This window comes from Somniosus microcephalus, chromosome 24 (assembly GCF_052327205.1).
Source record: "Somniosus microcephalus isolate GS21.2 chromosome 24, FLI_Smic_1.0, whole genome shotgun sequence".
In the NCBI taxonomy this organism is placed as follows: Eukaryota; Metazoa; Chordata; class Chondrichthyes; order Squaliformes; family Somniosidae; genus Somniosus; species Somniosus microcephalus.
The window spans coordinates 10,540,016-10,823,351 of NC_141010.1; the positions used below are offsets into that span (position 1 = coordinate 10,540,016).

Below are 283,336 nucleotides of genomic sequence, written 5' to 3' on the forward strand. Positions count from 1 at the left end.
ACATGTACATGAGCACACCCACACATATACACGCATACATACACACGAGTGCGTTTTGTAATATAACTTCACCTAAATGTATCATTGCCTATACCCATAACAAAAGGGTTCATTACCCGTCTCCATGTGTAAATATATGCTATATCCATAAGTGTGTAGTAATCTTTGAGGGGCTCGTCTTCGTACATAACGTCAATCTGGAATCAAAACAGACAGATTTCAGTAAAGACAAGAAATGGAAAATAGATTTCGATTTGATTTGATTTTTTGGTTTAATTACAAACTTACTCGAAAATTGCTGGGAATATCCATTTTATTCCGTAGAAATTTTCCCAAATGCATCACCGTCATTGCGGCAGGACATCGCAGGTACCGGACACTGTTAGCCTGGGGAGGGAGAAGCAGACACAAGTGGTGGGTGAATCCCTGGATGAGATTGTGTAATCAGGTGACAGGTGCCCTCAGCCACTGAGGTGCGACATCTGGTCTGATGGTTGTCAAAGCAAACAAAAAAGTATATTATTTTTGCCATGTCGCTTTCGAGTTCACAAGGAAATGATGTTTGGGGACTTCAGATTACATAAACACCGAGTAAGAGAGAACATTATTGAAACACTGTGGCCAGGTTGCTAGATTTCTAACTAAAGCAGAAGCAGCTCTACTTTTTGATTACAAGGCATTTATGAATAAAGATCTCCATTATTGTGCAGCGCACCGTTCAACTAACCCGAGCTCCACTGCAACAGCTGTCAAAGGTCAATAGTATCACACCTTCACTAGAGACACCAGCGACAATACTGTGAGTTACTCAACGCTAATTAAAGCATGTTCTTTCCGAGACTGGAGATGGGAAACCAGATGAACACGAGGGGAAAATGTGCACAGACTATTTTCAAAAAGAAAACATTGTACAAGATCTCCAGAACAAATGAGAACCAATTTGAATGATAGCCTGGTCCACAAATGAGCAAGAATCACATTTTAAAAATCTCTCTCTAAATCTCTTGCCCGCTCGCACATACACCATATATCTGTTGCTGAAATCGTTACACTCACTCAAAACAGCATTTTGCAATTACCAACCGTGCGCTTCGTTTAGATTCAGATGGCTATAGTGAATTGAGATTGTGACTTTCTTACAACACAATAGACTGCTGCGGTTAATGTGTGGCTTTGGGATATGGCTGAAGTTATAGGGGGTTACACGTTATCTAGAGCCCTGTACGGGTGTAGGCAGAGAATGGATTTGTATGGATTAATAATTCTATGCAATGACTAGACAACTGTACTTCCGTACAGGGGTAAAGTAACCCGGAAGGCATTGCTCTTTAAATAAACAAGTGACGTCTATATATAGAGGCACTATCCGGAATGTCACTGCATACTTATGACAAAGAAGCCTACAATGTCAACATGGCCTTTTTTGTTAAAGGGGGCACAGGAATAATGGACTGAAGGTTAACCATCGACTTAGCATTTAGCAACATTGAACACTAAAACAAAAGTACTGGAGAAACAGTTGCGGAGCTGGCCACAAGCATTTATTGACCCCTCCCAAATCCATAATACAACCCTCAAAAGACTCAATTCTTGCAAAATGCCTCTAGCATCGTAGCCGCGGCATAATCTAAGTCTAACCATTCACTGTATGTTTCGTTAGTGAAGTTTGAGGCTCTCCACGGAGGAGCCTCTTTGTCTCACGTCAAGACGAGTATTCATTATATCTGTTCAAAATTATACACCATCGATCGAAACTGGACAATGAAACTCCCATCAAGATCTAACCTGAAACTTCCTAATGCATTTTCCTCACCTTTTATTGGTTAACTGTACACGGTGAGATTCTTTGCAATCACATTCTTAAGCACAATTACAAATAATTGGTATGAAATATTTGGATAAATACTTGGAAGGGAGAAAATTCCAGGGCTTTGGGGAAAGAGCAGGGGGAATGGGACTAATTGGAGAGCTCTTTCAAAGAGCATGCACATGCACGATGGCCCAAATGGCCTCACTCTCTGCTGTAAGATTCTATGATGTCGATGCCAATAATCAAATTTGCAGCCCTGACTTTCTAATCTAATAATTAAAACCCCTACCATTGAATTGTTTGTGTGGTCTTCGGTTAGCAGGTAAGACACAGCCAACCGGAATTGAGTTAATGAATATTTTACATGTGTCACAAGTACTTTCTATTGGACGGACAGGGACTATGAACAAACTGAAACTGTGAAAGAGAGATTTTGCCAAATGTAATTTTAAAGATGAACCCAAGCAAGAATTTCAAATAAAGAAAAATATAAATTAAATGTTTACGATCCTTGCTTGACTCTTCATTGTTATGTATAGTTGCACATGTAACATGCCAGGCAGCACTCTATTAGCAATTTAATTTTAGGAATTGATTACATAGTGCAGACAAAACAACAGCAAGCCTCTGCTAAGGACACTTACCTTGTCTGTGTCTTCAGTCTGTGGGACCTCTTTCTTTTCTGACCTGGAACAAACCAAATTGGGAAAGTTTAGATGAACCAATTTTTCAACACGGCAGTCTTTATACTTCAGAAATACTTCATTGTCTGTAAAGCGCTTGGGGACGTCCTGAGCTCATGAAAGGCGCGATATAAATACAAGTGCTTTCTTTAATTACAAGGCCAGGTAGTCATTATCTGTTAATCCGATGTACAATTCCTGACTGACAACAGAGAGCTCGATAACTTTCTCATGGTTTGTGGAGTCACATTATCATAGTTACTGTCATTTTGTCTCATTGTAAAATAGTAACTGGAATATGTTGCCACTTAATGGAAGTTCGGCTCTTTATAAAACACAGTGCAAAAATAAATGGACATTTGTATTAATTTGGGTAGAACCCCAATTGCAGTTCAATTATTCAACATATTTAATCTCCGATATCCTGCTTTCAATAGGCTGCCTGATGATTTAAGATGAAAATCATAACATGAAAAACTGCAGCGGAAATCTAAGTTTCCTTGGGCTGGTTTAGTAACGGAACGGTAAATAAATAGATTTGTAATGTTAATTAAATATGCATTTTGAAAAGGAAAGCAGGGACCGGAATAAAAGAAAGTAAAATCGATCAATGTGCAAATCCGATAGTTTCACCAAACTCCATGTAACTCACGCTCAATAATTCCCTGCACCTAAAAGTAGGAGAATAATATGGCAGTACATGTAGGAGTTGTTTTGCATTGATATTATGACAATTTTATAAGTATTAAAGATTTTATAATATATCTGGAATAGCAAATGGAGGACCATTAATTAACAGATTAGTATTTGAAGATGTATTGATGATGGGGCCGAATTTCACCAAACTCAGGTGGACTTAAGAGATCCCAGGGCACTAATCGAAGAAGAGCAGGGGAGTTCTCTCCAGTGTCCAATATTCATCCCTCAACCAACATCACTAACACGGGTGATCTGGTCATTATCTGACTGCTGTTTGTGGGAGCTTGCTGTGCGCAAATTCCCGCGATTCCCTGCATTCCAACAGTACTTCCCCTTCAAAGGTACTTCATTGGCTGTGAAACGCTTGGGGAGGTCCCGAGGCCCTGAAATGCAAGTTATTTCTTTCTAATGGATTACAGCAAAGGGGGCTCTTGTACAAACCTTACACCTAATGTGAAGTGGAGTGGACAGGTACCAATACAGCAGTCGCAGTTACATAGCAATAGAAAAACTTTGGAAGTGCGCGGCAGGTCGATTAGCATCTGATTGTGTTCCCGCCAACACAACTTAATGCAAGACAGGCGCTCACAGACTTCTGCCCTTCCTTCCATTCTAAACAAGGAAAATGGCAAAATAACGGAGCTTATTGAGACTAATGGATTACAGCGTATCTGGTGACCAAAGCAGAGAACAGAAATGTTTGAGTGGGTATCTTTCATCAGATGTCTCACAACGTTAGCCTGTTTTGTTTTTAGTCCAACTTTGGTATTTGACTCCCCCCTCCCCTTGTCATATATAGTAGTGCGATTAAACCCAGCGTTCTGTCAGTCCCTGGTTACTTTATAGAACAGTGTCACTGTTATAGGAACGCGAAGAGATAAATGTGTTTTTATTTCCGTAAATTTCAGTGTAAATCTATGAAAATCCATGCTGCTGTTAGTCCTGAAGACAATATATGAAGACGGTTCTAATTAAGGGGAGTATTTTCTTCAGATCCGACTTACTTGTTGCCCTCGTAAAACTCTAAAGACAAACTAATGATTTCATCATCTGTAATAATTCTTTTTTCTTCTTCTGTGACTTCGCCGCGATCTTCGTTTGAACCATTTGTGACTGTTTGGGGAGGAGGGAGAAAGGCATGTGCTGAATCATATCCTTGACTTTACAATTACTCGACAGACATAACCCCCCCCCCCCCATAAAACATTTCCATGAGTTGACCCCAAGTTTAATATTTGAGTTTAGAGAAACTCAAGTGTACGGATACACGAAATCAAACAAGGAGAACTATACATCCTCTGTTACCCTGACATTGCAATTCCTCCTTAACACAACAGCCTGTTTAGATTTGCAGCCAAGACCATTTATTTAACCCTTTAAGGCCCCCGTGACCTCTGTTTCTGGGAAGCAGTTTTTTTTTAGTTAGACAAATGTTTTTTGTAAACAATATGTAACATTAAATATTTCAAATCACAGGCACAGCTAATATGTAGAACGTATGTCTGCACACTCTGGGGAGCAAATACAATGCATTGTTTGGGAGCAGATTGAATAGCAGAATTACTGTTTGCAACCGCATAAACCAATATCGGAGCTACCACATCCATACTGCAATGATATAGGACAATCCTCTGACGTTTATGAATTATAGGTACATGTTTTCTGATTAATGATTCCGTCATTAGCTTGCAGTTGACCGTGTAGGGGGGATAGAGAAAATAGGTTTCGTTCCCAAGGCAGTATCACATTTGCTGGAAACCTTAATCCCCCTATTTCCAAATAAACATTTACCATCTGCTGAGGGATGGGCCGCATAGAAGTCTCTCCGCCTCTTCATCTCATCTGCAAAAGAAACAGAACAAGTACAACACGCTCAGATCCAAAATGCGTACAACTGGTCTGCTTAAAAAAAAAGGCAAAATGTGAGGAAATCGGACCCACCTTTGAAGAGCCCCGGAACTAATTTATACACTATGTCTTGTAATGTTTTATCGGCCCTGGAACAAAGGGAAAGGACAAGTGGTTGAAATAACATGGGCGGTAGTTCCAAGGCACCTCAAATATTTGACAAATCCTCTAATAAATGTGAAAATATGGCATGTCAGAAGGGGACAGTGCAGCCCAGTTAATCCCAAGATTTGAGAGGAAATTAAATAAATACCGGAAGAAGAAGAATATGAACGGTTATGAGAAAGAACGTGGAAAGGACATTAGAGCGAATATCTTCCATGGTTAGATAGCACCTCCACATGGGCAGAATGGTTTCCGTTTGTGCCGAGATTTTTTTATGAATCTGCTTTAAAATATGACCTCCTACATGTTGATGCCAATTCTTAAAAGTGGAAGTCGCACTCCATTAAAAGGAGGGTGGTTTATAACTCGTCCTTATTTAAAATTCATCAGTAATTTCCTAGACGATTAAAATGACCTGAAAAGTTACACCTATGTTATGAAATTGGTTTGATGAATAGAACCCATTGGGGGATAGTCACCCAATTTATAACCCGGTACTCATTTTTAAAAAGCAACCGAGGGTTGATATTCCCAACCACGGATCCCACAAGAACAGAACATGTGATAACAGGACTCACCTAATGCTAAGGAGGGGTCTAGTTTTGTGAACCTGTACGTCACATATGGGACAATACTTGTTGGTCTCCAAGTAGCGAACGATACATGTTTTACAAACTGCAAGGGTTTAAGCAAGAAAAAGACAATGTAAAGATAATTGTTAGGTAGACAGTTTCATAAACTCGACAATAGCCAGTATACAGTATAAATGTCAATGTCTCTGATCACTTGCTGCTCATGCTTAAGAGCTTGGCTTACAACATTTTACCGTTCTGTATTCTTTTTGCATAGGTTCAATATGAAGGCCTGTTGTTGAGTTTACAGGTATTATTCTATGCTTTTCATCTGAGCGATACAGGTACATTTGAATTCTATTTATATAGTCACATCTAGCTAGGACTTTCTGTCAGGAGGATATGTCGTTTTGAGTGATATAATACAGTGCTCTGGTAGACTCGGAGTGTCCATTAACAGTATGTCGAGTTCACATTGGAGACATTATACACTCTTAAAAATATATTCCTTAGGAACAGAAGTAGGACATTCAGCTCCTCGAACCTGTTCCGCAATTCAATGAGATCACGGCTGATCTGTATCTTAACTCCATCTACCCGCCTTGGCTCCTTAACCCTTAATACCTATGCCTAACAAAAATCTATCAATCTCAGTTTTGAAATTTTCAGTTGACCCCCACCAGCCTCAAATGCTTTTTGGGGAGAGAGATTTCCAGATTTCCACTCCCCTTAAGACTTTGAGCTCATCAAAATGAAAGTGCTTTCGAGAGGGGGAGTTATTGAATCCAGTGGCCCTGAGTTTAACTTCTGTTCTTTCACACAGAAGAACGTGTTTTCAGGGACACCAGTGTCCTATTGTCTTGTGTAAGCTTGTCGGGTCCATTGTCTGAACCTATTCCTGATACAATCGCAGGAACAGATGTACAGTTTGTTAGCTGCATCCAGTATGAAACATAGCACATGAAAACCACGATACTCCCTCATGCCAGCCAGTAAAATCAATCCCGGTATCAGTTCGAGTAAAAATCACATGATTGCGTGGCGAACGGCTGCCGTCATGACAGCCCCAGGTAGAGTAATAAACCCTGGCGTCTCCACAGAAGCAGTAACACATCCTAGCAGCCAGATAAAGTTAATGAACTCTTCCAGCTTTGCTCTCACGGTTTACAACGTCACCTCAACCCCTCGATGAGATATTGCTTCGCAACACACTGCAGATTATGTTATCTTGTATGTAACGATGGCATAATGTACTGACCTTTCAGAATCTAAACACTGATTTATTTATTGATGAATGCTATCATTTTTTGAAAATATTGTGGGGTTGTTACACAAGTCTAGGCCAAACTCGGTTAGAAATATGTGGACGTGAAAGAAACTGTGATTTAGAAACCTATGTAACAGGATTCAAACTACAAGTGGTGAGTAAGGTAGTTTTAGGAGTTTTGTAATACACATCAAGCAATTTATAATCTTTTAGGGGCAAACTTTGAAAAGCTTGATTTTTTTAATCTCTCTCATTCTTTGCCTGTGCTTTAGAAAAAGCTTTTTAATTTTTTTTAAACTGTCAATTTTCTGAACACGCTGCAAGAGAAAAAAGAGTTCAGTCAAGGGACATCTTTATATGTTTTCTTCCTGGTAAAATATAATTTTCATCCAATGTTAAATGAACACCTTTTTGGATTTGATACAGGAAAATAAAATATTTCATTTGGAGAAATATATATTGTGGCGAATGATGGCTAACTGAAAACGTGTCTTGGTTGGAGAGTGTCAGAAGGAAATAACATAATGAAGGATTGTAGAAAGAAAATATATCAATTTGGATGTATATAGCACCTTATTAAGTCCTCATGACGTCCCAAAAGAGCTTCATAACCAATTAATTACTTTCTAAAGCCTAGTCACTTTTGTTATGTGGGCAAATATAGGGAATAATAAATAAACCGGGCTTGATTACAGATAGGACAATGCACAGATAGTATCAGGGGCCATTCATCTGATGGAGCAATTCTGATGGTTTATATAGAGGATGATGCACAGCTGGGAGTGTTTGCAGGGCTGCAATCTAATCGTTAGGTTCAAGTTTTTTTAATGTATAATTCTGGACATTTGTTATTACAAACGTTATTCCAAATTTAATTTTGGCTTGAGTTTTGTTTACACAGAGATAAGTTTGAATACCTGGCTCGGGTTGTGAAGTTGTAACCTAATACTATGGGTTCAGATGATTTTTACAGAGGTAATAATAGATAGTTGGGAGCAGATTCAAAATCAGTAATTTCAACAAAAGTGTTCAGCTGTTTCATGTAGAAAATATTGCAAAGTTGCCATTGATTACAAGACTAGAATGTAATCCAAGGCACTGGGTGGTTTGTTAATGAATATCTAGAATTTATTATGCACCAGTAATATAATTGAAATCAGATTAATTATATGGAGAATAGTAGATGCTTGGGAGTGATTATAAAATATGTCTATTGTCTGGGATGAATTTGAAGCGTTAATGTAATCACAGGTGCTTATATGGTGAGTAATGGATTTATGAATGGATACAAAACAATAATCCAATCAAAAGTCTCCAACTGACATCACAAACTAGAAGCCAGAAGATCACATGCTTTTCAATGGCCATCTAAATTTTGAGATTTCTTGTTTTCAATGATACAACTTGATAGAATCATTTTTAGTTCGCAATCTCTTTTTTTTAACTGTACCGGAAGTGGAGGTCAGTGATGATTGGACAGTCTTTGAAGTCCTCATTCTGAAGTCTGATTACTTCAAATGTGTCAATAAATCGTTTCCCATCGATTACTGGGATGTTTATTTCTAATAATCAGCATGCTCTTGACTGATTACAGACAGTAATATTTTTAAAATCTAGCAAATAAGGAATAAGCAATCAAGCAACAGAATGGACTGAAGTTACGACTGTAAAACCTTACACTCAGAAAACAAGTTCATAATTATTACATATTTAACATGTCACTTCCCATCAATAATTAATGGGATAATTTCTGTTTTAAAAATAGTAATTGTCTGGAGTATATATTTAAAATATGCAAGCAAATCCGATTCCCAATGGTATTGTCACTGTAAGACTGAAACCACTTTTTTAATGAAGTTATGTGATTAAAAAGGTATAATGAAATAGCAAATTACTCATGATTGGAAACAACTGTATAGTAATTACTTCATGCTTTGTCTGTAACTCATACATTTAGCTAGATAGGAACCGACAGATAGAGAGAAGCTGCGAGTTACCTTGTTGCGGGGGGTGGGGGCAGTTACAAGGGCTTAATGAAGGGATTACTATGACCTCAGCAACAAGCTGAACAAAGCTCCAGCTGTTCAGAGACGTCACATGAACCGTCAGATTGTGTTACAGCCTTTTCCTCCTGCCTTGGGCGCACGTTATATTTTAATCAAAGGTATCCGCGCCATTCATGAACACTGGAGCAGGTTTTGAGTGATGGCCGAAGGTCAGAGGTAACGGCGTGTTACGGGGACCGTGGCGAAGTGAAACACCTGATTCCATGTGTGACACTCTCAGAGTGGGCTTTAACTTCTGATATGGTGACTGGGACCAGGCCAAAGCTCCCTGGGTTCCATCTGGCTCACGATTCGCAGGGTTGCGGGTTATGCTTCGGAACCAACAAAGACACCTACTGATAATCACGAGGAAAGCAGGTGAAGCGATACCTCCTCACGTGACAGGAACTGGCATGTTACAACATTATTACTCGTGGTAATAAAAACAGAAAATGCTGGGGATACCTGCTGAGTATCTCCAGCATTTTGTTTTTATTTCAGATTTCCAGCATCTGCAGTATTTTCTTTTTGTATTATTACTCGTGGTATTGAGTTATTCAGGGTTCGGTACCTTTTACCAGTTGGAAACCTAAAGTCACCTGTCCGTTTGGGTCTAATATTGCCAAAGGTAAATAAAAACATCCTTGCAACCAAGCCACACTGTGTCCTGGGGCCAATATTTATCCCTTAACCAACATCATTAAAACAGACGATCTGGTCATTATCACATTGCTGTTTGTGGGACCTTGCTGTGCGCAAATTGGCTGCCGCGTTTCCTACATTACAACAGTGACTCCACTTCAAATAGTACTCCATTGGCTGTAAGGCGCTTCGGGACGTCCGGTGGTTGTGAAAGGCGCTATAGAAATGCAAGTCTATCTCTCTATCTATTACACTCGGTTCATTAACCACTTCTTCTGTGAAGGAGAAATGCAAAGAACCGTAGAAAAAGCACCAGCTATATGATATCCTACACGGTGGTTGCAAAAGTAAACATTACCATTATGATTAATAACTAAAAAAAATGACAGTAAGATTACTGCAAACATGTTCCAGAAACGCTTCACTTAACCTTCAAAATGCAGGTAACCTTTAGCCAGCTGAAAGGCCGTCTGAATACACGGAACGACGTCGCTATGCCTTAGGCCTGAGGGTTAAGAGTTTACATAAAGTAGCACGATTCAAATGAACTCACATGAGTGTAGACATTCAATGATGGTGGTGGCGTCTATGAAATAGCCCCCGCACAGGGCGCACATCAGGTGAGGGTTGAGTTCTGTGATTTTGATCCGGGTTGTTCTGTGCATTTTAGCTGCGAGGGACTCTGGAATGGTAAGAAAATGAGGTTAATCGTTGTCTAGGGTCAGGGATGGTGCAGTTCATGTACAAGATTGGTAACAAATACCAAAGAATTCAATTTTATTTTTAAATGAAAATATTACCTTCTGCCTTGGTCAATTTCGCGTTGACTTTATTAGTAATTTCTACATAATAGCTGAATTCCTAACATGTTTGAATAGAGTACGTGGGTTGATTTAGGAAGCAAGACTGATAAGTACTCCAAATGATCGAACGCAATGATTTCATAAAGAAACCAGGGACTATGTGTGGGAGGCGAAGCCACAGGATAGGCCCAAGATAAGGTGAGGTAACGGAACACTGGGAATGTTAACTTTGAGTGCATATAAATGTGTATCCTGTGTTCCATGGCACAATATCTCGTCTAGATTTTATAAAACGGACTGGACACTAAACTGCCATGACAGCAATCTCAACAGAGGCGTTGGAACCCGAGGAGACTATAATACTACTACTCCATGGATCATTTAGTAATGAGCTGGATGCCATGCGTTATTACAAATGCTAATAGCTTGGAAGCTTGGATAATAAGACGCGTGGCACCCCACTGTTAATGTAATCAGAAGACACGAAAGTAAGAAATGACAAAAAAAAATCGCGCGAAGACACTGTAATGGAGGAAGGGCGTTATTGTGCTGGCCGACTGGGAAAGTTGCCTTGCAGAAGTTAAAGCTTTCTCTGTTGCAGCACAAACACAGGGGTCGATCTTTCTCTGGGAGGGTTTACAGAAACACAGGGTCTGGCTGACTACCCTTTGAAGAACAGTACCACATTCTAAAATAGTAAAGCACGAGAATGTTCTGATCGATACAATTGTGTTGAAACCAGAAAGGGAGTGAAATAACTGCTCCAGTGATTCTGTTTAGTGAAATAGTGAACATGCCCATTTGGAAAGTACTTACAATATCCCCACATCTAATGAAAAGAGTTATTCTCGCCCCAAGATGTTTTGGTGTGGTGCTTTTCATTCTGTTTTGCGGTAAGACATTTTGTAGAGTCATTTCAGAAAACAAAATTATATCTGGAGCATCATTTATAAAAATATTTCAGGTTTCATATGGTTCTGAACAATACTGTTGGATAACGAGTGTTTCACAAACATATGTTGAGATTTGTTGAATTGCATTTGTCTGTCTTAAGCACTCGGGAAAGACAAAGTTCAATTGGATTCTCTACTTGTGATAGTCTCATTTTTGCGACGCTCCCTCTCTCACTAATTGAACAATTGGAAGTAGGGGGATATGAGCTTTGGAAATCTGACTTCACATGAGGTAGCTGAGCTCCCATTCTTAAATCATACACCGAATGAGCGATACCTGTTTTCTGGGTTACTGTTTTACCATACAGTGTACGCCAGCTTTACCTCACATGCCTCTCCTTTAGATATAGACGCGGTTACCAAGCAACCGTCTTAAAAGGTGGATATAAATAGCAGTGTGTGTATTCACTCCTGTACTTACGCATGTTTCGCAAACACTTCAGTGCATAAAGAGGGGACTTGTCTACTTTGAAAAGTTATGCATGCTGTAAAAAAAAAATGTTAGTCCAAAGCTTGCCTTTCTCTGTAATCAACTGCGCACACGACAGTTAGTGCATTGTACCCTCTAATCAACTCTCAGAAAAGAGAGGGAGTGATTACATGACACATGAATGGTGCAGTAGGGATCAGCACATTTGATGCCTACCCTTAAAACATGAACAGAGGATATGTTTTACCGGGGGTGAGGGGGAGGGTTGCTTCTTGTAAAAAAAAGCTATGGAAGTAACGAGGGCATTTATTCTAATATTTAGCATGCGAATTCCTGGTCCAAAAAATAAGTACTGTACAGCCATCACTGATTGATGTTCAGCCTTAATTACTTCAACATATAGCACTGGCTGCTTCAGACAGAAGCTTTAGCAATGGTCACCGTAGTAAGGTGCAACGATCCAGGTGACATACAATATGATGCAATCTCCACTGGCAAACAAGAGACTCCCCTCGCTTCTAAATGTTCTACATGGCGCTGTTTCAAGACCGGGGCGAAAGCTGCAGATGAAACTCGCAGGCCAAGAGGTACGCTTGAAATTGAAGGGGGTGGGGGTGGGGAGGGAACACCCTTCTGTGGCCTTCTGTACAACGATTGACATCGATTATCGGAAGGGACTGTTGCAATAAGGAATTATCGAGCGCTCACTGCAACTGAGGTCGTGAGATCGCCACTGAATTGCTGGGAAGAGGAGGCGATGCTACCTTTTAGCCGTCATATAATAGTTTTAGAATATAATTGTCTTTATTCGACTATTTTAAGTGAGCTATTCTAAGACGTCAAAGGGGGGGGGGGGGTGGTGAGGGGGTGGGGGGAGAATCTGAAAATTACCGGCGGGCCGGAACAGATTATAAATATTCATTAATCTAGCATACAGTTGAGTTAGAGTGTTCGCCATCTATCACACACAGAGCCAGTATATGAGTGTGAAACCGTTTCGGCTGGAAAAGAGCGAGGCTCGGAGAGTTATGGCTTTCTGAGAACAAGTGAAAGGTATGCCACATTCTATCCCCACTTGATTCAAGGAAAGCTCTTTGTCTCGAACCGGTACGGGGAGCAGTGCCAGTGAATCGTTTTTTTTAAGGAATCTGGTACATGTTGCAAGGAATACGTCAATGAAACACACACACACACACATATATATATATAAAATATATATATTTACACCAATGGAGACCCTGTAAGACCGCGCCTCTGCCAACCTATTCTATATGGCATTTGCACACCAGCAAGATCAGTTTATTCGGTAGCAAAAATTGAGCGGCCTTTAACGTGAGCCACAGACACAACACGGGGAGTTACCAATATCGCACGTTTGATAGACTAGATTACAGGACACGGGAGGTCGGTAAAACGATCCCGACGATGTACATGCACATTTCGATCGCAGGGGAAGGGAAACCTGTAATGGAAATATGGGGGGGTTAGACGCGGCTTGCTGTATTCGATCCCTCTATCTCGTTATCATTCTTTACCTGTCCGTCTGTCGCTGATTCCCAAGCCACCGGAGCGCGGGGTAAACATATGGTAAACAGTAAACGCGATACTCGTGTGCGTACTGTCAGGAATATTCCTAATCCCGTCGCACGTCTGACCTGTGCCTGCTCCGCAATACATGATCAGGTCCTTTCAGCAGACTGCTGACACGCAATATTTACCAAAAGCTAGTCTCTCGCTCCCTCTCGTCTTTCACACACACATACACACACTCTGTACTGTAGTGTTGTACTTGGAAAGCATTCTCTGTCGCTCCTTCTCCTACCTCTCCACCTCCCCCCCCGTTCTCCAACACACACACACTTTTACAGAGCCATTGATCCGTACACAATCAGATGAATGATCCGATGCACATTGAACATGCAATTCATTATGCAGAGTATTGCTTTGCATGGGGCACATAGATGCTCGCTTAATCGATGCCGGAGAAAGTTAATACCGACATGCACCATCACACCCCCGCGGCCGGCGGGTGAAACTGCCACGCAAAAAATAATGTATATGGAAAAAAAATGGAGAAAAAGAATACGCTAAGCCAGTAGTCCTTCTAAAATATAATTTTTAGAAAGGAAAATAATCAAGGATAAAACATCGGCCTGTATGGGTAATGACGTGGGTGGCGGCTACAGTCCCCACTTTTAGCCACCGTGGTTACACTTCGTAAGATTTCCCCACCCCACAAAGAATAAATCTGTAAATAGAACAGGCGAGCGAGTGAAGAATCCCACCCAACTGTACCTGAAATTCAAAACCAGCTCTGTGCAATCCATTCTGGAAAGCGACACATGGTGGGCTCCAGATGCAAATTAGTTCAGAGGATCACCAGCCTCCACTGTGTGTGTTTATGTGAGTGTGTGAGAGAGTTTTTGTGTGAGAGAGAATGTGTGTGTGTGAGAGTGATTATGTGTGTGCTTGAGTGTGTGTGTGCTTGAGTGTGTTTGTGCTTGAGTGTGTGTGAGAGACAGTGAATATGTGTGTGTGTGTAAGTGTGTTTGAATGTGTTTCAGTATGTGTGATTGAGGTGTGTTTGAGTGTGTGTGTGTTTGAGGTGTGTTTGAATGTTTTTGTGTGTGTGTGTTTGAGTGAGTGTGTGTTTGAGTGAGTGTGTGGTTGAAGTGTATTTGAGTGTGTGTGTGTTTGAGTGTATGTGTTTAAGGTGTGTTTGAGTGAGTGTGTGTGTGTGTTTGAGTGCGTGAGTGTGTGTTTGAATGAGGGAGTGTGTGTGTGTGTTTGAGTGAGTGTGTGTATGTTTGAGTGAGTGAGTGTGTGTGTGTTTGAGTGAGTGAGTGTGTGTGTTTGAATGAGTGTGTGTGTGTGTTTGAGGTATATGTGTTTGAGTGAGTGAGTGTGTGTTTGAGGTGTGTGTTTAAGGTGTGTTTGTGTGTGTGTTTGTGTGAGTGTGTGGTTGAGGTGTGTGTGTTTGAGTGAGCGAGTGTGTGTGTGTTTGAGGTGTGTGTTTGAGTGAGTGAGTGTGTGTGTGTGTTTGAGGCATGTGTGTTTGAGTGAGTGTGAGTGTATGTTTGAGGCATGTGTGTTTGAGTGAGCGAGTGTGTGTGTGTTTGAGGTGTGTGTTTGAGTGAGTGTGTGTGTGTTTGAGGCATGTGTGTTTGAGTGAGTGAGTGTGTGTGTGTTTGAGGTGTGTGTGTTTGAGTGAGTGAGTGAGTGTGTGTGTGTGTTTGAGGTGTGTGTATTTGAGTGAGTGAGTGTGTGTGTGTTTGAGGTGCGTGTGTTTGAGTGAGTGAGTGTGTGTTTGAGGTGTGTGTGTTTGAGTGAGTGTGTGTGTGTTTGAGGTGTGTGTGTTTGAGTGTGTCTGTGTGTTTGAGGTGTGTGTGTTTGAGTGAGTGTGTGTGTGTTTGAGGTGTGTGTGTTTGAGGTGTGTGTGTGTGTTTGAGGTGTGTGTGTTTGAGTGAGTGTGTGTGTGTTTGAGGTGTGTGTGTTTGAGTGAGTGTGTGTGTGTGTTTGAGGTGTGTGTTTGAGGTGTGTGTATTTGAGTGAGTGAGTGTGTGTTTGAGTGAGTGAGTGTGTGTTTGAGTGAGTGTGTGTGTGTTTGAGATGTGTGTATTTGAGTGAGTGAGTGTGTGTTTGAGTGAGTGTGTGTGTCTGCATGTATATGATCTGCAGATGACGTTCTTGATCGTCCACGTGACTGGTTTACGTTGAAATGCCTTTCATTTGCAGCTGGAAGCAAATAAACAAACCGCTCGACCGACCGACTGTCCTGCTACATTTAGCGGTACCTGGACAGGAGGGGGAGTGCATTCCGCTATTTACCTGTATTGTGGGCTCTGATTGAATTAAGCTTGTGTATGGGCAAAGGAAAAACATGATTGTATCAGGTCTGTTAAGGAATGAAACCACACTCAAGACTTAAATATCAGTGATAAATTTCGCCGGGAGTTCATCGGAAAACCAAACTGATTGTATATGGGATTGGGGGGAAAATCGCTCTGGAATCATAGAAATTTACGGAAATCATTTTTTTATGTGTTAATTGCAATACAGCAGGATCCAGAGGTTGGAACAGACAGCTGTCGACAGGGACCTGAAATAAACCAAACAGCCGGTGTCTGCCTTGTTTTTAGTTATTGAGTCCTGCAGATTAATAGTCACTGACCAGCATTGCAAGTTTGTTTTAAAAGCCGTGATTATTCGATGAAGTTACCAAACCAAGAAACTCTCCCGGGATTTACAAATGCAGAGTTTTGGCGGATGCAGATTACAGGACACGTGAAATGACACTCCCCTCACCCTGCAGCCACCCCACCCCCACCTCCCAACCCCACCACTTCCAAAAAATGATCTCAGTTATCGCTGGCTATTAGATCTCGGCCAGCGGTAGGAGACTCAAAGGTTGGAGGTCACAGCGCTTCTCCCGTGTGTTGCTGTCAAGAGTCAACACATTTCTTTGCTGAACTTTCGCGGTGGATTGGGTTTCTTGCCCACGCAATGCTGCTGCACAACACTACAAACAGCAAGGAATCGGCCAACCTTCCCTGATCGTCAATGCGATCAGACTAAACGCGAATTTATTGCAGTGACAAAATAAACCAAACATTGTTAAAAGAATTTTGCACTCCAGCCCAGCTTGAGATGCAAGCTGAAAGAATAAGATTTGCTCTTTTAAAATGGATTGACATTCTTTCCATTGAATTACAGTGAGCACAACTTTTGCAAAAGTCCATAATCTCTCTCTAACACACAAGTTGCATTCTCAGTAAACCGGTGAGAATGCAGTCTATCTCAGAGTACTGGCTGCTTGGTCTTCTCTTCCCAATAACGCCACTTAAATCTATGCACGAACATGCAACAAAAGCACGCCAGCGATATAACATCCACAGCAACATTGGTGGATTCTATCTGACATTTTCTGTACAAAAGCTTTACTCACTAAATTAATATAACTTGATTGTCTGAGCCTCTAGTTGTTTTTTTAATATAGAATGCACTGGTGGTTGTTGTAGCAACGGGCTCCTGTGTGTGAATGTACAATGTGTGTGTATCCCTTATCGATAAGGCTGCACAGAAACAGACACAGTCAGACCTTGAATCAGAGCATCTCGATTCTCCCAAGTAAACAACATGGGCCTTATGATGGAGATGATACAGGTCAGGGACTGATTGCACTAGATTGGAGAATCTTAAACAGCTTGCCTTGCTAGAAGGATTTATTACATGAATTGTCTTAAAGAAACTCAGCGTGGGTCAATATTACAGATGCCTGCTGAAAGTCTTAACTATGGGGTTCTAAAAGCTGTGACTTCTAATGGGTCCCACAGGATCTGAAGCAGACCAGGCCTAGTCTAGTGTTTGCAACGGGGATGGGGATGAGATCTCCCCACGTTCCATTCCTGCTCCCCTATGACCCGTGAACTTGCTTTTCAGTGCAAGGGCAACTCAGAGTTTGGAACCTCGGCGCACTCGGTAGTGCGCAGCCTGGTGGGATGGAGGTAGTCGCAACAAACTAAAGCTATACAATTCCTCAACTCGATTGTCACTGTCAATCTTCACAAACTCCAACTGAACTGTTACTAACCATGCCAGGGTGTTGATAATATAGTTCTCGGTACAAAATTGATTATAGGTTTTTTTTAAAAGACGAACAACAAATTATTGAAATAAAACCAACTTATATATGATGTTAGGGTAGATAGGGTAGATAGAGAGAAACTATTTCCGCTGGTTGGGGAGTCTAGGACTAGGGGGCAAAGTCTAAAAATTAGAGCCAGACCTTTCAGGAGTGAAGTTAGGAAACACTTCTACACACAAAGGGTGGTAGAAGTTTGGAACTCTCTTCCGCAAATGGCAATGGATGCTGGGTCAATTGTTAATTTTAAATCGGAGATTGATAGCTTTCTGTTAACCAAAGGTATTAAGGGATATGGGCCAAAGGCGGGTATTTGGAGTTAGGTCACAGATCTAATTGATCCCATTGAATGGCGGAACAAGCTCGAGGGGCTGAATGGCTGATTCCTGTTCCTATGTTCCTATGTTTGATGTACTTGGTTAAGAGATCAAATACATATAATTATATGATTGTTTAAATATTAAATGCTATATTAAATGCGAGGCCCAATTTAATCCTATGACCAACCCGCAAAATGATTTGTGTTGCCAACTGTACGGGCTGCCAAATGTGTCAGAAGCTAGTTAGTTTCCTTTTGACTGGCCGAAGTGTGATTTCATTTCGACAGTAAAAACCAAACTAACTTCATTCATTTTCACACGAGCGCCAGCCCTGTCATTGCAGTGAACTCACAACAATGAAAAGGAGACTGGTGGAGGGAAAAACAAAGGCAGAGAGAGAGACCCTTTAAAAAGTAAACTTTGTTGAATACTCGGGTTGAACAGCCACAGAAACAAGTCCACAGTTAATATGGCGAGCGGGATTACTTTATTTAGTACATTAGCAGTGTGTGTCGTTTACATTGATTGAGGCCATGTAATCAAAGTGTTGCAGTGTTATTCTGGCGTGGGTTGGGGATTGGGAAATTCTAATTGTCGGCAACCATTCACTTACACGTAAGACATTGAATGTATTTATATATATTTAACAGATAAAGATGTATGGCCGCGTTTAATCCCGGCTGTTAACAGCTGTATAACCGTACCGCTAAGTCGGTTTTCATTGTCCTATTCTGTTTGTTTGGTATTATTGTGATTTACTTATTGCCGGGCAAAAACCCCTGACAGAGGGAGCGCCTCAGTCGCCGGTGCCGTCCCCCATCCTCGGTGACAGGCAAATGATTGGAGGCATCAGCGCTCAACATTCCGGTAACTCGCGCGAGTCACTGCAACAACAAAGACAGACAGACAGGCAGACAGACAGACAGGTCGGTAGGACTCAAGGGGTGAACGACACTCGCCGAATGTTACAGCGGGGCAGCGACTGTCGCAGCAATGGCTGAAACCCGGATACACCACACAAGCGCACACGTGATTGAGAAAGAAGACTTTTGTCAAGAGAAAAAAAAAATCGCTGTATTTCATTTTAATGTAAGGAGAGCTAAATCACATGGCTTTCGGCAATGGGTTGAAGGAGACTCCGGGAGCTGTCATGTAGTAAACATACAGATCAAACTGTTACTTCCGCCAACTTAAAAAAAACCCTGTGCACATCATTAACTCGTTCCTCAACACCTAATATCAGCCCTCATGATCAGCTGGTGGGGGAGGGGGTGCAGGGGGTGGGGGGGAGAACAACATCAGCAACTTTCACCTTACAGCAGACAACATAGCAACGCTAGCCAGCGTTTCCATACAATGTACAGCCGCGCCGGGCGCGCTAGTATTTCTCGTCCCTTGTTCCTAGGGTTAACATACAATTCTCGTTCCTGGGAGCTGACAAGCGCTCCTCTCTCTCGGCTCTCTCTAGTTTTTCAATCGCCGAACGAGCTGTTCTCGTATTTCTGCCCTCATTTGATTTACATGCTTGGCGGGGGGAGGGGGGGTGGTGTGATGGGTGAGGGGTCCATGTGTAATATACAGAGAAGCGCTCACCTTTCTAGTAACGAGACATACACATGTAAACACACACACTCACTCAAGCCTCCATCTCGAGCCGAAACTTCACGCACCCTCTCTCTCTCTCTTTATTATATATATAATTTTCTGTATGTCAATACCGAACTCGCAGCCGCAGCAAATCTCCAGCCAGCCCCACCTCCCCCCTCAAACACAAATATTCCCCGTTTCGAAAAGCGAAAACTATTCTGGTCGCCACTTCACGCCCAGCTTTCAATCTTAATTATAGCTAGCCGCTGTTGTTAGAAACTGAGCAGGAGAAGAGTCGCTGCAGAAAGCGGGCGCGTTCTTTAAAATATCTTTTTTTTTAAATCACGGAAACTCCAAAATGACAAGAGCTTCATAAAACATGACATTAACTCCACAAGGTGCAAACTACAAGCAGATTGAAATTCAATGTCATGCCGTCTCCCAGGTTACACTCACTGGGTTGCACACAATAATCTATCAATCCTATCCATACATTTTCACAGATATATTTTAACTTATTTCTTCTTTATAAGCTAGAGGCAACCGCGGCAGGTTTGAAATGGCTCATACCTCGGAAGGGCTTATAGTGTCTAAACTATATACATCAGGAAAAAAAATCTATCTATACAGTCCAAAACACACAACACGTGCATTAAAAAACGCGATTCATTACAGTTTCGTTATAATCAGTCAGAACTGCAGCCATGCATTTGGGTAGAAGCCTCCTGGTTTTGTGCCGACTCGGGCTCGATATAAATCTGTTCTGAGCCCTTCACAAACATAAATAAAAAATATTAATAAACGTGGCCAGAGTCTCTGTACTTCCCTTCCCCCCTTGACCCGGCTATCTGTAAAGATTTAGCTCATTCGAGCAGGCTTTGCAGAGGGGGCAGCGAGCCACGCCGACTTGCAAGTATTTCAAGAAAGGACACGGGCAAAATAAGTTCGTAAAAGCGCCGGGCTCGGCCGGATCGCCGCTGGACTCTCGCAGTGACAATCTGCACAGTCTGCAGATCGCGATTCTATAAAATCGTGGCGGTGGGCACCCGGGACAAAGTTTAAATCGTGCGCAATATTGGGATGGCCAGATCTCACTCAGCGCACGAGGCTCGCCGAGCAGGACGCACCGTCTTTTCGAAAGCTCTCCCCGGTAATCCGAAAGCCAAGCCGAACTCAAAGTGAGCCAGGGTCAGAAGCCAAGAGTGTGACCTTCTCAGCCGTGCTGGCCGAGGCTGGCTAGGGTTGGAGAAAGCAGCGATTTGGAACTTGAGAGAGAGAGAGAGAGAGAGAGAGAAAGTGTCTCGGCGTCTGGAAACTCGGCAGCGTTTAAAAGGGGGAGAGAGAGTGAGAGAGAGAGAGAGAGAGACAGACAGATCGGGCTGCCAGGAGCCAAGCACTGTGCACAGGGACCCAACTGCAATTCTGCAACAAATGCACCCAGGGCTGGCTGATGGGCTGGGCTGGGAGGCGAAGGGGAGCGCCTGGGTTCAGTCTCAGCGGCCGGGGCCAGAACGGGCAGCGGAGCAACGGGGACAATTGGCAGAAAAACAATGAAAAGTAGCAGGTCGGTGGAAATGAATTCAAGGCAAGCGGCCATCTTGAAATGGAAACAGCAATAGGATGTCAAGCGAGCTCGCACCACTAATTTTCGTTCAACTGAAGACATCTGGCGGGCGGCTGGCCCCGTCTCCCGGGCCGGTGGGAAAGCAGAATATTTGTTAAAGCGGCCCTTACCTGATCGCCCGGCGCCCGCCGTCTCTGGTGCCAGTAATCGAGCAAAGAAACAGTGTTTGGTCAGAGCTCTTACTACAGGCTCCGCGCACAAAATGGCTTTTTTTTCAGCTCCTGATCGACCGCCCCGTTTGATCACGTGGGTTCATTCCTTCAGGGTGTCCAGAGGCAGAAATACTGACTGAGAAAGGAAAGACTGAGAGAGAGAGAGAGACTAGACAGACAGACAGACAGACACAGAGGGAGACACAGAGGCAGAGAGACAGAGACTGGGAAGAGAAAGGCTGAGAGACAGGCAGACAGAGAGGGAAACAGAGACAGGCAGAGACCCACAGACAAACACACACACACACACATACACACACACAGGCACATAAACTGTGACTGAGAAAAAAGATTGAGACACACACACAGACACACAGACACACACAGACAAATAGAGACTGAGAGATTCAAACAGACAGAGACAGAGAGAGAGAGACAAAGACAGGAAGAGTGACTGAGAAGAGACTGAGCGAGAGACAGACACAGAGAGAGAGAGAGAGAGACAGGCACACAACGGAGGAGGGGGCAGGTTGCGGAGCACCAGTATTAAAAGACAAAGGTTAAAATGTAACATTTTATAAAATATAAACCCTTGGATATTATGCAGATCAATACTTACAAAATAAGGAAAAGGCGAGTTTTACTTGCCCCTTGTATTGTGTGTGTGCGTGTGTGTGTGTGTGTTATTCACCCCCAACATCATAAGTGGTTTGGGGCGTGTAGATTAATAATTAGATGTTTGAAATTGGGGTGGGTGCCCGCTTTGGTGGTGGGGGGGGGGGGGGGTAGACGCTGCTCTTAACACAGTGCAAAGGTACAGATCAGAATTCACCCTGAATCGCCGCTTGACGTTTCTGTAACACTGTAGATACACACGGCAGCACCTGAACATATGGAATTATTAATCACTCTACACTCCTGAATCCCATATAATCGGCGTTGAGTTCATTTATTCCACCCACACTACAAGCACTGGACACTTTCACCTTAAAGCCTGCCTGTGAATATTGGTATTATTATTTTTTGCGTGCTACCATTTCAAACAAAATACAACCGCGGGCGGTGCCTTAGCAGTATATATATATATATATAATATATATTAGGATGCCATAAAAATCCAATAAAGGCCGCTGCCCAACTAATGCTGAGTGTGTCGATTAATGAACCATTTTTCTGATTTTTAATTTTTGGCCGAGATCGATCCAGACCAATTTCTAATCGGAAATATTTATAATCGGTTTAACGGTTTAGTCCAAGACAAGACGGGCGTTTTGCCATGCGGAAGTTGTGAGTTTCAGGGCGCCAGCAAGTCAACTTCCAGTTATATCAGTGACATATTATATATTTATATTACATATAATATTGTGCGTGGAGAGAGCGCGCGCCAGACTCATCCGGTTTCACGCGAGTTTCCTACTTGACACGAAAGTAAATGAGGAAGAAGAAACCTTTTTAATGGACGAAATTTGTTAGCGAGCTCGGGATCCCAAACAAACATGGACTGAAACATGTGAAACCTGCACCGCAGTGACCCATGCTGAGGCCTTAGACTCTTTGCGTTTTCCATCGATTCCCTCGAAGCCATAGGATTTCCCCTTCTGTTCCACCGCAACCTCAACCTGACAGGTTCAGAATCCCCCCACCCACCCACCCAGCCCCTCACTGAGCAAATACATGATCTCGCTTTACTGTGCTGATTTGGGGGTGGGGCGGGGGTGGGAGGGAGAAGGTGGGGTGGTGGAGAGGAGGGGGGCGGTGACACTCAGTATGATTTTAAAAATGGACCAGCAATTGAAATCCTCAACCAAACAAGAAGAGATCCACGTACATTAACTGATAGGCGACATGAAACGACAAGAGGAGCAACTGCGACTCTAAGAATGACACATTGCCGATTAACAAATACATCCCAGATTCAGTGCCTTCCAGGTACGGGACGTCTTTTAAAAAAAAAAATATTTCTTCTACTGCACAGTTTCGGTTCTAAACTGTGACTATTTGAATAGACCACACTTCAGATGGACACTGACCCCATTGTACATTCTTCAAGAATGTCTACTCCTCAAAACTATGTTCCTCTGGCCCCGGGAATAAATATGGTGGTTGGGTTCATCCGTACAGTTCTATCTGACTGAGGTTAGTTTAGATTCTTACAGCGTGCATCTTATTTTATGCAGCTAAATTCAAAGTGAATGTTGGGTGAAGTACAATTTTTGATAAGCTTTAAAATCTGGGCCGCTAAAAGTTCTCGGGAAGGGGTTTGCTCAAGAGCAGACCAAACAGGGCCAAGGCAAATTTAACAAATCTTTACCGCTAGCACTTGATGCCTGGTTCGTCGGGGTCTTACTTCATTTGGCACGTTGCTCAGATATCAGATTGATCCTCGTTATAGCCAAACTCATCACTGCTTCATTGAGACAATCTGATGCATGAATGGGGCGCAACTTAAAACCGCGAATGTTGGATACCGAATTTAAAAGAAAAACAATGATGGAAATGGACAGCAGACCAATTGGCACCTGGAAGCGAAAGATCGGTGAATGTTTGGGAGACCCTTCATTTGAAAAGTAGCACCTCCCCATTCGGAACGTCAACCTATCTTTTCCTTTCACATGCTGGCCGACCCGCTGTACAATTCCACCGGGTTCTGCTGACCAGTGACCGGGTTCACTTTCTCCCAATTAACAAGCCAGGGACCAAAGCACGTACTATGTGACATAACCTTTGAGTCTTTTAGACCTGCGTTCAGTTTAATAACTACAGAATAGTTCAAACAGTACCCGCCCCTTTTTGTGTCGAAATAGCAACGATGAAAGCGATTAGCCTCCCATTTCCCCTAATTACTCCACAATTATCAAACAGTTTGAAATATAATTCCACATTTTAATTACAGAATTCGGCTCGTTAATGATCCCGGGTCTAAGTCACTGCTAGTGTACAGCAGACGCTGATCGGTTGATTTTGAATTTATGATTTTGACAGCCTGGTGGGGGCGAGACGTCGAGGGATTAAAGAATCGGTGGTCCGGGCAAAGTGGGCATTCCCGACTACATGACCGTGTACACGGCGCGAAACCAAATGGTGCTTCCAACTTCGCTGTTCTTTCATTCCTTTGTCTCTCACACGAAATATTTATGTTGTTCCTTTAGGTCCCCCCCCCCCCCCCCGCATCTACACCCTTACTGGCAGACCGAGCTAGTGATGTAATCGTGGGTGAGGTCATGGGAGTAAATACATCACAAAGTTGTCAACCAAGTAACAATTAACCCAACATCCTCCAGTTAGCAGTTAAACCAATTGTCCAATCGCGACACTAGTTCAACCAGCAAATGCCGTTCAACCTTCAGCAACTTCTGACGACAGCCACCTCAGAGCAAGTCCAGGTCAATATTTATCCCTCAACTAACATCACTAAAAAAAAGCTTTTACATCTTAAAATCTGTTACATCTCTAACTTTTCCCCCCCAGTTCTGACGAAGGGTCATCGACCTGAAACGTTAACTCTGTTTCTCTCTCCACGGATGCTGCCTGACCTGCTGAGAGTTTCCAGCATTTTCTGTTTTTATTTCAAATTTAAAAAAACAGATGACCTGGTCATTCTCTCGTTGCTGTTTCTGGGAGCTTGCTGTGGGCAAATTGGCTGCCGCGCTTCCTACATTACAACAGTGACTGCACTTCATGGTTGGTTGGGACATCCTGTGGTCGTGAAAGGGGCTATAGCAATGCAAGTTTATCGTTCAAGAAAAAGATTCTGCCCTTGAAAGTTGCCTGTTTATGTCTTCTGGTGTGCGAGCATGATTAATGGGCAATTATAGTTAGGGTGTGCGCCACATATTTTGAGAGTTTGACGAGCGACGGATTACGTCGTTCTATTGGTCCAGGCCAACTCTATTTGAACCTGCTATGACACTCGCAGTGACAATTCTGGCGCCTTGGGCAATATTCATTCGCTCACGGAAACCCCGCCAGCCTCCAGTGGAATTCATGAACAAATAAAATATACAACTGAATATGTATCACACAATGCCGTCACTCCCCTTTAGCTTCCAATCCTTCTAATTTGCCCAACCAAATGTGGTTAGTGCTCTCTGAAATGCTCTCACGTTTTCTAAGGTCCAAATGTTGTTACCTAAAATTACGGATTGTTTCCTACTCTAACTCATTCTTTCCAACGACCCCAGAACTCCTTCCCTCCTCCTTCAGTGTTTCATTCCCCCTACAACCTTCATCATTGTAACAAAACCAAGCTTGGCGTCACCTATGATAAATTCCTGATTTAACTCTTCATGAATTTTCCAGAGTATTTTTTTCCCTTTATTGGCCCTGGGTTTTTTTCTCAGGTTTTTTTTTGTCTCTGCCTGGAGATTGCCGGGGGTTGGTTGGGGGGGGGGGGGTTGGAGGGAAGGAGAGGAGGAGGAGGGATGAAGTGTTTAGTCGCGATGCTCCGGCCCTCATGGTGTGGGGCAGGCTGGATGGACCAGCTGGTCTATTACTGCCCGTCAATCTCGGATGTCTGTCTGGTGCCAGGACGCTACAACTCGGTTTCTCGATAAAAAAAAAATCACGCACGTATTTTACTTGCTATGCCCTAGTTAAATATATCCCAACATTACAACATTTCCGACATTACAACAGTGACTACACTTCATGAAGTACTTCATTGGTTGTAAAGCGTTTTGGGACGTCCCGAGGTTGGGAAAGGCGCTATAGAAATGCAAGTCTTTCTTTCAATAAAATAAAATGATATAGCTACATAACTCAAATTGAAGAAAATGTTTTCTTCTAGTTAAATTGCCACCAATCGGCGTTTATAACTTTAGCTTCAACCAAACGGTCCAACATTTTATTATGGGAATAAAGTAGCTGGATTGAAATATGATGGAATCACGTCAATTACGAAGAAGGAACTTTTTGAATTAATGGTTGTCAATCTTTATGCTTGCAACGCCATTTCACTGAAATCTTGAAATGAAGGTGTTGCTTGTTCTACTGTACATTGCTTGTCCTGTGTTTAACACTGTCTCACGTGTTCCCATTCAGCCTGCAATCCGATCAGTGTTGTTGCCTTGATGTATGGAACCGGCACCACTCAACTTGCACGTGGATCTCAGTTCCGCACGGACCGTGGGTGCTCCGGTACATTGCACGAGTGGCCTGTCTCCTTTGGAGAGAAGGAGTCCAGAGACAGTAAATGTCACAAATGACAAGTTCCAGCGTGCATGTTTCAAAATACCGTCTGCAGTTAGGACCTTATAGGGGCTGCTATATGGTAATTGTGTTATAAATTGACAACCATCCTGCACTCACTCGGCACTGTCAGGAAATAACGAGTTGTTCTATTTTTCCAATGCACATTATTTTAATCAGGTGAAACAGTTCTGAAAATTCCCAGAAAAGATGGGAAGCGAACGTTCCGGCGTGTCAAGCTACTGTTATTGTGGGACGATTTTAAAAATGAATTTTATTTCTGTAAGTGTTCTGTGATAATTGGGGGACATTATGAAGAGTTTAAAAGTAGCCGGTAGGATGGAGTTTTAATAGCACCTTTGCCTCGCCCTTCTCGCACAGTCCTGTACAGTACAACTGAACGCTGGAAACATATTGTATTTCAGAAGGATAAGGCAGGAATGCCGGTGAATTTCAACAGAGCTTCCGCCATTTTCTATTGATTTTCAATGTCGTGCAAAGCCATGATATGGCTGAGAGGAGTAATGTTAATAATCCAATGTAGTGTGAGCACACCTTTAGTGCTTCTTCGCCAGGCTTGGTCCGCTGGTTGCTTGGATTGAGACTTGGAATTAAAATATCAATTAATGATTTTCTATTTTAAAGAAATCTACTATATTTTATTTTTTAAACATTGAACGCGTCCTTGTCGGTTTTTTTTATTACAAGTAATGTAAAACACAAACCTACCCTACTAGCATACATACATTAATACAGCGTCTATTTTAAGCTGCTATAAGCTGTGGCGTTCCAAGTCAATGGGAATTTCCAGCTCTGCATTACAAGGTTTCATAGACGCCGCATTCCGACGGCCTTTTCTCCAAATGCCAACAAGGAATTCAAAACAACACTCTTATGTTTCATGGGCGCTGGATTCGAAGGATTGATAGGTCGGGCGCCTCGAACATTTTCACCCCATATGAAACACATTAAAAAAAATAAACGCCTTTAATTGGCTCTAGTTAATATTCCAGTAACTCTCTTGATTCTGTGATGTTTCTTAAGCTTCCCGCAAGTATGTGCTTTAGATTATATCCCTCCCATCACACAGTCTGCCCCAGTTTTATTTGGTACTTTGCTAATAGGAATGTTGATTCAAAAGACTCTCATCCCCCCGACCCCTCTCCCAGACAGGGACCCGTTCTCCCCAACATATTCTGCAGTAGTTGCTGATCAGGGACAAAGGGGGAATCATTTTATTTGGCACCATTTTTGCAAAGGGCCATTCTTCTCTTTAAGAAGCTGCGCTGCTAGATCTCGGTGTTAATAAATGGACGGCTGTTGGAGGTTGGGATGATAAAGAAAGGGGCCGGGTGTCACTACTGGCGCATGCCTCTCACAGGGGGACTGTTTTCATGACCCCAAGTGCCCCACAAGCAGGCAAATTCCTCCATTGTTGACAGCAGGCATTTAAAGCTTCATTCACTGTTTTCTTCTTGTCTTCAACCCGTCCAATGCATTTACATTTCTCGCGCGTTACTTCCAGTTGATTTGCTATCTGTCACTGTTTCTCCCCCCCCCCCCCCCCCCAATGCATGGTGTGATACAATGGCTTTCTCTCTTTCTCTCTCTCTCTCTCCCTCCCCTCTCTCTTTCAGCAGTGACTGGGCTTCAGACGGCTTTGGAGGGACTGAGCAAGTTCCGCCTCTCTCAGCCTGATTTGTCCGCGTTTAAGAAGAGCGAAAGCTCTGTATGGCTGATCACGGAGTCACTCTCAGCTTTTGTGCCTCTCTCCAGAATACTCCAGCCTTTACCCAAAAATAATTAGAATGGCGCTGCACCCATATAAAGTGATAGATTGGAAGATTTTTTTGGTCCTAATTTCCTTGAACTGTGTCGAGTTACGGAGATATCCAGCAATAAGCTGGAGTTTGCCCGAATCAGAGAATGGTTACAGCGCAGTAGGAGGCCTTTCGGCCCGTCGAGCCCGTGCCGGCTCTCTGAAAGAGCACTTCAGCTAGTCCCGCTCCCCCGCCCTTTCCCCGGAGCCCTGCAAACTTACTGTAAACACATAAATATTGGAACAATGACATAATATCTATTCCAGTCCCACACTCCGCGGTGGGAATTAAACACTGGGTTGGTTTCCAGGAAGTGGGCAATATAAAATATTGAAGAATGATCATGGAGCGCGACACCTTGCCTCGTAGGCACTTTTTCATCTCTGTTTTTGGTAAAGGTACCAAATGCCATTGTAATCGAGGTTTCAAGGATTTCAACCGCCCTCAGCGAGTCCAGTTCTCCATGTGGCAGCCTGTCCCCACCCGTGACCCTCCCTCAATCCGCCCAGAATACCTCCCCCCGCCCACCCCCCGTAGCTTGTTATCTCCATGAGGTTGCACAGAGCCCTGTTTCTCTCCCGATACCGGGGCTCTTTCCACGCACTGTGGTTCTAGCACGGCTACCCTTCCACCCACCCCCCGAAGCCAGGGTTTCTCTCCCCGATTGTTGCTTCCCAATCGCTCCCCCTCCTCTCCACCCCCCCCCCCATCACGACCCACAAGTCGCTTTTTGAGGTCGCTTTACTCCCCAGGAAAGCTGCTTCTCTCCCGGAAGCCAGTTCCACGATCGCTTGCTTCCCTGTCGGAGGCCCCCGCTCTTCAACAGACCCTCGCTTAGCTCGGTAAAGCTACTGGCCAGAATCGCCGTTCGTCATTATTATTAACCGCCGTGTGGTTTTGACCCTATCCCAGTAATCCAATCAGCCGCATTTGTGGAAACACAACCCCAGTTTCCAGGTTGCTGACGATCCATATCATATCCTTCACTTTCAATATGAATTAATTATTACAGTCACGAAGCGAAACTGAAAATAACATTGGTCCATCTACAACTATTAAAAGCGTCGTGGCTGGGCGTGGAGTTTAGTACCAGGCAACACGAAGCATTAATTTCATTTCTAAATTTATAAAATGCAGCTCGTTGAGGTGCAGAATGTGTCACACAGTACACACGCTGGATTAACAGTCTACTGCTCTATGTACTCCACTCTGACTGCCGCACAACCGCTGCTACAACATCGGTGAGAATAGAACCAGGTTTACTACTGCAGCTGGCGAGCAAAGCAATCCGCGAGTTAGCAGAACTCATACCACAAAGAGAGAGGAAAAAATATAACTAACATTCAAGTACTTTACGGAGTTTCTGTTCATGTCTAGAATGAAATATACAGTGCAACATATAGGGCTCTGACTAAGATTCTGCTTCATGTTAGACCTTATTCATGAATAACATTGGCTGTAAAGCGCTTTGGGGCGTCCTGAGGTCGTGAAAGGCGCTATAGAAATGTAAGTACAAGAGCAAAATACTGCGAATGCTGGAAATCTGAAATAAAAACAGAGAATGCTGGAAATACTCAGCAGGTCAGGCAGCATCTGTGGAGAGAGACGAAAGGTCATCGACCTGAAACGTTAACTCTGTTTCTCTCTCCACAGGTGCTGCCTGACCTGCTGAGCGTTTCCAGCATTTTCTGTTCTTATTTTATTTAAATGCAAGTCTATCATTCTTTTTTTTCTTTGGAAATGAAAGTTAAAAGTTTATCCGCAGATTGTGTATTAGGCGAATACTCCCTCTTGTATTTTCAAACAGCTCCTAATTGTTGTATGTTTATTTACAGCCGAATTTGTCAAACGTTTGCTGCCCAGCTATCCACGGGCTAAAAGTTGAACGATTTCTAGGGGCCGAGTTAAGCATGACATCATAAACCAAGAGACGGCGGATTCGTGCAGCCGGCGCTATTTTTGAAATAAAAGGTTTAACTTATGGAGGATCCCGATGAGGTCGGGCTTGTAAGCAGAACCTTATGTGAAGACAGCTCTTCAAACTTTACAATTTGAAAACAAAACAGATTAACCCTTCAAGGATGGCCGTGCTGTTTCAAAAGTCATAAAGTGTACAGTACAGACAGACCTCCCTGGTTCTCCATATCATGGTCGCTGTTGTGTGCCCCTGTTACTTGTAACAAAGCAGCTCAATAGGACATTCGTGCCTTCTCCATTCAGAGAATCCTTGATATAATTGACCCTGGTCCAGGTAAGTTTGCAGATAAATGCCAAGAGATAATCCGAATCAATTAAGAGGTCCTAAAATATGCCCTGTTACTCGGCACTTCGTGGCTATTATTGAAGATAAGACACAATGTGTGCCTATTATTAATACACCACGCAGCCATTACACATATTTCAGACATTCCTGGCAGAAGGTTTGAAGTATTGAAGCGTATTGTTACGAACATACGAGATTGACGGGCAGTAATAGACCAGCTGGTCCATCAAGTCTGCCCCACACCATGAGGGCTGGATCATCGCGACTAAACACTTCATCCCTGCACACCCCCACCTCCCTTGTATTCCTAGTATTCCCAGGCGGTCTCCCAGGAAGGAGTTAAAACATGGCAGATAGCTGAAAAGAAATCAACCGCCCTTTAGGTTGGTAGGTTCATAAGATATTTAATAATATATATATAATGTTCATTATGTAGAGCTGTTTTTGCTCCAGACAACATCCAAACTATAGTACGTCGTCGAATCAGTTATTGCAATGAAAAAATATTGTAAATAGTTAACAGGGTTTCCGCTAAAATTAATAAGCGGTTGGAAGTATGTGATGGGCCAACGATTAATGATAAAGGCGGAAGCCTGGTGAATTCCATTATTTAAAGAATCACAACTATTTCCACTAGCACATTCTACATGCCCTGCAACAAGTATTTTGCAGTTAAACTCTTCATTAGGTCTCTCCAAGGAACCTTCAGCTACTGAGAGTTCACTAGGATGCCCTGGTAATATTTTGCTTCGAGCAATGAAATATTTTCTTTATTTACTCAGGGAAACTAAAACATTATTAGTGTGATCTACGCGAATGGGGAGTCCACTTACAAAGAAAGAAAGACTTACATTTCTATAGCGCCTTTCACGACCACCGGACGTCTCAAAGCGCTTTATAGCCAATTAAGTACTTTTTTGAAGTGTAGTCACTGTTGCAATGTGGGAAACGCGGCAGCCAATTTGCGCACAGCAAGCTCCCACAAACAGCAAGGTAATAGTGACCGGATAATCTGTTTTTTGTGATGTTGATTGAGGGATAAATATTGGCCAGGACACGGGGACAACTCCCCTGCTCTTCTTCAAAATAGTGCCATGGGATCTTTTACGTCCACCTGAGAGAGCCTAATAACTCAGTAATGTAAGGAAACTCTACTTTGTTTCAAACCTCTGGGTCGTTCTTTATGCTTTGACCCATTTAATTCAATTATAACATTTTCTTGTTATTAATGAACGCTCTATTATCCTATTAGTTTTTGGGGGGGAGGGGTTGTAACCCCTCTAATACTTAATTTGGTAAGTATTTCTCAATTTCTCTTTTATAAATGAACCAAATGTAAATGCACTTTCCAATTTTCTATAAACTTCTTGAGAAAAGGATAGCCGCTCATATTCTTGGGTAAACTGCATCTCTCGCATACTGTGGCCGTGCTATTTTGTTTTCGCAATGGCTGCACACAGTAATAACTTTTTTTGTCAGTTTATGTATTGTCATGTCTCCTTCCCCTGGCAGATGAATTGCCTGGTTAGAAAATAATTTTAGACTTGAAACCCCCGCAAAGAAGCCGCAGAGAACAATCTGAGAATTTTTTTTTATGTTCATACAATTTTAAATAGATCTGGTTTTGATTGCTGGATGCCCAAGAGAAAACGAACGACTACATCTTGAACTCAATAGAAGTTCGCGGGAGTTCCAAAGTCTACAGTTCTCAGTTGGATTGCTAAGCAGTGTCCCATCCACTTCCCACGTTTTCCCGAGGGTTAACAGAAACAGATGGCTGCGGATTACTGCCGACACTCACATCACTTTCAATCTATTGATGGGAAACCTCAGTTTCATTTTGTAATGTTGTAATGGTGGTGGTGGGGTGGGGGGGGGACAGGTCATAGAAACATAGACATAAAAACATAGAAGATAGGAGCAGGAGTAGGCCATTCGGCCCCTCGAGCCTGTTCCGCCATTTAATGAGATCATGGCTGATCATCCAAACTCAGTACCCTGTCCCTGCCTTCGCCCCATATCCCTTGATCCCTTTAACCTTAAGAAATATATCTAACTCCTTCTTGAATATATTTAATGAATTGGTCTTCACTGCCTTCTGTGGCAGAGAATTCCACAGGTTCACCACTCTCTGGGTGAAGAAATTCCTCCTCATCTCTGTCCTAAATGGCTTACCCCTTATCCTTAGACTGTGACCACTGGTTCTGGACTCCCCGACCATCGGGAACATCCTTCCTGCATCTAGTCTGTCTAGTACGATAGCAAAATACTGCAGATGTTGGAAATCCGAAATAACAACAGAAAATGCTGGAAAAACTCAGCAGGTCAGGCAACATCCGTGGAGAGAAATTTGAGTTGACGTTTCGGGTTGGACCCTTCTTCAAAACTGGAAAGAAAAGAAACTAGATCGGAGGCAGGGCTGCGATCGGACAAAAGAATAAAAGAAACAAAAGAAGTCTAGCTTCTAATCTCTTTTACTTCTTTTGTTTCTTTTATTCTTTTGTCCGATCGCAGCCCTGCCTCCGATCTAGTTTCTTTTCTTTCCAGTTTTGAAGAAGGGTCCAACCCGAAACGTCAACTCAAATTTCTCTCCACGGATGTTGCCTGACCTGCTGAGTTTTTCCAGCATTTTCTGTTGTTATTTCTAGTCTGTCTAGTCCTGTTAGAATTTTATAAGTTTCAATGTCCTTGTGTATATGTGTCTGTCTGAGTGGTGGGGACGGGGTGGGGGGGGGGGGGGGAGTGGGGATGTCCATTTCAAAACTCAAAACTTCCAGAGAAACTTCACTTTAACTTCTGTCCGGTACATACACCAAAACCGTTTCTCATTAGCATTGCATTAAACACAAAGAAAAACTCCGATGAGTAGCGGTCGACAATAATATCGGATTCAATTATGTTGGAATAGTGCAAGCGCGTTAATTGTGGCTGTTGGTCTGTGCCATACTTTCAACATACAACTTATGTTACTAGGCAGTTGCAGAATTGGTACTTCCATACTGCCACGCAGATGATGCCGTAAATGGCCAATCGGCGTTGTTGAACAAGTTATGACATAAAGCCCCAATCTTTAAATGTGTGTTTTGACTGCTGCATTAATGACGTCACAATTAATCAAAAATACCCAAAGTCAGAAAGGCTACAACAACAAAAAAATCTCTTCCCGATTTCAGAGTTAACTGATAAATTGAGTTTGATTGATGTAGGTGAGATCCCAAGCCTGCCTTTTGACACAATAACAGACACAGCGATGCAGAGACAGACGGGCCATAGCGAATATACAGCTGTTCCATCCCCTCCCCCATGCGCATATAGACAGAACTAATGCAGCCCGGAATCTCAACCCACGTTTTCTGCAAGTTTGCACCGGTCCATTTGGAACAAGAAAACTCTTATTTTGGAAATGCTGATAAAGTACGAAGATTACACGTCAGCATTTTGCAACAGAAACACACGTTAGTGGGGTTTTTTTTGTCTGCCTTTACTGATCCCCATGGGTATAAATGCCCTCGAGTACAGAATCAGCATTATTCCCTCCAGACAAAATGAAGTTATATGGAGAATATAATTTTTTGAAGTCGAAGGCTGATAAAAATAACACGGACAAAGCAATTACTATTAATACTATATGCAATAGGATTGAAAGAAATAAAACAATTTTCATTTATATAGCGCATTTATCTCAGAACGTCCCAAAGCGCTTTGAAGCCAATTAAGTACTTTTGAAGTGTAGTCACTGTTGAAATGTAGGAAACACGGCAGCCAAATTGAGCACAGCAAGCTCCCATAAACAGCAATGAGACAGTGACCAGATAACCTGTTTTGAGTGATGTTAAATAAGGGATAACTATCGACCGGGATACCGGGCGAACCACCCTGTTCTTCTTCGAGGTGCCATAGGATCTTGCAGGTTCACCCGAGAGGGCAGAGGAGGGCTCGGATTAACCTCTCACCCAAAAGGCGGCATCTCTGACAGTGTGGCACTCTGTCAGTACTGCCTTGAAGTGTCAGCCTGGATGATGTGCTCTGGAGTGGGACTTGAACCCACATCCTTCTAACTCAAATACCCGCGTGAACACGCGAACGTTGCTTTTAGGAAGGCTAGTTTCAGTTGAGAATTTCTATTGGGAAATCTAGGCGAAACATCAAAATTCATAGAGAAAACCAACACCGAGGTTGAAAAGAGTAGGCAAGAAGGAGGGGTAAGGTAAGAAATAGTGCTTAAGTGACACCAAATTTGGGTATTAAAAGCTTGTAGATTGTATAAGGAAGCGTAGAATGGAGGAGCGGGAGACTCCACGGTTGTAGGACATTGGGAAAGAATGATTAGCAGTGCATTGGGCTATTTTTGATTAAGCTGAAATAGGCTCCATCAGACTGCACTAATCGTGTCATAATAATAGGTTGACTTCATAAAAAGGGATTTGGATAAATACTTGAAGGAGAAAAAATTGCAGGGATATGGGGAAAGAGTCGGGGAGTGGGACTGACTGGATTACTCTTCGAAAGAGTCGGCGCAGGCTCGATGGGCTGAATGGCCGCCTTCTGCGCTGTACTATTCTATGATTCTATACTTCCCATTGTAGTCGAAGCTACAACGCTCCACTGTACACCTTGATTATATGATGATTCTATACAATGTCCGATAAATAGCTTACAGATACCAACAATAACCAAACACATTAAATTGCTTTTAGTGATGTTCAGTAAGTGTTGGTTGGAATATCTGAATAGATGACGTAGAGCAAGAGAACCTCGATGTCAATTAATCATATCTAGCCGCTTATTGCGTAGTCCATTTGAAGGGAAATGTGGCAGGCAAAGCGAGCACAGAGAATCACGATAGAAACGGGGTATGCTAAATGATCGCTCTTTAACTGTAGCATATATAGACTGCACTGGACAGTATGATCCAGTGTGCAGCAATACAAGTGAGGAAAACGCAATCCTGCCCTTTATTAAGAGGCTCAGGGTTGTGTAAATCGATTTGAGTATGTGGCAGTTCACCAGAAAATAGTCCATCCTCCGGTTACTGGTTTGAATGAGGATAAAGTGCCAACGTCTTCTGGAGCGTTTGTGCTGCAGTTGCGTCAAAGAGTTTTACTTGGCATTGTTCCATCCCTGTATTTGCGTTCTGGAGATAAGAGACTTTGCATTAAGTTAGCACAGGAGGCGGCGGGGGAAGGGCGAAACACATGTTGATTTATGTGCAAGGCATTTTCCCTTTAAAAAAAAATCAGGAGCTGCTAACTTTACTTTATGGGCGAGGAAAGCCCTATACATTCGAATCCATTTTGAAAATTCTTAGTGCTTTAATAACGTGCCGGATTTAGTGTATCACTAAACCCTGGGTCGCACAACCCTGTGCAGCAAGGTACTGCAATTGCGGGGATGCAATTTCCACGCTTATGTAGCATTGCCTTTTTGATTGAGGGTGATTTTCCAGGGTTGCCTCAGTTCATTGATTAGTATTTTTCACAAGAGTTAATCTCTCAAGGGGGTCAAAGTTCTTGGGCGTCTACGAGCTTAGACACTCCCACACGGATGCCCTTAAAGGTACTAACCTTGGACGCAGTTTAACCCGAATAATGAAGCTTCATGTAACTTACTGAACCATCTTTCCTAATGATGGTAACCATGTTCTCTCCTCTATGCTTACACGCGTTTTGAAGATGTTAAATTGTTAATATTGAAGCAGGGTTGAATGTTTGCACATTCTAATATAGAGGGGTCTCGCGGAAGGATTTAAACAGGTAACTTAGACTAGCAACACTTTTCTCTGCATCATATACAATATGCGCCATCTGGGTTTCCACTCTACCGGACTGAAAGTTCCGAATAGCGCGGAGACCAGAACCTGCACATTACAAAATGACATGAGTTTATATTCTGACATGCGCGGAATTTGTCTTATTCACGGTCTACACTGAAGGCACCAGGTAACCGCGGGGCAGGCTGAATCATCGGCTATTTGATGTAACTCTATTGCTTCTCCAATGCTATGCTGCTGATAAGCTTCGCGTGTAAATGAATGCTAGCCAGGGCACAGTTGACAGCGATCCTTTGAACACACTTCTTCAGGAACTTGGCGTCTGCAATTCGAGAATGTAAAAGCAGGCACCATAATAATATCATGGTTTTATAAAATGACTCGGGTCAAAGAATTTAAAATTGCATCTCGTTAACTTGAGCCCAATTAGTTTTGATGGAGTAAACATTTCTCTTGGCAAAGGTTATTTCTGTAATGAAGGGCTTTGCCGATATAAAATACCTTTCCAATAATATGATATTTGATAGACGTTCCTAACCGGACAGTGGCTTGAGACTGAATAAGCACTGCATCTCAATTGCCATGTCTACTTTAATCCTGCACTCTGTTTTAAGTAACGCCGTTAAGTTCAGAATGGCACCGGCGTTTGATCATGAGTTCTTCAGACTGACAAAGACGAATTTCTGGTTTGAATTTTTGCAGCTCAGCGCAGTCAAACTGATGCTTTAACTGGTGCTTTCCATTTAAAGCGCCCAGATTACTGGTTGAGGAGTGAATGGTTTTTTTTTGGGGGGGGGGCTAAATTATCACACAATTGTGGGGAAATAAAAGCTACCAAGCGAAACCCTGCCAACCAACACCTACAGGTAACAGCATGGAAAATGGGGCCTTTCCCCTTTACGGCCTTTGTCCTTATCTATTCCAATAGATGGTCATGCACCGAATATTAAACCGGGTTTCCAGTAATCTGGAGTCAACTACTCGCCTGACAAGCAGTTTTCGCAGAAAAAACCGGGCTCAAATAGAATTAAATATGACCAGAATGGAGGGTTACATATTTAACTATAGTCACTCTCATTTTTACAGTGCATCTGATGCACATAACGTGTTTGTCCGATAAATTCATCAGCACAAGTATACAAATGTTGGTTTCCTAATACATTGTCGCAGTTTTAAGGCTCTGCAGCCTCACAAATTGTTTTGCATTGTTTTTATTTAAAGGAAGTGTTTAAATAATAAACCGGAAGTACACCTGAATGCTCAGGATCAGAAACGTGTTAAATATTAAGCATCAGTTCTCACAATTTTCAATGGAACTGCTAGACTTTTTATTTCTTCTGATATTCAAGGTGTCTTACCACCTTATTTGCAGTTTCAAACGAGCCTTACACCGTGTACTTCATCAAAACCAAATATTGATGAAACTATTTGGATGGGAACCCAATGGATTCCGACCTTCATAAGCAGTCAATTGGATTCAAGCTGATACCAACTTCAATACCCTACAAGTTGGTATCTCGAGTAAGACTGTGTTCTACTTAGTAAGTAAACCACCGCAGCACTCGCTAAGCAGGATAAATAAACAATGAACTCCAAAAAAGAAAAAAAAGACTCGCATTTCTATAGCGCCTTTCACGATCACCAGACGTCCCAAAGCGCCTTACAGCCAATGAAGTACTTCTTGAAGTGTAGTCACTGTTGTCATGTAGGAAATTGCACTTTATTCCTAATACAAATTTCATTAAGTTAAAAAATATAATCAATTGTACATACAATCAAAAAAATGTTAAGAATACAGAAAAAGACCATTCGGCCGATCAAGTCGGCGCCGTATTTTTCTCCACAGGAATCTCCTGATCTAATGCCATTCTCCTGCTCTCCGCATGTTCTCTTTATATTCCTCTTTTTTGAAGCAACTACCCCATATAGGCTTCACCAATAGTATGTGGCGGTGAATCCTACATTCTAACCACTCTCTCTGTAATTAATTGGTTTCTAACCTGTCTGATTATTTGTTTATTTATATCTTAAATTTGTGCTTCTTGTTGACTTGTTCCAGTTACATGAAAACATGTCGTGGAACCTTTTTGAGAAAGAGCTGAATCATTAATGGGAAAATATTTAATTCTGTCGGAAACGAGACACAGGGGGTGGTCTTCTTACCACATCTGACAAAACATGAACAACAGTAACCACAATGTGAACACAAAGCTCTGTCAGTCACAGAATCCATATGGAGAAAGACAATACGCGGTATTCATGTATGATACCGCTATGTAGAAAGAAAGCACACATTGCCTGTACTGTATGTACAAGATCCTTAGATTATGTACATGATGTGTGTATCAGACCCGTAGAGCCTGCATATACTATATTTAAACAACACAAAACCATCAGCTTATGCTCTTAGTCTCTTCATAAAACCTGCACGCAGTTCCTTTATGAGATATCTACCAGACCATCAGACTAGGTGTAAGATAGAAGATCATACCAGGTGATTTCTGTACAGGACCGGCAGGTATTTATCGTGCGTATACTTGCATAAGATTAAATGAATACATTTTCGTTCTTCAATATCGTGTCCAGCGTTTTAAACCCATTGAATCCCAACTCACCACCTCCCATCAAACTAGGTAGACTGAACCAGCCAGGTCATTCTGCAAACTCGTGTCCTTTGTGACTATGCATTTCTCCAATTCTACCTCATAATAACCGGCGGGTAGATATTAAACACTAGATCTGTAGATGCTCACTATGATTTACTATCGAAAAGCTGCCCGGGAATTCTGTGTTCGGTGGGTTCATCGTGGTAGATGTTACATGTCCTTCTTCAAATTCCTATATATTCGCACCATAAGCACGTACACACTCGCTTAATAGACCAAAATCTTGTGTTTTCCAAAGGATGTTGTTATGAATTCTTGCTGTGACCAAGCATATTATATGCTGTAATTTAAAAGAAAGATTTTGAAATAATGCGCCACGTCAGTACAAAAAATATTACAGCACCTTCAATAAATCATAATCACGGCACCATTTCTAATTAAAACGGAGCCGCACACACACAAAGGGAAATATTTCAATTTGCAGTACTCAGGCTGTTATACCAGTCATAACATTGCATAGGCCAAAAAGACCATCCCTTTTTGTGAACAACACTGTATTTTCCGAATCAAGTGCTAACTAGAACTAAAGGATGTTATAGAAAGAAAATAAAGACTTGCATTGATATAGCGCTTTCCACGACCTCAGGATGTCCCAACGCGCGTTACCACCAATAAAGTATCTTGTGAAGTGTAGTCACTGCTGTAGTGTAAGGAAAAGCGGCAGCCAATTCGCACACAGCAAGCTCCCACAAACAGCAATGAAATAAATGGCCAGAGCATCTGATTTAGGTGTTGGTTGAGGGATAAATGTGGGCCTGAACACCGGGGAGAACTCTCCCCGCTCTTCTGCGAGTAGGCTTGTTTACGCCTACCTGAGAAGGCTTAACGTCTCATTCGAAAGGCGAGTTATGATAGAAATAGATTTGTGATGATATGGGCTAGTAAAACTTCTGCCTTGAATCGCCAAACTATGACTCGAAAGAAGGCCAAATCCCTATTGCAGCGATATTGAGAGTTTTGGCAAATATTAAAAGACCTGGGCATTCAACGTATCTGAAGCCAACTGGTTTGATGGAGCGCATAGGTAATTTGTTTTTTATATTTACAAAACTTTATTAGTCAACATTTTCAGAAATTATATTGAGTTTTGCTCAAACTGCTGTAAAAATCGAAAAGTCCATATAGACTTGGCAGAAGACTCAATGCCATGAAGTCTGGACAGCCACGGCGCCTTAATTTTATTCAAGGCCCTTTCAGTAAATGTTATAGTACATCACAGCAATATTTCTCAGTTGCTGCAGCAATATGTTATTATTTTTATTTTGGGTATAAAATGTACAACATTCTGCGGTTTCCCGCAGTACTGCTGAAAATAGGCTACATTGTTGTATCTCCTGTTGCTGCATGTTTGAGGAACGCCCAAAGTTAACACTAAGTTGACAGATGGAATAATGTGAGTCAAACCAGGTATCTCTCAGACGGAATCACATTTACTCCCTATTCCATTGGGAAGAAAAATTGATCGAACAACATATTTTGGTCTGTTCCAACAATATGTAATCATTGACAGGCGACCTTGGGTGAGATTGTTCAAGTGAACTCCGCCATGATCATACCTTCGCCAAGAAAAGGAGCAGAGGAACACTCTTTGTCAAAGTCTGAACGAGCGTTCGAGTAGTTTTAGACTTTAGATCCCGAAGGAGGAAATTCATTACAGGGATTCGAGCGTGGGTTATTCACCCAAGCTCACGGGTTTCTTGTACAAATCCAATTTATGCATGAGTTCCAAACACCCAGATAGGATTATCTGGAGTATGTCATGGAGTTGGCAGCTCAAATCCATTACATAACATTTCATCAAGGACAACATTTGTCAAGATATAAGGACAGTCTGTTCTGGGCAGCTCATTCCGTGGCTCAGTTGGTAGCACCCTCGCCTAGTGAGTCAGAAGGTTGTGGGTTCAAGTCCATACTCCAGCGACTTTAAGCGCAAAAAATCTAGGCTGGCGCTCCAGGGGAATGCTGCACTGTCGGAGGTACCGCCTTTCGGATGAGTTGTTTAACCGAGTCCCCGTCTGCTCTCTCAGTTGGACGTAAAAGATCCCACGGCACTATTTTGAAGAAGAGCAGGGGAAGTTATCCTGGCCAATATTCATCCCTCAATCAAAAAAACAGATTATCCGGTCATTATCACATTGTTCTTTGTGGGAACTTGCTGTGTGCAGATTGACTGCCGCGTTTCCTACATTACAACACTTCAAAAGTACTTCATTGGCTGTAAAGCGCTTTGGGACGTCTGGTGGTCGTGAAACGCGCTGTAGAAATGCAAGTCTTTCTTTCTTTTTAGATCCCTAACTCTGCCATTACAACATGATGTCATACAGTTAGTATTTTCTGATTATGCTTCCTTACATGGTTATCCATAGAATTAATCACTTCATGCCTCCTGAACATATTACAATGGGGGATGAAAGGTTCCACATCTTTCTCTTTCAGACCTGCGGTGCAGTCCCAGCATGTTCTATACTTAATTGAGTTATAATAATTCTGTGTTCGAACCTTCCTGTTCTGTTGCACTGATTCTTGATATCAGAAGTTATTGGTACTGATCCAATTCCATTGGTGTTAAGAATTGAGGTTGCGTAGTGTTACACAGCAGACGGGCAAGCCAGCATCAAAAGACTGTTTAAACTCTCAGGAATCCATTCAATTTCTAAATATATTCTGAATATTTCAGTGAGAGCACTCTGCATTGTGGGCACTTGTCACTTTCGAGTTTCACATTTCTTATATATTGATTCGATTGCATACGTTTAGGGGTTCCAGATCTATCGATGTACAAACTCAACTGCAAATCATGTGAGGGGAATCTCTCTTCTCGCGGGAACTGAGCAGTCTAACTACTGGGCACAATCACAGAGTTGCGGTGCCTGTAACGAACAAGAGTTGACACGCTGCAATAAATAGATCACAAGCTGCAAGGCAAGATGGTAGCCTAGGGATTCGCTTCTAGCTCGTTCTCCTTCTCTGATGTGCAGATGCAGCCCTCTTGACACACCATGTATGTTGCAAGAATTTACAATTCAACTTCGAAAAAAAAGACACGTATAATTATATCAAATCTGCTATTACGGAGGCGAGACTAAACTCAGTTGTCAATTTGACAAGAGATCTCCACCCACGCAATATAACAGATTCCAGCAATAGTAAGCAGTCAGTGAAAGGTACACAAATTAACAGATTAATAAAACTCCATATAAAAAATACCTCTTCCTTTCCAAATGTTGAACGGTGAAACCTGTTTAGAAGGAAGCTCCTTTTATAGGGAACAGTATCAATGTCCCAATGCTTTGTAAAGGCCCGAAACTGTTATAGATACAGTAAACTCCTGATATAATGAATTATTGTTGCCAAATACAATTACTGCATAGCACCAGATACTGATCTATCGTTGAGTTTCTAAAGTTTAAAGTCTATCATGGACCTAGGTCTCCCTCTCACTCTATTCCACATTTTAAATCATTTTTGAAAGAATAGTCATAGCAATTCGATTCGGGCGAGGAAACACCTTATTTTGCTGTAGATATATAGATACAGATGCTGAGGGACATCTTAATAGCCCCGAACGTCACGATGTAATATTGGACAATTGGGATGTTTTGCTTCCGATTGAGAGCAGTCTTGAGCACATTTAGGACTTACAGAGCTAGAGTTTTCAATTTCAAACTCATTTCGGCTGTTGGGCTAAAAACGAGCAATCGGCAAATCATTGAAGTAGGACATATGGGCACCGACTTGTTTTGTATTGTGGAAGATAATCACTGGTTTGAATTGCCCGCATTTCAGTGCGAAACAGCCAGCTGCATTCTGATTTACGTCGTTTTCTCGCCTTGGCTCTGCCCTCCACTATGGGACTCGGTATTTCATCTCAGTTTCTCAAATAAGTCAGGTAGTTTCTGTCAGATAGAAAGAAGGGAAGGGAATGGTGTTGCATTTCTGGGGGGCGGGCGGGGGGGGGGGGGTAATGCGTTAAGGAGTGGTGGTGGCGAAACTCTCTCCACATTGTGTTTCTTTATTCTCGCTATCTTCATTTTATGACATGAGACCAATTTCGGAAAAGGGTAACGAATGTTAGTTCGTGTTAGCCTAATGGGATAGCAGTGGAACTGTGTCCTGCGGGAGTTACCAGAGAGTGCAGTGGGAGCAACTGTTGACTGAACAACACGCCCTTCCAAAGAGGAGTAACTCCAATTTCCAAATATTCCAATAATCAAACTGAGTCCATTCCACCAACTCTGGATGCATGACCCTTCAACACGCAGAAATAGATTAGGTAGTGTACTTGCTTAAATCCACCATCCGGGAGTGATTGACAACTTGTCCACATAAAACTTCTCAAAATGTCCTTTCTTCTGTGGGGAGTCAAATATCTAAGGTTTATGGCTCTCAATAGCCCATATTTTGTGAGACTCCGTGATTCTGTTCATATTAGAGGAGAGTTCATCTTAATGGGAAGAAAAAATCTAGATGAATTATTTAAATAATTGACAACACAAGGCGCGTCCTTACTGGAAGTGACAAGAGCGATGTTTCTTCCGATTTGTCTCCCAGGTTGGCTGCTGCATACGCGGAGAGATGTCTCTTCATTTTCTCCAGGCTTGCGTCGCATTCTTTTGGGGGATTTTTAAAAAATAAAACCTGCCTTGGGTGGTGCAGACCGTTTATCTCCAAAGAGGGACAGATCAAAGGATTCAGTTAGAAAGAAAACGTGCGGAATACCAAGTCGAATAAGTCCTGAGCTCTCGCTTCGGGGCTTCCTCGCAGATTAAGGTGAGAAGTGAAGGTAGATAATTGGACCGGCGAGCATTAGCAACTCTGCTTTCTCAGTTCTCACTTTGTCCCCAAGGAAGTCTACCAGGCAAACGCTTAGCTTATATTATCTCACACTACAAAGATGTTTAATTTAGAAATATCTCTAATTATAAATCCACCGCAAAAAGCATTGGATCTTCGAGAGTTGAATCTATTGACGTGATTTGTTCTTCAGCCAATAAAGGCGAAGAATTATAAAGAATATTTATCCAGTGAGATCTTAAATAGCTGTTTCATTATTATAATTGTATGCATGAAGGTTTAAAAAATCCAATAAGTAAGTCAGGATAATCTTCTTTACTCAGAGAGTGGCAAGAATGTGGAACTTGCTACCACAGGGATGGGTTGAGGTGAATTAGCATAGATGCATTTAAGCGGAAACTAGATAAGCACGTGATGGAGAAGGGAATAGAAGGTTATGCTGATGGGGTGAGATGAAGTAAGGTGGGAGGAGGCTCGTGAGGAGCATAAACACCAGTATAGACCTGTTGGGCCGAATGGCCTGATTCTGTGCCGTAAATGCTATGTCATGTAATAATGGCTTGGAGTATTGTCGGACTGGTGAAAAACAAAATCCAATCCAACCATGCTACGAGCTCATATAAGCTCTCAACCAATCAGGCTTTGACCCCTCCCCCAAACCGGACCCAACCAAGCTATTGCTGCGATAACACGATCCCAATCAGGATATTCTCCCTGCTCCAACCCAACCCAACCAGACTCTCCTGGTTGGTAAACCACCATCTCAACTCAATCGGGTTGTAGCGCGGACAGACTCTCATTCCAACCCAACCAGGATGTCCCTGCAATTAACTCCAGCCTAACTAGTTTATGATGACGGGTTGTCCCCAGGTCCAGCAACCAAACTATCCTTGCCGCTGCCTCTACCCATACAGATAACCAGGTTTATCTTCACGGCTAATTCCCAAACCAATGCAAAGGTACCGTTTCTACAACAGATGATCTGGTCATTATTACGTTGCTGTTTTTTGGGGAGCTTGTTGCGCGCAATTTGGCTGCCTCGTTTCCTACATTACAACAGTGACTACACTTCAAAAGTACTTCACTGGTTGTAAAGCGCGTTGGGGCGACCTGATGAAGTGAAAGGCGCTATATAAATGCAAGTTCTTTCTAACCAAAATCTTGCACATTGCCCGATTCCTGATGGAATCCCCCGTTCACGCACTATCCAAGACAACTCTCGCTTGGCTTTTTAGGTAAAGTCGTAAAAAGCAACAACAGTAAATCGGCCTTTATTAACGCGGGAAAGGGACTCCAAATACCTCCCCGAAAGCGCACAGTGTCCACCATGTAACTGGAAATTTGGTGGGTTATATGGAAATTGGTTGAGTATAGATAGACCACACACACAGCACAATGAGACGCCATGGTCTTCGGATTGTTGTGGTCAAAATGCTCCATCAACAAAATGAAGTTATTTTGAAAACGTATTCACAACACAATAAATTAGCATTGCGAACATTTCCTGAAGATGTTGTTTTCGAATCCTTGCAAAAAAAATCACTTTAAGCATTCCGGAAAAAATATTCCAATGTTTTAAGGCGATTTCCTGCTTCAATGCACGAGACGGATAATCTTTCCTTGAACTCGAAGAGCGATTAGTTGCAATGGTTTTCAGTTTAATCCACATTTCAAACAGGGTTGAAGGAAAGGATCGCATTTGATAAACCCCATAAAATGGTATTAACCCCGAGATGTCGATTTTCCTTTAACTGTGACATGTTTACTCTATATTACAGAAGCTGTTTCCACTGGCAGGAGGGTCGGTAACCAGAGGACACAGATTTAAGATAATTGACAAAAAAGCCGGGAGAAGATGATGATGAGATTTTTTTTACACAGCGAGTTGTTGTGATCTGGATTGCAGTGCCTGAAAGGGTGGTGGAAACAGATTCAATAGTAATTTTCAAAAAGGAAATGGATATATACTTAAAAAGGAAAATAAATTGCAGGGTTGTGGGGAAAGAACAGGGGAGTGGGACTAATTGGATAGTTCTTTCAGGCATGAAGGACCGAATGGCGTCCTTCTGTGCTATATGAGTCTCACAGAAATCACAGGAAGTAAAAAAAACAGACAGCAAGTTCCACTACTGATCAATATCAGCGTGTTTTGATTTTCTCTCTTTAAAACATGCAGAGTTTTCCCTTATGTAGGTTTGTAATGAAGAAATGCAGACCATTCGAGTGTAGCACTTCCCTTAACTGAATACTGTTAAATTGCAATAAATTGGTCAGATATTAACCTTATGCAACCCGCCAACAATGCCCTGCACATTCACATAAAGTGATATAGTACCAGCTCCCCCCGTCATTGGATTCTGAAGCCCTTGTGCACACATAAACCCAGCTCACGTAGACAGAGCACTTGATGGGGCCACCGCATGGGTTCCACCATGTGATCCACCTCTTGGGGCCTTCTGCACCAGTTTGTTTCCTCTTCTGTGCCCAACGATAACTAAAATACAAGCTCCTGTCTATGTAACTCATGCGTGCTGTAGGTTTGGCTATTAAAAAAAACATGTTACAACACCTTTTCTGCGATAGAAGCCGGAATTGGGGGCGCGGCTGCATTTTAGTGGGGTTGCAAATGTATTGGGTTTGGAGAGGAGGGGAGGGGAGCGATATAAAACAGGGGGGTTAAATGTTTCACTCTCTCCATTCCACATTAGGTCGATTTTCAATGTAGTATTTGAAGTGTAGAAAAGGCGATCTCTCGGAGCTTGTCCCGGACTATACACAAGACAACATTTAAGAATAAACTACGGGGAAAATCACACAAGATGGAGTAAAATCCCTTCTCCATAAAGTTTTTTTTCCTTCTAATTAATAATAAAAATTAAACTGTTCAATGGGGAACCGTAAACCATCAAGAGTGTACCAGCACCCCGCTGAATTCTTATCTATTTAGATTCTATTAAACTCTTTTTTAAAAGATACATTTTGTACAGATGTGCACAACACTTTTTTGTTGTTGGTTGCTGCATTAGGAGACACGCGTTTGGCGAGCTTTCATCACAGGTAGCAAGAAATCACGCGGACAGCCTACCCTACCGCTGTTTGTGTTCAGCATTCAACGCGGATGGCGTGTGTGGCTTGCAATGAAAAGATCTACACATTTTATTTACAAAAACCACAGGTGTTTTGGAGGTTTGGTGCAAAGCCCAGTAATACTCACCGGGGCAGCCATGATGACGACTCGTGATGCAGCAGGTAAGTGACAAAATGCCCAATGCCTGATCAGAAACTGAGGGGTGAGGGATATTCAAAGCGCGTGTAATGTGCCTGCCCCTGTTCGACAGTGGCTCCGTTGGTAGCACCCTCAACCTTATGAGATTATGAAGGATTGTGGATTCAAGCCCCTCTCCACAGACTCGAGCACAAGAATCTAGGGTGACACTCCAGTGCAGTGCTGAGGGAGTGCTACACTGTCGGAGGTGCCATATTACGGATGTAGATGTTAAACCGAGGCCCCGTCTGGTCTCTCAGGTGGATGTAAAGATCCCATGGCACTATTTCGAAGAAGAGCAGGGGCGTTCTCCCTAGTGTCCTGGCCAATATTTATCCTTCAATCAACATCACTAAAAACATTATCTGATCATTTTCATATTGCTATCTGTGGGATCTTGCTGTGCGCAAATTGGCGATCCCTACATTACAACAGTGACTACGCTTCAAAATTACTTCGTTTACTGTAAAGCACTTTGGGACGTCCGGTGGTCCTGAAAGGCGCTATAGAAATGCAAGTGTTTCTTTAATGCAATATATTTAAACGTATTAGGCTAGGTTATGTACATTTCCAGAGCTGTAGAACACATTTTACACGAGTCAAATCAGAATACCAGTAAAGTCTACAGTACAAAATATGCACAAAAAGATTTAAGACTATTTTGCACGAACATGGAAAGTAAATCAGAAATTCGGCTACCAATATATATATATACGATATTGCAATTGAGATTCCGATTAAACTGACGAGAGACCAATCTATGGCGAGTATTAAAGCGTACAATTCAGGTGGGGGAGGGGGGAAACCCTAGAAATTATTCCGTGTTTTTTATTTTCATTTCTGTTCAAGTGCACGAATCTGGTGCACTATTACAATAATCACTCAGGGCATTATTTTATAGCTTTGCTCTGCACCCATTATCAGTGATCAACTTGCAAGGTTATTAAAACAATATATATATAATATATATATATAAAATCAGAATATGCAGTGCTTTCAGTCCACGATCTCTGTTCAGGACGGAATGAGTAATTACAATGAGAAACTGATTGCAGATGCTTTTTTTTTGCAGGCTGCAGCCAGTGGAATCTATTACATTTACCAATTATCTCCCCTCCCCCTCCAACAGGCAGCTTCATTTACATCAGAGGAGCAACCTGATCCGTCTGCAGCCGCCGGCTGATTGACAGCTGCAACCGGGCGCGCTGGTTTCCTGTTAACCATTTGATGCCTCGGGAAAATAATACACACACACAAAAAAAATATCACTGCAACTTCCCCGCCCCCCACCCCCACTCTGAGAATTGCAAGCACATTCTGTTCTTCCTAAAAACATTTGTGCCTTTTTTAATGTTGCCATTTCCAAAATATAAATTTTTGCAACACACAAAAAAAAACACGTGTTCCAGGACAATGTGCTCCATTCACTTAATTCTGAATAAACTGCAGTTTGGCTTTACGATTTAAAAGAAAATAAACCTTGCAATGCACACGAAAGAATCGCAAATGCCTTTATAGACATAAATAATTGTCTCTCTGTCGCTGAATTCAATGTGTCCCTTTGCGTTAAATTTTGGTAATGGTAACCGTGTTTAAAAATCGTATTAACGGAGTGTAATGTTCACGAGGGTGTTATGTGCTACATTACCCCCTCCACATAGACTTTATGTAACATTAATGTCTCTTAACAAAGCACACAGAGCTATTCAAGCACTGCAAAAACAATGCAATATATGATTGCTTTTGTTTTTGCAAGTTGCATGCAACCTTTTTACGTCTGTTTATTCCTTCAAACAACCCCATAAATATGCATAATTTTACAAAAGCAAAATATATATTATAGAATATATGTCAATCCTATCTGCACCTCGCTGCAGAAAATCTGGGATCTGGCACACAAAAAAAAATCTCACACCAGTCCCCAAGGGGTTAATGTGGACATGCAGCGTTTAAAGCATGCAGCCCGCTGAATGGCATCTCCTTGCACGCAGAGAGAAAGAGGAAGACTTAATTCTACTCAGGCAGTACGATTGACTTCAAGCTGCCAGCCAGTCTCTGTGGCGCAATCGGTTAGCGCGTTCGGCTGTTAACCGAAAGGTTGGTGGTTCGAGCCCACCCAGGGACGGTGAAATTTTTTCTCTCCACTGATTTAGGGAACTTCTAATCTGGCTCCTTTAATATTACAATTTATTTCACTTTAAATGATTCCAAAAAAAAAATAATCCAGGCAAGGACTGCATTATCTTTCTTGCAGTGAATTGCATTGCCCTTATTGCTGAATCTCGTTGGGAGGCTGGATAACTTGAAAACGCTTATCAGGGGTTTATTTATATATACACAGTCTGCTAGTTAATATCCTTTAACATTTTTCCAACAGCAAATATCCTTACTGTGTGCATTCATTATGATATGTAAAACATATTAAAACATTTCCTTAGAAATTATTTTATTTTCTCATGAATAATATTCCTTTCTAAGCGGCTGTGTGTGGGTTTTTTTCTGGCCCTTTCTCTCTCCTCGTGCATTAGTATAATTTCAACGCACATTACAATCTGCTGTTCGAATTATTCCATCGGAGGTCTCTGGCCTTTAGCCACACTGCACAACACGGCATCCGTCAGCCCAGGGACTGTGAAAAATAATGTTTTAAAAAAAAAAATCCTAGTTTTACAATTGCAAAAATCGTAAAATGTGAGCATTTTAAGAGGCCAGAGTTTGATTTTTTTTTAAAGGTATATGCTTGGTACAGTTTTAAACTATCTCCCCCCCCCCCCCCCCAATTCAGTCTGGGTCTGCACATCAATGCTGCAGTCGAGACTTTTGCATAAAAGCGTTTATATTTATTTAAACGCTGATTAGTTGTAGCCCTATATATAATACACAGCCATTTTGAAACTGCCTGGTGAAAACAACCTCACGAAGAGTGCCTGGCACCAAATTTTGTGCCACAGATATAGGTCCTCTTTGTTTCACAGGCAGCGGTGTAGACGTTGGGGTTTTGCAAATAAATCTAACTTCATCGTGATTGGATTACAACCCTTGTTTGAATATCCAAATGTCTGCATGTATCTTATTAATTAAATATCTATTACTCGCCATTACCATATTATCTGTCGCTGTATCCAAACCGAATACCTATTTCCCTGTTTTGCTGCAGTATCTATTACTGCATTGCAATGTAGCGCCTTTTGCTGAAATGTGATGGTTTGCCTGTTACTGCGTTTTAGTCAGACAGCTGTGGCTCGATCTTAATGCAGTTATTTGTCTCCAATGCTCATTGCACCGTTCAGTACATTTATTGCACTACTTCAATGCAATACGTATTTCTCTACTTTAACGCAGCATGTATTTAACTAGAGCTTCTATTACTCTGTTTCAATACCGTGCCTATTACTCTGTACGACAGGGTGTATATTTCTGTACTCTGGTGTGTGCCTGTTTCTGTGCTCCGAGTGCATTTAAAAACATGGATTATTACAGTTCCTGTTGAATGTGCCCTATTCCAGCACAAGGTTCACCGAAACGTCCCTTTTAAGAGGAGTAAATATCTGTCGTTTCCAGGAATGGAGACTTTATATTACTCATTAATGCTCGCTATTTCGACCAATCGGATCGCTCAATTTATTTCCACACGCCATTTAATATTGTATATCAATGTATTTTCTAACACTGCATGTTATCGCACTCTCCAATACTGTCATATTAGTATTGCTGACTGCTATGTTTCAATGCAGTGTGACTGATTGTGTTACCTTTTCCATGCAGTTAGTTCCAAACATATTTGTCAACGATTATGCTTAAATGTGGCACATATTGCTGCACTTTAGTCAGTGTGTATCATTATACTTAATGCAGTATTTATACAGCAAACTGCAGTTTAGTATCTTTCAGAATTAAGCGCTATCTGATTTAGCGTAGCGTCAGTGTATGGAGCACGAATCTCTTATAATGCAGTATCCGTCACTTTGTTTTAATTTGAAACCTATTCGTAGCTACTGTTTGCCATGATATTGATAGAGTATCTCTCACTATCATAACCTGTAAAATCACTTTGTCCTGCATTTGGTTTAAGCACTACCTGTAACAGATTGTTATATAATGTTGGCAAAGGCAGCTAAAAAATGTGTTTGTATAAATATATGTTAGATATTAAACCGCGGAATATCTATTAGTGCATTTCAGTGTAGTAAGACTAATATGTGTAAAGCATATTATAATACAATCCATCACAGTATTTGTAATGACTATATTGTATTCTCAGCATGTTGAACAATTTTTTGTATTGTTGTAACTCCACTTTCACTATTGATAAATTCACTCCCCTCTTAAGATTAACTTTTTTCTTCAACCTGACTGAGCTAGCTCTGTCAGTCTGCATCTTTGTCAGAGTCCAATTCCATTAGTTTGACTGCGAGCCGAGCGAATGTTTTTAAAAGCTAACTATATTTTTTTCCAAGTGAAAGTTAAAGATTACAAAACTGTTTCTCAGGACCTTTTTGTTATCTCATCCTCACGAACTATAAAATAATTAAAGGGAACACTTTCTACTATATTTGTGATTAAGGCGTTTCAGCCATGGGTCGAGTCTTAGACAGTTGCTATACTAATATACTAAAATATTATGGATATATTAGGCTCCTAAATATTTTGGGCCTGTGCAGAAATATAAGTACTCACAGCAAATAACAATTAATCCAGTGCATTTTATATTAAAAAAATAAAGCATGACTCTTTTGTACATTGTGTGGAAAACCGAATCAGAAAGTTGTTGTTGCATTTCAAAGTAATTCATTGTGTGAAGCGCTTTGAGATGTTGGTCAGACGTGATAAAACACTGCACCAGTGCACGTACTTTTTATACAAGAGTTACAACAAATTAAAAGAAATATTTGACTGTTCTCAGTGACTGTGATTTTTTTTCGTAGATGAATCCCCCTTATTGTCCATGTTTGATAAACTTGTTTCAGTTTCCAATAACAAAATAATGTCTGTGTAGCTTTACAATTAGAGACCCCAGTCCAGTTCAAGGAAGTTTAACAGTGCGAAATCACTGTTACATCAGACCATTGGCTCATTCATTAATATGGATAGGAAAGGGGAGAGAATGACATAAAGGAAAGGACTGGGAGACGGAATGGTAGAAAAAGTAAAAGGAAGATATATAGAGAAAATACATGTTCATATTAAACTACATTCTTTACCAGCTTAGATGCGAATCATTTATAATAAAGATACTGGGGTATGGGGGTGGGGGAGAGCTCCTTTGTCTCGCTGTCCTTAAACGCGCATGATTTGTGTTGATAACATAGGTTCTTAAAATGGTATTTCAGATTAATTTGGTTTGTAATTTCTGTTTCGTTCATTGGACAATAGAACAACAAATAGTTGTATAATCTTCTGGAAAATGTGACGTGGCACCAACCCAGTTATACAAATAATGTGTTTTTAATTCAGCCAGTAAGGGCTGCACATTATAGTTTGTTTTTATTCTATTATTATGTCTCCTTAACAATCATTTGAACTTAGAGTATTGTACGATGAACTGTTAAATCCTTAATTTATCCAATGGTATAATAGATTATTCCCACCCCTTTTCGGTAAAAGAAAAGTTAGCGTTCAACGTTTTATCCCGAGGTGCTGAAACTACAGCAGTTTATATGTAAGCAATTTGCAATGGTTGGATACTGGGGATTTTTGAAAGATATTTTGCATAGTTCCGATGTACACGACAAATATTTCAACTTATAACAGGATATAATATTTACAATGGAATACGGCTATTTTCACCAAAATAATGACATTTCACGAACGCAGGAAACCTGTTAACGTCACCCTCCGCTCAAAAAAGAACCGTTGGAATTGTCAATTATCAGTTAACTAGGTTGGTGCAGGTGAACTGCCTTAACACATTGATCAAAAGTTTACTGTCTCATTTGTGGATGGGGACTGGTAGTTTGTGAGTGCCTCTGTGTGTGTGTGTGTGTGTGTGTGAGTGAGCGATAGATAGATAGATAGAGAGAGAGATAGATAGATAGATAGATAGATAGATAGATAGATAGATAGATAGATAGATAGATAGAGAAAGAAAAACGAGCTGGGCAGAGACAGAGTAACAGACCGATAGAGAAAGACAGACAGATAAACAGAGAAGGGTAGAGACAGAAACAAATACAGACCGAGACAGAGACAACTGGAGAGACAAAGGGAGAGAAAGAGAAACAGAGGCGGTCAGACGTAGAGGGAATGACAGACAGAGAGGCAGCGAGAAAGAGAGGCAAATGCAGAGCAACAAAGACAAATCGAGAAAGACAAATAGAGTGAGAGAGAGAGGGCCAACAGACAGGCAGGCAGAGAAACAGAGAGAAAGTGAGAGACAGATAGATAGGGTGAGAGGCAGGGAGAGACAAAGACAGAGATAGGTTTTCCTCTTTGCTTTGGTTAATACCGCAATTTAATTTTTACGGAGGATTCGGTGATTTCGTTTCATCCTGGGCTATGATGTCCATCGATCTGTTTCTCTGGTTAGGGATAATGAGATTTAACCCCATTTGACATCTCCTGCCTTCAGCCTGCTTGCCATACTCTTTCTGTCCCTTTCTCTGTGTCTTCTGATCAACGCGTTAAAGGCACTAATGCAATTAATGCCCGCAGATAAGAAGGGTTAGTGCAGCAATATTACCACGGATATATTCACAAAAATTGGACAAGGGCTATGCAATCAAATATAAATATCAAGCATGTATCCGTAACTATATACGGTGTCTTTATATTTTATACATACATTACATGTTATGACTAAATTCACAGACAATACCAATAGCTGCATGCTTATTAAACACAAAGGTTTATATTTTTATCTTTGAATATATGTTTGTGAATGTGTGTGTGTGTGTGTGTGTGTGTGCTGGTTGTGGGGGCGGTACAGCGCTTTTGTGACACAACCTCTTGTCCTTCCTCTCTCTCGTTTCTTTGTTTCATTCAGCTATTATCTCCACGCCATCTATCTCTGTCTCGCATGTTTTCCACTCTCTCCATCTCTATCAGTGCACCCCCCCCCCCACACACACACACCCTCCCTCCTCCTCACCCCTTTGGTGAGGTGCCTGGTGAAATGGGAGGGGGTGGTTGGAGGCGGGAGGGGGGCGGGTTGCAAGGGAGGAAAACCTCAAGGAAAAATTGACTATAAGGACGAGATTCCTTCTCCAGAATTGACAGCACACGTTCTGGGGAATCGATCTATTGATTAGCTTTCTCATCGCAGCTTTCATTGGAAATATAAAGAAATTGCAATTTAAGAAAAATACACATTGGTGCATAAATTGCTTCAATTATTCGATTAGGAAATGATGCCCGTATTACTTTGCTACAAGCAGATTTTTTCAGTTATTAATTTTAAGATTATTGTCAATCATAAATTATAATTGTCAATTTAAATCATGCAGATTGCAAGAGATTGTGTGATCGTATCAGCATGGTAAGCGTAGACAATGTCTCTTATTCACACAAGGTTATCGTGAAATGAACTGGAGCTCTAATGACACGTGCTGCTTATTTTGATTCTGTACGGATCCATATTCTCTCCATTCCCCCTTTGCAGCCGAACAGTCAGGACAGCGCCGATCGATAGATCCTCTGCCCCTTAAATAGGCGGCAGAATGGAGCATATGTCACCGTGGGAAACGCTGGCAGGCTGCTAACAAAAGAACACTATTCCATGCAGGAAAGACGCGGTTACCTAGCAACAGACCGGTCGCCCAATTTTCTCCAGAGTTGGAGTGCTCTCTGCTGGTCGGGAAAAGAATCAAAGCGGCCACGATTTCACCTCGCCCCACGCCAGTGAATATCCATCTACTGCACCGAGCAAATCCGCCGGGAGTGCAGTGCTGACGGGGCGGGGGGGAGGTTGAGGAGTCCAGCTCATCACCCAGAGATTTTACACTACTCCAAGAACTACTAACAGAAAACAGATCCTCAATGGAAAGAAATTATGGGTCAGGGAACGTGGATTTTAAACATAGAAAGAAAAGACTTGCATTTCTATAGCGCCTTTCACGACCACCAGACGTCCCAAAGCGCTTTACAGCCAATGAAGTACTTTTGAAGTGTTGTAATGTAGGAAGTGCGGCAGCCAGTTTGCGCACAGCAAGATCCCACAAACAGAAATGTCTTAATAACCAGATAATCAGTTTTAGTGATGTTGATTGAGGGATAAATATTGGCCAGGACACCGGGGAGAACTCCCCCTGCTCTTCTTCAAAATAGCGCCATGGGATCTTTTACGTCCACCTGAGAGAACAGACGGGGCCTCGGTTTAACTTCTCATCGGAAAGACGGCACCTCTGACAGAGTAGCACTCCCTCAGTACTGGCACTGGGAGTGTCAGCCTAGATTATGTGCTCAAGTCCCTGGAGTGGGGCTATGAACCCACAACCTTCTGACTCAGAGACGAAAGAGCCACCCACTGAACCAGGGCTGACATAACTATTATCTTTTGTTGCTAAGATTTAAGCTTCTGTAGTGTGTTTTCTCATTGCATCCCTCCTGCATATTCATAAAACGGCGTGAATGACACTTCATTAAAGTCTCTTTATTTCCCCTCCCTTTATTAGTCCCACCCTCTCAGCTTCCCTTTCCTATTTTCTGTTGGCTTCGTGTCATCATCATGTTCCATAATGCTTCCCTTGTCGATGCTGATTGGCTCCAAATCGCACTCACCGGCAGAGTGAAAATAGCTTTGCATTTTCACGAGAAATGCCGACAATTCACAGCTCCCTGAACGTTTATTTATCAGTATCCGCCTGTTGAATGTTCTATTAACCCATTGAGTTTACATATTCGTGCACGTGTCTCCTTGCTACAGTGTGAACTATAAGGCAATGTTCTGTTGACAAGTTACTTATGAAGGAGAGGATTTGACTGAAGTGGCTTCCTAAAGCGTTTACGTCAATGCTGTTGACACTAAACTCTGTTTTCCCCACCCTTTCTGTTGAAAAGATTGGAACGGGTCAGTTAGCGGCAGATCACTCCGTGGGGTCTGAATTATATTTGATAAACACACTGTTGTGCATTGAGAGTTCTTCAGCAATCGAACGGAGATGAAGAGTGTGTAAAGAAACATAAAAGATGCAAAGAAGGTAGTAGGGAAAAGCTGGAAAAAGGAAAGGCTTGAGAGTAAAAGGAACGAAAGAACAGATTTGTTGGTGTTCGCAGATCTCAATCTGTGCTGTGCTGGAACATAGTATCGTTTTGCCTTTTAAGCGGCAGCTTTTCCTCTACATTGGACTAAGCATAAAACTCTCAAAAATAAATACACAAATCACTAAAAGTAGCGACACAGGTTAGCAAGGCCATTAAAAAACTCAAACCAAGCACTAGGAATAGAATTGAAAAGTAGAAAAGTTATGCTAAACCCGTATCGAACCTTGGTTAGACCACACTTGGAGTACTGTGTACAATTCTGGTCACCATATTATAAAAAGGATATAGAGGCACTGGAAAGGGTGCAGACTGGATTTACAAGGATGGTGCCAGAAATGCGAGGGTATCGATATCAGGAAAGGATGAACAGGCTGGGTCTCTTTTCTCTTGAAAAGAGGAGGCTGAGGGGTGACCTAATAGAGGTCTTTAAAATTATGAAAGGTTTTGATAGAGTGGATACAGAATGTTTCCACTTGTGGGGACGAGTATAACTAGAGGCCATCAATAGAAGATAGTCACCAAGAAATCCAATAGGGAATTCAGAAGAAACTTCTTTACCCAGAGAGCAGTGAGAATGTGGAACTCGCTACCACAGGGAGTGGTTGAAGCGAATAGTAGCATTTAAGGGGAGGCTGGACAAACACATGAGGGAGAAGGGAATAGAGGGTTATGCTGATAGAGTTAGATGAGGAAAGACGGGAGGAGGCTCGAGTGGAGCATAAACGCCGGCAATGACTGGTTGGGCCGAATGGCCTGTTTCTGTGGTGTATATCATAGGTAATCCTGTGTAAATCATTATTCTTTCAGCGAAACGTTCCTTGCATCAACTACAGGCGAAGTATGCATTAAAATTATTTTATTTCACAAAATTGACAGGAAATATTTCAAATAGCTTGTCAACTGAACATGAATCACCAAAAATAAAATAATGGGCTGACTTGATCAATGTTTGCATTGAAAGGTTGTCGAGAATAAGCTCTTTAAATATGTTCCAGTAAAACACCATCATATCTATCCTTGTTGTGAATGTATGGAGACTACACAATCTACCTGTTTTGGCATATTAACGTGTAAATGGGGCTATAAACCCCCATATCTCCCATGTATATATGAGCATTAATGACATTCTTTTGATATCAATGTAAGCCATGCTGTTGGGCCTCGGCTGACACACGGAGCTGTAGCGACTGGGCAACCCTTTGTGGAAATGTCCCGATTACAGAACGCGGTTTTATGCTATGAGGGCGCTTTTTGAGGATTAAAGACAAGTAGGTCTGTTTGTAACCGTATTTTATCGTGGAACATCTACACGGAGGACGCACAACGGGGGGAAGAGTGGGCTATGGAGTTTATTCCACGGGCAGGAACCCATAGATCGCAGCGTCTCAGTCGAGAGGTTTGCTGCTCACAGGTGAGATGAATGGCGCGTTCGACAAATTGGAAGGTAGCGACATTTAAAGAACGTTAATACAGCCAGTTGCTTTATGATATCAGTAGGAAACTATCGTAACCGTGACATCACAATGAATGAGCATGTAAATTACAGAGCGTCTGTCTGTCTCACTCTCTCTCTACTATCACAGCCGCATACATTGACATGCTCAGTGCTTGTGGTCAGAGAGTACGTGACATGGAACTGCTCAGGGAAATGCGTCTCGCCTGCCTGGCTACAGGTGGCTCAAGTGGGTAGCGTCCCTTCCCTCTGAGTCAGAAGGGTTGTGGGTTCACAGTTCCACTCCGAGACTTGAGCACAAAAATCTAGGCTGGCAATCCCAGTGCAGTGATGAGGGAGTGCTGCACTGTCGGAGGAGTGCTGCACTGTCGGAGGTGCCGTCTTTCGGATGAGACCTTAAACCGAGGCCCCATCTGCTCTTTCAGGTGGATGTAAAAGATCCCATGGCACTATTTCAAAGAAGAGCAGGGGATTTCTCCCTGGTGTCCTGGCCAAGATCTATCCTGCAATCAACATCACTAAAAACAGATTATCTGGTCAGTATCACATTGGAGCTTGCTGTGCGCATATTGCCTGCTGCGTTTCCTACATTATAACACTTCAAAAAGTACTTCATTGGCTATAAAGCTCTTTGTGGCATCCTGAGGTCGCGAAAGGCGCTATATAAATGAAAGTCTTTTTTTATGACAGGGTACTGATACTCTATCCCAGGGCCTGCAAATGGTCGTAGCGGTAACACACACAAACACTTTCTATTCTGTATGGTTCACGCGCACACTTTCCAGATGAACTTTAATGAAAACCAGAACATTCCAGCCTTCCAAAGAGCTTGGGGACACAGAGGTCGTAATGATCGGAGAGCACTGCACAAATTTGCGGCGTAAACTTCAACCTAAGGCCCTGGATACATATCAGTGTTTTAACGTGCAATTCAAGCCGTAACACGTACAGCTTGGTGTACACAATAACACGTATTTCTCATACAGTACAGACTGTATATCCTATACATCTTTAGGAAAGTGAGTTATTCCTCTGAAAAGTTACGTCGGGATTATACTTTGAAAAATAAGTTTAAAATCCATTCATATATAAAGAAAATATTTAATGATTATATAGAACCGCACCTATATGTTAACATTTTTATTTTATATTGAAGAGTAATCACGTCATTGTGTAATTCTAAGTAAACTCCTAATGTGGAAGAGACAAAGGTTTGGAAACCAATCAAGATTTTCTTTTAAATCTGCAAGGCTTCCTAAATTGGTCAGGGAATTCAAATTATTCATAGATTAGAAGTCCCCCGGGGCAGCGAATAAGCCTTTAATAATTTGGTCTTAAAACACTAATATTTTATACACAGTGTTTTATTTGCGAGATGTGCTGGAATTTACTGCTAGAATTGTTTGAGCGCTTTAGGTAGGATGTTCAGTGCTGTTTCCTACCAATCCAATGAAAAGCAATAACTGGTCTAAACGCCGTCTGGTCCTGATCATTAAGGGGACCTAATACAATCCCATCCAATCAAGAGACCAGGGTGACCCCACACTTTAGCACAAGGCGCTTCAATAATTCGCCAACCAACGCCATGTCTGGATTGGAGTTTCTCGACATAATTATGAATCAGTTGGCATTATTCCAACAGTTTTATATCGAGCTGTTAATCTAATACTTCGGGCGTCACCTGCGTTTCATTTTTGTTCATATAAATACCGCAGGCTATATCCTTCCAGGTGTTCAATACAGAGAAGGAATGATCTGGTTGCGGACTCCAAGCTGTAACATCTCCTTCGCTCGCCTGTTCCTTTTTATCTCTTCCCCCCCCCCCCCACTGGGTATTTGGCAAGCCTGCTTTTTTCAATGGCAACTTTCACCAGTGAGTGGAGGTTGGTTTTAGCAGCAAGTCTTGAGCTAGGGTTGGAAGGAACAGCCTTGTGTAAGGACCGGAATTAACAGTTTTACGGTGGGACCGGTTTAGCAGTCAGGGCAATTTTCTAATGGGAGTGGTGTTAGCATGAAAGGGTCCTGCTTTTTGGGGGGTTAGGATTAGCAGAAACTGAATCTTTGCTTTGGGGTTAGAATTGAGCGAAACAACAGCCTTAACTGGCAACACGTGGGACTGAAAACATTGTCAGCAGTCCCTGTCTTTCCTTATTGATGTATTAAAATACTCTCCGAACCTGCAGCCTCTAGGTGCCCCAGCAGTTGTTGACGTTTCTGCGCGGCTGATATACAAAAATCACTTGACAAATACTATGATTCTCAGCACCCATTTTGATTTGTGCAGTTTGAGCACATCGGCGCACAGACAGTAAATGCAATGCCGCTTACTGTATTGTACTCCACACATACACACACACACAAAACTTAGCAGCACGCGTAAATCATACACACTGGGGACTTTCCAAATGTGATTTATGTCGCTTGGCAGACAGAGCGGGGTGGGGGAGAGAGAAAAAAACATCTGTACAGGAAGCGCAGTCAAAAGCAACATTTGGACTCAAAATACGTGGTCAAGAAATTCCGGTTATTTTATGGTCAGATTATGTCTCTGCGGTTCAGTTTTCAGCAAAAAAAAAGTGGAGTTCTTGGAATTTGTGCAATGTGGAATTCACCGACCTTGTAAATCGATCCATCGATCCCTTAATACAAATTAATAGTAAGGATCCCACAAGCCCCATATTGGAACAACAAATATTGCGTGTCTGTACCTGCCTCTAGTCGTCTGACTCTCGCAGGGATCAGGAATTTTCAATCTTCTCATGTGGTCTAACGACCTACTATGAAAATCAGGTTAAAACATTGCGCACATTTCCCATAGAATAAGAAAGTATCTTAATTATCTGCGCTCACTATTGTCCTTTTGAAATGTGGTCGGCTCAAATTTTGTTGGTATTTTAACAAGTCTGCGGCGTCCAACGTGACATCCATCTATCTACTATCCACATTCTCTCACGATCAAAGTGAATTCTTATTGGAGTAGCGGCCAATAAAAACTAAATGCCACATTTGAAGATGGCAATACATGTCTGCTCCATCAGATATCTGAGCACACAGCACATCTTGTATGCACTACTCATTACCTTTAGGGTTATGTTCAAAAATATAAAGGAGGTTATAGAACCATTCTAACAATTGACTTTTACTTCCATTTTTACAACAGCTGCATACTTAGACTTTTCATAACAGCAAATATATTTTGTTTAGCGTTTAGGTGGCAAGTCAGAATATTTAACGTTTGATTTTTTTAAATCTACCTACAGCAGATTTTTGATGGACGTGAATTCTGCCTCTGGTAAAATTATATATGCTGTGTCTTCGAGCAACACAACAAACACTTGAGTCACAATCCGTCTTTAACTGAACGTCCTTTTTAACAAGATTGGATGTGGGGTGGGGGGGGGGGACATCAGATATACATTTTAATCAATTCAACACTATGTTGGTGAAGCCACACATGTTACTAAAATATCATGGACCACACAAACTACATTGAATCGCAGTTTCCTCTAGATTCCATTGGATAATGATTCTCAGTGCGGTAGGGAACAATCGAGAGTGCAGGCAAAACTCGCGTTCCGACACTATGGCAGAATGTGTTAACGGGTGAGCTTCCACCTTCTACACATTCTGCTCCCAACGCAAACTATTTGCTTCGACCAATCTTAACCCAACAAAATAAGACTCTAGGTTTGGCTAACCCTGTCCCTTAAGGCAAATTACACTCCCAGCTAACCTGAATAACGAAACTGCAGCCATGACAATACCTTCCAAAATATTTTGCAGTGTGTAGGCCCAGGGATTGAAATCAATTTGATCTCCTTTGCTCACTTCTAGTTCTCTGGGGGAGGGGGAGGGACATCATTCCCATCTCTTACCCCACTCACCAGGAACATGCTGTTCCCGAGATTGAATCGCGCGTGTTTTTGTCCTTTAGTATTAGACCCCACTAACACACGCCTTTGGAGGCTGTTTGCAGGAATTTAGGATCAGTATGTGTCCTGCCAGGTAAATTCCGCCCAGTTCTCTTCACTTTCCCGTATCTTCTCGAATGAAAGTCATTCTATCTCAAGTCAAAACATCACTTGACATTCATAGAATCACAGCCTCTTAGGCAAGCCTGTTTCCAAAGTAGCAAGAGGTTATTTCATTTCAGCATAAACTTATCAAATGAAAGGGAACCGCTTTCTTTATGGACTGTTCTCGCCCATATGGTTTTTGAATTATACCGATTAATTCAGCCTGTACACACATGTACAATTTATATTGGGGTAGACTAGATAAGCACGTACCTGGTCAGAGGGCAGATTCCAGCGTGCAATTCAACCCGCTTACATCATTTAGGATGTACGAGTTTCCAGTTAAACTGAAAGTCTAGTTACCAAGAGTCAACTAGAATTTATTTCAATGATTGATTAAATTTCATCAGGCGTGATTTATGGTAAATATGCTGTTAATTATAATATTATAGTTATTGTACATTGCCAATAAGACAATTTGATTTTTTTAAACTGATACAAGATGAGTTTAAAGTTATACTGAATATCAATAGAGCAAGATATTACGGACTACGCTTCATGTAATCCGGCTATAATTTTACCCTGTGTTGTTGGAACAAAATGATTTCAAAATTGCTACGGTTTATACCTACATTTGTTCACATTCCTCTAGTATATTTAACTCTCATTACTAATCACAAACCTTGCTGGTGGAGAGCGGATCAGCATATATATTGGGAGCATGCAGTTGTCCTTATCTGATGTCGTGTTTCGCCGAAATTAAGAGATGTGTGACTAATCGACCTACCGCAAACAATTCATTTTTGTACAAGATGTATATCTCCCAGTCTTAAAGAAACGTATAAGTTCTTTAAAAATAACTAAGATTGTTACAGTCGGTGGGAGGGGTGCCTCTCTGATAGGCACTGAGCCTTTTGTTGGCGTTTAAAATGCTCTGGAGCAATCACAGAGAGGAGCCAATTGTAAATACAGCTGATGTCCCAGTACCTACAGCAGCATCAGTGTACCATAAACACACCATTTCTGAAGTATTACAACAACCAAAGGTCCTTTTGAATCAAAGATATGAAATACTATATTAAAAGACTGATTCCATCCACCTGATCTGCTAATGATTTTGATGGAGTCATTATTTCTACATAGATCACAGATAGCTATACTTCCTTCCGTCCGCATGCCCGATACGAGACTCCCAAAACAAGCGCTCTACTTGGAGCTCTGGCATGGCAAGAGAGCCCCAGGTGGGTAGAGGAAACACTTCAAGGACACCCTCAAAGCCTCCTTGAAAAAGTGCAACATCCCCACGGACACCTGGGAATCCCTGGCCCAAGACCGCACAAAGTGGAGGAGAAGCGTCCGGAAAGGCGCCAAACACCTGGAGTCTCTTCGCCAGGAGCAAGCGGAAGCCAAGCGCAGGCAGCGCAAGGAGCGCCCGTCAACCCAAGCACCCCACCCAGCCACCCCTTCAACCACCGTCTGCCCCACCTGTGACAGAGACTGTAGGTCCCGCATTGGACTCATCAGTCACCTGCGAACTCATTTTTAATGTGGAAGCAAGTCATCCTCGGTTCCGAGGGGCTGCCTAAGAAGAGGAGGAAAGAGAGGTAGTGAGGCAGAGAGGTTTAGGAAGGGAATTCCAGAAATTAGGGCCCAAGCATCGCTGCCAATGGTGAAGCGATTAAAATCAGGGATGCTCAAGAGGCCAGAATTAGAGGAGCGCAGATATCTCGGGGGGTTGTGGGGCTGGAGGAGATTACAGAGATAGGGAGGGGCTTTATAGAAAATGTGCTTTATAGAAAAAATGTGAGCCTCAAAAATCTGCATTTTATTTCTGCCAAATGTGATTTTGTGGAATTTTTGAATATATATATATAAAACCTCTGTGCATCTTTAAGTGCCAAATTATATATTTTTTTCTTCCCTCCTGAGTCACAATATCAGCAATGCTTTACCCTCACTCTTTGCTCCCTTTGTCCTGCTGGCTCTGCCAGCTCCGGTCCTCCAGTATCCCGGCATGCCCCGCCCCGCCCCGCCGCTTGCCGGGCCCGACCGCACGCAGTGACTGTTCACTTTTCTCTCCAACTTGAGCACATCAACCTAACCTCGCCCCACCCACCGGCCTTGACAGACGTCGCGGCGGACCAATGGGAAAGCTGGAGCGGCGGCGGCCGTGCGTCAGCGAGCCAATGGCAGGGGGTGGGGAGGCGGGACCGCAGACGGGGTGCGCGGTCAGGCAGGCAGAGGCTGGAAGTGGTGAATCTTTTTTATTTTTTTATCCTGTAAAATTCACCGTGTCTGGGCCTGACTGATAACCGAGCAGAATGGTGAGTAACTGAAGGGGAAAAAATACAACTTTATTTTTTACTGATTTACAGTTGGTTTGTTTAATTTGCAGCACATTGCAGTCAGCCAGGCCCAACCTGGCCAGTGTGGCCTATGCTTTCCCTTTCAAGCCAAGGCTCAGTTTTTAATTCCTTTTAAACTGTTACTTGCCTTTCTTTATCGTGTCACGGCAATTTTAGGCTCCTTTTCCAGGGAATCAATCCACCAGAGCCTGCTCCTGCCTGCTTACAGTTTTAGGGTCTTGTCTCAGTTACATTTAATACTTGATTTGCTTTTCTTTCTCAATGCTTTTAAGTTTGCTTTAGCTTCCCAGTCATTATTGATTTTTAGCTTAAGATGCATTCCTGCAGGGTTTGATGGCCTTGATGTCTCTGTTCAGTTACTTCCTCCACAATATTTGCAGTTAGTTGACTTTGATTCTTGCTGCACTTTAAAATCTGCTAAATCTCCCTGTGAAAAATCTCCTTGTGTCTTTCTCGCCATCTTATTTTTGTTCCAGATTTGTGCAAATATGCACGGCTACTTCATCATAAAGATGTACCTTAACGTGTCACTTCATAAATATGTGCAGGGTGTAATATTACTGGAACATAGTGAAATACATGAAACCCACTACCTTTGCTGGTGAAATTAGATGATGTGATCATTACATTCCCCATAAAAAAAACTTTATAAGCTCCACTTATATTACAGTATTGAAGAATAACTCTAGTCGGTGTGTTTAAAGGCAGTAATTAATTAATTGAGCTTAATTCTTGTCAGTCCCTTGAAGTCTTTGTAATCCACTATTGGTCTCCAACTCAACAATCACAATTTTATTGCAGAAAAAGTCCTGTCCAGTAAATTACTTAGCTTGTAATGTTTAACTTTTCTATGAACTTCCTTGATACCAATCTCACTGAAATTAAATTTCTGAAAATTTGGCACATCTGTAAAGGACTATCGGAACTAGTTTTGCAATATTTAAATTGGTCTGTTCCTGGATAATTGTGATTAGTCGTTTCTGCATTCAACTGCATTGTGAAAGATGCAGAATTGCGTGTATAGAAGTTAGGAGCAGGAGTAGGCCATTCGGCCCCTCGAGCCCGCTCTGCCATTTAATGAGATCATGGCTGATCATCCAAATTCAGTAACCTGTCCCTGCTTTCTCCCCATATCCCTTGATCCCTTTAGCCTTAAGAAATATATCTTAACTCCTTCTTGAATATATTTAATGAATTGGCCTCAACTGCCTTCTGTGGTAGAGAATTCCACAGGTTCACCACTCTCTGGGTGAAGAAATTCCTCCTCATCTCAGTCCTAAATGGCTTACCCCTTATCCTTAGACTGTGACCCCTGGTTCTGGACTCCCCCGCCATCGGGAACATCCTTCCTGCATCTAGTCTGTCTAGTCCTGTTAGAATTTTATATGTTTCAATGAGATCCCCTCTCATTCTTCTAAACTCTAGCGAATATAAGCTCGATCGACCCAATCTCTCCTCGTATGTCATTCCTGCCATCCCAGGTATCAGTCTGGTGAATCTTCGCTGCACGCCCTCCATGGCAAGAACATCCTTCCTCAGATAAGGCGACCAAAACTGCACACAATACTCAAGGTGTGGAGGTGTGGTCTCACCAAGGCCCTGTACAACTGCAGCAAGACATCCTTGTTCCTGTACTCGAATCCTCTCGCTATGAAGCCCAATGTTTTTTCACTGGAGTTGGTGGAATAAGCTGCTGCTTTGTGAAAGGAATATCTCGAGTGCAATTTTTCCTGTGTTCTGATTAAGTCAAAATGCTTTAACGTCGTGCCAATAAGGGTCTTATTTGAGACTCCAATGCACAAGTTTAAATTATTACCACCACAAACACTGCCAGGGACTGACCTATCACCACTGACATTAATTCTAGGTTTTTTTTATTATTCGTTTGTGGGATATGGGTGTCGCTACCAAGGCCAGCATTTATTGCCAATCCCTAATTGCCCTTCAGGTGGTGCTGAGCCCCCTTCTTAAACCGCTGCAGTCCATGCTTCTTTGTAGCAGTTTGGTATGGACATATGAGGAGAGGTTGAGTAGATTGGGACTCTACTCATTGGAGTTCAGAAGAATGAGAGGCGATCTTATTGAAACATATAAGATTGTGAAGGGGCTGGATCGGGTGGATGCAGGGAGGATGTTCCCGATGATGGGTGAAACTAGAACTAGGGGGCATAGTCTTAGAATAAGGGGCTGCTCTTTCAAAACTGAGATGAGGAACTACTTCACTCAGAGGGTGGTAGGTCCATGGAATATGCTGCCCCAAAAAGCTGTAGAAGCTACATTACATAAATTTAAAACAGAAATAGACAGTTTCCTAGAAGTAAAGGGAATTAAGGGTTACGGGGAGCGGGCAGGAATTTGGACATGAGTCTAGGTTCGGATCGGTCATGGCCCTGTGGGTAGCGGAGCGGGCCCAGGGGCCGTATAGCCTGACCCTGCTCCTATTTCGTGTGTCTAATTCTGTTAGATTCAGGAGATGGTTCTGTGATAGTAGATTGGCGGTTAGGATCAGATCAGCCATGATCTTATTGAATGGCGGAGCAGGCTCGAGGGGCCGATTGGCCTACTCCTGCTCCTATTTCTTATGTTCTTATTAACTGAGTGTCTCGCTGGGCCATTCCAGAGGGCAGGTAAGAGTCAGCCACATTGCTGTGGGTCTGGAGTCACATACAGGCTGGACCGGGTAAGGACTGCAGATTTCCTTCCCTGATCCAGATGGGTTTTCCCGACAATCAGTTTCATGCTCACCATTACAGATACTAGCTTTTTATTCTAAATTTATTGAATTTAAATTTCCCAGCTGCTGTGGTGGGATTTGAACTCACGTCTCCGGATCATTAGTCCAATCCTCTGGATTACTAGTCCGGTAACATAACCACTGCGCTACAGTGCCCCGCGATAACCCTGATACACAGATCAAAATTCTCTCTCCGGACACAGGTTTTGACAGGCAAAATCTGTAATTGTTTTGCTGGGTGATTTTCACAGTTCAGTTGGACATAGTGTGAAAATTTCACACACCAATCATGACATTGAGAGTCTAATGGCAGCACTGGTCACAATAACAGAACGGTTAAAAAGAATCTCCTCCACACTGGGTGATCCGAGGCATGTTTCATTTTCCTTAGTAAAATGTTATAAAATATTTTGTCTGCGAGTGTAATGCATAAAACTGTCTCTGCTGTATTTTACAAACTTTATACTTAATGCCTCAAAAGTTATCATAATGTTCAGAAAAATGCTTTTTGAATGATAAAAATTGAGTTGTGTTTTTTTCTTAATCATTTTTCAGAATTGTATTGAGATGCATTAAGTCATAAAATCCTGCAGGAGTTCCTAACTTGCGCTTTTCTTGCTCTTCCCCCCCCCCAGTCGCACATGTCATATAATGGCGGGGCAGTCATGGCCATGAGGGGTAAGGATTGTGTGGCAATAGCAGCCGACAGGCGGTTTGGAATTCAGGCACAGATGGTGACGACCGACTTCCAGAAGATCTTTCCAATGGGCGAGAGGTTATATATCGGACTGGCTGGTCTCGGCACAGATGTACAGACTGTGTAAGTATAGCGATCAAGGTTGGGTTCCTATGATCTCCGTTAAGAGATAAGAGTTCCTCAATTAGACAACGAGGTGGGATTTAGAGTGTCCCGTTCAGGCCCACCCTGGGTTGCTCACTTAATAGAGACAGCATGTAAATGAGCCACCTAGATTGGAAAGTCCCACGCTTTGTTCCCAGTGTTGATTTTAGCTGAGGCAGCAACACTGCAATTGGCCTGAATTGTGTCGGCAGTAGCTCAGTGGGCAGCACCCTCGCCTCCGAGTCAGAAGGTTGTGGGTTCAAGTCCCACTCCAGAGCCTTCAGCACAAAAATCTAGGCTGACACTCCAGGGAGTGCTGCACTGTCGGAGGTGCCGTCTTTCGGATGAGACGTTAAACCGAGGCCCCGTCTGCTCTCTCAGGTGGATGTAAAAGATCCCACGGCACTATTTCGAAGAAGAGCAGGGGAGTTCTCCCTGGTGTCCTGGCCAATATTTATCCCTCAACCAACATCACTAAAACAGATTATCTGGCCATTATCACATTGCTGTTTGTGGGAGCTTGCTGTGCGCACGTTGGCTGCCGCGTTTCCCACGTTACAACAGTACTTAAGTACTTCATTGGCTGTAAAGTGCAGTGGTCATGAAAGGCATTATATAAATGCAAGTCTTTCCTTTGAGTGGCCCTGGCTAGCAAGGGATAAACCTGCTGTCAATTGTTATCCAGTGAATCGTCCTGGAAAGTGCATGTCTGGGTGGATGTCTGGTGGAATGGTGCCCTATATGTACGAAGAACCTGGTTACACTCACCACAAAGGATGGCCTCGTGGCCAAGGTATGAAGGGCTGCCCAAGAAACCCCCCAGCAAAAGATAGCAGCTTTTAAGCAGTAGAGGTGAAAATTGGGAGGAGGATGGAGAGAACTTTAAGAGTTCTGTAGTTTAGGAGACAGTATTTCCTGAGTGATGTAAGGGTTAAAGATCCCAGCTCAGTCTGTTGGCACTTGCCTATATGCTGTGCTGAACAGTTCTCTACCCACAAGAGGGTTATCGTATGAGGAGACATTGAATATACATGGGCCTATACTCTCTGGAATTTCAAAGAATGAGAGGTGATCTCATTGAAATGTATAAAATTCTTAGAGGGATTGACAGGGTAGATGCTGAGAGGCTGTTTCCCCACTGGCTGGAGAGCCTAGAACTGTGACTCATAGTCTCAGGATAAGGGGTCGGCCATTTAGGACTGAGATGAGAAATTTCTTCACTCAGAGGGTTGTGAATCTTTGAAATTCTGTACCCCAGAGGGCTGTGGATGCTGAGTCATTGAGTGTATTCAAGACTGAGATCACTAGATTTTTGGACTCTAGGGGAATCAAGGGATATGGAGATCGGGTGGGAAAGTGGAGTTGAGGTCGAAGATCAGCCATGATCTTATTGACTGGTGGAGTAGGCTCGAGAGGCTGCATGGCCGACTCCTGCTCCTGTTTTGTATGTTCTCATGTTCACACAGCTGTGTACCTCAAGAGGAAAAGGCTCTTTGCCACAGCAGTCCCACTTCTGGTTATCTGAACATAGTGTGCTGCAGTAATCTTTTTTTCAAAACAGTGTAAGCACAGCTCCCCGATGTCTCAGTCGGTTTCTCCAGTGACTAGCTGAGTCATGTGGGCTAGGAGATCGGCGGTTTGATGCTCAGTCTGTGCTGAGTTTGCTGATCACAGCCGAGGCGGCAGTCGGAGTGCTGCAGTTGATCTCGGAGGCCGTGCGTTAAGGAGCGGAAAATCAACCCTTGTTCCTGCTCCTAATCGCAGTCTGCCATTCCCATTTTAGAAGTGCACACTTTTTAAAGTGGACATTAGCTGAGGACATGGTCAGGTTCGATTGTGGGTACCCCACTCTCCCCAGCGGTGGTGGAGTAGCGAGCAGTCACTCGCTTTCAACGCTTGCGTACGAATAATGCACTCTTGGGTAAGGCACCACAGGGTGACTGGCACCTTGTAGGACCATGCTCCATCTTTATTCATAAGATGTGAGCGTCGCCGGCACGGCTGGTATTTAGTGCCCACCCCGAGTTGCAGTGGTACAACAGAGGGGCTTGCTTGGACACTTCGGAGGGCAGTTCAGAGTTCAACCACGTTGGTGTGAAATTAGGCACATAGGAACAGGAGCAGGCCATTCAGCCCCTCGAGCCTGTTCTGCCGCCATTCAGTGAGATCATGAGATCTGTATCCTAACTCCAGCCATCCAATAAATTGTTTTTTTATTTGGGTTTATTTTCTACTTAATTTCAGTTACTATACCAAAATGTTTTTGCACGTGAATTAAACCGTCGCTTAGTGAAGTTTCTCTTTCTCAAAATTCTTCTCGAGGTATTTTGTTCTTAAAAATCCCAGGACTGTCTGCTGCATCAGTCCTGCATGTAGATTTATTTTAACTCCATCAATCTGCATTTATATACAGGAAACTCTCGATTAACCGGCACCCAAACAACCGGAAATCTCGGTTAACCGGCAAAATTCAGGAGTAGGTTCAGTTAAGTTTTTCTTCATATTAGTGGCCGTTCCTGGATCCGTGGCTGTGTAACTGGAGTTCCTGCACTTGTTGCTAAGCAACAGGGACGCTTGGTCTGTGGCCAGGGTTCCTGCAGCTGTTGCTAAGCAACAGGGAAGCCTGGATTTGTTGCTGTGTACGGAGCTCTCGTACCTTTTAACTATAACTCTCTGTAATCCGGACTTTTTGATAAACCGGCACCACGCCGGTCCCGTCGGTGCCGGATAAAAAAGAGTTTCTTGTAACCGGAAATGTCGGTTAACCGGCAAAATTCAGGAGTAGGTTCAGGTAGCTTTTATTACTTTTTTTACTCCATTTGTTGCTGTGCAAGGGTGTGGCTGCAGCTGTTGCTAAGCTACAGAGACGCTTGCAACTTGTGCCCATTGTTCTGAAGCAACAGGGTTTGTTGCTTTATACGGAGCTCTCAGCTCCGTATCTTTTATTATAGCGTTCGGTTATCCAGAATTTTTGATGAACCGGCACCGCGTCGGTCCCGTCCGTGCCGGATAAAAGAAAGTTTCCTGTAGTGCCTTTAATGAAGGAAAACGTCCCAAGATTCTACACAGGAGTCTTATCAAACAAAAATTGACACTGAGCCAAAGAAAGAGTATTAGCAGGGGTGACTAAAAGCTTGGTCAAAGGGTTAGGTTTTAAGAAGGGGCTTAAAGGAGGAGAGGCTGAAGATGTTTAAGGAGGGAATTCCGGAGCTTACTGCCTAGACCGGTGAAAGGCACAGCCGGCAATGGTGGGGCGAAGGGACTGGGGAATCTGCCAAGAGACCAAAGTTGGAGGAACGCAGAGTTCTCGGAGCTTAAAAAGTATGAGGGAGCATCCTTCTGGTTACAACTCTGCACCTTTGTGGAAATATATCAACTGGGGTGTGCTATTTGGGGTCTCCTTCCATCCAGAGAAGCTCTGGCAGTGTTGGTGATGGGACCAGCAGGAGTACCCGAGCAGCTCCATTTCTCTCGGTGGGAGCTGCGATTTTGCACCAGGGCTGGGAGCTGATCGGAAGTCTCCCACCAGTGTACCAGCTAGGCATACTGTGTAGAATTGAGTCTGCCCAAGACCTGGCTAGCTCCATTTCCATCACTATAGTCTTTTGCATTTCAGATTCACCCACCAGATGCCACAGCAGCTAATGAATGTTTTTCTAGCTTCCTGGTAATGTGAATCAAGCACTGTCGTCCTTTTGTGAGTTGAAGTTGTCCGCTACTCTTAACGCTTCTCCCATTTTATCTTCTAGTTCACAGCGTCTCAAATTCAGGTTGAACCTGTATGAATTAAAAGAAGGCAGACAGATCAAACCAAAAACATTCATGAGCATGGTTTCAAATCTCCTCTACGAGCGACGGTAGGTTATATACTCCAACCTATTGTGGAATGTTTGGAGTTATGCGGCGTGGTAGCCTGATTCTCAGATGTGAAGCTGCACGGCTAAATTACACACACGCAAACACATTTTGCGGTTAGAATTTATCATTCCGTTAATGGCCTAGTGGTGCCAAAACGTTCAGCTCCTGGCATAAAATGTAGTTTCCTCAGCAACTTTATTGGGAGTGAGATTCTTGAGGCCTCCTGCCTGGCGGAAAAGGTACTATAGTGCCCTGAAAATGGTGGGGTGTGATTTACCGCCCTGGTCCCGCTGGGGGTGTAACCGAGCTATATTTCCACGGGCCTATCACTAGGCGGCCACAAGCACCCGCCTGAGTTGGGAAGTAGCCCCTTTAAATATGCAAATCGGACCTTGGATGTTCCTGTGTGCAACCAAGTTTGTAAACTGATTTAAAAAGGGATTCTAGCCATCAGCCTATTGGAACTCCATTTAGTTTGGTTACAGAATAGTATCTGAATGACCAATCCATGCACTGGAGAAGGTGCAGGAAAGTGAGACTGATCTCAAGTGTAATAGGGAGGAGCAGCGAGAAAAGATGAGAGAAGCTCTAATCTAGAAATCGAGACTAGGAGCAGGGGCGGGATCCTCATTGAGGTAGATAAAATATTAAACGGTATAGATAGAGAAGGCAAACACAGAATATTACTTCAAATTAGGTCAGTGAAGTGGCTCCCAAAGATATCAATTTTAATTTGGAAAAATGTAAATTTAAAATCGAAATATTAGTATTTTCTCAGAGTGATGAATGTTTGCAGGTATCTGCCAGGCAGCATATTAGAGACAAAAGTATTAATGAAGCTGACTGCTAATATGGGTGAGTTGGGGTACTGGAGGGACGACTGACTTTCTTTATGCTAACGAAAGGAATATTGTTTTTATATAAACCTTGAAATTACAGTTGTGTATGTTACTGGACAAAGGTTTGTGTTTGTATGAGATTCCTCTCTCTGTTATTTCAATGCAGGCATTCGTTAACCTGTTTAGTTTAGCGCCACAACTAAAATAGAGGAAGATCACCATTTCTGGGCTACAGCACCTCAGCGGGTTCTCACAGTCTCTCTCGCAATGAATGACTTTTTGAGATGTAGGTTTATGTTCTCCTAATTACTTTTAACATTTGCAGATTTGGCCCGTACTACGTTGAGCCAGTGATCGCAGGACTTGATCCAAAAACACACCAACCCTTTATTTGTTCACTTGACTTAATTGGCTGCCCAATGGAGACCGAAGACTTTGTGGTCAGCGGAACATGCTCAGAACAAATGTACGGCATGTGTGAGTCCCTGTGGGAGCCAAACATGGTGAGTGCCTCCTGCCACCCTGCCCTATGGCTTTGGCACATTGACCTGTTAATTACCTTGGGTAAATATGAAATATGCTGGTTTCATTCACTCCTAAAAAACAAATGTTCTCTTTTCTTTGGTCTTTACATGACCTGCACCTGGTGACATATCTTTTTAAGTGACCAATATGGATCTGATTGTGAAAGAAACAGCAGCGTTGAATTATAAAGAAAGACTTGCATTTGTATAGCGCCTTTCATGACCACCGGATTATATTTTTAATTTGTTCATGGTGATGTGGTCGTCGCTGCAAGGCCAACATTTATTGGCCACCCCTAATTGCCCTTGAGGTGGTGGTGAGCCACCTTCTTGAACCGCAGAGGGCAGTTAAGAGTCAACCACATTGCTGTGGGTCTGGAGTCACATATAGGCCAGACCGGGTAAGGACAGCAGATTTCCTTCCCTAAAGGACGTTAGTGAACCAGGTGGGTTCTTACAACAGTCCAATAGTTTCATGGTCACCATTACTGATACTAGCTTTTTATTCCAGATTTATTTAATTAACTGAATTTAAATTCCCCAGCTGTTGTGGTGGGATTTAAACTCTCATCTCCTGATCATTAGTCCAGGCCTCTGGATTACTAGTCCAGTAAACTAACCACAATGCCACTGTACCCATATGTACCAAAGCACTTTACAGCCAATGAAGTACTTTTTGAAGTGTGGTCACTGTTGTAATATTGGAAATGCAGCAACGAATTTGCGCACAGCAAGCTCCCACAAACAGCAATGTGATAATGACCAGATAATCTGTTTTTTAGTGATGTTGATTGAGGGATAAATATTGTCCAGGACACCAGGGATGGCTCCCCTGCTCCTCTTCTTCGCATGGGATCTTTTACGTCCACCTGAGAGAGCAGACGAGACCTCGGTTTAACGTCTCACCCAAAAGACAGCACCTCCGACAGTGCGGCACTCCCTCAGCACTGCACTGGGAGTGTCAGCCTAGATTTTTGAGCTCCAGTCTCTGGAGTGGGACTCAAACCCACAACCTCCTGACTCCGAGGCGAGAGAGTGCTACCAACGGAGCCATTCGAACTGTATGATTGCCTATGCTGTGTTGTCATTATTCTGCCTTTTTGAGAAGTATTCATTGAAAACAAGCTTCTGGGATTAAATGGGGCATCCTATAATAACCGGTGTCCTGAATTTTGCACAAAAATTCCAGATAAAGTGCTAAGCTGGCACTGCACGTCCCTTGTAGTAAGATTCTTTACAACTGGTGAGAGTGTGCGCTGGAATCTTTTTCTGTATATGCTGTTCCCTATTCCCCAACCCATGTTCACTGCTGTGTTAAATGAAATGATTTACACTGAGGTACAGTTCCACAGATACTGGTCATTCAGCTGGCCTGAGCTTGAACCAGTCCACCTCTAATGTCTACACACCTGTAAGATCACTGGATAGAAATCAGCATTGAAACCTTAGTGATTTTGCCCTCACTCCCTCAACCCCACACACACCCACCCACCCAGGAGCCCTGAGGCAATAGTGGCAACCCTAATGGTTGCAATTCAGCTAACTCCACACAGACCAGGGATCAACTCTGGGACTTTCCTGAACTGTGTGACTCAGTGCCACACCAGATGGGGTCTATAACCAACTGGGATTTTTTAACGTACTAATTCCGTGTTTTGTTATACAAGACTGCAATGCTACAGGCATGAAAATCACACACACACACAGAGCTTCACTCTCCAGCTGGGAAATCTTGAATGTTTTCAGAGTATGGCCGGGACCATCTGCTTAACTTCATAAAGTACTCGTGAGGTCTAACAGATCCCCAAGTACTTTTTCAGTACACGACTTGCCGCAGCCCCAGAGTTCGATTCCAGGCAGCGTCAAGCGAGAGGTGTGAGGTGGCCTTCCTGGGGAGGGGAATCGCACGCCACTGCATTCTCGGGTCGGACTGGGAGCTGACTTGGTATTTATACTGTCCCTTTGCAGCACATCAAAAGTGGCAGTATAACTGCACCGTTGAAGAAAGAAGGAGCCTGCATTTGTCCAACACCTCCTATGCTCAAATACTAAATGAATGTTTCAATTTCAGGAACCAGCAGATCTGTTTGAAACCATTTCTCAGGCCATGCTGAATGCAGTGGACAGAGATGCTGTATCGGGTATGGGTGTCATCGTTCACGTCGTGTAAGTTTGGAACGCTTTTTTCTACACATGGCAGAGTTTCAATCTTACTGCTAGTGCACTCATTGTATTAAAATAGCACATAATCATAAAATAAGCAGGTTAATGTCTGTTAAAGTAGCAGAGAAAGTATGTCAGCGTGTGTTAAGCAGTGTGCTACCAGAGGCGGTTTCTTTTTATTCAGTAATGGGATGTGGGCGTCGCTGGCAAGGCCAGCATTTATTGCCCGTCCCTAATTGCCCTTGAGAAGGTGGTGGCGAGCCGCCTTTTTGAACCACTGCAGTCCGTGAGGTGAAGGTGCTCCCACAGTGCTGTTAGGGAGGGAGTTCCAGGATTTTGACCCAGTGATACTGTACTCCTGGGTTGCTAGAACGTGACCCTGGGTCCAAAATCAATACATTTAATGCTACAGGTGATACATGAGCAGGGGGCGTGATTTGTATCCCATGAGTGGACTGGCCTGATAACATGCTCATGACTTTGCCAATCACAAGTTTGGTTACTGCCACAAACGTGATAGATTTGTGTCCTACAGCTCTGGCGTTGCACTTTTTTTTAATTGCAGATGAGAAAAATAATTTAAATTTGAAACCGGGAGTAAATTGCGTAGATTGCAGACTGGGTCACGTCACTGTAAATCGTTTTTTTCCACAATGCCATCTCTTAATTATGGTATCTCTTTTCAAACATGAAAGAAATAATTCAGGGAGGTGTTATCACACGTGGCCCTTGTTCAATTCATAGTACGTTAGCTCAGGACTTTCCATTGACCTGCCAGCAGTCTCGGAAGTTCAACTTGCTGTAATCTGGCCGACTGCTTAAACAACAAGTTGTGTAACTGCTGCAGACAGGACTGTGTGTTACTGGCAAAGCATTTACTTAAGAGGATCGCGCGTGGGTTCATGTGGAAAATGGTTCGAGTTTCTTAGAATCATAGAATGATACGGCCCATTGTGCCTGTGCCGGCTCTTTGAAAGAGCTCTCCAATTTGTCCCGCTTTCCCCCGCCCATTCCCTATAGCCCTGCAAACTTTTCCCCGTCAAGAATTTATCCAGTTCCCTTTTGAAAGTTGTTATTGAATCTGTTTCCACCGCCCTTTCAGGCAGTGCATTCCAGATTATACCAACTCGCGGTGTTTTTAAAAAAACAATTCTCCTAATCTCGACTCTGGTTCTTTTGCCAATCACCTTCTATCTGTGTCCTCTGGTCACTGACCCTATTGTCAGTGGAGGCAACTGCAGCACAGAGTGTTTGTGTATCTATATGGTTAGATTCCATTTGCTAATTGTTTTTTTCTTCCTTGCAGTGAAAAGGACAAGATTACCACCAGAACATTAAAGGCTCGCATGGATTAAAAAACAAAACCTCTTCAGCAAACTTTGAAAAACAATGTTTTTTTTGTGTAGTTTTCTTTTCTGTTCTAGCACACCTAAAATATCGGGAGAGTGTCTGTCGAAACCAGATAGTTTGAATTGAATAACTTTCGTATTATATTTGGTGGCCACTGAATATTTTGTTTATAAGACATGTATAATTAAAAAGGCAATAAACTAGCTATATAACAAGGAACATCTTAAGCACAGAATACTTTGATATTCCTCTTGCCTACTGTGAGTGTGGTCTGACATATAATTTAAATAGCAAATATGATTTTGTTTGGGGGGGGGGGGGGAAGAGAGGAAAAATTCAAAGCAGACCCACACCAGTCTGCTGCCAGCCAGGCAGAGTCGAACGATTCAAATATGGATCCATAATATCCCAACACGGCTGCATCAATCTAGAAAAGAAAGACTTGCATTTCTACAGCGCCTTTCACGACCTCAGGACGTCCCAAAGTGCTTTACAGCCAATGAAGTACTTTATGAAGTGTAGTCACTGTTGTAATGTAGGAAACATGGCAGCCACTTTGTGCACAGCAAGATCCCACAAACCACATTGTGATAATGACCAGATCATTTGTTTTAGCGATGTTGATTGGGGGAAAACTCCCCTGCTCTTCTTCAAAATAGTGCCATATGATCTTTTACGTCCATCTGAGAGAGCAGACGGGGCCTCGGTTTAACGTCTCATCTGAAAGACAGTGCAGCACTCCATCAGTACATTCAAGGAGTGTTAGCCTAGATTCTTCTGACCTTCTGACTTGAACCCACGATCTCCTGACTCAGGTGAGAGCGCTACTCACTGAGCCATGGCGGAGACTAGCTCCATGCTACAGACACTTTCAGAGTCAGTGTAGAGTGGCAGCAAAACACAGGGTTCTGGAGTGCAATAGGAGCAGGAGCAGGTCATACGGCCCCTCAAGCCTGCTCCACCATTCAATAAGATCATGGCTGATCATCGACCTCAACTCCACTTTCCTGCCGGATCCCCATAGCCCTTGATTCCCCATGAGTCCAAAAATATATCCATCTCGGTCTTGAATATACTCGGAGGCTGAGCATCCACAGCCCTCGTGTAGAGAATTCTAAAGATTCACCACCCTCTGAGTGAAGAAATTTCTCTTCATCGCAATCCTAAATGGCCGACCCCTTATCGTGGGACTATGACCCATTGTTCTCGGCTCTCTATCCAGAGGAAGCAGCCTCTCAGTAGAGAGCATATAGGCCCAGTCTACTCAATCTTTCCTCCATAGGACAACCATATCATCCTCGGAATCAATCTAGTGAACCTTTGTTGAAATCTAAGGCAGGTACACTCTTCCTTAGGTAAGGAGACTAAATATATGAATAGAGGTGAGATGTCCCTTCACCACTAGGGTTTGATACTACCTGCCCTATCACTGCAGTGTATTGGCAGTCTGTTACTGCAGACCCTTTAACATTTTGGGAAAAAGTACACTCTGACTAGGACCATTGAATAATTTTTTATGGGGAGCTCTCTTCTGACAGCCAGGCAGTGTAACTTTTTTTTAAAGAAAAAGACTTCACATTTATATAGCACTGTTCACGACCTCCGGACGTCCCAAAGCGCTTTACAGCCAAAGACATACTTTTTGAAGTGTAGTCACTGTTGTAACGACCGGGCTTCAGATCAGACCAGCAGCACGGGGGAATCTCAGCTTAAGGTTTTACGCCATTGACATAGTACCAGTGGCCAATCGCTGACATTCACGTAAAAGGCTCCATTTGTATCTTTGAACTTGGAAGAAACCTCGCCACAAACAGGTGTGTGACTGTGTTGGCATTTTCACTCTCGCGTAAACAAATGAATATTCAGATAGTTGTAGAGCTTGATTTTATTTCGATAAGACAAAGTTCTGGGCTGGAGTGTATAATCCTTTTCGCACATGGGGCCACCTGCAGCAATATCCACTCTCCATGATACAAGATAGTGCAATGCACTGAGAGTTGGCAGTGAACATATTGCTAACAAGTACGTTAGTTCAAGTAGAAGACATCAAAAACATGTAAAATACAAATACAGGGCAACATCAATACAGAATATATGAAGTTACTGTGCAGAAAATTGGTAAAAGGTATGTTATGGTTTCATTGTTAAAAAAGTGCTAGTACTACCATTTAGGAAACAGCAATGCCAAATATTAAGCACATATATATAATTGTTCATTTATGTTACAGTTCTGTTAATACTATTAGAGTAACACAAAAGTGAAGTTAAGTACATTATTGTACCCTCAGTCACAACTTTATAACTTGGCCATTGCCAACATGGTTCATTTGATCCAATGTCCACACACACCAGCTCCCTTTCCCAGACTCTGCATACAAAAGCAAGTCATTCATAAATTTGTATAGACTACACATCTAAAAATAGTGTGGATAAATAATCTAGTTGACATAATTGGTGAATTATTCTCTGTGACTAAGAAAATAATCATACTGTGTATTTTCATTACAGTACATCCCAAAGTGTTTCTTGTTTTTCCAAGTGGGAGCTGTACAGGCCTTTTCTGGTGTACAGAATTTATTTCACAGATACCCCATGCTGATAACCTGTAGGTTGTAAGGTGTGTTTGCTAATTGCATTAGATTTCCAATTTGTGTTAAATTGGAGACTAGTTTTGGGTCACAGTCTGGGGTCCGTTGGGAATTTGCATAAGAAATAGGAGCAGGAGTAGGCCATACGATGCCTCGAGCCTGCTCCGCCATTCAATGAGATCATGGCTGATCTTCGACCCCAACTCCACTTTCTCGCCCTATCCCCATATCCCTCGATTCCCTTAAGTGTCCAAAAATCTATCAGTTTCAACCTTGAATATTATCAACGATTCAGCAGTGGGGTAGAGAATTCCAAAAATACACAAGTCTCAGTGAAGAAATTTTCTCCTCTCAGTCCTAAGTTCTATAAAGGGAACTGGATAAGCATCTGAAGGAAATAAAATTTACAGGGCTACAGGGGAGTGGGACTAGCTGAAGTGCTCTTGCAGAGAGCCAGCATAGGCTCGATGGGGCGAATGGCCTCCTGTGCTGTAACCATTCTATGATTCTAAATGGCTGACCCCTTATCCTGAGACTGTGCCCCCTAGTTCTAGACTCTCCAACATTTCTTAAATTTGTTTTGCTACTGCCCTTGTAAATCATTGTTGGGCTGCATCAGAATGTTGGGCCAATGGCTGGGAAGTTTGCATCTAGAGTTTCCAGGTAATAGCTAAGCTCCCGTTCCTTGGCCATCGTAGACTAGGCAGCAGTAACCAGCGGTTCTGAGACAGCAGAAAATGCTGAAAACACTCAGCAGGCCAGGCAGCATTTGAGGAGAGAGGGTTGAACCGAAGATGTTACGGACGAACAGTTTATAAGGAACAGAAAAGGCAGTGAGAAGATGAAAAAATATCACGTGACTTTAAAACAGGGACCGCATTGGCGCACTGGTCCAATAAATCCCCGTCCTTTAATCCCACTTCATGTGAAGACAACACTTGGTCTTGACTCATAGTACGTAACTCCACAGGCAATTGGCTAATGCATGAACGAATTTGACAAAGTAAGATTGTCAATGACTTTCATGCCCCAATCACTTCGCTCTTTTTATTCATTCACGGGATGTGGGCGTCACAGGCAAGGCCAGCATTTATTGCCCATCCCTAATTTCCCTTGAGTAGGTGGTGGTGAGCTGCCTTCTTGAACCGCTGCAGTCCGTGTGGTGAAGGTGCTCCCACAGTGAGTTTGTCGTAGCGGTTTGGTGGAACTGAGTGGCTTGTTGGGCCATTTCAGAGGGCAGTTAAGAGTCAAACACATTGCTGTGGGTCTGCAGTCACATATAGGCCAGACTGGCTGAGGACGGCAGATTTCCTTCCCTAAAGGACATTAGTGAACCAGATGGGTTTTTATGACAACCCGGTAGTTACATGGCCACCATTACTGATGCTAGCTTTTTATTCTAGTTTTATTTAATTAACTGAATTTAAATTCCCAGCTGCCGTGGTGGGATTTGAACTCATGTCGCCGGGTCATTAGTCCAGGCCTCTGGATTACTAGTCCAGGCCTCTGGATTACTAGTCCAGTAACATAACATGCTACTGCTCCCTCTGACAGGCAGATGTTTGAAAGGAGCATGTGGGAGATCATGTGCTCAAACACTGGCCCAAATATCTCAACTAAACCAGAAGCGGAAAAAACAGACTAAAACCCAGAGCCAATTAAGGAAAGAAAATCTGTAAAATTCCACTCCGACCCTCTTTAGGTGATGGAAACTAGTCCAGGAGATCACATTGATCCAGATATATTACAGGGTAATACAACATGTACAACGTGGTCTCTGCACCAGCCAGAAACCGGTCCAGCTTTCACTTGAAGGAATAAAGCGAATCAGTGTTCACCACAAGCGTCCGCAACCTGTTTTACAGATCCGCGATTCTCTGGCAAAGGAAGAACTGCCAAACATCCAACCCAGTTCTGCGCTTACATAACTTGTAAGCATGATGCAAGGGCCAAACTAGGTTGGACTGAGGTCAGCTTCCCAAAGATTACACTTGCAGCTGCTCACATTGTGTTCACATTCTAGGAGGTGAACTCGTAGCCAACCCGGTGCTGAGCCCACTTAACAGGCTGCACGAAAGTCATAACCTCCTATGAAAACAAGCTACGCACAAATCGCCTCCTCTGCGGCCAGATTCAATCAAGATATCAAGATGTAGAGTGTTTCTTCTACGAACTCCGTGGCTGTTCAGTTTACATCAGTTGGAAAACTGCCAGTTGTCAGCTGGAGGGTTAATGTGGTTAAAAAGTTCTGCAAAATGATCACCGTTAATGAATTGAGACAACACCCTGACTTAAATCAGCTAACTAGATACAGACCAAGGACTGAATTGCGAATTTTCCTGTTCTTTATAGCTCTGTTCCAGACTGGACAGTGACTTTACCTACTGAGAAGGAGGGAAGAACTCCTCCAGGACATTTTCATGGGAGGCGCTCAGAGAGCACATCTGTCCTTTGTGCTGCACAAACACTCCTCGCATGTAGCACATTAATGGGAGCCATGAAGCAGTATGGGGCACACAGGCTCTATTACTGCATGAGGGAGGCAGCAGAGAGGCTGTGTGCTCCAACAGTAGGGCGATTGAATTAAAAATAGCCCTTTTTGAAAAATGTCAATGAGTAGAATGAGCCTATTTTCTCTTTTTAATGAGAGGTGATCTCATTAAAATGTATAAAATTCTTAAGAAGGCTTGACAGGGTAAATGCTGAGAGACTGTTTCCCCTGGCTGAAGAGTCTAGAACTAGGGGGGCACAGTCTCAGGATAAGGAGTCGGCCATTTCGGACAGAGATGAGGAGAAATTTCTTCACTCAAAGGGCGGTGAATCTTTTGCATTCTTTGCCCCAGAGGGCTGTGGATGCTCAGTCGGTGAGTATATTCAAGACTGAGATCGATAGATTTTTGGACTCTAGGGGAATCAAGGGATATGGGGATTGGGCGGGAAAGTGGAGTTGAGGTCGAAGATCAGCCATGATCTTATTGAATGGCGGAGCAGGCTCGAGGGGCCAATACTGCTCCTAATTCTTATGTAAGGAAGTATGGTGGTGCAGAGGTTATGTTACAGGACTGGAAATCTAGAGGCCTGGATTAATAATCCCACCATGGGAGAATTTGAATTCAGTTTTTAAAAAATCTGGAAATAAAAAGCTGGTATCAGTAAAAGTGACCCTGAAGCTATCGGATTGTTGTAAAAACCCAACTAGTTCATGAATGTCCTTTAGGGAAGGAAACCTGCCACCCTTACGCTATACGTGACTGCAGTACTGACCACAAGATTGGTTCAGTTAAAGGCGGCACTTTGTCATATTAAGACACTCGTCCTTCCCAAATACCTGTCTTCCCAGCACTGCAATCAGATGTTTCTTAAACGAGTTCAATATCCTGGCCTCAGCCACCCTCCCTGGAAACATGTTCCAGCTGTGGATCACCTGGCATCTATCTTAAACCTGCCCTTCACAACCCTGACTCAGTGCCCTCTTGGCCTGCGATCCTTATGTTGTGCCAGCTAGAGCACTGTCCAGCATCAACCTGACCTGTGGCAGACGGACCCCAACTCATTTGCCGATATAACCCAGCATCTCTCCCAGATTGGATCTCTCCAGGTCATGCACCCACCTCTGATGAGGGTTTTCCACAGACGATAGAAACCCTTTCTAATAGTTGTCCTTGGTACAAGAATGCAGAAGGGCCTCCCTGAATCTAATCACTTTCAAGTACAGGTAGAATGTTAGAAAGTTGTGGGGTTTGTCAATCCATTTATTTAAACGAGTAATTATTCACAATCACCCACATTTTTGTTTGAAAGCGAGGAGCTTCCCTCTCACTCAAGAAAAGTAAAATTACTTGTAATGTTGTAGGCAGAGCTTTGCTTTGTATAAAAGTAATGACCTCCTACCTCTCCTGAGAATGCGGACTCACATTTGGTTTGTACAGTTCCAGGACTATATATCACCCTTCCAGTACCTTGCCCGACTGGCTATTATTCACCTGTGAACCTAGACAATGAGTTTCAGTGGTCTGTTTGATCATGGAGAGCATCACAGCCAAGCCTATTCCTGCCTTCGTCCGATGTCCACACAGATACACTTTCCATTAGGAGTCAGTGCATAGTAATCAGGAGGAGGAACCCTGGAGGAAGGGGATTATGAGCAGCGATGGAACTTCAAAAAAAACACCAAGAACTTTTGAACTTAATCATTTTGATTAGAAATGATCCTAACTCGCACCAAGTCCCGTTCACCCATCAGCCCTGTGCTCGCTGACCTACACTGGCTCCTGCTCCGGCAAAGCCTCCTTGTTTTCAAATCCCTCCATGGCCCCTCACCCCCTCCCTATCTCTGCAATCTCCTCCAGCCCCACAACCCTCTGCGATCTCTGCACTCCTCCAATTCTGGCCTCTTGAGCATCCCCAATTTTCATCGCTCTACCATTGGCGGCCGTGCCTTCAACTGCCTGGGCCTTAAGCTCTGGAATTCCCTCCCTAAACCTCTTCACCTCTCTCTCCTCCTTTAAGACGTTCCTTAAAATCTACCGCTTTGACCAAGCTTTGGTCAACTGTCCTAATATCGCCTTATGTGGCTCGGTGTCAAATTTTGTTTGATAATTGCTCCTGGGAAGCACCTTGGGACATTTCACTACATTAAAGGCGCTGTATAAATGCAAATTGAAAACATGCTGGATTAATAGGATGGGTAAAGAATGAAAGGAACAGGAGCTTTCATTTACCACAGGAAGGGCTTGCAAAAAGGAGGTTTCCAGAAAATCCTCAGCTACATGACCATCACTGTAGGAAGAGATGCACAAGGAAGAGATACAATGGAAGCAGCCAAGGTTTCAGGTGGGTCGATCAACTGGGTAAGCAGGCAGAAGGTCAGAGTCAAGTCCAAAAGCTGGCTGGTCACTCACCTCGGCTGTATGATTTAGGTCTGGCCGTCAAGACACAGCAACCTATCGTCAAGGCGTGGGGGTTGCAGCGAAGAGGAACGCTGACCTCTCCTGATGGCTAGCAATAGATCCCCAATTGACAGAGGTCACAAAGTAATCTTTGGCTCAATTTATCGAGTTGGTGAAGGAGGAGCCTGGTTGAACTATATGTAGCTTCTAGTACAGAATGTATGGGTTCAATTCTCATAAATATAAGATAGTCACTAATAAATCCAATAAGGAATTCAGGAGAAACTTCTTTACTCAGTGAGTGGTTAGAATGTGGAACTCGCTACCACAGGGAGTAGTTGAGGCGAATAGTTGAGGGGAAGCTAGGTAAACACATGAGGGAGAAAGGAATAGAAGGAGATGTCCATAGGGTTAAATGAAGGAGGCTCGTGTGGAGCATAAACACCGGCACAGACTTGTTGGACTGAATGGCCTGTTTCTGTGCTGTAAACTCTAAGTAATTCTGTTCTCTCTCTACAGTACACAAGGGAGAAACAATGGACAACATCTGTTCTTAATCTTACTGCAAGTGCCATTGTAGCCTTCCAAACATTGGTATAGACAGGCCTATGAAAATAAGATACTTCAGCTTTAAAGGACCAGCACATTCCCAAGAGAAGCTCACCCACGCAGCTCAGTAGCAGGAGGTGCCCCTTGGTCAAGACATGAAACAAGGACCAAAAAGGAACAGTTCAGTAATACACACTAGGCTCTTGTATTGCCACTATTGGATTTAGTTGTGGTTACCAGTTTCTCAGGTTTCTCAGGTTATCACTACAATTGTGCAGAAGTTGTGTGGAGGATTTGAAATGATCATGGATTTCTTCGGCAGCGCCTTCCAAACCCGCGACGTCCACCACCTAGAAGGACAAGGGCAGCAAGAGCATGGTAACACCACCACCACCTCCAAGTCACACACCATCCTGACTTGGAAATATAGCGGCCGTTCCTTCATCGTCGCTGGGTCAAAATCCAGGAACTCCCTCCCTAACAGCACTGTGGGAGCACCTTCACCACACGGACTGCAGCGGTTCAAGAAGGCGGCTCACCACCACCTTCTCAAGGGCAACTAGGGATGGGCAATAACTGCTGGCCTTGCCAGCGACGCCCACATCCCATAAATGAATTTTGATAAAACATTTCACATTTTCGTGAAATGAGCTAGCAAATCACTCAGGACCCCTCCAGTAGTAAAATAGTTCAAGCACTTGCCGTCTAGTGCAAGAGCCTGTCTTCATTGTGTGCTTGGCTGATGGCAGCCTATGCCTTCAGCCGTCTCGGCCCCAAGCTCTGGAATTCCTTCCCCAAACCTCCCCACCTCTCTCTCTCGCTCTCCTTCAAAAGCGCTGCTTAAAACCTACCTCTTTGACCAAGTGTTTGGTTACCTCTCCTAATGTCTCCTGCTTTGGCTCGGTGTCAATGTTTGTCTGATGACGCTCCTGTGAAGCACTTTGGGACATCTTACTGCGTTAAAAGCACTATATAAATGCAAGTTGTTGTTCTAACAGCACCACCAACTGTGTGTGGAAACTGCTTTGTGGACACGGCTATGCTACTTTAAGCCAGGTTTACGTCCCCGCATATCCTTTTTCTCCCCTCTCTGCGACTGAAGGCACGGACTCATACTGGGTATGATTCCATAGATGTTGGGTGTGTTCTGGTATCCTGCCCCAGTAGTCATCATTGTGCCTTAACAGTAAGGTCAGGGTTCTCCTCTTTGGGGTGCAATTTAAGCCTCTATGCTACGTTTCTGACCCCAACCCATTTCCTCGGGTGGTGGGTTATTTCCGAAAGGCGGTGGGCTCCTGGTGACACTGCTGCAGCACCAGAAGAGGTGGTGAGGGACCTTAAAAGAAAGATAGACTTGCTTTTATATAGCGGCTTTCACGACCTCAGGACGTCCCAATGCGCTTTATGGCTTTGAAGTGTAGTCACTGTTGTAATATAGGAAACTAGGCAGCCAATTTGTGCACAGCAAGCTCCCACAAACAGCAATATGATAATGACCAGATAATCTGTTTTAGCGATGTTGGTTGAGGGATAAATACTGGCCAGGACACCCTTGCTCAAAATTGTGCCATGGAATCTTTTACATCCATCTGAAAGGGCAGACAGGGCCTCTGTTTAACGTCTTATCTGCAAGACGGCACCTCCGACAGTGCAGCACTGGAGTGTTGGCCTAGATTATGTGCTCAAGTCCCTGGAGTAGGAATTGAACCCACAGCCTTCTGACTCAGAGGCGAAGATGCTGCCCATTGAGCCACAGCCGACACCTTAAAGGGGCACAAGTGCCTCAAAGAAGGCATCAAGACTTCGACTGAAAGATTCAGCGGAGATCAAGACCTTCAGCAGGTATGTGACGGGCTCAAACTGGAGAGTGGGCTCCGAAAGGCCCTTTCCCTCCACTGGGGGACCCCGGGGCTGTTACCACCACTTCCTGGGGTTTATTGCCACCCGCCGCTTGCTGGCCCCAGTAAGTGATGGTAAATGTGGTGGACAAGGGGGAAATCCACCGGAGATCACGGTTCCGTCCTCTGCCACCGGTTGCATGTAGCAGGTAGGGAAGGAGTGGCTGGTGACTGCCCCGACGATGAAGGGAAATCCCGCTCATCACCTCCATGCTGATCCCGTCCTAATCTGAATTTCACACACATGTACTTCCCTGTAGGAACTCTAGCCAGTTTTTATTTCCCCTTTCCAAGTGTGGCGGTGCGGAGGTCAGCCGTCCCGCCCCCCAGTCTGGACGGCTTAGCGCTACACCAGACAATGTACCTACCAGCGGTGCCACCGTCACCTACCGATCCCTCAGTCCAAAAACGGAACCAGCAGTTCCTCACAGGAATTCCAGAAGGCATTACATTTTACGTTTCTGGAACACTAAGGAATTGGCTGGATGTCAGGCCGACTTCTAGTGAGACACTGCAACCATTGCCTACATGTAAGGAGACTTCTGGGCTGTTTGGTGATCTGTCTCAACAACGGGGTGTCGAGGTGCTAAAGAAACGACACTTTGGTTTCCTCTTTCTCCCCTGGGGATACCCCTTAAGCACTCCCCCCACCCCCACTGCTGTCTCAATCTGTAGCATGACCATCAAAAGACTTGCATTTATATAGCGCCTTTCACGACCTCAGGACATCTTAAAGCACTTTACAGCCAATGAAGTACTATTTAAGTGTGGTCACTGTTGTAATGTAGGAAACGCGACAGCCAATTTGCACACAGCAAGATCCCACAATAAGTAATGTGATAATGACCAGATAATCTGTTTATTCAGGTGATGTTGAGGGATAAATATTCACCAGGACGCCCGGGACAACTCCCCTGCTCTTCTTTGAAATAGTTCCGTGGAATGTTATTACGTCCAGCTGAGAGAGCAGACGTGGCCTTGGTTTAATGTCTCATCTGAAAGGAGGCCGAGATCCACTTCCTCCATCATAAAAGTCCACAACCTCCGAAACTGGAGGCTGGAAAGAGGGAAATATCGGAGGGGGGGGGGAAATCCAGGGGAATGTTATAGGGTAATGGGACCTACCGAAAAACTGAACACACCACAGAATCTCACACTAATTGGATCTGATCCAGTAGCACTTGGCTGAGTGATGACTGATGTCGGGAGAATTAACCATCATCCAATTGGACCAGCGAGTTTTTACAAAAAAAAAAGTTTTTTTATTTGTAAGCTTTGGTATTACTGCAGCGAGTTTAAAATACTGCGTCACCATGACTCCCAAACACACCATTACAAATTAATACAGTCTGGACTCTGATAAATGCATAACTGGTCGAGCCGAAAATCTTGCACATTGCCGATAATTTCCAATGGACCGATGTATAAGCTTGATTGCATGCGTTGCATCTGAACCCAAAGGGAAACTCTACCTGGGTCGGGGATCATTTGATGGCATTCGTTGAGACTTACCACCAGCAGAAATTGGCCAGTCTCTAACCATGATCGCATTGAATGGCGGAGCAGGCTCGAGGGGCCGAATGGCCTACTCCTGCTCCTATCTTCTATGTTTCTATGTTAACCACCCGCCCCCACCCCCCGCCATCACTTTCAGGTCCCAATCACAAGATCTTTGATTTCCTTGCTGATGGTATGCAGGTAACATCTGAAATAAGGACTACTACCCAGGGACAAGTACAAAATGAGACATCCAGTAGGGGCGAGACTGGGTCAGATCTATTACAGAAAACTAACGCGGAACGTGGGGAATTAATACGCTGGAGGTCCTGACTTGCCACGGTCAGGACTCTGGCCCTGTAAAAGTAAGGTAAAAACTTGGATTGTTCGTGTTTAGATATTTTGCCCAATGTGGCGTGGGGCCATACAAGGCAGGAAGGTCCAATCCCTACCCTGTGCTGGGTTAGTTGACCTCAACATTAGCAGCAGTGAAGATACTAAAACTGGCCTCAAACTGCTGACAAGTAGCCATTCCCAGAAAGTACCCACGGATGGACATTGTGCTGATACCATCCATGGCCAAACTGCCTGCCTACAATCACTGTCTGGGCTTGCACGTGACGAGTGACCTGTTTGGGAGAACAGCTAGTATTTGTGGGAATGTTTTCCAGCGAGCATCTGCACTGACAGGAGCGAGATCATTTTTTTTTTTTAAGGTTTAATAAAATACACAGTTAACGGCATTATGGGTGTGTTTTTAAAAAAAAAATTCTGCTCTTATCGCCAATTTTCAGAAGTTAACAGCAGTGGTCCCCCCCATCAGCAGTGAGGTGCTGTACGAGCACCCACACCAGAAGAGACCGTGAAAACAGCCTCCCTCCAAATCGCGTCAAATACAACTTCGGAGGAGAAATTAAAAGTGTGACCGACAGCCAGCAACGGGCTGGGCTGAGGAATAATCGGGCTGCTATGCAACTAAACCATTTTATGCATGGGGTCAAGATTATACGCTGAGGAGTTACGCCTGCATCAGGAACTCGATATAATAGAAGCAAAAGAAGAAATCATTTGGTACACTGAAATTCAAAGCTTGGGTCAGGTGTGCACTTATCGTGATGCAACTGAATTCAGACAGGTAATTTTAATGTTCCATTTTTTCATCCTTTACAATTGTGAGCTAGCTACAACTGCACTAGAATCTCTATTGTAACATACACAGTGCAATGAATTGTACATTTTTCCCAGCAATACAGATAGGGCGTCAGAAGGTGCATTTCTATTTATCTCCTGTAATCTTTACACCTCCAACATCCTACGTCTACTGTTTCTCAATTACAATCTCGCCTGATCACTTAGTAAAATGGCCACCGTCCTTTTAGTAAAGAAGGTTTACGTATTAAAAACAATCCGTAGAAAATAATAGGTTAGCGAGGGTTCAAACATTAAGGTGTAGTCTCTTCATTGGCTTTAGACATATACATATCTATCAGTGATCACTTAGTCACCACCATGTGCAGACCAAGCTCACCTTCAGCATCCCTCCCGTAATATCTGTTATGCTACACATAATTAACAGCATACATGAAATTCTGTCATTTAAAGGATTAAAGTGCCAATCAATTCCTTCTATGCTTTCTGCAAGCGACATGTAAATGGTTCAAATTTGAGCTTGTATTTTGTTTTCATATATCCAGGACGTTCTTTTTTTTTTTACTAAAACAGCACAATATTGCCACAGTATTTTTTGCAATATTTCAGACTTCTTAAGGATTCCAAAATCGACCACAGGTAGTTTTACAAAAACTCTACCAAGCAACATTATTGTCACCGCCTCCCCCCCCCCCCCCCTCTTTGTAACATCAGGTTCAACAGCAAACAGCAATACTTTGTCAAAAGAATTCGAGTTTTTTTTTAAGTCCCTTACGAAGGAGTTAGCTCTTTTTAAAAAAAAAATCACCTTTTTACTCATGTCTATTGACCTAGCAGACAGAATGACACATCGTCCCCCAAAAAAACATTAGCTTAAAAGCACAATTACAGACTCTACTCTCTTGAAAAGCCAAGGAGCCCACATCAAGGTAAACGTGAGCCCTCCCGCCAAGTAACAAAAAGAAAAGGTAAACTTTTAGAATACATTAGGAATGCCGCAAATCAAATCGATTTACCCAAACCACATCGGATGGACTGGGCTACTCCACAGGCTGCATAGCCAGATGCAGGCTCGGAAAATCTGGATATGTGGCATCCTATTGTAAATCTTATGTTGCTTTTGAGTAAACATCTCCCTCTTCCTCCCTCCCACACCACCCCGCCAACCCAACCCAACAAACAATAGCTTATATATAGTTGCGTTGGTTTATTTATAAAGTTGCTAAAAGTCTTTTTGTTTTGCGATTAGACAATATGGCAACTTAAAGACATTTTGAGAAACAGCATGGCAAAGGCCCGGCAATGGCAGAACCAGGGTTGGGATGAGTGCAGCGTCACAAAGATACACGCAAACAAGTACCGTGCCTCTGCTCCGTTTGGACAATATCTGAACCGTTTAAAAAAAAAAGTGATTCTTGCCATGGTCAAAGTGCCCGCCGTCCTTCACTGCGTGCGAGTGCCCACCTTCCGGTTTTAAGATCATGCAGTACGTCTCATCGTGACTAACGGAGAGCCACTGAAGCTAATGCCAGTAAAGACACACTCAGAATGCATGGCAGGGAAAACTTCAAGAGTAATGCAAAAATTTGAGGCAAAGCAGGTCTGCCGCTAAGTGCGTCTCATTTTTTTTTCCTGTTGTGTTTTTGTTCCGTTTTGTTTCCAAAGGATGCAATTTTGAGATTAGTCTCTGCACGTTTCAATACTGCACGCACCACTACAGCGTCCTCAGTTTTTAGTTCCCACGTTGCTGCATTCGCTACTCATCGGTAGTCTCTCGTCCTGCGTGTCGTGTGTGTGTCTGCGTGGGCACTATGTTATGATGTTAGACAGAAATTCTAAGAAGCGCTTTGAGTACTGTTCGGGATTAACTGTCGAGATCTCGGCACCAGCCTGCAATGCACAAACAAACGACGTGTTATTCGAAAAGAGAATTGCGCTTAGCAACCACGAACCCGTCACCAAGCAAAGAAAAGAAATGGAACAGTAAAATGGTTGCCATTTTCCCCCCCCAAGAAACCGTAACCAGTGTTCCCTCTAATTTTTTTTGGGGGGCCGCATGGTCCCTTTCACGGGCTGCGCGACTACATTCAAAAATCGGCGCATGCGCGGTTTTCGCATTTAAGAGCTGGTAAGCTGGCTGCGCAGGAGCTCCAGAGCGCTGCACGGCCGCCCAGCTTAAAGGGAACATTGTGGAAACAAACAAATTAATCAGATTTGATCATTTATTGGCCCTGCCCCCACAGGAACATTTCTCCCCCCCACCAGCCCCCACACCCTCCAATTTTCTCCTCGAAAGGCACTGACTCGTGCTGGGGGGTGCAGTTCCCCCGGGACCAGCAGCCTTCGGTATCTCATCTAAGCAGCTATTCTTCATGTGCGAGCCTAGGACAGTGGGCCTCAAGCTGGCTAATCAACTGTGTGGGGAATCACAGCTCAGCCTGATCTGATTCGCACCTGACACGCATCCGCACACACGCATCCACACACACGCATACGCACGGACGCATCCACACGCACGGACGCACGCATACACACACACACATCCACGCACACACATATCCACACACACGCACGCAACCACCCACACACATCCACATTTCCCCACTAACTTCTCAAGGTTAGGATAAGGCAGCAAAACTTTCTGTAAGTTACTCACTCAAAAACAGGATAAAAGCACAAACCTAGTGGCTGACTCGGTTGTGCCATTAGATTCAGTTCATTTTATCTATCTAGATAATCTTCGGCGTGTATAATTAGATCAGACTCCCTCACAACATTGTTTATACTGTAATGCCCTAAATTAAATATAAATGGTTATCTGACCTAACGTTGGCCGATAAAATTTGCAATTGTGTATTTCTGCTCCTTTTGTAGATCCTTTTATCTAATCAAATCACAAAGTAATGTGTCTGCAACTTCCCATCCTAATCTTAAATGCGTGCTAATAATATTAAATGGATCTAAAAATATGCTAGAACAAAACTATCAATTAAAGACTGCCACTAATGAATTACAAACTCATGCTGGAACAACCAAAGACAGGGCAGTTCTAATAGGCAGTAACAGCACTACATATAGTAAAATAAATCATATCATTTCTTGTTGTCTCCCCTCCTCTCCTGATAGTGCTGACTCTCAGTTTCCCCAGACATGGTCCACATTTTGGCTATTCTTGATGGATAAGCCTGGACCACCTTAAACATTCACTCCCTCCACCACCGGCGCACTGTGGCTGCAGTGTGTACCATCTACAAGATGCAGCAAGTCTTCGACAGCACCTCCCAAACCTGCCACCGAGAATGACAAGGGCAGCAGGTTCATTGGAGCGCCATCACCTCCAGGATCCCCTACAAGTCACGCACCATCCCCACTTGGACATATATCTCCGTTCCTTCACCGTCCCTACCTAACGGCACTGTGGGAGCACCTTCAACTAACGGACTGCAACTGTTCAAGAAGAAGTCTCACCACCACCTTCTCAAGCACAACTAGGGATGGGCAATAAATGCTGGCCTTACTAGCGACGCCCACATCCTGTGAATGAAGAAAGAAAAGGGCAGCGAGTATAGGCAGGTTGTTTGAACACAGCGGATTTCAGAACCCACTGTGATCAACTGACTCCACTGTCATCAATAAACCCAATAAAGATTTCAGGAGAAGCTTCTTCACCCAGACAGTGGTTGGAATGTGGAACTTGCTGCCACGAGGAGTAGTTGAGGAGAATAGCGTGGACGCATTTAAGGGGAAGCTAGATAACTACATGAGGGAGAAAGGAATAGAAGGATATGCTGATAGGGTGAGATGTACGGTGGGAGGAGGATCCTGTGGAGCATAAACGCAGATTGGGTGACCGCTTTGCGGAACACCTCCGTTCAGTCCGCAAGCGCGACCCCGAGCTTCTGGTCGCCTGTCACTTTAATTCTCCCCTCCACTCCCACTCTGATTTCTCCGCCCTCGGCCTCTTGCACTGTTCCAATGAAGCTCAATGTAAGCTCGAGGAACAGCACCTCATCTTTCAATTAGGCACTTTACAGCCTTCTGGACTCAACATCGAGTTCAACAATTTCAGACTATAAATTGGCCCCTGTATTTCTTTCTTTTGTTTCCTCACATGGTAGCTGTTAATGTTGCTGCCATCATCACCCACACATCATCTAGAGCCATCTTTTGTTTCTTAACTTGTCCCATTACCATCTCCTTTTGCCTCGCACCATCATCCCTTTTGTCAGTCAATCTCTCCTGCCTTCCATCCTATCACAGACCTTCCCTTTGTTCTTTCCTCCCTGCCCCTGCTTAAAAATCTCTCCTTCCTAACCTTTTCCAGCTCTGACGACGGGTTCGACCTAAAACCTTGACTCTGTTTCTCCTCTCCTCGATGCTGCCTGACCTGCTGAGTGTTTCCAGCACTTTCTGTTGTTATTCCAGCATAGGCCAGTTGGGCCAAATGGCCTGTTTCTGTGCTATAAATTCCATGAAATTCTATGTAGCCAAGTCTGACCTGTCCTCGCTCACGCACACAGTGATGAGGAATGGGAACACTGACGAATTATTTTCCTTCATAGTCAAGGGGCAAACATTTTTTTAAAAATTTGTTTTCAGGAGATGGATGATGCTAGTAGGGCCACATTTATTCAATTATTGTCCATACCTAGTGGGCCTTCTTTCATAATGACAACTCAAAATGTGGGACTGGAGTCACGTATAGGCCAGGAGTGGCAGGTTCCCTTATCTGAAGGGATGCTAATTGCACTTGTTGAAATTAAATAAAGACATGTAGAAAACCAGTTGTTAACTGAGAGGAAACAATTTTTAAGAACTTAAGAACATAAGAAATAGGAGCAGGACATTCGCCCCTCGAGCCTGCTCCGCCATTCAATAAGATCATGGCTGATCTTCGACATCAACGCCACTTTCCCGCCCGATCCCCATATCCTTTGATTCCCTTCGTACCCAAAAATCTATCGATCTCTGTCTTGAATATACTCAATGACTGAGCCTCCACAGCCCTCTGGGGTAGAGAATTCCAAAGATTCACCACCCTCTGAGTGAAGAAATTCCTCCTCATCTCTGTCCTAAATGACCGACCCCTTATTCTGAGACTGTGACCCCCTAGTTCTAGACTCCCCAGCCAGGGGAAACGTCCCCCCAGCATTTGATACTCCCGCCACCTCAAACGCACTGTTTAAGGCAGGTAGCTCCTGATTTTTTCACTGACCATAGAACATCAACTGTACTGAGTATTTGAGACAATTTTAAAAAAATGCTGGAAACACGCAGCAGATCTCTCAGCATCTGACAGAGAAAAGACGGGCTGATGTTTCGGAGGTAGGGTTCTGATGAAGGGTCCACACTGAACCGTTAATTGGTGTTTTCTTTTTTCCAGAGGCCGATGAATCTGCTGAGCACTTCCAGCATTTTCTGTTTTATTTCAGATTTCCAGTTTTTTTGTTGTTGGCTGGTCTGTGTGAAGGCAAGCAATGAGAAAGGACACATTCTCCCAGTTTGGGCCCAATGTCAGAATCAAACACACCCAGATCCTGTAGAGGTGAACGTCACTGCAGAACTTTACATACACTACTTGCGTCCGAGTGCCTGAACGCCAGGCTAAGAGGCAGCACTGGATCAACATAACAAGTTCGCTCACTCCCCTACAATCACAGGCCAATGGTTTCTCCCTGACTGCCACTGCAAAATTACTACCAGGCACATTTATCCTGTGGATCAGGGTCCACTGGGAACCTAAGCAAAGCTCACTTTCCATATGACCTATAATGAGAGAAAATGAGAGGGAGTGACAGAGAGCTTGTGCAATGAGAGGCAGCAAAACAAAGAGTGTGAGAGAAAGAGTGATCGAGACAGCGAGAGAGAGGAACGAGAGAAAGAGCGATCGAGAAAGAGTGATCGAGACAGCGAGAGAAAGAGTGATCGAGACAGCGAGAGAGAGGAACGAGAGAAAGAGTGATCGAGACAGCGAGAGAGAGGAACGAGAGAAAGAGCGATCGAGACAGTGAGAGAAAGAGTGATCGAGACAGCGAGAGAAAGAGTGATCGAGACAGCAAGAGAGAGGAACGAGAGAAAGAGTGATCGAGACAGAGAGAAAGAGTGATCGAGACAGCGAGAGAGAGGAACGAGAGAAAGAGCGATCGAGACAGTGAGAGAGTGAACGAGACAACGAGAGAGAGGAACGAGAGAAAGAGCGATCGAGACAGAGAGAGAGAGGAGCGAGAGAAAGAGTGATCGAGACAACGAGAGGGGAACGAGAGAAAGAGCGATTGAGACAGTGAGAGCAAGAGTGATCGAGACAGTGAGGGAAAGAGTGATCGAGACAGAGAGAGAGAGGAGCGAGAGAAAGTGTGATCGAGACAGTGAGAGAAAGAGTGATCGAGACAGCGAGAGAGAGGAACGAGAGAAAGAGCGATCAAGACAGTGAGAGAAAGAGTGATCGAGACAGCAAGAGAGAGGAACAAGAGAAAGAGCGATCGAGACAGTGAGAGAGTGATCGAGACAGCGAGAGAGAGGAGCGAGAGAAAGCGCGATCGAGACAGTGAGAGAAAGAGTGAACGAGACAACGAGAGAGAGGAACGAGAGAAAGAGCGATCAAGCCAGAGAGAGGGGCGAGAGAAAGAGTGATCGAGACGAGAGAGAGGAACGAGAGAAAGAGCGATTGAGACAGTGAGAGCAAGAGTGATCGAGACAGTGAGAGAAAGAGTGATCGAGACAGTGAGAGCAAGAGTGATCGAGACAGCGAGAGAGAGTGATCGAGACAGCAAGAGAGAGGAGCGAGAGAAAGAGCGATCGAGACAGTGAGAGAAAGTGCGAGAGAAAGAGCGATCGAAACAGCAAGAGAGGAGTGAGAGAAAGAGTGATCGAGACAAGTGAGAGAAAGAGTGCGAGAGAAAGAGTGATCGAGACAGCAAGAGAGAGGAGCGAGAGAACGAGCGATCGAGACAGTGAGAGAGTGATCGAGACAGTGAGAGAGGAGTGAGAGAAAGAGCGATCGAGACAGAAAGAGAGAGGAGCGAGAGAAAGAGCGATCGAGACAGTGAGAGAGAGGAGCGAGAGAAAGAGCGATCGAGACAGTGAGAGAAAGAGCGATCGAGACAGTGAGAGAGGAGCGATCGAGACAGTGAGAGCAAGAGTGATCGAGACAGTGAGAGAGAGTGCGAGAGAGAGTGCGAGAGAAAGAGTGCGAGAGAAAGAGCGATCGAGGCAGCGAGAGAAAGTCTATATAAATGCAAGTTTTTTTCTTTCTACATCAACACAGCAAGCACTGGGCCTTGGATTAACGCCTCAGCCGAAAGACGGCACCTCCAACAGTGCAGCACTCCTTCAAGTATTGCACTAACGTGTCAGCCTCGATAATGAGCTCAAGTCTCTGGAGTGGGACTTGAACCCACAACCTGCTGACTCAGAGGCGAGAATGCTGCCCACTGAGCCACAGCTGACACTCGCAGACAAGAGGGTTTCTTAATTTTACACTCACATTGTTAACATCTGTGAACGGAAGAAAATACAACCCGGTTTTTAAAGTGCTCCTACCCAATGTTCCCGTTAAGGTGTGCGGCTGCGCAGTAATCTCAAAGGTCCCGCGCAGGCTGCTCACCAGCTTTTGCACTGGAAATACCGCACAGGCATTTAAAGGGACCGCGCATTAAGAGCAACAGGCTGCGCAGAACAAACTGCAGCTGACAGGGAACATTGCTCCTACCCCCTCTAAATGCACCCTCTTCCCCAAAGCTTTCAGTTTTAATTGTCCGAGGTGATGCACTTACCCCATGTTTGACTGTTTTGGCAGCGTGGGCAGCCTTCTTCTTTGCATCATAGTGAGTTAAAATGTCAATTATGGCCATGAAGAAAACTTCCTTCCTTGGAGCATCTGGAAAATTAGCCAGTATTACTGACATTAGAGAATAAGACCATTACAAGGCAGTTACGATACCAGCACTCAAACAAACACACATGTTTCTTCTAGCAGTTTCGTGCCCCGTAGCTTTGCTCACTTATGTCTGCAGACTTTCCCCAACATTCACGCAGTTCTCATGGTGGGTGGCACTGGGAGACGGAACAGAGCAGCTAGTATGCTGCATTGTGTTTGAAGCACACCGTCTAATTGGCTAACCACAATTTCCGTGGCGACGGTCAATCCCAGTAGAGTTTCCGGTCATCTCCATGGCAATCGTGGCTACCTAATTAGGCACTGCATCGGTGAACCATGGAATCGATGGCAATGTGAGCCAAGTCAACAACCCCCCGCCCACCCCCCCCCACCCCCCCGCCGGTTTGTGAGATTTAAAGTTTAAAAAAAAACACTTATACTGTACCTCACTTCAAGAACCACAGTTGTAACAACCTCACCCTCATTATAGAGCTCTTTGTCATGGCAAATTAAATTGCAGGCAGCCCAACTCCAGCTAGTTGCCTGACCTGAATATTAGAGCTACATGGATGGTAAATTCTACCAGGTGCTGGACATCAAAATACAACTACTTGTTCTGCTGCAGCCAAGAATCCAGAGTGTGGGGGAAAAAATTATTAAAATGCTCAGTTGTATTTTGCTGGTTTATGCAAAACTAGGGCCCAACTCCGATGAAATATCTTGTGGACAATTAAGAGTGCAGGTGACAGGAGAGTGGGTAACGGGTTCCACTGTACGAAATAAAGGGTTGGTCCACATTCAGACTGTAATACTGTTTTCTCTAGGTTAGATTCAACAACTAAAAAAAAAGACTTGCATTTATATAGCGCTTTTCACGATCTCAGGGCATCCCAAAGCACTTCACAGCCAATTAACTACTTTTGAAGTGGAGTCACTGTTGTATTGTAGGAAACGCAGCAGCCAATTTGCGCACAGCAAGCTCCCACAAACAGTAATGTGATAATGGCTAGATAATGTTTTTTTAGTGATGATGATTGAGGGATAAATATTGGCCAGGACACCGGGGATAACTCCCCTGCTCTTCTTCAAAATAGTAGCCCTGGGATCTTTTACTTGCACCCGAGAGAGCAGACGGGGCCTCGGTTTAATGTCTCATCTGAAAGACGGCACCTCCGACAGTGCAGCACTCCCGACAGTGCAGCACTCCCTCAGCACTGCACTGGAGCGTCAGCCTAGATTTTTGTGCTCAAGTCTCTGGAGTGGGACTTGAACCCACAACCTTCTGACTCAGAGGCGAGGGTGCTGCCCACTGAGTCACGGCTGACAGCTAAACACAACATCTACATGAACTACAGTCCTCTACAGACTCGTGCTATTCTTAAAACTTGAGGGCTGGGAAAGAAACGAGAAAGAAAGTCGTGAATCTACACAAGTGCTTTTCACCACATTGTGGAAATATCTCCAAACATTTCACATACAATAAATTACATTCGTTGTGATGCAGTCAACTGCGACAGCTGTTCTGCACCAACAATGTCCCATCAACAGCAATGACATGAATGACCAGCCAATGTGTTTTTCTGGGTGGGATTGGTTGAGGGAGGAATGTTGGCCAAGACACTCTTCTTCAAATACTGTAATGGGATATTTAACATTCATCTGAAGGAAGGTATCGTCGACAATGCAGCACTCCCTCTGTACCGCACTGGGGTGTCAACCTGGATCATGTGCTCGAGTCCTGGTGTGGGGTTCAAACCCCATACTTTCTGGCCCAGAGGCGAATGTGCTGCCAACTGAGTCAAAATGACATAAATTAAGCACCATCAAACAATGCCTGTACTTTTAAAATCATTTACTCATTTTCCATAAGAAAAACGAATGGGCTTTAACACCGGCACAGACGCGATGGGCCGAATGGCCTCCTTCTGTGCCGTAAATTTCTATAATTCAATGAACACTTAAGCAGGGAGGCACTGGTTTTGTATATAGATTTTTTTTAAACCACACATTTCAATATATCCTAGGGAAAAGATTCCTATACAACTTAAGACCACCAAGATGTAGTGATGACCAAACATCATGTGAATATTTCAGCCATAAAACCTGTATTAAAGACCACCCGTCGTTACATCAACAACAACTCCTTACAGGCAGGTTTCGCCAAGTGCTTCTCTGAGCTTAGCATTTTCTAACTAGCTTTAGTCAATTTAAACCCAATCTTTTGAAACAAGAACAATGAACCGAGCATCTGGCTTGCAGATGTTCAAAGCAAAAAATTACCCATTCTACTTAATTTTAACCAATCACGTTATTTGTCCAGTTGTTAATGACTCCCAATCGAGCTCATTTCCAACAAGCTCAGCATCTCCGTTAGTGGCTGCAGAATAGTCAGCTCCACCTGCTCCCCTTAATAGTTTTCTAATTACTGCGCCACACATGCGCTCAGATTTTTGCAGAGTGGGAGTTTATCTCCTCCCCCACGAAGTCTGGTTCGCTTGGTTTTTTTGAAAACATTTTTGTTCTCGAGATGTGGGCCTTTTTCTTCAAGCAATTGATTTTAAAACGGAGTGCTTCGTTAGGCTACTTCAGCGAGCATTAAGAATCAACTGTGTAACGTGGGGCTGGACTCACATTGAGGACAGACTGGGGGAGGGGGTGGCAGGTTCCCTACCTGTGTCAGCCGTGGCTCAGTGGGCAGCACACTCGCCTCGGAGTCAGAAGGTTGTGGGTTCAAGTCCCCACTTCAGGCTGACACTCCCAGTGCAGTGCTGAGGGAGTGCTGTCTTTCGGATGAGATGTTAAACGTCTGTCCTCTCGGGCGGACGTAAAAAGATCCCACGGCCCTATTTCGAAGAGGAGCAGGGGCAGTTCTCCCCGGTGTCCTGGGGCCAATATTTATCCCTCAACCAACATAACAAAAAACAGATGATCTGGTCATTATCATATTGCTGTTTGTGGGAGCTTGCTGTGCGCAAATTGGCTGCCGTGTTTCCCACATTACAACAGTGACTACACTTCAAAAAGTACTTAATTGATTGTAAAGCGCTTTGAGACGTCCGGTGGTTGTGAAAGGTGCAAGTTTTTCTTTTCTTTCACTGTCTGAAACATCAAGGGGCACTCTGCTCTGTTCCCCCCCACCCCCGGCCCCTCCATCAGAGGCAGCAATAGACTCTGAAACAGGAGATCTATTAGACAGCAGCAATTCTCAGGCCTCCAGTGCCAAGCATCAAACAGATCTTCTTGCCACTGTCTTTGACCCAATGTCCTACAGTGACTGCTGATGTTACAGTGTAGAAAAAAAGACCAAGACAAACATGATTTTCCATTAAGTTCTGACGGTGCACCTCATTTTGCTTGCCAAATGTAACAAACCCATGCAAAAGTTAAACAAAACAAATGTACAGCTGGAAGCAATAAGCCTCAATTAACACTTACACCACACACTGATAAGCTGCAATACCACAAAAGTTTAAAGCTAGGATGAGGTGCACTATTCAGAGACACTTCGTTCTTAATCAGATCTCATGTCTTATAAATTAACAACAACCTGTATTTATATATTTGAGGGGGACACCCTCAAAGCCTCCTTGAAAAAGTGCAACATCCCCACCGACACCTGGGAATCCCTGGCCCAAGACCGCTCAAAGTGGAGGAGAAGCATCTGGGAAGGCGCCGAACACCTCGAGTCTCTTCGCCAGGAGCAAGCGGAAGCCAAGCGCAGGCAGCGCAAGGAGCGCACGTCAACCCAAGCACCCCACCCACCCGCCCCTTCCACCACCGTCTGCCCCACCTGTGACAGAGACTGTAGGACTCATCAGTCACCTGAGAACTCATTTTTAATGTGGAAGCAAGTCATCCTCGGTTCTCGAGGGACTGCCCAAGAGAAGAGTATTTATATAGCACCTTTAACGTAGTAAAACGTGCCAAGGCGCGTCGCAGGAGCGATTACCAAACAAAATCTGCTGTCCTTACCCAGTCTGGGCCTATATGTGACTCCAAATCCACAGCAATGTTAACTACTCTGTGAAATGGCCCAGCAAATCACTCAGTTGTATTCAAGAAGGCGGCCCACCACCACTTTCTCCAGGGTGATTAGGGATGGGCAATAAATGCTGGCCTTGCCAGCGACGCCCACATCCCAGGAACAAATTTTTTAAAAAGGAGCCACGTAAGGAGTTATTAGGACAAACAGGTAGGTTTTAAGGAGCGTCTTAAAGGAGAAGAAGTAGAGAGGCGGAGAAGTTTAAGGAGGGAATTCCAAAGCTTAGGGCCTATTTAGGGGGAAAAATTCAGTTGATTTGAGCCTCGAGTTAGCTCCACTCCCACTGTGATTTCTCCATCCGCGGCCTCTTACACTGTTCCAATGAAGCTCAACGTAAGCTCGAGGAACAGCACCTCATCTTTCGATTAGGCACTTTACAGCCTTCTGGACTCAACATCGAGTTCTACAATTTCAGACTATAACCTCGGCCCCTATTTTTTCTTTTTTTCTCTCGCATGGCAGCTGGCGATCATTCTGCCAGTGCCATTTTCACCTCATTTAGAGTCATCTTTTGTTTCTTTACTTGTCCCATTACCATCTCCTTTTGCCTTACACCATCATCCCTTTTGTCTTTTAATCTCTCCTGCCTTCCAGCCTATCACAGACCTTCCCCTTTGTTCTTTCCTCCCCTTCTCCCTTTCCCTTACACTTGCTTAAAAATCTGCTACATCTCTACCTTTTTCCAGTTGTGACAAAGGGTCATTGACCTGAAGCGTTAACTCTGTTTCTCTCTCTAGCGACAGTCATAGTCATAGAGGCACAGAAGGAGGCCATTCGGCCCATCGAGTCCATGCCAGCTCTCTGTAGAGCAATCCAGTCAGTCCCATTCCCCCGCTCTATCCCCGTAGCCCTGCAAGTTTATTTCCCTCAAGTGCCTATCCAGTCTCCCCTTGAAAACATTGAGTGTCTCCGCCTCCACCACTTCCGTCGGCAGCGAGTTCCAGGTCCTCACCACTCGCTGCGTAAAAAAGTTTTTCCTCACGTCCCCCTGTATCTCTCGCCCAAAACCTTAAATCTGTGTCCCCTAGTCCTTGTACCATCAACTAGTGGGAACAGCCTTTCCCCGTCTAGCCTATCCAAACCCGTCATAATCTTGTACACCTCGATCAAATCACCTCTCACCCTCTTTTGCTCTAATGGAAACAAATGCAGCTTCTCCAACCTGTCCTTGTAGCCAAGATCCACCATCCCCTGGAACCATTCTGGTAAATCTCCTCTGCACCCTCTCAAGGGCCTTCACATCCTCCCTAAAGTGTGGTGACCAGAACTGGACGCAATACTCCAGTTGTGGCCTAACCAGCGCTTTATAAAGGTTCAGCATAACTTCTCTACTTTTGTACTTAATACCTCTATTTATGAAGCTCAAGAGCCCATATGCTTTGCTAACCACTCTCTCAATATGTCCTGCCACCTTCAGGGACCTATGCACATTAACTCCCAGGTCCCTCTGTCCCTGCACACTCTTTAAAACTGTGCCATTAAGTGTATATTGCCTCTCCCTGTTCCTTCTGCCAAAATGCATCACCTCACACTTCACACAGATGCTGCCTGACCTGCTGAGTATTTCCAGCATTTTCTGTTTTTATTTCAGATTTCCAGCAGCCGCAGTCTTTTGCTTTTGTAGGGATTAAATGTGTCGCACTCAGTAACACTGGCCGCAGGAAGGCGCAGTAAGAGACAGGTCTTCCCGCTTGCTAGCCTAAGTGAATTTGGCAATTTTATTTCGGGGCTGCGCAGAACCTGAGCGTCGCAAGTCAGCACTAACATCGCATTTAATCCAACATAAAATCTGCATCGGCGGCCAATCAATTTAAAGCAGATTAATATTTACCACCCAACAACTGATCACAAACAATTAACTCCATTTTATCTTTTCCTCGGAGTTTAAATTCTTGTTGCAAATTGCTCAGTTACAAGTGCAATATACCTTATGAAAACTTCCAGTTTCAGACTTTTAATATCATGCAAGTAGTTAGGAGCATCTTTTCCCATTTAGTTTTTGACTAATAAATATAAGATAGTCACTAATAAATCCAATAAGGAACTCAGGTGAAACTTCTTTACTCAGAGAGTGGTTAGAATGTGGAACTTGCTACTACAAGGAGTGGTTGAGGCGATTAGCACAGATGCATTTCAGGGGAAGCTAGATAAACACATGAGTCAGGAACAGAAGGGTATGCTGATGGGGTGAGATGAAGTAGAGTGGGAGGAGGCTCGTGTGGATCATAAACGCCGACATAGACTAGTTGGGCCGAAGGGCCTGTGCTGTAAATTCTATGTAATTCTAGATGCCAGGAAGAGCTTCCTAAACAATAAACAAACTTATATTGATGTAGTTTCTGTAATATTAAAATAAAACAACTTTGCAGAGGACCAAAATATCACATGAGCACAAGTCTGAGAGATTCCAGAGGTGCCCAATGCACGGACGAATAGATGGGGTTTGAAAGGTGAGGAGAGAGGAAATGAAGTGGACGACATTAGGGACTTAGTACCTGAGCCAAGGTTTCTAGGGTTAGGGTTAAGGCATATTGTTGGAACAACATAGAGGGAGCTCTACTTTGCATCTAGCCTGTTTTATACCTGATCTGCAAGTGCTTAATGGTAACAAGGATTGCCAAAGGTAACTGTTCCAGTCCCAGCAATGACATTACTTTATGAATTCTTCTAAACATTTCACAACCTTACAAAAAAGTGTAAAATACTGGACTATGAATTGAGAATAAATAATGCTTTGTGTACATTGCCCCAATAATAATGTCCCTTTTCATAATACACAGCAACACTATTCAAAGAAGAGTGGGGGAATTTTCCTCGGTGTCCTGGCCAATATTTACCCCTCAACTAACATCCCTACAGCAGATTATCTGGCCATTTATCTCATTGCTGTTTGTGGAGCCTTGCTGTGCGCAAATTGGCTGTCACGTTTCCTACATTACAGGAGTGGCTACACTTTAAAAAGTACTTAATTGGCTGCAAACCAATGAACTCACAACCTTCTGAATCGGAGGCGAAAGTGCTACCCACTGAGCCACGGCTGACAGAGAGAGAAAAGAGAGAGAGAGATTCGCCTTTGAGTCTCTATTGCACAGTTCTCTACCACTGACAGCAGACAAGCGGAGGTCTGGGAGTAAGTTACACGTGCATAAGCCATCTTAGCTGCGATGATTTATGTACAAAGGGTCTACAGTATGGGTTCCAGCCCCACGCCGGGTCACAAGTAATCAAGGTTGATGGAGGTGTTGCCCTTCATAAAAGACTTTAAACCAAAGTCCTGTCTACCTGTTCAGCGGGTGTTAAAGATCCCGTTGCATCATTCAAGGAATTCCTCAGCATTGTTTCCCTCAACCAATATCACCAAAAAAAAACAGATTGACTGGTTAATCATCTCATTGCTGTTGGTGGGTTGTCGCTGGGGCAGAATGGCTACATAACAGTAGTCACTGTACAGGAAACTTTGGTTTATCTGGAGGTTGTATGTCCGGAACCCTCGATCTACCGGCAGAAATCAGGAGCCGTTTTGTTAGTTTTTTTTTCTTCTCGTGGCTTTGTTTTCAACAGTCGGGCTCTGGAAAGTCTCTCTGAAGCTGTTGCTAAGCTACAGAGACGCTTCCAAGGTACGGGCTGTTTACAAGCTGTTGCTAAGCAACAGTGTTTGTTGTCAGATACGGAGATGAAAACCTCCGTATGCTTCAACATTAACTTTGTATGTCCGGCAGTTTTGATAGATCGGCAACAGCTCGGTCCCATCGGTGCCGGATATAACAAAGTTTCCTGTATCTCAAAAGTGATTCACCATGTGAAGCGTTTTGAGGCTTTTCAATGAAGTGATAAGGAACCGTATGAAAACAAGTATTTCTTTCTCTTTCATAAACAAGAGATTTTTTTTAGTACATTATTGGGATGTGGGTGACACTGGCAAGGCCTCCTTTCTTGCCTTGAGATGGTGGTCAGGGGCCTTTCCCTACCACCACTTCAGTCCCTGAGGTGATGCTGCTCCCACAATGGTGCTAGGTAGGGCTAGTTTACCTTTTATCAGAAACTTTAAACTAAAAGTAAACTTTTTTTGAACTAGTAACTTCAGAGCTATATGCTTACGGTCATGGCTCTTTATAGCATATACATCAACTGTTGGATCAAACTCTCCTGGTCCAAAGATTCGTGGGAAATTCAACATGTTTCCAGGACTGTCTGGTGGAGTTCCATACGAGCCAACCGGATGGCCCATTCCATCATTTTCACAATCCTCTTCATCGCCTTTCTCCTCCACTTCCATTTCTTCTTGCTCAGCACGATCCACATCATGGACACCAACTAACAGGCTGTAGTCCATGATCTTCAGCTGTGCTAAAAAACTGTTAAAAAAAATAAATGAGGCAAAGTTAGGAGGTTTAAGTATCTAGTCAAAGCCATCATCAGGGCAATAGGATGTAACTGCTGGAGAGTTTCGGTTATCTCTGGGAGTTTAACTTTGTTAATTTATCAAATGACATAAAAGTCACTTCAACAACTCTACTGTATATTCTGAAAAACTCCCATATAGTACCTCATTTTAGCTACATTGAGAAGTGAAACAGACTCACTTTAGTGCACCAGGCATTGCACGGAACACTTATTAGCTGCCTTTATTTTATACGAGGCAGTGCCAGCGGTGCCAAGTCCAGACAGCGGGGGGGGGGGGGGGGGTGGGGGGGGGAGGGGGTCAGTGCAGCTGGCTTCAACTTGAAAGTAAACTTTGTGGGACCCTCCGAGGCTCGTGTCTGGAAGACCTAAAGAGGCTGAATCCCTGGCAAGTCTTCTTTCGGGTTGCAGCCAGCTGTGCGAGACCCATGCGTCAGGAGCTGGCATCACCGACATGAATCATAGCACAGCATAACAGCAAGTATTGGTGCATGTTCAGTACCGGCCCCATTAATGCCGATTGCAGAGCCTGGCAACACTGTGGCGAACTTAGAGCCTTCAGATCAAGGCTGCAGTAGTTTTGCAGTGAGATGGTCTGTGGCTCGTGTGTAGATAGTAAAGCTGGTGCATCGCAAAATATGCACTAGTATTGGACCAAAATGACTGCCAGTCAGAGCTTCTAGTCAGGAACAAAGGAACGTAGGAACAGGAGTAGGCCATTCAGCCCTTGAAGCCTGTTCCGCCATTCAATTAGGTCATGGCTGATCTGTATGTTAACTCTATCCCTTAACACCCTTGCCTAACAAAAATCTAGCAACAACAGAAAATGCTGGGAACACTCAGCAGGTTAGGCAGCATCGTGAGAACTGGAAAAAGTTGGAGAAGTAACAGACTTTTAAGCAAGTGTTGGGGCAGGGAAAGGGAGAAGGGGAGGAAAGAACAAAGGGAAGGCCTGTGATAGGCTGGAAGGCAGGAGAGATTAAAAGACAAAAGGGATGACGGTGCAAGGCAAAAGGAGCCGATAATGGGAGATGTTAAGAAACAAAAGATGACTCGAGATGAGGTGTTAAGCGGCAATGGTAGAATCATCAACAGCTGCCCTGTGAGAGAGAAAGAAAACATGGGGGCCGAGGTTATAGTCTGAAATTGTTGAACTCAATGTTGAAACATCGCTTCCCATCCCTTCTTCCAATCTCACCCCCTGCCGTGTTTTCACTATCCCCTCTGACCTTCCCCTCTCTGACTCCGAACAATCAGTCCTCAGCAAAGACCTGAGCTTCATCCCCTTACGCCCCCCATCTCAATGAATTTCAAGCTCGGCACGAGGCCGAGCTCTTTCTCCGTTGCCGCCACCGCATCCAAAAATGTAGCAACCTCAGTTTTGACTTTTTCCAATTGACCCCCAGCCTCAACAGCTTTTTGGGGGTGAACGTTCCAGCTTTCCAATACCTTTTGTGTGAAGAGGTTCTTCCTGGCATCACCCCTGAAAGATCAGCAGAGCTTTTGGTCAGGAGGCTAGGATGTCTTGGGGCTCCTGGTCAGGACACCAATAGGCACCAGGGCACCTGGTTAGGACACCAATAGGTACCAGGGCTCCAGGTCAGGACACCAATAGGCACCAGGGCTTCTGGTCAGGACACCAATAGGCACCAGGGCTCCTGGTTAGGACACCAATGGGCACCAGGGCTTCTGGTCAGGACACCAATAGGCACCAGGGCTCCTGGTCAGGACACCAATGGGCACCAGGGCTCCAGGTCAGGACACCAATAGGCACCAGGGCTCCAGGTCAGGACACCAATGGGCACCAGGGCTTCTGGTCAGGACACCAATAGGCACCAGGGCTCCTGGTCAGGACACCAATAGGCACCAGGGCACCTGGTCAGGACACCAATAGGCACCAGGGCTCCTGGTCAGGACACCAATAGGCACCAGGGCTCCTGGTCAGGACACCAATAGGCACCAGGGCTCCAGGTCAGGACACCAATAGGCACCAGGGCTCCAGGTCAGGACACCAATAGGCACCAGGGCTCCTGGTCAGGACACCAATAGGCACCAGGGCTTCTGGTCAGGACACCAATAGGTACCAGGGCTCCAGGTCAGGACACCAATAGGCACCAGGGCTCCAGGTCAGGACACCAATAGGCACCAGGGCTCCAGGTCAGGACACCAATAGGCACCAGGGCTCCAGGTCAGGACACCAATAGGTACCAGGGCTCCAGGTCAGGACACCAATAGGCACCAGGGCTCCAGGTCAGGACACCAATAGGTACCAGGGCTCCAGGTCAGGACACCAATAGGCACCAGGGCTCCAGGTCAGGACACCAATAGGTACCAGGGCTCCAGGTCAGGACACCAATAGGCACCAGGGCTCCAGGTCAGGACACCAATAGGCACCAGGGCTTCTGGTCAGGAGACCAGCAGCAGTTAGGTTACCAACATTTAAAATGTATTTTTTTTTTTAAAAACACGGGTCTTAACTTCAAATGCTAGGAACTTGAATGGATAACTTAAATAGGCCAATCAAAAGCTACATAAGAACATAAGAAATAGGAGCAGGAGTAGGCCAATCGGCCCCTCGAGCCTGCTCCGCCATTCAATAAGATCATGGCTGATCTGATCCTAACCGCCAATCCACTATCATAGAACCATCTCCTGAATCTAACAGAATTAGACACACGAAATAGGAGCAGGATCAGGCTACACGGCCCCTGGGCCCGCTCCGCTACCCACAGGGCCATGACCGATCCGAACCTAGACTCATGTCCAAATTCCTGCCCGCTCCCCGTAACCCTTAATTCCCTTTACTTCTAGGAAACTGTCTATTTCTGTTTTAAATTTATGTAATGATGTAGCTTCTACAGCTTTTTGGGGCAGCATATTCCATGGACCTACCACCCTCTGAGTGAAGTAGTTCCTCCTCATCTCAGTTTTGAAAGAGCAGCCCCTTATTCTAAGACTATGCCCCCTAGTTCTAGTTTCACCCATCATCGGGAACATCCTCCCCGCATCCACCCGATCCAACCCCTTCACAATCTTATATGTTTCAATAAGATCGCCTCTCATTCTTCTGAACTCCAATGAATAGAGTCCCAATCTACTCAACCTCTCCTCATATGTCCATCCCCTCATCCCCGGGATTAACCGAGTGAACCTTCTTTGTACTGACTCGAGAGCAAGTATGTCCTTTCTTAAGTATGGACACCAAAACTGTACGCAGTATTCCAGGTGCGGTCTCACCAATACCTTGTACAACTGAAGCAATACCTCCCTATTTTTATATTCTATCTCCCTAGCAATGAAAGCCAACATTCCATTGGCCTTCTTAATCACTTGCTGCATCTGCATACTAACCTTTTGAGTTTCGTGCACCAGGACCCCCAGATCCCTTTGTACTTCAGTACTTTCCAGTTTCTTGCCATTAAGATACAAACTCTGTCAGATCAACACTGGGGTGGGGGGAACGGGACTCTCAATTATCAACCAAATTTCATTAACTTCAAGGGTCTGGGCCCACTTCCATTACAGCAGGAAAATGAGGTGCACTGTACCTAGCATAGGCCTGGTATTAATACCACTATATGCAAGACCTCTGCCAGCAGGGAATAGTATTTAGGCTACCGTATTAACACGAAATGATACTTTTACTTGAACAGGGAGTCACCCTGCAGTGGCTCCTTTTCAGGTGCAAAAAATGAATATTTTCATGTAAACTGCAACCACCGACAATAGCTGGATTCTATACTGGATAGGCACTTGAGGGAAATAAACTTGCAGGGCTATGGGGATAGAGCGGGGGAATGGGACTGACTGGATTGCTCTACAGAGCCGGCACGGACTCGATGGGCCGAATGGCCTCCTTCTGTGCCGTATGACACTATGGGGGAAAAATTCAGTATCGCCCCGTTTGGGGCGCCATTATCGGCCGTGCGCAAAGTTTAGCGCCTGGCACTAATTATCGCCTCCGATGACAAACTTGGCTTTTGTCGCCGCTGGAGGTGATTGGAGCGCTAAATCAGGTGCTTCACACCTGTCTTAAGGCGCAAAGTCAGAGGAGCGAGGCGCTACCTCAGAGCGCTGGCGAAGCAAGGAAGTGCATATCAAAATGAACCTGCGAAGTGCTGCTCAGTACTCAAAACTCCTTCACACAGCGTTGAATCTCTCCAGAAGTCTCTCTCAGAATGCGTGGTGCACAAATGTCACCAACAAAAAAAGGCAGGAAGCGGTCGCCTTTAAATAGCGCTCCCCCAGTCCCTTCCTGACTGCAAAACGCTCCCCTCAACCTGTCTTTGCTAGCGGCAGGCGGTAAGGCAGGGGGCGCCACTCAATATCCGGTCCGGGGCACTACCGGGGCGTTGCGCACTCGACTGACATCACGATCTGCCGGCGCAAGAGATCGTGGCGGCAGTGTTTAGCGCCGCCGCAAAATATCTAGTTAATTTCGCGAGCGGTGCAAACATCGTCACGCCCGGGCGCTAGTTGCTTTGCGCCCCATTAGCGCCCTCTTAAGGCGCTAACGGGAGGCGCAAACCAACTGAATTTTTCCCCCTATGATCCTCTGCATAACTGGTTTGAGGAAGTACCGTGCCAGTCAGTGTGAAGAAGCTAACATTGTGTAGATAAACTTTATAATTCAGGGTGGTTCAGCTATTAGCAGCTACATTTCTTGCTTTTTAGGAACAGGGGTATTAATCACAACATTTTCTGCTGGAAGAAATTCTTTACTCGTTTTACCATTAACAGACAGAAATCTGGACAATCCAGAGGCAGTGGTGATAATGCTGGCTTCACGATGTTTTCACAAGCACTGTAACTGCCACTTAACTGGAAAAAAAAGTTACTGAAAAGGCCATTAATCTCTCTGTTCAAAGATGGAAACAAAGTTAGCGCTACAGCTGCTTGAAGGATTGCATGCCTAATTCAACAGGGGTTTGAATGCCCTGTGGGACTCTTAGTACTTAAAAGACAGATGAGCTTTCGGGGCCGAGGGACGCCCCACAAATTCCCCCCCGCCCCACCATCAAGAGTTGCAGATTTCAGGGAGGTCTGGGATACGCCTTTGCTGGCATTGCTAGCCCATCAAAAAATTCAACCTAACTTGTAAAGAATTTGAAAAGCATCTCATAATGCATTCAATAGCTAGGCTGACACTCCAGTGCAGTGCTGAGGGAGTGCTGCACTGTTGGAGGTGCCGTCTTTCGGATGAGACGTTAAACCGAGGCCCCGTCTGCTCTCTCAGGTGGACGTAAAAGATCCCATGGCACTATTTCGAAGAAGAGCAGGGGCGTTCTCCCTGGTGTCCTGGGCCAATATTTATCCCTCAATCAACATCACTAAAACAGATTATCTGGTCATTTATCACATTGCTGTTTGTGGGAGCTTGCTGTGCGCAAATTGCCTGCCATGTTTCCCACATTGCAGCAACGACTACACTCCAAAAAAGTACTTCATTGGCTGTAAAGCGCTTTGAGACGTCCGGTGGTCATGAAAGGCGCTATATAAATGAAATCTTTCTTTTTCAATGATCAGAGACTACCAAGGTTCCAAGGGTTAAAATATGAGAAGAGATTACATAAACTAGGCTTGTATTCCCTAGAATACAGAAGGTTAAGGGATGATTTGATTGAGGTTTATAAGGATTTTGAAAGGAATTGATAGGGTAGATAGAAACTTTTTCCGTTGGTGAGGGAGTCTAGGACAAGGGGACAGTTGCATAACCTTAAAATCAGAGCCAGGCCAATCAGGAAAGAAGTGAGGAAACACTTCTTCACACAAAGGATGGTAGAAATCTGGAATTCTTTCCCACAAAAAGCAGTAGATGCTAGTTCAATTAATAATTTTAAATCTGAGATTAATAAGATTTTTACTGTACTAGCCAAGGGTATTAAGGGATTTGGAGCCAAGGCGAGTAAATGGAGTTAGGATACAGATCAGCCATTATCTCAATGAATGGCGGAACAGGCTCGAGGGGCTGAATGGACTTCCCCTGTTCCTATAACAATTTAAAAGTTACTGCTGTAAGCAAACACACTACAATCAAGGGTTCTATTAAACATGGCCCTCTAAGCAGCTTCTGAAATTCGCTTTTAAAAAGCCATAAAAAACAACTAAATAGCGTAACAATTATAATATCAATGCATGGATAATTACAGGGATGAGCAACAATAGTTACGAGGAGAGACTTGAGATACTGGGAGTATTTCCACTGGAGCAAAGAAGTCCAAGAAGAGATTCAATATCGTTTTTAAAATTATGAAAAGTTTTGAATCGGGTGAATCGAGGAAAACTATTTCCTCTGGTTGAGGAGCAAGCGATAAGAGATTATCCACTAAAACCATCACTAAGAGAATCACAAGAGGGGTTAGGAGAAATCTCATTATGCAGAGGGTTGTTGGAGCATTGGATACTTCGCCATAGGGAGTAGTTGAGGCAGAGACCACTGTATCTTTTAAAAGGAAGAGTAGGTAATATTTGAAGCAGCAAAAAAATGCAGGGTTATGGGGGACAGAACGGTGCAGTGGGATTAGTTTTGGACTGCTCTAGCAAGAGAGCCAACACAGACGCAATGGGCCGAATGGCCTCCTGCTGCACTGAAATTCTACATTTCTATGGAGCTGTATTTTCTCTTTTATTCAGCTCATGGTTGCTGTTTCCTGAATTAACAGTTTAAAAAAAAAATCATTTTCACGATGTGGGCGTTGCTGGCAAGGCCGGCATTTATTGCCCATCCCCTAGTTGCCCTCGAGAAAGTGGTGGTGGGTCTTCTTCTTGAACCCCTGCAGTCTGTGCGGTGAAGGTGCTCCCACAATGCAGTTAGGTAGCGAGTTCCAGGATTTTGACAATGCTTTGTTGTCAATTCATTCATAACTTTGTTACTTCAGTCCAGCCATTCCTAATGTGATGAGCATAGGTGATTAACTTGTTAGTTTCAACTTCTTGCAGTTGGAAGTTGATTGGGGACCTAATCAGGCTTGGCTGTGATGCCCCCCACCTCCCCCACCCCACCCCACCCTCCGACAATACCAGCTAGCACTCCCTGTTGTACATGAATATTAGCAACATGTGGGAAGATGACAGGGTGGCTGCCCAGCCTCAGGGAACTATATCCCAGCACGAGTAGGTTTCAAAAAGAGGGAATATTGTTTGCGGGGAGCATGGAGAGATCAGACTAGTCCACTCACAACCTAAGCTTAACAATCTTATGATTCATTTACAGGAAACTCTTTTTTATCCGGCACCGACGGGACCGGCGTGGTGCCGGTTTATCAAAAAGTCCAGATTACAGAGAGGTATAGTAAAAGGTACGAGAGCTCCGTACACAGCAACAAATCCAGGCGTCCCTGTTGCATGGCAACAGGTGCAGGAACCCCGGCCACAGATCCAGGTGTCCCTGTTGCATGGCAACAGACGCAGGAACCCCGGCCACAGATCCAGGTGTCCCTGTTGCATGGCAACAGATGCAGGAACCCCGGCCACAGATCCAGGCGTCCCTGTTGCATGGCAACAGATGCAGGAACCCCGGTTACACGGCCACAGATCCAGGAACGGCCACTAATATGAAGTAAAACTTACCTGAACCTACTCCTGAATTTTGCCGGTTAACAGAGCTTTCCGGTTATTTAGGTGCCAGTAAATCGAGAGTTTCCTGTATTCTGCTCCTTTGGGAGTTGGAGAGAGACTGAAGGTTCAGTCAACCTTTGGGGGCATGGAGAGAGAGATTGAAGGCAGAGGTCAACCTTTGGGGGGGATGGAGAAAGACTGAAGGCACAGACAAATCGGGCGGATGGAGAAACTGTTGAAGGTAGCAAAAGCTAAGTGACATAATTTCTGTGATTTAAACTCAAAACCCCCAACTAGGAGTCAAGTGCTCAACATGCACCTTTGAACAGGAGGCAAACACGTTGTCCAGTGTCAGATCACCATCTGACCAACCATACTTGCTGTACGAAGCCGTTTTCATGCACCACATTCTCTCAGTGATTTCAGTTTCTGTGAAGTAAATTGTAATGATGATTACTGACCTCAACATCACGCTTGAGTTTGTCCAGAAACATCTTTTTATTTTCATCGCCAATGTGAATTCTCTGCCTTTCATTTAGAAAGTCATTGTCCTTCAGTGTTGGTAATTCTTTGGCCTGTAACAAAAAAAATATAGACCACGCTCAAATATAAAGCCTGTTACAAGCTGGATTGTACATTGAGATCAATCCTATTTTTAAAAAATTGTTCGTGACATGTGGGCAACACGGCAAGGCTGCCTTTATTGCCCCTTCCTAGTTGCCTTGAGCGATGGCACATCTCCTGCAGTGATTGTTTTTCCAAGTGCGTGGCTTGCTACATCGCGTCAGACGGCATTAAGAGTCAACCACCTAGTCGGGCTTAGGCCAACCCAAACCCAGCTGGCTCTTTAATGCTCTTCAGTAAAGGCAAGCTAGCACCCTACCCATGTGTAGGCCAGACTGGGTTGGTGTGGCAGCTTTCCCCCTGTTCCGAAAGGCATCAGAGAACCAGTTAGGTTTTTAGGACAGTCTGGCAGTTTACTTTACTGCTTTAAGTCCTTTACCTACACATTCTAAAGCCTGTGACATCTGAAGTGTGACAGATGTTGCAATAATCTCGTGTCTAGTCCAAAGATGTGCGGGTTAGGTTGATTGGCTATGATAAATTGACCCTTAGTGTTAGGGGGATTAAATACGTGGGGTTACGGGGATAGGGTGGGATATGTGTTGGTGTAGGGGTTACGGGGATCGGGTGGGATATGTGTCGGTGCAGGGGTTACGGGGATCGGGTGGGATATGTGTCGGTGTAGGGGTTACGGGGATCGGGTGGGATATGTGTCGGTGTAGGGGTTACGGGGATCGGGTGGGATATGTGTCGGTGTAGGGGTTACGGGGATCGGGTGGGATATGTGTCGGTGTAGGGGTTACGGGGATCGGGTGGGATATGTGTCGGTGTAGGGGTTACGGGGATAGGGTGGGATATGTGTCGGTGTAGGGGTTACGGGGATCGGGTGGGATATGTGTCGGTGTAGGGGTTACGGGGATCGGGTGGGATATGTGTCGGTGTAGGGGTTACGGGGATAGGGTGGGATATGTGTTGGTGTAGGGGTTACGGGGATCGGGTGGGCTATGTGTCGGTGCAGGCTCGATGGGCCGAAATGGCCTCTATCTGCACCGTGGGGTTTCTGTGATTTCTGTGACAACAACAACTTGCATTTTTACACAGCGCCTTTAACATCGTAAAAGGTCCCAGGGCGCTTCACAGGAGCGATTATCAAACAATATTTAACACTGAGCCACGTAAGGAGATATTAGGACAGGTGACCAAAAGCTTGGTCAAAGAGGTAGATTTTAAGCAGCGTCTTAAAGGAGACGAGCGAGGTAGAGAGGCGGAGAGATTTAGGGAGGGAATTCCACAGCTTAGGCCCAGGCAGCTAAAAGCACGGCCACCAATCATGGAGCAATATCTGGAATGTGCACGTTATGTGACATATTATTGGGTATCTTCATATGAGAAAAATATTGGCTATCACGTGGACTAGAAATGGTGGAAAAGTTTCCCAAATTTCCAGTGACTGTGGGCCCATCATTCCTGTCTTCACTGATTTCAGCAACACAATGTAGGCATTCTTGACTGTAAGTGTTCTCCAGGCAGCCATGGTGCATCTTGGAGTTAGAATCCCAAAGCTTCAATATCAGCAGACATGCTCCCACTGTGCCTTGGCAATGGAAGTCACCACTACAGAGGTCATTAGTATTGCCACTTGCTCAACAGCAGACTGCAATGCATACAGCCATTGTTTCCGTATCACATCAATCACGTGGGAGATGCCAGTACAAGCCTGGGTCACTCGTGTCCGGGTACAGTTACACAGGCGCCATTTCAAGTACCCTGACCAATTGGCCATGCTTTATGTGCAGATTTAGATCGTGAGCATCAGTGGGCCACCTGTCCATGAGACACGTCGTAGCCAAGCTCGATCCTGTCCACACATGCACACTTCCAGCAAGATCACTGGATCAGGCTGAATTCCTCCCACTTCCTAGTCCAGGGGCACTACAGCCAACTGTGGCTTCCCTGCAGCCAGATCAACAAAGTCAGCACAGGACAGGGATCGCACCCACAATGGGTGGTAACTTATAAACTGAGCCGTCTGTGAGGTTTCTCAAAGACTAGTCTACCTACAGTTATAGTCAAAAGGTTCCACACGAGCACCAATACACAATATGGGGATTTTAATTAAGTTTGTGTCTTTAGTTTGGCTTGTAGAAACAGCCAGTTTTTATTTCTTTTACCAGATTTTGCTCTTCATCATTAGCTTGGTTTAAAAGCAAGTAGCAGGCGTGTCCTAACTCGCACCAAGTCCTGCTCATCCATCTCCCCTGTGCTCACTGGCCTACATAGGCTCTCAGTTAAGAAACGCCTCAATTTTAAAATTCTCATCCTTGTTTTCAAATCCCTCCATGGCCTCACCTCTCCCTATCTCTGTAATCTCCTCCAGTCCTATAATCCCTCTAGATCTCTGCGCTCTGCCTATTCTGGCCTTTTAAATGTTCCAGATTTTCATTGCTCCACCATTGATGGTCATGCTGCATAGGTCCTAACCTCTGGAATTCCCTTCCTAGACTGCTCCACTTCTCTTTCCTCCTTTAAGATGCTCCTTAAAACCTACCTCTTTGACCAAGCTTTTGGTCATCTGGTCTAACATCTCCTTATATGGCTCGGTGTCATTTAAAAAAATATAATGCTCCTGTGCAGCGCCTTGGGACGTTTTATTACTTTAAAGGAGCTATATAAATATAAGCTGTTGTTGTTTAGGGTATGTGAACCCTGGGGGCAATCATGTGACACACCACTGGATTTCTCTATTTGGAAAGGAGGAAATTTCACACTTGTCCTTATAACATCGTCAACACCATTTCTCTTCCCCAATTAAATGACATTTTGTGCCCAAGTCCCTGAAACATGGCTTTCCAGCCTGACATCCTTGACTGCCAAAAAGAGTACCCACTTTAAATATCTGCGGATCCACCAACCCTCCCCCCGCAGAACCTACAAATCTTTACTCTTGTGCCAATTCATAAGATGATCATGGTTGAGGAGGCCCATTCATGCCATCCTAGCTCACCCATGAAAGATCTACAGTCCCCAAGAGTGCCTAACCACTGCCCCTTGACATTCAACGGCATTACCATCGCTGAATGCCCCAACATCAACATCCTGGAGGGTCACCATTGGCCAGAAACTTAACTGGAACAGCCACATAAATACTGTGGTTACAAGAGCAGGTCAGAGGCTGGGTATTCTGCGGTGAGTGTCTCACCTCCCGTCTCCCCAAATCCTTTCATAAGTTTGTTTGTTCAAGTTCCTCTGTGTTGGTGAGAGAATGTCAACCCGTTGTGTCTGCCATTGAATGTATGTGAGCTGCGGGCAATCAGAATGATTTCTAGAACCACAGTCCAAAGATGTGCGGGTTAGGTTGATTGGCTATGATAAATTGACCCTTAGTGTTAGGGGGATTAAAATACGTGGGGTTACGGGGATAGGGTGGGATATGTGTTGGTGTAGGGGTTACGGGGATCAGGTGGGATATGTGTCGGTGCAGGCTCGATGGGCCGAAATGGCCTCTATCTGCACTGTGGGGTTTCTGTGATTCTGTGAATAGTGCAGCACAGAAGGAGGCCATTCGGCCCATTGAGTCTGCGCCGGCTCTTTCAAAGAGTTAGTCCCACTCCCCGGCTCTTTCCCTATATTCCTGCAATTTTTTTCTCCTTCAAGTATTTATCCAATTCTCTTGTTCAACTCTGACACTAGATTTTCCTTGCTGACACTTAAATGCACTTAAAATGGTTTTTAAATTCCTGCTTTTGGAAAGGCTTTCAAAAAGTTGAATTTATACGAAGTTTATTTGTTCAAGTTCCCCTGTGTTTGTACAATGCTTTTACTACCAATTCACCGGCTAACATTACAAGATTGGTGTTACTCAAACTTGTAAACTAACTTTTTATAGACGTATCTTTTTCTGCCTTTTGGTTCTTTATCAAAAGAAACTTAACTGGACCAGCCTCATAAATACCGTGACTACAGGAGCAGGTCAGGGGCTGGGTATTCTGCGGCGAGTGTCTCACTTCCTGACTCCCCAAAGCCTTTCCACCATTTACAAGACACAAGTCAGGAGTGTGATGGAATACTCTCCACTTGCCTGGATGAGCGCAGCTCCAACAACACTCAAGAAACTCGACACCATCCAAGACAAAGCGAGCCTCTTGATTGACTGCAGTGGTTCCAAGAATTGCCCTCGAGAAGCCGACTCACCACCACCTTCTCAAGGGCAATTAAGGATGGGCAATAAATGCTGGCTGTGGCAGCGACGCCCATATCCCAGGAACGAATTTTAAAAAATCACAGCATCAAGCTATTTCTTCCATGATTTCAGTGTTTTTGTCTCCAATACTCTACTTGATAATTCTTGCCGTGAAGGACTCCTGACAACAGTCCCAGATGTGCTTTTTGCCACTTCCAACCCGCTGCCCCTTTCTAATGCAATTGAGTAGTACTCCATATTTACTATTTCTATACCATTTAGCCACTTTAGCAGTAGTGTTGATTTTCTGTGACACCAGCTGGGAAACCATGTTCACAAGTAGCTCAGGGTCCAGAGACGACATAGCCCCAGTTCTCTGATCCACTCTCTGTGATCGCAGGAGAGTGGGACTGAAGAATGATTCCTTCTGAAGTCCTTTCTTAGTCACCTCCTTTCACGACCGGAAAGCCCAAGTTTTTACATTCTTTCCTCAAACTCCCTTCTTTGTTCGTTTGGTTAAAAGTAAATCTGAATTGACTAACAAAAATGTGATAAAAAATGTATTTAAAAAAAATAGCAGCTACAAATAATGCCACATACCAATAGATTCCCCAAAGAGGAAACAGAATATAGATATTTGGAACAGTAATTTTTGTGTGTAACTTCAAAATCATGTTGTAAATGTGGATCCGAGGTTGGTACTCAAACGTCCAAGAGTAAAGTGTGTCTCTCAGACTGTTCAGGAAAGTTCGGCATTTGGAAACGGGCACTTAAAGAAAGAAAGACTTGCATTTATATAGCGCCTTTCACGACCACCGGACATCCCAAATTTACAGACAATTAAGTACTTTTTTTTTTAATGAAGTGTAGTACTTTTTGCAATGTAGGAAACGTGGCAACAAATTTGTGCACAGCAAGCTCCCACAAACAGCAATGTGATAATGACCAGATAATGTTTTTGTGATGTTGGTTTAGGGATAAATATTGGCCCCAGGACCCCTGAGTTATCCCCTGCTCTCTTCAAAATAGTGCCATGGGATCTTTTATGTCCTCCTGAGAGAGCAGGCGGGGCCTCGGTTTACTGTCTCAACTGAAAGACGGCACCTCCGACAGTGCAGCACTCCCTCAGCACCGCACTGGGAGTGTCAGCCTAGAATTTTGTGCTCAAGTCCCTGGAGTGGGACTTGAACCCACAACCTTCTGACTCCGAGGCGAGGATGCTGCCTCCTCCCTGGTTTCTGACCCTCCGTCTCAATCTGCCCACTGAGCCACGGCTGACACTTAAAGCACATACCTTTTGCACACAGTGATTCCTCTCCTCCTACTGATCCAGGACATGTCATTTTCCGAAAGGTAAAACGTGGGACACGCCACAACGTTTCTGGCATATTTGGTCAGGGAGTGTCATGACCGTGGCTATCATTAGCATCATTTCGATGTTACAGAAAAATAACCGCACCCTCTGCACTGAATGATCCCTTGTATTGTGTTTTATTTCTTACAAAAATCTCAAAATAGAAGCTTTGTCCCACGTTATAAAAAGATTTTCAACGGGAAGCTTATTCAGTTGTTTGTGATTTAGATATCGTCTGTACTTACAGCACAGAGGGAACAATGTTTCATTGACCGTGCCCTTGCCTATCAGTTTACACATTTTATCCTGTTGAAGCTGCTGACTTATAATTGCATATAGTGTCACGGGCACGGACAGCCCTGTAGTACCCTGCACAAGTGACGACTTTTCATCTGCAAGCCTTTACAGCCAGTGTCAGCAGGGTGTGCATCCATTAGGGCAGTGTCGTCCACTAGAAATTGCTGACTAGCCAGAGGTGTGCATAGGGCGACACGATCTTAGCGACATGCGCTAGTTTTAGTAGAAAACGCGGTACACACAATATAGGTCAACTTACTTCGCGTGTGTATTTACTTAACAAACATCTACCACCAATTACTTGCACACTCTGCTTTTCGTCTTACCAGATTACCAACTAACGCACAAAAAGGTTAAAGTTCACATGTATACGCCATTGAGATCACATGCCTAACGACCATGTTAGCACACACAAGGCATCGAATCTGGGAGCTTCTAATCTAAAGGGAATCTAGATAAGAACATGAGGGAGAAAGGAATAGAAGGATTTGATGAGAGGGTTAGATGCAGAGGGATGGGTGGAGGCTTGTGTGGGGCATAAACACTGGCATGGACCAGTCGGGCCAAAGCTGGGGTTGTTCTCTTTAGAGCAGAGAAGACAAAGAGGAGATTTGACAGAGGTGTTTAAAATCATGAAGGGTTTAGATAGAGTAAATAAATAAAGAGAAACTGTTTCCAGTGACTGAAGGGTCGATAACCAGAGGGCACAGATTTAAGGTGATTGGCAAAAGAACCAGAGGCGACATGAGGAAAAAATTTTTTACACAACGAGTGGTTAGGATTTGGAATGCGCTGCCTGGTAGGGTGGTGGATACAGATTCAATAGTAGCCTTCAAAAGGGAATTTCATAAATACTTGAAGGAGGAAAAATTGCAGGGATATGGGGAAAGAGCGGAGGAGTGGGACTTTTTTTTATTCGGTTATGGGATTAGGGCATCGCTGGCAATGCCAGCATTTATTGCCCATCCCTAGTTGCCCTCGAGAAGGTGGTGGTGAGCCGCCTTCTTGAACTGCTGCAGTCCGTGTGGTGATGGTACTCCCACAGTGCCGTTAGGGAGGGAGTTCCAGGATTTTGACCCAGCGACGATGAAGGATCAGCGATATAATTCTAAGTCAGGATGGTGTGTGACTTGGAGGAGAACTTGGAGGTGGTGGTGTTCCCGTGCACCTGCTGCCCTTGTCCTTCTAGGTGGAAGAGGTCGCGGGTTTGGGAGGTGCTGTCGAAGAAGGCCTTGGCGAGTTGCTGCAGTGCATCTTGTAGATGGTACACACTGCAGCCACGGTACGCCGGTGGTGGAGGGAGTGAATGTTTAAGGTGGTGGATGGAGTGCCGATCAAGCGGGCTGCTTTGTCCTGAAAGGTGTCGAGCTTCTTGAGTGTTGTTGGAGCTGCACTCATCCAGGCAAGTGGAGCGTATTCCATCACACTCCTGACTTGTGCCGTGTAGATGGTGGATTGCTCTTCAAAAGAGCCGGCGCAGACTCGATGGGCCGAATGGCCTCCTTCTGTGCTGCACAGTTCTATTATATGGCTTAGTGCTACACTGGGTGAGGCCTAACTTTACAGCTTCATTGTAATTTCATCTTTCACTTTTTGAGTCAGATTCAGTTGCCACATAATAGCGTTGGTCCGTTGTTTTTAAGATAGCAATTACATAGAAACAGGCCATTCGGCCCGACAGGTCCATGCCGGTGTTTATGCTCCACACGAGCCTCCTCCCACCCTACTTTATCTCACCCCATCAGCATACCCTTTTATTCCTTTCTCCAACGTGTACTTATCCAGCTTCCTCTTAAAAGCATCTATGCTATTCACCTCAACCACTCCATGTACTGTAAGTTCCACATTCCAACTACTCTCTTCCAGCACAGAGGCCTGGAAACCAGCATTAACTGTAAGAATGTAGCTGCAATTGCCTGTTAATATCTTCTGAAAGATCGAATGCCTTGTTCTCTAATACCTACTACACTGTATAACACATAGTGTATTACTCCAATCATCAGTACAGTGTTTGCATTCTGGGTCTACCCTATCGCTGCAGTGAGCTTGCCTGCAGTGTACAGCAGATGATTGATGGATAAAACACGTCCAACCAATACCAGCTAAAAATCAGACTTAACAACCATTCATCTCACGACTGAGACGTTACTGACACAGAATGGCTGCACAACAATGTTCACTGCACGTCAAATAAAAAGCAATTCAATGTGCAAGATGTTTGAATGTGGAGTATTATTTTAGAAATGACAGATTACAAGAATAAGACGAGAAAGAAAGGTACATTACAGAGTCTTCCACCAGCAGAGTCCCAGCGGCTTTGAAACAAAACAAAAAGCTGGAGAAATATCTGGTTAGAAATGGGATCAAAGGTTATACGGTCAGATTGAAGTGATCAAATGCTCTATGGGACATGATGGATCCCGAGCTGCTGGGACCACAGGAATGCCATGCCAAGGGAGTAGCCAATCAAGCGTGGATAATGCAGGAGGCAAGGCAAGAAAGATCTTTCAGGATTTTGCTCAATTTTCCCGTCAGAGGTGCAAAGAGATTTGTTGCAACATGTTTCCCTCATGAGATTTAATTTAATGTGCAGTACACACTTCTGCTGCATATATGACAAATAAAATTGAATTGAATTGAATTGAATTGAATAATGGGCGGGTTGTAGTTAATGGTCACTGTAAGTTGCGCTTTGTTCTGCGCGGCCCGTTTCTTTTAATGTGCGGTCCATCTTTGCGCACGCGCGGTATTCACGATGGAAAGGCCGGTGAGCGGCCTGTGCAGGTTGCTGCGTGGCCGGGAACATTGGTTGTAGTCCATGACAAGGAAGTTTGTACATGCAAGGTACATGGAAGGAGGGGGGCTTAATGGATCAGACTTTTTCCTCTTCTTTAAGCGCTTTTGTACATTATCAGCAATTAATGGTTTACAGTTAGAACAAGTGCTCTAACGCAGCAATGTCTTTGAAGGAACAGCATAGATAAATTATATAATTACACACACAGCTGCTAACATTACCTTCAGAGATTAAACCTTCTGGAAAACCATGCACTCATGATCTTTCGATGTATTGCCCAATCCACTCTGGGGACAGGTATTGTGAAGGGAATATTTCAGGTAGGTTTACATTTAGCCAGATGAGGTCTAGTAACAACTTGAGCTATTGCATTAATTATCTGAAGAGGTTTTATTGTACATCTATTCCCTTTTATTAATTTTAAATAAGATTTTTCTTTCACCACATCTGGTTTCTCCTGGCCGCACACTACTGGCGGGCAGGATACTGCTGCCAGGCTTCTACGCCTAGTCTCTAGGAGGTGCACACAAGCAGCACCAGTGTGTGTTCTTCCCTGTGGGCACCTTCTCAGGAGAGCGATACCAGTAAGTCATCAGAGAACCAAGTTCGAGGAACAGCGCCTCATCTTCCGATTAGGCACTTTACAGCCTTCCGGACTCAATATCGAGTTCAACAATTTCAGATCATAACCTCGGCCCCTATTACATTTTTATATATTTTTTATCCACACCTTTGTTTTGGCCCTTCCCCCTTTTTTTTTCTCTCCCACATGGCAGCTGTCTCTCATTCTGCCAGTGCATTTCACACCTAATCTAGAGCCGTCTTTTGTCTCTCCACTAGTCCTCTTAATGTCTCTTCACTTCTCTTTTGTTCTTTCACCCCCATTTCCCAGCCCCCAAACTGGCCTTTTAATCTGTTTCATTTTCTGTGCTTTTTCAGTCCTGACGAAGGGTTTCGACCCGAAACGTTAACTCTGTTTCTCTCTCCACGGATGTTGCCTGGCCTGCTGAGTTTTTCCAGCATTTTCTATTGTTATTTCAGAGAACCAACTGGTACAGCTCTGAGCCCACTGCTGTGAGGCTCAGTGCATTGGAGCTTTGCTGCAGCAACCTTGCAGCCAATTCTGTTGTTTTCACAGTCGGCATTAGTAATATCTTACAGGGATTGAAGTAGCCTTCTGTTCCGCCACAGGCTATGCCGCTATCACAACAAACAAACAAAGGCCAATGGCAGTAAACATCCTCAAGCCTCATCACTGAGAGGCCCATTGTTCCTGTCAATTCCATAAATACAGAATGATTTAATAAACCGTCATGCTTTTTTTTATTACAAAAAATAAAGAAGTTTTCTTTCGACGGTAACAATCAAAAAAAAAATCATTTATGGATGTGGGCGTCGCTGGCAAGGCCAGCATTTATTGCCCATCCCTAATAGATAACAAATAAAACATTGCACTGTTAACTGCGCATTCCTGGCTCTTGTGGATGAAAAAAAACTTTCAAGTTGACTGCTTGTGAATATGTGTCTGTCGTACTTCTAAGATAAAACCAATGCTGCTATGATGCATATAAAGCAAGGGTGCTGTTGTGTTACACAAGGGAAGCTGAGGGAATGATTATGCATTTCATATACATAGATCATCATACCTTTTCCTTTCCACTGGCTTCCCTTGATACCGTTGAACCCTAAGGAAGTAAACAAGAGGAAAATATTACCATTGTCTTTTAAACCAGATATTTTAAAATTTTACTCTCCTCAGGTCTCCCTTGACCGCACGTCACGCCCAAACCAAGGAGGATGGCAATAAACCTATTACCAAACCCTTGCAAATCCCACGCTTCGGTCCACTTTCCCGGGGGGGGGGGGGGGGGGGGGAGGGGGTACTGAGCTGCACGAATGTGGAATGGAAGGATTCATCCTCCTACTTTCCTTCCTTCCCTGTAGTGAGGAATGCTAATCATCTGCTCCCTGAGAGCACATGGGAGATCAGAACTTGCTTATGTGGACAATTATAAGCGCAACACCACATCCTGCCATACTGTGGCAAAGTGTCCTTTATTGGACAAGGTAGGAAACAGTTAGAAATACAGCTGTGGTATGGACGGTAAGCATTCTATAGCATGGCAGTACAGGATATCTATAGGAAATTTTAGCAGACGTTAAATTAGGGCTGCAGTCAATGGCAGTTCAGCTTATCAACAGTATTTCCCCCCACCAATTGTATCTGCTTCTCAGAGGTGCGAAGTTCTCTGTTGAGCAATTTCTAACATGTTTTTTAGCTCCAACATAAGTCTGCAAAAGCGAAGAGCTCCACACAGTTAATACATGCAATTTGGGTGTAATTCAGCAAATTGTTGAAATAACTGAAATGATGGAGCACGCTGGTGTATACAGTACAGGTTGTACATAGGAACAGGAGTGGGCCATTCAGCCCCTCAAGCCTGGTCTATCATTCAATTAGATGATGGCTGATCTGTATCTCAACTCCATTTACCCACCTTTCTTCCATATCCCTCAATACCCTTACTTAACAAAAATCTATCGATCTCAGTCTTGAAAATTTCAATTGACCTCCAACATCATTACAACGTACAATCTACATTATAAGAACATAAGAAATAGGAGCAGGAGTGGGCCACACGGCCCCTCAAGCCTGCTCCGCCATTCAATAAGATCATGGCTGATCAACGACCTCAACTCCACTTTCCCGCCTTCACTTATCAGGAGTAAAACAGCTAAAGTGCTGAATTTCCGCAGATGCAATCTGCATTGATTTTAAAAGTCTGATCCTTGTCCTCAAATTCCTCCATGGCCTTGCCCCTCCCCAGCTCTGTAAGCTTCTCCAATCCTACAACCCTCCAACATCTCGGTGCTCCTCCAACTCTGGCCTCTTGCGCATCCTATATTTTAATCGCTCCATCATTGGCGGCCGTGCCTTCAGCTGCCTGGGCCCTAAACTCTGGAATTCCCTCCCTAAACCTCTCTGCTTCTCTCTCTCTCCTCCTTTAAGACACTCCTTAAAACCTACCTCTTTGACCACGCTTTTGGTCACTTGTCCCAATATCTCCTTATGTGGCACAGTGTCAAACTCTGTTTGATAACGCTCCTGTAAAGCACTGTGGGATGTTTTACTACGTTAAAGGAGCTATATAAATGCAAGTTGTTGCTGTTGTATTGATGACTGTTATTTGGGCATCAAAGCCAAGTCTGATCTTGTCCTTACCCCAACACCCACATGCGCCCTTTGCAGGAGGGATCACTGGATAGCAAGCAGGAGCAGGAACACTCTTGGATGATGTTTTCCCCCCCTCCCTAATCGGGGGCGCTGAGGGCAAAAGTAGTGTCCCAACTACAAAGAACCAGAGGAGACACGAGGAAAAACGTTTTTAAGCAACGAGTGGGTAGGATTTGGAATGCAATGTCTGATAGGGCGGTGGAAGCAGATCCAATAGCAGCTTTCAAAAGTGAATTGGATAAATACTTGAAGGAGAAACAATTGCAGGGATATGGGGAAAGAGCGGGGCTAACTGGATTGCTCTTCGAAAGAGCCGGAGCAGACTCGATGTGCCGAATGGCCTCCTTCTGTGCTGCACTACTCTATGATTCTATACTCTCAGAGCTTACATCTCGTAATTCAGCACAGTTCAGAATTTAAATCTGGGCCCAATTGGTTTGCATGGCTCAGTACCACATTGGGCAGTGCGTTCACTCACAGAGACTTTGGGGCAGTCAGTGGATTTGCAATTTTTATTTATATAATAGAAGCATTCATTTTTAGTAGAATGTACTTAAATTTCCCTAAATTAAGTTAACTTATACTCTGCATTTAATAATTAATTATTCACTTCATTAAATAATTAAATTACTCACTCTGTTCCATAATTAGTTGACTTACTCCCAGCATTTGATTCATTTAATAACTGAATTAAAAACATATCTATGGTGAACAGATGTTATAATTCAGCAATAGTCTGGTGATTATATTTTTATTAATATTATTAAGGAGCCAAAGAAGCCTATAGGTTAGCAAACATTTTCTCTGTGGCTATTACAATATTCAAAGATATTCCAGCCAATACGTGTAAAATTTAATTTTAGCAGCACAGTATGTCCATTTACACTTAAAATACCACTCAATTGCATTCATCTGCTAATCAACATGAGGGATGTCAGTACAGTACTAGGAATAGCATGCGTCAGATCAGAGTAAAGCACCCTCGACTTGTCCCAATAATGTGCATTAACCCCACTTTCAAAAACATATCCGCAGGGGAGTTCTCCCTGGTGTCCTGGGGCCAATATTTATCCCTCAACCAATATCACTAAAAACAGATTATCTGGTCATTATCACATTGCTGTTTGTGGGAGCTTGCTGTGCGCAAATTGGCTGCTGCGTTTCCTACATTACAACAGTGACTACACTTCAAAGGTACTTCATTGGCTGTAAAACGTTTTGGGATGTCCCAAGGTCGTGACAGGTGCCATATAAATGCAAGTCTTTCTGTCTTTACACCAGTGTGATAGCTTCATATCCCACCGTGGTCTAACCAAGTGAGATTGCACAGTTAATGCAATCTTTTACGAAGAGTTTTGTGGTATGGACCTCGGAACTGGGGTGAAACATCCCCCCACTCATTTCATACAGAATCATTACAAATCAGGAGAAAGCGAGGCCTGACCTACACCCCATCAGTCTGGCTGGATTCACAGCCATGTTCCAGAGATGAGGACAGTGCGTTAACACAGTGCTGTCGTCAGCTCCTTCCTTCATGCACAGCTTCCTGGGAACGAGAGCCAGAACTCGGGGGGGCACAGAGCAAAGATCGTAAGTGCGCGCGTACAATCACGTGTTCCCGAGATTAACTTTGGTTCCGGAAACTGGAATACTTTTTGCAACAGACGACACCTGGGAGAGTTTAAGGGCATTTTTACATTACTAGAATGCAGCCAAATGTATTTATTCCTCCATTGTCTGCAGCCCATAGTGTAAATGGAAGGATATTCCCCTTAGCAGAGAGGTCAATAACCAGGGGGCAGAGATTTAAAATAATTGGTAGAAGGATTAGAGGGGAGTTGAGGAGAACTTTTTTCACCCAGAGGGTGGTGGGGGTCTGGAACTCACTGCCTGAAAGGGTGGTAGAGGCAGAAACCCTCATCACATTTAAAAAGTACTTGGATATGCACTTGAAGTGCTGTAACCTACAAGGCTACGGACCAGGAGCTGGAAAGTGGGATTAGGCTGGAGAGCTCTTTTTAGGCTGGCACAGAAGCGATGGGCCGAATGTCCTCCTTCTGTGCCATAAATTTCTAATGATTCTATATTCAAAGAGAACAATGGCAGTGTACACTCACCAAACTGTGGGTCTGTGAATCTGTTGAGGCCAGCAGCTTCTGCAAGGCATACGTGGGGAGCCGAGCCTCACAATTGGCTTGAACCATCCTGAGTGAAGGCCTGTAGACGGGGAACATAGGAGCAGGAGGAGGCCATTCAGCCCCTCAAGCCTGTTCCGCCATTCAATCAGATCCTGGCTGATCTGCGACCTAACTCCATATACCTGCCTTTGCCCCATATCCCTTAATACCTTTGGTTAACAAAAAGCTATCAATCTCCAATTTAAAATTAATAATTGATCTAGCATTAATTGCAGTTTGCGGAAGAGTGTTCCAAACCCTTTGTGTGTAGAAGTGTTTCCTAATTTCACTCCTAAAAGGTCTGGCTCTAATTTTTAGACGATGCCCCTTAGTCCTAGAATCCCCAACCAGTGGAAATAGTTTCTCTCTATCTACCCTATCTGTTCCCCTTAATATCCTGAAAACTTGGATCAGATCACCCCTTAACCTTCTAAATTCTAGGGAATACAACCCTAATTTGTGTAATCTCTCCTCGTAACTTAACCCTTGAAGTCCAGGTATCATTCTGGTAAACCTATGCTGCTCTCCTTCCAAGGTGAATATATCCTTCCTAAGGTGTGGTGCCCAGAACTGCTCACAGTGCTCCAGGTGTGGTCTAACCAGGGTTTTGTACAGCTGCAGCATAACTTCTACCCCCTTGTATTCTAGTCCTCTGGATATAAAGGCCAGCATTCCATTAGCCTTTTTGATTATTTTCTGTACTTGTTCATGACATTTTAATGATCTATGTAACTGGACCCCCAAGTCTCTCTGGACCTCCACTGTTTTTAACTTTTCACCATTTAGAAAGTACCCTGTTCTATCCTTTTTAGGCCCAAAGTGGATGACCTCACATTTGCCTACATTGAAATCCATTTGCCCATTCACTTATTCTACCAATATCCTTTTTATGCTTTCATCTACACTGCCTACAATGCCACCTATCTATTTACAGACGGAAGACGACCGTTCGGCCCATTGTATCTGTGCTGGCTTTTTGCCAGAGCAATCCAAAACTAATCCCGCTGCCCTGCTTTCTCACCATAGCCCTTGTATTTTCCTCCGTTTCAAATATCTATGCAATACTGCTGTAAAAGATGCCACTGCCCCTGCCTCAACCACTCCATATGCCTACAATCCTCTGTATAAAGACATTTCTCCTAACTTCTCTCCTCATTCTCGTAGCAACAATTTTAAATTAATGACCCCTGGTCACCGACTCCCCAACCAGAGGAAGAGACTTTCCCTATTCACCCGATCAAAATTTTATACACCTCAAATTTTATAAATTTGTAGGGACAGTTGCACATAAAATCATAATTGCGAAGCATTGTAGCTTTAAATTATTAATGGGCACTGTGCCTTTAAGATTACCAATAATCAGTTGGCTTTCGCTAAGGCCCCACTTAGTAGGTTCTTCTTTGGTAGGTCATGCTGATAAATACCACCTCCGCATCAAAGTTTACTTTGAAATTTCCTTTGACAATAGAAACTTTAAAAAAGCAAAGTATCCAGTTTTGCCGCATTTAATCCTTTTCCAAGCCTGTTTATAGCACAGTTTAAAAGGAATTAATTACACAGTTGAAAATTACAGGAACTATGTTTTATGGTTCATGTAGCACTTTCACAATGCTGCAGTCAGAGGTCTGACTCACAGCACAGGCCAACATTCAAGTATGCCACCCACAGTTGTGATGAGTTTCAATCAGAGTGTTGGGGGGGGGGGGGGGGGGGGATTGGCAGGCAGACATTGAGAATGAAGTAGGATTGCTTGTCTCACAGAGTGACTAAACAATCATTTCCCCTGTAATCATAGCCATTTCAGGGAGGGGGTGTGGGGGGGGGGTGGTCGTGGGTAGGGGTGGGGGGTCGTCGGAAGTGTTCATCTGACTCACCAAAAAACAGTCTTTATTCACTGCTGTCACTTTGAACACTACCTGTTATCAAACTGATGGATCGGGGAATCTGTACGTCTAACTCGTTCGCTATGCACCACCCCCTTTGTGGTCTCATTTGCCCAGAGCAACAGTTTGCAAAAATAACATGGTTGACAGTGCACTGAACTGGACGCCTCCTGTTGATTTGTAGATCAGCGTGCAACGGAGAGTTTATGCTGGCCTTTCATGATAGTTAAAGAACAACACGTTTACAGCTTGCTCCTCTTTTCCCGTCATTCCTTAAGTTGCTGGCTCTTGCTGGGGTAGCGTTCCATTGGCGCTAGCCATCATCCACTGTTGAGCCCAGACCTTGGGAGGGGGCGGGGGGTGGGGGCTGGCTATTCGACCACGCAAGTCGTCACAACCGAGCCCAATCCTGACCTCGTCCAACATCCGCACACACATACGTCCCAGCAGAGACGATCAGGAATGGCAAGCAAGGTTCACTAGAATGATTCCTGGGGTGAGAGGGTTGTCCTATGAGGAGAGATTGAGTAGACTGGGCCTATACTCTCTGGAGTTTAGAAGAATGAGAGGTGATCTCATTGAAACATACAAAATTCTGAGGGGGATTGACAGGGTAGATGCCGAGAGGCTGTTTCCCCTTGCTGATGAGTCTAGAACTAGGGGGGAGGGGGGTGCATAGTCTCAGGATAAGGAGTCGGCCATTTAAGAATGAGATGAGGAAGAATTTCTTCACTCATAAGGTTGTGAATCTTTGGAATTCTCTACCCCAAAGGGCTGTGGATGCTAAATCGTTGAGTATATTCAAGACTGAGATCGATAGATCTTTGGACTCCAGGGGAATTTAGGGATATGGGGATAGTGCAGGAAAGTGGAGTTGAGGTCGAAGATCAGCCGTGATCTTATTGATTGGCGGAGCAGACTCGAGGGGCCGTATGACCTACTCCTGCTCCTAATTCTTATCTAACCCTGGCTGAAATCTCCCCATCCCTCACCCAAAAGCAGCAAAGGTAAATGTAGTGCCCACCTGCCCTTGCGTGGTTGAGACCAGCAACAATAAAGCCAGAGATTAAATCTGGACCTTGCTGGGTTATGGCTCAGCTATTCAGTTGATATACTTGTTGCGCCACGGTGGGTGGGGAAAGCTAGCTCCGAAAGGTTTTAATCACAGGGAGGCTTAGCCAGCAGATATCAAGAATAATCAAATGGCTTGTTCATTTAACAAGAGTAAGCATTTAAACAGCTGCTTCACCCACCAAGTGATTTCACGTGGGGAGCGGGAAAGGAGGAATCGTCTGACTCACCAGAATAGGTTTCTATTCATAGCTGAAAATTCTGAACATTTATTGTTATCAAACTGACCTGTGAATCAGCTCCATGTTAGAGTTTGAACATTCAGTAGCTAAGGTAAATGTTCGGTGTTATTTTTGCTCATATAAAAATCCCCCAATTAATTTGTTCCTCAGCCGTGGCTCACCCTCGCCTCTGAGTCAGACGGTTGTGGGTTCAAGTCCCACTCCACAGACTTGAGCACAAAAATCTAGGCCGACACTCCCAGTGCAGTGCTGAGGGAGCGCTGCACTGTCGGAGGTGCCGTCTTTCGGAGGAGATGTTAAAACGAAGCCCCGTCTGCTCCCTCAGGTGGACGTAAAAGATCCCGTGGCACTATTTCGAAGAAGAGCAGGGGAATTATCCCCGTTGTTCTGGGGCCAATATTTATCCCTCAATCAACATCACTAAAACTGATTATCGGTTCATTATCACATTGCTGTTTGTGGAAGCTTGCTGTGCGCAAATTGGCTGCTGTGTTTCCCACATTACAACAGTAACTACACTTCAAAAAGTACTTAATTGGCTGTAAAGCACTTTGGGACGTCCGGTGATCGTGAAAGGCGCTATATAAATGCAAGTCATTCTTTTTTCTCACCTCAAGTGTTTATGACTCCTTACTGGGGTATAGTACCTTGTCCAAATGGCTATTGTTCATGGGTGAGCCTAGTCAGTGCGCATCAGTGAGCTGTTCCACTACCGTGAGCATCACAGGCGAGCCCGATGCCCGTCCCAACTGATCTTCATACAGGTGAACTTCAAGCGTGTGTCACTGGAGAGAGATCAGGAGCAGGGACCCTGACTGATTTATTCCCCTCCATAGCTCAGGAGCACAAGGCCAAAGGTAACACCCCTTTTGCCATCTTAGTTGAGGTCAGTCAGCGCAACACCACGCACTAGGGATTGAAACAGAGATCGTCCCTCTCTGTACGGCTCATGGCACGCTGAGCCATTGTGGAACTCAACTAAATTTTAAATGTTTTACTCACTGATAGTAAAAAAAAACTAACAGGAGTCATTTTGCCGCAGTGCAAGCATGCAGTTCACTGGGCAAGGTACTGAGGGTTGTATAGGACTCATCACCTGCTCTATAAAAGGAAGGAGAATACATCGAAGGGGGAGACAGCTAACCTTGTGGGTGGTGGTAAAAACTTTAAAGCATTTTATACTGAAAAGTGCACCAGCCCCTGCCCCTCCACGAGGAACACTCCACAGATGCATCAACAATCACATGCTCGTCACCTCCATCCTTACCAAAGCTTTATTAGCCTCCTGTGTCCCAGCAAATTGACTTCAAGATCCAGGTCCTCAATTTTAAATACCTCTATGGCCTTATTATGTCCGACATGAATGATCTTTCCTTGCCATATGCCCTTGCTTGTACCTTTCACCCTTTTGACGCTGGATTACGGTTCGTTTCCCACCTTCTCCTCTCCCACCTTCTCCTCTCCCACCATCAGAGGCAAACTTTGTTCAGTTTCCACTTGTGGGGAAGAGCGTAACTAGAGGCCATCAATATAAGACAGTCACCAAGAAATCAAATGGGGAATTCAGAAGAAACTTCTTTACCCAGAGAGTGGTGAGAATGTGGAACTCGCTACCACAGGGAGTGGTTGAAGCGAATAGTATAGATGCATTTAAAGGGAGGCTGGACAAGCATATGAGGGAGAAGGGAATAGAGGGTTACGCTGATAGAGTTAGATGAGAAAAGACGGGAGGAGGCTCGAGTGGAGCATAAACACCGGCATGGACTGGTTGGGCCGAATGGCCTGTTTCTGTGCTGTATATCCTATGTAATGCCCCTTCCCTTAGGAAATTCTCCCTGCACCACTATGTTGTTACCCCGCTCACTGCCTTCAAAAGCGTCGCAAAAAAAAATCACCCTTTGATTGTGCCTTCAATCTCCCCATAGAACCTTTTCCTGTTTTTCCTCCCTGTTCATTGGATACCTTTTCTACGCGAAGCTACCTTTATGTATGGAGAGCTGTGTAAATAATTTTTTTTTTTTTTTTTTTGCAGATTATGGTCCCCTTTCTAAAACAGAAATGATATAAAATTCCACTGGTCTAACTTGCTTGGTTGTTTGGCTTTTAAAGAGGCACATGCAGAGAAATTCTGGAGCAGGCGACAAGTTTCTGTCTGGGATATTACCTTCAGGTCGTATTTCCTGTGGACAATAAGTCTGTGGCTAAATACATTTCTCGTTACGGTCATGTAAGTCTCCACTCCATCCACTGTTAACCGGTACATGCCCAGGAACTGGGGAAGAAGCGTGTTGCCATGACATTCCACAATATACTAGAAAAAGAAAAAAGAAAAATACATTAACAAACAAGAGCAAAGTCAAATAGTTGTCATTATATTAATAACCAGTTGCTATTTTCTCTACTTCTCTCCAGAAGGCATGGACTCTCGCTGGGGTATGGCTCCACAGGTGCTGCCTATTTTCACATGATGGATAGCGAGCGTCAAAAGGTTGTTCAACCAAGGAGGACAATGGCAGATGAGCCCCATCCCACTCTCACTTGATATCAAACGTGGAAATTTTCCAGCAGACATCACAGAATCCGCAGCAAGAAACCTGCTCCATTTTCTCCCCCTCCTTAGTCCAGGGGCACTGAGCCTATCTGCAGCCTCCAATTAACTCAGCGTAGACCAGGAAACGAACCACGGACCGTGCGGTCGGTATGTCCCAGTGCAACACCGAGTAGTACAGTTACATACTAGACCATTGGTGGAGCTCCCATCTGCTGCTCATTTTTAACATTCTGATGCAAAAAGTGCTGTACTTCTTAAGACTTATTAAATCCTGGTGCAGCCGACATGTTTCTGTCTGGGATATTACCTTCAGGTCATATTTTCTCTGGACAGCAAGTCTGTGACTAAATACAATTCTCGCGATTAAACATTGGCTTCATGACTCTCCATTCTGACCCACTTCCACTGGCCTGGATTTAACTTCTGTGCCCATTGCAAGTTTGAGCACCTTAATCCCAGCAGACAATCATTCTTTTCTTGCTGCTGATCAAGGTGGCAGCCAAAGACTTCAAGCTTTAGTTCAAGGTTACGCCCTGCCCAGCTTCGAACCAGTTTTAAGTGGTTGACCAAGTGTAAACCAGACACAAAAAATAGAAGTCCTTCCCTCAACTTACTGCTGCATCTTAAGATGTGAAAGATCGATAGATTTGGGGCACTAAGGGAATCGAAGAATATGGGGATCGGGCGAGAAAAATAAAGAAAGACTTGCATTTATATAGCGCCTTTCACGACCACCGGATGTCCCAAAGCGCTTTACAGCCAATGAAGTACTTTTTGAACTGTAGTCACTGTTGCAATGTAGGAAACGCTCCCACAAACAGCAATGTGATAATGACCAGATTTGATTGAGGGATACACATTGGGCAGGACACCGGTGAGAACTCCCCTGTTCTTCTTCGAAATAGTGCCATAAGATCTTTTACATCCACCCGAGAGGGCAGACGGGGCCTCGGTTTAACATCTCATCTGAAAGACAGCACCTCTGACAGTGCAGCACTCCCTCAGTACTGCACGGGAGAGTCAGCCTAGGGTTTTGTGCTCAAGTCTGTGGAGTGGGATTTGAACCCACAACCTTCTGACTCAGAGGTGAAGGTGCTGCCCACTGAGTGTTGGGTTGAGGTCAAAGATCAGCCATGATCTTATTGAATGGTGGAGCAGGTTCGAGGGGCCGTATGGTCTACTCCTGCTCCTGTTTCTTATGTTCAATGAATTTTCATCAACAAATAAAACATCAGAGCTCAAACCGTGATCCCTTCACCTCGCCAAATCTCCTGTCCAGTTTTAGCATACTGCAGGCTTACTGCTTTGAAAGCTCCAGATCCCAACCTTTGTCACAGCCCTTAATCAAACCAAACTTTGCCTGCATCCAAATGTACCTGATGGTATTTTTTTAAAATATTGTGCATCTCTGCTACGTCTTCACTAGATATCATTTTAATGACGAATCTCTTGTCGTACGTGGTGAGGAACCGGGCTCCCATTCGATTCTGCGCATCACTGTTTAAGGGGGCGCTCCGTGTCACTGAGTTCTGAAAGAAAGAACAGATTTTGAGTACACGTCGCAGGAATAACCTTTTCGAACAATGGCACATGGATTTGCGTTGCCTACTGTAACTTCTTTACCCAGAGAGTGGTTAGAATGTGGAACTCGCTGCCACAACGAGTAGTTGAGGCGAATAGTATAGATACATTTACGAGGAAGCTGGATAAACACATGAGGGAGAAAGGAATTGAAGGTTGGGCTGATAGGGGTTAGATGACGTAGGCTGGGAGGAAGCTCGTGTGGAGCATAAACACCAGTAATGGACCAGTTGGGACGAATGGCCTGTTTCTGTGCTGTACATTCTATGTAATTCTATGCAACACAGTTAGGTTTGAAGAAGGTTAATCAATAATAATTGGTTCCCAATCCCTTAAAAAAAATGCACTGTCAAAAACAAAAACATTACTAGGAATCGGAGTTAGATTAACAGATTTTGCTAATTAAACATTGTTTTTTGAAGTCCATAGTATCTTGATAGTGTGGATATTCCCTCCAAATTTTCTCTCCCTTCCCTGAAGACTCTTGCTCCTGTATAGTAATCAGTGGGAACACTGCTCCAGAGAGGGTCAACGCCTTAAGGAGAGGAAGGGTTAAATTAGATAGAAAAAGACAAGGGCCTAGAAATTCACTTTGGGCCCGCCAGCTGGCGTGCGCCCAAAAGTTAGCGCTGAGCGCGGAGCCAGTTGCGCCCGTCAGATATTCAGTTTTTGCGCCCCAAGTCGGAACCGGGCGCTATTCCAGGGTGTGCCCGCCCCCGCTTGGGGCGCTGAAACTGAATTTCAGCGCTCTAGGCGCCGCTGCGCCACCCGCTGCGGAGCAGCAGGCTGCGGTACTGCAGGCCACCTCCTTCTCTTAAGGGGGAGGTGCCTGCAACGGGGAGATCGCCGCTGCATAGTGCCGGCAAATGAGCCCGGCACCACGGAGAAGTGCCAGGTTCACAGAAAGCAGCCGGCAATGTCGCGGGGGGGGGTGGAGGAGGCCGGGGAAGGAGGAAGCAGCCGGCCGCACCTCCACCTTAAAGCGCCCCACTAAGGCGACAACTAAATATGGCGGTCGGGCCGGTAGCGGGGCACTGCGCACACCGATGACGTCATCGGTGGCGGCGCAGCGCTACTGGCTAACGCCGCCATTACCGCAGCGCTGAATATCGGTGAAAGCTCAGCAAGTGGCGCAAAAGCCCTCTTTGGGCGAAAACTGGGCGCAAAGCCTACTGAATTTCTAGCCCCAGGGCTCTTAGTCAATCAGAAAGCTTTATTCTTCTTCTCCATAGTTTAATATGGAATCTGTACTTTGCACAATGAAACGTCAAAAATGTTGGGGGAAAATTGGGTGAGTAGCGCCACCTGTTAGCGCCTAAAGAGGCAAGTCAGTGGCTGTAGCACCAATGGCTGCGCCTCCCGCGATATTCAGCAGGGGCGCTAATGGTGGCGTTAGCCATTTGCGCTGCGCCGCCACCGATGACGTCATCGGTGTGTGCAGCGCCCCATTCGCGATATTTGGTAGCGAACGCCGCAGTTGCACCGTTCGCTACCCGCGCCCGGTTCACGGGGCCTTACTGTGCCGGCAGCGGCGCAAGTTAAGGTGGAGGTGCGGGGCGGCCGCCTGCCAGCACCTCCGTCCCCGGCCTCCTAACCCCCCCCCCCACCCCCCCCCGCCCCCCGCGGCATTGCCGGCTGTTTCCCGAGAGCCCGGCACTTCTCCTTGGTGCCGGGCTCATTTGCCGGCACTCGCGAGCGGGGATCGCGCTGTTGCAGGCACCTCCCCCTTAACAGTGGGAGGAAGGCCTGCAGTACCGCAGCGTGCCGTGCCGCAGCATGTGGCGCTGTGGCACGTTGCGCTGCGATATTCAGTTTCAGCGCCCTAAGAGGGACACGGAGCGCCTCGAGCCTCGCCCCGTGTCCCACGAGGGGCAATGAAACTGAATTTCTGACGATCGCTGAAGCCTCAAACGCTGCGCTAAATCCTGCGCTCAGGCGACTTTTGTGCCACTTTGGCGCCCCAACCCAATTTCTAGGCCGTTGTCTTTTAAAGGAGAACATTAATTGGACCCATCCACTTTGTCTTATCATTCAGGTGTCTTGAGGACTTACACAGACCAGTTTCTATACAAGAAAAAGCTTGTTGTCTGATAGATGATCCTTCTCTCATCTCTAGCTTCCAACTTCCCTCACTCCTTCGCAACTGTTACCTACTTTAATGGATATTATGAAGGTAATTCATTGCTCCTCTTAATGTTTGACTCTTGCTCCTGGTAAATGCCAAATGTACCATCCTGTACACTCTCCCTGCTCCCAGTATCATCACCATGTTCAGATCAAGATTCATCACCACATCACCTCCAGTGCTCTCAGGAGGTATAAAGTGTAATGATGGGCGTGTGAATGTCTTGCACCATGTCCATTGAACTGTGAAAAACATGCAGCAATACAATTATAGATTCCCTCCTTTGAAACTTAGGCTGTATGTAGAGAACATTTTGAGTTGTATAACACGGAGGTGAAAACTGACTAATACCGAATTAAGAATATTGGACAACATTACACCTAGCGACATAAGTTGCGATTTTCCTCAATATCTGCATCTGGCCAGTTGGTACCAACAAACTAGGCATGTCTAGTGACAACAATGCAGAATTTATATGCCTGAACTATAGATATGCCTGACTAAGATAGCAGCTTAGCAAAATGCAGATGGTGCACTGGGAGCTTAAACAGCAGGAGGTTGTGCTACTACCTGGCTCTGAACCCAGCAAGAGATGCAATTACATGCAAGAATTGGTAAGCACATTAGAACATAAGAAATAGGAGCAGGAATAGGCCATTCAGCCCCTCGAGCCTGCTCTGTCATTCAATAAGATCATGGCTGATCATCGAACTCAATTCCACTTTCCCGCCCTATCCCCATATCCCTTGATTCCCTTAGTATCCAAAAATCTATCGATCTCAGCCTTGAATATACTCATCGACTCAGCATCCACAGCCCTCTGCGGTCGAGAATTCCAAAGATTCATAGCCCACCAAGTGAAGAAATGTCTCCTCATCTCAGTCCTAAATGGCCGACCTCTTATCCTGAGACTATGACCCCTAGTTCTAGACTCTCCAGCCCGGGGAAACTGCATCTACCCTGTAAAGCCCTCTGATGGAATAACACTTGCATATAGGAACAGGAGGAGGCCATTTAGCCCCTTGAGCCTGTTCCGCCATTCAATGAGATCATGGCTGCTGTGTGACCTAACTCCATATACCTTAATACCTTTGGTTAAAAAAAAATCTATCAATCTCAGATTTAAAATTAACAATTGACTTAGTGTTGAGATACCGCGGCAAAGGTGGGAGTCGAGACCAGAGCTAGTAAAACACAACTGCTTTTATTCTACCTCATGGCAAAGAGAGGCTGGAAAAGCCCGTGCATCCACTTAAATACTCCCCAGACAGGAAGTGCTCCCGGCAGCCTGTCCCTGCAGGAAACAAGTTGCTGGAGGAAAGGGCCCCCGGCTGGGGGCGTCTGCTTAAACTGTCCGTGCCGCCGTGAGCGGATTATGTCCAGAGGTGGCGTGTCGCCACAGAGCTCCCCCCAGAATCCGCTTAGGAGGAGTGGACGAGTCGTGACGGTGGTCTGATGGTTCTGCCGCAGCGGCTCTGAGTGGTCGCCGGTCTAGTTGGTGGGGCCGGGCGGTTCGCCGCCGGCTGTGCTGGCTTGCTGGCGAGACGGCCTCTAGTTGGAGGCCGGGCCACGGGGACCCATTCCCCTGATTCTGTGTATGCTGGTTTGAGCCGGTCGATGGAGACTGTGTCGACCCTGTCGCCGAGTTGCAGCTTGAAGACCTTGTCCCCGGTTTGTAGTACCTCGTACGGTCCGTCGTACGGGGGTCGCAGGGGCCCGCGGTGCGCGTCGTGTCGCACGAAGACGAAGCGCGCCTGCTGTAAATTTGGCGGGACATGAGGTGCGAGTTCGCCGTGTCGGTTGACCGGAAGTGGGGCGAACTGCTGAGCGGAAGAGAAAGAGTTGAGCCGCTGCTGTTCGGCCGACCAAGGCGTGGTAGCCTCCGGAAGGAATTCGCCTGGGACGCGCAGCGGTTGTCTGTAGACTAACTCCGCTGCCGAGGACTGGAGGTCTTCCTTGACCGCGATGCGTAGGCCTAGTAGCACCCACGGTAGGCGGTCAGTCCAGGTACTGTCCTGCAGGCCGGCGCGGAGTGAGGCCTTGAGTGACCTGTGGAAGCGTTCACAAAGCCCGTTGGCCTGCGGGTGGTACGCCGTGGTTCGGTGGAGCGTCACCCCGAGGTTGCGTGCTGTGGCCGTCCAGAGTTCGGAGGTGAACTGGGCGCCTCTGTCGGAGGTTATGTCGGCCGGTACGCCGAACCTCGCAACCCAGGTGTTAACAAACGCCCTGGCGATGTCGGCTGTGGTGGTGGAGGTCAGCGGCACTGCCTCAGGCCAGCGTGTGTAGCGGTCGACCATCGTGAGGAGATAAGTTTGGCCTTGCGATGGCGGCAGAGGACCGACGATGTCGACGTGTACGTGGTCGAAGCGGCGGCTGGGTACCTCGAAGTCTCCCAGGGGTGCTTTTGTGTGCAGCTGTACCTTAGCCCATTGGCAGGCGAGGCAGGAGGTGGCCCAAGTCCGAACATCTCTGCTGAGGCCGCGCCAGACGAAGCGCTGGGAGAGGCGTTTGACGGATGCGCGGGAACCCGGGTGGGAGAGCCCGTGGAGCGCGTCGAAGATGTGGCAGCGCCAGGTTGCAGGGACGACCGGCCTGGGTTGGCCGAGTGAGACGTCGCAAGTGACTGCCGTGGCTTCGGGCCCGTGCGCGACCTTGGCTAGGCGTAGCCCTGGCAGGCTGGTAGCCGCCGAGAGGAGGTCTGGGTCCGTGAGCTGGGCCGCTGCTAGTTGCGCGTAGTCGACCGCGAGGTGATTCGCGCAGATGGCGGGACGGGAAAGGCAGTCGGCGACAACGTTGTCTCTACCGGAGATGTGCTGGATGTCCGTAGTAAACTGGGACACGGCCGCGAGCTGGCGTTGCTGCCTAGCGGACCAGGGTTCGGTGTGCTTGGCCATCGCGTATGTGAGCGGCTTGTGGTCCACGTACGCGGTGAAGGGGCGGCCTTCCAGGAGGAACCTGAAATGGCGGACCGACAGGTGGAGCGCGAGAGGCTCGCGGTCGAAAGTGGAGTATTTGACCTCCGGGGGGGGCGCAGTTGGCGGCTGTAGAAGGCAAGTGGCTGCCACGCGCCATTGACCCACTGCTCGAACACGGCTCCGACTGCGTGGTCGGAGGCATCGGTGGTGAGCGCGACCCGGGCATCGGCCCTCGGGTGTGCGAGCAGGGTGGCGTCGGCGAGCGCATTTTTGGTGGCGTCGAAGGCGGCTGACGTGTCAGTGGTCCAGGCTACGTCCATCTTGCCGGATTTACCTCGGAGGGAGTCGTATAGGGGCTTCATGAGGGCTGCAGCTCTGGGGATGAACCTGTTGTAGAAGTTCACGATCCCGAGGAACTCCTGGAGGCCCTTGATGGTTGCGGGGCAGGGGAATTGCTGGACGGCCTGCACCTTGTTGGGCAGGGGGACGGCCCCAGCAGGGGTGATGTGGTGACCGAGAAAATCGATCTCGGTTAGGCCGAATTGGCACTTCGCCGGGCTGAGGATGAGCCCATGTTGGGCTAGGCGCCCGAACAGGATGCGAAGGTGTTCGAGGTGTTCCTGTTTGGAGGAGCTGGCCACGAGAATGTCGTCTAGATAGACGAATAGGAAGTTCAGGTCCCGGAGGACTGAGTCCATAAGGCGCTGGAAAGCCTGGGCTGCATTCTTGAGGCCAAAGGGCATCCTCAGGAACTCGAACAGGCCGAATGGGGTGATGACGGCCGTTTTGGGGATGTCCGCGGGGTGTACGGGGACTTGGTGGTAACCGCGCACCAGGTCGACCTTGGAAAAGACGGTTCGTCCGGCCAGTCGGGCCGAGAAGTCCTGGATGTGTTGCACCGGGTATCGGTCGGGGGTGGTGGCGTCGTTGAGGCGGCGGTAGTCCCCGCAAGGGCGCCAGCCTCCGCCGGGCTTGGGGGCGATGTGGAGGGGTGAGGCCCAAGGGCTGCTGGAGCGGCGGATGATGCCGAGTTGTTCCATGGTGGTGAACTCGGCCCGCGCGATTTCCAGCTTGGCCGGGTTGAGTCTGCGGGCGTGGGCAGAAACTGGGGGGCTGGTGGTGGGGATATAGTGCTCCACACCGTGTTTGGCGGCTTTGGCCGAAAAGGTCGGGTTAGTGAGGGCGGGAAACTCGGCTAGGAGTGCCGAGTAGTCATCCGTGGCTCTGGCGAGGCAGTAGGTCGTCAGGCCGGCCGAACGGGCCGGGGTGAATGCGCCGGGGATGGGGGCCATGGTGTTGATGTCGACGAGGCGGTGCCTCGGAATGTCGACAAGGAGGCCGTGGGCGCGTAGGAAGTCAGCGCCGATGAGTGGGCAGAGGACCCTGGCTGTGAGGAACTCCCAGCGGTAGCGGCGGCCCGCGAGGTCGAGCGTGACCATGCGGGTGCCATATGTGCGGATGTCAGAGCCATTGGCTGCGGCCAGCGTGACACCCCGTGTGCCGTGTTGGATTTCGAGGGCGGAGGCGGGGGTGATGCTGTGCTGGGCCCCTGTGTCGCACAGAAATCGGCGGTTGGTTCTGTCGTCGGTGACGTACAGTAGAGGTCCCTTTTGCCCCGCGGCCATCGCGGGGGCCGGTGCGGGGGGGGGGGTTTGAAAGTACACGGTGGCGTGCAGCGTTGGGCCCTAGCGCCAAAACGGGTGTGGTAGTAGCAGTGACTCGGAGTGGTAGGGCGGTCGGGCCTAGTGGGCCGGGAAGCCCGCGTGGTCGTTGCCGTGAGGTCGGGCGCGACGTCGCGAGCGGACTGTGCAGAGAGCAGCCAGTCGGCCTTTTCAGCTATGTCATTCAGGTCCGTGGAGCCAGACTCCACAATGAGCGGGCGGATGCTGGCGGGGAGCTGCCGAATGAAAAGCGTGCGAAAGAGGGCGCCGGTGTTTTTGTCGTCCAAGAGGGACAGCATGTGGGAAAGCAGATCCGAGGGTGAAGCGTCACCAAGGCTGGGGAGGTCAAGGAGTTGGCAGTTGCGCTGGTAAGAGGACGTTTGAAATTTTTTAAGGAGCGCAGCCTTCAGATGTTCGTACTTGCCTTCCGGTGGTGGATCCTGCAGCGCTGCCCAAACCTTGGGGACTGTGGTGTAGGTGAGAGAGGAGACGAGGTAGTCGTACTTTGTGGCGTCGACTGTAATTTGTTTCAGCCGGAATCTGGACTCAGCTTGAACAAACCAGGCTTCGGCCAGGTTCTCCCAAAAGTCCGGTAGTTTCACCGTGACTGCGTTTGTTTCCGCCATGCTAGCTTAGGATTCGTCCTGAGCGTCGGGGTCACCAGTGTTGAGATACCGCGGCAAACGTGGGAGTCGAGACCAGAGCTAGTAAAACACAACTGCTTTTATTCTACCTCATGGCAAAGAGAGACTGGAAAAGCCCGCACATCCACTTAAATACTCCCCAGACAGGAAGTGCTCCCGGCAGCCTGTCCCTGCGGGAAACAAGTTGCTGGAGGAAAGGGCCCCCGGCTGGGGGCGTCTGCTTAAACTGTCCGTGCCGCCGTGAGCGGGTTATGTCCAGAGGTGGCGTGTCGCCACACTAGCATCAATTGCAGTTTGCGGAAGAGAGTTCCAAACATCTACCACTCTTTGTGTGTAGAAGTGTTTCCTAATTTCATTCTTGAAAGGTCTGGCTCTAATTTTTAGACAATGTCCCCCCTAGTCCTAGACTCCCCAACCAGCGGAATAGTTTCTCTCTCTCTCTCTACCCTATCTGTTCCCCTTAATATATTGAAAACTTCGATCAAATCACTCCTGAACCTAACATGCAGTGGAGCCCAGCTCCATATGTTTGGAGGTAACTTGGCCAACCACGACCTTAATGTTGGGGTTCAATCCGTTTCTCCCCACCTGATCTCTCCTTCCTCATTAGCTACCACTTTCTTTCAAAATAATGGCTGGGGCCTCCACGTTGAAAATCTTGGCTTCTTTTCACTCCCAAACTTTAATGCAATGGCTTAAAATGCATTCTCCTAAATTCCAGCCTGGTACCAAACAACTGCACACCAAAAAGAAAAGAAACAAAAAAATTCTTGTGTACACTGCCAACAGACATATATTTTCTGCACTCCTTTGTGCTAGGAAACAATGGCATGCTTATTCAGTCTACAGATCTGACATGCGTAACAGAGCCCAATTACCAGGTTTTACAGTATACAGGCACTTTGGCATTAATTAACAATTAAATGCCAGAACATTCACAAAAGCTGCTCTCGAAATAGCAGCTTTGCCCAAGGCTGTTTCACTTTCACCATTTTCGAAACTAAATTAAGTTACTCAGCATTATTGAGAAAGGTAGACTTGCATTTATATATCATTTTATCACGCCCCTCAGAAAAGCGATTCAAAAATCAAGGAATTCTTTTGAGGTTCAGTGACTATGGTTATGCAGGCAAAAGCAGCAGCCATTTTACACACAGCAAGGTCCCACAAACAACAATGAGATGAATAACAAGTTAATCAATTTGTTTTTGGTGGTGTTGGTTGAGAGGGGTGCGTTGGCCAGGGGAACTCCCTGTTTTTCTTTGGAAAGTGCCATGGGATCCACACAAGAACAGGCAGAGGGGGTTGAACGTCTCAGCCTCCGACAGCGCAACGCTCCCTGGGTTCTGTGCTGGGGTGCCAACCTAGATTAGGAGCTCATGTCCCGAAGCGGCACTTAAACCCACCTTTTGCTGACTCATAGAGGTTGGCGCTACTACCAATTGAAGCCAAGTCGACACTTAAAAGCAAAATAATCATTCATCCCACCTCTGAGTCAGAAGGTTGTGGGTTCAAGTCCCACTCCACAGACTTGAGCACATAAAGCTAGGCCGACACTCCAGTGCAGTACTGAGGGAGCGCTGCACTGTCTTTCGGATGAGATGTTAAACCGAGACCTCGTCTGCTCTCTCAGGTGGACGTAAAAGATCCCATGGTCACTATTTTGAAGAAGAGCAGGGGAGTTCTCCCCGGTGTCCTGGCCAATATTTATCCCTCAACCAACATCACAAAAAACAGATTATCTGGTCATTATCACATTGCTGTTTGTGGGAGCTTGCTGTGCGCAAATTGGCTGCTGCGTTTCCTACATTACAACATTGGCCACACTTCAAAAAGTACTTCATTGGCTGAAAAGCATCTTGGAACATCCGGTGGTCGTGAAAGGCGCTATATAAGTGCAAGTCTTTCCTTCTTTTTAACCAGCTTCATTTTCAAATCAACGCACAAATCTCCTGCATTCATGGACCCAAGTAAATAATGGGCATGAACCTGCCTTCCAGACTCGGCTAACAAGGATCCACAGCCCTTTTCTCAGCAAGCTGCATTTTGTACTGCAATTTTCAACAACGTTACAATCTACTACATTCCACCTTTCATGTCCATGGCAAGATGGATGAAAGCATTAAATACAGAGACCCACTTCGGAAGATGTCCTTTATAAGCTTTTAAGAAAAGCGCATTATAAAAGTTGGTTTTTTTTCAATATTGTAATGAATCTCCATTAGACCCTTGAGTGCCAAAAGACTCTTTCAGCCTTTAATAAGACAGCCCCTTCTTCCAATACAGGATCTGCAACAAATAACAGCGCTTCTGAAGACGAGTGGTCCAAAGAATTTTAAAAATCCAAGAATCAAAGAGTATGTGTCAATTCATCCTGGTTTTGAACTATATTAAAACTATTACATACATTTTTTTAAAGTTCTGGTCCACAGGTCTCAAAGGGGGTTAGAGCGGAGCCATAAACATCTTGGTGTGTTTTTTTTTAGTCCTGCACTAACCGGCCGTAAATTTTGAATGTTTTGATTTGGCCGATGGCAGCGTCCCCTCTCTGAAAACATTACGAGAGGCTCTTGCAGTAAGTTAATGACGTGCCCATGAGGCCCAGCGGATCGCCTGAGCGCTTTTTAAGCGCGGCTTCACACTGCGCTGGAGTTACAGTCCACCTGGTGGCAAACTCAGCTGGAATAACATGGGCTCCTCAGACTGGGGGTGGGGAGGGAGGGGTTGTGAGGGGGCACTCGTACATTCCCTGGTTTTAATGTGTTCCAATGTCATGACTCCAGACACATGCTGCCACACAGTTGCGTCAATCTTCAGACAAAATCGCTGTTACTTGCACGGCAACTTAAATGCATCTTATATTATAAAATGCATCAGAATGCATTATTTGGGCAAGGGGTGTGTCTTAATGTAAAGAAAGAACGTGTATTTATCATAGAATAGAATCATAGAATGGTTACAGCACAGTTGGAGGCCATTCGGCCCGTCGAGCCCGTGCCGGCTCTCTGCAAGAGCACTTCAGCTGGTCCCAATCCCCCGACCTTTCCCCGTAGCCCTGCAAATTGTTTTCCTTCAGGTATTTATCTAAGTCCCTTTTGAAAGCCACGGTTGAATCTGCCTCCACCATCCTATCAGGCAGTGCATTCCAGATCCTAACCACTTGCTGTGTAACAAAGTTTTTCCTCATGTCACCTTTGGATCTTCTGTCAATCACCTTAAATCTGTGTCCTCTGGTTCTTGGTCCTTCCATAATGGAGAGAGTTTCTCTCTATCTACTCTGTCTAGGCCCCTCATGATTTTGAACACCTCTATCAAATCTCCTCTCAACCTTCTCTGCTCCAAGGAGAACAACTCCAGCCTCTCCAGTCTATCCACGTAACTGAAGTCCCTCATCCCTGGAACTATACTTGTAAATCTTTTCTGTACCCTCTCTAAAGCCTTCACATCCTTCCTAAAAAGTGTGGTGCCCAGAATTGGACACAACACAGTTGTGGCCTTACCAGAGTTTTATAAAGGTTCATCATAACTTCCTTGCTTTTGTACTCTATGCGTCTATTTATGAAGCCCAGGATCCTATATGCTTTTTTTAACCGCTTTCTCAACCTGTCCTGCCACCTTCAATGATTTGTGCACATATACCCCCAGGTCTCTCTGTTCATGCACCCACTTCAGAATTTATATAGCATCTTTCATGTCCTCTGGGCATCCCAAGCACTACACAGCGAATCTGAAGCCACTGTTATTATGCAGCAACCAATTTGCGCACAAACGGTCCGATATAAAATAAATGAATGAACGGCCAGCTAATTTGTTTTTGGTCACTTTGGTTCAGGGAAGAATATTGGTCAGGTCACCTAGAGAACTCTCTGCTTTTCTCTGAATAGCGCCATGAGACCATTTATGCTCACTTCGTCACCGGGAGCGGTAGCACGGTGGTTACGTTACTGGACGAGTGATCCAGAGGCCTGGACTAATGATCCGGAGACGTGAGTTCAAATCCCACCATGACAGCTGGGGAATTTAAATGACCATGAAACTACGTTAAAAACCCATCTGGAAATCTGCCGTCCTTACCCAGTCTGGCCTATGCGTGACTCCAGATCCACAGCAATGTGGTTGACTCTTAACAGCCCTCAGCTGTATCAAATTGCTACAAAGAAGTATCACCACACGGACAGAAGGTGGCTCACCACCACTTTCTCAAGGGCAAGTAGGGATGGGCAATAAATGCTGGCCTTACCAGCGGCGTGAACAAATAAAGGAAAAACTTAATCAGGCAGAAGGGGGCCTCGATGTAATGTCTTTCCAAAAGATAATACCTCCAACAATGCAGCACTCCTTCACTACAGCACTGGATTGAGAGGACAGCTCAGGACCAGGCTCCTAATTCCTCCCTACTTGACTCGCACACAACACCACTCCTTCCAGATCCTGTCCTACACCCACACATGCGCCCCCCCCAAAGTCCCAAGGGGGAAATTAGATCATTTCTGCGACTATTAAGCGTCAGAACTCTTGATTTTAATCGCAGGGTTCCATGCGATGGGAAAAAGAGACACATAAAGAGAGAGAGGGAGACATAGAGAGTGAGACATACAGAAAGAGAGAGGCATACAGAGAGAAAAAGGCATAGAGAGAGAGAGAGAGATAGAGGGAGGCATAGAGAGAGAGAGAGAGAGAGAGAGAACAGCTTACACAGTGAGAGAGCGAGAGAGACATAGAGAGGTAGAGACAAAGAGATAGACATACAGAGAGACACATACAGGGAGAGAGAGAAACATAGAGAGGAGAGAGAGAGCCTTACACAAAAAGAGAAAGTGGGAATATATGTGAGACTGTACAAAGAGAGAGGGGGAGGGGAGGTATAGGAACGAGGAAGGGAGAAAGATTTAGTGACAAGCAAAGCTAGTTGCACAAGAAAGATTTTTATTTTTATTTTTGTGAACAACACCCACAAGAGAAAAACCAGTCTATATAAACAGTAAGTGCATGCCAGTTTTCAAGCGCTGGATTTCAAACGAATGCATCAGTTATTCTGGCTGAAGCTATGGGTTGTAGGAAACTAGATTCATTGTGAAAGAAAGATGTGAAATGATAGAACTGTCAGCAGGCAGCCATTATCTTCAAATTCTACATCTCGGAGATTCTGCACAAATTGCGCTGGAGACTTTATTGTTTGTTGGCAGCAAGTTGAAAGCGAGCCACCCCCTTTAATCCTTCAGGGAGAAAAATGACAAACACGCTGGGCAACGATGATCTACAGCATGCGAGAAGGAAAGATGAAGAAAAGGCCACTGTTTCCTAGTTAGCTGCGCTGCGTCAACTGTCATCAATCATAGGAGTTTGAAAAAAAAAAGGACATAAAATGATCAGGGTTATTAGTTGAAAAGACACCAGAAGTCTGCAAAAATGATTTGATGTCAGGGGCCCATAATCTCTCCAACAAAAGGATAAGGGTACACTAGTATGTAATATGGAAGGTATTTATAACTTCTGGTGTGATGCAATATTTATACAAGTGGATCGGACTGCACAACATGCAGAAAGCTTTGCAACACACTTGCAAAAAAAAAACCCAGCATTTTCTTTGTACAGATTAAACCCACCTCAATTTACTGTCTACTGATAGGTGCTCACTCACGCTAGGGTGTGGTTCCTTATCATGTCCAACTGACCATTCCTCCCTTTGTAAGCTATGGGGGGGTATTCAACTCTGGCAATGCCCTTATTTGAACGCTCACATATGCACCCTCACACACACATGCGCTCACAAGCATGCACACACAGACTCACACGTGTGTGCGTGCAATCTGTCCGAGAGAGGTTACTGGATGGTGATCAGAAGTGGGAGCCATGCTGATTATCGTCCCCCTTCCCTCGCCCTGGGAGTGCTGAGGCCGAATGTAGCCGCCCTACTGCCACGCTAGCTTAACCCGGCACAGACTGGGGATCCAGCCTGAGGCCCTTCTGTTCTGTATGACTCAGTTACAACACTGGACAATGCAATGTGCCAATTCAGCCATCAGGGAACCACAAGAAATTTGGAAAAAGAACTATCATGGCTTGGCGGTGATTTTAAACAGTTTATCCTCAAATAAAATCCAACAAAAAATGTTCAGAACCACTCGCAAACCACAATTCCAGGAAGGGGGGCCTCAAGCAGGCATTGGGCCTTTGCATAAGCATCTGTGAGGGGCCTACTAGTGTCTGTTCCAGGAGCAGGCTCTGGACGACGATCCTGGAGCCTTTACCAATATGGCGGATGGGCACTTCTGGCATGGATCGCACGGCGCACCCCACCCGTCATATTGGACGCTTAGGTGCCCGCTTTACTGCTCGTCAACTAATTGCTAGGCTAGGGCGTCAACAGGCTATTCAATTGTGGAGCGCAGTGCAGCTGAATTCAGCCCCGTCCTCACCCAATGTCCACACTCACCACTAACAAGGGTGACTGGTTTGCAATCAAGAGCTGATTTCTCCTCCCTAATAGTCGAGGGGAAATTATACTGCCCCACCACTGCCTCAACTAAGATCAGCTAACACAGCTCAGAGATGGGACCTAAAACCTTCGTAGTCTGCATGGCAACGTTACTCACTGGTTTAACTCGAACGCAATCAGGAAAGTCCCAAAACATCCATCAGTTTTGCATTTTCTTTTCCTAGTATGATACAGCAGAGGAGGTCCGTCATTCAGCTCATCGTGCCTGGGCCGGCTCTTTGATAGAGCTATCTAATTAATCCCGCTCCCCTGCTCTTTTCCCCACAGCCCTGTAAAAAAATATTCCCTTCAAGAACTTATCCAATTTCCTTTTGAAAGTTATCATTGAATCTGCTTCCACCACCCTTTCAGACAGTGAATTCCAGATCATAACAACTCGCTGCGTAAGAAAAAATGATTCTTCATGTCGGCTCTGGTTCTTTTGCCATTCAATTTAAATCTGTGCCCTCCGGTTACCGACCCTTCGGCCACTGGCAGTTTCTCCTTATTTACTGCATCAAAACCCTTCGTGATTTTGAACACCTCTATTAAATCTCTTTTTAACTCAACTCTAAGGAGAACACCAGCAGCCTCTCCACATAACTGACATCCCTCATCCCTGATACCATTCTAGTACAGGAAACTTTCGATTTACCGGCACCTAAATAACCGGAAATCTCGGTTAACCGGCAAAATTCAGGAGTAGGTTCAGGTAAGTTTTACTTCATATTACTTGCCTTCCTCGATCTGTTGCTGTGCAATTGGGTGTGGCTGCAGCTGTTGCTAAGCTACAGAGACGCTTGGAACTTGTGGCCATTGTTCTGCACCTGTTGCTAAGCAACAGGGTTTGTTGCTTTATACAGAGCTCTCAGCTCTCCGTATCTTTTACTGTAGCTCTCGGTTATCCGGAATTTTTGATGAACCGGCACCACGTCGGTCCCGGATTTAAAAAAGTTTCCTGTATATCTCTTCTGCACCCTCTCCAAGCCCTTAACATTCTTCCTAAATTGAATTAAATTGAACAGCCCAGAATTGAACACAATACTCCAGTTGAGGCCTAACCAGCACTTTATAAAGGTTTAGTATAACGTCCTTGCTTTTATACTCTACTCCTCTATTAATAAAGCCAAGGATCCCATATGCTTTTTTAGCAGCCTTCTCAGCCATCTTCAAAGATTTATGTACAGACACCCCCAGGTCTCTCTGTTCCTGCACCCACTTTAAAATTGTACCATTTAGTTTAGATTGCCTCTCCTCATTCTTCCTACTAAAATGTATCATGTCACACTTCTCTGCGTTATATTTCATCAGCCATGTGTCTGCCCAGTTTACCAGTCTGTCTATGTTCTCCTGAAGTCTGTTACTATCCTCCTCACACTGTTTACTACATTTCCGAGTTCCGTATCACCTGCAAACTTTGAAATTATATGCCGTATACCCAAGTCCAGGTCAATAATATGTATCAAAAAGAGCAGTGGTCCTAATACCAACCCCCTAGAGAACACCACAGTACACTTCCCCCCAGTCTGAAAAACAACCGTTCACCACTGCTCTCTGCTTTCTGCCCAATTTTGTATCCACGCTCGACTGTCTCTTTAATCCCAGGGGCTTTAATTTTGCTAACAAGCAATAACATAAATAAAATTGCACGTACTTTTGCCCTCCAGAATTTTAAAATCAAATCAAACTACTGTGGAAAGTTGTATATCTGAAATACAATGGGCAAACTGGTCACTGTAAAAAAGAAAAGACTTGCATTTATATAGCGCCTTTCACAGCCACCAGACGTCCCAAGGCGCTTTACAGCCAACGAAGTACTTTTTGAACTGTAGTCACTGTTATAATGTAGGAAACGCGGCAGTCAATTTGCACACAGCAAGCTCCCACAAACAGCAATGTGATAAATGACCAGGTAATCTGTTTTAGTAATGATGGTTGAAGGATAAACATTGGCCAGGATACCGGGGAGAACTCCCCTGTTCTTCTTCAATATAGTGCCATGGGATCGTTTATATACACCTGAGAGAGCAGACGGGGCCTCGGTTTAACGCCTCATCTGAAAGACGGCACTTCTGACAGTGCAGCACTCCCTCAGCACTGCACTGGGAGTGTCAGCCTAGATTTTTGTGCTCAAGTCTCTGGAGTAGGAGTTGAACCCACAACTTTCTGACTCAGAGGCAAAGGTGCTACCCACTGAACCACAGCTGACACATAATGCTATCTTATCCAGAATGGAGTGCATGAAGGAGAAACAAGAATAAATCCTAAGCTTCAAAGTTGAAGCCTTATGCACTAAGTTGGTGCTTAAAAACCCATATAACCTGGAGGTTTGGCAACATTTTGCCATTAGAGCAATTAATACGAGGAAATAAGCTGCAATTAATTAAAGTTTCAGTCTAAAATAACGATGTACTGGAAAACGTTTAATTCATTCTAAATGTAGCAGCAACTGAAACTAATCTGAATGATGGTGTCTGGTCGTTATTGTAGCAGATGAATATCTTGGAAACCGTTGTACAGCTGGGAGATCAAAGCAGTTGTCGGAGCACATCTGTGCAGAAGGCAGAACCAAAAGATACAATGAGCCAGGCTTGTCTTTATTTCCAACCACACTGGATTCTGTCTGCAGCAGAGAGCTTTGGTGAAACTGGTCAGAAAGGGAAGTAGGTCAGAAGCACGTCCAACCTGTGCTGGCGATAACGCTGTTTTAGGAAACGGGAATGTTGTTACTTCACATGTCCCTACATTGAACTGCATCTGCCCACCTAGCGTGCTAGCATGTGACCTCCTGCAGCCTTCCGCACTTCTTGCAACTTGCCGCCTGGAATGGATTATGTTCCACTTACTACCATTAAAGTCCCTCGCCTTGACGAACACAAAAAAACCCTAGCAAACGTCAGAAACAGACAACATAAAGCTCAGTTAGAGACCCTGCATCAGAAACTGATGCAGGATTCACGCCTGAAACGCTAATCTGTCTTCTTTTCGCAAATGCCGATGGACCCGCTGTGTAATTCCAGTAGTTTATGTTTTGATTTTGATTTTGCAGCATTTGCACACTTTGGCTTTCATCTCTAAAGGTCTTCTTCATCACCTAAATGTGTCAAAAAATTAATAATGCAGGATCTCTGGGGCACTGTGTAAGTGGCCCTAGGTTCAGCTGCTAGCAGTGGAATTCAACAGAAAAACAACTTTACTGTTGAAGATCTGAAATCAAAGTATTCAGTCAAGAAACAAAATATTACTTGCGCCTTTACTGGCATGGCACTGAGCCACGCAAACTAGGATGGTCCCAAGTTCAATGTACAATCTGCATATTTTGTTTAATTTATTTGAGGATGCTCACCTGCCATTGGGTCACACGTTTCCACCCCAAAACCCCTCCTCACTCCCCGAAGGGTTCAGAGAAACAGCTAAGAGCTAGGGAGAGGGAGGAGAGGAGAGAGAGAGAGAGACGAGAGAAGAGAAAGAGAGGAGGAGAGAAGAGAAGAGAAGCAAGGCAAGGAGAGAAGCAGAAATACGAAGACGGCAAGGCCAGTTAAGGGACACACCATATGCACCGACTTAATGCGTACAGGAAACTTTTTTTTATCCGGCACGGACGGGACCGACGTGGTGCCGGTTCATCAAAAATTCCAGATAACCGAACGCTATAGTAAAAGATACGGCGCTGAGAGCTCCGTATAAAGCAGCAAACCCTGTTGCTTCAGAACAGTGGGCACAAGTTGCAAGCGTCTCTGTAGCTTAGCAACAGCTGCAGCCACACCCTTGCACAGCAACAAATGGAGTTAAAAAAGTAATAAAAGTTACCTGAACCTACTCCTGAATTTTGCCGGTTAACCGAGATTTCTGGTTATTTAGGTGCCGGTAAATCGAAAGTTTCCTGTACAAAGCCATGGGAGACCACTGCTAATATATTAAAAGTCTTACAGGAAGCAAGTGTTACACTTGCAGGAAGCGTGTGCATATGTAACACATTTCCGATCATGCTTATCTGCCACCCTTGAATTTTCCTATTTATTATATTGAGCTGTGATTCGATCCTTGGCCTCATCTCCAAGCTCGCTGGAGATGGATGCTGTTCTGCTAATTATATTCACCCCCAAGTGATCCCTGCGTCATCTGATCAACTCCAGCCATGGTCCCACCCAACCTCAACTCCTAGCTCCGCTGCAGGTCAGCAGTCAACAGGTACGATTCCCCATCCCAGAGTCGTTCCTTCCCAGTTTGCTGCTTCACAAATGCCTCACCAGTCTCGCTTTGGATTGCTGGCCGTTTTTCTTTAGGCGTCATATTCCTTGCTTTCTTTAGTGGTTGGAAAGTCTGGCTCCCCGCAGCTTTTAAAGCTTTCGAAACCCGCTCTTCTGCCTCAGTTGGCTTCTGACCATTATTTGTGTCTAGGAGTTGGGAACAGCCTTTCCTGCTGTCAGTGCGGGAGGGGGGTTCGTACAGTCTCACTCCTTTTGCTTTCAAGCCGGGCTGGCCCATCTGTTTTTCCTAAATCTGTTCCCGCTGTGTTTTTCTTCACATCCCGCTCTGGGATTTTTTTTTTTGCAAGTCCCATCTGATAATAATATTGTTTTCTCACTCCTATCGGTCCCACTTTTTTTTTTTGCAAGTCTCACTTGCCTCAACTGCTGCTTTTCCCCAAGAACTCCTCCTGGCGTTACTTTTAAATCTCCACGGCCCGCCATTTTATCTGTGCTTTTGCTGGTTTTTCTAAGCCCGCCCCGGTGTTATTTTTAAGAGCCCCGCTACCCTTGCTCCTTTGAAAGTTCCCGATTCCCTAGCTGATTGGGAGATCCCTCCGGCTCCTTCATCTTCTCCATGCTGCTCCTATCACATCACCTCCAATACTGAAGGAACTAGAGTAGGGTTGCCAACCCTCCAGGGTTGGCCTGGAGCCTCCAGGAATTAATCTACAGGACCACTGCTGCGAGCAAACCCAGGAGAGAAAAATCATAGGGGAATTAAAAATAAAATTGTGGGCTTTTTTCTTCCAATTTCTTTGAAAACTTTCACTCATTAGTTGTAAAACTATTGGAGATGGGGGGGGGTGGTCGGTTTGACTGGGCGAGGCGGTTGGAGACAGGAGATCTCGTCATGAAACCTCCAGGAATATATCCAAATAGAGTTGGCAACCCTAAACTAGAGTGAAACAAAAACTGCTGAAGACGCAAAAAGATAAAACAGGTAAAGAAAGGAGATAGAGGGATGAGAGGGAGGGTGGAGAGGAAGAGAACATAAGAAGTAGGAGCAGGAGTAGGCCATACGGCCCCTCGGGCCTGCTCCGCCATTCAATAGGATCATGGCTGATCCGAACTTAGACTCACGTCCACTTTCCTGCCCGCTCCCCGTAACCCCTAATTCCCTTATCTGCTAGGAAACTGTCTGTGATAAAAATGCTAACTTCCGGGAAGTTATGTCATCACTTCCTGTGAACTATGAACTATGAACTATGAACTGTGTACATACCTCACTTCCTGTAAATGTCACTTCCTGTTGGACTGGTATAAATACTGGTCTGTTCAGTATTGTAAGAGGCTTCTACCAGAGGCATGGTAAAGACCTCTCTTGTGTATATAGTGTGTTTATAAGTTACTTAAAGCTTACTTTAAAGTTACTTGATGGTAAGTCTCCTTTTTCTTACATCAATTTAAGTAACTTAGTATTTACACTGACAAATACTCGACCTTCAGACAAACTCGGAAGTTAAGGATCCAGGGAACCACCCATCATGGAGAAAATCCTTAGACCTATTCGTCTGGACTTGGACCCGAATACACCAGCAGCTGGCAGGGTATGGAAGCATTGGTATCGTACTTTTGAGAATTTTCTGGATGAATGTAAAGTGGATGCTCCTGCTAAATTGAAGATACTTGTCAATTATGTGACCCCAAAAGTGTTCGAATATGTTGATGACTGGGATAATTACGAAGAGGTGATTCGGGCACTTAAGAAACTGTATGCGAAGACCCCAAATGAGGTCTATGCTAGACATCTACTGGCCACAGCCCGACAAGGGCCAGGGGAATCAATTGACGAATTCCTGCAAGAACTTCGCAGGCTCAGCGTAGATTGTAACTTTCAGGCAGCCTCAGCTGAGCTGTACCGCCAAGAAATGATTCGTGATGCTTTCATCTGCGGGATTGCCTCTCCATTTATACGCCAGCGTCTACTAGAAAGTAAAACACTTGAGCTACAAAAAGCTTTTGACCTAGCTTGTTCACTGGATTTGGCAAAGAGAAATGCAGACCTCTATCAGCTGCCCAGATCTCGATCTGCTGCTGTAGCTGCAACCAGACAATTCAAGCGGTCTCAGGTGAACCCTATCATGGGGGAATCTAATTCTGATAATTCTGATGAAGAAGAGGAGGACGACCCCACTTTAGCAGCCTCTTGGCAATCTAGGAAGGAATGCTTCTTTTGTGGAGATGCTTTTCACCCTAGGAAAACCTGCCCTGCTCGCAATGCAATCTGCAGTTATTGCGGGAAAAAAGGACACTTTGCTAAAGTTTGCCTATCAAGGGCCTCTACGAGGGCCAATCCAGCTAAGGCCTACCGAACTGCCCCAATTAGGGCCTATCAAGATGCTCCAGCTAGGACCTATCAAGCTTCCTCTCGAGCTCTCTCCCGAAGAAGCACACCGAGAGTTTTAGCCACTCTCTGTGCAACGACACCAATTACAGCTGCTTGCCCACAGAACCTGTCTCAGGCAGCCACAAAAATTTCAATTAAAGGGCATACCTTGGATGCCTTAATTGACTCAGGAAGTACTGATAGTTTCATTAAGGAACAGATTGTTGCGAAATTGAAACTACATGTCTTCCCATCGGACCAGGCAATTGCGATGGCCCAGTCATCACTTAATACCAGAATCTCCGGCTTTTGTGTTGTTGATATGACACTTCATGGTCGTATGTATCCCTCCACCCGACTTTCAGTGCTCAAAGACTTATGTAGTGATCTCCTCTTAGGGCTGGACTTCCAAAAACAGCATAAGAAACTCACCATTGAGTTTGGTGGATCCAAACCCGGACTTACTATTTCTAATATACCATCTAAATTACCATTTTGTGCATTATCAGCAGCTTCACTTGATTAACCCTCATTATTTGCCAGTATTCCGCCTCAATGCCAACCGATAATAACGAAATCGCGGCGCTTTAATCAGGGAGACCAATCTTTTATTGCGGCTGAAATCTCTCGACTTCTAGCAGAGGATATCATTGAACCATGTTCGTCGCCCTGGCGGGCTCAAGTCGTCATTGTCAAGAACCCTCTAAAACCTCACAAACAGCGACTATGCATCGATTATTCGCAAACCATCAATCAATATACCGACTTGGACGCCTACCCATTGCCACGCATTGATGATATGGTTAATAAACTGGCCGAATACAAAGTGTTCTCAACTTACGATTTAAAAAGTGCCTATCATCAGTTACCCTTGAAGGTCTCAGATAAGCAGTACACAGCCTTTGAGGCTAATGGACGGCTGTACCAATTTCGTCGCCTCCCATTCGGGGTTACTAATGGAGTGGCTGTCTTTCAACGGGCAATGGATGGCCTGGTTAAGCAGGAAAACCTAAGGGACACTTTTCCCTATCTTGATAACATTACCATTGCAGGTCACGATCAACAGGAACACGACTCCAACCTCCAAAAATTTCGGGATGCCCTCCATCGCCGTAATTTGACCCTGAATGAATCCAAATCTGTTGAGTCGCAACCGACCATCAACATCCTTGGCTACTGCGTAGGCAATGGTATCATTAAGCCAGACCCAGAAAGACTTCGCCCGCTCCAAGAGCTCCCGTCACCTAAGAATCCGGCTTCTTTACGTCGGGCTCTCGGTCTGTTTGCATACTACGCTAAATGGATTCCTCATTTTTCAGACAAAATCCAACCCTTGCTGCATGCTAGATCATTTCCACTGGGAACAGCGGCTGTTGCAGCCTTTAACCTTCTCAAAAAACAGTTGGAGAAAGCGGCTCTTCACTCCATCGATGAGAATCTCCCTTTCGTGGTTGAATGTGATGCCTCGGAGGTGGCGATCTCGGCTACTCTGAATCAGGAAGGTCGTCCTGTAGCATTTATGTCCAGGACCTTACAAGGTGCCGAGCTACATTATCCTCCGGTTGAGAAAGAAGCCACAGCCATCATAGAGGCAGTACGGAAGTGGAACCATTTTCTAGCTCGCCAGCACTTTACATTGATCACGGACCAACGATCAGTCGCCTTCATGCTCGATAATCGAAAACGAACCAAAATTAAGAATAATAAAATACAACTTTGGAGGATGGAACTGGCCTCTTTTGGTTATACCATTCTCTATCGGCCTGGCAAGGAGAATGTGGCCCCGGACACCCTCACACGGGCATTCTGCTCCACTATGTCATCCTCCACTCTCATGGATGTCCACAATGGTTTGTGTCATCCTGGCGTTACGCGCATGCTACATTTCGTACGATCACGGAATCTCCCTTTTTCCACTGGAGATGTAAAAAAAATATGCTCAGAATGCCGGCTTTGTGCGGAATTAAAACCTCAGTTCTTCCGCCCCTCAGATGGTATACTCATACATGCAACCCAACCGATGCAACGACTTAGCATCGATTTTAAGGGCCCAGTGCCCTCTTCAACTCGGAACACATATTTGCTCACCATGATCGACGAATATTCACGTTTTCCGTTTGCCTTCCCCTGCTCCAATATGCTGGCGTCCACAGTAATCTGCTGCCTTGAGCAGGTATTTTCTCTCTGTGGCATGCCGGCTTATATTCACTCAGATCGGGGTCCATCCTTTATGTCAAGGGAACTCAAGGACTACCTCTCAGAACGGGGAATTGCTACAAGCAAAACAACACCATACCATCCCATCGGAAATGGGCAGGTAGAGAGGTATAACGGTATCATCTGGAATTCCGTACGTCTCGCTTTAAGATCTCGGGGCCTACCAGACCAGCAATGGGAAACAGTGCTTCCGGATGCATTGCACTCTATACGGTCCCTGCTTTCTACAGCCACAAATACTACACCTCATGAGCGGTTCTTTGGATTCCAGCGTCGCTCATCTCATGGAACATCACTCCCGTCATGGCTAACTACTCCTGGACCTGTATTACTCCGAAGATACGTTCGGACGTCTAAAAATGACCCTCTTGTAGACGAGGTCGAACTAACCGATGCCAACCCCACCTATGCAAACATACGATATTCCGACGGCCGAGAATCTACCGTATCATTACGGGATCTGGCTCCCTGCCCACCAGGACCTAGTGGGACATCGGGTGATGGCATTTCACCAGGAAACTCTTGGGACCTATCGGCTACCCCTCTCCAGGATCCTGATCGGACACCAACTAGCTTGGTGCCGGTAGAACCCCGTGCTCAAGGTTACGACCCTCCCAGTACCGCGCATGAAAGTACTGATCCGCCACAGACCAGCTCTGCACCTCCCTCTGAACAGAGGCAGTCCGACTTTGAACCTATTGGGGCTCGTACTCGAAGCCATGATCTCCCCGACCCTTCACAGGGCAATCCAGGCCACACAGACTCTGACCAATGGCCAACCGCATGTAAGCGGACCAGCGACCCTCTACGACGGGAATCCAAACGGGTGCGACTCTTCCTTGTTCGGCGGCTACGGACCAAAAGGTAGACCACAGCCTCCTAATCCTGCAGGAGGGAAGAATGTGATAAAAATGCTAACTTCCGGGAAGTTATGTCATCACTTCCTGTGAACTATGAACTATGAACTATGAACTGTGTACATACCTCACTTCCTGTAAATGTCACTTCCTGTTGGACTGGTATAAATACTGGTCTGTTCAGTATTGTAAGAGGCTTCTACCAGAGGCATGGTAAAGACCTCTCTTGTGTATATAGTGTGTTTATAAGTTACTTAAAGCTTACTTTAAAGTTACTTGATGGTAAGTCTCCTTTTTCTTACATCACTGTCCATCTCCGTTTTAAATTTATTTAATGTCGCAGCTTCCACAGCTCTCTGAGGTAGCAAATTCCATAGATTTACTACCCTCTGAGTGAAGTTTCTCCTCATCTCAGTTTTGAAAGGGCAGCCCCTTATTCTAAGATTATGCCCCCTAGTTCTAGTCTCACCCATTAGTGGAAACATCCTCCCCGCATCCGCCCGATCAAGCCCCCTCACAATCTTATATGTTTCGATAAGATCGCCTCTCATTCTTCTGAACTCCAATGAGTAGAGGCCCAACCTACTCACCTTTCCTCATACGTCAACCCCCTCATCTCCGGAATCAACCTAGTGAACCTTCTCTGTACTGCCTCGAGAGCAAGTATATCTTTTCTTAAATATGGAAACCAAAACTGCACACAGTATTCCAGGTGTGGCCTCACCAGTACCCTGTATAACTGAAGCAAGACTTCCCTGCTTTTATACTCCATCCCCCTTGCAATAAAAGCCAAGATTCCATTGGCCTTCCTGATCACCTGCTGTACCTGCATACTAACCTTCTGTGTTTCATGCACCAGGACCCCCAGAACCCTTTGTACTGTAGCACTTTGCAGTTTCTTTCCATTTAGATAATAACTTGCTCTTTGAAGAATGAGGGAGGAGAGAGAGAGAATGAGAGCGAGGGAGGAGAGAGAGAGAGAATGAGAGCGAGGGAGGAGAGTGAATGAGAGAGAAGAGAGAGAGAATGAGAGCGAGGGAGGAGAGTGAGAATGAGAGCGAGGGAGGAGAGAGAGAGAGAGAGAGATAAGAGGGAGGGGAGAGATAAGAGTGAGAGAAGGGAGAGATGAGAGGGAGGGGGAGAGAAAGAGAGAGAGATAAGTGAGGGAGGGGAGGGAGAATGAGGGAGGGGGAGAGAGAGTAGAAAGTGAGGGAGAAGTATTAGTGAAGGAGGGCAATAAAAACAGTAAGAAGGAAAGAGATTGAAATAGAAGTGAAAGAGGAGCGAGAGAAACAGATGTAAGCAAAAGAGTGAGAAACGAAATTGAAACAGGAGAGCAAGAGAACCAGCAGTGACGGAGGAAAGCAAAAGAATGGAATCTCAGAAGAACAAGAAACAAAAATGAAGTAGACGAGAGAGAAACAAAGAACAGAAGTGAAAGAGCAGAGTGAGAAAAAATGTGCAACAGGAGCAGAAGTGAAGGAGGAGAGACGGACATTATTTTGCAGGCTCACCGTTACCAGTATCCTTAGCTAGAGGGTGCGCCAGGCTGCATGTTTTCTTGGTGAGGCCCAGTTCAAAAAGGCTACCAAATCAGATAGTTCTGTTCAGATCTGTTGCCCAGAATGACAATTGGCTTGAACCATCTTGAGTGAAGGCTTGTAGACAGGGAACATAGAAACATAGTGATGCGCTATTAATTACTCAAAAGACTGAGGTTAAGCGAGTAACTAACAGGCTTTTATTAACAAGAGAATGAAGGTGTGCCTCGAGTGGTCGACCAGTCCAGAATACAGAGGGACTGTGGAGCAGTCACCTTTATACCTGGACTCGTGGGAGGAGTCAGCCGAGGCATGTACAGACATGTACACAGTGGAATACAAACACCCACACAGGCAGGTATAACAGTGGTTTACCACACATAGGGACAGGAGGAGGCCATTGAGCCCCTCGAGCCTATTCCACTATTCAATGAGGTCATGGCTGATCTGCGACCTAACTCCATATACCTGCCATTGCCCCATATCCCTTAATACCTTTGGTTAACAAAAATATATCAATCTCAGATTTAACATTAACAACTGACCCCCAGCATCAATTGCCATTTGCGGAATAGAGTTCCAAACTTCTACCACCCTTTGTGTGTAGAAGTGTTTCCTAATTTCACTCCTCAAAGGTCTGGCTCTAATTTTTAAGACTATGCCCCCTAGTCCTAGACTCCCCAACCAACAGGAATAGTTTCTCTCTATCTACCCTATCTGTTCCCCTATCTCTTGAAAACTTCCATCAAATCACCTTAACCGTCTAAATTCCAAGGAATACAACCCTAGTTTGTGTGATCTCTCCTCATAATTTAACCCCTGGAGTCCGGGTATCATTCTGGTAAACCTACGCTGCACTCCCTCCAAGGCCAATCTCTCCACCCGAAGGTGTGGTGCCCAGAACTGCTCACAGTACTCCAGGTGTTTCCAGTGTCCCTCCCTCTATTTTGTTGGAAGTTGTGCCTATAGGGAACGGGGTTTACATTTTGTTTAGCCCTGTTCCACCTGCGTTTAAACTTTTCAAGCCCCGTTTTCACCCTCATTCTGAATGACCTTATTAATCACCATTTTACTTAACAGCAGTCATACTTTGTGGCCATGAATGGACGCAGGTTCACCTTCGTAGCAAAACAATATTGTGGAGCAGCTTTTATGCTGCAAATGCGGCAGCCATTTTGCACACAAGGTTTCACAAACAGCAATGAGATAAACGACCAGCTCATCTATGTTTGGTGGTATTGGTAGAGGGAGGAATGTTGGCCAGGATACTAAATTGGCAGAAATCCTTTATGTCACTCTGATCTCAGTTTAACGTACTTTCTCAAGGACAACACCTCCAACAACGCACTATATTCATTCTTCTTCTTCTTCTTCTTAGGCAGTCCCTTGGAACCGAGGATGACTTGCTTCCACACTAGAAATGAGTTCTCAGGTGACTGATGAGTCCAATGTGGGACCTACAGTCTCTGTCACAGGTGGGGCAGACGGTGGTTGAAGGCGCGGGTGGGTGGGGTGCTTGGGTTGACGTGCGCTCCTTGCACTGTCTGCGCTTGGCTTCCGCTTGCTCCCGGCGAAGAGACTCGAGGTGTTCGGCGCCTTCACGGATGCTTCTCCTCCACTTTGTGCGGTCTTGGGCCAGGGAATCCCAGGGGTCAGTGGGGATGTTGCACTTTTTCAAGGAAGCTTTGAGGGTGTCCTTGAAGCATTTCCTCTGCCCACCTGGGGCTCTCTTGCCGTGTCGGAGCTCCGAGTAGAGCGCTTGCTTTGGGAGTCTCGTATCGGGCATGCGGACAACGTGGCCCGTCCATCGGAGCTGATCGAGCGTGGTCAAAGCTTCACTGCTGGGGATGTTCATTCAACACCCCACTGAAGTGCCAATGTGGTTTGTTTACCAAAGCCTTCTGACTCAGAAGCAACGGTACTACCAACCGAGCCAAGCTGATACTTGGCCAGGGTTACTAGTTTATAGAGCTATCAATCTCTGATTTAAAATTAACAATTGACCCAGCATCAATTTCCATTTGTGGAAGAGAGTTCCAAACTTCTACCACCCTTTGTGTGTAGAAGTGTTTCCTAACTTCACTCCTGAAAGGTATGGCTCTAATTTTTAGACTATGCTCCCTAGTCCTAGAATCTCCACCCAGCGGAATAGTTTCTCTCTATCTACCCTATCTGTTCCCCTTAATATCTTGAAAACTTCAATTAGATCACCCCTTAACTGTCCAAATTCTAGGGAATACAACCCTTGTATATTAACTCATTAGAGCATCTTAACTTGCAATGCTGCAGTCCTAATATAAAGGAATATTAGCACTAACACTACAAGCCCTCCAAACTGCTTTTCTAGCACGGTGTTGTCCAATAGGAATCGCTGACCAGCCACAGGTCTGACTACGTGACACGGTTTTGGCCACATGCATTAATTTTAGTAGATGCCATATAGATAACTGTGCTTTATACATTAACAAACATCTACCATGATTCAGTGAGAAACTTTGTAGTCTTCCTCTTTCATCAAAGCTGTGAATTTAGCAGACACACCAAATCTTGGTGCAGCTTCTAGATTTTTGTCCCACAGTTGCGAGTGGTAGTTTGACTTTTTCCGGAGTGATTGCGGAGAATGTTGACTCGCACAACGAGAGGCACCAGACCCATCCCTGCTCTCCGTCCAGAGACGGCTCCACCCCCACTCTCAGTCCAGACCTGCCCCTGTCCCCCCCCCCCCCCCACTCTTCTGTTCAGAGACGCCTCCCGCTCTCCGTCCAGTCCGTTAAACAACCGTTCACCACTACTCTCTGTTTCCTGTCACTTAGCCAATTTTGTATCCATGCTGCCACTGTCCCTTTTATTCCATGGGCTTCAACTTTGCTGGCAAGCCTATTACAGGAAACTTTGGTTTATCCGGAGGTTGAATGTCCGGAAACCGCGATCCACTGGCAGAAATCAGGAGCTGTTTTGTTAGTTTTTTTTTCTTCTTGTGGCTTTTTTTTCCAACAGTCATGCTCTGCAAAGTCTCTCTGAAGCTGTTGCTAAGCTACAGAGACGCTTCCAAGGTACTGGCCGACTGTTTAGAAGCTGTTGCTAAGCAACAGTGTTTGTTGCCAGATACGGAGGGTTTTTTTCTTCGGCTCTGCAAAGTCTCTCTGAAGCTGTTGCTAAGCTACAGAGATGCTCCAAGATCCGGGCTGACTATTTAGAAGCTGTTGCTAAGCAACAGTGTTTGTTGCCAGATACGGAGCTGAAAACCTCCGTATGCTTCAACATTAGCGCTGGTTTGTCCGGCAGTTTTGATAGATCGGCAACAGCTCGGTCCCGTCAGTGCCGGATATCACAAAGTTTCCTGTATGTGGCACTTTGTCGAACGCCTTTTGGAAATCCATGTACACTACATCAAATGCATTACCCTCATCAACCCTCTCTGTTACCTCATCAAACAACACAATCAAATTAGTTAAACATGATTTGCCTTTAACAAATTCGTGCTGGCTCTCCTTAATTAATTCACACTTGTCCACTCCCCGCTCTCCACCCACACATGCCGCCGCTCCCCATGCAGAACTCGATTAGATGCTCTTTGCCATGACGTTGCCTGTTGGAGATGCCCGTTATTGGTCGGGTTTGCTTTCTGTCGCTGGCTTGGAGCGGTTATGCTGACTGCCCACGATGACAGCTCCCTCTCCGTACAGTGTTGCTGGCCTTTCCATGGTGCTGAAGTCCAGTGCTTTCACCCGTGGTACACACCAGCAAACAGTAACCAAGCAAGTAAAGCACTCACAGTGATTAAAAAATACTCTGCTTTCCATCTTACCAACAAATGCACAAACAGGTTAAAGTTCACATGCATATGTTGTGCAACTATGAGTGTTGAGATCACATGCTCAAAGATGGTGTTCATTATTCATTTTTTATTTACTAATGAGAAATGCATTTAGTCACATGTGGATTCCCAATTAGCCACATGTGGCTAGTGGCCAACATACAGAACAACACTGTTCAATGTTATACCCATCAGGAAAGGATGAACAGGCTGGGTCTCTTTTCTCTTGAAAAGAGAAGACTGAGGGGGACCTAATAGAGGTCTATAAAATTATGAAAGGTTTTCATAGAGAGGATACAGAGAGAGTGTTTCCACTTGTGGGGAAGAGCAAAACTAGAGGCCATCAATATAAGATAGTCACCAAGAAATCCAATAGGGAATTCAGGAGAAACTTCTTTACCCAGAGAGTGGTGAGAATGTGGAACTCGCTACCACAGGGAGTGGTTGAGGCAAATAGTATAGATGCATTTAAGGGGAGGCTAGACAAGCACATGAGGGAGAAGAGAATAGAGGGTTATGCTGATAGATTTAGATGAGGAAAGACTGGAGGAGGGTCGAGTGGAGCATAAACACCGGCATGGACTGATTGGGCAGAATGGCCTGTTTCTGTGCCGTATATTGTAAGCAATCCCTCGCAATGTAAAAGAGTCATCAAGAGATTAGTCATTAGGGATCTTGAAGGTTCTGTCGTTTTGCAACATGTTAGTAGCAAACTTCACATTACCTACAGAAGTACATGCAATGCAGCAGACAGGATGTTGTGGTGAAGCTCAGATGCAAGGTGCCATTTTGTAACTGACCTGGCGGACTAAGCCCACGTTCAATGTTACTTTATCCAGCTCTTGCGATGGAAGCTTTGACAAAGAGTGCTATAAACAATAAGAATTGAAAAAAAATAAACAAACACCTATGCCCTGGGAACATCAGCTGGTGATCAGCAACAAAGATCCCACTTGTGAGGCAAAGGACACAACACTTTACAAAAAGGCAGAAATCAAAACCACAATTCGATCCTACAAAAGCGACAGCCCTTTCAACAGCCTCACTGTTCACACCAAGAATATCACAAGTGTTTATATCTGCTGCAGCTAAACACAGTTCCAAGACAGCAACCGACATAATCTTTAGATGCCATCAAAAATAAAACCATAAACTATTACTTCATCCAAATCGGACGATGCATTCGAGCCCGGATGAATACAAAAGGCTGCAAAATAAAGAGCCCCAAAAACACGGTGGCGTGTGGGGTGTGGAGATGTCCTACATTTGTTATTTGTAGTGCAATGCTAAATGCTTTCTGTATTCAAGCATTTACAATTTTGCTACAGAGGGAATGTCACCACCACGCCCCCTTCCCCCACCCGAACTCCTCTGGTCACTCAAGCATCGGGAACAGAAAAGGACAGGTTAATATTTTGGTGGGACCCTTGCTCTGAATTGAGGAAGGCTCGATGCCCGACCGTTGACCTGCCCTCTCTCTTTTCAGGCTGACTTCTGCTTTTAATTCCGATTTCCAGTATTTATAATTTATCTTTCTGCACCCACGCTCGGATATTAGAGGAACCTCCATTGCTCCACCATCCCAATTTTTGCGCAGCTTCTTCTGTTAATCGTATCTTATCTCCTTTCCTGGGCGAATAAAACTGCAGAATGCTTCCCCTGTAATTTGTATTGTGCTTGTCTTCTCGATTCCTGCGCCAGGGGTTTTGTTATACTACCTGTGCAAGGCCCAAATGTGGACACTCTGGACTAATCTGATAACTAGGGACAAGGCCCTCCAATTAGAACAGATAAAGCTCGCTCCTCTCGAAAAAGGGATGGTCACATTAGGAGAAACTGTGCATTCACAAAATAATTCTGGCCGAAGAGGGCCATTCGGCCCATCTGAATTCATCAATCTGGAGAGAACCAAAAATCCCCCCATTCAGCAACCAATTCTTTCTTAAAAGATTCCAGGGTCTTTGTTTCGATTACTCTTCCTGAAGTTTATTCCACAGGCTGATCACACTTTGCGTGAAGAAGAATCTCCCGAAACCAGTCCTAAATGTACCCGACACGAGCTTGAACGTGTGCCCCCCTTGTCCAATTTAGTTTGCAGTCGTGCTGCGGACGCATCTTTCTGTGCCAGGCAGAAAAGCCCAAGGGGGAAAAAATTCAATTGGTTAGCCCCACTCGTGGGGCGCTAACGGGACGCTAGGCCCCTGGGCCTATCCATTAGTGCTTCCAACACAATTGCTTTAGAGGTCTCTCCAGACCCAGATTCAAGGCTGCAATGAGCAGGGTGTGGCTGGCCAGCAGGATGGCCCCTCCCCTTTAAGAACTGGACAGCGCCAGTCTGTCTGGCTTCCATGGTAACTGGCATCACCTGAGCTTCGGTAGCGTTCTGAGGTAGCGCCTCGCTCCCCGACATCAGCGCCAAGAGAGGTGTGTAGCGCCTAATTTAACGCTCAAATCACCTCCAGGGGGGCGATAGAGGCGAATTTTGCAGTTGGAGGCGCTAAACTTTGCGCCCAGCCGATATTAGTGCCCCAAAATGGGCAATACCCAATTCCCCACCCCCCCACCCCCGCAAGTATTTCCATTGCTAAAAGCATGCTTGTAAGGAGTTTGCTTGCAACAGAATCCTGCCTCACTGATTCTAACCGTACGCAACACCAGAAAAGCGCTTTTGCAGAGCATCAATGCCTTTGCTGAAGGAAGCCAGCTACCCGTATAGATGCTTAGTGTAAATGCTGACAGTATTTTACAAAATGCAGAGATATCTAGTGGCAGAAAACTGGTACTGCACCAGCCACCCTAAATTGGACTGCGGAAAATAAGGCAATGAAGTCCAAATTCTAATCCAGAGCAAAATACTGCGGATGCGGGAAATCTGAAATGAAAACCGAAAATGCTGGAAACGCTCAGCTGGTCAAGCAGATCTGTGGAGAGAGAAACGGAGATAACGTTTCAGGTCATCTGAAGTGCTGAGTGCTTCCAGCATTTTCTGTTTTTATTCCAAATCATTATCTACCAGAATTTTCATGGGAGTTTGGGGCTCGTTTTGCATAAGCCAGGTAAAATCAAATTGAGTGTTTTTAATTGATTTCCACCGCCCCCCCCCCCCCCAACACCTCGGCTCTCAATCCAGCAGTTGTCTGGATTGATAGCAGAGGTGTCTTCGATCCCCGCCACAAATTCCGTTCCCTAGCCACCGACTCCATCCCTCTCCCTAGCATCTGTCTGAGGCTGAACCAGACTGTTCGCAACCTCGGTGCCATATTTGACCCTGAAAAGAGCTTCCAACCACATTTCCACACCGTAACTAAGGCCGCCTATTTCCACCTCTGTAACATCGCCCGTCTCTGCCCCTGCCTCAGCTCATCTGCTGCTGAAACCTTCATCCATGCCTTTGTTACCTCTAGACTTGACTATTCCAATGCACTCCTGGCCGGCCTCCCACATTCTACCCTCTGTAAACTTGAGGTCATCCAAAACCGTTATATGATTGTGCTCTACAGAATTTTCATACGCTGTCGCAATGCATATGTGAAATTCTGTATTTATTAATCTCTCTCTCTTTCTACCTTGCAAACTAATTTTATCCTTTTTCAAAGAAAAAAAATATCCTGTGGATTTGTTTCCTCCTCTTTCTGTCACTTTTCTTCCCTCCTCGGTAGAAGTCCTCGACGCTCTGCTTGGGTGTGGTTCCCAGACACTGGGCACCACCTGGTGCCGTGCCCAAGTGACTTATTAGTCACGTGCGAGTCTAGACAGTCAGTGGTGGTGAGCTATTTGACTATGGGAAGCATCGCAGCAGGGGCCGAGTCCCGCCCTCGCCCAACGGCCACACAACTGCGCGGGGAATCAACTGGCAGCGATCAGGAATGGGAATCCTGGCCGACTGCCCCGTCCCTAACCTGCATTGCAGCCCTGGCCAAGATGAGTTAACACAGCAAAGACGGAGGGTCGAATGTGGTCTGCAGGTCTTAGCTACTCACTGCCTTAAACAATTGTGCCATTGGGGAGCATTATGCGTTTCTCAAGTCCCTTCACTGTCAGTCCATTACTAGTAAGTTTTCAATTAGTAACGATCGCAATTATCACTGTAACCAGGGAAAAAACAGGCCAATTACGACAGCTTTTTATTACTGTAATGCAATCATATCCACTGTCTTTTATTTTAAAAATCAACAGGCTAACCCCAGAAGCATCTTCTGACCAATGTTCTCTGTGAGCTGCGCTTTGTTCCGCACGGCCTGTTTCTTTTAATGTGCGGTCCCTTTACAATGTAAAAGCCAATGAGCGGCCTGCGCGGAACCGTTTCAGATTACTGCGCAGTCGTGTGCATGCGCACACCTTAGCGGGAACATTGCTTCCGCCCAATCTATTCATCTCGATGCTTCTGCAAGGTGCATGGCTGCTATACCAAGCAAAACCTTGCCTGCGCACATCTGCCTCACACTGAACCAGAGAGACAATGAATTCCCCATCAGTAACGGCCACGCTGGGAATCTCTTCATTTGACTGCCAGATGTTTGATCAGTTTTAGCCAGAGCGCTATCTAATCTGACTGTGGTGCAGGGAAGGCGGAGGAAGGGATCAGATCCAAAAACCAGCATGCAACCTGATCCGCTATCCGGCCACCCATGCTGGATTCGCACCTGTGTGGACGTCAGGGGAGGCCTGAGCGGTGACACCTCCCCAAGTCAAATGGCCAGCCAGCACTCACTATGAGGACTTGTACACAAATAACAGCCGTTTGGGAAAGAAAGGTGTATGCCACCAGTGATCTGTACCCCAACAAGGAGTTACTGTCTTTAGGAGCAGAGAGCAGACAATTAGCAAGGCAAAAAAACAGTACAAGCATTTTACTTGTGCTAGCCAAACAAAGGCAAGAATCACAGGGTTATACGGCCTACCTTAATTTTAATGCTCTCATAACAACTATCTCTTTCACTTGCTATTGGACCGTGGGCCCAGACTTTTCGGCCTGAATTTTAATAGTTTGGCAGGTTGGGAGCAGGGGGGCTCGGAAGCGGTCGGGAAAACCCGGGAAAACGGGTTTCACGCAGGGCCTGAATTTAACGGCAGGGTCTGATGTGTGTGGGAAAGCTCGGTTTCCCCACCCGTGGCCAGCCAGATTGAGAGGCTGGCTGGCTGGCTGCAGGCGGGTAGGCCCGCGGCACTATGATGCAAATAGGAGGGAGGGATTGCTTGGGGGCCCGGGGGGGGGGATGAGCAAGGGGTGGGGGGGGGGGGGCAGGGGAGGGAGGTCATAGAAACATAGAAGATAGGAGCAGGAGTAGGCCATTCGGCCCCTCGAGCCTGTTCCGCCATTTAATGAGATCATGGCTGATCATCCAATTTCAGTACCCTGTCCCTGCTTTCTCCCCATATCCCTTGATCCCTTTAGCCTCAAGAAGTATATCTAACTCCTTCTTGAATATATTTAATAAGTTGGCCTCAACTGTCTTCTGTGGTAGAGAATTCCACAGGTTCACCACTCTCTGGGTGAAGAAATTCCTCCTCATCTCTGTGTCAGCAACAATCGGGGGCCGAGTGAGCATCAGCGGGCCAGAGGAACAAGGGGGGGGGGGGCAGCATGGGGAGGTGGGGGGGGGGGCGCTGGTGGTGGGTGGTGGTCAGAGGCTCGTGGGGGATCTCCAAGTGCGAGGGGTGGGTTAGGCAGGGACGCTGTATCCAAAAGGTAAGTGTAAACTTGGTGTCATATCTAACCCTGAAATGAGCTTCCGACCACATATCCACAGCTTAACTAAGACCGCCTATTTCCACCTCCGTAACATCGTACGACTCCGCCCGTGCCTCAGTTCTGAAATCCTCATCCATGCCTTTGTTACGTCTAGACTTGAATATTCCAACACGCTCCGGACCTGCCTCTCACATCCTACCCTCTGTAAACTTGAGGTCATCCAAAACTCTGCTGCCCGTGTCCTAAATCACACCAAGTCCCGTTCACCATTGCCCCTGTGCTCGCAGACCTACATTGGCTCTCAGTTAAACAGCGCCTTGATTTCAAAATTCTCATCCTTGTTTACAAATCTCTCCATGGCCTCACCCCTCCTTATCTCTGTAATCACCCCCCATCCAGAGATATCTGCGCTCCTCTAATTCTGCCCTCTTGAGCATCACTGATTACAATCGTTCAACCATAGGTGGCCGTGCCTTCAGCTGCCTGGGGCCCTAAGCTCTGGAATTCCCTGCCTAAACCTCTCCACCTCTCTTTCTTCCTTTAAGATGCTCCTTAAAACCTAACTCTTTGACCAAGATAGAAAGGTTGATAGAGAGGAACCTTTCCCCTTAGTAGAGAGGTCAATAACCAGGGGGCATAGTTTCAAGGTAAGGGGCAGGAGGTTTAGAGGGGATTTGAGGAGAAACTTTTTCACCCAGAGGGTAGTTGGAATCTGGAACTCACTGCCTGAAAGGGTGGTAGAGGCAGGAACCCTCACAACATTTAAGAAGCATTTAGATGAGCACTTGAAACGCCATAGCATACAATGCTACGGACCAAGTGCTGGAAAATGTGATTAGAATAGACAGGGCTTGATGGCCGGCGCAGACACGATGGGCCGAAGGGCCTCTTTCTGAGCTGTATAACTCTATGGCCTAGAAATTGGGTTGAGGCGCCAAACTGGCACCAAGTTCGCCTGAGCGCAGGATTTAGCGCAGCGTTCGAGTCTTCAGCGATTGTCCGATATTCAGTTTCATTGCCCCTAGAGGAAGACGGGGCGAGGCTCGAGGCGCTCCGCGTCCCTCTTAGGGCGCTGAAACTGAATATCGCAGCGCAACGTGCCGCAGCGCCACACGCTGCGGCATGGCACGCTGCGGTACTGCAGGCCTTCCTCCCATTGTTAAGGGGGAGGGGCCTGCAACAACGCGATCCCCGCTCGCGAAAGCTGGCAAAAGAGCCCGGCACCGAGGAGAGGTGCCGGGCTCTCGGGAAACAGCCGGCAATGCTGCGGGGGGGGGGGGGGGGGGTGGTCAGGAGGCCGGGGACGGAGGTGCTGGCAGGCGGCCGCCCCGCACCTCCACCTTAACTTGCGCCGCTGCTGGCACAGTAAGGCCCCATGAACCGGGTGCGGGTAGCGAACGGCGCAACTGCGGCGTTCGCAACCAAATATCGTGAACGGGGCGCTGCGCACACCAATGACGTCATCGGTGGCAGCGCAGCGCATAAGGCTAACGCCACCATTATCGCCCCAACTCAATATCGCGGGAGGCGCAGCCAGTGGCGCTACAGCCACTGCCTGCCTCTTTAGGCGCTAACAAGTGGCGCTACTTACCCAATTTCTCCCCCTGTGACTCTAAGCTTTTGGTCACCTGCCCTAATTATGTGGCTCTCAGTGTCAAATTTTTGTCTTACAACACTACTGTGAAGCGCCTTGGACGTTTTACAGGTAGACTATCCTTTATCCAAAAACCTCGGGACCAGCCGTGTTTCGGTTTTCGGAAAATTTCGGATTTCAGAAGGTATTTTATAAGACTGGGAAATTTGTCGGGGGTGGGGGTCGGCGGGGGGTCGGGGTCGGCGGGGGGTCGGGGTCGGCGGGGGGGGTCGGGGTCGGCGGGGGGTCGGGGTCGTGCGCACGACTTACGCTGAACGAAAAAACTTTCGGTTTTTAGAGGTTTTCGGAAGTTCGGATAAAGGATAGTCTACCTGTACTATGCTATAGGGGCTATATAAATACAAGTTGCTGTTGTTGTTGTTGTAAAGGCAATGACCTTCTGGAACCAGCAGTCCTCACCTTACTTTAGCTGGCGGGTTTCACGAGGCCTGCAAAACCCGACCAGCCACTGTTAAATTTAAAATGCAGGTTAAATCTGAGGCATGCCAGCCTCATTCCAATATTTAAATCGAAGACCCGCCTCCTGCCAGCGGGTAGGCTGCCCGCCCCCCGTCAAAACTGGAAGTGGGCAGGTTGGAGGCGGGTTCTGGTTGGGATTCAGACTTTTAACACTTTAACTTCCCACCCGACCCAAACCCGCCCGTTTTTTGGGGTTAAAATCCCCCCCTTCATGTTCCGTTCTTAACTGATCTCCCACCCACAGAGGATACAGGGGGTTAAATAAACCAACCACTCATTCACTGCAGTTATACTAAATATTTGGTTCTCAAGGGTCACACTTTTTTTTATTCGTTCCGGGATGTGGGCGTCGCTGGCACGGCCAGCATTTATTGGCCATTCCTAATTGCCCTCGAGAAGGTGGTGGGGAGCCGCCTTCTTGAACCGCTGCAGTCCGTGTGGTGAAGGTACTCCCACAGTGCTGTTAGGGAGGGAGTGCCAGGATTTTGACCCAGCGACGATGCAAGATCAGCTGATATATGGTTGGTGTGTGACTTGGGGGGGAACTTGGGAGGTGGTGGTGTTCCCATGCGCCTGCTGCCCTTGTCCTTCTAGGTGGTAGAGCTCGCGGGTTTATAGAATTTATAGAACTTCGAAACAAAATGACATGAAATTGAACTTGAAGAAAACCATGCCCCTGCACAAGCAACCATGAGCGATGAGGACATTAGTGAATCAGTGACATTGATTTATTATTTTTATTTCTATTTCGAAGAGGAGTAGGGGAGTTCTCCCCGGTGTCCTGGGCCAATATTTACCCGTCAACCAACATCAATAAGAAAAAAAACCCAGATTAGCTGGTCATTATCACATTGCCGTTTGTTGGAGCTTGCTGTGCGTAAATTGGCTACCGCGTTTCCTACATTACAACAGTGACTCCACTTCAAAAAGTACTGCATTGGCTGTAAAGTGCTTTGGGACGCCCGGAGGTTGTGAAGGGCGCTATAGAAATGCAAGTTCTTTCTTTTTTAGACTAGTTAAAAAGATAGAAACAGCATTGAGATAGGCACGAATAATATGAAGCAGCATACACTGTATAGTATTTTAACGTTAATAAAATATTCAATTTGTGCTTTGTGCATTGAGTGCTGTTCGAGTTTTGCTAAGTGGGAGAAAAATCATTTAAGTGTATTTTGTGAATTTTAGTGTGTTAAGAAGTCAATTATTTGAAGTAAGTTTAATTTTTTAAGGGTTTTTTAAACTCTTGGGCAGTTTAAACCGGAAGTAGAATCCGGGTATAAAAGGGGAGGGGCTAGTGCGGTGCACGGAGTGCTTTGTGCATTGAGTGCTGCTCGAGTTTTGCTAAGTGGGAGAGTTCGGATAAGTGGGAGGTGAGGATGTGTTTTTTGCTCTGTTTTGTTCCCCACTCCCAGGCTTGGACAACACTGCGGAGGCAGAGCAGCGAGACGAGGCAATCAAACAGGCCTCACAGACAGTATTCAAGGAGGAGGTTGGTGATCAGCTGGTTGGTTGGTTTTCTTCCTTCTCTTCTCTTTTATACCTTTAAGTTGGTAAGTCCTATTGAATAGTGGTGTGATATTATCATATATATCCGGGCAGGGTCTTCATAACTAATAATAAGAAATTTAATTAATTATATAGAATGGAGCAGGTGATGTGTTACTGTTGCGAGATGTGGGAGCCGGTGAACCCCATTGAGGCTCACGGTGATTACATCTGCGACAAGTGTTTGCTGCTAGAGGAACTCAAGTTCCATGTTATGGAGCTTGAGACCGAGCTTCAGACACTGCGACACATCAGGGAGGGGGAGAAGTTCCTGGACTCTATGTTTCAGGAGATGGTCACACCTATGAAGTTAATTACTGCAGATGTAGTCCGTGGTCAGGGACAGGACGGTGTGACTACGAGTGAGGAAGGTACAGGGATCCAGGATGTAGTGTTGAAGGAGACGCAGCCTTTGTTCTTGTCCAGCAGGATTGAGGTTCTTACTCCCTGTGAGGGCGGGAGCGGGGACTGCAGGGAGGATGAGCAACCTGGCCACAGCACCGTGGTACAGGGGGCCATTCAAGTGGAGGGAGTAAAAAGAAATGTGTGGTAGGGGATAGTATCATTAGGGTTCTCTGCAGTCAAGAGCGGGAGTCCCGAAGGCTGTGTTGCCTGCCTGGTGCCAGGGTTAAGGACATCTCTTCTGGGCTGGAAAGAAACTTGGAGTGGGAGGGGGAAGATCCAGTTGTCGTGGTCCATGTTGGTACAAACGACGTAGATAGGACAAGGAAGACGGTTCTGTTAAAGGAGTATGAGCAGCTAGGGGTCAAATTAAAAAACAGAACCTCAAGGGTAATAATCTCTGGGTTATTACCTGAGCCACGAGCGAATTTGGCTAGGATAAATAAAATTAAAGAGTTAAATGCGTGGCTCAAAGACTGGTGTGGGAGAAATGGGTTTTGCTTCTTGGGACACTGGCACCAATACTGGGACAGGAGGGAGCTGTTCTGTTGGGACGGACTCCACTTGGCCAGTGCTGGGACTAGAGTCCTGGCGAATCATATAACTAGGGCTGTAGAGAGGGCTTTAAACTAATTAGTGGGGGGGAGGTTTCTAGAGAGCAAATAATAGAAATGACAACAGAGAAGGTCATAGACTTAGGTAGCAGTGGGGGAATTAAAAAACAGAATGTGTCAGGAAGGGACAGAAGGTATGGAGTAAAAAGTAAAGTACCAAAAAGGGAAAAAACAGGAACTAAGTGTTACAAAACATATTTGAAAGTTCTTTATCTGAATGCACGTAGCATTCGTAACAAAATGAATGAGTTAACGGCACAAATAATGACATATGGGTATGATCTTGTGGCCATTACAGAAACATGGGTGCAGGGTGACCATGACTGGGAATTAAACATACCAGGTTATTTAACAATCAGGAAGGACAGGCAGGAAGGGAGAGGAGGTGGGGTGGCTATGTTAATAAAGGAAGGAATCACTATAATACAGAGAAATGATATTGGGTCAAAGGAGCAGGATAGTGAAACAGTTTGGGTGGAGATAAGGAATAATAAGGGGAAAAAAACACTAGTGGGTGTAGTCTATAGGCCTCCGAACAGTTGCAACTCTGTTGGACGGAGTATTAATCAGGAAATAGTTGAGGCTTGTAATAAGGGAACAGCTATAATTATGGGGGATTTTAATTATCATATTAGCTGGACAAATCAAATTGGGCAGAGCAGCCTTGAGGATGAGTTCATTGAGTGTAGTAGGGATGGGTTTCTTGAGCAGTATGTGACTGAACCGACCAGGGGGCAAGCAACCTTAGATTTGGTCCTGTGTAATGAGACAGGATTAATTAAAAATGTCCTAGTAAAGGATCCCCTTGGAATGAGTGACCATAATATGGTTGAGTTCCATATTCAATTAGAGGGTGAGAAGGTTGGATCTCAAACAAGCGTGCTGAGCTTGAATAAAGGAGACTATGAAGGTATGAGAGCGGAATTCATTAGAGTGGACTGGGAAAATAGATTAAAGGGTAAGACGGTACATGATCAGTGGTATACATTTAAGGAGTTATTTTACAACTTCCAAAAAAAATATATTCCACTGAGGAAAAAAGGGTGTAAAAGAAAAGATAGCCATCCGTGGCTAAGTAAAGTAATTAAGGATAGTATCCGACTAAAAACAAGGGCATATAAGGTAGCCAAATCTAGTGGGAGGATGGAAGATTGGGAAGTCTTTAAAAGACAGCAAAAAATAACTAAAAGATTGATTAAGAAAGGGAAGATAGATTATGAAAGTAAATTAGCAAAAAATATAAAAACAGACAGTAAAAGTTTCTATAGTTATATAAAAAGAAAAAGGGTGGCTAAAGTAAATGTTGGTCCCTTAGAGGATGAGACCGGGAAATTAATGGTGGGAAACATGGAGATGGCAAAAACACTGAACAATTATTTTGTATCAGTCTTTACAGTAGAGGACACTAAGAATATCCCAACACTGGACAAACAGGGGGCTCTAGGGGGGGAGGAACTAAATACGATTAAAATCACTAAGGAAGTGGTACTTGGTAAAATAATGGGACTCAAGGCGGATAAATCCCCTGGACCTGATGGCTTGCATCCTAGGGTCTTGAGGGAAGTAGCGGTAGGGATTGTGGATGCATTGGTAATAATTTTCCAAAACTCACTGGACTCAGCAAAGGTCCCAGCAGATTGGAAAACTGCTAATGTAACACCCTTATTTAAAAAGGGTAGTAGGCAGAAGGCTGGAAACTATAGACCTGTTAGCCTAACATCTGTGGTTGGTAAAATGTTAAGAGTCCATTATTAAGGAGACAGTAACGGGACATTTGGATAAACATAATTTAATAGGACAAACTCAGCATGGTTTCATGAAGGGGAAGTCATGTTTGACAAATTTGCTTGAGTTTTTTGAGGAAGTAACATGCAGGGTGGATAAAGGGGAACCAGTGGACGTAGTGTATTTAGACTTCCAAAAGGCATTTGACAAGGTGCCACACAAAAGATTATTGCTCAAGATAAAAAAATCACGGGATTGGGGGTAATATTCTGGCGTGGGTGGAGGATTGGCTCTCTAACAGAAAGCAGAGAGTTGGGATAAATGGTTCGTTCTCAGATTGGCAACCAGTAACTAGTGGTGTTCCGCAGGGGTCAGTGCTGGGACCCCAACTCTTTACAATCTATATTAACGATTTGGAGGAGGGGACCGAGTGTAACATATCAAAGTTTGCAGATGATACAAAGATGGGACGGAAAGTAGTGAGTGAGGAGGACATAAAAAACCTGCAAAGGGACATAGACAGGCTAAGTAAGTGGGCAGAGATTTGGCAGATGGAATACAATACTGGAAAGTGTGAGGTTATGCACTTTGGCAGGAAAAATCATAGAGCAAGTTATTATCTTAATGGCAAGAAACTGGAAAGTACTGTAGTACAAAGGGATCTGGGGGTCCTGGTGCACGAAACTCAAAAAGTTAGTATGCAGGTGCAGCAAGTGATTAAGAAGGCCAATGGAATGTTGGCTTTTATTGCTAGGGGGATGGAATATAAAAACAGGGAGGTATTGCTGCAGTTGTACAAGGTATTGGTGAGACCGCACCTGGAATACTGCATACAGTTTTGGTGTCCATACTTAAGAAAAGACATACTTGCTCTCGAGTCAGTACAAAGAAGGTTCACTCGGTTAATCCCGGGGATGAGGGGGTGGTCATATGAGGAGAGGTTGAGTAGATTGGGACTCTACTCATTGGAGTTCAGAAGAATGAGAGGCGATCTTATTGAAACATATAAGATTGTGAAGGGGCTTGATCGGGTGGATGCGGTGAGGATGTTCCCAATGATGGGTGAAACTAGAACTAGGGGGCATAATCTTAAAATAAGGGGCTGCTCATTCAAAACTGAGATGAGGAGAAACTTCTTCACTCAGAGGGTGGTAGGTTTGTGGAATTTGCTGCCCCAGAAAGCTGTGGAAGCTACATCATTAAATAAATTTAAAACAGAAATAGATAGTTTCCTAGAAGTAAAGGGAATTAAGGGTTACGGGAAGCGGGCAGGAAATTGGACATGAGTCTAGGTTCGGAATGGGCATGGCCCTGTGGGTAGTGGAGTGGGCCCAGGGGCCATGTAGCCTTGTTCTGCTCCTGCTGTGTTCTAATTCTGTGTTAGATTTCAGGAGATGGTTTTATTCCTGTTCCTGGCTGGGGTGGAGATCGCCTTTACAGAAGGTAAGTACTGTAGAAAATATATGGACAGAGTGATCTCCTGGAAGAATTTCGATCGCCTAGATGGGTCAGAGAGGAATTTCCCAAATTGGCCACTGGGTCTTTATCTGGTTTTTCGCCTCTCCCGGGAGATCACATGGGTTCGGGTAGATGCACAGTGATATAAGATTTGAGGTTAGGATCAGATCAGCCATGATCTTATTGAATGGTGGAGCAGGCTCGAGGGGCCGATTGGCCTACTCCTGCTCCTATTTCTTATGTTCTTATGTTCTTATGTTCTTAAATTGTTCGTTTCTTTATTTTTCCTGATGCAGCAAACCTTACGATAGCGAACACTCTGATATAACTATCTTTTCTGTCAGTCCCCGAGGGGGTACGGTATAGTGAAGTACGCCTGCATATCGACACGCACAAAAATATATAGAAAACAAGTGGACTTCGGAATGTCAGTAAAGGTGATTTAACACAATACTGGTCAAACATCTTTAAATAAACAACAGAGTTTGTATCTCCACCCTTGCACAAACACAAACTCCAATTTGGGAGAACTGTTCAAACAAGGAGTTCATGAAACATTTATCTGAAAGATCTAGGCTATCACATGCTGCAATACGGGATTTCACAAGCATCCATAGTCAGTGGTGTGGTGCTCAACGTGGAATTTCACCCCATCGCACCTCTCCTGAAGGCTAGGGTACAGCTGAACAGGTGCCAGCCCCAACCTCCCCTCCCCTCCTATACCTCACCCAAGTGGCCATTTTTTCCACAGGTGAGTCTAAACCGTAAATGTTGGCAGGTTACCCCCATGGTGGATGGACACTACAGAGCAGTCAGATCCCTCCTCACCAGACGTCCACACAGATATGCAAAGTCCACTGGACAAGAATCAGCAGCGTGAACAGTGACTGATCCCTTTCTTTCACTGGCCTCACCCCCTCCCTATCTCTGTAACCTCCACCAGCCCTACAACACTCCGAGATCTCTCCGCTCCTCCAATTCTGGCTTCTTGCGCATCCCCGATATTAATCGCTCCACTATTGGTGGCCGTGCCTTCAGCTGCCTGGGCTCTAAGCTCTGGAATTCCCTCCCTAAACCTCTCTGCCTCTCTCTCCTCCTTTAAGACGCTCTTTAAAACCTATTTCTTTGACCAAGCTTTTGGTCATCTGCCCTAATAGCTCCTTATGTGGCTCGGTGTTAAATTTTGTTTGATAATCGCTCCTGTGAAGCGCCTTGGGACGTTTTACTTTATTAAAAGCGCTATATAAATGCAATTGTTGTTGTTGCAGCCTCGGGACCAATTGCACCACTGCACCTGTTGCCATGCTGATCAGCTGATGTCCCAAAGCACTTTACAGCCAATTAAGTAATGTTGAAGTGTAGTCACTGTTGTAATGTAGGGAACTGCTGAATCAAATTGGCAGATTGTTCACCGTCTACAGTTCCAATGAAGGCAGAAAGCTTCCCAGCACTGGTATCAATGATACCAAGTTGTAACGATTGCCGTTAAATGTTTGTCTCTTCCCTCCGCTCCTGAACTCCCTCACTGGGGCACGCTTCTAAAAAAAAGGTGCCTGGCGCCTTCCGGTACTTTGCACAAAGTGGCCATTCTTCACGCGGCTATAGACAGGGAATGTCCGTAGGCTAATCTGCTGCTGCGGGATTGGCAGCCGTGTCCGATCCTGCTCTCACACCACACTCTCAGACGTACACTTTCCAGCAGGGGTGGATGGATAGCGACTGGAGCTCTGAAAGGCTCATTTTCTCCGAGTTGCCTCATGCTTTTGAACACGGCCATTTAACGCTTTACACAATTGGCAAATCTTAAGGGCTCTATGCAGATACCAGTGAAAGACAAAATTATAAATGATTATAACCACTCTCTTCAACCATGCCTTTACGTCCTCTCCACACAAGCCAATTGCTCCCATCTCCTGATTGGGTTTCAGAGTCAGCCCTGGCTCAGTGGGCAACACTCTCGCCTCTGAGTCAGAAGGTTGTGGGTTCAAGTCCCACTCCAGAGATTTAGTTCCAAAATCTCGGCCGACGCTCCCAGGTGCCGTCTTTCGATGAGACGTTAAACTGAGGCCCGGTCTGCCCTCTCAGGTGGACGTTAATAGATCCCATGACACTATTTCTAAAAAGAGCAGGGGAGTTCACCTGGCCAATATTTATCCTCCTCAATCAATGTCACCAAAACAAATTATCCGGTCATTATCACATTGCTGTTTGCGGGAGCTTGCTGTGCACAAAGTTGGCTGCTGCGTTTCCTACATTACAACAGCGACCACACTTCTAAAGCACTTCATTGGCTGTGAAGCGCTTTGTGACGTCCCGAGGTCGTGAAAGGCGCTATATAAATGCAAGTCTTTCTTTCTTTTCATTTCCTCCTCTCCCTATGAATTGTTGAGATGGGGGTTTCTAAGTGATGAAGGGCTAAATAAAGCAAGTTGCTGTTGCAAAATTCCAAAACTGAATATAGAGTAGCTCTGAAAGAACTTAATATTCATAGCATTTACCTGCAGAGGTGCCTTCACCTTTAAAAGACACCATTTCATTTTATTGCCATATATTACAGCTGTTTTGCACATTACATTACCACTCAACCTTTAGACTGCCCGCAGGTTCAGAGAAAATGATTGGGTTGGCTAATGTTATTTGTTCTTGGCTCGCGCACTGTTACACTGGATTAGTCACGAATATTACAGTAATAAAAGCAAAATACTGCGGATGCTGGAAACTTGAAATGAAAAACTGAACGTGCTCGGAAATCACTCAGCAGGTCAGGCAGCATCTGGAGAGAGAGGGAGACAGACAGACAGAGTTAACGTTTGAGCTCGATGACCTTTTATCAGAACCGATGTTCGATGGCCTGAAACGTTAACTCTTGTTTCTCTCTCTGCACAGATGCTGCCTTGACCTGCTGAGTGTTTCCAGGATTTTATGTTTTTATTACAGTAATACAGCTACTCAAGTGTCAGCAGCAGCAGCTTCATTAATGCAATATTAGCTCGAAACACAATTATTAAATTAAAAAATCAAAACAAAAATTCTGTTTGTCAATGTTCCCTCTAATTTTTTTTTGGGTGCGAGGCCCATTCAAATTTCCGTGCATGCACGGTTTTCCCATTTAAGAGCCGGTGAGCCGGCTGTGCGGGACCTCCAGACCGCTGCGTGGCTGCGCAGCTCGATGGGAACATTGCTGCTCGTGCTGTCTGCTCTTTGTTCCCCCATTCTTCCTTTTCCAAGCTTTATCTACTTTATTCCCCACTTAATATAAACCTTCCTGTACTCGATTTATCTTAGATAAACTAACCTTTATTCTCTTTATTTACCATTTTTCTTTTTCCTCCTGACTCCAATCACCTAATCTGGAGGTAGGAGTAACTTTTAAAAAAAAATGTTGACAAAGTTCCGCACCCAAAGTGTCAACGTGTCTGTTCACTGCACAGATGCTGCCTGACCTGCTGAGTGTTTCCAGCATTTTCTGTTGTTGTTAATAAAAAACAAGTTTACGATTGGCATAAAACCAGCTCCAAAGGTGATATTTTAAGCCAGTTGAAAGCCAGAAGAGTTGAAGTTTAACACGACTGAATCAATAATCGCCCCGGTGTTTTTATGCTTGAAATAGGAAAGGGTATAAAAAAAAACAAAGCAAATTAATTCCGTCAGCCCACAGAGCAAATTGTCCTCAGACAAGTTAACCTGGCGTTTCTCACTCAGTTTCATAGAGGCAGAAATTCAGGCCAAATATGCAAGTTGGATTTGAATATACGAGTCTAAAATAAAAGATTCTCCGCCATTACCCTGTAAATCACCCGACTCTAATCTTTCCCCCGAAAGGATGATGAGGCTATCAGTCAGGAACTGTGTCCTTATGATGTCTTAAGGGCTGCTGCACTTTCGCGCCAGTGCAAAATTGTGTGAAAAATAATCTACCACTTTTACATAAAGGTCCCCAGAGATCAATTCTGTGGGAAACAGAAGAGAATACAGCTCGTTGTATATTATAAAATAGAGTGAATTTTAATAGCTTATAAACGGAACCATACATTGCTGTATTATGGAGAAATTCAGCTTGTGAGCTCGTGTTATAGGGCAGAATGTCCCTGGCTCACCTGGCTTCTGGAAGGCATGACATCATGTAGCCAGCTTGCAGTTGCAGGCGTGAAGCAACGTGTTCCAGGAAATAAAATCATACAACAGTACAGCACAAAAGGAGGCCATTCGGCCCAGCGGGTATGCGCCAGCTCTTTTGAACAGCAATCCCGTCAGTCCCACTCCCCCGCTCTTTCCCAATATCCCTGCAATTTTTTCTCCTTCAAGTATTTATCCAAATCCCTTTTCCCTTCTATTGACTCGGTTTCCACCACCCTATCAGGCAGTGCATTCCAAATCCTAACCACTCATTACGTAAAAAGTTTTCCTTCATGTCATCTCTGGTTCTTTTCCCAATCACCTTAAACCTGTGACCTCCGGTTATCAACCCTTCAGCCATTGGAAACAGTTTCTCTTTATTTACTCTAACCAAACCCTTCATGATTTTAAACACCTCTATCAAATCTCTTCTTAGCCTTCTCTGCTCCAAGGAGAACAATCACAGTTTCTCCAGTCTCATTTCCTTCCTTCGAATGAGCCAAATTACATTGATAGTTTTAGAATTGTACAGGGCTACAAGGCAGCTAGCAAGTTAGAAGTAGGTTACATAGGATTACATGGGATATACGGCACAGAAACAGGCCATTCGGCCCAACCAGTCATTGCTGGCGTTTATGCTCCACTCGAGCCTCCTCCCGTCTTTCCTCATCTAACTCTATCAGTGTAACCCTCTGTTCCCTTCTCCCTCATATGCTTGTCCAGCCTCCCCTTAAATTCATCTATACTATTCACCTCAACCACTCCCTGTGGGAGCAAGTTCCACATTTTCACCACTCTCTGGGTAAAGAGGTTTCTTCTGAATTCCCTATTGGATTTCTTGGTGACTATCTTATATTGGTGGCCTCTAGTTATGCTCTTCCCCACAAGTGGAAACATTCTCTCTGTATCCACTCTATCAAAACCTTTCATAATTGTAAAGACCTCTATTAGGTCACCCCTCAGCCTTCTCTTTTCAAGTGAAAAGAGACCCAGCCTGTTCATCCTTTCCTGATATGTATACCCTCGCATTTCTGGTATCATCCTTGTAAATCTTCTCTGCACCCTCTCCAGTGCCTCTATATCCTTTTTATAATATGGCGACCAGAACTGTACACAGTACTCCAAGTGTGGTCAAACCAAGGTTCGATACAGGTTTAGCATAACTTCACTACTTTTTAATTCTATCCCTCTAGAAATAAACCCTAGTGCTTGGTTTGCTTTTTTCTGGCCTTGTTAGCCTGTGTCGCTACTGTTAGTGATTTGGGTATTTGTACTCCGAGATCCCTTTGCTCCTCTACCCCACCCAGACTCGCACCCTCCAAGTAATAGTGATCTCCTTATTCTTCCTACCAAAATGTAATACCTTACATTTATCTGTGTTGAAATTCATTTGCAAATTATATGCCCATTCTGCAAGTTTATTAACGTCCTCCTGCCATTTGTTGCAGTGCTCTTCAATATTGACTATCCCCCCAATTTGGTGTCATCCGCAAATTTAGAAATTGTGTTTTTGATTCCAAAGTCGAAATCGTTAATGTAAATTGTGAACAGCAGTGGTCCCAGCACTGATCCTTGTGGAACACCACTACCCACCTTCTGTCACTGTGAATAGCTACCTTTTACTCCCACTCTCTGCTTTCTGTCTTGAAGCCAGCTAGCAATCCATTCTGCTACTTGTCCCCTGACTCCACATTCTGTGACCTTGTTCATTAGTTTATTATGTGGTACAGGTAGACTATCCTTTATCCGAACTTCCGAAAACCGAAAACCTCTAAAAACCGAAAGTTTTTTCGTTCAGCGTAAGTCGTGCGCACGACATGACCAGAGTGGCGCACGACTTACGCTGAGCAGGGCAGAGGGTCACAGAGTTCCCTCCTGAGTAGGAGATTGCAGGCCGAGCCGGGCAGTGTGAAGGAGGTACCGGGAGAGTGAACCCAACAATACAGCGGCCCGTCCGATAGCTGCAGCGACCCATCCGATATTCTTTTCTCCCCCCGACCCGACTCCAACCGAACCACGGCCCGTCCGATATTCTTTTCTCCCCCCACCACCCGACCCGACCCGACCCGTCCGATATTCTTTCCTCCCCCCCCCCACCCGACCCGACCCGACCCGTCCGATATTCTTTTCTCCCCCCCCACCCGACCCGACCCAACCCGACCCGTCCAATATTCTTTTCTCCCCCCCCCACCCGACCCGACCCCCAACCCGTCCGATATTCTTTTCTCCCCCACCACCCGACCCGACCCGTCCGATATTCTTTTCTCCCCCCCCACCCGACCCGACCCCCGACCCGTCCGATATTCTTTTCTCCTCCCCCCCCACCCGACCCGACCCCCCCAGACCCGAACCGCGGCCCGTCCGATATTCTTTTCTCCCCCCTGACCCCCCCCGACCCTGACCCCCCCGACCCCCGACCCGTCCGATATTCTTTTCTCCCCCCCACCCGACCCCCGACCTGATTTGCGGGCCAGCTTAGTAGGAGTCAGCCGATATCCAGCTTTCCAGAGAAGCAGGAAGGGGAATGAGACACGGAACAGTCGCAAGAGGTAGCCTGAACTTTTAAAATTTATATTAAATACAAATTTCCCAGTCTTATAAATAATACCTCTGAAATCCGAAAAATTCCGAAAACCGAAACTCAGCTGGTCCCAAGGCTTTCGGATAAGGGATAGTGTACCTGTAACTTATCAAAGGCCTTTTGAAAATCTAGATAAATTACCCTCGTCTATTCTCTCTGTTACCTCTTCAAAAATTTCAATGCGATTAGTCAAGCAAGACTTTCCCTTTTGAAGTCCATGTTGACAATTCAATTATTATATTTTTGGTTTCTAGATGTTATAGAGTCATAACAGCACAGAAGGAGGCCATTCGGCCCATCGAGTCCATGCCGGCTCGCTGTACAGCAATTTAGTCAGTCCCGTTCCCCCGCTCTGTCCCTGTAGCCCTGCAAGTTTATTTCCCTCAAGTGCCTATCCAGTCTCCCCTTGAAAACATTGAGTGTCTCCGCTTCCACCACTTCCATCGGCAGCGAGTTCCAGGTCCTCACCACTCGCTGCGTAAAAAAGTTTTTCCTCACGTCCCCCCTGTATCTCTTGCCCAAAACCTTAAATCTCTGTCCCCTGGTCCTTGTACCATCAACTAGTGGGAACAGCCTTTCCCTGTCTAGCCTATCCAAACCCGCCATAATCTTGTACACCTCGATCAAATCACCTCTCACCCTCTTTTGCTCTAATGGAAACAAATCCAGCTTCCCAACCTGTCCTTGTAGCTAAGATCCCCCATCCCCGGAACCATTCTGGTAAATCTCCTCTGCACCCTCTCAGGGGCCTTCACATCCTTCCTAAAGTGTAATGATCAGAACTGGATGCAATACTCTAGTTGTGGTCTAACCAGTGCTTTATAAAGGTTCAGCATAACTTCTCTACTTTTGTACTCAATACCTCTATTTATGAAGCCCAAGAGCCCATATGCTTTGTTAACCACTCTCTCAATATGTCCCGCCACCTTCAGGGACCTATGCACATTAACTCCCAGGTCCCTCTGTCCCTGCACACTCTTTAAAACTGTGCCATTAAGTGTATATTGCCTCTCCCTGTTCCTTCTGCCAAAATGCATCACCTCACACTTCTCTGTATTAAATTCCATCTGCCACTTGCCTGTCCATTCTGCTAGCCTTTCTATGTCCTGTTGCAGTCGATTGGTATCATCCTCACTGTTTGCCACCCCCCGAAATTTGGTGTCATCGGCAAATTTAGAAATTCTACTCTGTATTCCAATATCCAGGTCATGTTCTACTTTGTTCTCCTTTAGTAGGGATTCCATTATTTTTCCTACCAACGATGTTAAGCTGACTGGTTAGATTCCGCATTAGCCACGGGCAGCTACTTCCCACACAAGGAGGTGTAAAAGAAAATCCAAGACAGTCGTCACGTCGTTCCTCTAACACACATCCTCTGCCACTGCTTCAGGCAATGGTTTGGTAGTAGATTGTCTCAATAGAGGTAGTGTGACCCACAGAGAACAGAGTGGGATAAAACGTTAGCCCGCTGCGAGAGGTTCGGGAGGCAGTCAGCATGCATGGAACAGTCCTCCAAAACTTTGGACGGGAAGAAATAAAATAGTCTATAATGCAATATTGCGTCCGATCTCAGTCAGTAAAAATCTAGGCTGATACTCCAGTGCAGTACTGAGGGAGTGCTGCACTGTCGGAGGTGCCGTCTTTCGGATGAGACCATCCCGTCCTCTCTCTCAGGTGGTCGTAAAATATCCCATGGCACTATTTCGTAGAAGGGCAAGGGAGTTATCCCCGGTGTCCTGGCCAATATTTATCCCTCAAATCAACATCACTAAAACAGATGATCTGGTCATTATCGCATTGCTGTTTGCGGGAGCTTGCTGTGCGCAAATTGGCTGCCGCGTTTCCTACATTACAACAGTGACCACACTTCAAAAAGTACTTCATTGGCCGTATAGGGCTTCAGGACGACCATGAGGTCCTGAAAGGCGCTATACAAATGCAAGTCTTTCTTCTTTTATTCTGCAGGTATCTGGAGTATTGTTGGCACGGACGCTGACAGTTTTCCTGCATCTCATCCAAGTGGGTTCTTTATGTGTGAGCCCTTACCACTTGATGTCCACAGGTCATTGTGAAATTGTGCATCAGTGACGATGTGAGTAAGGGTGTGAGCAGCACTCCCAAGGCACAGCATCGCTGAAGAAGGGATGCTGCACAAAACCTTTATTTGATACTGCAACTCCCTTTTTACAAAATCAGAACATTTTATGACCTCCCTTTCTCGTAACCATAATGTGTTCAATACGCTAAATACTAAAAGTCTCTGATATTTGGGGGGGGGGCTATATTTCCCGTCCCCCTCAGCCCACTGGAGCCGACAATCCCCTCAACTTCAGCCACAGCTGCATTGCGTTTCAAAAGCTAATCCATCTCACATGAAAGCACTTGCTGCTAAGGTCGAACTACACTCCAGAGCTCTGGGATCCCGGCTACCCTCGCCTCAATTATTAATGCTAGGAACTTTTAAAGCAGAAGCAACTGTCTTAAGTATAACGGCAAAGTTATTGCCCTGCATAAATTTTTGCTGTCGTAAAACACTCACCACCAACGCAGGAAGCAAAAACCCGAGAACTCCAGCCCTCTTGGGGGTTGGTGCGAGAGACAGGCAGCGTCGGAGGGACGTGAGGCTCCTCGCTGTTTTGAGATCAATAGATCCAAATTTTCCGGGAGCCATGGCGATTAGGCAGCCTCCTGGAGAGGAGAAAATGTGAATCTGCTGGAGCCATTGTGTCCTGCTTTCACCCTTGATGCTGTGTCTCCCTGTGCGCAAATAGGCCGTCAGCCTGGGGGCAAAGGGGTGGTCATGACTAACAGGTTGAGAACTGTTACTGCAGTGGGATATAGTGCACTGTACAACAACAACAACTTGTATTTATACAGCATTTTTAACGTTTTAAAACATCCCAAGGCGCTTCACAGGAGCGATTATCAAACAAAATTTGACACCGAGACTCATAAGGAGATATTAAGGCAGGTGACCAAAAGCTTGGTCAAAGAGGTAGGTTTTAAGGAGCGTCTCAAAGGAGGAGAGAGGTCGCGAGGCGGAGAGGTTTAGGGAGGGAATTCCAGAGCTTGGGGTCTGGGCAGCTGAAGGCACGGCCACCAATGGTGGAGCGATTATAATCGGGGATGCTCAAGAGTCCAGAATTAGAGGAGCACAGATTCCTCGGAGGGGTTGTGGGTCTGGAGGAGATTACAGGTTACAGGAGGGGCAAGGCCATGGAGAGCTTGGAAAACAAGGATGAGAATTTTAAAATTGAAGTTTTAGACCCACACATTATCGCCATAACAAGTTAATGTGGTTGTGAAATTCTATGTTCCGAGTAAATGGGGGGGGCTCAGAATGATTTCTAAAGAATGATGCACTTGAAGCCATTGCTGTGACTAGCATTGTGCTTAGATGATGCAGCTATTGATCTGAGCTCACACTGTACCAGGATCTGGACCAATCACCAAGGCCACTTATCTTCAGGCTGCTTCTTCCATGCCCGATACGAGACTCCCAAAACAAGCACTCTACGCGAAGCTCTGACACGGCAAGAGAGCCCCAGGTGAGCAGAGGAAACGCTTCAAGGACACCCTCAAAGCCTCCTTGAAAAAGTGCAACATCCCCATCGACACCTAGGAATCCCCTGGCCCCAAGACCGCACAAAGTGGAGAAGAAGCATCCTGGAAGGCGCCGAACACCTAGAGTCTCTTCGCCAGGGGCAAGCGGAAGCCAAGCGCAAACAGCGCATGTCAACCCAAGCACCCCACCCACCCGCCCCTTTAACCACCGTCTGCCCCACCTGTGACAGAGACTGTAGGTCCCGCATTGGACTCATCAGTCACCGGAGAACTCATTTTTAATGTGGAAGCAAGTCATCCTCGGTTCCGAGGGACTGCCTAAGAAGCAGCTTCTTCCATTCAGCTGTCTCACTGTTTGTGGGATTTTTCAGCAGCATTTGTTCAGCAGTTGCCAAGTTTGGTGCTAAGAGTCAAGAACTCAAAATCAAACAGCCCACTGAGCTTCTATTCAAGTGACATTCACCACTCCCCCCCGCCGCCCAATTTTCTCCACAGCAGCAGCAGTAGCCCTCGGTAGCTCATTAAAGTGGCCGCTATTCATGCGTCCACCTAGACATTGACAGGATATTCAACCATGGAGGGCATCACCCAGACAGGGTACTCCAGCACGGAGGGCGCACAGCAAAGCCCGATCCTGCCAACATCCGGCAGCCACACAGCAGGATTCCACGTTCCAGCCTAAGTTGCTCGATACCCATCAGGAATGAGAACACAGGCTGATTTTTCACCCCCACCCCCCCCGGCACGGAGGCGAATTGCGCCAACTCAAACTGCCGCCCCGAGATCAGCAAGCTCAGCGCAGGCTGGGAATCGAACATGACACCTGCTGGTCTGTATGGTCAGGTTCCACATCAGGAGGCAGCTTTACCCGTTAGGTCAGAAGTTTCCAAACTGCAGCCCTAGGCATCAGCCCACAAAGCAATCCTATTTACATTTTTTTTTAAATAATTTGCTGATCCGTCCTATTTGAACTTTGTGGGCCTGCAGGTTTGGAAAGGGCTGCTCTTAGGCACTGCTGCTCATTGATGGATACATCCTAAATCAGAACACCAAGATGTTACACAGAATTTACAGCACAGAAACAGGCCATTCGGCCCAACTGGTCTATACCAGTGTTTATCCTCCCACTCTACTTCATCTCACCCTATCTGCATATCCTTTCTCCCTCATGTGCTTATCTAGCTTCCCCTTAAATGCATCTATATTATTCGCCTCAACTACTCCCTGTGGCAGCGAGTTCCACATTCTCACCACTCTCTGGGTAAATAAATTTCGCCTGAATTCCTTATTGGATTTATTAGTGACTATCTTACAATTATGACCCTTAGTTTTGGGCTCCTCCACAAATGGAAACATCTTCTCTACGTCTGTGTCATATTTGACCCTGAAATGAGCTTCCGACCACATATCCGCGGCATAACCAAGACCGCCTATTTCCACCTCCGTAACATCCCCCGCCACCGCCCCTGCCTCAGCTCATCTGCTGCTGAAACTTATCCATGCCTTTGTTACCTCTGGCCTCCCACATTCCACCCTACGTAAACTTGAGGTCATCCAAAACTCGGCTGCCCGTGTCCTAACTTGCACCAAGTCCCGTTCGCCCATCACCCCTGTGCTCGCTGACCTACATTGGCTCCGGGTTAAGCATCGCCTCGATTTCAAAATTCTCATCCTTGTTTTCAAATCCCTCCATGGCCTCGTCCTTTCCTATCTCTAATCTCTTTCCGCCCCACAACCCCCTCCCACATTACCCTGCCCCCATGAGATACCAGCGCTCCTCAAATTCTGCCCTCTTGAGCATCCCTGATTATAAATCGCTCAACCTTTGGTGGTCATGCATTCAGCTGCCTGGGCCCGAAGCTCTGAAACTCCCTCCCTACACCTCTCCGCCTCTCTCTCCTCCTTTAAGACGCTCCTTAAAACCGACCTCTTTGACCAAGCTTTTGGTCACCTGCCCTAATTTCTTCTTACGTGGCTCGGTGTCAAATTTATGTCTTGTAACGCTCGTGTGAAGCGCCTTGGGACGTTTGACTATGTTAAAGGCGCTATATAAATACAAGCTGTTGTTGTCTACCCTTCTGAAACGTTCCCAGCTGATTGCGCTATAAAAATTTGGTTATAAAAATTTGGTATTAATTAAAAAAATAACCATGAAGCTATCGGATTGTTGTTGAAACACAACTGGTTCACTAACGTCCTTCAGGGAAGAAAACCTGCCGCCCTTACCCGGGCTGACCCACATCAATGTGACTGACTCTTAACTGCCTTCTGAAATGGCCCAGCAGGACACCTCAGTTGTATCAGATCGCTACAAAGAATCGTCTTCTTCTTCTTAGGCAGTCCCTCGGAACCGAGGATGACTTGCTTCCACATTAAAAATGAGTTCGCAGGTGACTGATGAGTCCAATGTGGGACCTACAGTCTCTGTCACAGGTGGGGCAGACGGTGGTTGAAGGGGCGGGTGGGTGGGGTGCTTGGGTTGACGTGCGCTCCTTGCGCTGCCTGCGCTTGGCTTCCACCTGCTCCCGGCGAAGAGACTCGAGGTGTTCGGCGCCTTCCCGGATGCTTCTCCTCCACTTTGTGCGGTCTTGGGCCAGGGATTCCCAGGTGTCGGTGGGGATGTTACACTTTTTCAAGGAGGCTTTGAGGGTGTCCTTGAAGCGTTTCCTCTGCCCACCTGGGGCTCTCTTGCCGTGCCGGAGCTCTGAGTAAAGCGCTTGTTTTGGGACTCTCGTATCGGGCATGCGGACAATGTGACCCGTCCATCGGAGCTGATTGAGCATGGTCCAAGCTTCGATGCTGGCCTGAGCAAGCACACCGACGTTGGTGCACCTATCCTGCCACTGGATTTGCAGGATCTTGCAGAGGCAGCGTTGGTGGTACCTCTCCAGTGCTTTGAGGTGCCTGCTGTACATGGTCCACGTCTCCGAGGCATACAGCAGGGTGGGTATCACTGCTGCTCTGTAGACCATGAGTTTAGTGCCGGGTTTGGAGGTCCTGGTCTTCAAACACTCGCTACAAAAAATACCACATGGTCTGCAGCAGATCAAGAAGGTGGCTCACCAGTAATGTCGACTGTAATTTTTTTTTTCCCGGGCCACGCGGGCACTTTATGGGGCGGCGCGACCCATTCAATATACCGCACATACGCGGTTTTTCTATTGAAAAGCCGGCTGCGCAGGACCTCTTGGAGCGCTGTGCGGCTTACAGGAAACATTGCTCACCACCACCTTCTCAGGGCAACTGGGGATGGGCAACAAATTCTGGCCTTGCCTACGACGCCCACATCCCAGGAATGAATAAAAAGAAAAATGCAAAATTAAAGGTGGGGAACCGATTTAAACATTCTATCAGATGCACCACGGAATCAAAACCCTTGGATACCCTTGCATTAAGTCATCCAGACTGATACCTGGGATGGCAGGAATGACGTATGAGGAGAGATTGGGTCGATTAGGCTTATATTCGCTGGAGTTTAGAAGAATGAGAGGGGATCTCATTGAAACTTATAAAATTCTAACAGGACTAGACAGACTAGATGCAGGAAGGATGTTCCCGATGGCGGGGGAGTCCAGAACCAGGGGTCACAGTTTAAGGATAAGGGGTAAGCCATTTAGGACTGAGACGAGGAGGAATTTCTTCACCCAGAAAGTGGTGAACCTGTGGAATTCTCTACCACACAGGGCAGTTGAGGCCAATTCATTAAATATATTCAAGAAGGAGTTGGATATATTTTTTGAGGCTAAAGGGATCAAGGGATATGGGGAGAAGGCAGGGACAGGGTACTGAATTTGGATGATCAGCCATGATCTCATTAAATGGCGGAGCAGGCTCGAGGGGCCGAATGGCCTACTCCTGCCCCTATCTTCTATGTTTCTATGAAAGGGCTTTGTCACCAAAAGGACGTTCATAGCAATTCAAACGTCGCCCTCCAACCCAACCCACGGCTTAAACTGCTGTATCACGATTAATCTAGCCCCAACAGATGTTGATTAGTTTGTTTCCCTCTTTTGTGACTGCCTGGGGAAAATTGGAACAGTCCTAAAGTCAGCACAACTGCATTTTCACTTTGTCAGTCAGAATAGCCATGACGAGCAGGGAAGAGCCACACACCGGAGCAAAGAGTGAGCGTCCTTCGGAACGATGATGTTCAGGAATCTTGCTGCAGTTATTTTGGAGGAGTATCACATTGCAAGCGGCCCATGTTGTGCCAGATATCAAAAAGGAGCTGAAGGGGGAAAAGTAAGCAATTCTCCAATTACGTCACCCATCAAAAATAAAGAGGTAACGCGACGATTACTGGTTTCACGCCAAAGTGCGTAGTGTTTCCTCAATCCATGGCTTTTGCCACCTTAAGGTGCCACCCTCAATTATCTTTCACAAGATCGGGTAGGGCACATAACCTCTTTTTTGCATCACACTGCCAACCACCAGCGCATTACGTGACACTAATGCCGGCACTGAGCATGGGTCCAGAGTCTCAATAATTCTGTTGAATTTAACTCTGATGAAAATTCAATTGGGTCAATTTGTAGCATGCATACCAGTGATGTTCAGTGGAGCTTGTTGCACCAACATCACCATTACATTCGCAAAATCCAGTGTAGCTATATTAGCTGGTGCATTTGGGATGCACTGCATGATAGGGTGGTGGAAACAGGTTAAACAGTAGCTTTCAAAAGGAAATTGGGTAAATACTTGAAGGAGAAAAAAATTGCAGGGATATGGGGAAAGAAACAAGGCGTGGAGCTAACTGGATTGCTCTTTGAAGGAGCCAGTACAGACTCGATGGGCCGAATGGCCTTCTTCTGTGCTGTACTATTCTATGATTCTACCCTTATTACAGTGTAGATTACTTTTATCGTTACAGCCCTCAACAACGTCCCCCGTAAGCTGCACTGCCTCCTGCGCGGCCTGCCTCCCGCAATGCGCGGCCCATTCAATTTTTTGCGCATGCGTGGCACCTACAATGCAAAAAGCCAGTGAGCGGCCTGCGCGGGACCTTGCAGATGACTGCTCGACCAAACACTGGCCCTCAGCAATGTTCAGATACTCTGCTTGTCCAAGTTTCTCCTCTACTGTTCCGAAGGTGATGCCACGAGCACCGGCTGCACGCCTACACCTCAGCCATACCCACCCAGTGTGCACACTCGTTCCAGCAGGTGGGGTCAGTGCATAGCAGTTGCTGGCTGATTTGCCCCTCCCGATCACCCCTCCAGCTGCGATCAGTAAATTAGTCACAGCTGAGTGATAGAATCTGGGCCCTTCCTGTATGACTCACTTCCTCCCTGGGCAGAACAGTTAACCTACCGAGCTTTGCCGTGCCCGTGCTATTCCATTCTATTCCAACAAGTTTAAGGCTTTTGACAACTAAACTTTGCACAGCTCCAAAAGTTCTTTACAAAACTGAAAGAAAGACAGGCTTGCATTTCTATAGCGCCTTTCACATCTTATAGGATTTCCCAAAGCGCTTTACAGCCATTGAAGTACTTTTTGAAGAGTAGTCACTGTTGTAATGTAGGAAGGGCAGCAGCCAATTTGTGCATCGCAAGACCCTACAGACAGCAATGTGATAATGACCAGACAATCTGTTTTTTAGTGATGTTGATTGAGGGATAAATATTGGCCAAAACTCCCCTGCTCTTCTTCGAAACAAAATACAATGTACAATTGTATAAGGAACATCATTTAGTTCCTGCAGATTTTGGCATCTCTATTCGTCAGAAAAACACCAGTCCCTTATGAGTAATTTGGTCGCTGGGTTCACTGACACCACAAAATGCTGTTCTCTCTTTGGGGTTTTTCCTTCCACAGAGGGGAAGCAACTTGGCTGCACACAAACACAGTGCTAGTCCGGCATGGTTCTACAAAAAAAACCATGAGCTGCACGCTCACAATGACTAATTATATTTTACTATACGGCCAAGCCAAGCACGGAAGTGAAAGCAATGATGAGTCACAGTAAAACTGACCAAGTACTAAACCTAAACAAGGCCCATCAAAACCGCAGAGGGTAATGTTCTGGGGCCACTGTAAAAAAAAATGTACTGTAGTATGTAGATTTGAAAATTGCTCCTAACAAATCGTGCAGCCCACTACAGCGCAAAGCACAAACCCCCCCGCCCACCCCACCCCACCCCCTCCCCGTACAGTGACGGCTTTACAGAAATGGGTTATTTTTGGTCTCTACTTAACAAAATTCAGTTCATGGCTAAACCCCAGAATCTGTTGTTAAATTAAACAGGATGCATGGCCAGAGTTCAGGAGACCCCCCGCACCGTTATATATCAGATCAGCGGAAAAAGAAACCAACCTGGTAATCCTGATCATCGATGGAAAATCTCTCTCGCAGATTTCTAAAAACCATCGGGCAATATTCCTTAAATTTGAAACGGCTTGGGAGGTTCTCCCTAGAAAAGAAATAATGAACAGTTTCTTCAAATTGGGATTTCTAGACCAGTTTTTATTTGATAAAACACCAAAGGCCTGTGAATCAATGTCAGTTAACGTGCCTGTTATGTCTTTTCCTCCCATCCTCCTCGTGCAAGAGTCCAGTCATGTGCAAAAATAGCAAATCGGATAGACTCAGCTAATTCTAATTTTATTGCTGTACCTCCCGAATTCTCCCTCCCTCTCGGTCGGGAACTACGATTTCATTATCCTTTCCAAGTAAAAAAAGGGGAGTGAGGGGGACGGAGAGGAAATAACAAAAGGATTTTGGGTTTTCACTCAGTAATTATTTCCCTTAATAACTTGCATCCTATCATAGAACAGGACAGCACAGAAGGAGGCCACTCGGCCCATCGAGTCATGGGATGGCAGGAATGACGTATGAGGAGAGATTGGGTTGATTGGGATTATATTCGCTAGAGTTTAGAAGAATGAGAGGGGATCTCATTGAAACTTATAAAATTCTAGCAGGACTAGACAGACTAGATGCAGGAAGGATGTTCCCGATGGTCGGGGAGTCCAGAACCAGGGGTCACAGTCTAAGGATAAGGGGTAAGCCATTTAGGACTGAGATGAGGAGGAATTTCTTCACCCAAGTGAACCTGTGGAATTCTCTGCCACACAGGGCAGTTGAGGCCAATTCATTAAATATATTCAAGAAGGAGTTGGATATATTTCTTGAGGCTAAAGGGGTCAAGGGATATGGGGAGAAAGCAGGGACAGGGTACTGAATTTGAATGATCAGCCATGATCTCATTGAATGGCGGAGCAGGCTCGAGGGGCCGAATGGCCTACTCCTGCTCCTATCCTCTATGTTTCTATGAGTCTGCGCCGGCTCTTTCGAAGCGCAATCCAGTTAGTCCCACTCCCCCACTCTTTCCCCATATCCCTGCAATTTTTTCTCCTCCAAGTATTTATCCAATTCCCTTTTGAAGGCTACTATTGAATCTGTATCCACCGCCCTATCAAGCAGTGCATTCCAAATCCTAACCACTCGAGGAATTAAAAAAAAAATTTTTTTTAAACACAACGGCCCCGATTTTCGGGCAGCTGTCGGGCGGCTTTTCATGCGGCTGTGGTCCGAAAATCGCGGAAAAAGCGGGTCGGGACCCCCCCCGCCTGATTCCCCGCCCCGTCCGACTTTCGGACCGCCGTTTTCACGCGCCCCGCTTCAGTCCCGGCTGCCGCTGGCGGGACTGGTCGTCGGAGCACTAACAAGCAATTATCTGCTTGTTGAAGTGGATTTTCCCGTGCCGTTGCGACTTTGGGGCTTTCCCCACCTGAAACCCGCCTGCGGAGAACCCCGCCGATGAGAGCTGGCGTGAAAACAGCTGGCTTGCTTGCTCGCAGCAGCAGGTCGCTGAGGGCTGAAGATATTTAAAGAGGCAGCATTTGCAGGCTGCAGGACCTTGTTGATCAAGGCTTGGGGGAACTATTTGAAGCCTTAGGAGCAGCTGCAGAAAGTTGGAGCCTCACAGACTTCTTCAGTGTGAGCTCCTGGGAAGCCCCTCTCACCACCCTAACTCAGGACCTCCTCAACCGAGGCATCTACTAGAAGCATGGGAGGCCTTTGGCACCTTCCCTTCCTGGCATTAGAGGATCTCCAACAGCAGAGGTGGCAGCAGCAGAACCAGGAACAGCAGGATGATTACCAGGAGCACCAGGCTGCTGCTCACTCACCTGAAGCTGCATAAGCCAGAAGGGGCCAGCGTTTGGAAGTGGCTTGAGAGCACCTTGCTGCGCTTTAGGGGGCCAGTGGGACCCGTTTCTGCACTGGCAGTCCTACTCAGAAGGACTTCCATGAAGATCTGGTTTCTCTGTTCAACAGATGGCCAACGCTCCTCAAGAGATGTCATTCTCTTATGAGCACTCACCATGTTTTCCGTATGCTGGCGAGTTATCTCCTCCATGGAGGTTGCCAACCTTTCCATGGTGCTGCGTTCATGCACCAATGACTCCACAAAGGCTCTGCTCATGGTCGCTATGGACTTCTCCATTCGCTCCACACTCGCAGCGACCCTGGAGACAAAACCTGCCAGAGACTCCTGCATCTGTGCATGGAGATCCATCACCTCTTCTCTTGCGGATGGACCCAGAGGCAGAGGGTCGAGATGCAGCGCAGCTGAGCTGAGCTGGCAGAGCCCTGCGCCCTCCGACGAGGACTCTCCACCGCTGTCCCTGTCTCCAGAATCTGCTGAGGCTCACTTGTCAGCTGTGAAACACCAGGTGACAACACTACTCTATGTCCCAAAGGTCCCCCCAAGGTGCGAGTGTCTGCGCTGGTGCTGGGTGCGCTTACTTCTGCTGACGCTGCACCCTCAGAGGTTGGAGCTTCCTCTGAGGAGTCTGGCTGCACAGCCTCTTCCTCCTCCACAGAGAGGACGGGGGCTCTGGATGGTACTGTGGGGGAGTAAAGGAAGGAGTTACAGATGTAATGCCAAGGTTCCTCTGGTGACTCCCAGCGAGTTGGCATCTGCTGACACCTGTATCCATGCAGCATTGGTCTCAGTGGGAGGCCTCTTCCTCCCTGACCTAGGGAAGAGGACCTCCCTGTGGGCCCTAACCCCATCCAATAATGCCTGCAGTGAAGCCTCGGCGAATTTGAAGGCAGCTCGGGGTCTGGCACTGGCCACAGCTGCTGCAGGCTCCTCTGCCATCCTGTATGGTTCGTTTGGAAGCCTTCAGAGGATGCAGTGCTTGCCATGGACCTTGAAAGCACCACGAATGATGACATCATACTGTGGGGATTCCTGACTCGATTTAGACAATTAGCAAGGCTTCCCACATGCTGGGAATTAATTGGCCAATTGAGGGAAAATTGCGTGGGGCTGGCTGACACTTTTTTATGTGTGTCAGAAACCCCACATTCGGGGAAATCCGACCATTTCCCACACAAGCCGAAAATCGGGCCCAACATGTCTGCTCTGGTTCTTTTGCCAATCACCTTAAATCTGTGCCCTCCTTTCAGGTGAGGAGCACAAGGACTGTCTGGATCTCGGACTTATCAACAGTAGCTGTTGATGCAGCTCCAAGATCCCCCTCAATCACGGCATACTTGCTTTTAAACCTTGTGAAGTAGTGACCCAGACAGAGATTTACATAAAATTTACAGCACAGAAACAGACCATTCGGCCCATCTGGTCTATGCTCCACACGAGCCTCCTCCCACCCTACTTCATCTCACCCCATCAACATATCCTTCTATTCCTTTCTCCTTCATCTAGCTTCCCCTTAAATGCATCTCTGCTACTCGCCTCAAACACTCTCCATGTGGTAGCAAGTTCCACATTCTAATCACTCTCTGGGAAAAGGAGCTCGTCTGGAGTTCCTTATTGGATTTGTTAGTAACGATCTTATATTTATGTCCCTTAGTTTTGACCTCCCCCACAAGTGGAAACATCTTCTCTACGTCTACTCTCTCAAACGCCTTCATAATTTCAAAGATCTCGATTAGGTCACCCTTCAACCTTCTCTTTTCCAGTGAAAAGAGCCCCAGCCCTTGAGTTAATAAAACTCAATCACTGGACATTGCTAAATTCCAATGACATTTAGGATAGGATTTTGACATTTAGGTGGATCAGCTTTTTTAGCCCAATCCAACACTTCACTAGATCAACGTTTGCCACAACCTCCCTCTCTGTCCTTTTCCAAAATGTTTCTCACCTTGTTCTCTTTGTAACTGCCCTCACGTCACAAACCATTCCTCACTCAAGAGAATTCACAAGGTGAGTTGTTTGCAGTACCCGGTCAGTCCTGCTCTGGCAGCCCATTTCATGGATGCGCAAGAGAGCAAGTCTAGCTCACTGATTCTTCCTATCCCTCTTTAAGAAAGTGCTTTGCCTCTGTCCCTTTTCCCCCAGCCCCCGCTTCCTTTGCTGGGAGTAAGATAAGGAATCAGGAACGTGGGGAAAAACGCATACATGAACCTGGTTACTATACCTCTTAAAAGGACATTGAAAAACAATTCAAAATTTACACAATTTAAACTGAATCCAAATGGCAACACGTCATGAACTAAAAACATGACTCTCACTATTGGAAAGCCCTTAAAGCTCGGCATATGCTTCCGTGCTCAATAAAATAAAGTTCAAAGGGAACATTCGGAGGACACTTTATATATGAATGTTTAACAGTTCAATACAGCCGGTTCAAATCATTCAACCTGAGGTTTATCTACACAATAAAACTACAAAAATCACCGTCCACCTACTTGTTAAAAAGGTGATTGTCCACTTTTATCTTGCTGTACGCTTTGAAGTCATCTGGCATCAACATAACAGGAATCTGAACATGGCTCAGCTCGTTGATCTGGAAAAGGAAATGGTTACTAATGTAAATTCGCTTTTATGGCAGGTTGTGTTAGTTCAAGTGTTCAAAATTGGTAACCTGTGTTGCCCGGCAAGGTACTGTAAATTTAAAGAAGGATGAAGACGGTTCATAGGAAACACACCGATGTGAAACAAAATAAAGGAAGTTAGTAAAAAGCTAGTTGTCAAATTTCGCCACCATTTTATTGCCACGACGTCAACATTTACCAGTTCGAATACTTCATGGAACGAGACTCCAAAATACTTTTGAGAGCCAAACGTCTGTTTGACGGCTCGGTTGGCAAATGCACGGTCTCTGTGTGTGTGAAACTGACCCCTGCAGATCGTTAGGGTCCCAGGATCGATTCCCAGTCCTTGCTAATTTCAGCCAAAGTGGCTGCAGCAACACTGCAATTCGGCTCAGTGCCCCAGAGCTAGGGAGGGGGCAAAAAAAAAAAAGAGACGATTCAGGTAGGATTCCTGCTCCTGATTGCTATCGAGTAACTTCTGCAGGACAACAACAACTTCTATTTATATAGCGCCTTTGACGTAATAAAACCCGTCCCAAGGCGCTTCACAGGAATGTTAGCACAAAAAAAAATTTGACACTGAAGTTTTTAAGGGGATGTTAGGGCAGATGACCGAGAGCTTGGTCGAAGAGGTAGGTTTTAAGGAGTGTCTTAAAGGAGGAGAGAGAAGCGGAGAGATTTAGGGAGGGAATTCCAGAGTTTAGGGCCTAGGAAGCTGAAAGTATGACTGCCAATGGTGGGGCATTTAAAATTGGGAATGTTCAAAAGGCCAGAGTGTATGTGTGTAGTTGGGCGTGTGGGGCTGGGTGCGGGTATGGGTATGCGTGGGGCTGGGCGTTAGTGGGGCTGGGTGTGGGTGTGTGGGGCTGGGGCTGGCCGCGTGCGGGGCTGTGTTTGTTTTGGCTGAGGATGCAATCAGGGTCAGCCGTGATCCTCCTCCATGCACACAGCACTCACTCAAAGAAACTTTGGCGAGTTGCTGCAGTGCATCTTGTAGATGGTACACACTGCAGCCACAGTACGCCGGTGGTGGAGGGAGTGAATGTTTAAGGTGGTGGATGGGGTGCCAATCAAGCGGGCTGCTTTGTCCTGGATGGTGTCGCGCTTCTTGAGTGTTGTTGGAGCTGCACTCATCCAGGCAAGTGGAGAGTATTCCATCACACTCCTGACTTGTGCCTTGTAGATGGTGGAAAGGCTTTGGGGAGTCAGGAGGCGAGACACTCGCTGCAGAATACCCAGCCTCTGACCTGCTCTTGGAGCCACGGTATTTATGAGGCTGGTCCAGTTAAGTTTCTTTTGATAAAGAACCAAACGGCAGAAAAAGATACGTCTATAAAAAGTTAGTTTACAAGTTTGAGCAACACCAATCTTGTAATGTTAGCCTGTGAATTGGTAGTAAAAGCATTGTACAAACACAGGGGAACTTGAACAAATAAACTTCTTATGAATTCAACTTTTTGAAAGCATTTGCAAAAGCAGGAATTTAAAAACCACTTAAGTGTCAGCAAGGAAAATCTAGAGTCCGAGTTGAACAAGAGAACTGGATAAATACTTGAAGGAGAAAAAAATTGCAGGGATGTGGGGAAAGAGCAGGGGAGTGGGACTAACTCTTCGAAAGAGCTGGCCCCGACTCGATGGGCCGAATGGCCTCCTTCTGTGCTATTCTATGATTCTAGAAATCATTCTGATTGCCTGCAGCTCACATACAGTCAATGTCAGACACAACGAGATGACATTCTCGCACCAACTACCCTCTGCTCGGTATACCTGCACAGCTCAGTACGCCTGTACCCAAGTCTTCTGCTGTTGGGCACTTTTAGACGGTAGGCAGGGGTGCAATGGGCTGAATGGCCTCTTTCTTTGTTGTAAAATTGTGTGGCCGGAATTTTGTTCGGGGAGGTGGGTAACCCGGGAGGCCGGGTTTCCCGCAGGCCCTGCCGATTTTACCGGCAGGGCCTACTTTAAATGTGAGGCCTCGGTTTCCCGCCCGCAGCCAGCCAGCCAGCTTGAGTGGCTGGCTGCGGTCCTGTAGGCCTCAATTGCGAGGGATCGGTCATGCGGAGGGATCGTGGGGGGGGGGTGGAAATCGGCAATCGGAAGGGGGGCAAGCAATCGGGGGGGAGAAAGAGGATCGGCGGGCGATGAGGAGTGGTTGGGCATCGGCAGGCAAGCGGGGATCATGGGGGCAAGCGGGGATCTGGGGCGGGGGCAGGGTGGTGTTGCCCTGGATCGGGGCCGGTCTGATCATCGTCGCTTGGGGGTGGGGGAGACAGGGACCCTGGAGGAATAAAGCCACTTACCCCTGGATGCAGCAGTCCCCGCCCTCTGTTTAACTGTCGGGTTTCACGAATTGTGTGAAACTCCGTCCACAGGCACTTAAATTCAAAATGGAGGGGGGAAAAAAAGAGGCTTTCAGCCTCATTACAATATTTAAATAACGGTAACTCCGCCTGGCAGCCGGTTGGCTGCCCGCTCCTATCCTGCCTCCAGGAAAACCAGAAGTAGGGGGGTTGGAGGCAGGATCAAGTCGGGATTCACATTTTTTAACAATTTAACTGCTCCCCAAGCTCCAAACCCACCCGTTTTTTAATGGGAAAATTCCGGCCTAGGATTCTAAAACTTTAATGAAACTGGGGCAACACTGACGTTGAGGGCAATGCTGTCACTAGGGCTCCAGTGATGCACAATGTCGCCTGTCGGGAGTTTTTATACTGTGCCCGCCTGAACTGTGAAAAACACCCAGCAGTACAATTACAGATTATGTCTTTCCAAAATTGGGTTGCAGCAGGAGAAGAGGTTGAGTTGTACAACGTCAGGATGATGTGCTGGTGGCGATAACTTGGTTACCAGTGGATGGAAGCAAGTAGAGGCGATGAATAATGAGCATCACCGGAGAAGCGTATTCCACATAAAGCGTACTGACTTGGGCACAAATTTCCTGTAGCACATGGATAACAACACACTGAATAACCCAGTGACACAAATACCCCATTCATACAACTGTACTGCTGAAAACGCCAAATCCCGTCAAAATCCAGTACTAAAATGTACCTTGGGAGGGTTTCCGAATCATAGAATCATAAAAATTTACGGCACAGAAGGAGGCCATTCAGCCCATCGCGTCTGTGCCGGCCGAAAAATAGTCAATCCAGCCTAATCCCACTTTCCAGCTCTTGGTCCGCAGCCCTGTAGGTTACGGCACTTCAGGTGCATATCCAAGTACTTTTTAAATGCATTGAGGGTTTCTATTCCACCACCCTTTCGGGCAGTGAGTTCCCGAACTCCACCACCCACTGGGTGAAAAAAAATTCTCCTCAACTCCCCTCCAATTCCTTTAAATCTATGCCCCCTGGTTATTGACCTCTCTGCTAAGGGAACTAGGTCATTCGTGGGTATAAGAACATAAGAAACATAAGAAATAAGAGCAGGAGTAGGTCATACGGCCCCTCGAGCCTACTCCGCCATTCAATAAGATCATGGCTGATCATCAACCTCAACTCCACTTTCTGGCCTGTTCTCCATATCCCTCGATTCCCCTAGAGTCCAAAAATCTATCTATCTGAGTCTTGAATATACTCAAAGACTCAGCATTCAGTGCCCTCAGAATTCCAAAGATTCACAACCCTCTGAGTGAAGAAATTCCTCCTCATCTTGGTCTTAAATGGCCGACCCCTCTACCTGGTAGCATAGTAGTTATGTTACTGGACTAGTAATCCAGAGCGTGGACTAATGATCCGGAGACGTGAGTTCAAATCCCACCACTGCAGTTGGGGGAATTTAAATTCAGTTCATTAAATAAATCTGGAATGAAAAGCTAGTGTCAGTAATGGTGACCCCGAAACTACCGGATTGTTGTAAAAACCCAACTGGTTCACTAATGTCCTTTAGGGAAGGAAATCTGTCGTCCTTACCCGGTCTGGCCTATATGTGACTCCAGACCCACAGCAATGTGGTTGACTCTTAACTGCCCCTCTGAAATGGCTGAGCGAGACACTCTGGAAAAAAAACGCTACGACAGACTGCGGCGATACAAGGCGGCGGCTCACCACCAACTTCTCAAGGGCAATTAGGGATGGGTAATAAATGCTGGCCTTGCCAGGGACGCCCGCATCCCGTGAATGAATAAAAAAAATAATTCCTATCCACTCTATCGAGGCCCTGTGCATTACTGGGACAAACAAAACAAGCACAGTTTGGCTGCTCTGGTTCAACATCATGTGGATTCTAAATCCAGGTGTAGTATAACTGTAACCCCATAATATGCCTGACATTTTCTGTCCCATGCATAATGGTACAAACCATGCTGACACAATAATAAAGAAAGTATCCTATTCTTCCCAATTCCTTTGGTCTCCTTGTTCCTGAATGCCCTACAACCGAGACTGATGGCAATCAAGCAGCACTCAACATCTTTCTTAATCATGCCCACGAGAACACACCTGTTTCTAAACACAGTATCTACTGTATTTGAGAATAAAACTTAAAAAGGTACAACGCCCTTACTGTTAAAACAGCGGAGGGAACCATACAGTGCAAGATTGTAGAAATCCTGCCGGGCTCGTTCGTCAATTACCAGGATGGAAATGTTACATTGGGTTAGCCGCCAGGTGGATGTTACGGGATGCCGGGATGACCCTCCCAATTGCTTTGCTTCCCCGCTTCACGGAACGACATACGGCCTTTGCTCGATATCTGCACACAGCTGATGCTAGGGATTCAGTGGGAGTTGGGAAAGGCGGTGGGGGGGGAAGGAAGGAAGTAGTTCAACCTTCTCCCTCTACAACCCTCCCTCTCCCACACCTGCCCCCTCCCCCAGCCATCATGCAATCTACGATGATCTTGGGACAGAATGCGAGCTACTGTTGATTAGCAAATATATCCGAGACACCAAATTTGCACTGTACCCGTTAATAGAAAATGATGTTCACAGAAGTGTTTATTTGCTATAAACATTACTTTTTGTATTAAAAAGTTATGTTTTCAGGGCCTTGCTGGAAACATAGGAACAGGAAGAGGCCAATCAGCCCCTCGAGCTTGTTCCGCCATTCAATTAGATCATGGCTGATCTGTACCTTAACTCTATCGACCTGTCTTGGTTCCGTAACCCTTAATACCCATGCCGAGCAAAACCCTATCAATCTCAGAGTTTTGACATTTTCAATTGACCCCCAGCCTCAACAGCTTTTTGGGGGAAAAGAGTTCCAGATTTCCGCTACCCTTTGTGTGAAGAAGTGCTTCCTGACATCACCCCTGAACGGCCTAGCTCTAATTTTAAGGCTACGCCCTCTTGTTCTGGTCTCCCCCCACCAGAGGAAATAGTTTCTGTCTACCCTATCAACTCCCTTAATCATCTTAAAACACCTCAATTAGATCACCCCTTAATCATCTATACTCAATGGAATACATGCCTAGTCTATACAAGCCGTCCTCCTAATTTAACCCTTTTAGCACCGGTAAATCTGCCGGGATAGTTTGTCTTGGGACATGCTGCCAATGGCAAAAAGGATAAGAAGTTTTATTACTAAGCCAAGAAATATGAGAGGTCTGCTAGACACAGCCTCATTTGCCGGGATAGGTTTCTGGATGGATAGATGTACATTTTAGTTTTCATTCTGTATAAATGTACCTTCCATTGTCGATTAACTCCACATTACAATTCTGCAAAGAAATCAAGAACCTCAAGAAATATTTCTAAAAGTAAACCATTATAACCAGAGCTTCTTTTCCAGAAAAAAACCACCAGCCAGATTGGAAATGCATTCAAATGACATTCGAAAAGAAGAAACCAGCGTTCTGGCCTGCAGTCTGATGAACGATTCAACTCTGAACTCGCTCAGTGATTCCTTAACCAGTATTGGACATCACGACCCTTAAAGGGACACGGCCTATCTTAGCACCAGTTTGCGTTACATGGCATAACTCTCCTGGCCCTAATGAGACCTTCTTTAATCTAAATTACCGCGAGCAATGCCATATTAGGTCCACAGGTATCTTATAAATTTTATGCAGCAGTGTTACGCAATTTTGTTTCTGTACTTGGGCAGCAATGGCTGCCAGCACATGCACCAAATTCAAATGCACTCTGTGCCACTGATGTACAATGGTGCTCACACAGAAGGATCAACTACACTATTGCAAAATCATGTCCTGCATTCTGTCTGAATCTAACACAAAATAACTTGCATTCATATGGTGTCTTTCACGACCGCAGGACGGCCCAAAGCACTTTACAGCCAATAAAGTACTTTCTGAAGTGTAGTCACTGCTGTAATGTAGGAAACGCGGTAGCCAAATTGCGCACAGCAAGGTCCCACATACAGCCATGTGATAACATAATAAAGAACATAAGAAGTAGGAGTAGGCCATTTGGCCCTTCGAGCCTGCTCCGCCATTCAATAAGATCAAGGCTGATCTTCTTCCATGACGAGATAATCTGTTTTAGTGATGTTGGTTGAGGGATAAATATTGGCTCAGCCACCGGGGAGAAACTCCCCTGCTCTAGAATCATAAGAGTTATACAGCACAGAAAGAGGCCCTTCAGCCCATCGTGTCCATGCCGGCCATCAAGCCCTGTCTATTCTAATCCCATTTTCCAGCACTTGGTCCATAGCCTTGTATGCTATGACGTTTCAAGTGCTCATCTAAATGCTTCTTGAATGTTGTGAGGGTTCCTGCCTCTACCACCCTTTCAGGCAGTGAGTTCCAGATTCCAACCACCCTCTGGGTGAAAAAGTTTTTCCTCAAATCCCCTCTAAACCTCCTGCCCCTTACCTTGAAACTATGCCCCCTGGTTATTGACCCCTCTACTAAGGGGAAAACTTCCTTTCTATCTACCCTATCTATGCCCCTCATAATTTTGTACACCTCAATCAGGTCCCCCTCAGCCTTCTCTGCTCTAAGGAAAACAACCCCAGCCTGTCCAGTCTCTCTTCACAGCTGAAGCGCTCCAGCCCAGGTAACATCCTGGTGAATCTCCTCTGCACCCTCACCCTCTAGTGACATGTGATCTTTTACATCCACCCGAGGGGGCAAACGGGGCTTCGGTCTAACGTCTCATCCGAAAGGCAACTGTTGGTTACAGGTTTATCACTGATACTGGTAGAAATTTGAGGAGATGAATTAAGAGCATCACATGAGCAGAGTATTAGAGAGTTCGCTTTTTCTTTTTTAATGCATTATTAGCAAAACACTAAATACAACACTGGATCATTTCACAATTCCACCCCACTATACACACATGCTTTTATCAAGCCATCATTTAACCAAAGCTCATAAACCTGCAGCATGTGGCAGCTGCACAATCACATACATCCACAGATTACGATGCCTCATGGACTTAACAGTTCCTACGTTTATCTGTTAGATTACAAACTCTTTAATTAGCAACTCGGGTAGTAATCCGATATACTAAAACAATAATTCAGAGGCTGATTTTCAAAATTAGCGGCCAAGGGATCGTGAAATTTGCCAGTAATTATTGATGAAATTTGATAGCAGAAGCAGAGCCAAACACGAGCAAAATCGCACCCAGCCACAGTGCTATATTGCATAGTGGCAATGCATAGACTGTGGAAACCAACAATCATCAAAATTACTGCACAAATTACAGAGGTTTAGTCAAACAGGTTTTATAGCTACTATATAGTAATCCTTTTAGCGTATATAAAGATAGTAATTATGCAGGATAACTGTTTAGTAAACCTAAATATTTTAACAGCTTTCAGTTAATCAGATATCATCCTTTGTAAGCTTTTTTAAAAAAAATAACATGCACAGCTTCGTACGTTTATATTTAAAGGCAAATGTCACATGTTCTTGCTCATGAGAAACAACAACTTGTATTTATATAGAGCCTTTAATGTCATAAAAAAACTGTCCCGAGGCACTTCACAGGAATGTAATCAAACAAAAAATTGACACCGAGCCAAAGGAGGAGACATTTGGACAGGCAATTGGTCAAAGGGATAAGTTTTAAAAGGAGAAGCAGAGAGGTTTGGCGGGGGGGGGGGGAATTCCAGAGCTTAGGGCCTAGACGGCTAAAGACACGGCCGCCAATGGTGGAGTGATGGAAGTCGAAGATGCACAAAAGGCCAGAGTTGGAGGAATGCAGAGTTCTCGGAGGGTTGTAGGGCTGGAGGAGGTTACAGAGATAGGGAGGAGCGAGGCCACGGAGGGATTGGAACACGAAGATGATAAAACAATCTTAAAAGTGCTAGATGCTTGTGAGTTGCAACCTGAAACTGGTCTATTTCAATTACCTTAACAAGTTTCAAGCATGTGCAGATAAGACCTATGCTTTTAGATTTTAAAATGGCATCAGCCCTGACTCCTACTGGACTCCAAACCTGAAACTAAACATCAGAGCTGCATGGATCGTCCATGGACATAGGAAAATAGGAGCAGGAGTAGGCCGTTCAGCCCTTCGAGCCTGCTCCACCATTCAATATGATCATGGCTGATCCTCTATCTCAATACTATATTCCCGCTCTCTCCCCATACCCCTTGATGCCTTTTGTGTCTAGAAATCTATCTCCTTCTTAAATATATTCAGTGACTTGGCCTCCACAGCCTTCTGTGGTAGAGAGAATTACACAGGTTCACCATCCCCTGAAGAAATTTCTCCTCATCTCAGTCCTAAATGTCCTACCCCGTATCCTGAGACTGTGACCCCTCGTTCTAGACCCCCCAGCCAGGGGAAACATCCTCCCTGCATCCAGTCTGTCTAGCCCTGTCAGAATTTTATACGTTTCAATGAGATCCCCTCTCATTCTTCTATACTCTAGTGAATACAGGCCATGTCGAATCAATCTCTCCTCATACGACAGTCCTGCCATCCCAGGAATCAGTCTGGTGAACCTTCGCTGCACTCCCTCTACGGCAAGTATATCCTTTCTTAGGTAAGGAGACCAAAACTGCACACACTACTCCAGGTGTGGTCTCACCAAGGCCCTGTATAACTGTAGTAAGACATCCTTGCTCCTGTACTCAAATCCTCTTGCAATGAAGGCCAACATACCATTTGCCTTCCTAACAGCTTGCTGCACCTGCATGTTTGCTTGAGGAGAGATTGGGTCGATTAGGCTTATACTCGCTGGAGTTTAGAAGAATGAGAGGGGATCTCATTGAAACTTATAAAATTCTAACAGGACTAGACAGACTGGATGCAGGAAGGATGTTCCCGATGGCGGGGGAGTCCAGAACCAGGGGTCACAGTCTAAGGATAAGGGGTAAGCCATTTAGGACAGAGATGAGGAGGAATTTCTTCACCCAGAGAGTGGTGAACCTGTGGAATTCTCTACCACAGAAGGCAGTGGAGGCCAATTCATTAAATATATTCAAGAAGGAGTTAGATATATTTCTTAAAGCTAAAGGGATCAAGGGATATGGGGAGAAGGCAGGGACAGGGTACTGAATTTGGATGATCAGCCATGATCTCATTAAATGGTGGAGCAGGCTCGAGGGGCCGAATGGCCTACTCCTGCTCCTATCTTCTATGTTTCTATGTTTCAGTGACTGGTGTACAAGGACACCCAGGTGTCTTTGTACATCAACATTTCCCAATCTATCACCATTTAAATAATACTCTGCCTTTGTTTTTCCTACCGAAGTGGATAACTTCACATTTATCCACATTATACTGCAACTGCCATGTATTTTCCCACTCACTCAACTTGTCTAAATCGCCTTGAAGCCTCTTTGCATCCTCCTCACAACTCACAATCCCACCTAGTTTCGTGTCGTCAGCAAACTTGGAAATATTACATTTGGTTCCCTCATCCAAATCATCGATATATATTGTGAATAGCTGGGGCCCAAGCACTGATCCCTACGGTACCCCACTAGTTACCGCCTGCCACCCTGAAAAAGACCCATTTATTCCTACTCTCTGTTTCCTGTCTGTTAACCAATTTTCAATCCATGCCAGTATATTACCCCCAATCCCATGTGCTTTAATTTTGCACACTAACCTCTTATGTGGGACTTTATCAAAGGTCTTCTGAAAATCCAAATACACTACATCCACTGGTTCTCCCTTATCTATTCTACCAGTTACATCCTCAAAAAACTCCAGTAGGTTTGTCAAACACGATTTCCCTTTCATAAATCCATGTTGACTTTGTCTAATCCCGTTGATATTTTCCAAGTGTACTGCTATCAAATCCTTTATAATAGACTCTAGCATTTTCCCTACTACTGAGGTTAGGCTAACTGTAGTTCCCGGTTTTCTCTCTCCCTCCTTTTTTAAATAGTGGGGTTACATTTGCCACCCTCCAATCTGCAGGAACTGTTCCATAATCTATGACAACCAATGCATCCATTATTTCCATGGCTACCTCTTTTAGTACTCTGGGATGCAAATTATCAGGCCCTGGGGATTTATCGGCTTTCAGTCCCATTAATTTCTCCAGCACAATTTTTTTTACTAATACTAATTTCCTTTAATTCCTCCTTCTCACTAGACCCTTGGTTCCCTTGCATTTCTGGGAAGTTATTTGTATCTTCTTCCGTGAAGACAGAACCAAAGCATTTGTTTAATTGCTCTGCCATTTCCTTGTTCCCCATTATAAATTCTTCCGTTTCTGACTGTAACGGACTTACATTTGTCTTCACTAATCTTTTTATTTTTACATACTTGTAGAAGCTTTTACAGTCTGCTTACTAGGCAGGCTGTGACTAGTGGGGTACCGCAAGGATCGGTTCGTAGGCCCCAGCTATTCACAATCTATATCAATGATTTGGATGAGGAGACTAAATGTAACATTTCGAAATTTGCTGATGATACAAAGCTAGGTGGCAGTGTCAGTTGTGAAGAGGATGTGAAGAGGCTTCAGGGGGATCTCGACAGGCTCAGTGAGTGGGCGAGAACATGGCAGATGGAATATAATGTGGATAAATGAGAAGTTATCCACTTTGGTAGAAAAAACAGAAAGGCAGAGTATTTCCTAAGTGGTGAAAGATTGGGGAATGCAGATGCTCACAGGGACCTGGGTGTCCTTGTACATGAGTCACTGAAAGTGAATGTGCAGGTGCAGCAAGCCATTAGGAAGGCAAATGGTATGCTGGCCTTCATTACAAGACGATTTGAGTTATATAGGGCCTTGGTGAGACCACACCTGGAGTACTGTGTACAATTTTGGTCTCCTTACCTAAGGAAGGATATAGTTGCCATAGAGGGAGTGCAACGAAGGTTCACGAGATTGATTCCTGGGATGGCAGGACTGTCGTATGAGAAGAGATTGAGTAAACTAGGCCTATATTCTCTTGAATTCAGAAGAATGAGAGGGGATCTCATTGAAGCATACAAAATTATTACAGGGCTTGATAGGATGGATGCTGGGAGAATGTTTCCCTTGGCTGGGGAGTCTAGAACCAGGGGCCACAGCCTCAGGATAAAGGGTAGGCCATTCAGGACTGAGATGAGAAGAAATTTCTTCACACAGAGGGTGGTGAATCTTTGGAATTCTCTACCCCAGAGGGCTGTGGAGGCTCAGTTATTGGGTATATTCAAAACAGAAGTCGATAGATTTCTGACTAGTAAGGGCATCAGGGGATATGGCAATAGGGCCGGTGAATGGAGTTGAGGCAAAAGATCAGCCATGATCTCATTGAATGGCAGAGCAGTCTCGAAGGGCCGAATGGCCTACTCCTGCTCCTATTTCTTATGTTTATGTTCCTTGCAAGTTTACTCTCATACTCTATTTTTCCCCTCTTAATCAATCTCTTGGTCCTTTTTTGCTGAACTATAAACTGCACCCAATCCTCAGGCTTGCTACTTTTTCTGGCAACTTTATCTGACTCCTCTTTGGATCTAATACTATCCTTAATTTCATTTGTTAGCCATGGTTGGGCCGCTTTTCCTTTTGTGTTTTTGTGCCAGAAAGGAATGTATAACTGTTGCAATTCATGCATTCGTTCCTTGATGCGCTATCAATTACTCAAAAGACTGAGGTTAAGCGAGTAACGAACAGGCTTTTATTAACAAGAGAATGAAGGTGTGCCTCGAGTGGTCGACCAGTCCAGAATACAGAGGGACTGTGGAGCAGTCACCTTTATACCTGGACTCGTGGGAGGAGTCAGCCGAGGCATGTACAGACATGCACACAGTGGAATACAAACACCCACACAGGCAGGTATAACAGTGGTTTACCACATTCACCCCTTGTTTAAAAATGAGTCCGGCGGGGTGAAGTGTATTAAAAGTTTGTGTATTGGAGTCTCTCCGGAGGTCTTGTCTGCCGCTGTGATCGACGTGGCGACGGCAGGGGTAGTGAAGCTTCTGGCGTCGAGTCCCGCGTAGGCTGGGGCACTGGTGTGTAGTCCTCGTGGGTGTCGAGCGGGTCGCGGGGCCCAGGCATGCCGTCTGCTGGGGTTGGATATTGGATCGTGGGGGGGGGGGGGGTGGTAGTGGGTTACTGGGGCCCCCGAGGGTGCGAGGTCTCGTATGGAGACTCTGTCCTCCCGCCCGTCCGGGTACACAATGTAAGCATACTGGGGGTTGGCGTGGAGGAGGTCGACCCTCTCAACCAGGGGGTCCGTTTTATGGGTCCTCACGTGTCTTCTCAGTAGGACCGGCCCTGGGGACGTCAGCCATGGCGGTAGCGATGTCCCCGATGTGGACTTCCTTGGGAAGACAAACATTTTCTCATGAGGGGTGGCGTTAGTGGCAGTGCAGAGCAGTGACCGAATAGAGTGGAGCGCATCGGGGAGCACATCCTGCCAGCGGGAGGTCGGAAGGCCCCTAGACTTTAAGGCTAGCAGGGCGGCCTTCCAAACTGTCGCATTCTCTCTTTCCACCTGTCCGTTCCCCCGGGGGTTGTAACTGGTGGTCCTGCTTGTGGCAATACCCCTAGCGAGCAGGTACTGGCGGAGTTCGTCGCTCATAAACGATGAGCCCCGGTCGCTATGGATATAGCTGGGGAAACCGAACAGGGTGAAGAGGTCGTTCAGACATTTAATGACCATGGCACTGGTCATGTCCGGGCAGGGGATGGCGAACGGGAAACGGAAGTACTCATCAATAATGTTGAGGAAGTACACATTGCGGTCGGAGGAGGGGAGAGGCCCTTTAAAATCAACGCTCAGGCGCTCGAAGGGGCGAGTGGCTTTTATCAGGTGAGCCCTGTCTGGTCTATAAAAGTGCAGTTTGCACTCAGCGCAGACTTGGCAGTTCCTGGTCATGGTCCTGACCTCCTCAATGGAGTAAGGCAGGTTGCGGGCCTTGATGAAGTGGAAGAACCTGGTGACCCCCGGGTGACAGAGGTCATTGTGGAGGGCCCGCAGTCTATCGATCTGCGCGCTGGCGCAGGTGCCACGCGATAGAGCATCTGGGGGTTCATTGAGCTTCCCGGGCCGGTACAAGATCTCGTAATTGTAGGTGGAAAGTTCGATTCTCCACCTTAAGATCTTGTCGTTTTTGATTTTGCCCCTCTGCTTGTTGTTAAACATAAAAGCAACTGAACGCTGGTCAGTGAGCAGGGTAAATCGTTTTCCGGCCAGGTAGTGCCTCCAATGACGCACAGCCTCCACAATAGCCTGGGCCTCCTTCTCAACAGCGGAGTGTCTGGTCTCCGGGCCCTGGAGGGTTCGTGAAAAGAAGGCCACGGGTCTCCCCGCCTGATTAAGGGTAGCGGCCAGGGCAAAGTCGGACGCGTCGCTTTCCACCTGGAAGGGGATGGATTCGTCCACTGCGTGCATGGTGGCTTTGGCAATGTCTTCCTTGATACTTTGGAAGGCTAAGCGGGCCTCTGCCGTCAAGGGAAAAGAGGTGGACTTGATCAGTGGACGGGCCTTGTCCGCATAGTAGGGGACCCACTGGGCGTAATAGGAGAAAAACCCTAGGCACCTCTTCAAGGCCTTGAGGCAGTGGGGCAGTGGGAGTTCCATAAGGGGACGCATCCGGTCGGGGTCGGGATCGATGACTCCGTGTTCCACAACACAGCCAAGGATGGTGAGGCGGGTTGTGCGGAATATGCACTTCTCCTTGTTATACGTCAGGTTCAGAAGTTGGGCGGTGCAGAGGAATTTTTTGAGGTTTGCGTCATGGTCCTGCAAGTCATGGCCGCAGATGGTCACATTGTCCAGATATGGGAAAGTGGCCTGCAACGCATTTTGATCGACCATCCGGTCCATCTCCCTTTGGAAGACGGAGACCCCGTTGGTGACGCCAAAGGGAACCCTAAGGAAGTGATAGAGGCGGCCGTTTGCCTCAAAGGCAGTATACTGGCGGTCCTCAGGGCGGATAGGGAGCTGGTGGTACGCTGATTTCAGGTCAATGGTCGAGAAGACACGGTACTGCGCGATCTGGTTGACCATATCAGCTATGCGGGGGAGTGGGTAAGCGTCCAGCAGGGTGTAGCGATTTATTGTCTGGCTGTAGTCGATGACCAGGCGCTGCTTCTCGCCGGTCTTAACGACCACAACCTGGGCTCGCCAGGGGCTGGTGCTGCCCTCAATAATCCCCTCCTTCAGGAGCCGCTCCACTTCGGTTTTAATGAAAACCCTGTCCCCGGCACTGTATCGCCTGCTCTTTGTGGCGATGGGCTTACAGTCGGGGGTGAGGTTAGCAAACAGTGGGGGGGGGGGTGACTCTGAGTGTGGAGAGGTTGCACCTGGTGTGCGGCGGGCAATTTGGAAGCTGCTGGCTGCGGACTGTGAGTGGGGTCCACCGTACGCCATCGTAACACTTTTAAGGTGGCACTGAAAATCTAACCCCAGTAGAATGGCAGCGCAGAGGTGGGGCAGGACCAGAAGTTTAAAATTATCGTACACAGTCCCGTCTACTAAGAGTGTCACCACGCAGTAGCCGCCAATGTCCGCCGACTGGGACTCGGAGGCCATAGAAATCCGCTGGTGCGCAGGCAGGACTGGGAGAGAGCAACGCCGCACCGTGTCGGGGTGGATGAAGCTCTCCGTGCTCCCAGAGTCAAAAAGGCAGGTTGTTTCGTGACCATTTACCTTAATGTCCATTGTGCACCGGGCCAGTTGGTGCGGTCTCGCTTGGTCCAGCGTAACGGAGGCCAGTGTAGGGGTCGGTGTGTCACTGCGGGTATCAGATGAGGCGGTGTTGGGGGCCTGCTGCGTCCCGGCTGGCGTCCAAGATGGCGGCGTCCATGATCCCCATGTGGCTGGAGGCATCCAAAATGGCTGCTGTTCCGGTGGTTCGCACATGGCTGGGGAGGCCCAAGATGGCGGCCCGCACGGCCCACACGCGGCGCTGCTGGGATTCGGGGTGGCTTTGGCCCTGCAGACGCTGGCGTAGTGTCCCTTCTTCCCGCAGCCCGAGCAGATCGCATTTTTCGCCGGGCAGCGCGCTCTGGGGTGTTTGGCCTGGCCACAGAAGTAGCATTTCTGGCCTTGGGACACTGCTGCGGTAGTTGGGCCGTTGCTGGGATGTGGCTGGGGTGGCATGGCGCTATGAGACGGTCCTACCGTGTCCCAGGCTGTCGTTCCCCGCGGCGTCCACGGTGCAGAGGAGTAGGCATCCATGCCCCGGTAGGCTGCGTCCAATGATAGTGCGAGTTCAGAGGCCTTGTTGAGGTCGAGGTCACTCTGCTCCAACAGTCGCTGTCGGGTGTAATTGGACCTGTGGCCCGCTACAAAAGCATCCCGGATAAGTTCCTCTGTGTACACGGCGGCCTTTACATCCTTACAACCACAGGCCCACAGACAGTGCCTGAAGGTATTCCTCGGTCGATTCCCCAGGTTGTTGTTTACGACTCCCCAGGAGGTGCCTGGCGTACACCTCGTTCACTGGGCGCGTGTACTGGTCCTTGAGGAGCTTGAGAGCAGCCGTGTACGAGGTCGCGTCCTGGATGACCGAGTACGCTCGGTGGTTCACTTTGGAGGTCAGGACATCCAGTTTGTCCTCATCCGATTTGACCGTTGCAGCGGAGGCGATCAGGAATCTTTCAAAGCACCTAAGCCAGTGAGCAAACTTGGTGGATGCGTCCGCCTCCCGATGGTCTAAGTCCAGGCATACTGGTGTGAGGATCTTCTCCATTATAAAAAAATCTTGTTAATAAAATTGATGCGCTATCATTTACTCAAAAGACTGAGGTTAAGCGAGTAACTAACAGGCTTTTATTAACAAGAGAATGAAGGTGTGCCTCGAGTGGTCGACCAGTCCAGAATACAGAGGGACTGTGGAGCAGTCACCTTTATACCTGGACTCGTGGGAGGAGTCAGCCGAGGCATGTACAGACATGCACACAGTGGAATACAAACACCCACACAGGCAGATATAACAGTGGTTTACCACATTCCTTAAATGTTAGCCATTGCCTATCCACCGTCATGCCTTTTAATGAAGCTCCCCAATCTATCATAGCCAACTCACTCCTCATACCTTTGTAGTTTCCTTTGTTTAGATTTAGGACCCTAGGTTCGGATTGGACTTCTTCACTTTCCATCTTAATGAAGAATTCTATCATGTTATGATCACTCTTCCCTAAAGGACCCTGCACAAAAAAGATTATTAAATAACCCCTTCTTATTGCACAATACCCAATCTAGGATAGCATGTTCCCTAGTTGGCTCCTCAACATACTGGTCTAAAAACCCATCTCGTACACACTCCAGGAATTCATCCTCCACAATATTATTGCTAATTTGGTTTGGCCAGTCTATATGTAAATTAAAGTCACCCATGATTACTGTAGTACCCTTGTTACATGCATCTCTAATTTCCTGTTTGAGGACATCCCCTACATTACCACTACCATTACATCCAACAACAACAACTTGTATTTATACAGCACCTTTAACGTAGTAAAACGTCCCAAGGTGCTCCACAGCAGTGTCATAAAACAAAATTTGACACCGAGCCACATAAGGAGAAATTAGGGCTGGTGACCAAAAGCTTGGTCAGAGAGGTAGGTTTTAAGGAGCGTCTTAAAGGAGGAATGAGAGGTAGAGAGGCGGAGAGGTTTAGGGAGCGAATTCCAGAGCTAAGGGCAGATGTAGGCACGGCCACCAATGGTTGAGCAATTATAATCAGGGATGCTCAAGGGGCCAGAATTAGAGGAGTGCAGATATCTTAGGGGGGTTGTAGGGCTGGAGGAGATTACAGAGATAGGGAGGGGCAAGGCCATGGAAGGATTTGAAAACAAGAAAGGGAATTTAAAAAAAATCGAGGTGTTGCTTAACCGGGAGCCAATGTAGATCAGCGAGCGCAAGGGTGATGGGTGAACGGGACTTGGTGCAAATTAGGGCATGGGCAGCTGAGTTTTGGATGGCCTCAAGTTTACGGAGGGTAGAATGTGGGAGGCCAGCCAGGAGTGCATTGGAATAGTCAAGTCTAGAGGTAACAAAGGCATGGATGAGGGTTTCAGCAGCAGATGAGCGGAGGCAGGGGCGGAGACGGGCGATGTTACGGAGGTGGAAATAGGCGGCCTTAGTGGTGGTGCGGAAACGTGGTCGGAAGCTCATTTCAGGGTCAAATACGACATCGAGATTGCGAACAGTCTGGTTCAGCCTCAGACAGATGCTAGGGAGAGGGATGGAGTCGGTGGCTAGGGAACGGAGTTTGTGGCGGGGCTCGAAGACACCTCTGCTATCAATTCAGGCAACTGCTGGATTGAGAGCCGAGGTGGGGGTGGGGGGGGGGGGGAATCAATTAAAAACACTCAATTTGATTTTACCTGGCTTATGCAAAACGAACTCCAAACGCCCATGAAAATTCTGGTAGATAATCGAGAGTGCAGATAATCAGACTTTCACTGTAGTATCTTTGTGAGCTTGTTCATTCCTTTCAATCTGAGTTTTCATACCAGTTCTCGGATACCAATTAAAAAGGAAAATCTATAGAAAATACTCTCCACGGAACAGGGTGGCACAGTGGGCTAAACGCCGGTTTTCACCTCTGGGACCTGCACTCAAATCTAGCCCAGCCTACTGGGACAAAAGTCACTTCTGTCTGCTGCTAATAAAGGCCCTATGTGAAATGGGTTGGGCAGTCTCAACCCAGCTCCATGTGGGCAGGGGTTTCCAGCACAAAAAACTGTCAAGAGCACGAATCGGCAATCTCGTTCAGAGATTACAGCTCATAGGAACAGGAGGGTCGGCCACTCAGCCCCTTGAGCCTGTTCCGCCATGCTATTAGATCATGGCTAATCTGTACCTCAACTCCATTTTCCTGCCTTCGGAGGTTGGGGCTGAGGCCCATTGTTGGGGCAGTGTGGAGCGACCTTTGCTCTGCATCTGGCTGTGGTGACCTGAGAGTGCTTGATGCCAAAAATGGGCGGCGTTCCCTGGAACTAATATGCCTCACTTTTCTTTAAGTACACTGCATACAAAGTACTCCATCCCTCCCCCATTTTTCTCTTAAAATTGTTCCGTATTGTTTTAAGACATGTGGCTGGAAGACCCATTCCTTACACTGTCAACCTAACTTGCACCAGTTTGGAATTAATGTGCTATTCCACCAGTGTCTGGAGTGATGTCAGCACTTTGCGCACATGCACTGGGCCATGGCTAGTCTGTGCTTGTGCAAAGTACCAAGCTCCCTCATCCACTGTCAGCCCTGACTTAGTGGGTAGCACTCTCGCCTCTGAGCCAGACGGTTGTGGGTTCAAGTCCCACCCCAGAGACTTGAGCACAAAATCTAGGCCGACACTCCCAGTGCAGTGCCGAGGGAGCGCCGCGCTGTCAGAGGTGCTGTCTTCAGATGAGATGTTAAACCGAGGCCCTGTCTGCCCTCTCAGGTGGGCGTAAAAGATTCCATGGCCACTATTTCGAAGAAGAGCAGAGGGAGTTCTCCCCGGTGTCCTGGGGCCAATATTTATCCCTCAACCAACATCACTAAAACAGATGATCTGGTCATTATCACATTGCTGTGCGCAAAATGGCTGCTGTGTTTCCTACATTACCTCATCTGAGGGACGGCACCTCCGGCAGTGCAGCACTGCCTCAGTATTGCACTGAAGTGTCAGCCTGGCTTAAGTGCTCAAGTCTCTAGAGTAGGAATTGAATCTATGACCTTTTGACTCACAAGACGAGAGAGCTACAAGGTTGATGCCTACATATAAATACTGGAGAGCAATGCAGTTAGGTTACTCTCGCAGACCCAGGCGGCAGTAGAAAAGCAACTATAGAGAGAGGGGTGATAAAGTAAAAGTTTTACACTGGCCAACAGGAGAGGAGGGGTGAAAGCTGAGGAAAAAGTCCTGAAATTGGTGCTTCTGCTCCTAATCCTGTACTCCAACAATAGAAGAGTTACATTAAAATGAATGAATGAATTTTGTTCTTTTCTCACTGCACAGGATGTTAACCGAGCCCATGTTATTAGTGTACCACACCCAGAATGCCAGATCACCAGGTATTTCTAGTCTTGCAAGGGCCGTATAATCCACCGTGCAAAAGCAACCAGACTCGGCAACGATCAGGTCCCGCAGCAGACACTCAGTTCTAGCTCTCTACCTGTTCAGACACTCCACCCACTCGTCCGAGTCCACTCCTTGGAAGCTGAATAATTGGAGCTTCATCTAAAGAACAAATGAGTCAGACTTTAATTTCTATTACAACAGCCATTAAACAAAGGCAGTTGTAATGCTTCAATTGTTATTGAGAAACTTAGGCGAAGGACCAAAGCCCAAAAAGTGCAGAACGCCAATGCTTCCTCTGAGCTGCGCAAGCGTGCAGCCGCGCAGTAATCTGCAAGGTACCGCGCAGTAATCTGCAAGGTACCGCGCAGGCCGCTCACAAGCCTTTCCATTGGAAATACCGGGCATGCGCGGAAATTTAAAGGGACCGCGCGGTGAAATAAACAGGCCATGTAGAATATAGTGCAGCCTACAGGGAACATTGCTCAACACCACCAAGTTTGAAAAAGAGTAGGAAATAAATTAAGTGGCGATTAGATGACACCAAGCTTGTAATTTTTTTTTAAACCTGTAGGTAGTAAAAGAAAGGGAAAACTCGGGGCAGTAGAATCCAACACCGTGAAGAGGAAGAGAAAGAACATGTAGGATGGCATATTTAGGGCTTGGAAGGAACAAGAGAGTAAAATTCAAAGTAGCAATAATCACAGCTGCATTGATAAAATAGAAAAGGATTGCTCCTGTAACATATAATTTGCAAAAAAACAAATTCATAGGATAACTTCCTTACGGATGGGAAGGCCATTCAGCCCATCTTAGATTACCCATGCAGAATGAACCTACACTCCTCCCCTTCCCCTCCACACCCACAGCATCCAATAGTTTCTTAAATAGCTACAGGGCTTTTGCCTCCACTACCCTACCTGGAAGTTCAATCTGTGGAAGTTCAATCTGTGTATTCATCATTCTGTGCGTGAAGAACTTCTCGGCGTCGGAACACAAGAACAGGAGTGGGCCATTCAGCCCCTCGAGACTGTTGTGCCATTCAATTCAATTATGGACTTCAACCCCATTTTTCCGCCTTTGCTCCATATCCCTGCATACCTACACCTAACAAAAAATCTGTCGATCGCAGTCTTGAAAATTTCAATTGTCCCAGCATCCACAGCCTTTTGAAGGGGAGAGTTTTCCAGATTGCCAATACCGTGTGTGTGAGAAACTGCTGCCGGATTTCTTTCCGAAATGACTTTGTTCCAATTTTAAGATTATGCCCCCTTGTTCTGGATTCCCCCACCAGAGCAAATACTTTCTCTGTAACTACCTTATCGAATCTCAATCATTTAAAATACCTTGATTAGATCACTCCTCAACCTTCTAAACTCAAGGGAATACATGTAACCTGTCCTCATAATTTAACCCTTTGAGCCCTGGTATCATCCTGATGAATCTGTGCTAGATCCTCTCCAAGGACAATATATCTTTCCTGAGGTATGGTGCCCAAAACTGAACTCAGTACTCTAGATGGGGTCTGACCGAGGCTCTGTACAACTGAGGGATCGCTCCCTCACTTGTGAATTCCAAATCTCCAGATAAAGGCCAACATTCCATTAGCCTTTTTGATTACTTTTTGTCTCCGTGCATTGGCTTTTAGCAATTTGTGCGTATGGACGCCTATAGCCCTTTGCTCCCTCACAGCTCCTAGCCTCTCACCATTAAGAAAATATTCCATTTGTCTTTTTCACATCCAGAGTGGATGACCTCACGCTTCCCCACACTGAATTCCAACTACCAGAGTTTTGCCCACTCACTTAGTCAATCTACGTCTCTTTGTAACTTCCTCCTTCTATCTGTCAACTTACTGTCCCTCCTAACTTAGTGTCATCTGTAAACTTGGATATACAACTCTCTAGTCCTTCGTCCAAGTCGTTTATATGCTGAAAAGCTGAGGTCCCAGTACAGATCCCTGTGGAGCATCATTTGTCACATACCACCAACCAGAGAACAAATTCTTTATCCCTACTCTCTGTCTCCTACCTCCCAACCAATTACCAATCTATGTCACAGGGTTACCTCAATTTCCATTCGCTGCTCTATACTGTATTCGCTGCTCACGATGCAGTCTCCTCTACATTGGGGAGACCAAACGCAGATTGGGTGGCCGCGTTGCGGAACACTTCCATTCAGTCTGTAAGCGTGACCCCGAGCTTCCGATCGCCTGTCACTTTAATTCTCCCCTCCACTCCCACTCTGACTTCTCTGTCCTCGGCCTCTTACACTGTTCCAATGAAGCTCAACGTAAGCTCGAGGAACAGCACCTTATCTTTCGATTAGGCACTTTACAGCCTCTGGACTCAACATTGAGTTCAACAATTTCAGACTATAACCCCTGCCCCCATTTTTTCAGGCGACAGCTGTTGATGATTCTGCCATCCCCATTTGCAACATTTAATTTCTCCTGCCTTCCATCCTTACACAGACCGTCCCTTTTGTTCCTTTCTCCCCTCCCCCCACCCCCCCCCCCCCACCCTTTCCCTGCCTCTGCACCTGCTTAAAACCTGTTACAGGAAACTTTGTGATATCCGGCACCGACGGGACCGAGCTGTTGCCGATCTATCAAAACTGCCGGACATACCAGCGTTAATGTTGAAGCATACGGAGGTTTTCATCTCCGTATCTGACAACAAACACTGTTGCTTAGCAACAGCTTCAAACAGTCAGCCCGTACCTTGGAAGCGTCTCTGTAGCTTAGCAACAGCTTCAGAGAGACTTTCCAGAGCCCGACTGTTGGAAAAAAAGCCACGAGAAGAAAAAAAACCTAACAAAACGGCTCCTGATTTCTGCCGGTAGATCGAGGTTTCCGGACATACAACCTCCGGATAAACCAAAGTCTCCTGTACATCTCCAGCTATTTCCAGTTCTGACAAAGGGTCACAGTCAGACCTGAAACATTAACTCTGTTTTTCTCTCTCTCCGCGGATACTGCCTGGCCTGCTGAGTGTTTCCAGCATTTTCTGTTGTTCCCTCAAATTCCATGTGCTCTCATTTTTGTTAATAATCTCTTGTGTGGAACCTTATCAAATGCCTTCTGGAAGTCCATATAGACAACATCCATAGACACTCCCCTGTCCACCATGCTAGTGACAGCCTCAAAATGTACAACGAGATTAGTCAGACATGACCGACCCTTCACAAATCCATGCTGACTCTCTTTGATCAACTGATACTTGTCCAAGTGCTCAGTCACTCTGTGTCTCCGATGATAGATTCCAGTAACTTCCCCACAATTACTGCAAAACTTACAGGCCTGTAGTTACCTGGGTTCTTTTCCTCGCCTTTCTTAAATAATAAGAGTGACATTTGCAATAGTCCAATCTCAATTGTGAATCTAGAGCACTTTGCAAATTCCTCACTTTTTGCCTTTAATACCCTGGGTGGACACCATCAGGGCCTGGAGATCTGTCTATCTTAAGTCCCGTTATTTTTTCCATTACCATTTTTATAATTTCCTTCCCTCGACTTATTTTTTAGGTTCCCTTTGGTATTTTGTCCTCTTCTTCTACTGTGAAGACAGTAGCCTTTGAACCTGCGCTCCTTGTCCTACTGTTACGGTTAGAGCTCTGGACTTATCTTTACTACACAGTTTACTATCTTATGTACAATAGCAAAATACTGCAGATGCTGGAAATCCGAAATAACAACAGAAAATGCTGGAAAAATTCAGCAGGCCAGGCAACATCCGTGGAGAGAAATTAGAGTTTCTAATTTCTCTCCACGGATGTTGCCTGGCCTGCTGAGTTTTTCCAGCATTTTCTGTTGTTATTACTATCTTATGTACTCTATGAGGTTCTCTCTTAGTTACCTCATTTCAAGGCTAGTTCCTCCAGCCTTTCCTCACAACTCAGTCCTCTGATGCCTCTGATGGGTCAGCCTCCTCACTGCAACACCTCCAGGGTTTGAATGTCTCCCTTGTGTGTCGGTGACCAACTGGACACAGCATTCAAAGAGTGGTCTATGTTAACAGCTTTCTCCTTGTACTCCACTGATTTGGTTATATAGTTCAGAATTCTATCTGCTTGATTGCCTGCTGGGTATCCTGCGCACAGTGAGTAACACATCATATTAAAATAAAATACACCACTAACCTTAGGAGTTCTAGATCAATGAGGTAAAACATACTTAAGGTGAAAACTACACTTAACATACACGCTGCAGCAACTTAACCTGACAATGTAGAACTTGCCCTTTTAATTTCAGAAGATTCAATAAGACAACCATGATTCTGGTTGTGACTATCTGAATGATTATACAAACCTGTAACAATCTGAACAAAAAGAACAGATTTTTGCAAAACCGTTATCAGGTTTTTTTCTTAAATTATTCATGTCTTCACTAATGTGATATTTTGCTAATAAACAAACAGAAACTGAAGGGCTTGAAGAATCTAGTGGTCCTGTACGCACAACCACAAAAAAATCCTAGCAGACGAGGTGACAGCCAACACAACACTCATTACAGTACATTAAAGATAGCATCAATCTTCCCAATCTGCAGTCAGTCTTCTGGGGCAGCGACAAGCAGATGCGAGCTGTTTCTACACAGCAAGAAAGGAAATTGGGCGGTGGGGGGCGGCGGGGAGGGGGGCGGTGGAGGTGTTGAGTGAGAGCATTAATCTAACTAACTCCTGTGAGTGAGAATGGAATTGGTGAAGTTTAACAAACAAGGCACCCGTCTGCCGGCTTAGAAAGGTCCCAAGTTCTGAACCAGTTAGGCAGCATCTTGGACTCAGAACTTTCAAACTAAGAAGTAGATTTTTTAAAAAGCAGTTAAATTTCCTGCTCCTGATCACCACCCAGTGACTCCTTGCTGAAAATTGGACACCTGTAGACAGCAGAAGACAGTATCGCGTCCAATATCTGGCTGACACTTACCATTTTGACTCACTTGCATTTATGACCTCAAGACATCCCAAAGCACTTTAGTCAATTAACTTTTGAAATGCAGTCACTGTTGTAATGTAGGAAACGCGGCAGCCAATTTGCGCACAGCAAGCTCCCACAAACAGCAATGTGATAATGACCAGATAATCTGTTTAAATGATGATGGCTGAGGGATAAATATTAGCCAGGACACCAGGGAGAACTCCCCCTGCTCTTCTTCGAAGTAGTGCCATGATATCTTTTGATGTCCATCTGAGAGGGCAGACGGGGGTCTCGGTTTAACATCTATAAAGAATGGCCACTTGAGATAAGCAGCAGGGAGCAGCAAGTGTCACTGGACAGGAGGAAAGAAAGAAGTTCCATTTATATGGTACCCTATTACATGTCTTAGAAACCTCCCAAAGTGCTTCATATATAATTAATCACTCTGAAGTGCAGCCACTGTTGTTACATAGATAAATACAGCAACCATTTTGCATGCAGCAATATCCAATAAACAGAAATAAGGTAAGTGAGAAGTTAACCCGTTTTTGGTGTTTGTTGAAGGATACTAGGCAAACTCTCAAGAAATCTTTAACATCCACTTGTTAACATCTCAGTTTCACATCTCATCCAAATGGCCCAATGAATTAAGGCATACAGACCAAAACATGCCAGGTTCCTGGGATGAGAGGATTGTCATATGAGGAGAGATTGAGTAGATTGGGCCTATATTCTCTGGAGTTTTAGAAGAATGAGAGGTGATCTCATTGAAACGTATAAAATTCTTAGAGGGCTTGACAGGGTAGACACTGAGAGGTTGTTTCCCCTGGCTGGAGAATCTAGAACTAGGGTTCATAGTCTCAGGATAAGGGGTTGGCCATTTAGGCTTGAAATGAGGAGGAATTTCTTAGAAACACAGAAAAATAGGAGCAGGAGTAGGCCATTCGGCCCTTCGAGCCTGCTCCGCCATTCAATTTGATCATGGCTGATCCTCTATCTCAATACCATATTCCCGCTCTCTCCCCATACCCCTTGATGCCTTTTGTGTCTAGAAATCTATCTATCTCCTTCTTAAATATATTCAGTGACTTGGCCTCCACAGCCTTCTGTGGTAGAGAATTCCACAGGTTCACCACCCTCTGAGTGAAGAAATTTCTCCTCAACTCAGTCCTAAATGTCTTACCCCGTATCCTGAGACTGTGACCCCTCGTTCTAGACCCCCCAGCCAGGGGAAACATCCTCCCTGCATCCAGTCTGTCGAGCCCTGTCAGAATTTTATATGTATTCTTCACGAAGAGGGTTGTGAATCTTTGGAATTCTCTACCCTAAAGGGTTGTGGATGCGGAGTCATCGAGTATATTCAAGGCTGAGATAGATAGATTAAAACTGGGGTGGGAAAAAAATACACTCGTCGTATTGTCAGCGAGTTACAAATGGGCAGGAAAAAACAGGAACCGAATACATGAAGAAACGTTAGACATAGAGGAAGGAAGTGAAAGGGGAAACTTCAAAAGGAGACTAGCAAACTGCTTTGTCATTTAGCTCATAAATACAGTGTTGGCTTATGGTCTGACTACACAGTTTGTGTTGACGCTAAATGATTTCAGTCCAATGTGAAGTTTAGAAAGGTCACTGTCGGCCCATTTCCAATCTTTTTAACAGAACCAAAGAACTAACTGTCCTGCCCACTCTTTGCTGACAGTAAGATTTAACCAGCATTCTGATGGTGTTCAGTGGAGTGCTATGCAGGCTGGCAGATCCCACCTTACCCTGGCCTGACCTGCTGAGTTTTTCCAGCATTTTCTGTTGTTATTTTGGATTTCCAACATCTGCAGTATTTTGCTATCGTACAAAATGTACATAATTGTGGTGAATAAAAAAAAAGCCAGATGTTTGCATTAGTCAGAGTTAGTTCAGTAGATGGTTGTGAATCCTAGCTCAGAGCAAGGTAGTTTCTATATACCAGATGTAAAGGCCGCCTCTGGCAGACCCGACCCATCTGAAGTATCCAACCCAGATAAGAGTCCCAAATCTGGCCAGCTGCCTTAGACACGAACAGGATTCTTGTTCCCAGATACTTATCAAATTTAACGGAGAAGTTCAGAAGCTATTAGTGGGTCTCCTGAGGCCACTTTTAGGTTGCACATATATATATACCAGCTGGGGAGCCCCGCGTTGCGAGGGCAATTTTGGGGCGCTTAGTCTCCCTGCCCCTGTGTGTCCCCCCTCTCCCTGTCATGTCCTCTCCCTGTCCTATCCCTCCCTCCCCTCCCCTCCTCTCCCTCCCCTCCCGTCTCCCTCCCCTCGCCCACCCCCACCCCCGCTCCCCCACTCCCCTCTGTCCCTCTCTCCGGCCCCTCCCCCTGCCTAGCGCCTGAGGTCCGGAGCTGAGGTCCCCCGCGTATGGCGCGGCTGATGGACGGCCGCTGTGGGCGGGCGGGCGGCGCATGCGCGGTCAGTGGGCAATTTTGGGGCGCTTGGTCTCCCTGCCCCTGTGCGTCCCCCCTCAAATGAAGCAGAGTGGGACTCCCTCTTTCCGCTGTAGTGCGAATGAAGCCTTCTAAAAGAAAAACTCAACTCTCCAGTCTTCACAGATCACAGATCACAGATCACAGAAACCCCACAGTGCAGATAGAGGCCATTTCGGCCCATCGAGCCTGCACCGACACATATCCCACCCGATCCCTGAACAATCTCTTGAACAACAGGAAAGAAATACTTGCATTTCTATAGCGCCTTTCACCACCTCAGGACGTCCCAAAGCGCTTTACAGCCAATAAAGTACTTCTTGAAGTGTAGTCACTGTTGCAAAATAGGAAACGCAGCAGCCAATTTGCGCACAGCAAGCTCCCACAAACAGCAATGCAATAATGACCAGATTAAGTGATGTTGATCAAGGGATGAATATTGGCCCCAGGACACCAGGGATAACTCCCCTGCTCTTCTTCGAAATAGTGGCCGTGGGATCTTTTACGTCCACAGACGGGGCCTCGGTTCAATGTCTCATCCGAAAGACAGCACCTCCGACAGTGCAGCACTCCCTCAGTACTGCAATCAAGCGTCAGCCTAGATTTTTGTGCTCAAGTCTCTGGTGTGAATTTAAGAGGCAGAATGGCTTTTATTCAGCTGCATACTATAAACGCGTTCGACAATCAAATCCGTTTAGATGGGCTAATGGTTGTTGCACAATAGCAGTTGCATGGCTTCTTTGAAGCTGCATGTGGAGACAGGTGAACATGATGCACCGACACAGTATACATCTATATATTCAGAATTTAAAATATACAAATTTATCAAAAGCAATGAGATTCAGTGAGTGCAACAGAGGAAACAGCCACTGTGACAAAGGTGACAACAAGTTGAATGGTATTTTGGAAACAGGGGAAACAGACTGAGAGGAGGAAGGTTCGGTCAAGTCAATTGCCAGTTTATGCGGACAACAAAATTAGCACTTATTCCTGAGGCTCTGGTTAGACCTCACCTGGAGCACTGGGAGCAGTTCTGGGCACCACACCTTAGGAAGGATATACTGGCCTTGGAGGGAGTGCAGCGTAGGTTTACCAGAATGATACCAGGTCTCCAGGGGTTAAATTACGAGGAGAGATTATACAACTAGAGTTGTATTCCCTGGAATTAAGAAGGTTAAGGGTTGATTTGATCGAAGTTTTCAAGGTATTAAGGGGAACAGATAGGGTAGATAGAGAGAAACTATTTCCGCTGGTTGGGGATTCTAGGACTAGGGGGCAGAGTCTAAAAATTAGAGCCAGACCTTTCAGGAGTGAAATTAGGAAACACTTCTACACACAAAGGGTGGTAGAAGTTTGGAACTCTCTTCCGCAAACAGCAATTGATCTAGATCAATTGTTAATTTTAAATCTGAGATTGATAGATTTGTGTTAACCACAGGTATTAAGGGATGTGGGCCAAAGGCAAGTTTATGGAGCTAGGTCGCAGATCAGCCATGATCTCATTGAATGGCGGAACAGGCTAGAGGGGCTAAATGGCCACCTCCTGTTCCTATGAGGTGAGTCCAATTTACATCAGTTTGGATTTGGAACTCCTAAATCATTCTGTTTATACTGAAGCACAGGGGAAGACTTTGTCACTGTAAAGAGAACTTCTCATCTCAATTCTCAACTTCATCACCTCCCAAACCCGCGACTTCTACCGCCTAGAAGGACAAGGGCAGCAGGCGCATGGGAACACCACCACCACCTGCAAGTTCCCCTCCGAGTCACACACCATCCCGACTTGGAAATATAATCGGCTGTTCCTTCATCGTCACTGGGTCAAAATCCTGGAGCTCCCTCCTTAACAGCGCTGTGGGAGTACCTTCACCACACGGACTGCAGCGGCGGTTCAAGAAGGCTGCTCACCACCACCTTCTCAAGGGCAATAAATGCTGGGCCTTGCCGGTGATGCCCACATCCCGTGAACGAATAAAAATTAGATGAGCAAATCTCCCCCAATCTAAAATTGGAGGAACTGATTTGCACAGTTAAAATAACATACTTGAATTCAAATTTAGAAAGTAAGACAGCCCCATTCAGAAATGTATAGCTGTGCTATAAAACATGGTATACATAGAATTTACAGCATGGAAACAGGCCATTCGGCCCAACTGGTCGGTGCCGGTGTTTATGCTCCACACGAGCCTCCTCCCACCCCTCTTCATCTCACCCTATCAGCATATCCTTCTACAGGAAACTTTCGATTTACCGACACCTAAATAACCGGAAATTTCGGTTAACCGGCAAAATTCAGGAGTAGGTTCAGGTAACTTTTATTACTTGCCTTCCTCCATTTGTTGCTGTGCAAGGGTGTGGCTGCAGCTGTTGCTAAGCTACAGAGACGCTTGCAACTTGTGGCCATTGTTCTGAAGCTGTTGCTTAACAGGGTTTGTTGCTTTATACGGAGCTCTGAGCTCCGTATCTTTTACTATAGCTTTCGGTTATCCGGAATTTTTGATGAACCGGCACCATGTCGGTCCTGTCCGTGCCGGATAAAAAAAAAGTTTCCTGTATTCCTTTCTCCCTCATGTGTTTATCTATCTTCCCCTTAAATGCATCTCTGCTCTTCGCCTCAACCACTCCTTGTGGTAGCAAGTTCCACAGAGGGCGGTGGAGGCCAGTTCATTAAATATATTCAAAAAGGAGTTGGATATATTTCTTAAGGCTAAAGGGATATGGGGAGAAGGCAGGGACAGGGTACTGAATTTGGATGATCAGCCATGATCTCATTGAATGGCGGAGCAGGCTCGAAGGGCCGAATGGCCTACTCCTGCTCCTATCTTCTATGTTTCTATGTTCTAACCACTCTCTGGGTAAAGACATTTCACCTGAATTCCAATTGGATTTATTAGTAACTATCTTATATTGATGGCCCCTAGTTTTGGACCCCCTCCCCCCACAAGTGGAAACATCTTCTCTACGTCAACCCATCAACAACTTGCAGTTATATAGCACCTTTAACATAGTAAAATGTCACAGGAGCTTTATCAAGCTAAATTTAACACCTAGCCACATAAGGAGATATTAGGACAGAAGCTTGGTCAAGGAGGTAGGTTTTAAGGAGCGTCTTAAAAGGAGGAGAGGTAGAGAGGCGGAGAAGTTCACAGAAAGCCTCTGTTTCCTAAGTCACCTTTAGTTAATACCAGAATCAAGAAAGCACTTTACTATAAGATTATGACAAATTCCCACGAGATTCATATTTCACACCTGTTTTCTTCGCCACATCTGCAAAACTGCGTTCTGCTACAGGAGTACGGGAGGGCTTTGTGTCTTAGACGTCAGCCTTGGCTCAGCAGTACTCTCGCCTCGGAGTCAGAAGGTGGCGGGTTCAAACGCCACTCCAGGACTTGACAACAAAATCCAGACTGACACTTCAACGCAGTACTGAGGGAAAGACTGTCTTTCACATGAGACATTAAACCGCCTGCCCTCTCAGGTGGAAGTGTTTGAATAAGAGCAGGGAGGTTCTTCCAATGTGCTGGCCAACATTTATCGATCAACCAACATTACTAAAACAGATTATCTGGGCATTTATTTCATTGCTGTTTGTGGAACCTGCTACGCAAATTGGCTGCCGTGTTTGCCTACTTTGCAACACTGATTACATTTCGAAAGTACTTCAGTGGTTGTGCAGCGCTTTGAATGGTCATGAAAGGCACTATATAAATCCAAGCTCTTTCTTTCTCATTCCCCTGTTTTACTGCAGCCAGGAGCAAGCACTGTTCCAACTGCACATCTCTTCTGCGCTGCATATTATTTTTTGCCCACTTTCCTCTGATTTTCATCCCCCACCATCGGTGTGATGTCCACTGAACTGTCCAAATGCCCCTCGCGAGCCCTGATAATTTTGCCTCAGACCTTTCCTAATGCCTAATCTTGCTGAATCAGGCGTTTGACTGTTACGAGTTGTACTTAAGCTTGCGGTCTGCTGTAAAGAATTTGATATGGATCTCCTCTTGCTATGTTATTTTTTATTTATTTCTATTACTGCTCGTCCCTTGCATGCTGTAGCCAATGCTACACAATTCCAAAAAATTGATGTTTTAAAATAACTTAGTTCTAACCTGAGTTGGAAAGACAAGTTTTATGTAAAATTAGACATATAAACAACAGTAAAATTGGTTTAAAATATGGCAATCAATTCCATGCATTACAATTCAATAAACTGATTATGCTAGGTCATGTTAAGTTGGTATGTCATAATCAATAACCCTAATGTGTAGTTGCCATAGACTTTTCCAACACACTCCTGGCTGGCCTCCCACGTTCTACGCTATGTAAACTTGAGGTCATCCAAAACTCGGCTGCATGTGTCCTAACTCGCACCAAGTCCCGTTCACCCATCACCCCTGTGCTTGCTGACCTACATTGGCTCCCAGTTAAGTAACGTCTCGATTTTAAAATTCTCATCCTGGATTTCAAATCCCTCCATGGCCTCGCCCCTCCCTATCTCTGTAATCTCCTCCAGCCCCCGATATATCTGCGCTCCTCTAATTCTGCTCTCTTGAGCATCCCCGATTTTAAATCGCTCCACCACTGGCGGCCGTGCCTTCAGCTTCCAAGGCCCTAAGCTCTGGAATTCCCTCCCCAAACCTCTCAACCTCACTTTCCTCCTTTAAGACGTACCTTAAAACCTACCTCTTTGACCAAGCTTTTGGTCACCTGCCCTAATTTCTAATTATGTGGCTCGGAGTCAAATTTTGTTTTAGAACGGTCCTGTGAAGCACCTTCGGATGTTTTACTCTGTTAAAGACGCTATATAAATACAAGTTGTTGTTGTTGTTGTAGAGGACAATCAACTGGAGTTGCTAAAAATGGATCAAGCCAGGACACTGGGCTGATTTCGGAATGGTCGAGTTGGTAATCTGTAACAGTGAGTTCATAGTGGCCCAAGAGGCTTCTCCATCCAAACAGTCTTGAGATCTTGCAATCACACACCAACTGCATGGAGTGCCCTGCTCACCAGTCACAAAATGGGCACCACACTTTAGGAAGGGGGTGAAGGCCTTTAGAAAGGGTGCAGAAAAGATTTACGAGAATGGTTCCAGGGCTGAGGGACTTCAGTTACGTGGATAGACTGGAGAAGCTGGGGTTGTTCTCCTTAGAGCAGAGAAGGTTGAGAGGAGATTTGATAGAGGAGTTCAAAATCATGAGGGGTCTGGACAGAGTAGATAGAGAGAAACTGTTCCCATTGGCAGAAGGGTGGAGAACCAGAGGACACAGATTTAAGGTGATTGGCAGAAGAACCAAAGGCGACGTAAGAAAAAACTTTTTACGCAGTGAGTGGTTAGGATCTGGAATGTACTTCCTGAAAGGGTGGTGGAGGCAGACTCAATCGTGGCTTTCAAAAGGGAACTGGATAAGTAGCGAAAGGAAAAAAATTTGCAGGGCTACGGGGAAAGGGCGGGGGAGTGGGACTAACTGAAATGCTCCTGCAGAGAGCCGGCACGGGCTCGACGGGCCGAATGGCCTGCTTCTGTGCTGTAATGATTCTATGATTCTAAAATGGGGAAAAACAGAATACAAATTCCCCATTAAACTTTGTAATATATGTTTTATAAAAACAAAAATAGCCAAAAAAGGAGCAAATTCAAGGTAGTAACCCCAGGTCAGCACTCAGCTAAGTCATGAATCACTCTTGGGGTTTATGACGAGATGTGTCCAAGCATTTCTGTCTTTGTGGGCCACTTAGGTGCGTACCACAGAGTCTCTCAGATCACATGGAGTTTGAATCAATATTTCCATTAACCGGCAAACTTCTCAAGTTGCAAATCTTCGTGCTCTAATCCACCATCAAGGCAAAAGTACTAACAACAGCCCTTGCCAAATCTCCAGGCCCGTGGCGTTCAAACAGGAGAAAAAGCGCAAAAAAAATGATAAAAGTGCAAATCGGACTGGGCTGTCTGGCCTTTGAAAATCAAATGTCCAGGGCTCAAAGGCCACAGTTTGGACACCTCTGGTCTATAACCTTACCCAAACCCATCAAGGTTACTGCGCTGAAACCTCTTACAAGGACCCATCATTCTCTTGAGTAATCTACTGACATTTTGGCACGTGACTTACATAATACATAAACTATTCCAAAAATAATAGTGCAAAATCTAGCAATTCTTTCTCGAATCTTTTAACTGATGAAATGCTCCGGGGACAATTAACTCCTTTTGTAGTTTCAATGTGGGGATGGGAGATCCGAGAAAAACGTCATAATTTTCTGGTCTTCAAAAGGCAAAGAGGACAATTAAAGATGCAACGTGCTCACCCTAATGGCGCAGATGGCAACTGAACCATCTGGTGTTTAACTGAGACACAAACACACACACACACACGGGAAGGTCCCATGTTGTATTTCCAGAATGTGGCAAGTTGGACGATCGGAGCAAGAGGAAGGGGAGGGGCTATAATTGGCCTCAGCATCACATGGCTAGCGTTCCCATACCGAATAACCATCCAGCGCTGTTGGAAAGTCTGCACATATAGATATCAGGAGGAGGCTCAGCTGTGATGGTCCCTCCCCCCAACCACAGTCAAAACGCTCGTACACACACAATGAAACTTATAAAATTCTAACAGGACTAGGCAGACTAGATGCAGGATGGCTGTTCCCGATGGCGGGGGAGTCAAGAACCAGGGGTCACAGTCTAAGGATAAGGGGTAAGCCATTTAGGACAGAGATGAGGAGGAATTTCTTCACCCAGAGAGTGGTGAACCTGTGGAATTCTCTACCACAGAAGGCAGTTGAGGCCAATTCATTAAATATATTCAAGAAGGAGTTAGATATATTTCTTAAGGCTAAAGGGGATCAAGGGGTATGGGGAGAAGGCAGGGACAGGGTACTGAATTTGGATGATCAGCCATGATCGCACTGAATGGTGGAGCAGGCTCGAGGGGCCGAATGGCCTACTCCTGCTCCTATCTTCTATGTTTCTATGTTTCTATGACCACTTGTCTGAGGTACCAGAGGGCAGCAGCCGCCTATAGGACTGTACCCGGTGTGTGATGGTAAGAAACCTGAGGCGGGGTTTTAAAAAAATTTTGGAATGCCTTAAGAACGCAAGAACTAGGAGCAGGAGCAGGCCATTCGAGTCTGCCCCATCATTCAATAAGATTGTGGCTGATCTTCTACCTCCACTCTACCTTCCCGCACTATTCCCATGTCCCTTGATTCCCTTAGCATCCAAAAATCTGTCTTGAATATACTCCAACGGCCGAGCATCCACAGCTCTCTGGGGTAGAGAATTCCAAAGGCTCAAGAACACCCATTATTCTCCAGGTATGCTGTCGCCGTTTTTGATTCTTGTGTTGAAATGCTTGTAAAAGTCATCAAAAGGGGGCGATTTAAAGGTGCACGTCGGACTCTACAGCAAGAACCACCCTCGCCCGAAATCATTATCCGCGGAGCTCAGTTGACCACTGGGCATCATTTCACTGGTGTAGAAAGGCTAGTGTCACAAAAAGAACTGCTGCAGCCCACAATCACCAGTCAAATATCCTTCATCTATTTCACAGGTATAATAAAGATGATGTTGCTTTATAAGGAAAGTGATATTCTGCTGGTACGACATAGTGTCCATTCTCTCCTGTGGCCTGACCCAATTTCCCAAGCCTCACAAAATTAATTGCTGAGTATACTAATAATGTTTCACGCAGAACGTGACCCCTCACGCAGATTACTCTGGATTGCGGCATTTTCCCCCTCATAGAAACAGATTTTAGAATATAAAACTAATTTACAAAAATAGCACTAAGGTATACATATTTCTTGTTTCATAGAAACATGGAAGATAGGAGCAGGAGTAGGCCGATATCTGAGGAAGGATGTTCTTGCCATGGAAGGAGTTCAGCGAAGATTCACCAGGCTAATACCTGGGATGGCAGGAATGACGTATGAGGAGAGATTGGGTCGATTGGGCTTGTACTCGCTGGAGTTTAGAAGAATGAGAGGGGATCTCATTGAAACTTATAAAATTCTGACAGGATTGAACAGACTAGATGCAGGAAGGATGTTCCCGATGGTCGGGAGTCCAGAACCAGGGGTCACAGTCTAAGGATAAGGGGTAGGCCATTTAGGACAGAAATGAGGAGGAATTTCTTCACCCAGAGAGTGGTGAACCTGTGGAATTCTCTACCACAGAAGGCAGTGGAGGCCAATTCATTAAATATATTGTGGAGGCCAATTCATTAAATATATTCAAGAAGGAGTTGGATATATTTCTTAAGGCTAAAGGGATCAAGGAGTATGGGGAGAAAGCAGGGACAGGGTACTGAGTTTGGATGATCAGCCATGATCGCATTGAATGGCGGAGCAGGCTCGAGGGGCCGAATGGCCTACTCCTGCTCCTATCTTCTATGTTTTTATGTTTCTATTCGGCCCCTCGAGCCTACTCTGCCATTCAATGAGATCATGGCTGATCATCCAAACTCAGTACCCTGTCCCTGCCTTCTCCCCATATCCCTTTAGCCTTAAGAAATGTATCTAACGCCTTCTTGAATATATTTAATGAATTGGCCTCCACTGCCTTCTGTAGTAGAGAATTCCACAAGTTCACCACTCTCTGGGTGAAGAAATTCCTCCTCATCTCTGTTCTAAATGGCTTACCCCTTATCCTTAGACTGTGACCCCTGGTTCTGGACTCCCCCGCCATTGGGAAAATCCTTCCTGCATCTAGTCTGTCTAGTCCTTTTAGAATTTTATAAGTTTCAATGAGATCCCCTCTCATTCTTTTAAACTCCAGCGAGTATAAGCCTAATCGACCCAATCTCTCCTCATACATCATTCCTGCCATCCCAGGCATCAGTCTGGTGAATCTTCGCTGCACTCCCTCCATGGCAAGAACATCCTTCCTCAGATTCATCGAATTACATAGAATTTACAGCACAGAAGCAGGCCATTCGGTCCAACTGGTCTATGCTGGTGTTAATCTTCCCACTCTACTTCACCTCACCCCATCAGCATATCCTTCTATTCCTTTCTCCCTCACGCGCTTTTCCAGCTTCCCCTCAAACGCATCTGTGCTCTTCGCCTTAACTTCTCCATGTGGTAGCGAGTTCCGCATTCTAACCACTCTCTGGGTAGAAGTCTCTCCTGAATTCGTTATTGGATTTATTAGTGACTATCTTATATTTATGACCCTTTAGTTTTGGACTCCATCACAAGTGGAAACATCTTCTCTACATCTACCCTATCAAACCTTCCCTAGCTGGGTAGAGAAATGAAATGGTACAGACCCACAACAGCTTTAGAAACAGTGCTAAAATAAGGTCACAAAAACAGGCTCCTCTGACGGCTCAATGGGCAACTGGGCTGTCCAACGTGAAGCTGAGCCAGACAGAGCAAGGAGGTCAGACAGAGCAAGAGGGTCGCAGGTTCAATCCCCAGTCTGTACAGAGTTAGCTGATTTCAGCCTCAGCAGCAGCAAGGGCACTACAACTGACGTCAGTACACCTGGGCGAGGGAGGAGGAAGAAAAAGTCAGCCATTGGTTACTACTCCTGATTATTATCCCCTGATCCTTGCTGGAGTGTTCATCTGCGTTTCCTCGCCAGCATGGTCAGGGGAACACCAGAATTGAGAATATCACAGGAGGAATGGTTACATAGTACAAAGAATATCCTGCACAGAAAAAGGCCATTTGGCACAACCCGTCCATGCCGGCTAGATCGAGAAGTCACTACCCGTTGCAGATTGCTCGGATTTTTGAAATATTAAGTCTTCAAATCCGAAGCATCCTCCACATATCACTGGGGTGAGCCCAGTTGTCGAGGGCTAGCGTTTATATTACAGTTCGATCTTCCCCGTCTCCCCCGATCTATCCAGAAGGACACCACCAGTTCTACTTCCCAACTGCCAGTGTTGCCGACAAACCTCCCGACTGCTTTGCTCTGCGGCCCCTTTATGAGGGATGGTGGAGCTGTATTAGGAACATGGGAACAGGAGTAGGCCATTCAGCCCCTCAAGCCTGTCCTGCCATTCACCGAGATCATGGCTGGTCTGTATCTTAACTCCATCCACCTGCGATGGCTCCACATCCCCGAATACCCTTGTCTAGCAAAAACCTATCGACGCATCACATAAAGGGGGGGGGGGGTTGACACGTTGGCATCAAGACATGGGCTGTCCAATGTGAAGCTGAGCCAGACAGAGCAAGAAGGTCAGACAGAGCAAGAGGGTCGCAGGTTCAATCCCCAGTCTGTACAGAGTTAGCTGATTTCAGCCTCAGCAGCAGTGAGGGCACTACAATTGACATCAGTACACCTGGGCGAGGGAGGGGGAAGAAAAAGTCAGCCATGGTTACTACTCCTGATTATTATCCCCTGGTCCTTGCTGGAGTGTTCATCTGCGTTTCCTCGCCAGCATGGTCAGGGGAACACCAGAATCGAGAATATCATGGGAGGAATGGTTACATAGTACATGGAATATCCTGCACAGAAAGGAACTTTTATTGCCCCCTTCATAACCAACTTGGCAGCGGGCAACACCTGGAGGGAAAGAACTCTTCAATGAAATACTGCACACAGTCAGTCACAGGCATGGAGTTTTTTTTGGAAACGTTAAATCCCAGGCTGAAATTACTGGCCCTGAAACACAACATAAAATTACAAAAAAAAACATAACCCACAATTGTGCCCCAAACAACCACAACCACCCCCCAAACAAAATTAAAGCAGATACTCACTTAAATCTGCCTCATTAAACTTTCTGGGATTGTGTTTTTTTTGGGGGGGAAGGAGAATGTAAATGCCTCTGAGACAATTTGAGCAATTTCTGCCAACAGATTTTTTTTAAAAGCTGCTGAGAGAGGGGAAGCTAGGCCGCTGAAGCCTGCGGACTCGCCTGAACAGCGAGGCCGCCTTCAGGGGCGCGGTTGCCCGGGGGGGGGGGAAATCAGACAGAAAAGGGGGGGCAGCAGGAAGGAAGGCTTTTTAACAACAACAAAAAAACATATATATATAATCAGTGATAACACATCGCCTTTCTCTCGATAAGAGGATAATTTTATGTCAAAAAAAACTCTTGTGTGTTGGAGGCGAGGCCGAAGGGGAGTTAACGGGCCCCGGAGAGAGAGAGAGGAAAATAAAAAGGCCGAAAGATCCAGCCAGGCGAGAGAAAAATGTTTTTAAAAAAACCCGGAGCTCTCAAAAAAAAACGTGAGGGGAATTTTAAAAATAAAATAAAATCTCTCTCCCCTTTTCTTCGGCCTAATCTCCTCACAAGAGCTCGAAATAAAGTCTCCCCCTCACCACAAAACAAATAAAATTTCCCAGTAAATTAATTTTTTTTTAAATCCCTCAAAATAAAACATTAAATTATCATTTTCACGCTTTTTAATTGAAGTCAAACACCTCCCTCAGGCCTAAGCTGGAGCTTTTTTTTAAGAAAAGACAAATGCAATACACGTTTTTTTTAAATCAATGAGAAATAAAACAATTAATTCACCTCATTTATCCAACAAAACAAATACGTATTTCTCATTCATTATTATTAATAAGTGAGGTTCCCTTTTATCTTGCCCTCCAAAAAGAAAATCCAACAGGCCTTCAGCTCCCCAAAAAATCTCCCTCAAAAAATAAAATAGACTAAGATCAAATTAAACTTAAAAAATGAAAAAAAAATAAACTGGTTTCTTCCAACAATAAAAAAAATCAATGCACAATCTTAAATCAAGGACTGAAAGAAAATGATAAGACAATTCAGCATCTTAAGCCATCTCTCCAAGCCTCACAGTAAAAGTACATTTTTAAATGAATAAATAAATCATAATAATTCCAAAGAAATAAGACAGATCTGATCTTACTCACGGTGTGGTTGACTCCCCACATCAGCACGCTGAGTAGGGGCTCACTGGCCCTGAACAGCTTCACTTTCTGAGCAACAAAATGTTTCTTCTTGGTTTTAGTCTTGCTGGCACTGGCAGTACAGTTGGCTGCCATTTTTGTAAAAAAAAAGAAATCTCCCCCCACCCCCCCTAAAAAAAGATGAAATCAAATACAAGAAGAAAAAAAATCTTAATATTTTCCTTTTGCAATATCCCCTTGCGTCTCTCTTATTTATTAATTCCTATTCTTTAGCTTTCTGTGCTTGATGGTACATTGCGAGGGCAAGAAGAAAATGTCATGGTAGCTCCTGTGAAGTGGACGGGTGAGAACCAAAAACCCTGTGAATGTCTCTTGTTTGTCTGTCTGTCTCTCTCTCTGCTTCTTTCTCCAAGCTCTAAGGCTGCTCCCCCTGCTGCTGCAAGATGCTTCTACAACCGAAATGAACAGCACCCTCTTTCCACTGGGCAGAAAACACTGCCACCTACCAGCATCGACCGTCACTGTACTGTTAATATCACTCGGTACCCTTTTACAAGCTAATGACGGTAAGTATAAATGTTTGTACATGGCAAGGGCAAGCTGCACATCCATCCTCAGCCTCTCAACATTTCTGAACCGATTTGTAAACCTTTCAGCCATTCGGAGGGTCGTGAGTTCAAGCCCCCGCTCCACAGACTTGAGCACATAATCTAGGCTGGTCCTTCAGTGCAGTACCGAGGGAATGCTGCACTGTCGGAGGTGCTGTCTTCTTGATCTGATTAAACGCAGTCCTTGTGTGGACATAAATTATCCCACGGCACGATTCGAAGAAGAGCTGGGGTGTTCTCCAGGTGTCCTGGCCAACATTTATCCATTTATCCTTTGCAAAGGGCCAGCACAGGCATGATGGTCTGAATGGCCTCCACCTGTGCTGTATGATTCTATGATCTCTCATACTCCCTCAAGCATATACTGGATCGGTAAGCTTAGCGAATAAAGTTTAAATCAACGATCCTGTTAATTTGCATATATTTTAATACCTGGTCTATGCTGGGTAGCTAATTTTCAGATAGTGCAGTAATTTGGTTGCTGCAGTTAGCCTCAGCATCACTGGGATAGCGAGGGGATAAATTAGCCAGAGTTCTTCAGTTATGTGGGGCGATTGGAGAAGCTGGGATTGTTCTCCGTAGAGCAAAGAAGGTTAAGGGGAGACCTAATAGAGTTATTCAAAATTATGCGGGGTTTTGATAGAGCGAGTATGGAGACACTGTTTCCTCTGGCAAGTGGGTCGGTAGCCAGAGGTCATAGATTTAAAATAATTGGCAAAAGAAGTAGAGGGGGAAATGAGGAGAATTTTTTTTCACACAGAGGGTTATTAAGATCTGGAACGCAGAACCTGAAGGAGTGGTAAAAGCAGATTTCATCGGAAATTTCAAAAGGGAATTGGACGTGTACTTGAAGAGGAGTAATTTGCAGGGATATGAGGAAAAAGCTGGGGTGTGAGACTGAATCAGAATGTTCTTTCAAAGAGCCGCCAAAAGTCCGACAGGCCGAATGGCCTCCTTCTAGGCTGTAAGATTCCGTGATTCTTGCTATTGAACACGCTCCTGGTGGAAAGTGCATTTGTGTGGATAGCAGGTGGATGTTCTGACACTATTTCAAAAAGGGTGATGAGTTTTTCCTGTGTGCTGGTTGACGTAAGAAAACTACTAGGCACTTGGTCTAAGTATTAAACAAGGCTTTAATCAACTGTTTTTCAACATGGAGATCTAGTTGTGTCCTTCACTGGTTCCTGTTAAAGAATATCCTGAGCAAGCTGGGCCTGTGCCCGAGTATTTATACTCTCCCTGGACAGCGCCACCAGCAGGCCGCCCAGTATCATTTCATAAGTAATTTCCACATGAATGACAAGATTCATGTCACTGGTCAATATTCCTCTCTGAAAGCAGCAGCATCAAAACAGACTAGTTGACGTTTATCTCAGTGCATGTTTTGGGGATTTTGCTGTGCACAAAATGGCTGCCACTCGGTATTTTAAAGTAATTCATCGTATATGAAGCACTCAGGGTTGTTTCCGAGAGACATGACAAGGTGCTCAATAAATGCAAGCCTTTCTGATGAATCGAATATTTTTATTTTATTACATAAAATGTTGTGACTTGCTATTTCTAAGCACAGTCCCACAAATATATTCCATTGTCAGTTCTATTGCGGATATGGTTCGCACACCAGGACACAACGGGGAGAGCCTAAAATGACACTGGTGAGCGTCAGTGGATTCACACTTTTAATATATTTATATAATTGTCAATTGAGTATAAATTAGAGGATGTCATGCTAAAACCATATGGTGGTCTGGTTTAGCCGTAATGAAAGATTGGATGCACTGGGGTTGTTTTCTTTGGAATAGAGGAGGCTGAGGGGAGACTCAATTGAGGTGTATAAAATTATGAGGGACTTAGGTAGAGTGGATAGGAAGGACCTATTTCCCTCAGCAGAGAGGTCAATAACCAGGGGACATAGATTTAAAGTAATTGGTCGAAGGATTAGAGGGAAGTTGAGGAGAACTTTTTTCATCTAGAGTGTGGTGGGGGTCTGGAACTCACTGTCTGAAAGGGTGGGAGAGGCAGAAACCCCCATCGCATTTAAAAAGTACTTGTATATGCACTTGAAGTGCCGTAACCTGCAAAGCTATGGACCAAGTCCTGGAAAGTGGGATTAGGCTGGCTAGCTCTTTTTCGGCCGGCACAGACATGATGGGCCGAATGACCTCCTTCTGTGCCGTAAAGTTTTATGATTCTATGATCCATGGTCAAAACGTACTTTGAGTACTTTGTCCAGTTTAGTCACTGAGACACAGGAGAGACATTCAAGCCCTGGAGGTAAAAGCCAGGAGAGGCCGATTCCTCATGTCAGAGGACTGAGTTATAAGAACATAAAAACAGGAGCAGGAGTAGGCCCTATGCCCCTGGAGCCAGCTCCGCCATTCAATAAGATCATGGCTGATCTTCTACATCAACTTCACTTACCTGCCTGATCCCCATATTTCTTGATTCCCTTAGTGCCCAAAAATCTATTGATCTCAGCCTTGAATATACTCATTGACTGAGCATCCACAGCCCTCTGGGCTAAAGAATTCCAAAGATTCACAACCCTCTGAGTGAAGAAATTTCTCCTCATCTCAGACCCAAATGGCCGACCCCATATCCTGAGACTATGCCCCCTAGTTTGAGACTCTCCAGCCAGGGGAAGCAGCCTCTCAGCGTCTACCCTGTCAATCCCGCTAAGAATTTTATACGTTTCAATGAGATCACCTCTCAATTACGATAGAAGACTGAAAAATGTGGGCTCTCCAGCCTTGCAAGGATACAACTGAGATGGGCCCTCAAATAGGTCTATAAGTTAGTAAATGGTGTAGTAAAGGAAAAGCAGCTATTACAACTGAAACCATGACAGTAGGGCAAGGGTTCGAACCAGCAAAGAGCAAATTAAGACTAATGTCTGGAAGATTATTGCTTTGCCAAAGAAGGGTGGATGGAGTTAAGATACAGATCAGCCATGATCTAATTGAATGGTGGAACAGGCTCAAGGGGCTGAATGGCCTACTCCTGTTCCTGTGTTCCCGTAAGGAGTGATCGACACATGGAATGGGTTTCCAGATGGGAGGCAAAAACCCTGGAATCATTTAAGAACCAGTAGGACACTATGACTAGGGGTATTCTAGGTTTTTTTTCAGATGGATGAGGTACGATGAGCCAAATGGCCTTCCTCGGCTGCATCTATTTTGTGATCTTGTGGGCATTCTTCACTATCTCACAAAAGTTGTACGGCACAACAACAACTTGCATTGATGTAGTGCCTTTAACGTAGTAAAATACAAGGCGCTTCACAGGAGCGTTATCAAATAAAAATCTGACACCGAGCCACATAAAGAGTTATTAGGACAGGTGAGGTAGCTTTTAAGGAGCGTCTTAAGGGAGGCGAGAGAGAGAGAGAGAGAGGTGGTGAGGCAGAAAGGTTTGGGGGGGGGGAATTCCCGAGTTTAGGGCCTAGGCAGTTGAAGGCATGGCCGCCAATGGCGCGGGAAGAATGTGCAATGGCCTGTAGTTTCTGGGATCTGACGTGGAACTTTTTCTGCTAACCTCAGCAAGGTTCTAAGCAAAATAAATGAGGCTGCAGTTGGAGGGGTTTGTGACGTCCACAAATTGCTCGAAGGTTTGTAGTCACTCGGGCGCAAATTCACTGCCAAATGGGGCGAAAGCTGATTTGAATACTTGACACATAACAAAATAGGATAACATAAGAACAGTTTTGAAAAGCAGACAGATTCAGTCATGTGATCTTGTCTTTATGACTATAAAAGATCCTTCATCTGACAGGAGAGTGCACGTGTGCATTCAGATAAGTAATGACTCCTGTTTGCTGGGAGTGCACAAGGTGATAAATGGCTTCAGCACCAAGTGCTGAGACAGCAGGGCCCAAGCATTTAATCAAGACTGGGGAACTGCTGACTGAGACTGCTACAAAAGACTGTCAAAGAGGTGCATTATTTGATTGGTGGCAAAAACCTTCAGACCTGATACGATAGCAAAATACTGCGGATGCTGGAAATCCGAAATAACAACAGAAAACTCAGCAGGCCAGGCAACATCCGTGGGGAGAGAAATAGAGTCAACGCTTCGGGTCGAAACCCTTCTACAGAACTGAGAGAAGGGTTTTAAGGGGAAGCTAGATAAGCACGAGGGAAAAAGTTCCTGCCTTTTCTCTCAGTTCTGTGGAAGGGTTTCGACCCGAAGCGTTGACTCTGTTTCTCTCCCCACGGATGTTGCCTGGCCTGCTGAGTTTTTCCAGCGTTTTCTGTTGTTACCTTCAGACCTGATCAATTCAGCAGAATTTCTATTCGTTTACACCGCTCCCTACCCTGAAGGTGCTGACTCACGGTGGATGGCAGAGTTCCATTGGCATTCGCAACCCGAGTCTTAACAATGAGTGTTGGCAGGGCACCCAACTATGGAGGACTATGATGCGAATCCTATTCTAAACCCGTGTCCACCCACATACACTTTCCTGTTTACTGGATACTATTCAGAAACAAGAACCACCCAGCTTATCTTTCATTTTGCTAGCCAAAAGGGCACTGAGGGCATTGTAGCACTGGAGAAGGTGCAAAAGAGAGTTACTAGAATGATACCAAAACTGAGAGGTTATACCTATCTGGAAAGATTGAACAGGCTGGGGCTCTTTTCTCTACAAAAGAGAAGACTGAGGGGCCCTGATAGAGGCCTTTAACATTATGAAAGGGTTTGATAGGGTAGATGTTTCCACTTGCGAGTGCGACCAGAACTAGGGGCCATCAATATAAGAGAGTCACTAATAAATCCAATCGGGAATTCAGGAGAAACCCCTTTACCCAGAGAGTGGTGAGAATGTGGAACTCGCTCCCACAGGGAGTGGTTGAGGCAATTAGCATAGATGCATTTAAGGGGAAGCTAGATAAGCACATGAGGGAGAAAGGAATAGAAGGATATGCTGATAGGATTAGATGAAGAGGGGGTGGGAGGAGGCTCGTGAGGAGCACAAACACTGGCACGGACCAGTTGGGCCGAATGGCCTGTCTCCGTGCTGTAAATACTTGGTAATCCCAAATGCTGCTTTGGTTTAGTGATACCCAGAGTGAAATATTTACCCACCCGGTAATTGGACAGCTCTGTCTGCTGCCTGTTGCATATGAAAAGAAATGAAGGCAGAGAGAAAAAGGAAAGAATTCTAGACCTGGATGGAAGTTTTTCATGAATGTTTGTCGGCAACATTTGAGTGACTTGTTGGTACTGGTGACATTCAGAAATTATTTATTATGTATACCAATGGATGTCTAATGTTGTTTGCTTAAAGAAAGAACTTGCATTTGTATAGTGCCTTTCACGACCTCAGAATGTCCCAAAGTGCTTTACAGCCAATTAAATACTTTTGAAATGTAGTCACTGTTGTAATGTGGGAAACACAGTAGCCAATTTGCGCACAGCAAGCTCCCACAAACAGCATTGAGACAATGACCAGATAATCTAATTTAATGATGTTGGTTGAGGGATAAATATTGGAAAATGGGAACAGGAGGAGGCCATTTAGCCCCTCGAGCCTATTCCGCCATTCAATGAGATCACAGCTGATCTGCGACCTAACTCCATATACCCGCCTTTGCCCCGTATCCCTTAATACCTTTGGTTAACAAAAATCTATCAATCTCAGATTTAAAATTAAGAATTGATCTAGCATCAATTGCTGTTTGCGGAAGATAGTTCCAAACTTATCTAAGGAAGGATATACTTGCCATAGAGGGAGTACAACGAAGGTTCACCAGACTGGTTCCTGGGATGGGGGGGATTGTCCTATGAGGAGAGATTGAGTAGACTAGGCCTATATTCTCCAGAGTGTAGAAGAATGAGAGATGGTCTAATTGAAACATACAAAATTCTTACAGGGTAGATGCAGGGAGGATGTTTCCCCTGGCTGGGGAGTCTAGAACCAAGGGGCATAATCTCAGAATAAGGGGTCGGCCATTTAGGACTGAGATGAGGAGAAATTTCTTCACTCAGAGGGGGGTGAATCTTTGGAATTTTCTACCCCAGAGGGCTGTGGAGGCTCAGTTGTTGAGTATATTCAAGACAGAGGTCGATAGATTTTTGAATATTAAGGGCATCAAGGGATATGGGGATAGTGCAGGAAAGTGGAGATGAGGTAGAAGATCAGCCATGATCTTATTGAATGGCGGAGCAGGCTCAAAGGGCCAAATGGCCGACTCCTGCTCCTAATTCTTATGTTCTTATGTAACTTCTGCCACCCTTTGTGTGTAGAAATAGCCAGGACAACCCATTAAAATCCACAAATCCATTAAAATTACAGATCGCACACCATTCTACTTGTATAGTTATTGCAAAAGATGGTCTCTACAGTCAATAACTGATTACATGCTGTCTATCTGAGGCCAGCATTGTATATGACTGGTCCCTCACCCAGTGCATTGAATTGACTTCTTTAGCTACAGAATGCAAGTATTGCAAATGGAAAACATACACAATGGTTATTGCTTATTGGGGTTTTATAGGAACAGGGATGTTATGTCAAGTAGTAATACCAGGGACAGTGACTGATCAGCATGGAGGCGGGGTGTCTCAGGGTTATGGGAGCACTAAGAGGCCCAGGGTCTTGCAGTATTGGACTGAGGTCTAATGGTCTAGCAGTACTCTTGAGATGGGTTGAATGGCCTCAACCATCTGTATTCATCGCATGATCAGACCTCGCCCAATGGCCATTTGTAATGCATGAGCCCAGGCGCTGTGTGTTGGCAAGCTATTCTACCTTGGGGGGCATCGCGGTTGGGCTTGATCCTCACCTCCTCCTTCGTCTACACAAATGCCCTTCCAGCCGGGTGCAGGATAGCGAGAAGCAACAGGAACCCCCATCGCGCTTTTTCCCCCTTCTCAACCAGTTATGCTGAGGCCAGCTGTCACGGGTCCTGCTGCTGCCTGATTGAGATCAAGAAACAGAGATTTACTTATTTATTGTTAGTGAGAGGAAAACTTTTCCGGTAAACAACTGACTGCCTTCAAGCTTTATCTGTAGCCACATCTTACAGAGCCACATTGAAAATCAACCTACAGATAAACAGATGCAGAATAGATAGAAAACCAAGATAGTCAAAACCCACATTTGCAAAAGCAGACATTTTCTTTGCATAGAACTGTGACATATACATGGGCCTATACTCCCTGACGTTTAGAAGAATGAGAGGTGATCTCATTGAAACATATAAGATTCTGAGGGGGGATTGACAGGGTCGATGCTGAGAGGTTGTTTCCCCTGGCTGGAGAGTCTAGAACTCGAAGGGCATAGTCTCAGGGTAAGGGGTCGGCCATTCAAGACTGAGATGGGGAGGGATTTCTTCACTCAGAGGGTTGTGAATCTTTGGAATTTTCTGCCCCAAAGAGCTGTGCAGGCTCAGTCGTTGAGTATATTCAAGGCTGAGATCGATAGATTTTTGGACTCTAGGGGAATCAAGGGATATGGAGATCGGGCGGGAAAGTGGAGTTGAGGTCGAAGATCAGCCATGATCTTATTGAATGGCGGAGCAGGCTCGAGGGGCCGTATGGCCGACTCCTGCTCCTAATTCTTATGTTCTCATGTTCTTATATGATACAATGGAAACCTTGAATATGAATTTAAATGAAATTTACATCCTGTGTGCACTCTCTCACCTCTTGTTTTCCATTAGCGCTGCCTGTGGTGTGTTTTGACCATCAAGCAGGTGTATGATTTCAACAGTGTCTAGTCATCAATTATACACTTGGAAAGAATTGCATGCTTTTCTTCCTTTTCTCTTGAAGCTGCTGACTTATGCCGGTCTATGCTTCCGGTGCAGACTCGAGGGGCCGAGTGGCCTCCTACTGTGCTGTACTATTCTATGATTCTATGATATGGTGCCCTGCAATTGTACACCCTGTCATACCTCACTGGTCATTTTACCGAGTGAGCTTTAGGCAGTGAGTGTTAGCAGGCTATTCCACTCTAAGGGGTCGAGTCTGACATCCACAATTTCTAGCAGGAATTCATGGAGAGAGTTCAGGAACTGGAATAAAAACAGAAAATGCTGGAAACACTCAGCAGGTCAGGCAGCATCTGTGGAGAGAGAAACAGAGTTAACGTTTCAGGTCGTTGACCTATCGTCATTGTACAATCATACCTTTGAGATTTAATCTCTCCTGCCTTCCATCCTATCACATCCCTTCCCTTTGTTCTTTCCTCCCTTCCCCGCTTTCCCTGCCCCTACACTTGCTTAAAAACCTGTTACATCTCTAACTTTTACCAGGTCTGACAAAAGGTCATCGACCTGAAACGTTAACTCTGTTTCTCTCTCTCTCTGCACAGATGCTGCCTTGACCTGCTGAGTGTTTCCAGCATTTTCTGTTTTTATTTTAGATTTCCAGCATCCACAGTATTTTGCTTTTGTGTTCAGGAAAAGGAACCAGCCCTAGGAGTACTTGAAACCAATTGTACTGTCCCCTACTGCCTACTGTTGAGATAGGCTAACTCCAGGGAGTCTCACTCCTCTTTGCTCTGGAGTCAGGTGAGAACCTGACCCCCAATATGTTAACGTCAGTGCGAAGCAAAACCACTTCGCAACTGACATTACAGTTGTGTTAGAAACAGGGTTAACGTTTCAGGTCGAAACCCTTCTTCAGAACTGAGAAAAAAGCAGGAAATTAAACAGATTAAAAGGCCAGTTTGGGGGCTGGGAAATGGGGGAGGGGATGAAAGAACAAAAGGGAAGGTCTGTGAGAGGTGAGGAGACATTAAGAGATATTCAAGACGAGACGAGGTGCACCTCATCTTCCGATTAGGCACTTTACAGCCTTCTGGACTCAATATCGAGTTCAACAATTTCAGATCATAACCTCGGCCCCTATTATATTTTTATATATTTTTTATCCACACTTTTGGTTTGTGCCTTTTCCTTTTTTCTCTCCCACATGGCAGCTGTCTCTCACTCTGCCAGCGCATTTCACACTCCATCTAGAGCCATCTTTTCTCTCTTTACCTGTCCTATTACCATCTCGTCTCGTCTTGAATATCTCTTAATGTCTCTTCACCTCTCACTGACCTTCCCGTTTGTTCTTTCATCCCCTCCCCCATTTCCCAGCCCCCAAACTGGCCTTTTTAATCTGTTTCATTTCCTGCTTTTTTCTCAGTTCTGAAGAAGGGTTTCGACCTGAAACGTTAACTCTGTTTCTCTCTCCACGGATGTTGCCTGGCCTGCTGAGTTTTTCCAGCGTTTCTGTTGTTATTTCGGATTTCCAGCATCCGCAGTATTTTGCTATCGTTATAGTTGTGTTATATATGCAGCCATCCGTCCCAGACGGTCTTTGCCAATGAGCCACTGAAGGGGCCCATTATATTTTTCATTTAAACAGAATTACTTACTGTCATCTTCTTCTAGTTACCATCTTCCCTAGAATTTGTTTTTTTTAAATCAATCTTTAAAATGGATAAGGCAGCACATTCTCAACCCAGCTGTGTTGCCTCTGGGTCAGATACAGTGACAGAGACATTAGTGAATTTTCCTAGTTTATCATTGTGCTGTCTGGGAAATGGGAGGGGGTGGTGGGTTTAAGCCTGCAGGTGGATTGGATCTATAGCTGCTAGTCCTGCTGCAAATTTCAAGAGGGCTGCTGCACTTTTCATTGAAAAGCATTTGGAATCCTACACGCTTAAAAAATAATCTTCCATTGTAAAATAAATTGCACCACTAAGAGTTGGTTTGCTGTCAGGAAATCCTGCCAAAATCTTATTGCTTCTTCAACGAGCCAGGTTAATTCAGCTGGTGACACTGTCACCTCAAGAGTCAGAAGATTGTAGCCTCAAGCTCCACCCCAGGAATTCAGCACCTCACGTAGCCTGGCATTCCAATACATTGAAGAGGAAATGCTGCATTGTTAAAAAAAAGACTTGCATTGCTACAGCACCTCTCACGACCTCAGGACGTCCCAATGTGCTTTACAACCAATGAAGTACTTTGAAGTGCAGTCACTGTTATCTTCTTCTTAGGTAGTCCCTCGGAACTGAAGATGATTTGCTTTCACATTAAAACTGAGTTCTCAGGTGACTGATGAGTCCAATGGGGGACCTACAGTCTCTGTCACAGGTGGGGCAGACGGTGGTTGAAGGGGCGTGTGTGTGGGGCGCTTGGGTTGACGTGCGCTCCTTGCGCTGCCTGCGCTTGGCTTCCGCTTGCTCCCGGCGAAGAGACTCGAGGTGTTTGGCGCCTTCCCGTATGCTTCTCCTCCACTTTGTGCGGTCTTGGGCCAGGGATTCCCAGGTGTCGGTGGGGATGTTGTAATTTTTCAAGGAGGCTTTGAGGGTGTCCTTGAAGCGTTTCCTCTGCCCACCTGGGGCTCTCTTGCCGTGCCAGAGCTCCGAGTAGAGCACTTGTTTTGGGAGTCTCGTATCGGGCATGCGGACAATGTGACCCGTCCATCGGAGCTGATCGAGCGTGGTCAAAGCTTCGATGCTGGAGATTTTGGCCTGAGCGAGAACACTGACGTTGGTGCGTCTATCCTGCCAATGGATTTGCAGGATCTTGAGTCACAGTAATGATGTAGAAAACACAGCAGCCAATTTGCCCACAGCAAGCTCCCACAAACAGCAATGTGATAATGACCAGATAATCTGTTTTAGTGATGTTGATTGAGGGATAAAATATTGGTTCCAGGACACCGGGGATAACTCCCCTGCTCTTCTTCAAAATAGTGCCATGGGATCTTAAACATCCACCTGAGAGAACAGATGGGACCCTTGGTTTAACGTCTCATCTGGAGTGACAGGCTAGATTTTTGTGTTCAAGTCTCTGGAGTGGGACTTCAACTTTCTGGCTCAGAGGCAAGGGTGCTACCAACTGAGCTATGCTGACACTTGTTAGAGATGCTGTCCTTCAGATGAGACACTAAACCGAGGTTCAGTGTGCCTGTCCGTGTTTCACATGGATGCTAAGAGTCTCATACTATTTAAAAGACCTGGCCAATATTCCTCTCTCAACCAACACTACTGAAAACAGATTGGCTGGTCATTCATTCATTTGCTGTTTGTGTTATCTTGCATATTGGCTATTTCATTTGCTTACATAGCATTGCACTTCAAAGTAATGTGAAGCACTTTGGGATGTTTGAGAGGTTTGATAAAATTCTTTAGGTGGTTCAGTTTACAATCCAAATAGAACTCTTAAGCGACTTCAGTGTTGCACTGTATAAAGAGGTATTCCATAACCATTACAACGTACTTCTAGCAGATCACAGGATAGAAAATCAGAGACAGGAGCCTTTGCTGATTGTCCCCTCTTAACCCAACAACTTGCATTTATGTAGCGCCTTTAACATAGTAAAATGTCCCAAGGTGCGATTATCAAACAAAATTCGACACCAAGCCAGATAAGGCAATATTAGGACAGGCGACTAAAAGCTTGATCAAAGAGGTAGATTTTAAGGAGCATCTTAAAGGAGGAGAGGCGGAGAGGTTTAGGGAGGGAATCCCAGAGTTTAAAGCCTCGACAGCTGAAGGCACGGCCGCCAATGGTGGAGCGATGAAAATCGGGGATGCGCAAGAGGCCAGAATTGGAGTCGTCGTCTTCTTCTTCTTAGGCAGTCCCTCGGAACCGAGGATGACTTGCTTTCACATTAAAAATGAGTTTGCAGGTGACTGATGAGTCCAATGCGGGACCTACTGTCTCTGTCACAGGTGGGGCAGACGGTGGTTGAAGGGGCGGGTGTGGGTGGGGTGCTTGGGTTGACGTGCGCTCCTTGCGCTGCCTGCGCTTGGCTTCCGCTTGCTCCCGGCGAAGAGACTCGAGGTGTTCGGCGCCTTCCCGGATGCTTCTCCTCCACTTTGTGCGATCTTGGGCCAGGGATTCCCAGGTATCGGTGGGGTTGTTACACTTTTTTCAAGAACCCAGGACCGACAAAACCAATTGGATTGTCCCTATTGTATACTGGCTGAGATCAGCTAACTCAGCACCAAGGATCAAACCTAGGACCTTTCTGGTCTATAAGTACTTTCTGTACGTGAGGATCCCTGAAAAAATACACAAATTGGCCCAGAAATTTGGGTCGGGGGCTTCCTGCGGGTGTAAGCACTTGGCTTGCGCGCCAGCCGTTGTGCTGTGGGCCCCCGTGGAATTCCGATCTGGGGCTTGGTCCAGCTGCCGGCACGCAGCGCTTGCGTATCCCAGGGGCGCAGTTAGTTCGATGCATCCCCTGGGATGACATGAGCCATGGGCAGCCAATCGGAGCAGGAAATGCTCCATTCATAAGTCTGACAGGAAGTGCTGTCAAGACTTATAAATACTACAGCCCCAAAATAGCACTAAATGTTCAAATAAATTTTTAAAAATCACATTTTTTAAATAAACTATAAATTACATGAAATAACTATTTTAAACAATAATTTAAATTTTTGAAAAAAATAATTTTATTTTCTAACAGGGCTAAAATTAAACTTACCTTGCTTTAAAGTATTTAAAAATAATAAACCTGTGGAAAAAATGTTTTAACTTTAATTAATTCACCACTTACCTTGTAAAAAGCAGGCCTTACGCCTGCTTTTTAAATGTGTAAATTCTGCAGACTTACCCTCCCGGGAAAACCTGTAAAAAAAAATGAAGTTCGATGCGCACGCGCAGCCTCCCCCGCGCACGCGCAGCCTCCCCCGCGCACGCGTTCCACCTCTGAACCCCTTCGCTCAGGGGCACTTCCATTGGGCTTACGGGTGAGTACCCCGTGTGTACTCACCCGTGGAGACCCGAATTTCTGGGCCAATGTTGTTAAGATGGGTCAGCTACCCACTGACTATAATGTCTAAGCCACCGAGGGACAGGGAGGAAATTGCCCCCATCATCCTATGTTTGCTGAACAAAATATAATTTTTGGGGGCTTTGCCCACTGTTAAAGTAAGGTTTGCACCATCAAGTAAATGACACCGGCTGATATCTGAAACACTAGGTCTTGTGTACTGCAGACACCGCGGGTTGCTCGTCTGGTTACTTGTACCAGACTGATGTTGTCTGGCGCTGCAACAATGATGAGAGTTGGCTCTGCATCAGGAAAAGAACAAACGAGGTCGGAGACAGATAATGGAAGACAGTGTGAAACTGGAAAATAAATGCCAGAGGGAGACGCTGAAGGTCAGAGATCAAGGATAGGGGAAAAGGCAGGTGGAGACACCGAGGGCAAAGGTCAAGGGGAGATAATCAATAGTGACAAGAATTCTGCAGACAAATATAATCAAGGTCCGCTTAAGAAAAATACACTGGAGAAAATGTCAGTTCATGAAATGCATTGAGAGGGACAATAATTACTTCCAAGCACATCTGATAATTGTCCAAATTATGCATGGTCCCAAAACTCACCCTTCTCATCCCCAATAAATGACTAGTTCAATTAAGAGGTTTTTTGCCACGTGAAATGTTCTCCTTGGTGATTAATAAAAGGTTCTCTCCAGTTTCAATGCATAAACTCCTAATGACGAGGGAGCTGCTTGGACGTCTAGCAGCTTATTGATCAGTGTTCTTTCAGTCTTGGAAATAATTAGAATTTTAATTTTGTTTCTGGATTTCGGGTTTTGTCTTAAAACCGTTCATCACTGTAGTCCAAAAGTAATTCACTATGCGAAGTGCTTTGAGACATGTCCACATCACAGAAATTGCAAGGATTTCATTCCAAGTTAGTCTTAAGAAATTTCATCTAGGTCCAGTGTTTTCTCAAATTTTGGGAAATAAATTCTTATTTTCAATTTTTTAAACTTTTTTCAACATTTTACTTTTCAAAATACAATCTTAATTGTTTTTCACTTCTCACAGTTCTCAAGAAAATGTAAACATCTGTTCCAAACCCTGGGGACTACAGCCCAGTGTTTTATTCCTAGAAATAATTTGAGTTTCATTTTAGTTGAATTTTAGTTTTAGCCCTTCACAAGGAAATAAAATTGTAATTTTAATTTAGTTAACTAATGTAGTTTTACTCTAATTGCTATTTTCCCCCCTTTGCTTGAAAACAATACTTGATTTTGCAGCAGTTTTGGGAAATTCACAGCACTTTGGTAAATGGGCAGCACACTTTAGGGAGGATGTCAAGGCCCTGGAGAGGGTGCAGAGGAGATTTACTAGAATGGTCCCGGGGTTGAGAGACTTCAGTTATGTAGAAAGACGAGAGAAACTGGTATTGGAGCAGAGACGGTTATGGGAAAGATTTAATAGAAGCGTTCGAATTTATATGGGGTTTTGATGAGTGTAAATATGAAGAAATTGTTTCCACTGGCAAGAGGGTCAGTAACCAGAGGTCATAGATTTAAGCTATTTGGCAAAAGAATCAGAGGTGAAATGAGAATTTTTTTTTACACAGCGAGTTAGGATCTAGAACGCACGACCTGAAAGAGTGGTGGAACCAAATTCAATAACAACTTCCCAAAAGGGAATTGGATAAATACTTGAAGGGAAAAAATTTACTGGGCTATGGCGAAAGAGCAACAGAGTAGGACGACAGTAATTGGCTAGCTCTTTCAAAGAGCAAGCACAGGCACGATGCCTGAATGGACTCGTTCTGAGCTGCATGATTCTAATGCTCTCAGCGTATTGCAGAGTAGATTCAGGAAACTGTCCTCTAACATAGCCATTGGGTTTTATGGAGTGCACCCTTTTATATAGCGTGTGGGGTGGATTTTTAGAGTATGGCAGCAACAGCACGTTTAACTGCTTGACAGTTACAAATGTGAGCACCACCAGCCCTTTTAAACTATGGCTGGGGAATGCTAATAAAGCAAGACACCTAAATGCTAACACCACTCAACTGAGCCAGTTCCCCCATGGCCATCCGTAAGGCTCACTCCCCATTGCGCTGTAGTTTGTCCACTGAACGTTTATACTGTCCATTAGAATATACGAATGCAAGTCCGCACATTGTGACCAGCGTTCCCGCTAAGTCGCGCGGCCGCGCAGGGGTCTGGAGGGCCTGCGCAGGCCGCTCACTGGCTTGTGCGTGGAAGAAACCGAGCGTGCGCGAAAAATTTGAATGGGCCGCGCAGCCAGTTAAAGGAACCGCGCAGAAAAAAATTAGAGAGAACACTAATTGTAAGTGACCGATTGAATAAAAATATTGAAACACTAAAACCAGTTTGAAAATGCTTTTATTGTATTTTGAAATGTACAAAATGTCCATGAAATTAGAAACCTTTTTGCCAATAAAATTTCACTAGTTTTTAAACATCAGCAGCATTATACACAAGCCTTAATAGAAAGTTATCAAATAAATCACCAACCACACGTGGTTATTTACAGATTTACAGAGGGGGATTGACAGGGTAGATGCTGAGAGGCTGTTTCCCCTTGGCTGGAGAGTCTAGAACTAGGGGGCATAGTCTCAGGATAAGGGGTCGGCCATTTAAGACTGAGATGAGGAGGAATTTCTTCACTCAGAGGGTTGTGAATCTTTGGAATTCTCTGCCCCAGAGGGCTGTGGATGCTGAGTCTTTGAGTATATTCAAGGCTGAGATCGATAGATTTTTGGACTCTAGGGGAATCAAGGGATATGGAGATCTGGCGGGAAAGTGGAGTTGAGGTCGAAGATCAGCCACGGTCTTATTGAATGGCGGAGCAGGCTCGAGGGGCCGCATGGCCGACTCCTGCTCCTAATTCTTATGTTTGTGTGTAGACATCAGGTGATGGCAGCATCCAGCTCAGGTCAAATAGCCAGCCAAGAATGGCAGCTTGGACAAGGTACTTACAACCTGTGGGCAAAGAATGCTGTGTGGGGCCCATGATGTTTCCATGATCGTAATACAAGGCAGGTTCTGCCCTGCCGACTATCCATACCTTCACTAGCCCCAGTGACACACGGCAGGTAACTGGTTAAAGTCTTGTGGAGAGTGGCATGTTGGCAGTTTGACATGCAATTCCTCAGTCTCACCCAAGTTACGAGGGGGGTCAGGGGAGGTTGGGGGGCGGGGGAGATTCCAGGAAACAAATACAGTCATTCCAAGAAAGATCAGGGAGGGGAAATTCACCTACTGGTTCCGAACAGGTGTATAATGAGGGAAGGAGAATAAATTTTTTAAAAATCACAAAATAATTATACATCTAGATCTATCTATCTATATATATATATATTTATAAAGACTTGCATTTTATACAGTGCCTTTCACGACCTCAGGACGTCCCAAAGTGCTTTACAGCCAATTAAGTACTTTTGATGTGAAGTCACTGTTGTAATGTGGGAAACCTGGCATCCAATTTGCGCACAGCAAACTCCCACAAACAGCAATGTGACAATGATCAGATAATCTGTTTTTAGTGATGTTGATTTAAGGGATAAATACTGGCCAGGGCACCGGGGATAACTCTCTTGTTCTTCTTTAAAATAGTGGCCATGGGATCTTTTACGTCCACTCGAGAGCCTCGGTTTAATGTCTCATCCGAAAGACGGCACCTCCGACAGTGCAGCACTCCCTCAGCACTGCACCGGAGTATCAGCCTAGATTTTTGTGCTCGAGTCTCTGGAGTGGGACTTGATCCCACAAACCTTCTGACTCCGAGGCGAGAGCGCTGCCCACTGAGCCATGGCTAACACAAGGAAGGAGGAAAGGAGATTAAATTAAAAAAAATTTTTTTTTTAAAAAATCACAAAATAAATATACGTCTAGATCTAGCTATATATTATATAATCATCCTGCATAGGGCACATGCTTCCTGTCCAAAAATCTTAATTCCTATTGTCATGACGCTTGGTAACACTTTTCTGTCAACATTTCCTATTGTAAAATTGCTATGTCAATATTTTCTATTTAATTTTGCTATGTCAACTGTCACGATGTAGTTGCAGGTTATGGTTAGCTACCTGGAGTGAGTTTCAGAAGTCTCTCTCCCAGCCATGTCATCATCTTGTACAGATAATATATATATGATGAAAATATATATATGAAAACATGTTCATCAACTGACAGTGGGTAACACCACAGGAATTCACTAGTCTACATATAGCAATCTTGCATCTAGCGTGTCGGTCACACTCCAGGTGTCACATTTTGTTACAGATGCAAATTTTTCTTTTTGTTTTAAAACATGAAAATTTACAAGCAGCTAACAGTAGCTGATTGATCCCAGCAGTTGAACAGTGATGGCCTTAAAAGGGACAAGCCAGGAGAACATCTAAACATCAACACCCTGCTCCTGACCCCTGACAATCCACAGGAGATTTAATGGCCAACACCGGAGGTTAGGCTGTGACAATTTCCGGGGTACAAGTAGGGTTGTTCTATTGGCCTGTATCCCTTTGTGTATCGACGCTTTTACCAGTTGGACCAAGCATCTTGGGTTGTGATTGATCGCAAGTAGGGAATTTGGGAGGGGGGGCAAAAACCAATCTGAATGAGGCGTTTTCTGTGGCTTCAAGTCCATTTCCCTGAGTAATATAGTGATTTCTAGGTCCCAGCATTTTTTTTTTGGTCAGGTATTCGTACAAGAAAAGGCAAAAATCGGCAGCGGTCATATTGTCGAGGCACCCTTCCCTCCTACAGGATCTCCACTCTTGTTCGTGTTGTAAGGCCCAGTTCACTTCCTCATGAAATTCTTCTCCAGGGCTGCAGGCGTCCGCTGGATGGAATGAATATTGCGTTTCACACGATCTTCTAATGAAGTTGCGGTGCTTTGTAGCTTCATTTTGCTGTAAGAAACAAATAATAAAAATAAACTCTTCTTTAAAAAAAACCCGTGTCTGGTGAAGTCTAAATCCACAAATATTTGTACCTATGAAATAAGTACTTAAAAAAAAAAAATATACAATTAAAAAAAAATTTTCCTTAAGCAAATCTGTGAAGTCACTGTACAGCTTTGTGGAATACTTACAGGGGAATTATAGAATCATAGAAATTTACAGCACAGAAGGAGGCCATTTGGCCCATTGTGTCTGTGCCGGCTGAAAAATAATTAGCCAGCCTAATCCCACTTTCCAGTTCTTGGTCCGTAGCCCTGTAGGTTACAGCACTTCAAGTGTAATGAGGGTTTCTGCCTCAACCACCCTTTCAGACAGTGAGTTCCAGACCCCCACCACCCTCTGGGTGAAAAGATTTCTCCTCAACTCCCCTCTAATCCTTCTACCAATTACTTTAAATCTATGCCCCAGTAGATACAAGTGTTCACACACACACAGGGATCGAATTGCTGTCTGCAGGTTGTGATTATTTAAAGACAATCTCTCGGGTTCGACTGGAGAACCCTTGATCCTTGCTAACAGGCAAGTTGAAAAGGTTACCCGTCCAGCAACCCCACCCCACCAACCTTTTCCTCAGGATGATGCAGGTTTAGTCGATCTCTGGGAAGACATGCAACAGTGGTCCATGGTAACTGTGCACCCCCCACCTCCAGTGCTGGAATACGCTGCTGCTCTGGAGCATTGTACTATCACATCACCCGCCACTATTGTGTCTCTGTGCATTTAGAGAAGTACATTACCACCCCCTTTTGCCTTGCAACAGCATCCCTTTTGTCATTTAATCACTCCTGCCCTCCACTCGATCACAAACCTTTCCTTTTGCTCTTTCTTCGCCTCACAAACCCCTCCCCCTTTCCTCCCCCCCCCCCCGGTTCTGTACTTGCTTATAAACATTTTAAATCTCTGATGAAAGGCCATCGACCTGAAACGTTTACTCTGTTTCTCTCTCTCTCTCTCCTTCCCCACAGATGCGGCCTGACCTGCTGAGCATTTCCAGCACGTTCTGGTTTTACTGCTTCACTTTCCCGCTCGCTCTCTACTGACCCCTGCTGGAAAGTGTGCTGGTGGGAACTGGGCAAAGACTGGATCAAGCTCGGATTAAACAGCCGGCCAGCATTCACTGTCTGCTGCATGAGAATTGTTAATTGCACTTAAGTGGTGTATAGCAATTGAGTGTTAATTGTATGCAGGCGATGGGAATTAATTGGGACACTCTTGCTCTCATATACAGGAAACTCTCTTTTAACCGGCACCTAAATACCGGAAATCTCTCTTAACCAGCAAAATTCAGGAGTAGGTTCAGGTAAGTTTTACTTTATATTAGTGGCCGTGTAACCGGGGTTCCTGGATCTGTGGCCGTGTAACCGGGGTTCCTGCACCTGTGGCTGCGCAACAGGGACGCCTGGATCTGTGGCCGTGTAACCGGGACTCCTGCACAAGTGCCAGGTAACCGGGGCTCCTGCACCTGTGGCCGTGTACGGGGCTCTCGTACCTTGGTAAGTATACCTCTCTGTAATCCGGACTTTTTGATCAACCGGCACCACGCCGGTCCCGCCGGTCCCGGATAAAAAAAGTGTTTCCTGTATATGGCAGTAGGCTGGGGAAGGGTTGCGAGCTTATCTTGGGGGTGAACAGTATGTAAAGTCTGTCTCTGTGAATAAAGGCTTGTAAGCAATGTTCCCTCTCATTTTTTGGAGGGCCGTGCGGCCCCTTTAACGGGCTGGGTGGCCCATTCAAAATCCTGCACAGGTGCAGTTTTTCCATTTAAAAGCCGGTGAGCCGGCTGCGAGAGACCACAAGACCGCTAGCTTAATGGTAACATTGCTTGTAAACAAGGAAAGGCTGGGCTCTGGTCCTTCACCACCTGGCTGTCCGACATTTTACAAAAATGACCACCTGGCCAACGTATCCCAACATGGCTTCAGATGATGAGGTGAGGAAATTGAGATGGCGGCCAAAACAAGCAGCACAAGTATATAAAAAACAATCACAATCCCATAAAAAGTGAAAATCAAGGGGCTGGCAAGAATTGCTTACAAGTAAAATTTAAACGGGCAGATTGCAATGCTATAATACACAGAATACTTACTGGAGGAATTTGCCTTCTCCGGTATCCTTTCTCTCCAGTTCTCGCTCCATTTTTTCCTCGTCTTTGTACTGTCTGATGTTACATTGGCGAGCTTTGTCGCTCCATTTCGCGTTCTCCATCATCTCTAGCCGTCTGCGTTCCAGCTCGTCTGCTGAAAGTTTTCTGTAAAATCAAAGTACAGGAAACTCTCTCTTAACCGGCAAAATTCAGGAGTAGGTTAAGGTAAGTTTTACTTTATATTAGTGGCCGTGTAACCGGGGTTCCTGGATCTGTGGCCGTGTAACCGGGGTTCCTGGATCTGTGGCCGTGTAACCGGGGTTCCTGGATCTGTGGCCGTGTAACCGGGGTTCCTGGATCTGTGGCCGTGTAACCGGGGTTCCTGCACCTGTTGCCGTGCAACAGGGACTCCTGGATCTGTGGCCGTGTAACCGGGACTCCTGCACCTGTGGCCGTGTAACCGGGACTCCTGCACCTGTGGCCGTGTACGGGGCTCTCGTTGCTTGGTAAGTATACCTCTCTGTAATCCGGACTTTTTGATCAACCGGCACCACGCCGGTCCCGTCGGTGCCGGATAAAAAGGAGTTTCCTTTACATGCATAGCTCTGAAGTGCCTCACTGTAGACAAGGGTGGGAGGGGTGGGGGTGTTGTTGGAAAATGTAAGTGGCTACACACAAGGGGCATATTTCCCTCTGGTGTGAAGTAAGCAAAGACCGCTCAGCTAATCAAAACCTACTCACAGATTCAAAAAGCACAGGAGGAGGCCATCCATCCCATCGTGCCTGCGCTCGGTCTTTTAACAAGCTATCCAATTAGTCCCACTCCCCTGCTCTTTCCCCGTAGCCCTGCAATTTTTTTCTTTTTCAAGTATTTATCCAATTCCCCTTTTGAAAGCTACTATTGAATCTGCTTCCACCGGCCTTTCAGGCAGCGCATTCCAGATCACAACAACTTGCGGTGTCAAAGAAATTCTCATCTCCCCCTGGCTTTATCGCCAATTATTTTAAATCTGTATCCTCCGATTTCTGACCCTCCTGCCAGTGGAAAAGTATCTCCTTATTTACTCTATTAAAACCTTCATGATTCTGAATACCTCTATCAAATCTTCCTTTAACCTTCACTGCTCTATGGAGAACAATCCCAGCTTCTCTAGTCTCTCCACATAACTGAAGTCGCTCATCTCTGGTACCATTCTAGTAAATCTCCTCTGCACCCTCACCAAGGCCTTGACATCCTTCCTAAAGTGTGTTGCCCAGAATGGAGCACAATACTCCAGCTGAGGCCTAACCAGTGCTTTATAAAAGGTTAATCATAACTCCATCCAGACTCCCCACGTCTGCTTATTCTATTATGGACTCCCACCAACTGTTGATCCGCTACTTTAACAGACACTAAACTCCTTCCTCTACAGCCCTGAAAAATACATGAAGCAGCGCTGTTTATATCTAGAACAGGTACAGGCACAATGGGCTGAATGGCCTCCTTCTGTGCTGTATCATTCTAACCCTCAATCTCTCGTCAACAGACATCAATTCAGATCTCCCATTAGCAAAAAAGTTGGTGCGAGGTGAGCACAAGACAGGTTTCCTGGAGAGAGAAATCACCTGCGAGTATATTTTAACATCTAAAAATGCCGAGACAGAAAGCTGCAACGCAGACTACGTGGTATCTCAGCCACTAACCCGCTGGAAAAGGGGGGGGGGGGGGGGAAACGATGAACCCTAGCAGGACAAATAGATTGAGACCGTCGCCAGCCACCACAAGTTAAGACTACCTTCACAATTACATCAATTGCAGGTGGAAACAAGAAGTGAAAGTTGGGAATCTAAAATAAAAACTAAAACTTCGGGAAAACGCACAGGTCAGCTAGCATGAAAGGAACAAGGTGTTAATGTCCTGAAAGCTTTGATGAAGTCACATCCGAAGCATTCCTTCAGATGGTGACCTGATCACAGTTTTCAAGATATTAAGGGGAACAGATAGGGTAGATCGAGAGAAACTATTTCCGCTGGTTGGGGAGTCTAGGACTAGGGGGCATAGTCTAAAAATTAGAGCCAGACCTTTCGGGAGTGAAATTAGGAAACACTTCTACACACAAAGGGTGGTAGAAGTTTGGAACTCTCTTCCGCAAATGGCAATTGATGCTGGGTCAATTGTTAATTTTAAATCTGAGATTGATGGATTTTTGTTCACCAAAGGTATTAAGGGATATGGGGCAAAGGCAGGTATATGGAGTTAGGTCACAGATCAGCCATGATCTCATGAAATGGCGGAACAAGCTCGAGGGTCTAAATGGCCTCCTCCTGTTCTTACGATTGACCCGATTTGTGTTTCCAGTATTTTCTTTGCCATTTTCACCTACACCAGTTTTCCTCCATCTCCTGAGGCTTTTGAAAAGTGCTTTTACACTACTCGAGTGAGATTGTCAGTTCACGCCCCACTCAGGGAACTGGGCACATGATCTAGCCTGATACCACAGTGCAGAATTGAGGCAGGGCTGCGTTATCAGAGGTGCCATCCTTCAGAGGAGATGTTAAACCGGAGATCACATCGGCTTGTAGACTGTCGAACTGCACTTGCTTTAGAGCAAATGCTGGCTTTAACTTATCAGCCAATATGCAGGCCCACACTCCCAGATAGATGGGGCTAATTGCACTGAGGGGTTTAACTGGCGGAGCGAGAATGGGGCATCTGCTATCAGCTGCATTCCTGTAAAAATATCTACATTCTCCTTCGCTGTTAATGAACAGCTTATCTCAACAGTTTTGTTTTATTGCTTCCCTCTCACTTTGAGACATGCCTGCAAGATCAGTGAAATGGCAAGTTATACACCCTTTATCTTTTTATACTCCTTTATCTCCATTTCAAATACTCCATAAGCAGTGATGAATAATCAATCCTTTTATTGATGAATCTGAGAAATTATTGTAAAGTTAAATCCCCCGACCACTGTTCCCCCCCCTAAGCTAAGCTATCTCGCGGGTGCCGTGCACCACGCGTTGTAGGCCGCGCCCTCGCGCAGGAGTGGGCTCCAGCACACAGGCGTTCTTTTTAATCGCGTCCCAGGATACCTGTTCTTTCTGTGGAGACGCATGTAGTCGGTTCCCGGGGACTGAGCGGCTGCTGCACTTTGAAAGAACACAGCGGAGACGCAGCACATGTACAACGGCCGCTGGAAGGAGGCTAAAGCAAACAAGTTTTAGGCCCGCGCTGAAACAAAAATACGAGAAAAAAAATATTCAGAAAATTGTTTACGGCCGCAAAAAAATACGGGAAAGTGATGTTGATTGTCCCGCGGCAACTTCCAGTTAAATTTTGTCAGGTGCTGTCCCCTTTTTGAAAGAATTTATCAGGGTTATTTAAATCATGTTGTGAAAGAGGGGAAAAAGTTTGTGCCCCCGTTTGTACCTCAGAGTCTGAGAGATAAAGGGAACGGGAGCAGAAAGAGAGGAAACAACTTCTCCTAAGCTGATCCCAACTCATCACCAAGGCCGGGGATAGATAACCTTCTTAGGATTGGGGAGTTTAACCACTTTATTCACTTTCTTATTTGAGCTCCGTTTGGAGTTAGAGTTTATTTTTTTTCGTTGCATGTTTAATGACAGCGTTGAAGAGGAAAAGAGAAACTTGGAGCAACTTCTTCTGTCAAAGCTGCAATGAGACTTGGAAGAATTTGAAGATTTTAAATGAACTTTTCACAAAAAATGAGTGTTAAAAACAGTTTTTCCCCCCCTTAGCTTTGAATATGAATTTGGAAGAAACAAGCAAAAATCAATTTTCCCCAACATCTAAACAAGTTTCAACCAGGTCATGAAGTCCAAATGCTTTTAAAGAGGCTTTGAAATGCTTAGAACGTTTTAAAATTGAAATTTCTCAATATGTGATTTTGAACGAAGTGAGTAGCTTTACACAAACATGCAACCATGCTGTTGAGAACGGGGAAGGCAGGGAGGATTTGTAGGTGTTACATATTGTAGAGAATGTTTGAGAAAAAAACTTTAGAAGCAAATTTCGTAATTGAACATCTTTATGTCAACATATTAATAAACATTTCCAAGTCAGTCTGATTGGTTCTCCTGTGCAGGAAGCAAGATGAATGTTTATTTCTGTCAAATCATAGCTTTTCCTGCTTTTTGTTTTTAATTCGGTGATGCAAATTGTGTATGTGATTTTCTGCACTTGTGAATAAGTGCTGCATTTCTAACATGTTACATGGGGGTGCTGGTTCAAGAAGACAACGGTTATGAATGGAAGTGATTGAAGTTGAAAATACGGATGCCTGTTTTTGTTCAGTTCTTTTTAATACTGCGAAGTAAAGAACTACAGCACTTTATATTTGTTGGTTGACTGGTTGCATTATGATTAATATTCTAATTACTTCTGTGGACGTCCAGCACGTCGGCGCCATAGGAAAGCCGCTGCTCCTGCTGCTTGTGCAGCCACTGCTATAGTGACATGTGGGATGGGCTAATACATTGAAAACTTTAAAATTAATACAAATTGCACGAATAGATATGCCTCTTTCAGCTCACCTTGGGCTTTTGGATTGTTTGTCGATGCATAACTATGTAACTGAGTGACGTTTCTGAAGTGTTAATGTATTATTATGCAGTTCTTTTACATACCAGTCATTTCTGACTTTTTTTAAATAGCGAGTTTATACATGACGTACTAAAAGCTTTTAATTAACTCTGCCGTAAACAAACTTGCAGAATGGGCATGTAAATGACAAATTAATTTCAATATACAGGAAACGTTATATCCGGCACCGACGGGACCGAGCTGTTGCTGATCTATCAAAACTGCCGGACAAACCAGCGTTAATGTTGAAGCATACGGAGATTTGCAGCTCCGTATCTGGCAACAAACACTGTTGCTTAGCAACAGCTTCTAAATAGTCGGCCGTACCTTGGAAGCGTCTCTGAAGCTGTTGCTAAGCTACAGAGAGACTTTGCAGAGCCTGACTGTTGGGGAAAAAAAAGCCACGAGAAGAAAAAAAAAAAAACGGCTCCTGATTTCTGCCGGTAGGTCGAGGTTTCCGGACATACAACCTCCGGATAAACCAGTCTCCTGTAGATAAGTGTGAGGTGGTGCATTTTGGTAGGAGGCTACCTACTCCTTGGAAAATAAGAATCTAAATGGAGTAGAGTTGCAATGGGGATCTAGGGGTATAGATTCACAAATCGTTAAAAGTAGCAACGCAGGTTTAAAAAGCCATAAAAATGCCAATAAAGCACTGGGGTTCATTTCTAGAGGAATAGAATTGAAAAGCAGAGAAGTGATGTTAAACTTGTATAGAACCTTGTCTTATTGTCTCATGATTTGAGATGGTGGGGTGGCAATATGACATTACTGTATATATGTTTTTAAGTGGTTGCTGTTGTTGTAAAATTTGCCCACGGACGAATAGGTCGTGCTCAAAGGAGCTCATGGCCTGCTCAGTACAAAAACAAGTTAGCGGGAACATTACCCCCTACCCATTTCTATGAAACTACAGTTTCAATACCTTGACTGATGAGGCCGAGGCCTCTGCTGGTACACTCCTCTCTTTGGGGATGAGTTTCTGTCATGGTACCTTCAAAAAAGAAAATCTCATTAGAAATGGTCTTTAGCAGCTCCTCAAACAGCTCACTCTCTTGGATGGTATTGTGTCAGCTGTGGCTCAGTGGGTAGCGTTCTCTCGTCTCTAAAGCAGAAGGTTGTGGGTTCAAGTCGTATTCTAAGGGCTTGAGCGTAAAATCTAGGCTGACACTCCCAGTGCAGTGCTGAGGGAGCGCTGCACTGCCTGAGGTGCCGTCTTTCAGACGAGACGTTAAACCGAGGCCCCGTCTACCCTCTCAGGTGGATGTAAAAGATCCCATGGCACTATTTCTAAGAAGTGCAGGGGGAGCGCCCTTGGTCAACATTTAACCCTCAACCAACAACTAAAAACATGATTATCTAGTCATTATCACATTGCTGCTTGTGGGACCTTGCTCTGTGTAGATTGGCTGCCGCTTTTCCTACATTACAACAGTGACGACGCTTCAAAAGTACTTCAATGGCTGTAAAGCGTTTTGGGACGTCCTGAGGTTGTGAAAGGCGCTATAGAAATGCAAGTCTTTCTTTGCTTTCATAGAGAAGGAAAATGCCAGCTTGAATTCCTGGTCTGTGTTGAGTTCCCGTGGGCAGCAGCCGGAGCACTGCAATTCGCCTCAGCAGCGCTGGGCTCGGTTGGAAACCAAGTCCTGATTACCATCCAGTGATGGGAGCTGTACATGTGTGGGCAGAAGGCGAGTGCAGCTTCAGGCTCCGCCTTGATGCCTTCCACAGTTGAATGGTCTGCCAGCACTCACCATCTAGCCTCGTACTTGGAAGAAATGGCATTTGAGGCAAGCTGGCCACGAAACCGTACCCCAGCATGAGTCAGCATCTTCAGGAGAGGAAGAGGAAAAAGGGCAGAAGAATCTTTGAAAAAACAAAAAAGTGAGTGAAATAAAAAAAATACACTCACTGCGAATGCGCCTTCGAGTGTCCTGAGGGGGATCGAGGTGGCGATCTGGATCTTCTATCCCGTGAATCTTCACGTCCGGTGTCTGTGTGTAGGGCTGACCGGGAGCGGCTCCCTGACCGTGACCTGGGTCTGTTTTTATGAGATGCTTTAGCTTGGTCAGAAGATGAGGAACTGTGTCGCTCTTTAATCCTGCGAGAGTCTTTCACCTGCACGATAAACAGGAACAGGATTACTGAAGGGAAAGAAGCAACCTTACTAACATCTAAAAATCAATAATACGCAAGGAGAAAATAGGTTCCTAAACGTGGTCACTAAATTCTGACAGGATTGAGGATGTTACCTTGTAAATCAAAGGTTAGTGTTTTCCATCAACTAGCCCTCCGAAACGTGCTGAGCAAAATATAATCAGCAGTAAGAGAAGTGTTTCTTGGTGTTTAAAATCATGAAGGGTTTAGATAGACTAAATAAAGAGAAACTGTTTTCAATGGCTGAAGGGACGATAACCAGAGGGCACAGATTGAAGGTGCTTGGCAAAAGAACCAGAGGTGACATCAGGAAAAACTTTATTGCGCAACGAGTGGTTAGGATTTGGATTGCACTGCCTGATAGGGTGGTGGATACAGATTCAATAGTAACCTTCAAAAAAGGGAATTGGATAAATAATTGAAGGAGTAAAAAAATTGCAGGGATTAGGGGAAAGAGCTGGGGGGGGGGGGGGGGGGAGAACGGACTAACTAGATTGCTGTTTGAAAGAACTGGCATAGACTCGATGGGCCAAATCAAATCAACTTTTATTGTCATTGTTAGTGCACAAGTGCAGTACAACGAAATGTAGGCTTGCGGCTCCAGAGAGTGTACATTTGGATTAAGACATTTAAACATTCAACATACATTTGGCTTGTAGTATATTAACATAAATATAACCATAATAAAGTGCATTGGCAGATGTGCAGGCTTTAGAGTTTATTTGTGGAGTTCAGTAGGATGACAGCCCTGGGAAAGAAGCTGTTCCTAAATCTGGTCGTACGGGTGCGAATGCATCTGTAGCGTCTCCCAGATGGCAGGAGGGTGAACAGACTGTGGCTGGGGTGGGTAGGGTCTTTGATGATGAACCGTGACCTCCGTAAACAGCGTTTCTGGTATATGTGCTCTATGGTCGGTAGCCGGGTGCCGGTAATGCGTTGGGCAGTTTTGACTACCCGCTGCAGGGCTTTCCGGTCATAGTAGCTACAGCTGCCATACCATACTGTGATACAGTTCGTCAGGATGCTCTCTATTGTGCAGCAGTAAAAGTTAGAGCGGATCAGGGGTGACAGGTTACATCCCTTCAGCCTCCTTAGGAAATATAGGCGCTGCTTCTATGCTGTACTATTCTATGGTAAAATCAACAATCACAAATGGTGTAAAGTCCCCAGTGTTTGCACTAAATCTTGATTCCAATCTGAAGATTAAAGGGCATTTTTCCCTTATCCCAGTACCTGTGCAATTACTGCATTTCTCTTACTTCCATAATTACTACCCTCTTACTGGAGTTGTAAACCTATTTCCGCTTCAGCGCAAACTGAAAGCAATCATAATGTTGTTTCGCTACTCTTTTCAGTACCATTCGGCTTAAGAAAAATGTATGCCGGGTTCAGTTACAAATATTATTTATACAGCTATAGAGTCAGCTGGGCAGAAATTAAAATGGTAGATGGAACCGCACTGAAAAAATAAACTGACTGATGTGATTGCAGCACTCGAATCGCTTGCTTTTCTGTAGGATCTTTGCTGATCTATTATTTCAGTGAATCAGAATGGGTAAGTTGCGTATTTGAGCCAAAGCATGATACTTTATATTTTTCCTCCGCAGATTTCATGTGCCACCCAACACATCTGTTGTGCGATATGAAAGAGCTTTAGTTAAATTTAAATATACACAGTTACAACTGATATTCAGCACTGCAATTTCAATAAGGGGCCCATTCTTAAAATTTGAAGTGGCCATGATTAGTAACCTCAGTTAGAGAGATAGAAGCAACAAATGGTGAAAGGCTAAAAACTAAATGGTGAAAGGCTGAAAACAGTGGAGGTCCAAAGAGACTTGGGGGTCCAGGTGCATAGATCTTTAAAATGTCCCGAACAGGTACAGAAAATAATCAAAAAGGCTAATGGGATGCTGGCCTCTATATCTAGAGGACTGGAATACAAGGGGGTAGAAGTTACGCTGCAGCTATACAAAACCCTGGTCAGACCACACCTGGAGCACTGTGAGAGTAGTTCTGGGCAGTCCAGCGTAGGTTTACCAGAATGATACCCGGACTTCAAGGGTTAAGTTACGAGGAGCGATTACACAAATTCGGGTTGTATTGCCTAGAATTTAGAAGATTATGGGGTGATCTGATCGAAGTTTTCAAGATATTGAGGGGAACAGATAGGGTAGAGAGAAACTATTTCCGCTGGTTGGGGATTCTCTAAAAAAAAAATTAGAGCCAGACCTTTCAGGAGTGAAATTAGGAAACACTTCTACACACAAAGGGTGGTAGAAGTTTGGAACTCTCTTCCGCAAACTGCAATTGATGCTAGTTAATTGTTAATTTTAACTCGGAGATTGATAGCTTTCTGTTAATCAAAGGTATAAGGGATATGGGGCAAAGGCGGGTGCATGGAGTTAGGTCGCAGATCGGCCATGATCTCACTGAATGGCGGAGCAGGCTCGAGGGGCGAAATGGCCTCCCTCCTGCTCCTATGTAACAATATAAAGATCACAAATTGTTACGCGAAACCTACAATGCGTGACTTGTGTGCTTTCCATTTCAATAGTAAGTACAGTAAACTCTTTCTTATCCGGCACCTCCGGGACCAGGGTGGTGCCGGGTGATGAAAAATTCTGGATAACAGAGAGGTAGGCTATTTTTAACACAAACAAAAATAAAAACCACTGACTAACTCGGCCACCGCGGGAGACTCGGAAAAACGAGTGCTGGATGGGTTCGGCAAGATTACCGGTTATCTATTTTGCCGGTTATTAAAGAATTCCGGATGATTAAGTGCCATTTAAACAAGTGTTTACTGTACCTGTATTCTCGGCGCACTCAAGAAAAAAGTCAAATAGTTTTAGAAAGAGCCAAGATCTAGGAAAACAAACCTTTAAGCCGTACCCAGTTATTTTCTTTTGAACGCGTGCGGATGATGGACTTGTAGCCTTTTCATGCCTTCTGCAATAGAGTTAAAAAAAAAAGCAAATGTTTACCTTTTTCATAGAAAAGAAATACAATTTTTTTTTATCATTTCAATGCAAACTTGCCCAAACTTAAGCCTTCTAGTAAAAAGGATTTTTTTTAAAAATCATAGAAATTTATGGCACAGAAAAAAGAGGCGCCATTCGGCCCATCGTGTCCATGCCAGTTACTTCCTTCACCCAGGTCACCGTGTACCCCACACAGCTAGCTTTCAATGACATGGGACATAAATGGCAATATGCAGCAACATCTATGTAGATGCTACAATTTGGCTTAACAGTGATGCCCCTCATGTTTGGCCAGCCAGCCGACATCGACTATCGAGACGCGTGCAGCAATAACGGGCAGCTGGGTGAAGTAGCTGCAAGGGCTTGGGAAACACCAGACCCCCAGCAAGAAATCAATGCTTTCAGGGAAGATGGGGAGAGAAAGCAAAAATAAAAAGCTAGGAAATAAAAGTCCATGCGACTGTACAAAATCAACATGTAGTTATTTAGGGAAACCAGGTACACAGAAGAAGCTGGAAACACTCAGCAGGTCAGGCAGCATCTGTGGAGCGAGAAACAGAGTTAGCTCAAGTGGGATAGCAAAATACTGCAGATGCTGGAAATCTGAAATAACAACAGAAAATGCTGGAAAAACTCAGCAGGCCAGGCAACATCCGTGGAGAGAAATTAGAGTCAACGTTTCGGGTCAAAACCCTTTATCAAGACTCTCAAGTGGGACTTGAACCCGGGACCTTCTGACTCAGAGGTGAGAGTGCTAGTGACTGAGCCACAGCGGACACTGTGCAAGTCGTCGAGAGCTATGTGATTACAATAATGGAATGCATGATAATCCTTCAACTCAGTCTGAGGCCTATATATAGAATCATAGAATAGTGCAGCACAGAAGGAGGCCATTCGGCCCATCGAGCCTGCACCGGCTCTTCTGAACAACAGCCCAGTTAGTCCCACTCCCCTGCTCTTTCCCCGTATCCCTGCAATTTCTCCTCCTTCAAGTATTTAGCCAATTTCCTTTTGAAGGCTACTATTGAATCTGTATCCACCACCTCATCAGGCAGCACATTCCAAATCCTAACAGCTCATTGCGTAAAAACGTTTTCCCTCCTGTCGCCTCTGGTTCTTTGGCCTTAAATCTGTGCCCTCTGGTTATCGACCCTTCAGCCATTGGGAACAGTGTCTCTTTATTTACTCTATCTAAACCCTTCGTGATTTTAAACACCTCTATCAATTCTCCTCTTAGCCTTCTCTGCTCCAAGGAGAACAACCGCAGCTTCTCCAGTCTCTCCACGTAACTGCAATCCCTCATCCCTGGACCCAGTCTAGTAAATCTTTTCTGTACCCTCTCCAAAGCCTTCACGTCCTTCCTAAAGTGCGGTTCCCAGAATGGGACACAATACTCCAGCTGGGGCCAGACTTATTTACTAAGATACTGTACTTTGCTTTTTGCTGCTCGTTGTCACTGGAGCTGGCGTGCCGACGTTTCTTGTGCTTCTTCTTCTTGTCCTTCTTTTTCTTCTTTTCCATTTTATCCAGGTTCTTTTGTAGCTTTGAAAAGGAAAAAAAAAAAATCAGTCGTAAACTTATTTCCGTTTCAGTGGAGAAAATTTCTGCAATAAGGTTACGTTTGCAAAACAAAATAAAAGGGCAAGGGAGCATCTGCAGGGCTACTGGGAAAGAGCAGGGAGAGTGGGACTAATTGGATGGCTCTTTCAAAGATCCAGCACAGGTACGGTCATTGTTTCCCTGTAAGACCTCTCCTGGTCCCTCAATACCTCTCTGGTGAAGAAGGCCCAGCAGCGCCTATATTTCCTAAGGAGGCTGAAGGGATGTAACCTGTCACCCCTGATCCTCTCTAACTTTTACCGCTGCACAATAGAGAGCATCCTGACAAACTGTATCACAGTATGGTATGGCAGCTATAGCTACTATGACCGGAAAGCCCTGCAGCGGGTAGTCAAAACTGCCCAACGCATTACCGGCACCCGGCTACCGACCATAGAGCACATATACCAGAAACGCTGTTTACGGAGGTCACGGTCCATCATCAAAGACCCTACCCACCCCAGCCACAGTCTGTTCGCCCTCCTGCCATCTGGGAGACGCTACAGATGCATTCGCACCCGTACGACCAGATTTAGGAACAGCTTCTTTCCCAGGGCTGTCATCCTACTGAACTCCACAAATAAACTCTAAAGTCTGCACATCTGCCAATGCACTTTATTATGGTTATGTTTATGTTAATGTATTACAAGCCAAATGTATGTTGAATGTTTAAATGTCTTAATCTAAATGTACACTCTCGGGAGCCGCAAGCCTACATTTCGTTGTACTGCACTTGTGCACTAACAATGACAATAAAGTTGATTATGATTATGCTCAGCGCTCTAGGGATCCCGCACAGCTGGCTTTTCAATACAAAATAGCAAAATACTGCAGATGCTGGAAATCTGAAGTAACAGAAAATGCTGGAAATACTCAGCAGGCCAGGCAGCATCCGTGGAGAGAGAAACAGAGTTAACGTTTCAGGTCTGAAGGGTCCCAGACCTGAAACATTAACTCTGTTTTTCTCTTCACAGATGCTGCCTGGCCTGCTGAGTATTTCCAGCATTTTCTGTTGTTATTTTCAATACAAAAACCGCACACCGCTGTATTTTGAAGGGGCCACGCGGCGCCAAAAGAAATTAGAGGGAACATTGGGCAGGATGGCCTCCTTCTGTGCTCTCTGATCTCAAAAGTTCATACTCGAGCTTGTAGATTTGTTTGAGCATTAGGTGGTTATGATACTTCTTGTTTAGGGTTTGTGTGAAGACCCTATTCTAAATACGAACTGTAAAGGCTTCCCCGTGCAACAGATTTACTAAATAAAATGAGAAAAAGAGAGCACCATATTTTATTTTTAATTAATTTTTTTAAGAACAAAAGGAATCACCCTGATTGCTCAGCCAAAAATGCACAACCTTGTATGGAACTCAACCATACGGACCCGAAATGTCCCGGCTTCAATCCCTGGACAGTGCCGAGTTCGCTGATCTCAGCTGTGATTCCCCCTCCTGGTTTGCTATCCAGTTAGGCTGACAGGATACGCGGGCATCTGGTGAGGAGAGGATTAGGTTCGGCTCGGTCTGACTGAACCGCCCGCCCACTTTCCCCGTCTAGATCCAAATGCGAAGAGTAACACTTATGGGAGATGCAGGAGGGCAGCTGGAAGCAGTGGGAACACATCCCAGTACCGGACCGGACAGGACCTTCAGCAGGGGAGGGCTGTACAAAATGGAGGCTGGAGGAAAGTAAATGTAAAAATAAAATGCAGAAAAGTGTCTTATCTTCCAGTTTTTCAAAGAACTGTTCTCAATATAAAGCAAGCGCTCATTTTTCACTCAATGTGAACGCAAATAAGCGGAGGTTTTGGAAGCCTAGTGAGGATAACCACTCATGATTTTTCCTAATTTCTGGCATGCTCATGTTCATTCAAAACATCCAGCTGCAATTTTAAAATTAAAAATCAGAGAATGCACAGCAGAATCATCAGCATCTGAAAGAGAAAGATGAGTTGGTGTTTCTGATGGGGCTCTTGATCAGAACAGAGATCTGACAAAATCCTGGAATTTCCATCAGTCTTTTACTTTCAGATGCTCAGTGACCTGCTACGTATTTCCAGCAATTTTGATTTACAACATTCTCGGCTATTCCTTTTGCAAATTGAGAAATGGATTGGCCCAGTTTACTCGAGGATACTCCTTAAAGTGCTCACGTACAATCTCTGTTTTGAATTCAACAGGTGAAGGAATCAGGAATTAAAATCTAGACCAGCAGAGAAATGAATTGGGATTTAGAGGAGCAAAGGGATCTCGGAGTACAAATACACAAATCACTAAAAGTAGCAACGCATGTTAATAAGGCCATTAAAAAAAAGCAAACCAAGCACTAGGGTTTATTTCTAGAGGGATAGAATTGAAAAGTAGAGAAGTTATGCTAAACTTGTATTGAACCTTGGTTAGACCACACTTGAAGTACTGCGTACAATTCTGGTGGCCATGTTATAAAAAGGATATAGAGGCACTGGAGAGGGTGCAAACAAGATTTACAAGGAAAATACCAGAAATGCGAGGGTATACCTATCAGGAAAGGATGAACAGGCTGGGTCTCTTTTCCCTTGAAAAGAGAAGGATGAGGGGTGACCTAATAGAGGTCTACAAAATTATGTAAGGTTTTGATAGAGTAGACAGAGAGAGAGTGTTTCCACTTGTGGGGAAGAGCAAAACTAGAGGCCATCAATACAAGAGAGTAACCAAGAAATCAAATAGGGAATTCAGAAGAAACTTCTTTACCCAAAGAGTGGCAAGAATGTGGAACTCGCTACCACAGGGAGTGGTTGAGGCGAATAATATAGATGCCTTTAAGGGGAGGCTAGATAAGCATATGAGGGAAAAGGGAATAGAGGGTTCTGCTGATAGATTTAGATGAGGAAAGATGGGAGGAAGCTCGAGTGGAGCATAAACGCTGGTGTGGACTACCCTGTTTCTGTGCTGTATATCCTATGTAATCCTGTGGATTTGATCAGTGGAAAGGCCAACAGGTCCTGCTGGCCTCTCCTCGGGTGGTCATAAAAGACCTAGCTGAGACTGTAGAAACAGTGAACCATGATAACCGCAAACAGAGGCACTGTCTAAAAGGGGCCTCATCGGGATACAGCTGCAGACTCCGCATATTAGTCAAAGCTGTGATGAGACAATGGTCTGCAGTCAGCTCCACGTGAGCAGGTTGGAGAAGACAATTGCCGAGGAAGAGGTGAAAGGTTGAAGATTTTGAGATAGAGCAGAGGTATAAGATTGTGTGTTGCCTGGAGAAGGTGATCCGTGATCCTGAAGAGGAGACGCCAGGGAACACCGGTGAAGAAAGTTTCTCCTCCCGCTACGAGGATGGATCACCCTCGCAGTCGAGTGGCATTTGCCGCTTAAAGGTTGCATTTGTTTATATCTGGGATATAACCAGCTCGAGTAAAAAAAAGAATAAATTCAGTGTTAGTGCTTCTCATTTCTCAGGTGCTTTTCATTATATACCTGTGGGGAGAAGCATCTTAAAACATCATGGGCAAAAAATTGAGTCACAGCCCCTTTGGGGCGTTAACTTCGCCGCCCCGCGACTGAATTTGAGTGGTAGCACCCCAAGAGGGAAGCGGGGCGCTACTGGAAGCACCCCACCTCCCTCTTGGGGCACTGCGAGGGAATATCGCGGCGCTACGTCGCGCTGCAGTATTGCAGGCCTTCCTCCCCTTCTTAAAAGGGGAGGGGACTTGCGCAGCGCAACCCAGCTGAGCCCCCGGGGACCGGGAGTGCCGGCAAAAGAGGACGGCACTCAAGAGAAGTGCCGGGCTCACGGAGCACAGCTGGCACTCTGCCGGTGAGGGGGGGGGGGCGGTCAGGAGGCCAGGGGGGGGGGGGGGGGGGGGGGAGCTGAGGCAGGTGCTGGCAGGCGACTAACAGGAGGCGCAAAGCAACCTAATTTCCCCTCCCCCCCCATTTCTCTTACACAGGTGACTGAATCAAAGATACTGAATGGCTAGCTGTAAGTTTGAAGAGGCAAGGGATAAATGGACTCCCCTCGAGACTCAAGAGTAAAACAGGAAGACCCACTTACTATTTCTCTGATCATCTTCATTTTCATTGGATTAGTTAAAACCTCTCTCTTTTTCTCTTCCTCACGTTTCCTGAAAGAACCAATCAAAAAACAATCAGTACAACAAGCGCGTTCTGTTAATGAAGTCAAAACGTTAGAGAGGATTAGGTAAGTAGTGATCAAACTGGGAGAAACAGGGATCGCCTGTCCCTCTTACATTCCATGCATCATTCTCTGAGGCCAACAGTGTAACCTCCTCCTCCTCCTCTTCTGCCCATGAGACTCTGCAACTGGCTCCTAGGGATGACACGCCCTCCAATCACCCCTCCCCTTCCATGAGGAAGTGCCGAGCCACTGCTAAGTGAGATCAAGAACTCAAAAAAGGCACGAACGTGCATCCTGCTCACACAGTGCAGCACGCTAGAAACCAATGGCTTTTCTTCCACCATGCCTCCCTCTACTCTCCAGAAGGCAGCTCCTGCTGGCATACACTCACACAGACTCCAGCTCAAGTGATTTTTTTTTTAATGGGAGAGTCCAGACAGTGGCTGCAGGCAGACTATTTGTCTGTCAATTTTAAAATTCTCATTCTTATTTTCAAATCCCTCCGTAGCCTCACCCCTCCCTATCTCTGTAACCTCCTCCAGCCCTACAACCCTCTGAGATCGCTGCGCTCCTCCAATTCTGGCCACTTGAACATAGAAACATAGAAGATAGGAGCAGGAGTAGGCCATTCGGCCCCTCGAGCCTGCTCCGCCATTTAATGCGATAATGGCTGATCATCCAAATTCAGTACCCTGTCCCTGCTTTCTCCCCATACCCCTTGATCCCTTTAGCCTTAAGAAATATATACAACTCCTTCTTGAACATATTTAATGTATTGGCCTCTACTGCCTTCTGTGGTAGAGAATGCCACAGGTTCACCACTCTCTGGGTGAAGAAATTCCTCCTCATTTCTGTCCTAAATGGCCTACCCCTTATCCTTAGACTGTGACCCCCTGCTTCTGGACTCCCCGACCATCGGGAACATCCTTCCTGCATCTAGTCTGTCCAGTCCTGTCAGAATTTTATAAGTTTCAATGAGATCCCCTCTCATTCTTCTAAACTCCAGCAAGTACAAGCCCAATCGACCCAATCTCTCTTCATACGTCATTCCTGCCATCCCAGGTATCAGCCTGGTGAATCTTCGCTGAACTCCTTCCATGGCAAGAACATCCTTCCTCAGATAAGGCGACCAAAACTGCACACAATACTCAACATGTGGTCTCACCAAGGCCCTGTACAACTGCAGCAAGACATCCTTGTTCCTGTACTCAAACCCTCTCGCTACGAAGGCCAACATACCATTTGCCTTCTTAACCGCCTGCTGCACCTGCATGCTTACCTTCAGCGACTGGTGCACAAGGACACCCAGGTCTCGCTGCACTTCCCCTTCTCCCAATCTATTGCCATTCAGATAATAATCTGTCTTCCTGTTTTTGCCACCAAAGTGGATAACCTCACATTTATCCACGTTATATTGCACCTGCCATGCTTCTGCCCAATCACCCAACCTGTCCAAATCATCCTGTAGTTTCTCGGCATCCTCCTCCAGCACACACGCCCACCCAGCTTTGTGTCGTCTGCAAATTTGGAGATACAGGTAGACTACCTTTTATCCGAACTTCCGAAAACCGAAACCCTCTAAAAACCGTTCAGCGTAAGTCGTGCGCATGACATGACCAGAGTGGCGCACGACCCCGACCCCCCCCCAACCCCGACTCCCGCCGACCCCCCCCGCGGACCCCCACCGACCCCGACCCCCACCCCCGACCGCCCACAAATTTCCCAGTCTTATAAAATACATTCCGAAATCCGAAATTTTCCGAAAACCGAAACACGGCTGGTCCCGAGGTTTTCGGGTAAAGGATAGTCTACCTGTATTACATCTAGTTCCCTTGTCTAGATCATTAATATATATATTGTGAATAGCTGGGGTCCAAGGACCGATCCCTGCGGTACCCCACTAGTCACTGCCTGCCACTCGGAAAAAGACCCGTTTATTCCAACTCTTTGCTTCCTGTCTGCCAACCAGTTCTCTATCCAAGTCAGTACCTTACCCCAAATCCCATGTGCTTTAACTTTACACACTAATCTCTTATGCGGGACCTTATCGAAAGCCTTCTGAAAGTCCAAATACACCACATCCACTGGTTCTCCCTTATCTATTCTACCAGTTACATCCTCAAAAAATTCCAGTAGATTAGTCAAGCACGATTTACCTTTTGTAAATCCATGTTGACTTTGTCCGATCCTGTCACTGTTTTCCAAATGCTCTGCTATTACATCTTTTATAATGGACTCTAGCATTTTCCCCACTACCGATGTCGGGCTTAGCGGTCAGTAATTCCCCGTTTTCTCTCTACCACCTTTTTTGAATAGTGAGGTAACATTAGCTACCCTCCAATCCATGGGTACTGTTCCAGATTCCATTGAATGTTGGAAGATGATCAGCAATGCATCCCCGATTTTAATTGCTCCACCATTGGTGGCCGTGCCTTCAGCTGCCAAGGCCCTAAGCTCTAGAATTCCCTCTCCAAACCTCTCCACCTTTCTCTCCTCCTTTAAGACACTCCTTAAAACCTACCACTTTGCCCAAGCTTTTGGTCAACTGCCCTAATATCGCATGTGGCTCAGTGTCAAATTCTGTTTGATAACGCTTCGCTAAAACGCCATGGGACATTTTACTACGTTAAAGGCACTATATAAATGCAAGTTATTGTTGTGGAGAGCGTCACAGCTGATTCCCCAATCCTGACATCCATATGTGCACACTTTTTTTTTTAATTCATTGATGGGATGTGGGCGCCGCTGGCTAGGCCTGCATTTACTACCCATCCCTAATTGCCCTTGAGAAGATGGTGGTGAGCCACCTTCTTGAACCGCTGCAGTCCATATGGTGTAGGTACACCCACAATGCTGTTAGGAAGGGAGTTCCAGGATTTTGGCCCAGCGACAGTGAAGGAACGGCGATACAGGTCCAAGTCAGGATGGTGTGTGGCTTGGAGGGGAACTTGTAGGTGGTGGTGTTCCCATGCGTCTGCTGCCCTTGTCCTTCTAAGTGGTAGAGGTCGCGGGTTTGGAAGGTGCTGTTGAAGGAGCTTTGGCGAGTTGCTGCAGTGCATCTTGTAGATGGTACACACTGCAGCCACAGTGCGCCGGTGGTGGAGGGAGTGAATGTTGAAGGTGGTGGATGGAGTGCCAATCAAGCGGGCTGCTTTATCCTGAATGGTGTCGAGCTTCTTGAGTGTTGTTGGAGCTGCACTCATCCACTCATTCTGAGAGGTTACTGAACTGCAATCAGAAAAGGGAACCCTGGATGCTATTTTTTTTTTTTTTAAATCCCCCTTCCCTAAGTACTTCATTGGCTGTAAAGCGCTTTGGGACGTCCAGTGGTCGTGACAGGTGCTATATAAATGCAAGTCAGTCTTTCTTTCTGTATGGCTCAGTTCCACACTAGGCACATTTAAGCTTTTACCTCCAAGTGTGAGTTGATGTGAATCAAGTACAGTGAAAAAGTTTCCCTACCTGATCATAAACAGTGGATCTTCCCGTATTTTGGAAGCCATATCCAATGCAGAGTTAGCCCCTGTTGCTGAAAAGATGGAGCCAGGCAGCAGCCCAGTATCCGAAGAAGGCCCAGACTCCTCATCCACCATCTTGTCTGTAGCATACTTGTCGATGGGACGACCCAGCAGGTATTCCTCCTTGTTCACCATACTGCAGGGGCCTTGATACATCCAATCAAGCCTATCTGACTTCTTCCTGCAGGCAAAAAGTCAACCTTGCATCATCTTTACAACACAAAAGCACTGAGGCTACTTCTAGGAACTCGCAAAGTGCTTTCTTTATGTCGAATGTTCCGCTGTATCGTGCAGACAAAAATAAATCAATTCAATCCAAGAGCCTGCTGTCTGTCCGGTTTATGTCATGTAAGATCATAAAATCATAGAATATTACAGCACAGAATCATGCCATTTGGCCCATCGTGCCTGTGCCGGCTCTTTGAAAGAGCTCTCCAATTTAGTCCCACTCTTCTGCTCTTTCCCCGTAGCCCAGCAATTTACACCCAGTCAAGTATTCATCCAATTCCCTTTTGACCTTCCTAGTCTGTCAGCTGTGGCTCAGTTGGTAGCACCCTTGCCTCTGAGTCAGAAGGTTGTAGGTTCAAGTCCCACTCCAGAGACTTGAGCACAAAAATCTAGGCTGACACTCCAGGGTAGTACTGAGGGAGTGCTGCACTGTCGGAGGTGCCGTCTTTCGGATGAGATGTTAAACCCTCTCGGGTGGACATAAAAGATCCCAGCACTATTTTGAAGAAGAGCAGGGGAGTCATCCTCGGTGTCCTGACCAATATTTATCCCCCAATCAACATCACTAAAAATAGATTACCTGGTCATTATCACATTCCCTTTTGAATCTGTGTCCATCACCCGTTCAGGCAGTGCAATTCCAATTACAGGAAACTCTCGTTTAAACGGCACCTAAATATCCAGAATTCTCTATTAACTGGCAAAATTCTCACTCCGAGAACAACACCTCAATAACCGGAAATGTTGCCGAGTCCGAGTCTCCCGCGGTGGCCGAGTTAATCAGTGGGGGGTAGTTCTCCAAACTGCCACTACTCGGCTTCTTGGCGCTGTCGGAAGTCTGAACACCTCAATAACAGGAGTCTGACTCTTTGTTTGTTAAAAATAGCCTTGGTAGATAACCCTCTCCGTCATCCAGAATTTTTAATCAACCGGCACCATCCCGGTCCCGTCGGTGCCGGATACCAAAGAGTTTCCTGTACCTTAAATCTGTGCCCTCTGGTTACTGACCCTTCTGCCAGCGGAAATAGTTTATCCTCATCTACTCTGTCAAAACCCTTCACGATTTTGAACACCTCTATTAAATCTCCCCTCAACTGTCTCAGCTTCTCTAGTCTCGCCACATAACTGAAGTCCCTCATCCCTGCTACCATTCTAGTAAACCTGCTCTGCGTCCTCTCCAAGGCCTTAACATCCTTCCAAAAGTGTGGTGCCCAGAATTGGACTCCAGATGATGCCTAATCAGTAATTTATAAAGGTTCGGCATAACTTCCTTGGACTCACCTGCAGAGGATTTCCAACACTTTCGTGTTTTTACTTCAGATTTCCAGCATCTGCACCTTCCCCCCCCCCCCCCCACACCCCCCCCCGAACAGCTACAAAAGGCTGGATGAGAATATTTAGTAAGGTATTACGGTCAGAACCCATAGACAAACCAGGCCGCAGGATGTGACAAAAGGATAAATATTATTTTTTAAATCTTTAGCATGGCAGATGGAGTTGAATACGGAGAAATGTGAAGTGATGCACTTTGGGAGGACGACTATGGAAAGGCGGTTTACTATAAATGGCACGATTTTGAAAAGTGCAGATGAGCAGAGAGACCTTAGTGCCCATAGACACAAATCCTTAAACGTGGCGGGGCAAGTTGATAAGGTTATTAAAAAAGCAAAACAACAGAAAATGCTGGAAACACTCAGCAGGTCAAGCAGCGTCATGGAGAGAAACAAAGTTAAGCTTTCATCGACCTGAAACGTTAACTGTTTCTCTCTCTTTCTCCACAAATGCTGCCTGACCTGCTGAGTGTTTCCAGCATTTTCTGTTTTTATATTAGAATAGGGACCCTGGCTGATTCTCCTTTCTTTAAAAGCGGAGACACACCCAAGACCCATCGATGACCCTTCGTCAGAACTGCCTGACCTGCTGAGTGGTTCCAGCATTTTCTGTTGTTGTTTCAGATTTCCAGCATCTGCAGTATTTTGCTATTGTATTAAAAAAGCATATAGGTTACTTTGGTTTATAAATAGAGGCATAGAATATAAAAGCAAAGCGATCATGCTAGAACTTTATAAATCACCGGTTAGGCCTCAGCTGGAGTATTGTGGACAATTCTGGGCACCGCACTTCAGGAAAGATGTAAAAGCATTAGAAAGGGTGCAGAGGGGGTTTACCAGGATGTTACCAGGGATGAGGGACTACAGTTATGAGGAGAGGTTGGAAAAGTTAGGACTGTTCTCCTTGGAACAGAGAAGGAGAAGAGGTGACCTAATAGAGGTTTTCAAGATGATGAGAGGTTTTGAATAGACCGATGGCGAGTGGGTCAATAACCCGAGGTCATAGATTTAAAATTGCTGGCAAAAGATCGAGAGGGGTGACGAGAAGATATTTTGTCACTCAGTTGTCGGGATCTGGAACACTCTACCTGGAAGCTGATTCCATAAATAATTTTAAAAGGGAGTTGGACAGGTGAGGGGGATTGACAGGATAGATGCTGAGAGGTTGTTTCCCCTGGCTGGAGATTCTAGAACTAGGGGCCATCATCTTAAATGGCCGACTCCTTATCCTGAGACTGAGATGAGGAGGAATTTCTTCACTCAAGAGAGTTGTGAATCTTTGGAATTCTCTAGTGGATGCATTGGTTGCAATATACCAAAATTCCCTGGACTCTGAAGAGGTCCCAGCGGATTGGAAAACCGCAAATGTAACACCCCTATTTAAGAAAGGAGGGAGACAGAAAGCAGGAAACTATAGACCAGTTAGCCTAACATCTGTCGTTGGGAAAATGCTGGAGTCCTTCATTAAGGAAGCAGTAGCAGGGCATTTGGAAAATCATAATGCAGTCAAGCAGAGTCAGCATGGTTTTATGAAAGTGAAATCATGTTTAACAAATTTACTGGAGTTCTTTCAGGATGTAACAAGTAGGGTGGACAAGGGTGAGCCAGTGGATGTGGTGTATTTGGATTTCCAGAAGGCATTCGATAAGGTGCCACATAAAAGGTTATTGCATAAGATAAGAGCTTACGGGGTTGGGGGTAATATATTAGCATGGATAGAGAATTGGCTAACTAACAGAAAGCAGAGGATCGGGATAAATGGGTCATTTTCCGGTTGGCAAACAGTAACTAGTGGGGTGCCACAGGGATCAGTGCTGGGGCCTCAACTATTTACAATCTACATTAATGACTTGGATGAAGGGACCGAGTGTAATGTAGCCAAGTTCACGGATGATACAAAGATGGGTGGGAAAGCAAGTTGTGCAGAGGACTCAAAGAATCTGCAAAGGGATATAGACAGACTAAGTGATTGGGCAAACATTTGGCAGATGGAGTATAATGTGGGAAAGTGTGAGGTTATCCACTTTGGCAGGAAAAATAAAAAATAAAATTATTTAAATGGAGAGAGATTACAAAATGCTACAGTTCAGAGGGACCTGGGGGGTCCTTGTGCATGAAATACAAAAAGTTAACATGCATACAGCAAGTAATCAAAAAGGCAAATGGAATGTTGGCCTTTATTGCAAGCGGGTTGGAGTATAAAAGCAGGGAAGTCCTGCTACAACTGTACAGGGTATTGGTGAGACCACACCTTGAGTACTGCGTTCAGTTTGGGTTTCCTTATTTAAGGAAGGATATACAGGAAACTTTGGTTTATCCGGAGGTTGTATGTCCGGAAACCTCGATCTAACGGCAGAAATCAGCAGCCGTTTTGGTTAGGTTTGTTTTCTTCTCCTAGCATTTTTAAATTTTTTTTTTATATAAAACAGTCAGGCTCTGGAAAGCGTCTCTAGCTTAGCAACAGCTTCAGAGACGCTTCCAAGGTACGGGCCGAGTGTTTACAAGCTGTTGCTAAGCAACAGTGTTTGTTGTCAGATATGGAGATGAAAACCTCCGTATCCTTCAAGATTAGCGCTGGTCTATCCGGACGTTTTGATAGATCGGCAGCAGCTCGGTCCCGGATATCGCGAAGTTTCCTGTACTTGCATTGGAGGCAGTTCAGAGACAATTCACTTGGTTGATTATTGAGATGAGGGGGTTGACTTATGAAGAAAGGTTGAGCAGGTTGGGCCTATACTCATTGGAATTTAGAAGAATGAGAGGTGATCTTATTGAAACACATAGGATACTGAGGGGGCTCGACAAGATAGATGCAGAGAGGATGTTTCCCCTCGGGGGCACAGTTTCAGAATAAAGGGTCACCCTTTTAGAACTGAGATGAGGAGGAATTTCTTCTCTCAGAGGGTCATAAATTGTGGAATTCTCTACCCTAGAGAGCCGTGGAGGCTGGGTCATTAAATACATTTAAGGTGGAGATAGACAGTTTTTTGCAAGATAAGGGAGTGAAGGGTTATGGGGAGTGGGCAGGGAAGTGGCTTTGAGCCCAAGATCAGCCATGATCTTATTGAATGGCGGAGCAGGCTCGAGGGGCCATATGGCCGACTCCTGCTCCTAATTCTTATGTTGAGGAACTTAAAGTAACGAACAAAAACCGGGGATGTAAGCACAACTGCTCTTTCAAAGAGCCAGTACAGGCACGATGGGCTGAATGGCCTCCTTCTGTGCTGCAAGTTTCTACAATTCAACACGTGTTACAGTTGCAAATTGTGAACAATGTTTAGTGATTTTAAACTACTGTAAAATCTATGCAAAGACAGTATTGCTCTTTCTCCTTGCACGCCTCCTGTCCTCTATGTTGCAGTCAGAACACAAACCCGGCATCCAGAACTCTACCAACTTACTTCAGTGCGCCGCTATCCTCCGCGTAGCGCTGCATCTCCTCGCGGGCTCGCTCCTCGCGGAGCTCCCGTTGGAGCTCCTCGATCTTTTTCTTTTCCGCTTCATGCTTCTGTTCTGCTTTCCACACCCGTTCAACATTTTTCAAAGTCTGTGGGTGCCAGCTTTTCTTTAGATTCTGAAAGCGGGAGGCGAAAGAAATATCACTTAGTTTCATTTCACACATCAAAGAGACTTCACACGAATATAACGTTTAACTGGGACACAAACTCATTTGGCTTAAAAGAATTTTGGCTTTTATTTAAAAACTGGATTTTTTTTTTTTTTTTTAAAGGGCAAATATTTCCCCCTATTTTTGCTGTAATATCATCACTTTCTTCGTCCACGTTGCACGATATCTCCCCAGGAAAGCATCAATGCCCAAAACAAGTATTGTTCAAATCTGCTTAGAAACTGGCATTTTCACTGCCTACAGTTAATGCACACAAGGTGCCACCAACAGCAATCAAGATCAGTGACCACTGATTCGGGGGGGGGGGGGGGGGGGTGGGGTTTGACGGAGTTGGTTGAGGGATAAATGTTGGCCAGGGCACCAGTGCATGAAGGGATATGGAACAAAGGCAGGTAAACAGGGTTGAGATGCAGGTCATGATCTAATCAAATGGCGGAACAGGCTCGAGGGGCTGAATGGCCTCCTCCTGTTCCTATGTTCCATGAAAAGACAGACTTGCATTTATTAGGCGCTTTTCACGACCACCAGACATCACAAAGCGCTTTACAGCCAATGGGGTACTTTTTGGAAGTGTAGTCACTGTTGTAATGTAGGAAACACGGCAGCTAATTTGCACACAGCAAGCTCCCACAAACAGCAAAGTGATAATGACCAGATTATCTGTTATATTGATGTTGATTGAGGGATAAATATTGGATATGACACTGGGGAGAACTCCCCTGCTCTTTTTCGATCTTTTACGTCCACCTGAGAGCGCAGACGGGGGCCTCGGTTTAACGTCTCATCCAAAAGTTGCACTGCTCCCGCAGCACTGCACTGGAGTGTCAGCCCAGATTTTTGTGCTCAAGTCGCTGGAGTGGGACTTAAACCCACAACCTTCTGACTCAGAGGCGAGGGTGCTGCCCACTGAGCCACATGGGATCCTTTATGTTGTCCACCTAAACCTTGGTCTGAAAGATGGCATCGGTGACAATACAAGACACCCTCAGTATAGCACCGAAGTGGAAATCCAGATTATAACCCAAATTGTTCTGACTGAAAGGTGAGAGCGCGCTAGCAACCGAACTAAACCTAATGCTTGAAATTAGCCTCGAGTGCATGAAAATTTAACATAGTGACCGTTACAATATAATGAATTCCTAATGACATATTGAACCTGGTCATAACATTCTCTAATACTATTAAAGGGCTTTCAACTAAAATTAATGTAATTTAAACACCGCTCAGGCAGCCTTTCACCCCTTGCAAAAAAAAAAGGTCCAGTGGAAACCGCCTTGTGATATCACTCGGTCACTGTGACATCACGTGAGTGCAAGCGTGATCTTTATTTTCACTCTATAATTTCCATCCAAAGAATACAGAGAATACACACTTTGGGAATCCACGAGACACGACAGTTATCCAACAGGCTGGTCGGTGACTGAATCTCACACCAGCACCGAAGACAACGCAGGCTACAGCACCAGTTAACCAGTAAGAAATATTAAATATCACTGGCATTCGCCGGATAACTCAGCTTGCTAACACAGGGAGTAGATCCGACACACAGACCAGGGGGATCTCAGGTCCAATCCCAGTTTGTGCTGTTAGTTGATCTAAGTGGGAGGGCAGTGGTGGGTAGATGGGCAACAATTGGCCTCAGAGGCCCAGAGTTACAAGTGTAAAACCAGCTATGGCTCCCATTCTTAATCGTTATCTGAGAATACGATACAAAACGAAAATCCAAAAGAATAGTAGCTTATTTTGACTGTCACTGCTAAAATTATCTTTATCCCACTCTTACTGATCAGCTCCCTCTCCCTTCCCTTCTCCATCTCCCCCCCTTTTCCTCACCCTTCCCTCTCTTCTCCCTCTCTATCCTTCCCTCTCCCCCTTTTCGTCTGCCCCTCTCCATTTCCCCATCTCTCTCTTCCCTCCTTACCCTTTTCCTCTCTCCCCTTCTTCCTTCCTTCCTCTCTTCCATCCCTCCCTTCTCCTCCCCCCTCCCCTCCCTTCTCTTCCTCCCCCTCCCCTCCCTTCTCTTCCTCCCCCTCCCTTCTCTTCCTCCCCCTCCCTTCTCTTCCTCCCCCCTCCCCTTCTCTTCCTCCCTTCCTCCCTCCCCTCCCTCTCTTC

At 45.4% G+C, this 283,336-nt stretch overlaps 4 protein-coding genes and 1 non-coding gene across 6 annotated transcripts in view; 2 read left to right on the forward strand and 3 right to left on the reverse strand.

Annotated features, from left to right (window-relative positions):
• LOC147101035 (polycomb complex protein BMI-1-like) overlaps positions 1–21,289 on the reverse strand; it is a 27,002-nt gene extending 5,713 nt beyond the window's left edge. Inside the window, exons 1-9 of the mRNA XM_085966205.1 lie at positions 21,200–21,289; positions 10,285–10,413; positions 5,784–5,880; positions 5,134–5,189; positions 4,984–5,034; positions 4,197–4,305; positions 2,455–2,497; positions 289–387; positions 117–197 (exon numbers count right to left, since the gene is read on the reverse strand). Of these exons, the coding sequence (XP_085822331.1) occupies positions 117–197; positions 289–387; positions 2,455–2,497; positions 4,197–4,305; positions 4,984–5,034; positions 5,134–5,189; positions 5,784–5,880; positions 10,285–10,396 (648 nt within the window). The 5' untranslated portion in view covers positions 10,397–10,413; positions 21,200–21,289. The remainder of the gene's footprint in view (positions 1–116; positions 198–288; positions 388–2,454; positions 2,498–4,196; positions 4,306–4,983; positions 5,035–5,133; positions 5,190–5,783; positions 5,881–10,284; positions 10,414–21,199) is intronic.
• A 27,768-nt stretch (positions 21,290–49,057) lies between these two features.
• Positions 49,058–49,131, forward strand: trnan-guu (transfer RNA asparagine (anticodon GUU)). Its single transcript has one exon. It is a non-coding gene; the product is annotated as a tRNA-Asn (tRNA).
• Positions 49,132–63,858: 14,727 nt separating this feature from the next.
• On the forward strand, positions 63,859–76,567 carry psmb3 (proteasome 20S subunit beta 3). Its single transcript, XM_085966206.1, has 6 exons — positions 63,859–63,997; positions 67,409–67,593; positions 71,364–71,471; positions 72,637–72,814; positions 74,907–75,001; positions 76,305–76,567. The coding sequence occupies exons 1-6, from the start codon at positions 63,995–63,997 to the stop codon at positions 76,351–76,353; spliced, it is 618 nt and encodes a 205-aa protein (XP_085822332.1). The 5' UTR covers positions 63,859–63,994; the 3' UTR covers positions 76,354–76,567.
• Positions 76,568–88,895: 12,328 nt separating this feature from the next.
• LOC147101038 (phosphatidylinositol 5-phosphate 4-kinase type-2 beta-like) lies at positions 88,896–237,168 on the reverse strand. Its single transcript, XM_085966207.1, has 12 exons — positions 236,697–237,168; positions 198,031–198,128; positions 193,684–193,780; positions 164,361–164,429; positions 134,522–134,674; positions 132,759–132,905; positions 123,633–123,671; positions 113,262–113,369; positions 108,336–108,340; positions 104,935–105,191; positions 96,691–96,815; positions 88,896–90,808 (listed from the first exon to the last, which is right to left on the reverse strand). Exons 1-12 carry the CDS (start codon positions 236,826–236,828, stop codon positions 90,728–90,730), a joined length of 1,311 nt encoding a protein of 436 aa, XP_085822333.1. The 5' UTR covers positions 236,829–237,168; the 3' UTR covers positions 88,896–90,727.
• Positions 237,169–252,396: 15,228 nt separating this feature from the next.
• Positions 252,397–283,336, reverse strand: part of cwc25 (CWC25 spliceosome associated protein) — a 36,499-nt gene continuing 5,559 nt past the window's right edge. The window contains exons 2-10 of one of the 2 annotated variants that reach the window (XM_085966209.1): positions 280,998–281,170; positions 275,982–276,218; positions 272,436–272,505; positions 268,234–268,343; positions 266,700–266,769; positions 263,573–263,778; positions 262,586–262,654; positions 257,082–257,243; positions 252,397–254,944 (exon numbers count right to left, since the gene is read on the reverse strand). In XM_085966209.1, coding sequence (XP_085822335.1) covers positions 254,833–254,944; positions 257,082–257,243; positions 262,586–262,654; positions 263,573–263,778; positions 266,700–266,769; positions 268,234–268,343; positions 272,436–272,505; positions 275,982–276,218; positions 280,998–281,170 — 1,209 coding nt within the window. In that variant the 3' untranslated portion in view covers positions 252,397–254,832. Of the gene's footprint in view, positions 254,945–257,081; positions 257,244–260,026; positions 260,290–262,585; positions 262,655–263,572; positions 263,779–266,699; positions 266,770–268,233; positions 268,344–272,435; positions 272,506–275,981; positions 276,219–280,997; positions 281,171–283,336 lie in introns of those variants that run through there. The other variant, XM_085966210.1, reaches the window with a different exon arrangement.

What these genes read in the sequence shown, in the direction of transcription:
- LOC147101038 (XM_085966207.1), bottom strand. Translation starts at nt 236,828, where the DNA reads ATGGCAGCCAACTGTACTGCCAGTGCCAGCAAGACTAAAACCAAGAAG. An exon ending in GACAATCACCTTTTTAACAA is followed by an intron (nt 193,781 to 198,030) that starts GTAGGTGGACGG and finishes TTTCTTTTCTAG; the next exon opens with GGAGAACCTCCCAAGCCGTT. An exon ending in TCGATGATCAGGATTACCAG is followed by an intron (nt 164,430 to 193,683) that starts GTTGGTTTCTTT and finishes TATTGTTTATAG; the next exon opens with CACTCTTTGTCAAAGCTTCC.
- psmb3 (XM_085966206.1), top strand. An exon ending in AATCTCCTCTACGAGCGACG is followed by an intron (nt 71,472 to 72,636) that starts GTAGGTTATATA and finishes TAACATTTGCAG; the next exon opens with ATTTGGCCCGTACTACGTTG. An exon ending in CCCTGTGGGAGCCAAACATG is followed by an intron (nt 72,815 to 74,906) that starts GTGAGTGCCTCC and finishes TTTCAATTTCAG; the next exon opens with GAACCAGCAGATCTGTTTGA.